General features: G+C 43.4%; 1 protein-coding gene, 1 non-coding gene and 3 pseudogenes across 2 annotated transcripts; 3 read left to right on the top strand and 2 right to left on the bottom strand.

Annotated features, from left to right (window-relative positions):
* The first annotated feature begins 10,204 nt into the window (after positions 1-10,204).
* Positions 10,205-11,143, top strand: LOC128043358 (olfactory receptor 1030-like; annotated as a pseudogene).
* A 16,203-nt stretch (positions 11,144-27,346) lies between these two features.
* Positions 27,347-28,293, top strand: LOC128060242 (olfactory receptor 1030-like; annotated as a pseudogene).
* A 57,986-nt stretch (positions 28,294-86,279) lies between these two features.
* Positions 86,280-86,863, bottom strand: LOC128043978 (olfactory receptor 5AL1-like; annotated as a pseudogene).
* Positions 86,864-182,085: 95,222 nt separating this feature from the next.
* Positions 182,086-284,305, top strand: LOC128060232 (liprin-alpha-1-like). The gene is made up of 11 exons (XM_052652582.1): positions 182,086-182,207; positions 183,150-183,291; positions 183,492-183,596; positions 183,842-183,922; positions 186,390-186,469; positions 189,335-189,470; positions 273,573-273,796; positions 275,562-275,784; positions 281,366-281,517; positions 282,358-282,533; positions 284,034-284,305. The coding sequence occupies exons 1-11, from the start codon at positions 182,086-182,088 to the stop codon at positions 284,303-284,305; spliced, it is 1,713 nt and encodes a 570-aa protein (XP_052508542.1).
* On the bottom strand, positions 226,929-227,001 carry TRNAC-GCA (transfer RNA cysteine (anticodon GCA)). The gene has a single exon. It is a non-coding gene; the product is annotated as a tRNA-Cys (tRNA).
* Positions 284,306-288,358: the final 4,053 nt, after the last annotated feature.

Genomic DNA, 288,358 nt, shown 5'->3' with positions numbered 1-288,358 from the left:
TTCAGATTCATTGGAGATAATTTAAATGAAATTAGACTTATTAGCACAGATGTGTTTAATTTATGATTCCTGATAACATATAATATTTAACATTTAAGATCATATCTACATTAATATTTGAAAGCAGAGTCAACTCCTAGTATTTCTGACCCAGTTTCCTTATAATACCCTTATGAAAAAGAAAAATAATATATTAGTTTTATATCTTGCATATGACTAAGCCAATCTTCCTCTCCAATCTCTATCTTCCATTCATGTTTCACATTAAAAAGCAGGGACTATGATGGAGAAAAATAAAGACCCCTGAATCATACCTTTGGGGAAAGAAATACTAATAATTGATAGAAAAAGCAAAAGATGATTCAAGGCCTTAGCAGATCTCTCTGAGACTGGTTGTCCCAATTTCCTTGCTAGAAGCTTCAGTACTGAGTCAATTTGTTTGTCAGCCAAAGCAAACTGAAGTTTGTGCACAGCTTACTTAGAGGGTTTACACTTGGATTTGACTTAATACTCCCACCATTACTTCAGTCTCTATTGGACATGAACAGTAGCCAGATTTCCAAATTTTTAGTGTATTCCAAACAGAGAAATATGAAGATAGCTACCATTTGAAGTCTGGGATATGTAGCCAGTGAAGTTGATTCCTACACAGCAAACTTTCCAGGAGAGGTCCCAGTAAATATAAAGAAGAGGTTTAAGTCTGTAATTCCCCTAAGAGTCTAGATGCAGCTGGGTCAGCAGGTAAGATTAGCAGGCTGTGTCCAATCAGGAGAGAGTAATGCCCACAAGATGCCCACATCCTGGTGGACAACAGCAGAGCAAACATTAACCATGCAGATTAGAGGCCAAGAAAGATCAGAAAGAAGCACAAAGATAACAGATGCAGATTACAGACTCCTTTTCCAGGGCTGCAAGTTCTCATAAGTCATATAAGGGGGAAAAGGACTAAAATATGAAGGGCTAGGCATTTGCCTAAAGAGAAAGATCAACCAAAAGAGTTTATTTAAATAATATATTCTTCTAAGTCCAAAACTACTCTTTCAAAGAAAGGCATACTTCATAAGTCATTTTATATCATTATACTTTGATGTAAGAACCCAGGTAATACAATAATTAAACATGTTGGGTCATTAAGATACTTATCTCAAAAGATAAGAGAGAAACATGCAAAATATTTATATATCAGTTATCATAAACATGCAAAGAATAATTAATGCACTGTCTTTGTGAAGTGGACAAAGACCCTGCTTTGTAGAAAAACAAAATCCATATAAACTATTGTGTCATTCTGAAAATGCTCTTCAGTCCAGTTGGTATGTGGATATGGGTAAAAGCTCACCTATAAAATTATATTGATAATTACCTCATATTTTATATCACTTAGCTTATATACATGTTATTATATTAAATATTTTAGTTGGGAGACATTATATTTTAATGTGGAATTTAAAAATTGTTTCTTCATTAAGGTGATCCATAGGCTTCATTGTAGAAATTTGAATTTGCTGACTAATCTTATGATGCTTGATTAGTTGCAATGAGCTTGTAAATGTCTTTCCAATCGACTTCAACCTTACAAGCTGTGAATACATCCTTTTAATAATTGCAAATATTTTGAGATTTTCCTAACTTCAGGTTGAACAAATAGAATCGTTGGCTTTATATTAAATTCAGTATGAAATATATTTCAAAATCTTATTTTTGCTATATTCCTGTTCAGTTGATTGGGACATATATGGTAGATTGAAGCAGTTATGGATAATTTAAAAAGCTGTATTTTCAGAATTTATTTACATTACCAGGTTGTAGAGCTCATATATTTGCAACTTTTTTAGTAAGATAGCTAGTATCATCTGCTGAGTATTTATTAGATATCAGACATTTGTGTGCTAAGTATTTCAAAATGAATACACATGTCCTTTAGTAAGGAGCAACAGTTTCTTTAACACTTATAATATCCCTGTGATAGAAAATTATGATTTCTTTCTAACAGATGAAGATCCTGAATATTGGAGAAATCTGAATATTGGAGAAATCTGAATACTGGAGAAATGTATATATACATATATATATACATACATACATATACATATATACATACATATACATATATACATACATATATGTCAGTTTAGTTCATTTCAGTCATGTCCAACTCTTTGTGACTCCATGGACTGTAGCACGCCAGGCTTCCCTGTCCGTCACCAACTCCCAGAGCTTGCTCAAACTCATGCCCATTGACTCAGTGATACCATCCAATCATCTCATTCTCTGTCATCCCCTTCTCCTCCTTCCTTCAATCTTTCCCAACATCAGGGTCTTTTCCAATGAGTCAGTTCTTCACATCTGTTGGTCAAAATATTGGAGATTCAGATTCAGCATCAGCCCTTCCAATGAATATTCAGGACTGAATTCCTTTAGGACTGACTGGTCTGAACTTGCATTCCAAGGGACTCTCAGGAATCTTCTCCAAGGATAGATGAGAGAACCTTTCTACATGATCAGTGAAAAGAAATAGAAGAAAACAATAGAATGGGAAATAAACTGAATAAGAATAAGTTTGAGATCTCTTCAAGAAAATTAGAGATAACAAAAGAACATTTCATGCAAAGGGGCACATTAAAGGACAGAAATGGTATGAACCTAACAGAAGCAGAAGATATTAAGAGGAGCTGAGAATAATACACAGAAGAACTATACAAGATCTTAATGACCCAGATAACCATGCTGGTGTGATCACTCACCTAGAACCAGACATCCTGAAGTGTGAAGTCAAGTGGGCCTTAGGAAGCATCACTATGAACAAAGCTAGTGATGATGATGTAATTCCAGTTGAGGTATTTCAAATTCTAAAACATGATGTTGCTAAAGTGCTGCACTCAATATGCCAGCAAATTTGGAAAATGCGGCAGTGGCCACAGGACTGGAAAGATCAGTTTTCATTCCAATCGCAAAGAAAGGCAATTCCAAAGAATGTTCAAACTATCACACAATTGGACTCATTTCACACACTAGCAAAGTAATGCTCAACTTTCTCCAAGCGAGGCTTCAATGGTAAAGACAGAAATCTCTCTTCCACTGCAACATTTAAGCAACTATTGTGCAACTTTCTGGTCTGAGTCCGAGACCTGAGACAAAAAAAAAGCCTACTCAGATGGTTTAACTGAAGAGAATTTAATAAAATTAATTTAATTTAATAAAGAGAACACAGGAAATGTTAAAGACAACAAAGAATATGAAGTTCCTGGAGGCTAATTGCAGAAGGCAATTTCCATTCCAGTACTTAAGTGGCCAACACAAGGACTAGTGTTAAGAGTCCAGTGAAACTAGAACTAAGAAGAGTGTCCTAGGCCACATACTCAACACACTCCTCAGGAAGAATTTTCCTTGGAAGGACTGTAGCCACCCTTACCACTTCATTATGAAATTGAGAGAATATGAAAATGAAATTGGGGTACCTCTCTCTCCTGCCACCTCTATTGTGTTCCTGGTTTCTCCCATTGGAAAACCTCAGATGTAAACCAGACACTAAAGTAGTTCTATTGATGGAATCTAAGAATTCAACACCAGATGGAAAAAGACAATAATCCGGGTGAGACAGGCTGACAAAGGAAGAATTACCAGCAATTTACATTATCTGGATATTTACAATATACTCTTGTTCCATCATTTCATGGCAAATAGAGGGGGAAACAATGGAAACAGTGACAGACTTATTTTCTTGGGCTCTAAAATCACTGTGGAGGGCAACTGCAGCCATGAAATTAAAAGACATTTGCTCCTTGGAATGAAAGCTATGACAAACCTAGAACAGCATATTAAAAAGCAGAGACATTACTTTGTCAATAAAGGTCCATATAGTCAAAGCTATGGTTTTTCCAGTAGCAAATGTATGTATGTAACTGTTGGACCATAAAGAAAGCTGAAGGCCAAAAAATTGATGCTTTCAAACTGTGGTATTGGAGAAGACTCTTGAGAGTCCCTTGGACTACAGTGAGATCAAACAAGTCAATCCTAAGGAAAATCAGTCCTGAATATTCATTGGAAGGACTGATGCTGAAGCTGAAGTTCCAAAGCCTTGGCCACCTGATGAGAAGAGCCCACTCTTTGGAAAAGATCCTGATGCTGTAAAAGATAGAAAACAGGAGGGGAAGGGGACACAGATGATGAGATGGTTGGATGACATCACCAGCTCAGTGGACATGAATTTGGTCAAACTCCAGGAGATGGTGACATGGAAGGAGATGGACAGGGAAGCCTGGCATGCTGTAGTCCATGGGGTCACAAAGAGTCAGACACCACTGAGTGACTGAACAACAGTGAAATTCTCTTAGCTATTGTATTTTTATATGTATTTTTCTTAATGGGAGGACTCAGAATCAGGAAATAACTAGTTCAAACTTAACAAAATTTAAATGATCTTCCAATGGTTTTCTAGACTGTAAAACTCCATGTACCAGGCACTACTCTATCTTGCATGATGAAAACAATGAAACTTAATATTCCCCCACTCCCCAAGTCAAGTCTCGAATTATGTAGACCAATCGGCATACATACTGAAATGAAGAGTGAATCTCATCCTTCATCATTTCAGGAGGTTTGATTCCCTAGTGATATTAGGAAGTGGCAAATTGTCATGTCCTCATGAGCATAAGATTTTAAAAATAAAAGAAACCTTAGTGGTTATTAATAGTCTGAATGAGTTTCTGTGAGAAATAATGGAACCCTAGGGAGTCGGTCCCTCTGTGACAATTCTGATATAAACTCCTCAGGTTCTCACATCTGTGCTGTCACTGGGAAGTCACTCTTCTTTCACAGGTAGGATAAGGTATAGCAAAATTAAGTTTTTTTAAAAAGTGATGGCCTGAAACATATTCTGATGAATTAGCAAATGTCCTGATTTAAATTGTTATTTTGTTAGAGTACAAATATTTACAACTGTAGAGTGGAGTGGTATCATAGTAGAAAAAGAACTAGACTAATGACAGAAACTCAAGTGAGTGTCAAGAGTACAAATTTTGATTGGGTCATTTATTTTTCTGGAATTGAGCTGAGGGAATTGCTTGTATATTTTTGAGATTACTTGTTTGTCAGTTGCTTCATTTGCTATTATTTTCTCCCATTCCGAAGTCTGTCTTTTCACCTTGCTTATAGTTTCCTTTGTTGTGCAGAAGCTTTTAATTTTAATTAGGTCCCATTTGTTTATTTTTTGCTTTTATTTCCAGTATTCTGGGAGGTGGGTCATAGAGGACCCTGCTGTGATTTGTGTCAGCGACTGTTTTGCCTATGTTCTCCTCTAGGAGTTTTATAGTTTCTTGTCTTACGTTTAGACCTTTAATCCATTTTGAGTTTATTTTTGTGTATGGTGTTAGAAAGTGTTCTAGTTTCATTCTTTTAAAGTGGCTGACCAGTTTTCCCAAGCAATCTAGATGTCCATCAACAGATGAATGGATAAGAAGGCTGTGGTACTTATACACAATGGAGTATTACTCAGCCATTAAAAAGAATATATTTGAATCAGTTCTAATGAGGTGCATGAAACTGGAGCCGATTATAAAGAGTGAAGTAAGCCAGAAAGAAAAACACCTATACAGTATACTAACGCATATATATGGAATTTAGAAAGATGGTAATGATAACCCTGTATGCGAGACAGCAAAAGAGACACAGATATATAGAACAGTTTTTGGACTCTGTGGGAGAGGGAGAGGGTGGGATGATTGGGAGAATGGCATTGAAACATGTATAATATCATATAAGAAACAAACCGCCAGTCTAGGTTCGATGCAGGGTGCAGGATGCCTGGGGCTGGTGCACTGGGATGACCCGGAGGGATGGTGTGAGGGTGGGAGGTGGGAGGGGGTTTCGGGATTAGGAACACGTGTACAACCGGGGTGGATTCATGTTGATGTGTGGCAAAACCAATACAATATTGTAAAGTAAATAATAATAATAAATAAATTTTTAAAAGAGTACAAATTTGTTCTTCTCCAAAGACAATTCTGTCCACTTGCAAACACTTCTTCCTGAGCTTTCTTTGCCGTATCACATAAGATGTTGTGTTCTATTTTTGTAAAAGGTCATTACCATCAAATACTCAAATGATCTGGAAGGTTAATTGCTTGAAATACCTCATTCAGTTCAGTTCAGTTCAGTTCAGGTGCTCAGTTGTGTCCGACTCTTTGTGACCCCATGAATTGCAGCACGCCAGCCATCCCTGTCCACACCAACTCCCAGAGTTCACTCAAACTCACATCCATTGAGTCAGTGATGCCATTCAGCCATCTCATCCTCTGTCGTCCCCTTCTCCTCCTTCCCTCAATCTTTCCTAGCATCAGGGTCTTTTCAAATGAGGCAGTTCTCATCAGGTGGCCAAAGCATTGGCGTTTCTGCTTCAACATCAGTCCTTCCAAAGAACACCCAGGACTGATTTCCTTTAGGATGTACTGGTTGGATCTCCTTGCAGTCCAAGGGACTCTCAAGAGTCTTCTCCCACACCTTAGTTCAAAAGCATCAATTCTTCAGTGCTCAGCTTTCTTCACAGTCCAACTCTCACGTCCACACATGACTACTGGAAAAACCATAGCCTTGACTAGACGGATCTTTGTTGGCAAAGTAATGTCTCTGCTTTTCAATATGCTATCTAGGTTGGTCATAACTTTTCTTCCAAGGAGTAAGCGTCTTTTAATTTCATGGCTGTGGTCACCATCTGCAGTGATTTTGGAGCCCCCCAAAATAAAGTCTGACACAGTTTCCACTGTTTCCCCATCTATTTCCCATGAAGTGATGGGACCAGACGCCATGATCTTCGTTTTCTGAATTTTGAGCTTTAAGCCAACTTTTTCACTCTCCTCTTTCTCTTTCATCAAGAGGCTTTTTAGTTCCTCTTCACTTTCTGCCATAAGGGTGGTGTCATCTGCATATCTGAGGTGATTGATATTTCTCCCAGCAATCTTGATTCCAGCTTGTGTTTCTTCCAGCCCAGCGTTTCTCATGATGTACTCTGCATAGAAGTTAAATAAGCAGGGTGACAATATACAGCCTTGACGTACTCCTTTTCCTATTTGGAACCAGTCTGTTGTTCCATGTCCAGTTCGAACTGTTGCTTCCTGACCTGCATACAGGTTTCTCAAGAGGCAGGTCAGGTGGTCTGGTATTCCCATCTCTTTCAGAGTTGTCCACAGTTTATTGTGATCCACACAGTCAAAGGCTTTGGCATCATCAATAAAGCAGAAATAGATGTTTTCCTGGAACTCTCTTGCTTTTTCCATGATCCAGTGGATGTTGGCAATTTGATCTCTGGTTCCTCTGCCTTTTCTAAAATCAGCTTGAACATCTGGAAGTTCATGGTTCATGTATTGCTGAAGCCTGTATTGGAGAATTTTGAGCATTACTTTACTAGCATGTGAGATGAGTGCAATTGTACAGTAGTTTGAGCATTCTTTGGCATTGCCTTTCTTTGGGATTTGAATGAAAACACCTTTTCCAGTCCTGTGGCCACTGCTGAATTTTCCAAATTTGCTGGCATATTGAGTGCAGCACTTTCACAGCATCAGCTTTCAGGACTTGAAATAGCTCAGCTGGAATTCCATCACCTCCACTAGCTTTGTTCATAGTGATGATTCCTAAAGCCCACTTGACTTCACATTCTAGGATGTCTGGCTGTAGGTGAGTGATGACACCATCGTGATTATCTGAGTCATGAAGATCTTTTTGTACAGTTCTTCTGTGTATTCTTGCCACCTCTTCTTAATAGCTTCTGCTTCTATTAGGTCCATACCGTCTCTGTCCTTTATCGAGTCCATCTTTGCATGAAATGTTCCCGTGGTATCTCTAATTTTCTTGAAGAGATCTCTAATCTTTTCCATTCTGTTGTTTTCCTCTATTTCTTTGCATTGATGGGTGAGGAAGGCTTTCTTATCTCTTCTTGTTATTCTTTGGACTCTGCATTCAGATGCTTATATCTTTCCTTTCCTCCTTTGCTTTTCACTTCTGTTCTTTTCCCACCATTTGTAAGGCCTCCTCAGACAATCATTTTGCTTTTTTGCATTTCTTTTCCATGGGGATAGTCTTGATCCCTGTCTCCTGTACAATGTCACAAACCTCCGTCCATAGTTCATCAAGCACTCTATCTATCATTACCCCATAGTAAAAATAAATAGAAAGACAAAAAGTCCTCTACATATGAATGAGCTCAGTTCTGAGATTGCATTTTTAATTACAATTTTTAAGTCCAACTAAGTTAGCCTAAGTACCCAATTAACACAATCGGCAATACATGTTCATAAGAAGTACAATAATATGTTTATAGTACAAACAAATAATACATAAAGAACAAACACAAAAATAAAGACAATACTTTCTAGTCTTACAGTACAGTACCTTTAAAAGTTCGCTAGTACTGTCCAATGGCTGGCAAACAGAAGCTGACTCCTATGTTCGCATCTTTGAAAGTTTGCAACTTGAACGTCTGCATGTAGGGGGTTTACTGTATTAATTATTTTGGCTTTTGATAACTAAGTTAATAAATAGAGACACTAAAATACAATCCCAGAACCAAAAATGCTTTATTATGCCAAACACAGAATGATTATGATTTCATTGATTTAGGCGACTTGTATTTTATTATGCTGGTCAATAAGTCTAAATCTCTCAGGTGCATAATGAAATAATACGCATGGGCAAGATAGCAGGAGTGTTTCATTTACAAAGTACATTACAAGGTGACCTCTGTCCATCACTGAAATGGTAGCTATTAATAAGAGTCGTTATAACAATGACATGCCTTTATGTGCTATGAAAGTAAAGTGTAGATTTTTTCATCATAAACTTCATGGTCACCTTTATCATGCACAAAAGTTGGGAGATGCACTTTATGATTTCTTACGTACTGTCTCAGTTATATGGATCATATGATTATTTTCAGTATGTTTTTTGCATGCTTTAATGAACTTTATATTGAAAATTCCAGTTTTAGAATTTATACTTTTTGCAAGAATTAAAATGTGGTAAACTTATAACAAAGTCATTATGATTCAAGCATATTGTTGACAATCTTTTTTGATTGCTTTTTAAATTTATATTTAATAGGAGAATATTTTACAGAATTGTGTTGGCTTCTGCCATAGGACAATGTGAATCAGCCATACATATACATATGCACCCTCCCTCTTGAACCCCCCTCATACCTTGCACATCATCCCCCTTCTCAGTTGTCCCAGAGCACCAGGTTGAGTTTCCTGTGTTGTACAGCAAATTTCCCTTAGCTCTCTGCTTTACATATGGTTATGTATATGTTTCAATGCTGCTTTCTCAGTTCATCCCACCGTCTCCTTCCTCTGCTGTGTCTGAAGCCAGTTCTCTATGTCTGCATTTCTATTCCTGCCCTGCAAATAAGTTCATCAGTACCACTTATCTAGTTCCACATATGTCACACCAGGGAGATTTTAATACAATATCTCTGTATCCCAATCACTCTATACTCGAATATTTAATATCACTGATATATGAGATATATATATAGATACCCATCCACCAACACAAACATACACATTATTTATGTACTATATGCTTCTCTGTTATTATACAAATATAGGGATTTAATTTTGTATCTCATGCAACAATTTTGACCCCAATAATAGACTATAAAATACAAAGCAAAGATATTTTAGGACCCCCTGAGACTGACAAGAGTAGGGAAAGAGGATATGCATTGCAGAGTGAGGGACCAGTATGAAAGAGATCTTGAGTTTGAAGGGGCAGGTAGACAGAATTTGGTTCTATAAAGACCTACCAATTCCATGAACTTAAGTCCACTAAGTTATGAAAACACATGAGTTTTGATGACTGATGCTTTAGACACCACATTATATGTTATATTGAAAAACAAAGTGTCATAATTTCAATGAAAAGCAATGTTTAAAGAATTGTAAGTAATTCATGAAAACAATTTTCAGAAAAAAAAGATTTTTTCAACTATGAAAAGACATAGAGAAAAGCATTTGAATGTATGATTGTCTTTATGTAAAGGAGCTCTGTATTAATTTAGATATACAAAGTATAAATTTCCTGCTTACTAGGCTATTTATTTCACCTGCGTTTACATTATGAGAGAAGTGGGCATCAGATATGATTTGAGTAATGGGAAATGACAAATGAGTTTTATTTCATTTACTTTAGAACATGATGAAGCTGAGCAAACACAATGTTAAAGGAAAACTATACAGAGGTGACTGAGTTTATCCTCCTGGGACTGACAGATCGAGCTGACTTGCAGCCTGTCCTTTTTGTGGTCTTCCTAGTCATCTACCTGATCACAGTCATCGGCAATGTAAACATGATTTTGTTAATCAGAACTGACTCAAAGCTTCAGACTCCAATGTACTTCTTCCTCAGCCACCTCTCCTTTGTAGATCTCTGTTATGCCACCACTGTCACTCCTCAGATGCTGGTTCACTTCTTATGCAAGAGGAAAACCATTTCCTTCCTTGGCTGCTTTATACAGTTCCACTTTTTCATTGCCTTGGTGATTGCAGATTATTATATGCTCACAGTGATGACTTATGATCGCTATGTGGCCATCTGCAAACCATTGTTATATGGCAGCAAGATGTCCTGAGGGGTCTGCCTTTCTCTTGTTGCTGCTTCTTATTCTTATGGCTTTGCAAATGGTCTTGCCCAGACCATCCTGATGCTCTGTCTCTCCTTCTGTGGACCCAATGAAATCAACCACTTTTACTGTGCAGACCCACCTCTCCTAGTCCTGGCCTGCTCAGATACTTATGTCAAAGAGACTGCCATGTTTGTAGTTGCTGGTTTCAACTTCATGTGTTCTCTCATCATCATCTTCATCTCCTACATTTTCATCTTTAGAGCCATTCTGCATATCCGCTCTGCAGAAGGGAGGCACAAGGCCTTCTCCACCTGTGGGTCCCACCTGACAGCTGTCACTGTCTTTTATGGGACACTTCTCTGCATGTATCTGAGGCCCCCTTCCAAGACTTCTGTAGAACAGGGCAAAATTGTAGCTGTTTTTTACATTTTCATGAGTCCTATGATAAACCCTTTGATCTACAGCCTTTGGAACAAAGATGTTAAAAAAGCAATAAGGAGAGTGATTCAAGAGAAATTTTTTGTCAAATAGAGTAGACGTTTTGGTCACAGGTATGTAACATATAATAGTCTCTGATCAATTAGTGAGCACTTTAACAAATCATTTTGTCTATTGATCATTCTTCTCTTGTGTAATTCAGCAATAAGACTTGCAAGAAAGTTTTTAAATTGTTAGCTGTGACTCAGTGTATTAAAATAATACCACATATAAATTGAAACACAAGACCAAATAACATTGTTATTGCTGTATAAAATTAATAAAGGAGAGATTATTCTATCCATGTTACTCAAAAAGTTACAGACTTTTAACATAAAATTAAAAAATGATGCTAAGGAAATGACAATGTTTTAGATTTCCAGGGCTTAATGGGTTTTCAATTTATTTTCTAGGAACTTGTCAACCTTGTATGTGTATTTGTCTTTCGGTTTGTCTCTTTTGTTTTCTATTATTCAAATTATATAGGAATGAAGATTTTTGGGAATCTCAAGTTATTATTCCAGGACATATTTTAGATGATAATACTGGTTGAATAAATTTCTCATTCATAAGATTTTTGATGTAAATGCCAAATATTGATTTGAATATTTTTTATTATTCATTTTACCTGTTTTAAACTAATTTACATCCTTATCATAAAACTAGTTTTGGAGTTTCACTTTTTGTTTTTATGAATGATTTCCAATACACAGCCAAATTATAAACTAATATAAAGAACACCAGGGTCAGTATAACTACAAATTAATATTTTCAAGCATAGCCACAATTTTTATTTTTAAAATTTTTAGTTTATTTTGGAGCAGAGTTGATTAACAATATTGTGTTAGTTTCAGATATACAGCAAAGTGACTCAGTTATAAATATCCATATATCTATTTTTTTTATTGTTTTCCCATTTCTGTTACTACAGAGTATTGAACAGTGTTCCCTGTGCTATAACAGCAGGTCCTTTTGTTTCATATATTTTAGAAACTCAGATCCCGCACCTCTCCATGTCATGGACACTACTGCTCATCTTTGGCATCTCTTCCTGAGGCATATCTGGGGAAAGACTATGATGTTGAAAAGTGCTTAGAAGAGACGGGAACTGAGCAGAGTAGGGTCCTATTAAGGCCATCTAGTGATTTTTTTTTTTTCCAGATCTTCAGTGTCCTTACAGATGTTTGAATTTTCACATATAAAAATGGAGAAACATGATGTGGATTTGCCTATTTTTTTTTTTTGGTATTTTTTTAAAAAGTATTTAGACTATATTATTATGACATGTCAAGTATTGAGTTAGTATAATCCCTTTTAACATGTATAGTTTCTATCCCTTCTGTGATGTATAAAGACTAAAAGTCAAATTTGTTTGATATTCACATATATTAGGCAGTGTTTTTTTTTTTTTTTTTGGTTATGGCTATTATGTATATTTTGACTCTTTTATTTTCAAGTCCTGAGTCCTTTTAATCACTGTGTGCTCTATTTTATTGTGAATATTGGCACTTTTGAATATTTTATAATAATTAGCTTATGCTGTTCACAAACTTCTTTATGTGTTTTTCCCTTTACTTACTGTGAATTAAATTATATTTTAAGTTTGTTTTCTTTTTACTCCATGTTTGAATATGACACGTTCTATTACCACTTTTAATAAATTCCCTTAAATTGTATATGCATACTTGTCTTAACTTAGTCTTCATTATTCAATGCATCTACTTTCATTTTAAATAATAAAAGGAACTTAGAATATTTTAATTATGAATACATACTGCTTCTTACTTATAAACTATCATTTGAAGGTTGAGAATATATCTTTAATAACAATTTTTCAATAATGAAGTTTAAATATTATCTATATTTTATGACTAAAATTATATCAAATTTTGACTCCATGTCAATGTTCTTTTTTAAAAATTTTTTATTTTATTTTTTTTTAATTTTACTTTACAATACTGTATTGGTTTTTCCATACATTGACATGAATCCGCCACTGGTGTACATGAGTTCCCAATACTGAACCCCTCTCCCACCTCCCTCCCCATAACAATTTAGAAAGATGGTAATGATAACCATGTTCTTTTAACTGTAGTGACATTTATCAATGTTCCTCTCACAGTTTTCTTGCTCTCACTCTTCGTTTATGGTTTAGTTTTCTTTTGTGTGAGGTAAACCCTTAATCACGTCTTTCAGTAGAGTGTCTCTCTTTCCACTTATCTGAGAATATCACTTGTCCATTCTCAAAGAAGAATTCATTTGGATATGAATGTAGAAAGACAGTTACTTGCTTTCAGGACTTAAAATATTTTATTTTCTGTCTTCTTTTATCTTGGTTATACAGACTGATGCTCTACCAGATTATTTGGTATTTTTCTATGGGTAAAGTATTATCTTTTTTAATTATCAATTTTCAGTTTCAGCGTCAGTTGGGATTTAGTTGTATCTATCCTTTAGTATTTTCAGTGCCTCTGTGGCTGATTTCTTAAAGTTATATTCTCTTAGGATATATTCTCACAATATCATATAACTTTAATTCAGATAAATTTTGCAACTGCTGTTTTAATATTATCAGTGTGTTTGACTCATATATTATCATCAATATTCTCAACTTCGTGAGGACCAGGTCAATAAACCACATCTAACTTTGCTCACATATTTAAAGTCAGACTTTATCCCCAAACCCAGAATGTAGATGTTCTGAATATATATCATTTGAGTTAATAAAATATCACTATGCCCTATGCATTACAGTTCTTTGAGCAGTGAAAGATCTACTCCCTTCCAGTTTCCAACATGATTGTCACTCATTCTTAGAAATATAATTCTGATTGTGCAACTTCAATGCCTCTTCACTCCCACCATGAAACAGAAGCATTTGAAGGACAAAAATCATCTTTTGTCTTTTTCTGACACTTTCTTCATTGACCATACAGTGGTAAACATAATTTTCTCTGAGTATTTGTTAACTATACCATTGACCGCTCAGTCGTGTCCAACTCTGCGACCCATGGACTATAGCCTGCCAGGCTCCTATGTCCATGGGATTCTCCAGGCAAGAATACTGGAGTGGGTTGCCATTTCCTTCTCCAGGGGATCTTCCCAACCCAGGGATCAAACCCGTGTCTCCTGCATTGCAGGCAGATGCTTTATCCTCTGAGCCACCAGGGAAGCCCCCTTGTTAACTATATGCATGGATGAATGAATGGATTAATGGTAAGCGAATGCCATTTTACCCAGAGAATGTGTAGCATTGGGCGAATTTGTTGCATTTCTTTCCTAAGCAATATGTTATAAAATACTGTCTGATTAGACTCACAATTTATTAACTGTAGGTTCCAGGGAAAGTTTATTAATCTCTACTTGCTTCAGTTTCCCATCTGTAAAATGAAGGTACTAATACTAAGCACCCACAGTCTTTGTGAGGATTAACTGAGCTAATGGTTGTGTAATACTAAGTCTAATGCTGGCACATAGGATGTACTCAAAGTTACATATAAATAATGTTAATGCTACCTATAAATAATGACTCCCATACTGTTTTCTTCCTACAGTTTTTAAATGAGTTAGTTACACATCCCACATCCTCTCCCTGTAAACTTTCAGTTTTGAGAGGTGAGATAATGTGTTCAATTAAATACAGATTGGCCTGAGGGGAAAAATAAGAATTATTGTACAGTCATTGAATTAAATATACATTGCCTACTCTTGAATTACTTAGCACATATTTGTTCTCAACTGTTATCTCCAAGGATAGCTGTGGAAATCGCATCTCTGCTCAAAAGGGTTTGAAATCTGGTTGTGACCATAGCAATATTAACAAGTAATGAAAACAGAGTGTTTCAGCCAAGGATGGGGCAGAGAGTTAAGACAGCATGGAGGATGGAGGTCAATCTCTGTGGAGGCACAGAAAGTGTCTTTTGAAAATTTTCAACTTGCGCCTTTCAGTTAGTGCCATGACCAACCTAAATCCAATGAGAACCAGGAAAGCACTGACACAGGGAAAGCTAAAGGAACATGTAAAAAAATAGTGAGGGAAGAAAGGACAAACTATGTCTTCAGGTTAAGGTATGGAAACGACCTATGGCTGAAAAAGGAGTCAACTAGGTTTGTGAAGTCAGGAATTCAAATCCTACCCTGACACATACTAGCCACGTGGCACAGATGAGTTAGAAATGGACTGTTCCTTTACAGGAACCTCTATTTCAGTTTAGCTGAAACTTCAAGAGTAAGTCATTTCCTCTTTGGGTTGTTTTGAGGCATAATGTTAATGCTACCTATAAATAATGACTCCCATACTCAGTGAAATTATCTACAGAAAAGGTGTTTGTCAATCAACTAGTCTGTTTCAAAGTTCTATTCATGCCTGACCTGCCCAAGACATACATGTATATCAGGAAGGATAAGATACAAGCTCTTGATTTTGGAGAGGAAGCAGTTTCAGTTTAAAAGAAAAGGAAAATATATCAAATCAAACACTCATCAAAATTTCAAGTTGATATTTTTTGTGTGACTGAATACATCTCTTAGGGCAAATAGTGATTTGAAATTATGGAGAATAAGCCTGAGGAGTATGATGCACTTTCTGACCCAGGTGTTCCAGTAAATGGCTAGTGCTGCTAATTCCTTCTGAGATTCGCTTTAAGAATGGGTCCCCACCTCCCATATCCTGCTAGAAATGTGGTTATGTTTCTCAGCTTAGAAAGGGTTAATGAACTATCTTAATCAGGGGTAAAGAAAGCAAGTGTACATGCAAGCCAGAAGTAAAACTCTGTGCTTCTAATTTCTATTTTCAGTTGAAAGGAAATTTTAGCAAAGTCTCAATCTGATTCCCAAAATTTGCACTTTGCTTAAAATAAGTACATGCAATCCTTTTTGTTTTCCTTGTCAGTGTCAAATTCAACTAAGTTCTTGGAAAATATAGTTAGTGACATTTCTACTGATCTCTCTGAACACTATATGATAGAGCTGTCACTACTGCACAAGAACCAAGAAAGGCAAACATTCTGCTCCCCCCACACAAATGTAAGGACATGTCCTCAGGAGTAGGATGGACCTGATCTTAGTACAAGAGATCTTATCATTAGAGATGGACAACCTAAGAACCACTTGCATATTGATTTTGATTTCTTATTAAGATTGGGTGTGGATGCTTTATTTTAATGAGGATACATTGTTTTAATACCCTTTCATAGTCTTTCATGAGATATAAAACAATATGAAGCAAAAAAAAAAAAAAAAGGCAGAGTAAGCTTGAGAACCATTCTTACAGTGAATTCTTGCTAAAAGTTTATCTTTACTGCTCTTTTCTCGGACTAATTTGTTTTCTCATTCATTTGTAAGTGAATGCCCTACAAAGTTCATCTAGACAGGTAGATTCCCATTTAAGACAATCTCACAAGCACTTACCTGAAGGAGGAAATGGCAATGCACCCCAGTATTCTTGCAACTAAATTCTCATGGACAGAGGAGCCTGATCAGCTACAGTTCACGGGGGACAAAGAGCCAGACCCAAAGAGCACACACACCACGCAAGTACTGACTCTCGCTTTGGGCCTCATCTATCCTTAATCTTTTCCATTTTTTGTGGGGTTTAGGAAGTGCTCATTTTCCTTCCATACCCTACATTGGCAGCTCTCCTGACCTCTGTGTTGTAAGAATGGTAGGATTCAGGCACATACAACTCGTGCAGTTAACAAGATTCTGTTCTCAGAAGCTCCTTAGATTAGTTGTTATGCTCTGCTCTCATTGTCTTGATATGCTTGATAGTTTTTGAACAATGAGTAAATTTTCTTTTGTACTGGATTCTGTCTATAGTGTAGCCCACCAGGCTACTCTGTCCATGGGGATTCTCCAGGCAAGAACACTGGAGTGGGTTGCCATTCCCTTCTCCCAGGGATCTTTCCAACCCAGGAATTGAACACGGGTCTCCTGCATTGCAAGCAGATTCTTTACCATCTGAACCACCAGCGAAGACCATATAATGTCCTAGTTTCAGGTGTAACAGTCGGTACCCTTCTACCATCCTTGAGCTACTCCACCATGAGAAGAGGCTCTTCTTGGCTGTGCACTAGTAAATACATAAGTACTTTGTTCAGAAGATACTCATCTTCACTCTAGTCTGACCAGGCAGCCAAGTCAACTGTGATTTTTCTTTCTCTGTAAACACATTCTCTAACTAGACATTTTTTTTCTCTCCACTTATCAGTACTTCTACTCTACTTCAGTTGGGATATGTCTGGATCTCACACAAGTCACTGAGCTTGTCAGTCAAGGCCATTTTTACTCCCACAGGCAATCATCAAGTGACATATAATAAATGAATTCTGCAAATGAACTTCTCTATTTCAGTTTCCTGCCACATCTTTATGCATTTGAAATTCCCATGTCTTGATCTTTATCTTTCCATTTTTCTCTGTTCCGATAATCATCACTTATTCTTTCTTTTGGGTTTCTTGTGTGTTAAAGATCTTGAAAATTTTTTCTAAACCATCCTGATGATGTTATACACTGTTTTCAGAGTATTTCCTCCCAAACCCCTTTTCATAGCAGCTGTAACTCAGTGCCAACTCCTGTTCTCCAGTGGAGATTGTGATATCTTGGTAGGAAACTCATAGGTAGAAATGAATCACTCTCTCAATGAAGTGAAATATTTGTGTTTGAGGGAGCATTTCATTTATGATTTTTTGCAGTGCTTTGCATGAAATGTGTGCATACACCCATACCTATAAGCTTCAAAGGATGATCACATATAGCATTTTACACACACACACACACATATATAAATATGCATATGTAAAAGGAGAAGGAAATGGCAACCCACTACAGTATTTTTGCCTGGAGAATTCCATGGATATTATGTGAATTGTATTATATTGTTTATTGAGTGAAAGATTCTTGAAATTCTGTAGTGCTTTAAAACTTTCAAGTTTCATACGCATGACTTCTTACATTCCCATAATAACTCCTCCCTCCCCCACAACACAATATTACATTCCCCTGCTTCCCTCTCCCCATCGGTAACCACTAGTTTTGCCTCTGTATCTGTGAGTTGCTTCTTTTTTGTTTAATTCACAAGTCTGTTGTATTTTTTTACAATCCACATATATGTGATAGCACACAATATTTTTTTCTCTCTATCTGTTTTATTTCGGTAGCATAATGCCCTACTGCTGTACTGTACTGTATAGAGTACGGTGGTGCAGTATCTTTATTTGGAGTCAAAGATCAATGGAAGCAAGTGTAAAAGCAGCGGTTATTTTGAAGGACACTTCAGATCTTCTCCATAGACTCCCATGAACTTATCCTGGTAAGGTAAATGGAGATTGATAACATTGTGGAAAATATCATTACAGGTACCTCACCATCAATACAAAATGCCCTCCGTGTGATTGATGTCCATGTCTCTCCTCAATCAGACATGGTGCTTTGTCATGGCTCTGGAAAGAGGAGGAAGGAACAAGAGTTATCTCACTGCTCTGCTATGTCTGGGTGATTCCAGTTCTCAAGAAAGTGGCAGAAAAGCATGGCTAAGCCACATTTGGAATCCAATTTAATCATAATAATGCTAGTAATGTTAATTTCTGACTCCAGTGTGAGTCTGCCAGTGATCCATTATGGTGATTCAGTGGCCTCTGTAGTATCCAGCAATCATAAAGCCAGGAATGCGTCTTCCACTGCAACATTTATTAACTATCTTGTAAAGTCTGTTCTAAGTAAGGGACACGACACAAAACAGAAGTCTACTCAGATGGCTTAACTGAAGAGGATTCAATGGAAAGAATTTAATAAAGAGAACACAGGCAGTGTTGAAGTCAATCCAAGAAGTTGAAGGGCCTGGAGGGTAAATTCAGAAAGCAGTTTCATCCCCGTCCTAAAGCAGCTAACACAGGGCTACAGTCAGGAGTCCAGTGAAACTATATCCAGGAAGAATGTCCCCTGCTACTTTCTCAACACAAGCCTCAGCCAAAATTTTCCTTGGAAAGATGCAGCCACCCTAGTACTTCCCTGTGAAACTGGGAGACAATTAAAGGGAAATTTGATTTTTTTTTCCCCTCCCTCTCACATGTGTTATGCTCTTGGTTTCTCCCATTGGCCAAACTCTGATGGAAACTAGACATCAAAGGAGCTCTATTGATGGAATCTGAAGAATAAACTCCAAATGGACCAAAAAAAAAAAAAAAAGTTGAGAAAAAAGATAAGTCTAAATGAGCTAGGCTGACAAAGGAAGAATTACCAGCACATTTGTATTATCTATATGTCCACAGTGTTCCCTGTGCTATGTATTTATTATTATACTATTTAAAATATAAAGAATAGATTTAGAATCAGGAAATAAGTAGTTCTAATGCAACAAATGTTGTCTGATGATCCAATGGTTTTCCTCTGTCATGCACTCTTCTATCTTGTATGTTGTAAACAGAAGAGTTTAATATTTCCCACAAGTTATGTTTCAAAATATCAAGACATTGAGACATAATGTACTAGAACAAAATGAATCTTATTGCTTCACCATTTCAGGAGATTTGATTCCCTGATGATATTGTGGAGAGACAAGAAGTTATGTTCTCAGTGGATTTAAGATTATAAAAAGAGTAAAACACTTGTGGTTGTCTATAGAACAGTCTTTTGGACTCTGTGGGAGAGGGAGAGGGTGGGATGATTTGGGAGAATGGCACTGAAACATGTTTAATATCATATATGAAACGAATCGCCAGCCCAGGTTTGATGCATGATACTGTATGCTTGGGGCAGGTGCACTGAGATGACCCAGAGGGAGGGTATGGGGAGGGAGGAGGGAGGGGGGTTCAGGATGGGGAACACGTGTATACCTGTGGCAGATTCATGTTGATGTATGGCAAAACCAATATGATATTGTAAAGTAATTAACCTCCAATTAAAATAAATAAATTTATATTTTTTAAAAAAAGAGTAAAACACTTGTGGTTGTTTATAATCTAAATTATTTCCTCTGAGAAAGAGTTCAGTCCTAGGAATTTGGTCCCTCGGTGGCAATTCTGGTATAAACTCCTCAGGTTCTTCACTCCCATGCTGTCACTGAGAAATCACTCTTCTTTCACAGGTAAGGCTAGGTATTGTTAAAATATATTGTTAAATCTAGAAATAAATATTTTAATCAATTAGAATAAAATTATGGCCTGAAATGTATTCTCATCCATTAGCAATTTTTTTTTAACAATTCTTAAATAAATTTAAATAAAATTTCTGAGTTTATATTGAAAAGTGAAGTGAAAGTCACTCAGTCATGTCTAACTCTTTGCGACCCCATGGACTATAAAATCCACAGAATTCTCCAGGTCAGAATACTGGAATGGGTAGCCATTACATTCTCCAGGGGATCTTCCTGACCCAGGGATTAAACCCAGGCCTCCTGCATTGCAGGCAGATTCTTTACCAGCTGAGCCACCAGGGAAGCCCAAGAATACTGGCATGGGTAGCCTATCATTTCTCCAGCAGATATTCCTGACCCAGAAATTGAACTGTGGTCTCCCACATTGCAGGTGGATTCTTTACCAACTGAGCTACTAGGGAAGCCCCTCCCTCCAAAAAAAAAACTGGGCTTTTCTGGGATTATATTGAAAAGAAAGAAAGAAAGAAAGTGAAGTCGCTCAGTCGTGTCTGACTCTTTGCGACCCTGTGGACTGTAGCCCACCAGGCTCCTCTGTCCATGGGATTCTCCAGGCAAGAATACTGGAGTGGGTTGCCATTTCCTTCTCCAGGGGATCTTCCCGACCCGGGGATTGAACCCAGGTCTCCCGCATTGCAGGCAGACACTTTAACCTCTGATTATTGAAAAAAGCAGTACATATTTAGAATAAATACAATGGGAGAAACATTCTTCACTGAAAATGAAGAATGATTGAAGATTTCCACTGTGTGGAAATCATTATTATTTTATGTCAGGCAAATTTCTTTTTAAATAGTTATTTTTCTTCTTTTTTCTCTATAACATGGATAAAAGAAGTAATGCTATATAGATTATCACCTAAGTAATTACTGCTTATTGAGTCCCTTCTGGCATAAAAGCAAAAAAAAATGGGAAAGTCACTCAGTCATATACAATTACTTGGTACCAAATGGACAATAACTCACCAGGCTTCTCTGTCCATGGGATCCTCCAGGCAAGAATATTGGAGTGGGTAGATACTCTCGAGAGGATCTTTCCAATCTGGGGTTTCAACCTGTGTCTCCTACATTGCAGTCAGATTCTTTACCAACTGAGCCACAGGGAAGCCCAATTTCTACTATCAGTTCAGTTCAGTTCAGTCGCTCAGTCCTGTCTGACTCTTTGTGACCCCATGAATCGCAGCACGCCAGGCCTCCCTGTCTATCACCAACTCCCGGAGTTCACTCAGACTCACGTCCATCGAGTCTGTGATGCCATCCAGCCATCTCATCCTCAGTCGTCCCCTTCTCCTCCTGCCCCCAATCCCTCCCAGCATCAGAGTCTTTTCCAATAAGTCAACTCTTCGCATGAGGTGGCCAAAGTACTGGAGTTTCAGCTTTAGCATCATTCCTTCCAAAGAAATCCCAGGGTTGATCTCCTTCAGAATGGACTGGTTGGATCTCCTTGCAGTCCAAGGGACTCTCAAGAGTCTTCTCCAACACCACAGTTCAAAAGCATCAATGCTTTGGCGCTCAGCCTTCTTCACAGTCCAACTCTCACATCCATACATGACCACAGGAAAAACCATAGCCTTGACTAGGTGGACCTTAGTCGGCAAAGTAATGTCTCTGCTTTTCAATATGCTATCTAGGTTGGTCATAACTTTTCTTCCAAGGAGTAAGCGTCTTTTAATTTCATGGCTGCAATCACCATCTGCAGTGATTTTGAGCCCAAAAAAATAAAGTCTGAAATTTTCCACTGTTTCCCCATCTATTTCTCATGAAGTGATGGGACCAGACACCATGATCTTCGTTTTCTGAATGTTGACCTTTAAGCCAACTTTTTCGCTCTCCACTTTCACTTTCATCAACAGGCTTTCTAGTTCCTCTTCACTTTCTGCCATAAGAGTGATGTCATTTGCATATCTGAGGTTACTGATATTTCTCCTGGCAATCTTGATTCCAGCTTGTGTTTCTTCCAACCCAGCGTTTCTCATGATGTACTCTGCATAGAAGTTAAATAAGCAGGGTCACAATATACAACCTTGATGTACTCCTTTTCCTATTTGGAACCAGTCTGTTGTTCCATGTCCACTTCTAACTGTTGCTTCCTGACCTGCATACAGATTTCTCAAGAGGCAGGTCAGGTGGTCTGGTATTCCCATCTCTTTCAGAGTTTTCCACAGTTTATTGTGATCCACACAGTCAAAGGCTTTGGCATAGTCAATAAAGCAGAAATAGATGTTTTTTCAGGAGCTCTCTTGCTTTTTCCATGATCTAGCGGATGTTGGCAATTTGATCTCTGGTTCCTCTGCCTTTTCTAAAACCAGCTTGAACATCTGGAAGTTCATGGTTCACATATTGCTGAAGCCTGGCTTGGAGAATTTTGAGCATTACTTTACTAGCAAGTGAGATGAGTGCAATTGTGCAGTAGTTTGAGCATTCTTTGACATTGCCTTTCTTTGGGATTGGAATGAAAACTGACCTTTTCCAGTCCTGTGGCCACTGCTGAGTTTTCCAAATTTGCTGGCATATTGAGTGTAGCACTTTCACAGCATCATCTTTCAGGATTTGAAATAGCTCAACAGGAATTCCATCACCTCCACTAGCTTTGTTCATAGTGATGCTTTCTAAGACCCACTTGACTTCACATTCCAGGATGTCTGGCTCTAGGTGAGTGATCACACCATCGTGATTATCTTGGTCATGAAGATCTTTTTTGTACAGTTCTTCTGTGTATTCTTGCCACCTCTTCTTAATACCTTCTGCTTCAGTTAGGTCCATACCATTTCTGTCCTTTATCGAGTCCATCTTTGCATGAAATGTTCCCTTGTTATCTCTAATTTTCTTGAAGAGATCTTTAGTCTTTCCCATTCTGTTGTTTTCCTCTATTTCTTTTCATTGATCGCTGAAGAAGGCTTTCTTATCTCTTCTTGTTATTCTTTGGAACTCTGCATTCAGATGCTTATATCTTTCCTTTTCTCCTTTGCTTTTCACTTCTCTTCTTTGCACAGCTATTTGTAAGGCCTCCCCGGACAGCCATTTTGCTTTTTTTGCATTTCTTTTCCATGGGGATGGTTTTAATCCCTGTCTCCTGTACAATGTCACAAACCTCATTCCATAGTTCATCAGGCACTCTATCTATCAGATCTAGGCCCTTAAATCTATTTCTCACTTCCACTGTATAATCATAAGGGATTTTATTTAGGTCATACCTGAATGGTCTGGCGGTTTTCCCTACTTTCTTCAATTTCAGTCTGAATTTGGCAATAAGGGTTCATGACCTGAGCCACAGTCAGCTCCTGGTCTTGTTTTTGTTGACTGTATAGAGCTTCTCCATCTTTGGCTGCAAAAAATATAATCAATCTGATTTCGATGTTGACCATCTGGTGATGTCCATGTGTAGAGTCTTCTCTCGTGTTGTTGGAAGAGGGTGTTTGCTATGATCAGTGCATTTTCTTGGCAAAATTCTATGTCTTTGCCCTGCTTCATTCCGCATTCCAAGGCCAAATTTGCCTGTTACTCCAGGTGTTTCTTGACTTCCTACTTTTGCATTCCAGTCCCCTATAATGAAAAGGATATATTTTGGGGCTGTTAGTTCTAAAAGGTCTTGTAGGTCTTCATGGAACCGTTCAACTTCAGCTTCTTCAGAGTTACTGGTTGGGGCATAGACTTGGATTACCATAATATTAAATGGTTTGCCTTGGAAACGAACAGAGATCATTCTGTCGTTTTTGAGATTGCATCCAAGTACTGCATTTCGGATTCTGATTCCTAGAATGTCGACATTCACCCTTGCCATCTCTTGTTTGACCACTTCCAATTTGCCTTGATTCATGGACCTGACATTCCAGGTTCCTATGCAATATTGCTCTTTACAGCATCGGACCTTGCTTCTTTCACCAGTCACATCCACAGCTGGGTATTGTTTTTGCTTTGGCTCCATCCCTTCATCTTTCTGGAGTTATTTCTCCACTGATCTCCAGTAGCATATTGGGCACCTACTGACCTGGGGAGTTCCTCTTTCAGAATCCTATCATTTTGCCTTCTCATACTGTTCATGGGGTTCTCAAGGCAAGAATACTGAAGTGGTTTTCCATTTCCTTCTCCAGTGGACCACATTCTGTCAGACCTCTCCACCATGACCCTCCCGTCTTGGGTTGCCCCACGGGCATGGCTTAGTTTCATTGATTTAGACAAGGCTGTAGTCCTAGTGTGATTAGATACTGCCTCTCTAATTGCCACTAACTTTCACCTAATGAAGGTGATAGGTTTCCCTCTAAAAGGGGTATCATAAACACACACATCAAATAAAAGACACAATTCACTTTGAGAAATGTTAAAACGTGACTCAGATTCAATAGCCATTTTTAAGTATTAGGTTGGTTGTTTTCGACACTTCCCTCATGGAGAGGTAAGTGCAAGATTTCATTAGGTGAAAATTGCAACCTTCATTAACATACAGATTTTTAAAAACTGAGTAGGCTTAAATTCTTCTATTTTTCTCATAGTACAAAAATTTATTACTGTACCATGAAGGGGTATCATATTGGAAAAAGCTATAGATCATAGGTCACAGACAGAGCCTCAAGGTAAGTATGATTGTCAAGAGCACAAATCTCATTAGTCCCCAAGGCCATTTCTGTCCACTTCTGAGTTTTTCTTGCCCAATCATGTAGGATATTGTGTTCCATTTTTGAAAAGAAAGATCATGACTGTAAAGTACTGAGGTAAATGATCTTAAATGTTCATTGCTTGCACTGCCTCATTTCCATGCAGTAAAAGTTGAATGGAGATGTTAAATATCTTGACTGATGATTGAATAGATACAAACCTTAAGGACACAAACCAGAAACAAAGAATGTTTGCTTATTATGACTATAACTTTAATCTTAGGAATTTAGAAAAACCAAACGATTGTGGTTTCATAGATTTAAATGACTTGCCTTGCATTTTATCACCCTGGGTAATAAGTTCAAATATCTCAAGTAGATAATGAAATAGTTCAAATGGGTAGGAAAGCAGGAGTGGTTCATTTACAAAGGGCATTACATGTGACCCATGTCCATCCCTAACCTTGTAGCTATTAATGAGTCTTATAACAATGACATACCTGGTTATGTGCTATTGAAGGAAAGTGTAGATTTTTTTGAGTATGGCCTTCATGGTCTCCTTTATCATGCACAAAATTTGAGAATTGAACTTTGTGGTTTCTTTGCCTACTGTCTCAGTTTTATAGGTAATATGATTATTTTATTATCAGTGTGATCTTTTACATGATTTAAGAAAGTTGAATTCTTGTCATAAAGTTTACTCTTCTTCTCTGCAAGAGTTAAAATGAGGTAAAGTTACAACAAAATCATTATAGTTTGGGGACGTGTCTGTCAATCATTTTAAGTAATTGTCTTCTCCCATCAAATGAAATTTTTGATACATTATTTTCCCCTAATCACTCTGTCCTTTAATATTTGATACCACTTGAGAGTCCCTTGGACTGCAAGGAGATCCAACCACTCAAATTCTGAAGGAGATCAACCCTGGGATTTCTTTGGAAGGAATGACGCTAAAGCTGAAACTCCAGTACTTTGGCCACCTCATGCGAAGAGTTGACTCACTGGAAAAGACTCTGATGCTGGGAGGGATTGGGGGCAGGAAGAGAAGGGGATGACCGAGGATGAGATGGCTGGATGGCATCACTGACTTGATGGCCATGAGTCTGAGTGAACTCCGGGTGATGGTGATGGACAGGGAGGCCTGGCGTGCTGCGATTCATGGGGTCACAAAGAGTCGGACAGGACTGAGTGACTGAACTAAACTAAACTGATATGTATAAAAATACACACATACTATTTATATACTATATGCTTATCTGTTTTCATAGAAAATCACTTATTTACTTTTATGTCCCATGAACCAATTTTTGCCCTCAATAATTGGCTGTAATATAATAATCTAAGTATATCCAGAGATGTCTTAAAAAATTAAGCAAAATTTGTTGATGTGAGGGCATCTGGAGTTAGGCAGGAGTAGATAAAATGAACATGTAACACAGGGTGAGGGACTAGGTTGAAAATGACCTTGAGGTTAGAGTGGCAGGTAGACAGACACTGGTTCTATAAGGATCTATTTATTCCACACCTTAAATTCATTCCATTGTGCCTAGAAGGGTGGGACGGGGAGAGGAGAGGGGATATATGTATAATTATGACTAATCTGCATTGTTGTACGGCAGAAACCAACACAATATTATAAAACAATTTTCCTAAAATTAAAAAATAAATTGAAGAAAAGAGAATTTAAAAAATCATTCCATTGTGAATAAATGTTTCAATTACTGATGTTTTAGATACCACATAAAAATTATACTGAAAATAAATGATTATAATTTCAAATAAAAGTAATGATTAAAGGAATTGAAAGTGACCAATTAATGATAATGATTTTTAGGAAAGATAAAAGCTTCAACTATGAAAAGAAATGTAAAAAAAAAAAAATTTGAAAATATGATTGTTTTTATGCAAAGGACCTCTGTTTCCCTATTGTTGTTAGTCACTCAGTCATGTCCAAGCAAGCATTTATGACCCGATGGACTGTAGCACACCAGGATCCTCTGTGCATGGAATTCTCCAAGCATGGTTACTGGAGTGAGTTTCCATTTCCTTTTTCATGGGCTTTTATCCAACCAGGGATCAAACCAGTGTCTTCCACATTGCAGGCAGATTCTTTAATGACTTGAGCCACCAGTGAACCTGAAAGGAACTCTACTTTTAAAGTTAAATATTGAAAACATTAATGCTTGATTACTAGGTGGTTTCTGCTTTACAAAAAAAATTTTTGATGTGGACCATTTCTGAAGTCTTTACTGAATTTCTTATAATGTTTGCCAAGAGGCATGTGATATCTTAGATCCCTAACTGGGGATCAAACTCTTATCCCCTGCATTGGAAGGTGAAATTTTAACCACTGGATTACCAAGAATGTCTGTTAGATTATTTCTTTATGCCATAAGTATTTACAAGTTTGAGAGGAGTAGGCATCAGATTAATTGATGTGAACAATGGAAAAATGATGAAAGATAAATTTATTTTTATTTCCTTTACATTAGATCTTATTGGAAGCTGAGCAAACACAATGTTAAAGGAAAACTATACAGAGGTGACTGAGTTTATCCTCCTGGGACTGACAGATCGAGCTGACTTGCAGCCTGTCCTTTTTGTGGTCTTCCTAGTCATCTACCTGATCACAGTCATCAGCAATGTAAGCATGATTTTGTTAATCAGAACTGACTCAAAGCTTCAGACTCCAATGTACTTCTTCCTCAGCCACCTCTCCTTTGTAGATCTCTGTTATGCCACCACTGTCACTCCTCAGATGCTGGTTCATTTCTTATGCAAGAGGAAAACCATTTCCTTCCTTGGCTGCTTTATACAGTTCCACTTTTTCATTGCCTTGGTGATTGCAGATTATTATATGCTCACAGTGATGACTTATGATCGCTATGTGGCCATCTGCAAACCATTGTTATATGGCAGCAAGATGTCCTGAGGGGTCTGCCTTTCTCTTGTTGCTGCTCCTTATTCTTATGGCTTTGCAAATGGTCTTGCCCAGACCATCCTGATGCTCTGTCTCTCCTTCTGTGGACCCAATGAAATCAACCACTTTTACTGTGTGGACCCACCTCTCCTAGTCCTGGCCTGCTCAGATACTAATTTCAATGAGACTGCCACATTTGTGGGGGCTGGTTTCAACCTCATGTGTTCTCTCACCATCATCTTCATCTCCTACATTTTCATCTTTAGACCCATTCTGCATATCCACTCTACAGAAGGGAGACACAAGGCCTTCTCTACCTGTGGGTCTCTCCTGACAGCTGTCACTGCCTTTTATTGGACACTGTTCTGCATGTATCTGAGGCCCCCTTCTGAGACAACAGGGCAAAATTGTAGCTGTTTTTTAATATCTTTGTGAGTCCTATGCTACATCCTTTGATCTACAGCCTTAAGAACAAAGACGTTAAAAACGCAGTAAGGAGAATGATAGAAAGGAAATTTTTTTCCCAAGCACAGTGCACATTTTGATCACAGGTATGTAACATATCCATATTGTCTGATCAATTAGTGAGTTATTTAAAATAAAAAATCATTTTGCCTCTGAATTACTTTTTCTTTTGTAATTCACGTATAAAACTTGGAAGACTGTTAGCCTATTGTTAGTTGTGACTCAGTGTATTAAAAAAAAAAACACATATAAATTAAAACACAAGACCAAGCAGCATTGTTATTGCTGTATAAAACTAATAAAGGACAGTTTATTATATCCACTTTACTCATAATTGTACAGTTTTAATATACAGTCCTACAGCCTTCCAAACAAAGATGTAAAAAAGAGCAATAAGCAAAGTGTTACAAGAGAAATTGTTTGTCAAATCAGATACACATTTCACCAGATGTATGTAATATATCTCTAACTAATCAGAGATAATTTTCAGTTAATAAATCACTCTTCCTATTGGCTTATTTTTCTTTTGTAATTCACTTATAAGACTTGGAGGAATGTGTCAGATCATTAGCTTGTGTTATTTTAGTGTATTTAAAATAAATGTCATATAGGAATTTAATGACAAGACCAGACAGCATTGTTATTGCTCTGTAAAATTACTAAGGACAGATCATTCTATTCACAGTACTCATAATGGTACAATGTTATAAAAGACAAATTCACCAAGTCGTGCTAAGACAATGAAATCTGTTTGATTTGGAGGATTTAAAGTTTCCGAAATATTTTCGAAAACTTATCAGCCGTATCAGGAAGAGAGGTTTTTCTCTTCGTTTGCTTGATTTTTTTTCCTTTGTTCACATTATGTATCAGTGAAGATCACTGTGTATCCTAGTACTCTAAGAAACTTGTTTAGATATTAGTATTGGTCCAATGGAATCCTAATTCTTGAATCATTTGGCAGAAATGCCAAATTGCTTTTAGATTTTGAAAAAAAAAGAATCTTTTGATTTGTTTTACCAATATGTGTCCTGCTTTTAAAACTGATATTTTACTTTCATTCATTATTTTTTTAATTATGATATTTTACCAGCTCACAATCATAAACACAAAATAATATAAAGAGCACTTGTCTAAGCATAACAAATCATCGCTAAGTATTCACACAATAACACTTTTGTTTAGGATTCACACATCTCCATGTCATGGACCCCACTGCTCACCTTTGGCATCTCCTCCTGAGGCATACAAGTGGGGGAACCTTATGGTGCTGGAAAACTCTCAGAAGAGATGGCAGTTAAGCAGTATATGGTTCTATTTGGCCAAGCTAGTTGATTTCTCTGCTTTTTTCAGATCTTCAGTATCCCCACACAAGTTTTATTGTTTCACACATAAGACATGAGAGAAATGTTTGTGTATTTTTCTCTTTTCTTTGCATAGTTCTTTAAACATGGAGTTTATATTATTAAATTATGTCAGGTAATAAGTTAGTATTATTCCTCATAACATTTATAGTTTCTATCTCATTTCTGATACTTAAAACCTAAAAGTTGTTTCTGATAATCATAGCTCTTTAGCGGTACGTTTATTGTTTCCTGTGCAGTCAGTTCAGTTCAGTCACTCAGTCATGTCTGACTCTCTGCAACCCCATGGACTGCAGCATGCCAGGCTTCCCTGTCCATTACCAACTCCCAGAGCTTGCTCAAACTTGTGTCCATCAAATCAGTGATGCCATCCAACCATCTCATCCTCTGTCATCTCCTTCTCCTTCTGCCTTCAATCTTTCCTAGCATCAGGGTCTTTTCTGTTCAGTCAGTTCTTTGCATCAGGTGGTCAAGGTGTTGGGAGCCCCGTTAGGCATTACTGACAAAATGGAGGCATGGCCCCAAACCTCTCTCTTTGTCCTGCAGGCACAGACTCGGGATGAAGGAGGTAGGCCTTGTCATTCTGACTTGTTTTTCCCTCTCCTCGGCTGAGTTGACTGAAAAGGAATATTAAGGTGCTTACTGTTCTTGAGAGAAGCATGAGAAGGCACAAAGCCTTCTGCAGCTGTGCTCAGAGAATAATTCATAAAATTAATCATTGACATTTGTTTAAGGACTTTTACAAAAGAGTGTTCCAGGATGAGCACATAGGCCGCAGCTTGAGGCCATGGGAGGGATTGCTATCTGAAGCCTATTTGTGAGGAAAATGTTTATGGCAAAGGATTTTACTGAATTTAGGGCTTAGAAATAATTAAAATAGTTAGAAGTTAAAGATTTAAGGAATGTTGTAATGTTAGCATATTTTACTATAGCTTACAGAGGTTAGGAATTTTAGAGATACTAATAGCTAGAAGCCTTTTTAAGAGATAGTGAGCTCAGGATGTTTGGGGCAAACAGGATTTAGAAAGATAAGAAATAAACTGAGGAATGTAGCATGAGTTAGAATGCAATCACAAGTTAGCTATAGGACACATAAGAGGAAGTAGATAATAGATGGTAAAGTTGATTCCGAGAGAATCGCTGAAGCAGGAACTCTGTTTGAAGGGCAACAATGATTTATGGAGATAATAAATCTGGGTGAGGAGGAACTGAAAATGTCAAACCTCTGACCTAACGCCTTTGTAAAAGTATAAAAGAAAATCTTAAACTTGAAATGCACAGTCCGAGAAAATTGAGAGGCTGCATCATTACTCACCAACACCATCCCTCCCTTTAGGTTGAAACCCTGGCTCCTGGAGCTGAACTCTGGCAATATTGGAGTTTTAGCTTTAGCATCAGTCCTTCCAATGAATATTCCGGTCTGATTTCTTCTAGGATAGACTGGTTGTATCTCCTTGCAGTCCAAGGGACTCTAGAATCTTCTCCAACACCACAGTTCAAAAGCATCGATTCTTCAGCACTCAGCTTTCTTTATAGTCCAGCTCTCACATCCATACTACTGGAAAAACCATAGCTTTGACTAGAAGAACCTTTGTTGGCAAAGTAATATCTTTGCTGCTCAGAGGTGAAATCGTCTGCCTGCAATGCAGGAGACATGGGTTCAATCTCCAGGTCGGGAAGATCCCCTGGAGAAGGAAATGGCAACGCACTCCAGTACTCTTGCCTGGAGAATCCCATGGATGGAGGAGCCTGGCGGGCTACAGTCCACGGGGTCGCAAAGAGTCGGACACGACTGAGTGACTTCACTTTCACTTTCCTAGATTGGTCAAAGCTTTTTGATTTTAACCACTGTGAATTAAATTATATTTTCCAAGTTTCTTTTCTTTTTACTCCTTGTTTGACTATGACACATTCTATCATCTATTTTCAATAAATTTCCTTAAATTTTATATTCATACTTGTCTTAACTTAGTCATTAATCAGTACATCTACTTTATTGTTAAATAATAAAAGGAGCTTAGAACATTTTAATTATGAATATATCCTGCTTCTAACTAATAAACTTTCATCTGCAGGCATAGAATGCATCATTAATAATAAATTATTTAATAATGAACTTTACACATTACCTATGTAGAATATGAATTCAAGTATATTTGTATTAAATATTGATTCAATATCCATGTTCCTTTGACTTTGGTGACACTTACCCCTGTTTCTATGACAATTATCTTTGCTGTCACTCTTCATTTATGGTTTAGTTTTCTTCTTAGTGTTATAAACCCTTAATTAGTTCTTTTAGTGAGAGTCCCTTCAATCCACTTATCTAAGAATATCATTTGCCCATTCGGAATGGAGCATTCATTTGGTTATGAATATACCAAGACAAATAGTTGTTTTCAGTATTTAAAATATATTTTATTTTCTGGCTTCTTTTAGTTTGATTATAGAGATAGGTGCACTATTAGATTATCTTTCTCTGTGGGTAAAGTGTTATCATTATTCAGTTCAGTTCAGTTCAGTCGCTCAGTCGTGTCCAACTCTTTGCAACCCCATGAATCGCAGTTATCATTAGTTTTCTTGTTTTCAGTTTCAGTGTTGTGCTAGCTGTGGACCTGTCTTCAGGTTGAGGTATGGAAACAACCTATGACTGAAACTGTAGACAACTTGGTTTGTGAAGGCAGGAACTCAAACACTACCCGAACACATACCAGCCGTGTAGCACAAGGTGAGTTAGTGACACAATTTTCCTTTAAAAGAACTTCTATCTGTTTAGCTGAAACTTCAAGAGTGAGTCACTGCCTCTTTGGGTTGTTTTAAGGAATCAGCTGATCTATATAAATGATGTTTGCCAATCACTTTGCCAGTTTCAGACTCCTATTATTGTCTGACCTTTTCAAGACATCCACGTTCATCATGCAGGATATTGATAAGAGCTCAGAACTTTGGAGAGGAAGTCATTTCATTATAAAAGAAAGGGAAAACATAAAACAAGCAGTCATCAAACTTTCATTCTGATATTTTTTTGTGCCCGCATACAGCTTTTAAGGCAAACAGTGATTTGAAATTATGGAGAATAAGATTAAGACATATGATTTTCTCTCTGATCCCAGCTGTTCCAATGAATCTCTAGAGGGCTGATTCCCAATGTCACATTCCTGACTACCGCTCCTAAGTTCTTCTGAGATTTGCTTTAAGAGTGGGTCCCTACCTCCCATATCCTGCTAGAAATGTGGTTACATTTCTCAGCTTAGAGAGGATCAATGAACTATCTTAATCAGAGGTAGAGAAAACAAGTGCACATCCAAACCAGAAGTTAACCTCTGTGTTTCTACTTTCTCTTTTTAGTCAAAAGAAACTTTAGTAAAGTCTCAATCTAATTCCTACAATTTACACTTTGTTTTATCAAGTTATGTACAGGCATTCCTTTTTGTTTTCAGTGTCAGTTTGAAATTCAACTAATTTCCTGGGCAACAAAGTTATTGAAATGTCTATTGATCTTTCTGAACAATATTTTACAGAGCTGTCAGTGGTGTAGAAGAACCAAGAAAGGCTTCCCACACACTAATATAAGGACATGTCTTCAGGCATATGATGGACCTGATCCTAGTATAAGAGATCTTATCATTAGAGGCGGACAACCCAAGAACCACTTGCATATTGATTTTTTGATTTCTTGTTAAGATTGTTGGGGTGCCTTATTTTTATTGAGGATCCATGATTTTAATAGCCTTTTCAAGGTTTTCATGAGATATATACCAAAGCAAACAAATAAAACAGAGGATGTGAAAACCATCTTACAGTGAATTCATGCTAAAACTTTACCTTTACTGCTTTTTTTTCTGAAACAAAATATTTTCTCATTGACTTGTAATTAAATATCCTACAAAATTCATCTATGCAAGTAGATTGCCCTCAGTCTTGCAGGAATGGCATGCTTTGTGTACACACAGCTAGTATGTTAACAGTGTTCTGGTCTCAGAAAGCCTTACATTAGATGTAATGCTCTCCTTTCATTGTCTTGAAATGCTCCATAGTTTTTAACAAGGATACAGTATATTTGCTATTGTACTGGATCTTATCTATAGTGTACAAAGTCTTACTTCCAGGTTTAACAATTTGTAGCTTTCTACTGTCCTTGAGCTAATCCTTTAGTATATACTTTTTCCAACAGATAGAGGCTCTTCTTCGCTATGAACTAGTAAACCCATAAGTACCTTGTTGAGAAGATGCTCATCTTCTCTCCAACCTGACCAGGCAGCCAGGTCAACTGTGATTTTCTTTCTGTAAACCCAAATTCTCTCAACAGACTTTTGTTTGTTTGTTTGTCTTTCCATTTATCAGTACTTCTATTCTGCTTCAGTTGGTGCATGTCTGGATCTCACATAAGTCATTGAGCTTATGAGTCAAGACCACTTTTGGTCCCACAGACAAACATCAAGTGATACATAATAAATGAATCCTTCTTCAAATGAACTTCTCTAGTTCAGTTTCCTGCCACATCTTTATACTTTTGAAATTCCCAAGTCTTGATCACTCTCCTTCCATTTTTCTCTGTTCTGGTAATCACCACTTATTCTATCTCTTGAGTTGCTTGTGTGTTAAAGATCATGAAAAATTTCCTAAGCCGTCTTGATGCTGTCATACAAATGAATATACTGTTTTCAGAGTTTCCTCCTAAACGTTACTTTAGAGCACCTGTAACTCGGTGCTAACTCTTATTCTCCAGCAAAGGTTGTTGCATTTTGACTGGAAACTCATAGACAGAAATGAGTCACAGCCTCAATGAAGTAAACATTTGTGTTTGAGGGAGCAACTCACATATGATTTTCTGCAATGCTCTGTGCTAACTGGGTGCACACACACATGCCTACAGTTTCCAAAGAAAGATTACAGTTTTTTATTTAGTGGAAGATTTTTTAAATTCTGCAGTGCTTTAAAATTTTCAAGAGTTTCATACACATGATTTTACATATTCTCATAATAACTTGATTTTCCCATAACCCGATACTGACTTTCCCCATTTCCCTCTCCCCACTGGCAGCCATAGCTTGGCTTCTGTATCTGTGAGGTTGCTTCTTTTTTGTTTAATTCACAAGTGTGTTCTATTTTTTATATTCCACATGCATGTGATATCAACCAACATTTGTGTGTTTTCTCTTTATACATTATTTCAGTAGCTTAATGCCCTCCAATTGAATCCATGTTGTCACAAACAGCAAAACTGTATTCAGATACAATAAGTCCTTTACATATGAACCTTCAAGCTGTGAATTTTCAAAGATGTGAATGTGTTGTTGGCATGTCGAATCACATAAGTTAGTTCTCATGACTGGTGTACATTATGTGCATACATCCTCTACAAGTGGTTGTGCTTTTGTGTATTCTACTGTACAGTATCTTTATTTCAAAGATATCCAGAGGCAAGTGTAAAAGCAGTACTAATTTTGAAAGACATTTCAGATGCTCTCTATAGATTCCCACTTACCTACACTGGTTTGGTGAATGGAAATACATGACATGATGAAAAAGTTCACTGCAGGTGCCTCATCATCAATAGAAATGTCATTTTCTGCTCTGTGTGGTTGATACCCATGTCTATCTCAATTAGACATGCTGCTTGGTCATGTCAAGGGGGAGGAGAGAGCAACAGTCCTGTCACTATTCTGCTGTGCCTGGGTGACTGTAACTCTCAAGAAAATGGTAGAGAGGCATATCTAAGCTGCATTCTCATTTTCAGTTTTATCTGCAAGACTGCTGGTATGTTAGCTGGCAAAGAATCCACCTGCAATGCAGGGGACCCTGGTTTAATCCCTGTGTCAGGAAGTTCCCCTGCAGAAGGGGTAGGCTATACACTCCAGTGTTCTTGGGCTTCCTGGTGACTCAGACAGTAGAGAATCTACCTGCAATGCAAAGACCTGGGTACAATCCCTGGATTGGGAAGATCCCCTGGAGGAGGCCATGGCAACCCACTCCTGCATTCTTGCCTGGAGAATCCCCATGGACAGAGGTGCCTGGCAGGCTACAGTCCATGATGTCACAAAGAGTCAGATCTGTTGAGTGAATAAGCACAGCACAATGCTAGTAATTTTAATCTCTGACTCCTGCGTGTAGTCTGCAAGTGATTCATGACCAAGAAGGATAGTGATTCAACGGCCCCTTTAGTATCCAGCAACGGTGAAGCCAGAAATATCACTTCAATCACAACATTTATTGAGTAATTATTGTGTAACACTCTAGTCTGAGTCAGGGATGTGAGACAAAACAAAATCCTACTCCCATATTTTAACTGAAGATAATTTAATGGAAAGAATTTAATGAGGAGAATATTGGCAGTGTTAAACAAATCAGTCCAAGAATTTGAAGCACCCGGAGGCTAAGGTCATAAGGCAATTTTCATACAAGTCCTGAAGCAGCCAACACAAGGGCCTCTGTCAGGGCTCTAGGGTCACGGGATCCAGGAAGAACGTGCCAGGCCACCTTTTCAACACACACCTCAGCAGGAATTTTCCTTGAAAAGATGCAGCCACCTTAACACTTCATTGTGAAACTGGGAGAAAATGAAAATGAAATTTGGATACTTTTCTCTCCTTCTCATCTCTGTTATGCTCCTGGTTTCTCCCGCTGGCCTACCTCAGATGGAAATTAGACACTTGAGAAGCTCTATTGATGGAATTTAAGGACTAAGCTCCAGGTTGACCAAAAAGATAAAAAAGACAAACTCTATAGATGCTCTAGACTGACAAAGGAAACATCGTCGGCACATTTATATTATCTGTATATCCATGGTATTCCCTTTGCCAGGTATTTATTATTATAACAATTTAAAATACAAAGAGCAATGTTCAGAATCAGTAAATAAGTAGTTCAAGTGCAGCAAAAGTTATCTGACCTTCTGATGGTTTTCCTATATCATTCAGTCTTCTATCTGCATGAGAACATAATAACTTCCCCAAGTCAAGTCTCAAAATATCAAGACATTTAGGCATTGGTTTAAAAAAAATAAGAGTCCCATTAGTACATCATTTCAGATTTGATTCCCTGAAGATACTGGGGAGAGGCAAGAATCAGGTCCTCAATGGGCTTAAGATTTTAAAAAGAATAAACCACTCATAGTGATTTATAGTCTAGATGATTTTCTGTGAGAAATAATTGAACCCTATGGTGTTGGTCCCTCTGTGACAATTTTGGTATAAATTCCTCAGCTTCTTTATATCTGTGCTGTCACTGGGAAATCACTCTTCTTTCACAGTTAGGACTAGGTATTGAACAGTTTGCTGTGCTCTGTGCTTAGTCACTCAGTCATCTTTGACTCTTTGGGACCCCATGGACTGTAGCTCACAAGATTTCTCTGTCCATGGGGATTCTCCAGGCAGGAACACTGGAGTGGGTTGCCACGACCTCCTCCAGGGGATCTCCCCAATCCAGGGATCAAACCCAGGTCTTCTGCATTGTAGGTGGATTCTTTACTATCTGAGCCAACAGAGAAGCCCAAGAATACTGCAATGGGTAGCCTATCCCTTCTCCAGGGGATCTTCTGGACCCTGCAATCAGAATGGGGTCTCCTGCATTGCACTAAGTGAAGTCGCTCAGTTGTGTCCAGCTCTTTGCAAGCCCCTGGACTGTAGTCTACCAGGCTTCTCTGTCCACGGGATTTTCCAGGCAAGAGTACTGGAGTGGGTTGCCATTTCCTTCTCCAGGGGATCTTCCTGACACAGGGATCAAACCCAGGTCTCCTGCATTGCAGGCAGACGCTTTACCCTCTGAGCCACCAGGGAAGCTCCTGCATTGCAGGCATATTCTTTACCAGCTGACCTAAATTCTATTTTTCTCATAGTACAAATATTTATAAATATACCATGGAGTGGTATCACAATCGAAAAAGAAATAGATCAAAGGCCACAAGACAGAGCTTCCGGTTGAGAGTCTATCAAGAATACCAGAGCCACTCTATCCACTTCTCTCTAAGTTTTCCTTGCCAAGTCATCTCTTGCCATCAGGTGGCCAAAGTATTGGAGTTTCAGCTTCAGCATCAGTCCTTCCAATGAATGTTCATGACTGATTTCTTTTAGAATAAGACTGAGGCATACGATTGACTTTATGAACCCAGATGTTCCAGTGAATCTCGTGTGGGTTTTTTTTTTAATTTTTTTATTTTTTTAATTTTAAAATCTTTAATTCTTACATGCGTTCCCAAACATGGACCCCCCTCCCACCTCCCTCCCCATAACATCTCTCTGGGTCATCCCCATGCACCAGCCCCAAGCATGCTGTATCCTGAGTCAGACATAGACTGGCGCTTCAATTCTTACATGATAGTATACATGTTAGAATGCCATTCTCCCAAATCATCCCACCCTCTCCCTCTCCCTCTGAGTCCAAAAGTCCGTTATACACATCTGTGTCTTTTTTCCCGTCTTGCATACAGGGTCGTCATTGCCATCTTTCTAAATTCCATATATATGTGTTAGTATACTGTATTGGTGTTTTTCTTTCTGGCTTACTTCACTCTGTATAATCGGCTCCAGTTTCATCCATCTCATCAGAACTGATTCAAATGAATTCTTTTTAATGGCTGAGTAATACTCCATTGTGTATATGTACCACAGCTTTCTTATCCATTCATCTGCTGATGGACATCTAGGTTGTTTCCATGTCCTGGCTATTATAAACAGTGCTGCGATGAACATTGGGCAAAGGAGGCAAGAATATACAATGGAGTAAAGACAATCTCTTTAACAAGTGGTGCTGGGAAAACTGGTCAACCACTTGTAAAAGAATGAAACTAGATCACTTTCTAACACCGCACACAAAAATAAACTCAAAATGGATTAAAGATCTAAATGTAAGACCAGAAACTATAAAACTCCTAGAGGAGAACATAGGCAAAACACTCTCCGACATAAATCACAGCAGGATCCTCTATGATCCACCTCCCAGAATTCTGGAAATAAAAGCAAAAATAAACAAATGGGATCTAATTAAAATTAAAAGCTTCTGCACAACAAAGGAAAATATAAGCAAGGTGAAAACACAGCCTTCTGAATGGGAGAAAATAATAGCAAATGAAGCAACTGACAAACAACTAATCTCAAAAATATACAAGCAACTTATGCAGCTCAATTCCAGAAAAATAAACGACCCAATCAAAAAATGGGCCAAAGAACTAAATAGACATTTCTCCAAAGAAGACATAAGGATGGCTAACAAACACATGAAAAGATGCTCAACATCACTCATTATTAGAGAAATGCAAATCAAAACCACAATGAGGTACCACTTCACACCAGTCAGAATGGCTACGATCCAAAAATCTGCAAGCAATAAATGCTGGAGAGGGTGTGGAGAAAAGGGAACCCTCCTACACGTCGTGTGGGTTTTTTCCCAATATCACATTCATGGCTACCACTCCTAAGTCCCTCTGAGATTTGCTTTAAGAGCAGGCCTCTACTTCCCATATTCTGCTAGAAATGTGGTAGCTTTCTCAGTTTAGAGTGGATCAGTGAACTTTCTTAATCATAGGTAGAGAAAATAGATGCATACCCAAACTAATATTAAGCCTCTGTGTTTCTACTTTGTATTTTTAGTTGAAAGGACATTTTATTAAAGTCTTAATCTTATGCCCACAATTTTCACTTTGTTTTCTCAAAATATGTACATGCAATCCTTTCTGTTTTCAATGTCAGTTTCAAATTCAACTAACTTCCTGGACAATAGAGTTATTGAAATATCTATTGATCTTTATGAACAATATTTTACAGAACTGTCTCTGTTGCAGAAGAATCAAAATAGGCAAACGTTCCACTCCCCACAAACATGTCCTCAGATGTAGAATGGGACTGATTCTAGTACAAGAGATCTTATCATTAGAGGCAGACAATCAAAGAACCACTTGGATGTGGATTTGTTTATTTCTTGGGAAGATTTTGTGTCAGTCATTCAGTCATCTGAGTTCTTTCCAGCTCTTTGCTACCCTATGGACTATAGCACACCAGGCTTCCCTGTCCATCACCAACTTCTGGAGCTTACTCAAACACATGTCCATCAACTCGGTGATGCCATCCAATCGTCTTGTCCTCTGTCATCCTCTTCTCCCTCTGTCATCAATCTTTCCCAGCATGAGGTAAATCAGTCTTAAATATTCATTGGAAAGACTGATGCTGAAGCTGAAGCTCCAATACTTTGGCCACTTGATACAAAAAATTGACTCATTGGAAAAGATTTTGTGTGGGTGCATTGTTTTTATTGAGGATACATGATTTTAACATCCTGTCATCATTTTCTCATGAGATTTAAAACAAAACAAAGTACTTGTGAAATTTGAGAAATATTCTTACAGTGAATTCTTGCAAACAGTTTATTTTTTATGTTTTTTTCTGAAAAAAAAACAAGTTTCCCTTTCACTTGTAATAGAATGTCCTATGAAATTCATCTAGACAGGTGAATTCTCTTTTTGAACAGTCTCACAAACACTTAGCTGGAGGAGGAAATGACTCCCATTTCAATATTCTTGCCAATAAAATTCCATGAAAAGAGAAGCCCATTGGCTACATCCATGGGGTCACAAAGAGTGAGAATAGACTTAGTGACTGAGTACACACACTACACAAGCATTTAACACTTGATTTGGGGCACAATTTTCTTTTCTCTTTTCCATTTTTAAAATATTTTTGTAGGTTTTAGGATACTTTCCTTTTTCCCTCCATACTCCTTTGGCAGCTCTGCTTACAAACTGTATTGCAGAAAAGGCAAGCTTCATGCAGATCCAACTTGTGCAGTTAGCATGCTTCTGTTTTCAGAAGCCCATTTCATGCTCTACTCTCATTGTCTTGAAATGCTTGATAGTTTTTGAACAATGAGTGAGAACATTTTCCTTTGTACTGGATCTTGTCTACAGTATACAATATCCTAGTTCTAAGTTTAACAATTTGTAGATTTCTAATTATACAGTGGAAGTGACAAATAGATTCAAGGGGCAAGATCTGATGGGCAGAGTGTCTGAAGAATTATGGACAGAGATTCCATAGTACAGGAGGCAGTTAATTCTTCTTTTTCCCCAAGGAAAAAAAATGCAACAAGGCATAAGTTTTAGGAGGCTTTACAAATAGGTCAGAAGAGAAGTGAAAGACAAAGGAGAAAGGAAAGACTTACCCATGTGACTATAGAATTCCAAAGAATAGCAAGGAGAGATAAGAAAGTATTCCTAAGTGAACAATGAAATAGAAGAAACCAATAGATTGGAAAATACTAGAGATATCTTTCAGAGAAGGCAATGGCACCCCACTCCGGTACTCTTGCCTGGGAAATCCCATGGACGGAGGAGCCTTGTAGGCTGTAGTCCATGGGGTCGCGAAGAGTCAGACGCGACTGAGAGACTTCACTTTCACCTTTCACTTTCATTCATTGGAGAAGGAAGTGGCAACCCACTCCAGTGTTCTTGCCTGAAGAATCCCAGGGACGGGGGAGCCTGGTGGGCTGCCATCTATGGGGTCACACAGAGTCGGACACGACTGAAGTGACTTAGCAGTAGCAGAGATATCTTCACGAAAATTAGAGGTACAAAAGGAACATTTTATGCAAAGATGGGCACAACAAAGGACAGAAATGGTAAGGACCTAACAGAATCAGAAGATATTAAGAAGAGGTGGCAAAAATACACAGAAGAACTGAACAAAAAAGGTCTTAATGACTCAGATAGCCATCATGGTGTGATCACTCACCTGGAGTTAGACATCCTGGAGTGTGAAGTCAAGTGGGCCTTAGGAAGCATTACTATGAACAAAGCTAGTTGAGGTGAAGAAATTCCAGCTGAGCTGTTTCAAATCCTAAAAGATGATGTTGTTAAAATGCTGCACTTAAAAGGCCAGTAAATGTGGAAAACTCAGCAGTGGTCACAGGACTGGTAAAAGTCAGTTTTCATTCCAGTCCCAAAGATAGGCAATGCCAAGAAATGTTCAAACTGCCACACAATTACACCCATTTCACATGCTACCAAATTAATGTTCAAAATCCTTCAAGCTAAGTTTCAGAAGTATGGGGACTGAGAATATCCACATGCACAAGCTGAATTTAGAAAAAAACAGAGGAACCAGAGATCAAATTGCCAACATCCATCAGAACATAGAAAAAGCAAGGCAATTCCAAAAAAAAACATATATTTCTGCTTCATTGACTATGCCAAAACCTTTGACTGTGTAGTCACAACAAGCTGTGGAAAACTTTCAAACAGATAAGAATACCAGAACACCTTAACTGCCTCCTGAGAAATCTGTATGCAGGTCAAGAAGCAACAGTTAGAACTGACATGGAACAGCAAACAGATTCAAAATTTGGAAAGGAGTATGATAAAGCTGTATATTGTCACCCTGTTTATTTAACTTATATGCAGAGTACATCATGTACAATGGTGGACTGGATGAAGCACAAGCTGAAATCAAGATTGCCCAGAGAAATAACAATACCCTCAGATATGCAGGTGACACCACCCTTATGGCAGAAGGCAAAGAAAAACTGAAGACCTTGATGAAGGTCAAAGAGAAGAGTGAAAAAAACTGGCTTAAAACTCATATTCCAAAAGCTAAGATCATGTCATTGGGTCCCATCACTTCATAGTAAATAGAGAGAAAAAGATAGAAAAAGTAGAAATAATGAAAGATTTTATTTTCTTGGGCTCCAAACCACTGTTGATAGTGACTGTAGCCATGAAATTAAAAGATCCTTACTCCTTGGAAAAAAAGGTTTGACAGACTTAGACAACATATTAAAAAGCAGCAACATCACTTTGTCAACAAAGATCCATATTGACAATGTTGTGGTTTTTCCAGTAATCATTTACGGATGTTTGAGCTAGACCATAAAGAAGACTGAGTGCTGAAGAACTGATGCTTTTGAATTGTGGTGCTAGAGAATGCTTTTGAAGAGTCCCTTGGACAGCCAGGACATCAAACCAGTCAATCCTAAAAGAAATCAATCTTGGATATTCATTGGCAGGACTGATGTTGAAGCTGAAGGTCCAAAACTTTGGTCACCTGATACGAAGACCCTGATACTGGGAAAGATTGAAGGCAGGAAGAGAAGGGAGTAACAGAGGAGAAGATGTTTGGATGACATTGTGGACTCAATGAACATGAATTTGAGCAAATTCAGGGAGATAGTGAAGGACAGGGAAGCCTGGCGTGCTGCAGTCCATGGGGCACAGAGTCAGACATGAATAAGCGACTGAACAACAGCAAATATTTATATATGTATAAATTTTATGTTATGTTATTCTATTATTTTTATTGGCTGGACCATTCTTTAAAATCTGTAGTGCTTTGAAATTTTGGCTCAGACAGTAAAGCATCTGTCTACAATGCGGGAAACCTGGGTTCGCTCTCTGGGTCAGGAAGATTCCATGGAGAAGGAAATGACAACCCACTCCAATACTTTTGCCTAGAAAATCCCATGGATGGAGGAGCTTGGTGCAGGCTACTGTCCATGGGGTCGCAAAGAGTAGGCACGACTGAGCGACTTCACTTTCTTTACACGTGATTTTATTTTTTTTATTTTAATTTATTTTTTTTAATTTTTTTTTTAAATTTTAAAATCTTTAATTCTTACATGCATTCCCAAACATGAACCCCCCTCCCACCTCCCTCCCCATAACATCTCTCTGGGTCATCCCCATGCACCAGCCCCAAGCATGCTGTATCCTGCATCGGACATAGACTGGCGATTCGATTCTTACATGATAGTATACATGTTAGAATGCCATTCTCCCAAATCATCCCACCCTCTCCCTCTCCCTCTGAGTCCAAAAGTCCATTATACACATCTGTGTCTTTTTTCCCGTCTTGCATACAGGGTTGTCATTGCCATCTTTCTGAATTCCATATATATGTGTTAGTATATTGTATTGGTGTTTTTCTTTCTGGCTTACTTCACTCTGTATAATCGGCTCCAGTTTCATCCATCTCATCAGAACTGATTCAAATGAATTCTTTTTAACGGCTGAGTAATACTCCATTCTGTATATATACCACAGCTTTCTTATCCATTCATCTGCTGATGGACAACTAGGTTGCTTCCATGTCCTGGCTATTATAAACAGTGCTGCGATGAACATTGGGGTACATGTGTCTCTTTCCATTCTGGTTTCCTCGGTGTGTATGCCCAGCAGTGGGATTGCTGGGTCATAAGGTAGTTCTATTTGCAATTTTTTAAGGAATCTCCACACTGTTCTCCATAGTGGCTGTACTAGTTTGCAATCCCACCAACAGTGTAGGAGGGTTCCCTTTTCTCCACACCCTCTCCAGCATTTATTGCTTGCAGATTTTTGGATCGTAGCCATTCTGACTGGTGTGAAGTGGTATCTCATTGTGGTTTTGATTTGCATTTCTCTAATAATGAGTGATGTTGAGCATCTTTTCATGTGTTTGTTAGCCATCCTTATGTCTTCTTTGGAGAAATGTCTATTTAGTTCTTTGGCCCATTTTTTGATTGGGTCGTTTATTTTTCTGGAATTGAGCTGCATAAGTTGCTTGTATATTTTTGAGATTAGTTGTTTGTCAGTTGCTTCATTTGCTATTATTTTCTCCCATTCAGAAGGCTGTGTTTTCACCTTGCTTATATTTTCCTTTGTTGTGCAGAAGCTTTTAATTTTAATTAGATCCCATTTGTTTATTTTTGCTTTTATTTCCAGAATTCTGGGAGGTGGATCATAGAGGATCCTGCTGTGATTTATGTCGGAGAGTGTTTTGCCTATGTTCTCCTCTAGGAGTTTTATAGTTTCTGGTCTTACATTTAGATCTTTAATCCATTTTGAGTTTATTTTTGTGTGCGGTGTTAGAAAGTGATCTAGTTTCATTCTTTTACAAGTGGTTGACCAGTTTTCCCAGCACCACTTGTTAAAGAGATTGTCTTTACTCCATTGTATATTCTTGCCTCCTTTGTCAAAGATAAGGTGTCCATATGTGTGTGGATTTATCCCCGGGCTTTCTATTTTGTTCCACTGGTCTATATGTCTGTCTTTGTGCCAGTACCATACTATTTTGATGACTGTGGCTTTGTAGTAGAGCCTGAAGTCAGGCAAGTTGATTCTTCCAGTTCCATTCTTATTTCTCAAGATTGCTTTGGCAATTCGAGGCTTTTTGTATTTCCATACAAATCTTGAAATTATTTGTTCTAGTTCTGTGAAAAATATGGCTGGGAGCTTGATAGGGATTGCATTGAATTTGTAAATTGCTTTGGGTAGTATACTCATTTTCACTATATTTCTTCTTCCGATCCACGAACATGGTATATTTCTCCATCTATTAGTGTCCTCTTTGATTTCTTTCATCAGTGTTTTATAGTTTTCTATGTATAGGTCTTTAGTTTCTTTAGGTAGATATATTCCTAAGTATTTTATTCTTTTCTTTGCAATGGTGAATGGAATAGTTTCCTTAATTTCTTTTTCTATTTTCTCATTATTAGTGTATAGGAATGCAAGGGATTTCTGTGTGTTGATTTTATATCCTGCGACTTTACTATATTCATTGATTAACTCTAGTAATTTTCTGGTGGAGTCTTTAGGGTTTTCTATGTAGAGGATCATGTCATCTGCAAACAGTGAAAGTTTTACTTCTTCTTTTCCAATTTGGATTCCTTTTATTTCTTTTTCTGCTCTGATTGCTGTGGCCAAAACTTCCAGAACTATGTTGAATAGTAGCGGTGAAAGTGGGCACCCTTGTCTTGTTCCTGACTTTAGGGGAAATGCTTTCAATTTTTCACCATTGAGGATAACGTTTGCTGTGGGTTTGTCATATATAGCTTTTATTGTGTTGAGGTACGTTCCTTCTATTCCTGCTTTCTGGAGAGTTTTTATCATAAATCGTTGTTGAATTTTGTCAAAGGCCTTCTCTGCATCTATTGAGATAATCATATGGCTTTTATTTTTCAATTTGTTAATGTGGTGAATTACATTGATTGATTTGCGGATATTGAAGAATCCTTGCATCCCTGGGATAAAGCCCACTTGGTCATGGTGTATGATCTTTTTAATGTGTTGTTGGATTCTGATTGCTAGAATTTTGTTGAGGATTTTTGCATCTATGTTCATCAGTGATATGGGCCTGTAGTTTTCTTTTTTTTGTGACATCTTTGTCAGGTTTTGGTATTAGGGTGATGGTGGCCTCATAGAATGAGTTTGGAAGTTTACCTTCCTCTGCAATTTTCTGGAAGAGTTGGGGTAGGATAGGTGTTAGCTCTTCTCGAAATTTTTGGTAGAATTCAGCTGTGAAGCCGTCTGGACCTGGGCTTTTGCTTGCTGGAAGATTTCTGATTACAGTTTCAATTTCCGTGCTTGTGATGCATCTGTTCAGATTTTCTATTTCTTCCTGGTTCAGTTTTGGAAAGTTGTACTTTTCTAAGAATTTGTCCATTTCTTCCACGTTGTCCATTTTATTGGTATACAACTGCTGATAGCAGTCTCTTATGACCCTTTGTATTCTGTGTTGTCTGTTGTGATCTCTCCATTTTCATTTCTAATTTTATTGATTTGATTTTTCTCTGTTTGTTTCTTGATGAGTCTGGCTAATGGTTTGTCAATTTTATTTATCCTTTCAAAGAACCAGTTTTTGGCTTTGTTGATTTTTGCTATGGTCTCTTTTGTTTCTTTTGCATTTATTTCTGCCCTAATTTTTAAGATTTCTTTCCTTCTACTGACTCTGGGGTTCTTCATTTCTTCCTTTTCTAGTTGCTTTAGGTGTAGAGTTAGGTTATTTATTTGACTTTTTTCTTGTTTCTTGAAGTATGCCTGTATTGCTATGAACTTTCCTCTTAGCACTGCTTTTATAGTGTCCCACAGGTTTTGGGTTGTTGTGTTTTCATTTTCATTCGTTTCTATGCATATTTTGATTTCTTTTTTGATTTCTTCTGTGATTTGTTGGTTATTCAGAAGTGTGTTGTTCAACCTCCATATGTTGGAATTTTTAATAGTTTTTCTCCTGTAATTGAGATCTAATCTTGCTGCATTATGGTCAGAAAAGATGCTTGGAATGATTTCGATTTTTTTTTAATTTATCAAGTTTAGATTTATGGCCCAGGGTGTGATCTATCCTGGAGAAGGTTCCATGAGCACTTGAAAAAAAGGTGAAATTCATTGTTTTGGGGTGAAATGTCCTATAGATATCAATTAGGTCTAACTGGTCTAATGTATCATTTAAAGTTTGTGTTTCTTTGTTAATTTTCTGTTTAGTTGATCTGTCCATAGGTGTGAGTGGGGTATTAAAGTCTCCCACTATTATTGTGTTATTGTTGATTTCCCCTTTCATACTTGTTAGCATTTGTCTTACATATTACGGTGCTCCTATATTGTGTGCATATATATTTATAATTGTTATATCTTCTTCTTGGATTGATCCTTTGATCACTATGTAGTGGCCTTCTTTGTCTCTTTTCACAGCATTTGTTTTAAAGTATATTTTATCGGATATGAGTATTGCCACTCCTGCTTTCTTTTGGTCTCTATTTGCATGGTATATCTTTTTCCAGCCCTTCACTTTCAGTCTGTATGTGTCCCTTGTTTTGAGGTGGGTCTCTTGTAAGCAGCATATAGAGGGGTCTTGTTTTTGTATCCATTCGGCCAGTCTTTGCCTTTTGGTTGGGGCGTTCAACCCATTTACGTTTAAGGTAATTATTGATAAGTATGATCCCGTTGCAATTTACTTTAATGTTTTGGGTTCGGGTTTATACACCCTTTTTGTGTTTCCTGTCTAGAGAATATCCTTTAGAATTTTTTGGAGAGCTGGTTTGGTGGTGCTGAATTCTCTCAGCTTTTGCTTGTCTGTAAAGCTTTTGATTTCTCCTTCGTATTTGAATGAGATCCTTGCTAGGTACAGTAATCTTGGCTGTAGGTTATTTTCTTTCATCACTTTAAGTATGTCTTGCCATTCCCTCCTGGCCTGAAGAGTTTCTATTGAAAGATCAGCTGTTATGCTTATGGGAATCCCCTTGTGTGTTATTTGTTGTTTTTCCCTTGCTGCTTTTAATATTTGTTCTTTGTGTTTGATCTTTGTTAATTTGATTAATATGTGTCTTGGGGTGTTTCGCCTTGGGTTTATCCTGTTTGGAACTCTCTGTGTTTCTTGGACTTGGGTGATTATTTCCTTCCCCATTTTAGGGAAGTTTTCAACTATTATCTCCTCAAGGATTTTCTCATGATCTTTCTTTCTATCTTCTTCTTCTGGGACTCCTATAATTCGAATGTTGGAGCATTCCATATTGTCCTGGAGGTCTCTGAGATTGTCCTCATTTCTTTTAATTCGTTTTTCTTGTTTCCTCTCTGATTCATTTATTTCTACCATTCTATCTTCTATTTCACTAATCCTATCTTCTGCCTCCGTTATTCTACTATTTGTTGCCTCCAGAGTGTTTCTGATCTCATTTATTGCGTTATTCATTATATTTTGACTCTTTTTTATTTCTTCTAGGTCCTTGTTAAACCTTTCTTGCATCTTCTCAATCCTTGTCTCCAGGCTATTTATCTGTGATTCCATTTTGATTGCAAGGTTTTGGATCATTTTCACTATCATTATTTGGAATTCTTTCTCAGGTAGATTCCCTATCTCTTCCTCTTTTGTTTGGTTTAGTGGGCATTTCTCCTGTTCCTTTATCTGCTGGGTATTCCTCTGTCTCTTCATCTTGGTTATATTGCTCTGTTTGGGGTGGCCTTTCTGTATTCTGGGAATTTGTGGAGTTCTCTTTATTATGGAGTTTCCTTGCTGTGGGTGGGGTTCTATCAGTGGCTTGTCAAGGTTTCTTGGTTAGGGAAGCTTGTGTCAGAGTTCTGGTGGGTAGAGCTGGATTTCTTCTCTCTGGAGTGCAATGAAGTGTCCAGTAATGAGTTATGAGACGTCTATGGTTTTGGAGTAACTTGAGCTGCTCAGGGGTGTGTTCCTGTGTTGCTGGAGAATTTGCGTGGTATGTCTTGCTCTGGAACTTGTTGGCCCTTGGGTGTTGCTTGGTTTCAGTGTAGGTATGGAGGCATTTGATGAGTTCCTATCGATTAATGTTCCCTGGATTCAGGAGTTCTCTGATGTTCTCAGGATTTGGACTTAAGCCTCCTGCTTCTGGTTTTCAGTTTTATTTTTACAGTAGCCTCAAGACTTCTCCATCTATACAGCACCATGATAAAATATCTAGGTTAAAGATGAAAAGTTTCTCCACATTGAGGGACACCCAGAGAGTTTCACTGAGTTACATGGAGAAGAGAAGAGGGAGGGGGTAGTTAGAGGTGACTGGAATGAGATGAGGTGGGATCAAAAGAGGAGAGAGCAAGCTAGCCAGTAATCACTTCCTTATGTGTGCTGCACAGTCTGGACCACTCAGAGATGTTCACGGAGTTATACAGGGAAGAGGAGAGGGAGGAAGTAGACAGAGGTGGCCAGGAGGATAAAAGAGGGAAATGAAAAGGAGAGAGACAGATCCAGCCAGTAACCAGTTCCCTAAGTGTTCTCCATCATCTGGAACACACAGAGATTCACAGAGTTGGGTAGAGAAGAGAAGGGGGAGGGAGGAGACAGAGACAACCTGGTGGAGAAAAAGGAGAGTCCAAAGGAGGAGAGAGCAGTCAAGCCAGTAATCTCGCTCTCAGGTAAAATTGGGTACTGAAGATTGGGTTTTTAAATGTACAAAATTGACAACAAATACCAAAAAGCAAAGATTAAAAATCTAGAGTAGAGGTTGGATTTTCAAAAATACAATATTCAAGAAAAGAAGAACAAGAAGAAAAAAAAAAAAAAACAAAGTCACAAGAATTATTAAAAAACAACAACAACCACCACAAAACATATATATATATATATATATATATATATATATATATATATATATATATATATGGCTTTAAAAATAGGGTCTTTTTTTTGAAAAGTAATAGTAGGTTACAAAAATTAAAATTAAAGGAGAAATAGAGGACTTAAAATTTTTTTAAGTTAAAAAAAAAGAAAAGAAGAAAAAACAATCAAACAACAACATCAACAAAAAGAGAGAGAGAGAGGATGGTAGTAAAAATAGTAAAGATATATCTGGCTGTGTCTCTGGTGTTGTGGGCAGTGTGGGGTCACTTCCAAGGCAGTTCCCTCTGTTTAGCTTCTTCCATTTGCTGGTCTCTTCAGTGTCTGATTTCCACCCTGACACAACGGGGCAGTGGTGGACACGTTTTTTTTTTTTTTTTTTAGGCTCACTTGTTCATTCGCGCTGTGGGGAGGGAGGGATGCTGCAAACAAATAACACTGGCATGTGCTCGCAGTGTCTCAGCCACACTGGTCATGCCCCTGCACACAGCGCACACCACTCAGGCTCTACGTTGCTCTGCCGGGAACCCTCTGAGGCCGACCCTAGGCTGCATGCGCCTCCCCGGTCTAAGCCGCTCAGGCTCACTCTCAGGTATCCCTCAGAGGCGCAGATTTGGTTGGGCCTGCGTTTTGTGGCCTTCCCAGGACAGAGTAGTTCAGGTGTTGGCGAGTGGGGTTGCTGTGACTTATCGCCTTTCTCTGCTGCTCAGTTTTCTGGGTGTACCGCTGGCGCCCCTTGTCAGGCAGATGGTGACTTTCCAGAACCCCAAGAAGTCTTAGTTAGCAAAGAAGCCTGCTTGCAGTTTGGTAGGTAAAGTCTCTCCGGGGCTGCGATTGCACTCTTCCAGCCCTTTCGGCTCTGGTTTCCTGTCACCAGTGGGGGAAGGTCTGCAGCCGGCTATTTCTGTTCCATCCTTTGTTCTGTGCACAGTCCGGTCCTGGCGGTGTCTTATGCTAGAGCTTTTCACGTGGTAGCTATCCCACAGTCTGGTTTGCTAGCCCAAGTTAGTTCGCTCTGGTTACATTTGGGGCATTCCAGCCCGATTCTTAAAAAGCACTGCAGCCCACACCTCCCTGCCCAGCCCTCACTTGCTAGTGGTGGATGCAGGCGTCTGCACTGCTTCTCTGCTGGGGAGTTACTGTTGGGCTCGTAATCTGTTGGTTTTAATTATTTATTCATTTTTCTTCCCTGTTATGTTGTCCTCTGCGCTTCCAAGGCTCACCACAGACTCGGCAGTGAGAGTGTTTCCTGGTGTTTGGAAACTTCTCTCTTTTTAAGACTCCCTTCCCAGGATGGGACTCCCTTCCCGGGATGGAGCTCCCTCCCTACCTCCTGTGTCTCTTTTTTCATCTTTTATATTTTTCCTACCTGTTTTTGAAGACAATGATCTGCTTTTCTGGGTGCCTGATGTCCTCTTCCAGCATTCAGAAGTTGCTTTGTAGAATTTACTCAGCATTGAAATGTTCTTTTGATGAATTTGTGGGGGAGAAAGTGGTCTCCCCATCCTCTTCCTCTGCCATCTTAGGACCGCCTCCCCATCTTAATTTCTTAGCAAGTTAAAATGAGTCACTGTGCATAAATTTCTTATTTAGATTGGTCTGTGTTTACACCCATCATTCTACAAACAACATTATTTTCATTCATTGAGTAATTTAAAATATATCAAATAAACATATTACAGTGAGCACTTGACAATCATATAAACCTTTTTAGAATAATATCTGTTGAAAGAATATCCCATCAACCCCCCCAAAAAACTGTATGACATAATTTAAAAGAGAGACAGATTCAACAGGTATTATACTCATTCTAGCAAAAAATAAAACTGATTTAAAAATACGTAGATAAAGTCTGATATTGAACAGGTAAAGACTCTGAAGTCTATGGGAGAAAGTCACCTATAGCAAGATAAAAAGATTATTTTATCAATGAAGACTCAAGAGAGGTTTACTGATATAGCTTTGGGTAGTACGAAACCAGTGTGTGTACTGTAATCAGATAATGCACCTTGCCCTTACATTTGTGAGATATTGGACTGGAAAGACATAGGAGGGAGAAGAGCTGGCGTTTATTATGGCACAGCAGACAAGGGTGGCTCCCCTTGGGAAATTTATATTCACTTGAGATGCATGAGTCCATCATCTACATGACTTATCTGTCTTCTTCACTTACTATCTTAAAATATCATTACTTTCCGAGCTATTCTTAGAGAATTATCTATGTCTTTATGACCACTTGAGATAGTTTCTAGACTGAAACTGAATTTCAATAACTCACTTCCATTTTCTGTTGTCCTTTTCTTGGCTTCAGTATACCCGTTTCTCCTACCATTTCATCTTAAAGGACCACAAAGTTGTAGACGTGTATACTTAAAATTTTTAGTAAATGTGACAACAGTTCAAAATTAGTCTGCTACACTATTTTAAATGGACCTGGAAGAGGGCAAACTTTTATCCTATGAACATTTCAATGAGTAGTATTCCAGGTAACAGGTGAGCTTTGTACTTTCACTGATTGATATTTTTCTTGTTGTGGATTGTTTTCATTGGTGAGGGAGAAAAGGAAATTCTTGGAACTCCAAGATTCTACTGAATATTTACTATGTTTATCAATTTACCATAAATAGCACCTCTGGTTTTTGGATCAATAATTCCTACTAAATTGCAAGTAAAGCTTTTTTCTCATACCTGTGCATAGCAAAGTATAAACATATATGAATATCAATATCCCTGTGAATCAAGTTCATTATGATAAACAAATCTATATTTCCTCTGTTACCTAACTTATTCTGGTTTGTTCCAATACAGAGGAAAGCAGTTTGACATTATTGAGCCAGCAAAACCTAATGTGGAGTTTATTTCAGTTATATTTCTTGAGAATAGAAAAGTAACCTATATTTTCCAAAAAAAAAAAAAGTGGTTACTACCCACCTTTACTACTAATGACCCAGAACTTCAAACTGGACATTAAAAAATAATAATAAAAAGAATATCATGCCCCACAAGAAAACTGTTTTTAGAAGGATGTCTAGTTCCTTGACTTACTGAAGTTTACTAAATGTTGTGTATGATATTTCTCCAACAGAGAGCAAAATATTCATGGTTATTTTAAAACTAGTTCAGCAATGTCGCCAATAATTTTTCCCCCAACTTTAAACTTTTTATTTCATATTGAGGTATAGGTGATACAATAATTTAATATAAATTACTTAGTATTCCATATCAGAAAAGGAGTTAAATGAAAGAGTTGCAGAGGATAAATTTAGTTACCACTTTGGTAAGTATCAAATAAACAATATTTCTAACCATAGGAAATACTGGGTACAGTAAAAATTAAATGAAAAGCTATCAAAAGTCATTCTCATAGCCACTGGACATGAGTCTCTGACATATCTCAAGCTCTATAACCATTTGCTTACGGAAACAGAACTAATCTTCAATTGAATTTCTATTAAAAATTCAGATATTTTCAGTGGGAAAAAAGGCTTTAACTCTAAAGCAATGACTGAATTTATCAAAAATCTTTAATGCCATTTATATTTTTAAGATGCACATTTAAGTTTTCAAAGGATTTTTAACTGAGATGTTGAGGATTATGTTTTCCAGGCCATTAAAGTGTGAGTTAGACAAAAAATGTAATTAAAGCACTCTTGTGGAGAAGGCGATGGCACCCCATTTCAGTACACTTGCCTGGGAAAATCCCATGGATGGAGGAGCCTTGTAGGCTGCAGTCCATGGGGTCGTGAAGAGTCAGACACGACTAAGCGACTTCACTTTCACGTTTCCCTTTCATGCACTGGAGAAAGAAATGGCAACCCACTCCAGTGTTCTTGCCTGGAGAATCCCAGGGATGGAAGAGCCTGGTGGGCTGCCGTCTATGGGGTCGCACAGAGTCGGAGATGACTGAAGCTACATAGCAGAAGCAGCAGCAGCAACAGCAGCAGTAGAGCACTCTGGATAAGTGTCATGGATGGCAAAATAGAGGTGAAAAAAGAGAAGGGGACAAACTCAGGCAGATATGATTTTTAAAAGAGTTTAATAGGTGGTAAAGAGCAATATTGCATAGGAACCTGGAATGTCAGGTCCATGAATCAAGGAAAATTGGAAGTGGTCAAACAAGACATGGCAAAAGTGAACGTCGACATTCTAGGAATCAGTGAACTAAAATGGACTGGAATGGGCGAATTTAACTCAGATGATCATTATATCTACTACTGCGGGCAGGAATCCCTCAGAAGAAACGGAGCAGCCATCATGGTAAACAAAAGAGTCCGAAATGCAGTACTTGGATGCAATCTCAAAAATGACAGGATGATCTCTGTTTGTCTCCAAGGCAAACCATTCAACATCACGGTAATCCAAGTCTATGCTCCAACCAGTAACGCTGAAGAAGCTGAAGTTGAACGGTTCCATGAAGACCTACAAGACCTTTTAGAACTAATACCCAAAAAATATGTCCTTTTCATTATAGGGGACTGGAATGCAAAAGCAGAAAGTCAAGAAACACCTGGAGTAACAGGCAAATTTGGCCTTGGAATGCAGAATGAAGCAAGGCAAAGACTAATAGAGTTTTGCCAAGAAAATGCCCTGGTCATAGCAAACACCTTCTTCCAACAACACGAGAGAAGACTCTACACATGGACATCATGAGATAGTCAACACCAAAATCAGATTGATTATATTCTTTGCAGCCAAAGATGGAGAAGCTCTATGCAGTCAACAAAAATAAGACCAGGAGCTGACTGTGGCTCAGATCATGAACCCCTTATTATAAAATTCAGACTTAAATTGAAGAAAGTAAGGAAAACTGCTGGATCATTCAGGTATGACCTAAATCAAATCCCTTATGACTATACAGTGGAAGTGAGAAACAGATTTAAGGGCCTAGATCTCATAGATACAGTGCCTGATGAACTATGGAATGAGGTTTGTGACACTGTACAGGAGACAGGGATCAAGACCATCCCCATGGAAAAGAAATGCAAAAAAGCAAAATGGCTGTCCGGGGAGGCCTTACAAATAGCTGTGAAAAGAAGAGAAGTGAAAAGCAAAGGAGAAAAGGAAAAATATAAGAATGTGAATGCAGAGTTCCAAAGAATAGCAAGGAGAGATAAGAAAGCCTTTTTCAGGGATCAATGCAAAGAAATAGAGGGAAAGAACAGAATGGGAAAGACTAGAGATCTCATTAAGAACATTAGAGATACCAAGGGAACATTTCATGCAAAGATGGGCTCAATAAAGAACAGAAATCGAATGGACCTAACAGAAGGAGAAAATATTAAGAAGAGGTGGCAACAATACACAAAAGAACCGTTCAAAAAAGATCTTCATGATCCACATAATCACGATGGTGTGATCACTCATCTAGAGCCAGACATCCTGGAATGTGAAGTCAAGTGGGCCTTAGAAAGCATCACTACGAACAAAGCTAGTGGAGGTGATGGAATTCCAGTTGAGTTATTTCAAATCCTGAAAGATGATGCTGTGAAAGTGCTCAATATGCCAGCCAATTTGGAAAACTCAGCAGTGGTCACAGGACTGGAAAATTCAGTCTTCATTCCAATCTCAAAGAAATGCAATGCCAAAGAATGCAAAAACTACTGCACAATTGCACTCATCTCACATGCTAGTAAAGTAATGCTCAAAATTCTCCAAGCCAGACTTCAGCAATACGTGAACCGTGAACTCCCTGATGTTCAAGCTGGTTTTGGAAAAGGCACAGGAACCAGAGATCAAATTGCCAACATCCCCTGGATGATGAAAAAAGCAAGAGAGTTCCAGAAAAACATCTATTTCTGCTTTATTGACTATGCCAAAGCCTTTGACTGTGTGGATCACAATACACTGTGGAAAATTCTTCAAGAGATGGGAATACCAGACTACCTGACATGCCGCTTGAGAAATCTGTATGCAGGTCAGGAAGCAACAGTTCGAACTGGACATGGAACAACAGATTGGTTCCAAATAGGAAAAGGAGTACGTCAAGGCTGTATATTGTCACCCTGCTTATTTAACTTCTATGCAGAGTACATCATGAGAAACGCTGGACTGGAAGAAACACAAGCTGGAATCAAGATTGCCAGGAGAAATAGCAATAACCTCAGATATGCAGATGACACCACCCTTATGGCAGAAAGTGAAGAGGAACTAAAACGCCTCTTGATGAAAGAGAAAGAGGAGAGTGAAAAAGTTGGCTTAAAGCTCACCATTCAGCAAATGAAGATCATGGCATCCGGTCCCATCACTTCATGGGAAATAGATGCGGAAACAGTGGAAACAGTGTCAGACTTTATTTGGGGTGGCTCCAAAATCACTGCAGATGGTGACTGCAGCCATGAAATTAAAAGACGCTTACTCCTTGGAAGAAAAGTTATGACCAACCTAGATAGCATATTCAAAAGCAGAGACATTACTTTGCCGACTAGGGTCCATCTAGTCCAGGCTATGGTTTTTCCTGTGGTCATGTATGGATGTGAGAGTTGGACTGTGAAGAAGGCTGAGCACCGAAGAATTGACGCTTTTGAACTGTGGTGTTGGAGAAGACTCTTGAGAGTCCCTTGGACTGCAAGGAGATCCAACCAGTCCATTCTGAAGGAGATCAGCCCTGGGATTTCTTTGGAAGGAATGATGCTAAAGCTGAAACTCCAGTACTTTGGCCACCTCATGCGAAGAGTTGACTCATTGGAAAAGACTTTGATGCTGGGAGAGATTGGGGGCAGAAGAAGGGGCCAACAAAGGATGAGATGGCTGGATGGCATCACTGACTCGATGGACGTGAGTTTGAGTGAACTGCCGGAGTTGGTGATGGACAAGGAGGCCTGGCATGCTGCAATTCATGGGGTCGCAAAGAGTTGGACACGACTGAGTGACTGAACTGAACTGAATATTACTAATCTCAACACAGACAATTTAAGATATGTGAAAATTATAACTATTTGAAAGTACTTAAAATATTTGCTTTCACAGTAGTTGTATTGCACAGGCTTAGCTGTCCCACAGCATGTGGTATCGCCTACCAGGGATCAAACCCACCTCCGCTGCATTAACAGGCAGATTCTTTACCACTGAGCCACCAGGGAAGCCCTGCTGAATAGTTTTGAAAATAGTAATATAAAAAACTCAGGTTATAGCAAACAATGTTTATCTCTGCCCCATTATCCTCATTATTAATACATCTTCTTTATATCAGTTGCAGGATTTTTCTAAAGGTAAAATAAAATAGAAAAGCGTAATTGCTTTGTAAAATTGAAGCAACCATGTGCATGGGAGGAAGTACTACTATCAAAATACAGTCTTTTTTTTCCCCCTAGTTGTGGAGTGTGCTCATTGAACCTATTTAAAGGAAAGAATAGGAGGTAATTAAATTAAATTCTCTTTTATTTTTGATTATATCTATTTTTGTCTTTTGTTGTTTAGTTGCTGAGTCATGTACAACTCTTTGCAACCCCATGAAGCATAGCATGCCAGTCTTCTCTGTCCATCACTAGCTCCGAATTTGGTCAAACTCATGTCTATTGAGTCAGTGATGCCATTTAGCCATCTCATCCTCTTGCTCCCTTCTCCTCTTGCCTTCAATTTTTCCCAGCATATGGGTCTTTTCCATTGAGTCAGCTCTTTGCATTGGGTGGCCAAAGTACTGGAGCTTCTGATTCAACATCAATCCTTCCAATGGTTATTCAGGATTGATTTCCTTTAGGATGGACTGATTTGATCTCCTTGCTGTCCAAGGGACTCTCAAGAGTTTCCAACACAGTAGTTCAAAAGTGTCAGTTCTTCAGCGCTCAGCCTTCTTTATGGTTGAAGTCTCACATCCATGCGTTATTGCTGGAAAAACCATAGCTTTCTCTACAGGAAATTTTGTCGTATTTTTGTCTTTATTAGTTGTTAGGGGTAATACAGTGACTAAGCAGGTGCTGTTGTTTAGGGCATAAGTGTAGAGACTTAAAGATCAGATAAGTATCTTTACGACATTGAAATGGAAACTTTGTATATTCTAAATGAATATTCTCCAAATGGGCTCGTCATTCTGGTGAGTGAAAGAATTAGTTGCTCAGTTGTGCCTGACTCTTTGTGCCTCAATGATTGCATCGTCCATGGAATTTCCAGGCAAGAATACTAGAGTGGGTTGCCATTTCATACTCCAGGATATCTTCCCCACCCAGGGACTGAACCCAGGTCTACCTACATTGCAAGCGGATTCTGTACCAATAAGTCAGAGAAACCCAAGTCCTCTTGTTATTTACATAAATTCTGATTCTCTAATTATTGTATTTTCCTTCCAAAGACCGAAGGTAGAGATTTAAACCCTGCAAATTATTTATTTGACAAATTAACAGGAAACATTGGATCTAATCCATCTCCATAATTTGGGTGTAACACATACTTTCCAGACACGTTCAGAGATATGCTACCTTGCGGCTTTCAAGGATATCTACACTTCTTAGCTTGTTATGGGGACTCTCAGTTTATTTAACTGTTTTCCCTTTAAAATGTCTCTTTTGTACTGTGAAAAATTCATCCTTGTAGAAAATTAATCCTTGAAAATATACCTATGGTTTTATTTGATTTCTCTTGAAAGCCTTTTGTCTCTGCATGTTCACTCTATCTGAAAGTACTCTTTACCCTTGTCCTTGTAGAAAATTCTTAGTTTTCCTTCAAACTCTTGTTATATGTTATTATTCTTTGATCCACATACTGAGTCTAGAACACAATTACTCCATTCAAATCTTTATTATTGAGCTAATCACTTCTAAGTTCTCTTCATTTATCTCCTTTACCATGAAGACACCAAACAGATCTTTTGAGGCAAGCACTGTTGCCATTTACCTTTATTTTCCTGGCAAAGTGACTCACACACATGTAGGATTGACTGCTGTTTATGTACAAAGATTACCTTATTATAATGACTAGCTCATATGCCATCTTGGAAGTATCACAAAATTAAAGTAGCTAACTTCTGAGGGTATGTCATTCAACCTCTAGGAACAACTTAGATACTGTAAATATAGTCAATATATTGTTATCTACATTTCAATAGATCAAGCACACATATTTCTTTTGTTATGCTCTTGTTAAGAATAGGTTTAAAATTCAGATTATTTGCCAATACTGTATTTTGTAAGGTTTACATTAAAAAAAAACAACAAATTCTGATATCTCTTTAAATTTGGAAGCCCTTAAGGTCTTGGCTCTTAAGACTTCCCTGGTGGCTCAGATGGTAAAGCATCTGCCTACAATGCAGGAGACCTGGGCTCAATCCTTGGGTCAGGAAGATCCTCTAGAGAAGGAAATGACAACCCACTCCAGTACTCTTGCCTGGAAAATCCCATGGATGGAGGCGCATGGTAGGCTACAGTCCATGGGGTCACAAAGAGTCAGACGCAACTGAGTGACTTCACTTTACTTCACTTAAGATCTTAGAGGTCTCAGATGACAAATAATATGTCTGCAATGTGGGAGACTCAGGTTCAATCTCTGAGTCAGAAATATCCCCTGGAAAAGGGAATGGCAACCCACTCCAGTATTCTTCCCTGGAGAATTCCATGGCAGAGGAGAATTGGTGGGCAACAGTCCTTAGGGTTGTAAAGAGTGACACAACTGAGAGATTCACACACACACACACACACACACACACAAGATCTTAGAATACAAAACTTGGAACAACCAGTTAAAATTAGACTATCGTGAATGGCTGCTGGGTTAGTATCAGAAGTGCACCAGCTATGACAGACCACACAGAAGCGTGGCCGAGAGGAGCTACCCCTCACCCAAGGTCAGGGGCGGCAGCTGCGACAAGCAACCTCACATCCAAGGAGCGGTGGCTGCATGGGCACAGGAGGGCCAAGAAGAGCTACTCCACGTTAAAGGTCAGGAGGGGCGGCAGTGAGGAGATACCCCTCGTCCAAAGTAAGGAGAAGCAGCTGTGCTTTGTTGGAGCAGCAGTGAAGAGACACCCCATGTCCAAGGTAAGAGAAACCCAAGTAAGACGATAGGTGTTGCAAGAGGGCATCAGAGGGCAGACACCCTGAAAACAAATCACAGACAACTCGTCAATCTAATCACATGGACCACAGTCTAACTCAATGAAACTAAGCCATGCCATACGGGGCCACCCAAGGCAGGCGGGTCATGGTGGAGAGGCCTGACAGAATGTGGTCCACAGGAGAAGGAAATGGCAAACCACTTCAGTACTCTTGCCTTTGAGAACACCATGAACAGTATGAAAAGGCAAAATGATAGGATAGAGAAAGAGGAACTCCCCAGGTCGATAGGTGCCCCATATGCTACTGAAGATCAGTGGAGAAGTAAGTCCAGAAGAATGAAGGGATGGAGCCAGCAAAAGCAATACCCAGTTGTGGATGTGACTGGTGATAGAAGCAAGGTCTGATGCTGTAAAGAGCGATATTTCATAGGAATCTGAAATGTTAGGTCCATGAATCGAGGCAAATTGAAAGTGGTCAAACAGGAGATGGCAAACGTGAACGTCGACATTCTAGGAATCAGTGAACTAAAATGGACTGGAATGGGCAAATTTAACTCAGATGACCATTATATCTACTACTGTGGGCAGGAATCCCTTAAAAGAAACGGAGTAGCCATCATGGTCAACACAAGAGTCCGAAATGCAGTTCTTGAATGCAATCTCAAAAACGACAGAATGATCTCTGTTCATTTCCAAGGCAAACTATTCAATATTACAGTAATCCAAGTCTATGCCCCAACCACTAATGCTGAAGAAGCTGAAGTTGAACAGTTCTATGAAGACCTGCAAGACCTTTTAGAACTAACACCCAAAAAATATGTCCTTTTCATTATAGGGGACTGGAATGCAAAAGGAGGAAGTCAAGAAACACCTGAAGTAACAGGCAAATTTGGCCTTGGAATATGGAATGAAGCAGGGCAAAGGCTAATAGAGTTTTGCCAAGAGAATGCACTGGTCATAGCAAATACCCTCTTTCAACAACACAAGAGAAGACTCTACTCATGGACATCACCAGATGGTCAACACCGATATCAGATTGATTATATTCTTTGCAGCCAGAGATGGAGAAGCTCTATACAGTCAGCAAAAGAAAAAAGAAAGAAACATGATGGGGAGCTGACTAGCTCAGATCATGAACTCCTTATTGCCAAATTCAGACTTAAATTGAAGAAAGTGGGGAAAACCACTAGACAATTCAAGTATGGCCTAAATCAAATCCCTTATGATTATACAGTGGAACTGATAAATACATTTAAGGGACTAGATCTGATAGACAGAATGCCTGAAGAACTATGGATGGAGGTTCCTGACATTGCACAGGAGACAGGGATCAAGACCATCCCCATGGAAAAGAAATGCAAAAAAGCAAAATGGCTGTCTGAGGAAGCCTTACAAATAGTTGTGAAAAGAAGAGAAGCAAAAAGCAAAGGATGCCAGGGGCCAGCATGAGGAACTCTGCCCATGGCAAAGGTCATGAGAAAGGAGGCTCGGCATATGCAAAGGCGAGATCGAGCCTCAGGAGACCCCCCTGTTCCCAAGCATCTACCCCCAAAACCAGAGTCTGCCTACTTTACTGCTTCATGCTCTCACCTACACCTCTGACTTTACGGGGGGCTGTCCCCCACCACCTCTCTCGGAGAAGGAGTTAACTTAGGGCTCCAGCTAATAAAATTCCTGGGTGTGATAAGAGCGTTTCAGTTCACAAACTCCTCTGAAAGTTCTCTAGCCTGCCTGACAGGCTCGTCTGGCCACATGTGATTGTTCACAGCCTCCCAACCGTGAGAGGCACGAGATGCTTTAAACTTTCTAAATACAGATTCTTTTGAGAAGTTAGAAAATTATAATATAGTGGGTTGATTAGAAATTATATTGGTGAAGGGTTTTCATTTTTGGGGCCAATATTTGCTGCTAAGTCTCCATATTCCCTGCCCTTATACACATTAATGAGTATAACTAGCATATAGGAGAAATAAGTATTAACCTTTAAGATTAATCATGTTAAACCTTAGGCTAAGTAAATTCTTTTCTTGATTATAACCCCCTGCACCCTCACCCTATAGGAATGCAACTTTATCTGGTGCCTTCAGAGGGTGGCGCCTGGTTTAAGAAAATTCACCCCTGGAAGAATAAGTTTTCTGGTTGACTGACCATTATCAGAAAGAAAGAGCCATAAAATGTTAGCAGGCCCCCTGGCCAGAAGATGATATAAAGCCACCTAAGACCTTTTGTATACATTTATATGAAGCACCTGATTTTGATAAAGGTCAGGTCTGCTGACCCCACATGACTTTGTATTCTTATCTCTATGTATAACAAAAAGTATATAAGCAAACCTAGAAAATAAAGAAAACGGATCAGTTCCTGGAAAGACTGGTCTCCTCATGTTGTTCTTTCTCTCATTTTCTGGCTGAATTCCCATCTGGAGCATGGATGCCCACCAAGCCTGCTAATTATGCCGGGGCTTCTAATATCCGACCAGGGAGGCCTTAGTGTCTTCTCTCCTTCAGGAGAATGGGAGGATGCCTGTGGCCTACGTAGGCGGTGCAAACCTCGTCTCGAGGTTTTATTGGTATTTCACATAAACAAAGTTATTCAGCCCCTTTTCTCCACTGAATCTCCTCACTGAGCTATCCTTATTTAACCCCTCTTTATATCTTTAATTAATACTTAATTAAGCTATTGTTTTCCTGATCGCCAACACCATCTCCCCTTCGAATTCCCTGGATCCACCAGGGCTGGACCCCGGCAAAAAGAGAAAAGGAAAGATATAAGCATCTGAAAGCAGAATTCCATAGACTAGCAAGGAGAGATAAGAAAGCCTTCCTCGGTGATCAATGCAAAGAAATAGAGGAAAACAACAGAATGGGAAAGACTAGAGATCTCTTCAAGAAAATCAGAGATATCAAGGGAATATTTTATGCAAAGATGAGCTCAATAAAGGACAGAAATAGTACGGACCTAACAGAAGCAGAAGATACTAAGAAGAGGTGGCAAGAATACACAGAAGAACTATACAAAAAAGATCTTCACGACCAAGATAATCACAATGGTGTGAACACTCACCTAGAGCCAGACATCCTGGAATGTGAAGTCAAGTGGGTCTTAGAAAGCATCACTATGAACAAAGCTAGTGGAGGTGATGGAATTCCAGTGGAGCTATTTCAAATCCTGAAAGATGATGCTTTGAAAATATGGCACTCAATATGCCAGAAAATTTGGAAAACTCAGCAGTGGCCACAGGACTGGAAAAGGTCAGTTTTCATTCCAGTCCCAAACAAAGGCAATGCCAAAGAATGCTCAAACTACCACACAATTGCACTCATCTCACACACTAATAAAGTAATGCTCAAAATTCTCTAAGCCAGGCTTCAGCAATATGTGAACCATGAACTCCCAGATGTTCAAGCTGGTTTTAGAATAGGCAGAGGAACCAGAGATCAAATTGTCAATATCCGCTGGATCATGGAAACAGCAAGAGTTCCAGAAAAAAAAACATCTATTTCTGCTTTATTGACTATGCCAAAGCCTTTGTGTGGATCACAATAAACTGTGGAAAATTCTGAAAGAGATGGGAATACCAGACCACCTGACCTACCTCTTGAGAAACTTCTGAAAGAGATGAGAATACCAGACCACCTGACCTGCCTCTTGAGAAACCTATATGCAGGTCAGGAAGCAACAGTTAGAACTGGACATGGAACAACAGACTGGTTCCAAATAGGAAAAGGAGTATGTCAAGGCTGTTTTATTGTCGCCCTGCTTCTTTAACTTATATCCAGAGTACATCATGAGAAACACTGGACTGGAAGAAACAAGCTGGAATCAAGATTGCCAGGAGAAATATCAATAATGTCAGATATGCAAATGACACCACCCTTATGGCAGAAAGTGAAGAGGAACTAAAGAGCCTCCTGATGAAACCGAAAAAGTTGGCTTAATGTTCAACATTCAGAAAACGAAGATCATGGCATCTGGTCCCATCACTTCATGGGAAATAGATGGGGAAACAGTGGTACAGTGGCAGACTTTATTTTGGGGGGGGGGGGGTGCTGCAAAATCACTGTAGATGGTGATTGCAGCCATGAAATTAAAAGACGCTTACTCCTTGGAAGGAAAGTTATCACCAAACTAGATATCATATTCGAAAGCAGAGACATTACTTTGCCAACAAAGGTCCATCTAGTCAAGGCTATGGTTTTTCCAGTGGTCATGTATGGATGTGAAAGTTGGACTGTGAAGAAAGCTAAGTACCGAAGCATTGATGCTTTTGAACTGTGGTGTTGGAGAAGACCTTTGAGAGTCCCTTGAACTGCAAGGAGATGCAACCAGTCCATCCTAAAGGAGATCAGTCCTGGATGTTCATTGGAAGGACCGATGCTAAAGCTGAAACTCCAGTACTTTGGCCACCTCATGTGAAGAGTTGACTCATTTGAAAAGACCCTGATGTTGGGAGGGATTGGGGGCAGGAGGAGAAGGGTATGACAGAGGGTGAGATGGCTGGATGGCATCACTGACTCGATGGACATAAGTTTGAGTGAACTCCGGGAGTTGGTGATGGACAGGGAGGCCTGGCGTGCTGTGATTCATGGGGTCGCAAAGAGTCGGACATGACTGAGCAACTGAACTAAACTGAACTGAACTTACTAGATAACCATGCCTTCCATACCACTCAAAACAAACACCTGAACTTTCAAAGAGGGGAAACTTTCCTCCTTACCTTGCTTGAGTTCTTTTTACTAGTCTAATATTAAATTTACACTGATATATAAAGATGGGGGGAAACACACACACACACACACACACACACACACACAACTTATATGTGCAGAAGTCTCATAGAAAGAGACACCCAAAGTGACAAAAGCAAGTTGTTTATGTATCAGTTCCAGACAAAGGCAATTACTTGTGAAGATTTTACAGAATAAAGGGACTTGTGCTTGGGGTTGTGATCTAGTGAAAAAGTCACAGTTGGTTTAGTTTTAACTTGAATTCTCTAACTCTGGTGATAAGGATGAATTCTATCTGCCTGGTGTCTGGAGGGTACCCTCACAGGTGAGATTTATTTTCCACCTTTGAAGTAAAGTGGAGGGCTAGAATGTGTTTTTATTATTTTTCAATAGGTGTTTCTCAAGTAAACTTAATAGAAATAATCAACAAGCCATTGCAGTTTATCTTGCTGGGACCTTTTCTGAGCCTCCACGAACTCATTCAGTCAACAGTATGTCTCACTCCTTTACACTTACCCATCAGCTCAGTTCTATATCCTGCTTCCATCAGCATTCTCTTTAGCCTGAAGCACAAGAGACATGGTCCTCAGCAAATCACACTTTTCTCCCAGGATCTAGCTCTGGCTTTTTTTTTTCTTTATCTTGAAACTTTTGTTGGGGCATGGGGGGGTGTGGCAGGAAGACTAATTGATCAAGTTCAGTGCTGTCTAAAGATCTATGTAAAGAAATATACATAGATATACATAGTTTCCTTGGACTTGAAGCATCCAATTCTAATTTCCCCTACAGGAGCCCTGGATAAGAAAATGGAAACCCACTCCAGTATTTTGCCTGGAGAATTCCACAGACAGAGGACCCTGGTGAGATACAGTCTATGGGATCACAAGGAGTCGGACACAACTGAGCAACTAACACAAACACACAAAGAGACAAAAAGTGACTTGATAATCATTCCAGTTCAGTCGCTCAGTCATGTCTGACTCTTTGCAACTCCATGGACCTCAGGCACGCCAGGTTTCCCTGTCAATCACCAACTCCAGGAGCTTGCACAAACAACTCATGTCCATGGAGTCAGTAATGCCATCCAACCATCTCATCCTCTGTCATCCCCTTCCCCTCCTGCCTTCAGTCTTCCCAGAATCAAGGTCTTTTCCAATGAGTCAGTTCTTCTCATTAGATGGCCAAAGTATTGAAGTTTCAGCTTCAACATCAGTCCTTCCAATGAATATTCAGGACTGATTTCCTCTAGGATTGACTGGTTTGATATCCTTGCAGTCCAAGGGACTCTCAAGCATCTTCTCCAAAACCACAGTTCAAAAGCATCAATTCTTCAGTTCTCAGCTTTCTTGATAATACATGTGTCTAAAACTATTGTGTCAACCCATATCGCTTAAAACACAGATATAATAATGTAAAATAATTCCATTATATACTATATATAATAATAGTAATACTTCATATTTGAATAGCAATTTGCAAACCACACAGCCCTTTACCTTATCTCACTTTATTTCACAGAATATTAAGAGTAGAAAATACTTATTTTCAATGGAAACCCCGTGGAACTGAAATTATTCTTCCTGTTTAGAGACAAAGATACTGCAATTCAAATCTCAAAGAGATGAGAGATAGTCCAATCCAGCACCACCTCTTCCAATCATGTAGACTTGGTTTTATACATGCTGAGACCAACAGGTCATCTAAAAGTAACTTGGTCTTTAAGTATAATCATTTGATGGACTATGAAAGGCCAGTGATAAGGTTCACAAAAAGCAAGGAGCTAGAATAGACGTCTCTCATGAAATTAAGATTGTTGTAGGTCTATAATTTCTACAGAGGTATAGAGTCAACAATAACAGCAGCAACAACAAAATCAAAGTAGTTTACTTAGGTTTTGAAGAATGGACAAGTTAAAAATAATTTTTATTGAAAATCCAAAAAATTATGTCAATTTTTTTCTCATTTTGGGTTTAGATTTACAGTGTTTTCATGAGCTGTCAAATTCATTTTAAATGAATTTAAGGTGTTCCTACTTTAAAATAAGCTTTGTGGGACTGGAAAACCATAAATACAAAAATGAACTATCAACCACTCATACATGAAGAACTTCCATAGATAAAGTCTTTGTTCATGCAAATTTCCAGAAAAATGGGGGGGGGGGGGGGAGGAAGGATACTGTTAACTTCAGATATTGAATTTATATTATGCAAATTATACATTTAGTATTTGAAAGAAATAAAGGTTAACATTAAAGCCATGGGACTATAAAGAGTAAAGTAGACAACTAGAACTTGTGAAGAAACTTTCCAATTAGGACGGAGCACAAGGAAAACAAGAGCTTCCCTGGTAACTCAGAAGGTATAGAATCTGCTTATAATACAGGAGACCCAGGTTCAATCCCTGGGTTGGGAAAATCCCCTGGAAAAGAAATGGCAACCCACTCCAGTATTCTTTCCTGGAGAATTCCATGGACAGAAGAGCCTGGCGAGCTATAGTCCATAGGGTCACAAAGAGTCAGACATAACTGAGAGATTAACACTTAACACAAAGAAAATAAAATCGATCAATGAGAAGAAACTTGTGACTAAATATACACAAATACAGATCATATGGAAACACAGTATAAATTTGGGTAGTTCAAAAGACAGAACTAACTTACTGAAAATAAACAAATTATAAAGAGAGAGGAATGGTTTTTATTATGCATTTTTAAAGCAGAAAAAAAAACATTGAATGACTTCAGAATTTATTAAGCTTAGTGTGGGTGTTAGAATAACAAGTGATACTAGTGAAAGACCAAACATAGAGTATAGTTTGCAAAAACATTAGAAGGTAGATTAATAGACAACCCATGTATAGTGTTACTTATATGCCAAACAATAATCAGCACATATTTTACAGATCTTTTCCCCCAGATATTTACAGATATTATGTCAATGGACATTGGAACAACTGAGACAGGTGATGTTACTGTCTCAGATTTGTACTTGGGAGAACCTGAAACAAAGACCCATTAAATGACTGCCACAGATTACAGGTATTAAGTGGCAGAGCTGGAAATATTAATGTGCTTTAAGTCTAATTCATTAGAGAATGTTAGACTATTACCCAATTAATTCATGGAAATAAATGGGGGGAAAGCGAATCATGAAAATGTTCTCAACAAAGGTATATTAAAAAAACTGAGTAACATGTCACATATCTTCAAATTCAATGGTAATCCGGTTCAGTTCAGTTCAATTCAGTTGCTCAGTCGTGTCTGACTCTGTGACCCCATGAATTGCAGCACGCCAGACCTCGCTGTCCATCACCAGCTCCCGGAGGTCAGTCAAACTCATGTCCATCGAGTCGGTGATGCCATCCAGCCATCTCATGCTCTGTCGTCCCCTTCTCCTCCTGTCCCCAATCCCTCCCAGCATCAGAGTCTTTTCCAATGAGTCAACTCTTCACATGAGGTGGCCAAAGTACTGGAGCTTCAGCTTTAGCATCAGTCCTTCCAATGAACACCCAGGACTGGTTTAGAATGATCCAATATTTTTAAGATTAAATACTGAAAAATAGAAATGTTGAGTAAGCCAATAAGTCTATTTTAACATTTTTGGTGTTGTTGTTCCATCACTAAGTTGTGTCTGACCCTTTTCAACCCCATGGACAACAGAATGCCAGTCTTTCCTGTCCTTCACTATCTCTGAGATTTTGCTCAAACTCATGTACAGTCAGTGATGCCATCCAACCATCTCATCCTCTGTCACCTTCTTCTCCTCCTGCCCTCAAACTTTCTCAGCATCAAGGTCTTTTCCAATGAGTTGGCTCTTCACATCAGGTGGCCAAAGTATTGGAGCTTCAGATTCAGCATCAGTTCTTCCAATGAATATTCAGGGTTAATTTCCTTTAGGATTAACTGGTTTGATCTCCTTGCAGTCCAAGGACTCCCAAGAATCTTCTCCAGCATTACAATTTGAAAGAATAAATTATTTGACCCTCAGTCCTCTTTATAGTCCAACCGTCTATCTGTACATGAGTACTGGGAAAAACAAACAGACATAGCCTTGTACTTACTTTACTGCAAAATTGTCTTTTTTTGCAGCACTGTTCTTTGCAAAGTTTTTTGTGTTTGTATGCTGCCTCCAGTATATGTCCTCCCACTCTTCATGAAATCATTCCAGTCATCCTTTTATTCCCATTATTCAATATAAAGTCCACTTAACAAGATCATGCTATTTAATCTATCACCATATTTGCCACAGTTTTTCCTTCCTTGATGAATTTTCTCACATTTGAATTTTCATGCCCCCTGAATTTCTTCCTGAATGTTCATCCTCAGTTTCATTGCTGGTTTTTCTTCATTGCCTTGACCTCTAAATGTTGGACAGACACAAGTTCAAGTCCTTGTGAATTTCATCTGATTATATCTACACATTTTCCTTTACTTGTTAATTTCATTCAGTCTTATTCCATTTAACAGTGTCCATATGCAAATTGTTCCCAATGTAACTCTTCACCTTAGTACATTCTGAATTCTAAACTCTCATATTCAACATTAGATCGATGTCTTTACTTGGTGGTGCACTAAGCATCTTAGATTTAGTGTCCCAAACTGAGTTTCTAATACCATTCCCTTTCCTTTCTCAAGTCTGTTCCTCTCAAACTCCTCTGAATCCTATGGTTGCTCCAGGCAAATACCTTGAGTCACTCTTGACTTGGAGGAATTCAGATTGGTGTTTTCTTCCAATTTATCTGGCATGCAACTTATTTTGCCAGCTAGAATGCTACTCCATGTTTTTATCCATCATCCTTTCAGCTAGCTTCCCTGTTTCCATCCTTTCTCTCTTCAGTCAATTGTAAAGCAGAGTAATTTGTTTAAAGAGTAAATTAGGTCATCTCACTCCCTGGCACAGAATTCAATAGTTGCCCATTTCACCCAGTATATAAGTCAGATTCTTTTTTATGGGATTTTTCAAATTTATTTTGAATTGGAATATAATTGCTTTACAATGTTGTATCAATTTCTGCTGTACAAAATGTGAATCAGCTTTAAGTAGACATATATCTCCTTCTCTTGAGTTTCCCTCCCAGTTTCCCCCTCCATCCCATCCCTCTAGGTCATCACAGAACACCAAATGAGCTCCTTGTGCTCTACAGCACTTTCCCACTAGCTATCTATTATACACATGGTGGTGTATACATGTCAATGCTACATTCTCAATGTGCCACACTCTCTCAGTTATGCAGATGAACAATTTGCATATGGACACTGTTAAATGGAATAAGACTGAAAGACTGTTCTAATGGCAGAAAGCAAAGAGAAACTAAAAAACCTTCTGATGAAGGTGAAAGAAGAGAGTGAAAAAGCTGGGCTTAATACTCAACATTCAAAAAACTAAGGTCATGGCATCCAAGCCCATCACTTCATGGCAAATAGACAGGGAAAAAGTGGAAACAGTGCTAGATTTTATTTTCTTGAGCTCCAAAATTTCTGCAGACTGTGACTGTAGCCACAAAATTAAAAGATATTTGCTCCTTGGAAGAAAAGATAATAAATCTAGACAACTTCTTAAAAAGCAAAAATGTTACTCTGCTGACAAAGGTTTGTATAATCAAAGCTATGATTTTTTTTCAGTAGTCATGTAAGGATGTGACAGTTGAACCATAAAGAAGGCTGAGTGCTAAAGAATTGATGCCTTCAAATTTGGGAGCTGCAGAAGACTCTTGAGAGTTCCTTTGACTGCAAGAACATCAAACCGGTTAATCCTAAAGGAAATCAACACTGAGTATTCATTGGAAGAACTAAGGAAGAAGTTCCAATGATTTGGCCCCCTAATATGAAGAACTGACTCATTGGAAAAGACTCTGATGCTGGGAAAGATTGAGGGCAGGAAGAGAAAGCAGTGACAGGATGAGATGGCTGGTGGCATTACTGACTGAATGGACATGAGTTTGAGTAAATGCCAAGAGATGGTGAATGACAGGGAAGCCTGGCATGCTGCAGTCCATGGGTTTGAAAAGAGCCAGACATGCCTAGGGGCTGATCAACAACTCCTTCTCCTCCTGTGTCCACAAATCCCTTCTCTATATCTGTGTCTCTATTCCTTTCCTGCTGATAGGTTAATCAGCATCATTTTTCTAGGTTCTATATATATATGCAGTAATATATGATATTTATTTTTATTTTTCTGTCTTACTTCATTCTGTATAATTCTAGGTTAATCAATAGGGGTCCACAGAACTAGGAATGATTAAGCTGTTTATGGCTTTCTGACTACATTTATCTTAATTCTCCCCCCTCCCCCATTCCCTTCTTTCTATCCATATATCTATTTTTAAATATTTCTGGGCATGCCAGCTTGCATGTGTATGTTCTAGGCTCCTCTGTCCATTGGATAATCCAGGCAAGAATACTGGAGTGGGTTGTCATGCCCTCCCTCAGGGGGGATCTTCCCAACCCAGGGATCAAACCCATGTCTCTTTTATCTCCTGCATTGCCAAACTTGTTCTTTACCACTAGGGCCACCTGAGAGACCCCATGTTTACATTTATTCCCTCCGCCTAGGATACCTTTCTTTGACATCTCACTCTTTCACCCCCTGGACACTTTCACAGTATGAAATGTGAGAACACTAGAGTTAGATTATCTAGGCACAAATTCTGGCTTTGTTGGTATGAGCCATGACAATACTTATTCATCTTAACACCCTGTGTTTTGTTTTCAACACCTTTGAAACAAAAATGGACATAGTAACTGCTTCTGGTGTGGCTCTGAGGATTAAACGTGTGTGTAAACTATGCCAATATAAAGGATGTAAACTGTGTAAAAGGTCTAGAATCACGTCTGTACTATCATAAATGCCACATCAGCATTAATTACTAGTACACAACTTTTCTTCCTTAACTTTTTTTTCCCCAATATCATTCATCATTATGCCAAACTTGTAGTTGGTTTGTTCCTTTGTCTTCTCTGTTACTTATCGTATGGGAAGAAGTTTTGGTCTTTTATCAGCCTCTTTATATGTATTTGTTGACACAAACTGGAGACTCAATAAAGATTCTCAACAGAATTGCAAGAGTTTACATTTTTTCTGCACTAAATTAATAATTATATATATAGTTTTCACTTGCCAAGCTCATTCTTTAAAAATGACATTTTCTCTTTTATGCCTATTAAATTCATTGTTGTTGTTTAGTTGCTATGTTATTTCCAACTCTTTTGCAACCTCAAGAACTGTAACCCACTAGGCTCCTGTGTTCATGGGATTTTCCAGATAAGAATATGGAGTAGGTTGCCATTTCCTTCTGCAGAAGGTCTTCCTGACCCAGGGATTGAACTCGTGTCTCCTTCATTGGCAGGCAGATTCTTTATCACTGAGCCACCAGGGAAGCATTAAATCTTTAGTAAATTGTATGTCAATCATTAGCAAAATTATGGATGCGAGAGTTGGACTGTGAAGAAAGCTGAGCACCAAAGAATTGACGCTTTTGAACTGTGGTGTTGGGGAAGATTCTTGAGAGTCCCTTGGACTGCAAGGAGATCCAACTAGTCCATCCTAAAGAAAATCAGTCCTGGGTTTTCATTAGAAGTACTGATGCTGAGCCTGAAACTCCAATACTTGGGCCACCTCATGTGAAAAGTTGACTCATTTGAAAAGCCCCTGATGCTGGGAGGGATTGGGAGCAGGAGGAGAAAGGGATGACAGAAGATGAGATGGCTGGATGGCATCACTGACTCGATGGACACTAATTTGGGTGGACTCCAGGAGTTGTTGACGGACAGGGAGGCCTGGTGTGCTGCAATTCATGGGGTCGCAAAGAGTCACACACAACTGAGGGACTGAACTGAACTGAACTGACGAATAATTAATTAAATTAACATAAAAGAGGAAACATCCTTTGAAAATAATGAGATTGGTATTGTTGGGAGTCAAACTGCCAAAACTTTTTGAGAAATTCATTTATTGCGCAACAATAATTTATTAAGTCCCCAGTTGTGTCAGGAACTACAGATAAAGTGGCTAAAAAATGACTCTATTTAATTATGTTTTCTGTTTTGTTGTTGTTTTTTTAATTCCTAAATCAAGCTACATAAGGCTTTTTATTTTCTTTTCCCAGTTTTTGGTACTTAATTCCTAATATACCTAGTTTCGATCTTTCTTATTTAACTACGAAGGAGGATATGGCTATTAATGATTAATTATATATACCTTCGTTTGTATTCTTTTAACTTTTATTTGGGCTTCCCTGGCAGCTCAGATGGTAAAGCATCTACGTGCAGTGTAGGAGACCCTGGTATTAAACACACACACATACACAATTATTTCTCTGATACTTTTAAGCTGAAAATTTGACTTATTCCTTGAAGCAAGTTTTTTATTTGTTTTCACAGAGTAAGTTGATTTGAGGGCTTCCCAGGTAATGATAGGAGAAGGCAATGGCACCCCACTCCAGTACTCTTGCCTGGAAAATCCCATGGATGGAGGAGCCTGGTGGGCTGCAGTCCATGGGGTCGCTAAGAGTCAGATACGACTGAGAGACTTCACTTTCCACTTTTCACTTTCATGCATTGGAGAAGGAAATGGCAACCGACTCCAGTGTCCTTACCTGGAGAATCCCAGGGATGGTGGAGCCTGGTGGGCTGCCATCTATGGGGTCGCACAGAGTTGGACACGACTGAAGTGACTTAGCAGCAGCAGCAGCAGCAGGTAATGATAAAGAATCTGCCTGCCAGTGCAGGAGATGCAAACGACACAGGTTCAATCCCCGAGCTGGGAAGATTCCCTGGATTAGGAAATGGTAACCTACTCCAGTATTCTTGCTTGGAAAAGTCTGTGGACAAAGGAGCTTGGCAGGTTACAATTCATGCAGTAACAAAGATCTGGACACAACTAGACACTGAGCGCTGGCGCTGACTGGACTTCATTTGATGCCTTCTTTTCATCGTGATGAGATTTTTGTGCCCGGTATAATTTCTATAAAATGATCAAACCATAAATATGAGCCTTTTAATCATATTTTGGTTCATAATTTCTATTCTAGAGTTATGAAGAAACCAAAACTTTGTCTAATTATTGCAGCTCACACACTATCACCTAATCCAAACTATGCACACATGGTATATGGCATCTCACATTGGTAGTACATACATTTTACATTAGCTATTTCAATCCTATCTTCATCTGAGTTAGCTTTTACCTAGCTGACTCCTTAGGATTTTTTTTTTAATTAGGGGGAAGTATTAAACCCATTGGTATCCTTTAATGCATTCTAGCAATACCTTCCCTCATATATTAAAAATCTGAATTATGAAAAAAAAGTAGTAGCAGCATTGAATTTGAAAAATTTAATCACTGATTCTATTACCAAATTATTTGGTGTAAGTGAATATGAAGTATCTCTCCAGAAAATTTAAAAGTTCCCAAGTTGCCTATTGCTTGCTAATAATATATAATATGAAATAAATTAGGTTAATATTTCCATTTCTAGTCAGGTTGCAAAAATTCAGAATATCTGGGAAAACTAAGAAAAATATATATTTTTGTAGCTACAATTCTTTGTCTATTTTAGTTGAATAATTGCTGATCATTAAGTAAAGAGAAACTGAAGTCAGAGTATGCTTAAGTGTCAGTGATGAAACTGTCTCTCTGGGTCTTATTAAAAAACTCTTCCCTACAAACAGAATTCCCTACTGTAATTGCTAAAGTTAGATTTACCTTTTAATCAGTTTCAAGGAGACTTATTAAAATGATGTTTCTCAGCTTTTTCTTGGGGATGTATTAATAAAAAACAATTTCAACAAACAGTTTAAACTCAGGATTAATGAATATGGGGTACAGTTTGAGTGTGCTGAAGTAATCATCTGATTCCTCAGGGTGACTCTGTCCTCAGTCTTGAAGCATCTTCCTTTGGGAGATCAAACTGCAGACTGCAGTGGGAAGGTTTTGGAGCAGGATGTAGGTTTGACTCAAGCTCATCAATTACCTCCCCACACAAAGTTGGTAAAGTCATAAACTCTAAGTCCCAAATAAGAAAGAAAAATACTACTTATAACACCAGGCACTTTTGATGACTAAACCTTTAATGAACAATAAATGAATTTGCAAACTGAAAATTGAAGCTGCTATAATAATTGCAAGTAGAATGATGCTAATGATGATAACTGTGACCAAGATGTATTGGGTCCTAAGAAAACAAAGATAATGGCATCTGGTCCTATCACTTCACGGGAAATTGATGGGGAAACAGTGGAAACGGTGGCAGACTTTATTTTTGAGGCGGCTCCAAAATCACTGCAGATGGTGATTGCAGCCATGAAATTAAAAGACACTCCTTGGAAGGAAAGTTGTGACCAAGCTAGATAGCATATTCAAAAGCAGAGACATTACTTTGCAAACAAACGTCCGTCTAGTCAAGGCTATGGTTTTCCCAGTGGTCATGTATGGATGTGAGAGTTGGACTGTGAATAAAGATGAGCACCGAAGAAGTGATGCTTTTGAACTGTGGTGTTGGAGAAGACTCTTGAGAGTCCCTTGGACTGCAAGGAGATCCAACCAGTCCATCCTAAAGGAGATCAGTCCTGGGTGTTCACTGGAAGTACTGATGCTGAGGCTTAAACCCAATACTTTGGCCACCTCATGTGAAGAGGTGGAAAGACCCTGATGTTGGGAAGGATTGGAGGCAGGAGGAGAAGGGGACTTCATTGGAAAAGACCCTGATGCTGGGAGGAATTGGGGGCAGGAGCAGAAGGTGACGACCGATGATGAGATGGCTGGATGCATCACCGACTTGATGCACACGGGTTTGGGTGAACTCTGGGAGTTGGTGATGGACAGGGAGGCCTGGCGTGCTGCGATTCATGGGGTCGCAAAGAGTCGGACACAATTGAGCGACTGAACTGAACTGAACTGAATTATGTGCCAAGCAAGGTACTAAAAAGATCTACATACTTTATATTGTTATTCCTTACAAAACACAATAGTGCAGGGAAAATATTCCCATATTTTAGATAAGAGAAACTCAGATAATTTAAGTAATTTGTCTCAAGTCACAGCTAATTAAATCATTAGCTGGTATCAAGAATCAAGGTCTAACTGCAGAAGGGCTATATATTTCGAAATTAATACAATCTAAAATTCTCAAGACTGTACTATTATTGTGTCCCTTTCAGAATGTCTAACAAAATTCTTGGATACTTTTATCATTTGTAGTAGTAGTATAATAGATAGATGAAATAGATAGATGAATAGATAGACAAATACATCATACATATATACATATGTATATCATTAAATTGTTTTAAATATCTCAACCAAAGAAATTATTTTTCTTTCTTCAAATAAGAATCCCACTATAGAACCCCTTATCATACCAACATAAACCAAAGAGCAGTAAACTATGAAAGTACATCTCTAAATTCTCTTGTTTTCAAAGTACACACACGTCATCAATAATATATATTTTTTACATTTTGAATTCCATTTTTTCTATCACATTCAGAGGTAGCAACTGTAAAGGACAGTTTGAAGGTATATAGTATTTTTTTTTTCTCGTCTAAAGATTTGTTGACCTGAATGATAATAGTTTAAAGAAAGAATATTAGTATTTCAAATGACAAGCTGAAACAACTACATACAGATTTTCAACAATTTTTATCTTTTTACTAAAAAAACTAATTATCATGTAATTAGGATTTTTACTATGGAAATTTTCAAACCTATACAAAACTACAAGATTTGATAAATAATTTCTTCCATAAAACCTTCCAGCTTTAACCTGTCTGTTCACCTCAGATACGTTTCATCCATACCTCTTGTTATTCACTGGCTCAGTTCATCTCTAGGTCTATTCATGTTGTTGCAAATGACACATTTCATTTTTTCTTTATGGCTCAGTAGTAGTATTCTATTGTATATATTTTAATTGTAAGGAAAAGAAATGCAAAAAAGCAAAATGGCTGTCTGGGGAGGCCTTACAAATACCTGTGAAAAGAAGAGAAGCCAAAAGCAAAGGAGAAAAGGAAAGATATAAGCATCTGAATGCAGAGTTCCAAAGAATAGCAAGGAGAGATAAGAAAGCCTTCCTCATGATCAATGAAAAGAAACAGAGGAAAACAACAGAATTGGAAAGACTAGAGATCTCTTCAAGAACATTAGAGATACAAAGGGAAAATTTCATGCAAAGATGGGCTCGATAAATGACAGAAATGGTATAGGCCTAACAGAAGCAGAAGATATTAAGAAGAGGTGGCGAGAATATACAGAAGAACTGTACAAAAAAGATCTTCATGACCAAGATAATCACGACGGTGTGATCACTCATCTAGAGCCAGACATCCTGGAATGTGAAGTCAAGTGGGCCTTAGAAAGCATCACTACGAACAAAGTTAGTGGATGTGATGGAATTTCAGTTGAGCTACTTCAAATCCTGAAAGATGATGCTTTGAAAGTGCTGCACTCAATATGCCAGCAAATTTGGAAAACTCAGCAGTGGCCACAGGACTGGAAAAGGTCAGTTTTCATTCCAATCTGAAAGAAAGGCAATGCCAAAGAATGCTCAAACTACAGCACAATTGCACTCATCTCACACACTATTAAAGTAATGCTCAAAATTCTGCAAGCCAGGCTTCAGCAATACATGAACTGTGAACTTCCAGATGTTCAAGCTGGTTTTAGAAAAGGCAGAGGAACCAGAGATCAAATTGCCAACATCCACTGGATCATCGAAAAAGCAAAAGAGTTCCAGAAAAAGATCTATTTCTGCTTAATTGAGTATGCCAAAGCCTTTGACTGTGTGGATCACAATAAACTGTGGAAAATTCTAAAAGAGATGGGAATACCAGACCACCTGACATGCCGCTTGAGAAACCTATATGAAGATCAGGAAGCAACAGTTAGAAGTGGACATGGAACAACAGACTGGTTCCAAATAGGAAAAGGAGTACGTCAAGGCTGTATATTGTCACCCTGCTTATTTAACTTCTATGCAGAGTACATCGTGAGAATCGCTGGGCTGGAAGAAACACAAGCTGGAATCAAGATTGCCAGGAGAAATAGCAATAACCTCAGATATGCAGATGACACCACCCTTATGGCAGAAAGTGAAGAGGAACTAAAAAGCCTCTTGATGAAAACGAAAGAAGAGAGTGAAAATGTTGGTTTAAAGGTCCACATTCAGAAAATTAAGATCATGGCATCTGGTCCCATCACTTCATGGGAAATAGATGGGGAAACAGTGGAAACAGTGTCAGACTTTATTTTTGGGGGCTCCAAAATCACTGCAGATGGTGATAGCAGCCATGAAATTAAAAGACGTTTACTCCTTGGAAGGAAAGTTATGACCAACCTAGAGCGCGTATTCAAAAGCAGAAACATTACTTTGCAAACAACGGTCCATCTAGTCAAGACTATGGCTTTTCCAGTGGTCATGTATGGATGTGAGAGTTGGACTGCGAAGAAAGCTGAACACCGAAGAATCGATGCTTTTGAACTGTGGTGTTGGAGAAGACTCTTGAGAGTCCCTTGGACTGCAAGGAGATCCAACCAGTCCATCCTAAAGGAGATCAGCCCTGGGATTTCTTTGGAAGGAATGATACTAAAGCTGAACTTCCAGTACTTTGGCCACCGCATGCGAAGAGTTGACTCTTTGGAAAAGACTCCGATGCTGGGAGGGTTGGGGGAAGGAGGAGAAGGGGAAGACAGAGGATGAGATGGCTGGATGGCATCACTGACTCTATGGACATGAGTCTGTGTGAACTCCAGGAGTTGGTGATGGACAGGGAGGCCTGGCATGCTGCAATACATGGGGTCGCAAAGAGTCGGACATGACTGAGCAACTGAACTGAATTGAACTGATAGGATGGATAAATTACAAGGTCCAACTGTATAGCAAGTTCAGTTCAGTTCAGTTGCTCAGTCGTGTCCAACTCTTTCTGACCCCATGAATTGCAGCACGCCAGGCCTCCCTGTCCATCACCAACTCCCAGAGTTCACTCAGACTCACAGCCATCAAGTCAGTGATGCCATCCCGCCATCTCATCCTTGGTCATCCCCTTCTCCTCCTGCCCTCAATCCCTCCCAGCATCGGAGTCTTTTCCAATGAGTCAACTCTTCGCATGAGGTGGCCAAAGTACTGGAGTTTCAGCTTTAGCATCATTTCTTCCAAAGAAATCCCAGGGCTGATCTCCTTCAGAATGGACTGGTTGGATCTCCTTGCAGTCCAAGGGACTCTCAAGAGTCTTCTCCAACACCACAGTTCAAAAGCATCAATGCTTTGGCGCTCAGCCTTCTTCACAGTCCAACTCTCACATCCATACATGACCACAGGAAAAACCATAGCCTGGACTAGACAGAACTTAGTCGGCAAAGTAATGTCTCTGCTTTTGAATATGCTATCTAGGTTGGTCATAACTTTCCTTCCAAGGAGTAAGCGTCTTTTAATTTCATGTTGCCATCACCATCTGCAGTGATTTTGGAGCCCCAAAAAATAAAGTCTGACACTGTTTCCACTGTTTCCCCATCTATTTCCCATGAAGTGATGGGACCAGATGCCATGATCTTCGTTTTCTGAATGTTGAGCTTTAAGCCAACTTTTTCGCTCTCCTCTTTCACTTTCATCAAGAGGCTTTTTAGCTCCTCTTCACTTTCTGCCATAAGGGTAGTGTCATCTGCATATCTGAAGTGATATTTCTCCCAGCAATCTTGATTCCAGCTTGTGTTTCTTCCAGTCCAGTGTTTCTCATGATGTACTCTGCATATAAGTTAAAGAAGCAGGGTGACAATATACAGCCATGACGTACTCCTTTTCCTATTTGGAACCAGTCTGTTGTTCCATGTCCAGTTCTAACTGTTGCTTCCTGACCTGCATACAGATTTCTCAAGAGACAGGTCAGGTGGTCTGGTATTCCCATCTCTCTCAGAATTTTCCACAGTTTATTGTGACCCACACAGTCAAAGGCTTTGGCATAGTCAATAAAGCAGAAATAGATGGTTTTCTGGAACTCTCTTGCTTTTTCCATGATCCAGCAGATGTTGGCAATTTGATCGCTGGTTCCTCTGCCTTTTCAAAAACCATATTGAACATCAGGAAGTTCATGGTTCACATATTGCTGAAGCCTGGCTTGCAGAATTTTGAGCTTTACTTTACTAGCATGTGAGATGAGTGCAATTGTGCGGTAGTTTGAGCATTCTTTGGCATTGCCTTTCTTTGGAATTGGAATGAAAACTGACTTTTTCCATTCCTGTGGCCCCTGCTGAGTTTTCCAAATTTGTTGGCATATTGAGTACAGCACTTTCACAGCATCATCTTTCAGGATTTGAAACAGCTCAACTGGAATTCCATCACCTCCAGGAGGGCCTAGAGTAGCTATCCCATGTGGAAGGTCAGGAAGGGCGGCAGTAAGGAGATACCCCTCGTCCAAGGTAAGGAGCAGCTGCTGTGCTTTGCTGGAGCAGCCGTGAAGAGATACCCCATGCCCAAGGTAAGAGAAACCTAAGTAAGATGGTAGGTGTTGCAAGAGGGCATCAGAGGGCAGACCCACTGAAACCATACTCACAGAAAACTAGTCAATCTAATCACACTAGAACCACAGCCTTGTCTAACTGTATAGCAAAGGGAACTATATTTAATATTCTATGATAAATCATAATAGAAATGAACATGAAGAATATATATGTATATATATATAATTCATACTCAGTCACTCATCATGTCCAACTTTTGCACCCCATGGACTGAGCCTTACAGACATTATATATATTAATAATAATATAAAAAATAATAATACAAAATATAATATATGTAAAACATAAAATATACATTAATTTTATATAACATATAATATATTATAAATAATTATAATCTAGTAATATATTATAAAACTTTGTATATTTTATATTATATAATTTTATATAATATATAATTAATTATAATCTAATATATACTGATATATTATAACATATTTTATATTATATATTATAATTATAATTAATTAATCTATAATATATATATTATACATATATATTTTATATATTTTACATAATATATTATGTATTATCTTATATATTAATATTATATCATTTTTATAATAATAATCATTATACTAATATTATTGTATTTTTAGTATTCTTTTTATCATTTACTAGTATAATTTATTATCATTGTATTAAAATTATCATAATTACTAAATATTAGGCTATTATTATATTATATTAATATAATATAGATTATATTATAATATATTATAATATAATCTATATTATATTATATATAAATTATATAATCATGTTATATACGATTATATATTATACATATTATATCAATATGTATAATTTTTATGTTATAATTAATTTCATATAATATAATAATATATAATGATAAATAATATTAATAATATAAATATAACAGTAAGATATATATTGTATATAATAATATATATATTTATACACAGAGATGAATCATTTTGCTCTGTAGAAATGTCAACCATCCTTTAATAAAAAAATAAAAAATGAAAACGTGGCATGTACTTACATAGGAATTAAAAAGAAAGAAATTCTGCCATATGGGACAACATAAATGAGCCTGGAGGATATTATACGTAAAATAAGCCAGTTAGAGTAGCATAAATTGCTCATTATTCCACTGATATAATGTACCTAAAATCATCTTTAAAAGAATTATATTTTCTTGAAAGTATAATTTATTAATTTAACAAGATAAATTGTAGAAGTACTTGATTTCCAAGAATATGCTTAGAATGTAAATATTCTGATGAGTTTTATTTTTTGTTGCTTATGTATAAGTACCTCGTATTCCCTCAATTATATTTCTTATTTGCATATTAGTTCAGAGAAGTCCATATTTTAATATAGCCTGACTGCTTCATAGTAATATTACAGTGTTATCTATGAAGAAAAACCATTAGTCATTATATATTTATAGATGGACTTTTTTCCCTCAGACCTTCTTCTTGTTACTTCTTTTGGTTTTTAGATAATTAATAAGCATAAATGTTGATATTTTATTATATAAGTAATAACCCAGGCTGAGGACCATTAGAGTTCATTTCTCCTGAATATCTTTTCCTGAATAGCTTTTCCCCAAGTGTGGTGACTTTTCCCTTCATTTTCTTTTCCAGAGTATGTGAGCCCCATGAAAGATTCATTCATTGTGCCAGATTCAGGCTCATCTATCTTTCAAATTATTTTTCTAATTAAACAAATAATTTAAATTTAGTTTTTAAATGAATTTTGATCAATGTTCAAAACCAGTTCAGTCACTCAGTCATGTCCAACTCTTTGTGACCCCAGGGACTGCAGCATGCCAGGCTTCCCTGTCCATCACCAACTCCTGGAGCTTACTCAAACTCATGGCCATCAAGTCAGTGATGCCATCCAACCATCTCATCCTCTCTCATCCACTTTTCCTCCTGCCCTCCAATTTTCCCAGCATCAGGGTCTTTTCCAATGAGTTGTCTCTCTGCATCAGGTGGACAAAGTATTGGAGCTTCAGCTTTGGCATCAGTCCTTCCAATGAATATTCAGGACTGATATGTCCTTTCGGATTGACTGGCTTGATTGCCTGCAGTCCAACGGACCCTTGAGAGTCTTCTCTGATGCCATAGTTAAAAATGTTTAAAATAGTCACTAAAAATCTGTTTTAACAAAATTAAACTCATTTTTTTTCTCTAGTTATTAGCTACATGCTTATTAAAGAACTACATAAACTGTTTTGGACTTTTTTAATTTTTTATATACCCATATCAGTAGAGTGTTACAAAAATTAGCTGATACCATCCATTTAAAGAGTTTCATCCAGCACCAGACACACAGAACAGGATTCAACTGATTTTATCCCCAGTTTTACTTTGAAAAGTTTGGAAAAAAATAATATTTTATTAAGGCAATCCTTAATAAATGCAACAAAAATAGCTTAAATTTTGTTTCAAGAAAATATATGCTTATTTTAGTAGCAGGAATGGAAGGACCAAAAAAATTCGGTTTCAAATATAATCACAAACACACACAAAAATAAATTTTACATGGCCAATTAGGTAAGTGGGAGAGTAAGTGATAGTCGCTCAGTCATGTCCAACTCTTTGAGACCCCACGGACTGTAGCCTGCCAGACTCCTCTGTCCATGCAATTCTCCAGGCAAGCATACTTGAGTGGGTTGTCACTGCAACCCAACTGTAGTTTTGATTTGCATTTCACTAAGAATTAGTGATATTGAGCATATTTTCATGAATTTTTTGTTACTATCTGTAAGTCTTCTTTGGGGAAATGTCTATCCATCTTCAAAATATCTACAGACAATGCATGCTAGAGAGGGTATGGAGAAAAAAGAGCCCTCCTATACTGTTGGTGGGGATATAAATTGGTATAACCACTATGGAGAACATTATGAAAGTTCCTTAAAATAAATAAAACTACAGCTGCCATGTGTGTGCTTAGTTGCCCATTCATGTCTGATTCTTTGCAATCCTAGGGTGTGTCAGTCATAGGCTCCTGTGTCCACGGGGATTTCCAGGCAAGCATACTGGGGTGGGTTGCCGTGCCCTCCTTCGAGTGATTTTCCCCAACCAGGGATCAAAACCAGGTCTGCTGGGCAACTTTACCAGCTGAGTTACTGGGGAAGCCCACCTGGACACATATCTGAAGAAAACCATAATTTCTAAGAATAAATGCACCCCAATGTGCATTGCAGCACAATGTGCAATATCCTGGACATGGAAGCAATTTAAATGTCCATCAACAGAGGAAGGGATAAAGAAGATGTGGTACATATGTACAATGGAATATTACTCGGCCATAAAAAAGGATGAAACAATGCTATCAACAGCAACAAGGATGGACTAGAGACTGTCAAAGTGAGTGAAGTAAGTCAGAAAGAGAAAGACAAATATATCATATCCCTTATGTGAAATCTACAAAAATGGTATAGATGAACTTGTTTGCAAAACAGAAATAGAATTACAGATATAGAAAAGAAACTTATGATTGACAAGGAAAGTGAACTGGGAGATTGGGGTTAACATATACACACTGTTATATATAAAATAGATAACTGATGAGAACGTGCTGTATAGCACAGAGATCTCTACTCAGTGCTCTGTGGTGACCTAAATGGGGAGTGAATCTAAAAAAGAGTGGATATATGTATATGAATAACTAATTCACTTTGCACTCATCTCACATGCTAGTAAAGTAATGCTCAAAATTCTGCAAGCCAAGCTTCAGCAATACGTGAACTGTGAACTTCCAGATGTTCAAGCTGGTTTTAGAAAAGGCAGAGGAACCAGAGATCAAATTGCCAACCTCCGCTGGATCATGGAAAAATCAAGAGAGTTCCAGAAAACCATCTATTTCTGCTTTATTGACTATGCCAAAGCCTGTGACTGTATGGATCACAATAAACTGTGGAAAATTCTGAGAGAGATGGGAATACCAGACCACCTGACCTGCCTCTTGAGAAATCTGTATGCAGGTCAGGAAGCAACAGTTAGAACTGAACATGGAACAACAGACTGGTTCCAAATAGGAAAAGGAGTACGTCAAGGCTGTATGTTGTCACCCTGCTTCTTTAACTTATATGCAGAGTACGTCATGAGAAACTCTGGACTGGAAGAAGCACAAGCTGGAATCAAGATTGCCAGGAGAAATAGCAATAACCTCAGATATGCAGATGATACCACCCTTATGGTACAAAGTGAAGAGGAACTAAAAAGCCTGTTGATGAAAGTGTAAGAGGAGAGTGAAAAAGTTGGCTTAAAGCTCCACATTCAGAAAATTAAGATCATGGCATCTGGTCCCATCACTTCATGGGAAATAGATGGGAAACAGTGGAAACCATGTCAGACTTTATTTTGGGGTCTCCAAAATCACTGCAGATGGTGACTGCAGCCATGAAATTAAAAGACGCTTACTCCTTGGAAGGAAAGTTATGACCAACCTAGATAGCATATTGAAAAGCAGAGACATTACTTTGCCAACAAAGGTGCGTCTAGTCAAGGCAATGGTTTTTCCTGTGGTCATGTATGGATGTGAGAGTTGGACTGTGAAGAAAGCTGATCATGGAAGAATTGATGCTTTTGAACTGTGGTGTTGGAGAAGACTTGAGAGTCCCTTGGACTGCAAGGAGATCCAACCAGTCCATTCTAGAGGAGATCAGTCCTGGATGTTCATTGGAAAGACCGATGCTAAAGCTGAAACTCCAATACTTTGGCCACCTCATGCAGGGAGTTGACTTATTGGAAAAGACCCTGATGCTGGGAGGGTTTGGGGGCAGGAGGAGAAGGGGACGACAGAGGATGAGATGGCTGGATGGCATTGCCAACTCGATGGACATGAGTGTGAGTAAATTCCGAGAGTTGGTGATGGACAGGGAGACCTGGCATGCTGTGGTTCATGGGGTTGCAGAGAGTCGGACACAACTGAGCGACTGAACTGAATTGAACTGATGGCAGGAAACTAATGCAATATTGTAAAGCAGCTATACCCCAACAAAATTAATAAAAGCAATTGTGATGAAATTTAGGAGCAGTGGGAATTAGGATGGGCTTCCCAGTTTGTGCTGGTGGTAAACAACTTGCCTGCCAGTACAGGAGAAGCCAGGACCCCTCTTCCATCCCTGGATCAGGAAGATCCCCTAGAGGAGGGCATGGCACTCCACTCCAGTATTCTTGCCTGGAGAATCCTATGGACAGAGGAGTCTGGTGGCCTACAGTCCATGGGGTCACAAAGACATGACTGAAGTGACAGCATGCATGCATGCGTGGGAGGTAGAATGGCCTTAGAATAGCTCAGTGGTGTGGGTAATGCACTTTTAGAGAATAATTATGCCAAATGTTCAACATAAAGCTGTTTGCACTTCTGAAATATAAAATTTCTCTCTTAAAGAATTCATATTGATGATTCCATTTATATGAAACTGTAGGAAATAAGCAGTCAGACACGACTGAAGCAACTTAACATGCAGCATGCACATAAGAATCACAAAGCAATCCATAGTGACAGGAAGCAGATTGGTGGTTGCCCAGGGTCAGTGGAGGAGGAACCTCAGGGAAAGGGACAAACTCATTCAGCATTGTCACTGTGGTGATGTTTCAAAACTTATCAAATTGAGTACTTTAAATATGTACACTTTTAAAAAGTCATTTATATAAATTTGAAACAAAAATGAAAAGGAATGAAATTGCTTTAATGATGACAATACAATAACTTGCTAGCTTTTATGTCTTCACTTTGTTGATTTTAAAATAAAGCATATCATGTTGCCAACTCTTTCTAAGAAGGCTATGCATGCTATAACAAAGCTGAAAATAATTTTACTAATTAGGTGTAATAATCAACGCTCATGAAGCACTTGACATGTACTACGAACTATACACGCCTTTTACAGTCATCATCTTATTTAATCTTCACAATCAGTCCAGGGCAAAGGAACTATTACTATTGTAGATGAAGAAATCAAGGAAAAGAGACATGAAATATAATAATTACCCAAGATAACAACTATTACTTGGGAAGACTAAAATTGTTAGCCAAACTGTGTGAAGGAAGAGTCCATGCTTCTAATCACAACTGATATAGAACAAGCAAGGAATGATAATGGCAGGAAAGAGCTCCAGGGAACTAAACTGATACAGTGTCAGTATCAGGTTGTCAGCAAGGGTTCAATGTCAAGGTTGTTCTGCTGGTGCTATTCTTTGAGCTGAATGCAAGAAGAGGAGTGTTAGGAAGATTATTCAGAGTGTTAAAAAAAAAAATTCTTGCTATTAAACTTTGCCTTATTTTCCAGATTATCTATGCAGCAAACTTGAAATATAAGATACCAAATGTTGATCTATCTTAGTATGACCCATATGACACAGAATTCAGATAAAGTCATTATGCCCGATGTTCCATTTCTTTGATTTTAAAGATGTCTGTTCAAACAGGTTAAGAAAACTCTATCTCTGTTTCTCTCTGTGTCTTTCCTTGTTTGTCTATCTCTTTCTCCTTTTAAAATCGAACACCTTCAAATTTTTTAAAAATGCCTTTCACGTGTAAATCACCAATAATGAAACAGTGGGTAAGACATATTGAGTAAATGTGAACACTGGAAGTGAGGAATTTGACTCGTATCATTTATCAGCATTTTGACTCTAGATAAGCCATAATTCCAGGTCCTCTGATTCCTCCCCATCCTTGATTTTTTCAGTTATTTGATAGCCAAATGGAACTTTTCTATGATTCTCTTCAGTGCATTCTTTACTTCCTGATTCCTCAAGCTATGTGGGTTTATGATGGGAATCACTACCACATAGAATACTGAAGCAAACTTATGTGTGTTCACAGAATGGCTTGAATTGGGCAGGAGGTACATAAAAATGATTGTTGCATAAAATATGGTGATAGAGGTGAGATGGGAAACACAGGTAGAAATGGCTTTTTACCTTCCTTCAGCAGAACAGATCCTCAGAATGGCAAAGAGGATGAAGATATAAAAATGATCACGATCAGTAGAGTGCAAAGGGTATTGAACCCAGCAATGGTTAACAGCATCAGCTCTTTGATGTGAGTGTCAGAGCAAGCCAGCGCAACCAAGGGAATGTCATCACAGTAGAAGTGGTTGACCCTATTGGAGCCACAGGAAGACAAAAGGAATGTTGCGACTGTCTGTGCAAGACCCACAACGAATCTATAAATATATGTGCTAGCAATGATCCAATTGCAGAGTTTTTTAGGCATGACGATGGCATACAGTAGAGGGTTGCAAATGGCAACATACCTGTCATAGGCCATGTAATCCAGGGACTTCACGCAGGAGAGGGAGGTCAGAGCAGGAGCGGGCTGGAGGGGAGGTGCAGGTGCCAAGGAGAAAGCAGAGCAGGTGCAGGTAAGAATGAGAAATTATTCAATTATGTTAGATTTTTTTTTAATGGCATCTTTCTATCTTTCCAAACCCCACAGAATTTCATACTTTGGAAATTCTGCAGAGAACAAATCACTTCATTCTGAAACCAGAATTTCCATGGAGAGTCCCCATTCTAAAGGAGATCAGTCCTGGGTGTTCTTTGGAAGGAATGATGCTAAAGCTGAAACTCCAGTACTTTGGCCACCTCATGCGAAGAGCTGACTCATTGGAAAAGACTCTGATGCTGGGAGGGATTGTGGGCAGGAGGAAAAGGGGACAACAGAGGATGAGATGGCTGGATGGCATCACTGACTTGATGGACATGCGTTTGAGTGAACTCTGGGAGTCGGTGATGGACAGGGAGGCCTGGCGTGCTGCAATTCATGGGGTCACAAAGAGTCGGACACGACTGAGAGACTGAACTGAACTGAACTGATCATGCAAAGCACAGTAAATAAACATGATTGTTTGCAGATTTAAGTCCTGACATCTTCACTGATAAGTGTTCCTTCCTTGAGATGTAATTATCCTTCTCCTAGTTTCAAAGAGGGACAGCCTTACAAATGGAGATTTCCCTAATAAATGTAAATGTACCTCACAAAAGGGCAACCTCAGTCTTCCCTGGTGAGCTAGCTGCTAAAAATCTGCCTGCTAATGCGGTGGACACAGGTTCTATCCCTGAGCCAGGAGTATCCCACCTGCCACAGAACAGCTGAGCTCATGCACCACAACTACTGAGCCAGCACTCTAGAGCCGGGGAGCCACAACTGCTCCGTGCAGGCGCCACAGCTACTGAAGCCTGCACACCTAGAGCCCATGCTCTGCAGCCAGAGTGGAACCAGCTCTCCACAACTGGAGAATGCCCTCTCAAGGTAATGGAGACACAGCGTGGCCATACAGAAATGAATACATCTTTTAAAAAAATAGGGGGCAACATCTACTCAGTTTTTTTTTTTTTTAATTAATCAAACTAAAATAACTCATGTCAAACAGACATAATTTGGGGTGGTGTGTTCTGGTCCCCTTGATATCTGTGTACACTAATTTGCTTGCACATTCATCTACTGAAGGATATCCTGATTTCTTCAAGTTTGTAGCCATTGTGAATAGAACTGCTGTGCAAAATTGCATCCTCGTTTGCATTTGGACATAGAATTTCAGAGCAACTTTCTAAATACTGAAAGCATGATTTCTGGACCCCAAGGTGAGACCTGTTGAGCTTTGGGGAAAACTGCCAGACTGTCTCTCATGAGGGCTGTACATGCATCCCACCAGCAATGAGGAATTGCTGTTGTTCCTCACCCTCCAGCAATTATTATTATCTTATATTTGGAGTTTATCAGTCCTAAGAGGTGTGGTGTGATATATCACAATTTTTATTTGTAATTCCCTGACTGTACATGATGGTGAGCCTATGTGCTATTTATTTATTTTTTATTTTATTATTATTTTTACTTTACAATATTGTATTAGTTTTGCCATACATCAACATGAATCAACCATGGGTGTACACATGTTCCCAATCCTGAACCTCCCTCCCCCCTCCCTCCCCATATCATCCCTCTGGGTCATCATTTTTAACAACTAAGGAAATTCTGACATGTGTTGCAAAGTTAGTAAACTTTGCAGTCATATGCCAAGTGAAAAAAGCTAAACAGAAATGGACAAATAATCTATCATTCCACTGTGAGATGCCCAGATAAGTCCACTGCAAACACAAAGTAGAATAAGGCTGCCAGGGGATACGGGGAGTTGGACCTGCTGGACTTGAACAAGGGCCAGTGACCGTGCATGGTGATGGTGGTGGTCAGTCAGTCAGTCAGTTCAGTCGCTCAGTCGAGTCCGACTCTGTGACCCCATGAATCGCAGCACGCCAGGCCTCCCTGTCCATGACCAACTCCTGGAGTTTACACAAATTCGTGTCCATTGAGTCAGTGATGCCATCTAACCATCTCATCCTCTGTTGTCCCCTTCTCCTCCATCCATCAATCTTTCCGAACATCAGGGTCTTTTCAAATGAGTCAGTTCTTCACAACAGGTTGCCAAAATATTGGAGTTTCAGCTTCAACATCAGTCCTTCCAATGAACATCCAGGACTAATTTTCTTTAGGATGTACTAGTTGGATCTCCTTGCAGTCCAGGGGACTCTCAACAGTCTTCTCCAACACTATAGTTCAAAAGCATCAGTTTTTCTGCACTCAGCATGAGATACAGGGCATTGCCAGCAGCAACACCTTCTCACACAAATTTCCAGTCAGTGCCTGTCAACTTTTTACACCCTTGGTTTCTCTCCTTTGGGTCTCAGAGCTCAAGGCCTCATGAAATTGAGGTGTTCTCCTTCTCAGAAAACGGAACCTAGCACACAGCCCCATGCCTCATTCTGCCAGCCAAGGCTATCAGCTCCTCTTACTGAAGAGCCATGTGTCACACGTGTCCTATAGAAGTCCTCAAATTAACAACAATGCCAATGAGAAGACCTAGGGTGGGGGAGGGCTGAGCTTAATGAAATTATCACCAGATGTGCCAGATTGCCAGCTGCTAAGGTGTGTGGCATCAACCTCCCACTGGCCTGACATCTTGGAGGCCATGTCCTCAAACTGGTGACAAGACACCTGGCAGGGACACTCTGGCAACATGATGAGCAGGTAGTGAGACCTGGAGGGAAGAGTGGAAGTGGACAGAAGGTGGATCCTGCAGCAAGAGCAGATGCTCCGAGTGGCTGTGCTTGGCATGTGCTCTGCTTAGTTGCTCAGTCATGTCTGACTCTTTGTGCCCTCCAGGCTCCTCTATCCATGGGGATTCTCCAGGCAAGAATACTGGAGAAGGGGATCTTCCCAAACCAGGGATCGAACCCACGTCTCTTGCATTGCAGGCAGATTCTTTTACCATCCAAGCCTTCCCAGGAGAGAGACTGTAAACGGAACTGAGTAAAGGTCAGGTTATTTGACCAGAGACCAAGCCCTTGGCCTCTGAAAGCTCTTGAATTTTTATTTGCTTTGCTCTCACTACTGTTTCTTGACTTTCCACCAACTTCAGAAGGGTAGGGGGTAGGGAGAGGAAGGCAGTGAATCATCAAGGAGAATTGTAGTCCAAAAACTAAACTATGATCCTAAGATATTGTCAGTTATAAAAAGACTTCCACCTCCACGAACCCAACTCAGGAGATATTCAGAGTTTGAACGTTGCCGAAGAAATTTTCATTTGCTTCTCTCCTATTGCATAATACATCCTCCTTAACTTTCAGTCTCTAAAACCTAAATTAAAGGCGACATCTGCTTCTAGCAAATGCAGTCAGTGTTGTCTTGGCACCACTAGTATGCAATCATAAAACCAAAGGAAGAAAAAAAGGAGTAAAAAAGGACAACACGGTGCAGCTTCCAGAAACCAGACCCTTTCCCAAATCACCCCCTCTCCACACCCATCTTGCTTCCTCCCACGTGTCTCAATCTGCTGTCATAATTCAACTGCAAATACACGTGTGTGCTCAGTCGCTTCAGTCATGTCTGAATCAGTGTGTCCCCATGGACTGTAGCCCACCAGGATTCTCTGTCCATGGGATGCTCCACGCAACGATACTGGAGTGGGTTGTCTTGCCCTCCTCCAGGCTATCTTCCTGACCTAGGGATCAAAATTTATCCCTAGTCTTCTGTTTGTCCTAAATTGACAGATGGGTTCTATACCACCAGTGTCACCTGGGAAGCACCCTGCTACAAATATACTTAACAGGAAATGCACTCCAGACCTGTTTGGTCTCCCATCAATCAAAAACCACCAAGATTTGGTCAGAACTGAAAAATTCAAACAATAAAATCTATGTAAAGACAAACTACACTCAAGGAATCTGTATGCCCCCGACCAGTTCAGCCACAAATGACTCCAAAGGGGAGAGTCTCAATCTTTCTAGGGAGAGGGGTGCCCCACTCCCAGCCAGATCGTCGTTAGGTCCCCCAACATGGCTTTTGCTCTAGGCCAAAGCTGTCCAGTGACGTGTACTGTGGACTACAAACTCAAGCTCCATATAATACCTTAGATTTTCTAGTAACCACATTGAAAAACATAAAGAAGCAGACGAAATTAATTTTCAAATTATATTTTAATCCAGTAAGGAAAAAATATTATCATTTCAACATGTGATCAATATGTCACAACTCATGGCTGGCGTGCACATAAGTCTGACCTTATTTTCATGACTAAATACATTCCTTTCTAAGACAAAGTGCCACTCCTAGGATGGGAAGCTAAAATGGGAACCCCTTTACCTTGGGAGTAAGCCTGTCAGGTAAAACACAAGACATCTAGTTAAATTTGATTTTCAGTGAATAAGTTTTTAGTATAAGTACATCCCAAGTATTGCAGGAGATGGACTTCTACTAAAAAGAAAAAAAGAAAAAAAAAAGTTTTCATTGTTTCCCTAAAATTCAAATTTAACTGGGATTCCTGTATTTCTGTTTGGTAAATCCAGCCACCTAAAAGGCATGGTTAGAACGGATTCCTTCTTTAGCTGAAAGAGAGTACATCACTGGTGAGTGAACACAGCACTCTCCCATCAGGGCCAGAGTCATGATCACGGGAGGATGATGTGCCATCAGGTGGCCAGTAGAGTTCGGAAGTGCAAAGGTGAGTCTTCCTTGGCCCAGCACAGACCACAAGGTACTGGCAACCCCACAAAAGAGGAGGAGATGAAGGCAGAGGGAGAAAACGTGGTCAGTTCAGGAAGCAGCAGAAGGTGAGGGTGCCCAGGAGGTCACAGGCCAGCCTGCCGGGGAGCCTCACAGTTCATGGTGTGAAGCGAACTTCCCAGGGTCCAGTGGTGATCACACCTGCAGGAAGGTGCCCAGCTAAGCAGTAGGGGGTCACTGAAGCCCAGTGGCTACTCTGCTCCACCCTTGTTTCTTTTCCATGAAGTTTACAAAATATCTGTACATCCTGTACTCCCATGAACCTTGACAAGACCTTGATCTTAATGCGGCATCTGCACCTTTCCAACCTGCTGTAGGATTTTCTTTACCAATCAAACTGTCCTTTAGTTTTACTTTATGTACTAAGAACTCTCACAGTGGGTGATGAGAGAGAAGTATCGTGTCCAACTTATTAGATATTCCTTAGTATCTTCCAAGTGAGTGTGGTGAAACATGCCCTCCAAATTCCTAAAACTCCTCAGAATTGCAACACAGTAGTAGCTGGTTAAAGCTAAGGGGCACGGTGGTCCCAGAACCTTGGGCAAGATGTGTTTCAGGTTGATTTAGTGTTGAGCATGTGTAAGGCTTGGAGGAATGATTCCGAGTGTCTCATACAGTAGATCAGGGTGGACCTTGAGAATCTCGAGTTTTAACCACTTCCCAGGTGATGCTGACACACTGGTCCAGTGATGACACTTTGAGAACCACTGACTTACACAAGAAATTGAAACGGCTCTTTTTGAGAAACTTATTCTATTCTACTCTGAGAGCTTCCTCACACGGAAAACCCAGATGCCAACCTAAAAATTAGCAGACTAGCTCTTCCACAACTAAGGATGTAAAGAAAAAACAATATGGAGATGCATTGGAAGGGAGAGATAGAGTCTAGTCAGGACCCATACTCCTGATGAGTGACTCAGAATTAGGAGGGGACATCACCAACTTGGTATCTTCCCTGGGAGGACATGCTGAGCACCTGAGCCCTGGTGACCTGAATGAGGAAGACGAGCTCCCATATCTTGATTTGAAACCAGCAGAGTTACGTCTGGGAGAGAGCTGGGGGCTGTGATAAGCCAAGACCAGATGCTTAGCAGGTTAGTGCCAAACTTACTGACGCTGAACGTTGTCAGTAATGACGCTCAATGTAGCCACAGGTCACATGGGAAAGAGAAGTATGTACTAATTTTAGGACACAAGCCAAAGGGGCAAGGATTTCTTGAAACTTTCTCCAGGGATGAAATCACTGATAGATGACATTTTAAAAACTCCTCCCTGTAGCCAGCTGTCCCAGTGCTAGCAGGAGCCTTTTCTGACATTCCCCACTTACCTTGCTAGCACTGCTTGCCCTGCTATGTCTCCGTATTCCCTGTGGAACAGACATGTCCAGCTCAGCCATGCCCACAACGCTCCTCCAAAATGGCTTCGTCCCCAAGGGCCTGGATTCCCCCACAATAGCCTCCTTTCCTACCACTCACAGTGGGTGGACTCAGCTGTGACTTGCATCCCCTCAAGGTGATTCCCACTCCAGGTCAGCTCCAGCCAGAAGTACATCTGCAACTGTTGAGGTGGGGCCCACATTCAGCTGCACTGGGGGCCAGCCAGACCCACCAGCATGCCCAAAGCAATGCGGGTATATCCAACAGGACACCACACTCAGCCTGCACAGGAGACACCCTGGATTTCCTGTCTCTGGTGACCTGCGGGAACTGTTCTTTTGGGCCGCATAGGAGACACTCTACAAAAATCCACTTATTCAACATGGAGACATAGTTCATCTACCTAATATTAATGCATAAAACAAAAAGGCAAAATAAAGAGACAAAGCATCTATGCTAAAAGAACAGCTAAGACATAAACTCAGGAAAAGAACTAAACAAGATGGAGATAAGTAATCTACATCAAATGACTGCAAAGTAAGGGTCATAAAGATATTTACTGGGTCTTCCCTGCTGGTTCATTTGTTAAGATTTTCCTGACAATGTAGGCAACAAGGGTTCAACCCGTGGTCTGGGAACTAAGATCCCAGGCTGCGGGGCAAGTAAAGCTGCACGTCACAGCTGTTGAACTCATGCACGCTAGAGCCGGTGCTCCACCACAAGAGAAGCCAGAATGATGGGAAGCCCATGCACCAAAACTGAGGGCAGCCCCCACTCTATGCAACTAGAGAAACCCAATGACACAGCAAGACCCAGTGGACCCAGTTAATAAATGAATAAAAGACATTTACTTCTATCAGGGGAAGCATGACAGAATGGAGTGAGAACTCCACAAAGAGGCAATAAGTATAAAAAAGAACTGATTATAATGGAAGAATACAATAACTGACATGAAAAATACAGCAGATGAGTCAACAGATTGGATGATTCAGAGGACAGATCAATAAGCTGACACACAGAGCAGTGCCTGCTGATGCACCAGCTGACCCAGAGGGAGGGGCGGGGAGGGAGGGGGCGGGGCCTCAGGATGGGGAGCACATGTGCACCCGTGGCGGATTCATGTCAATGTGCGGCAGAACCACTACAGCACTGTAAAGTAATCAGCCTCCAATGAAAATAAATACATTTATATTTAAAAGAAGAAAAAGAAATACAGAGTAGTGGAAATCACCCAATCTGAGCACCAAAAAGAAAAAAATAAGCCAAAAAATTGAGGATAGTTTAAGACATTTGGTGGATAATATCAAGCATACTAGCATTCACATTATAGGAATTCAAGGAGAAGGGAGAGAGAGAGATAAACTCTCACTTGAAGAAACAATGGCTGAACATTTCCCCATACTGTGGAAGGAAACACACCCAGGTCCAAGAAGCACAGAGAGTCCGACACAGGGTAAACCAAAGGAGAAACATGCCAAGACATATACTAATCAAACTAAGAAAAACTCAGCAAAAAGAGAAAATATTAAAAGCAGAAAGGGAAAAGCAACAAATAACAAGGGAATCCCCATGAGTTTAACAGCTGATCTTTCCAAAGAAATGCTGCAGGCCAGAAGGGTGCGGCATGATATATTTAAAGTTATAAAAGGGAAACACTTACCAGCAAGATTACTCCAACCAGCTACAACCTCACTCAGAAGCAAAGAACTCAGTACCTTCACAAAGAAGCAAAAGTTAAAAAATTCAGCACCACCAAAGTAGCTTTACAACAAATATTAAAGGATGCTCTCTAGGCAGGAAATAGAAGGGAGTGAATAGACATGGGAAAAAAACAGAATAATAAAGTAAATAATAATAGTATCATGCATATCAATAATTACCTTACCTATAAATGGATTAAATGGTCCAACTGAAACACAGACTGGCTGAATGGAAAGAAAAACAAGCCCCATATAAACGTTGTCGATAATACATCCGCCTCAGAGCTAGGGACACACACAGACTAAATCTGAGGGCCTGGAAAAAGGGATTCTATGCAAATGGAAATCAAAAGAAAGCTGGAGTAGCAATTCTCATATCAGATAAAATAGACTTTTAAATAAAGACTATTACAAGAGACAAGGAGGGACACTACATAATGATAAAGAGATCAATCCAGGAAGAAGATATTGCAATAATAAGGCACACACATCCAACACAGGAGCACCTAAATACGTAAGACAAATACAAACAACCATAAAACGGGAAATCGACAGTAAGAAAATAATACTAGGGGACTTTAACACCCCACTTATACCAATGGACAGATCATCCACAAAGAAAATGAATATAGAAACATAAGCCTTAAATCACACATTAGAGTAGATGGACCTTTTGATATCTTTAGCATATTCCACCACCAAACAGGAGAATACATTTTTTTTCTCAAGTGCACATGAAACACTCTCTGGAATGGATCACATCTCGGGTCACAAATCAAGCCTTGCCAAATTTAAGAAACTGAAATCACAGCAAGCATCTTTTCTGATCACACTGATACATGATTCAGTTCAGTTCAGTTCAGTCGCTCAGTAGTTTCCGACTCTTTGCCACCCCATGAATCGCAGCACACCAGGCCTCCCTGTCCATCACCAACTCCCGGAGTTCACTCAGACTCACGTCCATTGAGTCCGTGATGCCATCCAGCCATCTCATCCTCGGTCGTCCCCTTCTCCTCCTGCCCCCAATCCCTCCCAGCATCAGAGTCTTTTCCAATGAGTCAATGCTTTGCATGAGGTGGCCGAAGTACTGGAGTTTCAGCTTTAGCATCATTCCTTCCAAAGAAATAGGGATCATTTATAGGAAAAGTTGTAAAAAACACAAACACATGGAGAAAGCAAACAGGTCACTGAAGAAATCAAAGAGGACATTTAAAAATACCTAAAAACAAATGGCAATGAATAAATGACAACCCAAAACCTATGTGATGCAATAAATCAATACTAAGAGGGAAGTTTATAGCAATATAAGAAGCCTACCTCAAGAAATGAAAAGAACATCAAATAAACACCTAATCTAACACCTAAAGAACCTAGAAAAAGAAGAAAATGGCCACAAAACCTCCCAAGTTAGCAGAAGGAAAGAAATCATAAACAGCAGAGCAGAAATAAACGGAAATGAAGGAAACACTACCAAAGATCAATAAAACAATAAGATACGTCTTGGAGAACATAAACAAAATTGACAAATCATTAGCCAGACTCATCAAGAAAAACAGGGAGAAGACTCAAAGCAACTTGAAATGAAAAAGGAGACGTTACAACAGACAACACAGAAAGAGAAAGGGTCATAAGAGACAATTAGAAATAACTGCATGACAATAAAATGGATATCCTGGAACAAATGGACAAATTCTTAGAAAAGTACAATCTTCTAAGACTGAACCAGGAAGAAACAGAAAAATATGAATAAATCAAGCACAATAATGGAAATATTATTTAAATTAAATATTAATGTAATATTTAATAATTACTTTAATTAATATATTTAACACAATAAATTAATTTAAAATATTAATAAAGCTACTTAATATTTAATAATTAAATTGATAATTTAGTAATTTCAGTTATTAAATTAAAAATATTCAATTATTCAAGGACAAAGGATTCGTCCGATTGGGATAATTTGGTATCCATGTGGGAAGGTAAGTTGGATCCCTACCTCACAAAACACCACCAAACCAGTTAGACACATACTAAAAACCAACAATTGAAGGAAAAACTTTACAAAATTTTAAACAATTTTTGATGAGGGAATATCTTTTCTTTAAATTGAGGTACTGTGGATTTACAATAATTTGTTTGTTTAATTTGTTTGATTGAATAATTTCAGTTATTAAATTAAAAAATATTCAATTATTCAATGTTAGGGACCAAATGACGGTCTCTAGGACCTGAGTCATGTTTACCAGAAAGAGACAGGATATGCGCTCATCCTGCCTGGCCAATCATGTAACGCCAGCTACTCCTGTAACTGAGACAAAGAACTGCCTGTATACAAGCCGCCATACTCCTTTGTTCGCGGCTCTTGTCAGATTCCCTTGTGTGGGATGAGACTTGGGCCCTAGCGCGCTAGGAATAAACAAACTCCCTTCTTGCGTTTGCAATACTGTGGTGGACTTGCTCTCTCGGTCAGTTCAGAGATACGGGCTCGGAGCATAACATCTGGGGGCTCGTCCGGGATCTCCGTCCCGCCGGGGAGGACAACTCTCCTGGTAGAAGGGAGTAACCTCGTTAGGAGATAAGAGCTCTGAGCACCGGTGCTAACGTTGCAGAAACCCAGATTAAGTCCAGGGCCTAGTATCTTACTGGGGAGGCATCTGGCTGTAAAGTGCAGAGGCAAGTCAGCGTAAGGCTGGGGCCTGGTTTCGTGCTGGGGAGGCAGCTGGCTCGGGTTACTGGATTAAGTCAGCGTAAAGCCGGGGCCTGGTTTCGTGCTGGGGAGGCAGCTGGCTCTGTGAACATCCTGCAGGTGAGATTGAGTGCATTGTCGGTGGCCACCTTGTGTTTGTTATCTGTGTGTCTATTTGTGGTGTCTGCGTTGCTCTTTGTGTGCTCTGTTGGCTCCCAGTGTACTTTTCTGTGATCATGGGACAAACAACTTCTATTCCTTTATCTCTTATGATTAACCACTTCTCTGATTTCAAGTCTAGAGCTCAGAATCTTTCGTTACCGGTAAAGAAGAGCAAACTGATGACTTTCTGTTCTGTCGAGTGGCCCACCTTTGACATCGGATGGCCACAAGAGGGAACCTTCAATCCCCAAATTATCCAGTCAGTTAAAGAGAGGGTGCTTACTCCTAGTCCTGCCGGGCACCCAGATCAGACTCCCTACATTCTGGTCTGGCAGGATCTAGTGAGGAACCCGCCGGAATGGCTTAAACCCTTTGTTCTCGCTCCTCCTAAACCTCCCCATCCCTCTTCCCCAACTCCAACCTCACCAAGCCCACAGGTGTTAGTAATGAAGGCTTCCGAAGAAAAAAAAGAAAAAAAGGACGAAAATCGACCAAAGCCGGTATTCCAGGAATCTTCTCTGTATCCTAATCTGATAGATCTGGAGACCGAATTGTTCCCACCCCCATATGTGGATCCACATCCGCCCTTGCTTTCACAGGTTTCATCAGGAGAAGCCAGGAGGAGAACCGAGCCTTCAGCTCATCCCAGAGAAGGGGGCCCCACCCAGGGAACTTGGGGAAAAACAAGAGAAATGGCCAATGTAGCGGAAGAAGACCCAGAAGTCCCCTCCTCCACTGTTCACGCGTTTCCGGTCCGGGCGGGACCAGCCAGAGAGGGTGGAGAGCGGACGTATCAGTATTGGCCCTTCTCCACTAGTGATTTGTACAACTGGAAAACCCAGACTCCCTCCTTCTCTGAAAAACCGCAGGGTCTTATTGATCTTTTAGAGTCTATCCTTTTTACTCATAATCCCACTTGGGATGATTGTCAGCAACTGTTACAGGTGCTTTTCACTACAGAAGAGAGCGAGCGGATCCTGTCAGAAGCTCGAAAGAATGTGCCAGGGGTGGATGGGAGGCCCACAATACAGCCTAACCTCATTGAGGAGGGGTTCCCCTTGGTGCGACCCAACTGGGACTTCGAACGCGCTGAAGGTAGGGAGTGTCTCCGGGTATACCGTCAGACTCTTATGGCCGGCCTTAGAGCGGCCGCCAGAAAGCCAACTAATTTGGCCAGAATAAATTCAGTGAGGCAGGAACCAAATGAGAGCCCAGCAGCCTTCCTTGAAAGGATAATGGAAGCTTTTAGACAGTATACCCCTATGGACCCACAGGCAGATGAGTCACGAGCAGCAGTTATGTTAGCATTTGTAAATCAAGCAGCCCCCGATATTAGAAAAAAATTACAAAAGATAGAGAGGTTAAATGAACAATCCTTGCAAGATCTAGTGAGGGCATCCGAGAGAGTTTTTAATCATAGAGAGACCCCAGAAGAGAGAGAGGACCGCATTAGAAGAAAAGAAAGAAAATTTAGAGCTGAAGAAAACCGTAAAAATCAAAAAGAGCTGGCCCAGATATTTTTTGCTGGGGTTGAAAACAAAAACAGGTTCCAGAAAGGGAAAAGATTGGACTCAAAAACTGAAGAAAAAACGACAAGGCGTAAGCTTGAGAAAAACCAATGTGCATTTTGTAAAGAGTTTAGACATTGGAAAGATAAATGCCCCAAGAAAAATCTAAAAGAGGGGCCCAAGAACCCCAAAAACGAGACTCCCTCTCCAGACAGTCATATCCTCTACGCGGGTGAGGATAGCGACTAGGGGGGTCAGGGCTTGAAGCCCCTCCCCGAGTCCTGGGTAACTATAAATGTAGAGGGGAAACTGGTTGGCTTCATGGTGGACACGGGAGCCCAATACTCAGTCTTAAACCAAAGAGATGGACCCATGTCTAAGAAAAGTATCTGGGTGCGGGGAGCAACTGGGACTAAATGATATGGATGGACTACAAAACGGCATGTGAACCTGGGGACCCACCAGGTGACCCCTTCTTTTCTGGTGATAACTGAGTGTCCAGCGCCCTTGTTGGGAAGGGATTTACTGTCTAAAGTAAATGCCCAAATTCATTTCGACCACGGACAAGTGTCGGTTTTAGATGGGACCGGGCATCCTCTTCAGGTCTTGTCTCTGGCATTAAAAGATGAATACAGACTCTACTTGCCAGAGGCCCCAGCGACAACAAGCCCTGAAGTACAACCATGGGTTCAAAGATACCCTCAGGCCTGGGCTAAAACTGCAGGAATGGGACTAGCCAAACAGAGGCCCCCTATCATTGTGGAACTGAAAGCCAGTGCTTCCCCGGTGAGGGTACGACAGTATCCCATGAGTCAAGAGGCTCGACAAGGAATTACTCCTCATATACAACGCCTCATAGATGCTGGGGTCCTGAAAAGGTGCCGGTCCCCATGGAACACTCCCCTGTTGCCTGTGAAAAAGCCTGGGGGAACTGATTTTAGACCGGTTCAAGATCTACGAGAAGTCAACAAACGGGTGAATGATATTCATCCTATGGTTCCTAACCCTTATACATTGCTAAGCAACTTGCCTCCAAACTACATTTGGTACACTGTTTTAGATTTAAAAGATGCCTTTTTCAGTTTGCCTCTTTCCCCCACAAGCCAAGAGATCTTTGCCTTCGAATGGCAGGAAGACGGTGGTCAGACCCCTGTGCAGCTGACATGGACTCGCTTACCACAGGGTTTTAAAAACTTGCCCACGTTATTTAATGAGGCCCTGGACGAAGACCTCCGTGAGTATCGGGTTGAACACCCTACCATTGTTTTATTACAATATGTTGATGACCTTATGCTGGCGGCGGCTACAGAGAAAGAGTGCCAAGAGGCAACAGGTGACCTTCTCCAAACCTTGGGGACTTTAGGTTACCGGGCTAGTGCCAAAAAGGCCCAGATTGCCAAGCAAGAGGTTACATACCTCGGTTATAAGATAAAACAGGGCCAGAGGTGGCTAACACAGGCTATGAAAGAAACCATCCTCCAGATCCCTGAGCCAGCTAACCCTAGACAAGTGAGAGAATTTCTGGGAACAGTGGGATATTGCCAGTTATGGATCTTGGGGTTTGCAGAAAAGGCCAGGCCCCTATATGAGGGGACCAAAAAAAACAAGGACTGGAAATGGACTGAGCCAATGAAAGAGGCCTTCCAAGAGCTCAGGCGAGCCTTGCTAGAAGCTCCTGCCCTTGCCCTCCCTGATCCATCTAAGCCTTTCCAATTATTTGTAGATGAAAAGCGGGGGATAAGAAAAGGGGTATTAACACAGAGATGGGGACCATGGAAGCGACCTGTAGCTTACCTTTCCAAGAGACTGGACCCAGTGGCAGCCGGATGGCCACCTTGCCTCCGTATCATCGCGGCCACCACGCTCTTAGTCCACGATGCTGATAAACTGACTTATGGACAGAGACTCTTGGTCTACACTCCTCATGCCATAGAGAGCGTTTTAAAGCAACCCCCAGGTAAATGGATTTCTAATGCCCGCTTGACGCACTACCAGGCCTTGCTACTTGACACCCCACGGATTCATTTCCAAACGCCCTGCACTCTAAATCCGGCCACTCTTTTGCCCAATCCGGGGGAAAATAGCCCCCTCCATGATTGTGATGAGATACTGGCCGGGGTAACAGCAATGCGAAAGGACTTAACCGATACTCCACTGGATAACAGTGAGCTAAAATGGTTCACAGACGGCAGCAGTTATGTAAAAGATGGACAGAGACGGGCGGGAGCCACAGTAGTAGATGATTCAGGACAGACGATATGGGCAGAGGCCCTTCGCCCGGATACCTCAGCATGAAAGGCAGAGTTAATTGCCCTGATTCAAGCATTAGAGAGAGCCAAAGGAAAAAGAATAACTATTTTCACTGACAGTCACTATGCTTTTGGCACGGTACACATCCAGGGCCCCATATATCGGGAACGGGGATTTTTGACAGCTGAAGGAAAAGAAATTAAAAACTTGCCTGAAATCCGTAGACTTTTAGAGGCTGTACAGATGCCTCGGGCTGTGTCAATAATACACGTACCTGGACATCAAAAGGGTGACAGCCCCACGGCACGAGGGAATCATGCCACAGACCTGGCAGCTCGAAAAGTAGCTGATAAAGATTTCATCACCCCTGTGTTGGCGATCGGACTTCCACCTCCAGGTACGGGAACTCTGCCCCCAACCCCTGAGTATTCATCCACAGACTTTGCTTGGATCCAAAAACACACCAACCTTCAAAAAGATAAAGATGGATGGTACCGAGATTCAGACGGCTATTTGATACTCCCTGCTCAGTTGGGACGGCAACTATGTGAGCATTTGCATTTGTCTACTCATCTGGGAGAAAAGAAGACTCTGATGCTCTTTCAAACTGCGCGCCTGTGATTTCCCCGGCACCAGACAACTGTAAAAAACATAGTGCATGCTTGTAAGGCGTGTCAACAGATGAGGCCAGGAAAAGGACAACATGCAGGACTGAGGTATTGGGGAGAAGGACCAGGGCAACACTGGGAAATAGATTTCACTGAGGTAAGGCCAGGCAAGTATGGTTACCAGTACTTGTTAGTGTTGATGGATACCTTCTCAGGGTGGGTAGAAGCTTTTCCTACAAAGGGAGAAACCGTGATGATAGTGGCAAAAAAGATTTTAGAAGAAATAGTTCCCAGGTTTGGCCTGCCAGTGACCATCGGCTCTGATAATGGACCTGCCTTTGTGAGTCAAATAGTTCAGAGCCTTGCCCTAGCCCTGGAGACTAAATGGAAGTTACATTGTGAATACAGTCCACAGAGCTCAGGGCAAGTAAAAAAAATGAATCGGACTCTAAAAGAAACTTTAACTAAATTGGCTATAGAGACTGGCGGAGACGGGGTGACCCTCCTTCCCTTTGCCCTCTTCCGTGCGCATAATACTCCTTATCAACTTAATCTGACCCCATTTGAGATTCTGTATGGGAGACCTCCCCCTGTATATCCAATATTTGAAGGAAAAAAACTACCGCCTCCCACGTTGGGGCAACTCCAAGAGGCCTTGATGGCCTTAAGCAAGGTGCACTCTCGTGTCTGGAAACTGCTCCGGGAAATACATGTGGGTCAAAATAAGGGAACTATTCCCTCACATGACATTGGCCCAGGAGACTGGGTGTGGGTCAAAAGGCACCAAACCAAGGCACTAGAACCCAAATGGAAGGGTCCTTATGTTGTCCTTCTTACCACCCCAACTGCCCTAAAGGTTGACGGTATCGGGCCTTGGGTGCATTGCAACCACGTACGCCCAGCTGCTTCAGCAGAGCAAGAAGACGCTAAGAAAGAATGGGAAGCATCTCTGCACCCATCCAACCCCTTGAGGCTAAAGCTTCGAAGGCGCCAACAGGACCAGGACAACTCGGCTGGGCCCTCTTGTGGATGACCCAGTTACTCTGTTCCAGAGTTGCCAGCGTGAACCCGCATCAACCCATCAAAATCACCTGGAAGCTGCAAAATGGACTAACACGAGAGGTGCTAAACTCCACTACCGCAATACATCCACCAAACACATGGTGGCCGGACTTGTACTTTGACCTTAAGCCGATGGTAAATGTGCCTTGGGCTAGGGGTTATCTCCGAGAACAAGGGTTCTGGGCATGCCCAGGTGCACCCAGGCATGACTGGAAGACCTGTGGGGGAGCACAAGACTCTTATTGTAAAACTTGAGATTGTGTTACTTCTAATGATGGACCTCGGCGCTGGGAAGTAGGAAATCGAGATTTACTTAATTTTTCATTCGCCAAGCCCCTCCCTAGGGTCCTCAGAGATCCAACTTTTAGCTGTGAAAGTTGCAATTATGCACAAGTCAGAATAAGGTTCAATCCAGAAAAAAACAAAAAAGAGGGGACCTGGATCTCTGGCCTATCTTGGGGGCTACAGACGAGGGAATCAGGAGGGTTTGGGGTTGATGGGAAAGGGATTATAGTAGTGAGCCAGGTCTTAGAGCCAATTCTTGTACACAGTATCGGGCCCAACAAAGTAGAAAAGCTGGCTGTAACCCCCCCACCTAACGACTTCCATGCCAACATCTTTGGCAGTGAGTCCCGAAGCAGAAGCGCTCGCTGAAATAGATCCCCTATGGAAGCTGATTAGGGCAGCTTATGCCACCCTGAATCAGACCCATCCTGAGGCAACTAAATCTTGTTGGTTATGTTACAACTTAATTCCCCCTTATTACAAAGCAGTAGGCCTCAGTGCCTCTTATGACTTGGCCAACAGCACCGATCCTCCTCAATGTCATTGGGGGGACCAAAAGGTGGGTCTGACGATAAAAGAGGTATGGGGAAAGGGCTTATACATGGGCACGGTGTTACCAGCAAAGTCTCCACTTTGTGTGCATGTCATCGAGCCTGATGATTTGCCTGTAGCTAAATGGTTAATACCTCAAATGGGGGGATGGTGGGTCTGTTCACACACGGGGCTAACTCCATGCCTGCATAGCTCAATCTTTGACCCCAAAGAAGAATTCTGTGTTATGGTGGCTGTCATGCCAAAGATTCTGTACCGACCAAAAAAAGCAATATATGATTATTGGGCCCAGAAATTAACTCTAAATCCTCCAAAAAGAACTTATAAAGTTAAGAGGGAACCTCTTACCGCCATAGCCATAGCAACAATGTTCGGTCTTGAAATAGCCGGGGCTGGAACCGGAATAACAGCTCTGTCCCTGCAAGGCCAAGGATTTAACTCCCTGAGAGCAGCCATAGATGAAGACATTACCCGTATAGAGCAATCTATTAGTCATTTAGAATCGTCTCTAACTTCTCTATCTGAAGTAGTTCTGCAAAACGGGAGGGGATTAGATCTGCTCTTTCTGCAACAAAGGGGCCTCTGTGCTGCCCTAGGAGAAGAGTGCTGTTTCTATGCGGATCATACAGGAATAGTTAGAGAATCTATGGCCAAAGTGAGAGAAGGACTAGCCCAACGTAAACGAGAATGTGAGGCTCAACAGGGATGGTTTGAATCTTGGTTTCAACAATCCCCTTGGCTGACTACCTTAATCTCCACCTTGATAGGACCCCTGCTAGTACTTTTACTAATGCTTACCTTTGGCCCATGCATTATCAATAGACTTGTAGCCTTTGTAAAGGAACGCATAAATACAGTACAGCTGTTTGTGCTTTGACAACAATATCAAACTGTGTCTCAGGACCGAGAGGAAGATTCCTCTATATGATCTAAGGACAGGGGGGAATGTTAGGGACCAAACGACGGTCTCTAGGACCTGAGTCATGTTTACCAGAAAGAGACAGGATATGCGCTCATCCTGCCTGGCCAATCATGTAACGCCAGCTACTCCTGTAACTGAGACAAAGAACTGCCTGTATACAAGCCGCCATACTCCTTTGTTCGCGGCTCTTGTCAGATTCCCTTGTGTGGGATGAGACTTGGGCCCTAGCGCGCTAGGAATAAACAAACTCCCTTCTTGCGTTTGCAATACTGTGGTGGACTTGCTCTCTCAGTCAGTTCAGAGATACGGGCTCGGAGCATAACATTCAAGGCCAAAGGAATTGTCCCATTGGGATAATTTGGTATCCATGTGGGAAGGTAAGTTGGATCCCTACCTCACAAAAAACACCACCAAACCAGTTAGACACATACCAAAAACCAACAATTGAAGGAAAAACTTTACAAAATTTTGAACAATTTTTGATGAGGGAATATCTTTTCTTTAAATTGAGGTATTGTTGATTTACAATAATTTGTTTGTTTAAGGTGTACAGCAAAGTGATTCAGAGATTCGGCCTCTCAGGTGCTTCCTTGGACAAAATTCATTCCCTTTGGGAGGCCCCTGGGCCATGCCTTCAGAACAGCTGGGGCTTCAGTCGTATCCGACTCTGTGCGACCCCATAGACCCACCAGGCCCACCAGGCTCCCCTGTCCCTGGGATTCTCCAGGCAAGAACACTGGAGTGGGTTGCCATTTCCTTCTCCAATGCATGAAAGAGAAAAGTGAAAAGGAAGTCACACAGTCCTGTCCGACTCTCTGCGACCCCATGGACTGCAGCCTACCAGGCTCCTCTGCCCATGGGACTTTCCAGGCAAGAGTACTGGAGTGGGTTGCCATTGCCTTCTCCATCAGAACAGCTGAGAATCCTGAATAGGCAAAGCAGCATATGGTGGTGTTCGTGGGGGTTTTTAGACTGAATACATTATTCTAATATAATACAAGAAACGGGAGAAGGCAATGGCACCCCACTCCAGTGTTCTTGCCTGGAGAATCCCAGGGACAGGGGAGCCTGGTGGGCTGCCGTCTATGGGGTCGCACAGAGTCAGACACGACTGAAGTGACTTAGCAGTAGTAGCAGTAGCAATACAAGAAACAAGCCCAGAGGTTAAGAGAGGATCTCCAAACCTACCTTCAAACAGGAGGTCTTGCTCCCTTGAATGGGGTGTGTGAAACAGCACTTGGGAAGGGAAGAGGTGGGTCATGAATATTTCGTCTGCAGAGGACAAAGCAGTGTGTAGAGAGGATGTGCAGGCACGTCCCAGGACACTGAGCACACGGACACGTGGACTGGACTCCCAGCCCTGCTCTGGGGGCATCACACTACCTCTACCCCTGACACAGGGTGAGCAGCTCGCACATACCCTGGAGAGTATGGTCACATGACCTGGACCTGGCCAATCGGTGTGTTCCATCCTCCCTGGCCACCGTGAGTGGCTCAGGACTGGGCCGTTGACCAATCGGGGCCCAGGGCCGGGCCTCATGCTAGAATCAAGGGAAGAGGAGGGCTGGGTCTGCCGGAAAGGGTGGGGTCGTGTGAGGTCAGGTTGCCGCCCTGGGAGGGGGCGTGAGGTCAGCCTGGGGCAGTTAGTGACCCTCCCGCACCCCTTAGGGCAGAGCCACCGGCCTGAGAAGGAGGGCGCTGCTGAGCCCAGGGGGTGAGAGTGCCGGTTCCTGCTGTGGTCCCCGGGCTCCCCCTGAGACCGGAGGGAAGCCGTCTGCCCGTGAGTCCTCTCCTGCTTGTCTATCAGCTTGTGTGAACCACGCTGGATTTTCTGTCCAGCTGGCTACGTGGAGACCCTGGAAATGCTCCTGTGTGGGTTTTGGCTGGCTTCAGGGAAGAAATGCCAGATGACACTGGGCAACTCCAGTTTAATCTGGATTCAGCTCATATCTCTTGAAAGTGAAGTGAAAGTCCCTCAGTCGTGTCTAACTCTTGGCAACCCCATGGGCTATACAGTCCATGGAATTCTGCAGGCCAGAATACTGGAGTGGGTAGCCTTTCCCTTCTCCAGGGGATCTTCCCAGTCCAGGGACTGAACCCAGGTTTCCCGCATTGCAGGCAGATTCTTTACCAGCTGAGCCACAAGAGAAGTCCAAGAATACTGAAGTGGGTAGCCTGTCCCTTCTGTAGCGGGTCAGCATTCCCCACCCAGGAATCAAACTGGGGTCTCCTCATGGCAGGAGGATTCATTACCGGCGGAGCTATCAAGGAAGCCCAGTATCTCTTAAGGCCAGCTATTCATTGTAGGATTACCCTAATTAGTCTTCATGGGATTAAGCTGGCAACCTGCTAAGGTAGCAATCGATGTCCTTTATCTAGAGGACAAAACGAGGGCTCAAAGAAGGGTGTAACACAGCTGTAGCAAGGAAGTGTGGGTTAGACAAAACCCCCAGATCCTTCTGTTAGAACTCAGGGAAGCCCTATGGTGCGGCTTGTCCATGTGACAGGGGCTAAGGCTCCCAGCCCACACTGGATACTGTGGGGACCTGACTTGGTAACTGCCTTCGGGCAGCTCTGACACTCACAAAAGCAATTTGCACTGAAGAGAGGAGGGACACCTCTCTTCATCCTTCCCACCACACCCTCCGGGTACTCCCACACCCTGCCCCCTTTCTCTTTCTTTGTGAAGGAATAAGCGTAATGCTCATGTGACCACATTAGCTGTCCACAGTTCACGAGCTACCACCTGGAGCTGCTACTGGAGAGGCCAAGAGCCTTTGCTCCGGAGTACCTCTCTTTCCTTTGCACTGTGGGGGCCCTCCTCCACACCTGCACACCAGAAGCCATTTCTGAGACATGCAGGGACCCTCCTTCAGTTTGCAACAGGTCGCATCCATCGCTGTCCTTTCAATGCTTCCCTTGACACTCAGCTCCTGAGGTCCTTTGTCTGAATTGCGGCCCACCTGGCTGCCACGGGAGGGACAGAGCTGACCATGAATCCAAAGCTCGGATCTGAGAGGCAGGAATCTGTGCATAAAGGACCTGACTAATCACGCCTGTAGAGGCTGTAGTGGGCTCCAGGGATCCGTAACCAGGGCTTGGGCCAAAGTGACTCCACAGCTGTTTTAATGCCTGGGGAGGGTTCTGGCTATCATGGGGGTGGGGTGAGTCTCCTGAGGTTCTGAAGGCCCACTGTGTGCAGGTTCATGGTGCACAGAGAAGAGAAGGCGGAGTCCTTCCCTGGAGCTGGTGGGCTGTGGGCACAGCCATGGATGACCAGGAGTCTGCATCTCACTAGTGGCTGAGGCAGGTGCTGAGGGAATCCTCAGTGAGGTTTCTTTCCTTAAAAGCCATCCTAAGTAACTTTGGCTCCATTGCTTTTTGCCAAAAACCTACAATGATCCCAAGAGCTTTGTACACTCCAAGGGTGGTGACTGGATGTGGAGCCCAGCGCAGACCTGAGTCAGTCCTGCCCTGAGTCCCACGGGCCGGCCACACCACCCCTTCCCATGACCTGGCTTTCTTCTGCCAGGACCCCCAGAATGAGGGAAAGGCAAGTGTGGCCTCAAGCTGAGGGGCGCAGCGTGGGCTCCAAGCCTCGGGGTTCCCCTTGAGACGTCTGGTGGAGCTCGTTCCCGCTGCCGTCGGGCAGCGCTCTCTCGGGGAATGTGGTGTTTCTTTGCTTTCTGTTGTGATGGGGCACCCCAGTTATCTCAGGGCGATTGGGAAGTCTGCTGGTGTTACACGCTCCTGCCTTAGATGGGGAAACATCATTGCTGCATTGACACTGCTCACTCGATACTGGGAATCTGTTAGACACAAATGGCAAGGGGAACAGAGCAAAACAGAAAAGGAAAATGGAGAGTTGCTGGGTTGCTTCCAGTCTCACCTGTGATGAAGTGTGTGTACAGCCAGCACGTGAACCCGGGTTCCCTCACCTGCCAGCTACCAGGTGCCAGGCGCTGATTTTAGACCCCCACCTTCACTAAGGGTTCACTGACAGATACCGTTTGTGTGTATTTGAAGTCTACACTGTGATGACTTGATGCCCGTAGACGTCGTCGAATAATTGCCCAACATATACATCGCCTCACACGGTTAACTCTGTGTGCATGTGTGTGTGTGTGTGTCTTTTATGTTGTGCTTATAATCCATGAAAGCAATATAGATAGCTCTCCATTTTTTAAGATCTTCTTTAATTTATCTTAGAAGTTTATAGTTTACTGTATGTCTTGCACATGTTTAATTAGATATCTTGATATTTTCAGTGCCATTATAAATTCCTAATAGAGATAGAATTGACTTTTCTATATTCCTTTGGTAAATCCATTTACTTCAAATCATTCTAATTGTATTTTCTTATGTATACACAATTATGTCTGCAAATAAGTGCTTTTTTTTCCCTTTGCAACTGTGATAACGCTTTCCTTTTTCTTGCCTTATTGTACGGACCAGGATCTCCAGTACAGTGGTGAACAGAAGTAATGAGAATAAGTATCCTTGTCTCTGTCCCATTATCAGAGGAAAAGCCTTCAGTATTTCACCATCACACAGGATATTAGCTTTTTTGTAGATATTTTAATCAAAATATGTAAATTCTTCTCTGTTAGTTTACTGAGAGTTTTTTCTTAGTCATGAACTAAAATTATTACATTAAATTTTCTTAAGTTTATTTTCTGCAGATTTTGAAACAGGTGATTTTTCTTTTATGTCATGGTTTAACTTTTAAAAATTTTGTGATTCTAAAACAACCCCAACCAGATCTCGATGCATTCTCCTTCTGTTGGACATATTTGTTAGCGTTTTATTTAGGATTATTTCATCATACTCAGAGTCTGTAATTTTCCTTTCTTGTACTTCTTCCTGGTTGGTTTTAGTATCAAGGTTATGCTAGTCTTATAAAACAAGGTTGGAGAGTGTTCCTTGTTTACCCCGAGAATTCCTGTGAGATTACTTTCTTCCCTAGATTTTTGGAAGAATTGATTGGCAAAACCAGTTGGTTTCATTGTGGGGAGGCTTTTAATTTCAGATGTAATTTTTTTCCTGCAAATAAAATTTTCTGATTTTGTATGTCTTCTTGGGTCCATTTCAGTAAAGCATTTCCCCCCTGCTAGGAATTTATTGAGGCGAGCAGACTCTCCAGTTAGTAAGTGAACTATGGTTCATAATATCTTTCTTATCTGCAAGATGTGTTGTCTCCCCTTTTAAAACTCCTCGATGCTGGTGATTTGTGCTTTGTCTCTTTTTCTTAATAAGTCTCTCTAGGGGTTTATCAGTTTTATCAGTCCTTCCAAAGAGCCAACTTTTGGCTTTGTTTTTTAAAAAATTCATATTTGCTTTCTGTTTCCTTATTTTCTGCTCCTTTTTTTCCCATCTGCCTTGTGTTTCATTTGCTTTGCCTTTTTTCTGGTTTCTAGGGATAGAGGTTTAATTGAGTTTTAGCCTTCCTTCTTTTCCAGTATATGTGCTTAAGGCTTTAAGTTACCCTCTAAACACAGTTTGCTGCATCCCACAAGTTTGAAGAAGCCAGCTTTTCATTATTTTTATGGAAAAGTATTTTCTCATTTTCATTGTTTTCTTAAATTATTACTCATGAAATTCTTCCAAGCAGTATGTGATTTAACTTCCCAATGTTTGGGGAGGTTTTTCTAGTGACCCTTTTTTGATTTCAAGCTTAGTTCCATGAAGAGCCCCGTCTTCGTCTTTTGGGGCTATTTTGTAAATACTATAGACTAGCTGATAAACAACAGAAAGTTGTTTCTTGTAGGCCTGGAGGCTGGGGAGTCCCAAGATCACCAGCAGGTGCCACATCTGGTGAGGCCTGTTTCCTGGTTCCTAGACTGCCTGCTGCTTCTCCCGGTCCTCATAGCATGGGAGCCCATTCCCTCCTGGCCTGACCCCTCTCCTCCCAGAGTGCCTGCCTCCTATGACCACGTGTGGGGTGAAGTTTGAGGGCCCATAAACCGTCAGCCCATTGCAATCCCTAGGTATACCCTGCATTGTTTCAGTCCTTTGAAATAATTCGAGCTTTCCTAATGGCCCAATGCATATGCTTTTTGTTATATGTTCCTTGGGCTCTTTAAAAGAATATGTATCCGTGGAAATGCAATGTTCCGTGTGTATCAGTTACATCAGGTTTGTCACTCATGTAATTCAGACTCCGGTAGCCACGTTGAGTAAAAGCAGAAGTAGGTGAAATTACCTGTAATATATTTTATTTTAACACACCCCAAATATTATCATTTCAGTGTGTAATCAATATGATAAAATCTAATGAAATAGTTCACGTTCTTTTTTTCACACTAAGTCTTTAATATCCAGTGTGTGTTTCAGGCTTGCAGCACATCTCATTGTAGAGCCAGACACATTTCAGGTACTTCATGGCTGCAGGTGACTACGTACCAGGGGGCCCGGTTCCACGAGAGATGTGTCTTTAACGTCTCCCACTGGGATTATGAACTCGGCTGTTACTCCTTTTCTGTCAGTTTTATGTATTGATATTTTGAGGTCGTGTTATTAGGTACACTTGATCACGTGTGAGGAACTCCACCCACGGCAAGGTACACTCAAATTTAGAATCCTCATCTTCTTGCTAGACTGCACTTGTATCAGTATGAGATGCTCCTTTTTATCGCTAGAGATGCTTCTTTCTTTAGACACTATTTGACAGTGATGTTGCCACGTCAGTTTTCTGTCCTGGTTGGCCTGGGTATCTTTTACTTTCACCTGTCTAAAAGACCTTCCATCTTAACATGGACCTCTGTGTATAGCCTATAGTTTTCACTGGAATCAGTTTGACGCTTTATCTTTTAATGAGAGTATTTGCTGTGTTTATAATGCTGATATTTCAGTGTGTAGACACCCAGTTGCTGTGTGTTTTCTGTTTGTCCCCCCTAGTCTGTGTTCTTTGCTCTTGCCTTCTTTGAGAAGTATGAGGTGTTTCTCTAGTTCTGGGCTCCTCTGCCATGTTGTTGGGTTCACATTCGCAGACACGGCGTGTATTTTACATTCAAGTCTAACTTAGTACTCTTACTGCCTCCCTGACACGGCTGTTTCCTCTTTGTCACTGCTCTCCTTTAAACTGTTAGATATATTTTTGGCGTTAACATCACTGTTTCGTAGAGTTAATATTTACCCTCACTGTTGGTCTTTACTGGTTTTTTGTATTTCCGTCAGAGACTACTTTTCTTTTTCCCAAAGCACTGCCTTAATATTTTCTTTAGTTCATGTGTGTGGGTGATGAGTTGTGTCATTTCCATTTGCCCTAAAATTCTTTATTTTGCTTTTACTTTCAAAGAGTGTTTTTGTTGGGTATAGAATTGCACGTTGGAGGTTATTTGTTTTTCAGCATTTTACAGATGCCAGTCCATGATCTTCTGAATTCCTTGTCCTTGGAAAGTCAGGTCTCAGTGTTGTTGTGCCATTAAAAGCCACACCTTTTTTCCTCTGAGTGCTTGAACATTTTCTTCTTGCAGAGCTGCTGAAACCAATGTGTGGTTTTCATTTTTGAGTCAATGGTCTGATTCTTGAACCAACTCTTGCCACTGTCCCTGTCAGTCAGTTCATTCGCTCAGTGTCTGACCCCTTGCATCCCCACGGACTGCAGCACGCCAGGCTTCCCTGTCCATCACCAACTCCCGGAGCTTGCTCAAGCTCATGTCCATCGAGTCGGTGATGCCATCCAACCAGCTCATCCTCTGTCGTCCCCTTCTCCTCCTGCCTTCAGTCTTCCCCATCATCAGGTTCTTTTCCAATGAGTCAGTCCTTCGCATCAGGTGGCCAAAGTATTGGAGCTTCAGCATCAGTCTTTCCAATGAATATTCAGGACTGATTTGTGTTAGGATTGACTGATTGGATCTCCTAGCAGTCCATGGGGCTCTCAAGAGTCTTCTCCAACTCCCCAGTTCAGAAGCATTGATTCTTTGACATTCAGCCTTCTTCATGGGCCAACTCTCACATCCATACATGACTACTGGAAAAATCATAGCTCTGACTAAATGAATCTTTGTTGGCAAAGTTATGTCTCTGCTTTTTAATATGCTGTCTAGGTTTGTCATAGCTTTCCTTCCAAGGAGCAAGCATCTTTTAATTTCACCATCTGCAGTAGTTTTGGAGCCCAAGAAAATAAAGTTTGTCACTGTTTCCATTGTTTCCCCATTTATTTGCCACGAAGTGATGGGGCTGGATGCCATGATCTTCATTTTTTGAATGTTGAGTTTTATGCCAGCTTTTTCACTCTCCCCTTTCACTTTCATTAAGAGGCTCTTTAGTTTCAACCCCTGGAGGCATTTCTTAGTCCCCTTTCTGTCTTTTCTCCACCATGAGGGTCCCCATTGACAGTTTTTAACAACGTAGTGTAACAACAGGCTCCTTCAATATATTCTATACTTTTCCCCTCATATGTATATATATATATATATATATATATATATATATGTTTTAACCGATCCATCCTTCAGTTCACTGATCCTCTCTTCAGCTACATCCAATCTGATGTTAAGCCCAGAGACTGAGTTCTTAAATTCAGTCACTGTTACTGTAAAGTTCTAGAGTCGGTTTTGATTCTCAGAAATGTTTCCTTTTGTCCAGTATATTTTTGAACCGGTGAGGTTTCCATCTGATACCTCTAGCATTCTCTGATATGCTGATATACATCTGATGCCTCTGGATCTGGTTCAGTTCTTTTTCTCTTGGTCCTGTTTGTTGTTACACCCTCTTTTGCTTTTTTGGTTGCATGTTGGACATTATGTTTGGAAAACCCTAGAGGTTCTGAATGATGCTGCCTTCTCCAGAGTTTCCTCTGATGCAGACCTCCAGTGGGGACAGAGCTGTCAGTTCACTCAGGGCCTGAGGGACCTGAGGCTGGGGGGTCCTTGTAAGCTCAGTCTCAGCAGCCTTCACCCAAATTCTCCCCAGACCCCAGGGAGGAGCTTTCCAGCGTCTCAGCAGGTCCTGAAGCCCACCGTCTGTCTCCTGAGCACCATGAGGTGACTGATACTCAGCACTCAGCCGGTTTGGTCAGAGTGTTGGGTACATTTTCTGACATCCGAACTGACTCGTCAGGCAAGTACTCGAATTTCTGTCACCCCAGCCCAAGGAACCGTGCAGAGCTGTGTTAGCCAGCCCCCTCTGCTTGACTTTTTCCCTGCCTTTTCTTCGCAGAGTGGGCTTTGCTCAGATGCCCCGAGGGAAGGATTGGGCCTCTCAGTCTCCAGCTCCCACACTGGGCTTCCCTTTTCTTTGAAATCTTGGATTGTGGCTGCCTAAGGACCTCTTTTAAATGGTATTTCGCTTTTCTACCTCTTGGTAGGCTGACCTACCAGCTGCTTGCGTCTGTCACTGAAAGTGGGGACACCCTGGGGGTCTTCTGTCATCTGAAGCCACATGTAACAGGCCCAGTAATTGTATTGATCAAGGTTATTTGATACCGGGGAAAACAAGAACCAGGGGTCCTTGCTTGGTACCCACGGTTGTGTTTCTGATCAGAACCCCCAGCTTGCCGAGGCTGTTTCAGTGCCACATGAACTTGGGAAGGAGGTGGAGCAAGCAGCCCACGCGGCCTGGAGACAGAGGAGCCGGTCTGCCCTCTTCCCTTGCCCCTGCCAGCCCAGTGCAGGCCTTGCGATGCCGGGCTGCTGGTGGTGGAGAAGAAGGCTGAGGAGGGAGGGGTGACGTGACCTGTGTTCTGGGACATGGTCACATGTGGGTTTTCTTTGTCAGTTTGAAAAAATGACTGCTTTTAGTCTTCCCTCCAGTTTCACTTTAAGGTTGAAACTGAAGATTTTATTCTTAAAGTTGAGCACAGTGACTTTATGGTCTTTTTGAAAGCAACAGTTGAAGTTTTAAAAACATATCTCAGAGAACTCCACTAGATAAAGCAAAAAACAGAGAACGTGTTCAGGGTGAACTGCGGGCGGGACCCCAAACTGCACTCTGTCTCTCCCAGAGTGTGTAATCGCTGAGATGGGTGGATATAGGACCCCAAGCACCCTGGGGACTTGAGGCCCTGAAGTGACAGCAGAGGGCCGGGCTGAGCCAAGAGCAGTGGGGCTTGTGCCTCGGCGAGTGGAGAACCGCGAGGGTGGGAGTGGGGCGAGGAGAGGGGTGGGAGACTCGGGGGCAGAGGGTGGGGCAGCACCTGGCGGGGTCTGGGAGGTGCTGGCTGTCTCGGCTCGAGGCAGGGACACCCCTGAACCTCCACCATGCAGCCCCCATGGGGCAGAGTCGTCTGGCAGCCCAGGATCGAAGTTTAGAGTGTGAGTTCACAGCAGGTTAAATGAACCCCTGTACCCACTGTGGGTTCATTTTAAGGGCCTGGAGCGAGGTTGGTCAAGCCCTTGCTGAGCTCGAGTGAGGGAGTCTGACAGGGAGCTCAGGGTGAGAGTGAGGGGCAGCGAGTGTGGTGAGTCCTCCTTAGCCGGGTAAGGGTCTGGGGACGCCCTTGAGTTCAAAAACCTGGGACAAATTTCATCTTTTACCTGAAACCCTCAACATCTGGCGGTGCTGCCATCAATATACCAGCTTTGTTTTTAGATACTATGAAGTTAATGAGCTCTATTTAAATTCAAATTCACGTGAACTGAAAAATATTAAATATATATAATTATTTAAATATAAATATAATTTAACTATAAAGTGTTTGCTAATCTAATTAAGACATTCTTAAGTCATCAACATTATATAATACTTTTATTATGCCTAGGTTTAAGGTAAACTAAATTTGTCAACAAAAAGGTAACTCTCTCTATATATATATAAATATATATAAATATATAAATGAGATTAAAACTTTTAGACAAACTATTAAGAATAATTATATTTTTAATAGAATAATCTATTATAATCTGTTATTATAATCTAAAATCTCTTAGGATTGGAATAACTTGAATTTCTAGAGTTGTACTAAACTAAATAATAAAAGGTTATTAAATAGCTAGGTCATTTCCAAATAAAATAAGATTTTAAAGCATTAATTACTAAACATTAACTTCCTCTTACAGAAAGTTAAAGGGATTTTAAACTATTAATAAATATATTTTATAATGTATATTAATTTATATAAATACAAATATATATTTATATGTAATAAATATATTATAATATGATATAATAAATATATTCACCAATCTATAAAATGCTAATATACAGGACACTTTATAGTTGCTAAGGAAAAGTAAGATATATGCTTTTAATAAAAAGATATAAAATATGACATACTCAGATATACATTCCACATTTTTCCTGGGGGCCACTGCTCATTTAACAAACAACAATTATTAAAATAACTTGGAAGAATGACAAGCCTATTTAGACAGAGCAGTGGCCCCTCACGAAAGAGAAATTACAGACAGCTAAGGAACTTATAGATACACAACTAGAATTAAAACATATTGAAGAATCTTGTTCTCCTTGGAACTCTCCTATTTTTGTCATACAAAAAAAAAAAATCTAACAAATGGCGTCTCCTAACAGACCTTAGAAAAGTTAATGCATCTATGAAACCTATGGGTGCATTACAACCAGGACAAGATTGCTTTTTTAATATACCTTTGCACCCTTTAGACGGAGATAAATTTTCTCTTTCTCTCTCTCTTATCCTAATCATATTAGACCTCATAAACGGTACCAATGGACTGTACTGCCACAAGACATGATGAATTCTCCCACTATGTGTCAGTACTACATAGCCAAAGCCCTTGAGCCTGTGAGAAAGCAATTTCCTAACTTTCTTGTTATTCACTATATGGATGATATATTGTTTTCAGCTCCATCTGTCTTAAAAACTGAACACATGTTTGATATAGCTCAACTATCCTTTAAAAACTCTAGATTAATCATTGCCCCTGAAAACATTCAAACCTCTACACCTTACCATTACTTGGGGTTCATTGTTAATAGACAACGCATTACTCCCCAACTAACTCAGATCCGTGCTGATAAATTGTCAACCTTAAATGATTTTCAAAAGCTCTTAGGTGATATTAATTGGATTAGACCTTCTTTAGGCATTGCTAATTATCAACTGAATAACCTATTTAATACTTTAAAAGGAGATCCTGATTTAAATAGCCCTCGTTCACTTTCTCAAGAGGCATGAGAAGAACTCTGTTTGGTGCAAGATAAATTACAAAAACAATTTCTTACTCGCATCAAAATAGATTGACCTCTAGAATTGTTTATACTCCCCTCTCATTCTCCCACAGGACTTATTGCCCAACAAGAACACCCAGTAGAATGGATGTATACCCGTTTTAGGGAAATAAAGTCACTTACACCCTACCTTGATTTAATTGCTCTAATCATTATCAATGGAAGAATTAGGACTAAAACTCTAATTGGCTCTGATCCTCATAAAGTTGTAATACTATCAATAAATACATATTACAGGTATTCCTTATAATCCACAGACACAAGACATAGTCAAAACAAAAACATCACACACTAAAGTTACAAATAAAAAAATTTAAAAAGGGGGAATACACAGGTACACTACTGTGTTCCTTATCTAAAGCAGACTTTACTAGATTCTAACATATTTTCTAAACCTATAACTATTGTTAATACAGCTTTATTTGTTTTCAAGTTTTTTAACCTCTTCTTTAGATTCGAGCCAAGGGGGCCCCCGGCATTCAAAATGGAGATGAAACAAGAACCCCAGGAAGAAGAAAATCCAATATGGGCTATGTCTGCTCTAAAGAACTCCAGAAAGCACCACCCTCGGCGGCATCACCCCAATGATCTCCTCACTTGGAGACAAATAAAAACCCTACAAATCAAGCTGAAAATTTGGTCTCTCAACAGGGATTGCCTCCGAGTCCTGAATACTTTCTCCTGGCAATGCTCAGTCTTTTGGCCTGTACCTCCCCCCCAGCTCTAGCTCGGACTAATACCCAACCCCCTATGTTACAGGTGGTCGAATGGACGGAGAGAGGACCAATCATTTCAACTAATGACTCCATACATATGCTTTCAATCCCTTTCAGCAATTGTTCAATTGTATGAATATATTTTTTCTTCCCATCCTTTTCCTCATCCTTTTTTTTTTAGAATGTTACTGAGATTTTCAGTGATTTGGATAAACTAGATGGATTTAAAGCAGACATGGTGAATATGGGATCTGGGTGGCCTTTTCTATATGGATTTTTTTCATTCAAGATGGTGTTAATGTTTATTCCTGTTATAACATGTATGAATCTTGCATTCTTTTTTTCACCCATAGTAATTAAAAATAAATAACATACCGTATACCATTTAGATATTTGTAAGCATACAGTGTTGTAGTATGAATTACGTTTACTTTTTTTGCAAACCAGTTTAATAATGTGCACCTTGTGTGTGCTTTGGAGAAACTCAGGAAACTGAGTCAGTGACTGAAATGGCCCAAGATATCACCTTAGATACCATCTTCATCAAAAACAAAATGGCCCAAGATATCAGCTTAGATACCATCTTCATCTAAAAAACAAAACATCTTCAGCTTCCTGGTGGTCCAGTGGCTGAGACTGGACACTCCCAAAGAAGGAGGCCCAGGTTCAATCCCTGATCCAAGAACTAGATCCCCATGCCACAACAAAGAGTTGGCTTGCTGTAGCTAAATATCTGGCTTGCTTCTACGAAGGTTGACCTGGCGCAGCCAAATAAAACAAACAAGTAAATAAATATTAAAAAAATAAAACCAAAGGAAAGGAAGGGTATAGTTGTTGTACAGATTTACATCTTAGCTTTCCCTATTGAGAGAGGAAAAAAAAAGAGTTTCACAAGACCGCCATCCTTCTATCTGGTATATGCCGAGGATTCCTTTGAAATGAGATTTCTCTTTTAAATGTGACTCACAGAAGAGCCGTCTTGAACTTGGGTTCAGAGATGATCATGTGTCCTCTTAAAAAAAAATAAGTTAATTAGGTCCAACTAATTCTCGTGCTGCAGAGGTATATTTTGGGGTAGTATGTGCTCCCCTTCACTTTGGATGTATCCCAATTTGCTTACACAGTCATCTACCGAAGACATCCTGATATTTGAAAGTTTTTAGCTGTTTCAAGTAGATCTGCTGTGTATAATTGTGTGATACTTTTTGTCTGGACACTTTTTCAAAGCTGTTTAGTAAGTGCTAGACGTGTAGTGATCAAGTCATAGGTGAGCCTTGTTTAGCTGTGGAAAAATCCAGCTAAGTTTTTCTGGCGTGTGGGATCTTCCTGGGTAAGGGATGGAACTTGCATTGTCAGGCAGATTCTTTACCAGGGAGCCACCAGAGAAGCCCCGCCCCTGCCCTTTGTTGAGTTTACTGGATCCAATAGGTGTGCAGGGCTACTTCACTGTTGTTTTAGTTTGTAATTTCCTAATGATATATGATTTCGAGTATTTTTGATATGCTGACTTACTATCTGTATCTTTTCTTTGGCCAGGCGTTCAGATTTATACATTTTTTCATGAGGTTGTTTGCTCCAGCGTTTTTGATATAGTTTGAGTACAATCCTTTATCAAATGTGTATTTTGTAAATATATTTTTCTGTGGCTTGTGTTTAAGTTTTGTGAATAAGGTTTTTCACAGTTTAAATTTATAATTTTTTAAAGTTCATGGTATAAATTTTATGTCCTCTTTTGGACAGACTTTAGTGTTTGGTTTGGTTTGGTTTGGTTTGGTTAAATTTCATAAGCAAACCTAAGGTATACTGTAGATACCATTGTAAGCAAAGCTGACGTACCAAAGATACAGTTTTGCCTTTTGTCTGTTGAGAAGTTTGAGTGAGGTTGGTGTAGATTGTAAAATTATGTCTGCATTCATTTGACTGGATATGGCTTCCAATTATTTGTATAATCGGTTTTGCAGATGTCACGGGAAGTCAGTTTCCCCAAGGGAAACTGGGTGGGTTCCATGAAACATGAACCATCTTCGATCCCTGGGAATCACTTTCTGCTTCTTCTGGCTTTGGATTTGACTTGTTTGGATATCTCATACTAGTGGAATCACAGAACGTTTGTCCTTTTTTGGTCTGGTTTATTTCACTTAATATAATGACCATAACGTTCATCCACACGGTAGCATTGTCAGAATTATGGACTTTGAAGGGCCGAGTCAGATTCCATTGTGTGTATACCACAGTTTGTTTATGGACTTGGCTGTCTGTGGACACTTAGATTGCTTCTGTGTGTTGGCCAGTGTGAGTCATGCTGTTGTGACTGTGACTGCAGAAATATGCATTTTTTCAGCCCCCTTTTCCAAACCTTTTGGGTACATAGCAAGAATTAGAATTGAAATGTCGATTTATTCCATGTGTTAGTTTTGGAGCAATTTCTGTAAAGTCTTGTGCAGTGGCAGAAACGTTTCAGTTTATCTTTTTGTATGGTAGAATACTGTTCAAGCTTTTAAATATACGCTGTGTTGCATATTCATTCCCCCACCGATGGGCACTTGAATGGGTTCTACCTTTGGGCTATTGTGAATATGGTCCCTACAAATATTTATGTACCAGTTTTTCTTTGAATTATTAACAAATACATAATACTATATATGAAAGAAACCACAAGGACCTACTATATAGTTGAGGAAGGTGTATTGAATATCTTATGATAAAGTATAATGGAACAGAATCTCAAAAGGAATACATGAAAAAGACATAAATGAAAGTGAAGTTGCTGAGTTGTGTCCCAACACTTTGCGACCCATGGACTGCAGCCCACCAAGCTCCTCTGTCCATGGGATTCTCCAGGCAAGAATACTGGAGTGGGTTGCCATTTCCTTCTGAAAAAGACATAATACCATGATAATTATTGTGCCAACACTATGAGTTATCATAGCACCAGTCAACATGTATTAATACAGGCCACTAACATATTCACATCCATAAGTATGTTTCGCTGCTTGGTTATATAAAAGTAGTAGAGAAGTCAAACAGAGAAGACATAAACTTCCTGTGATTGCTCATCATCATTTATGCACTGTTACTACCTGTAATACTCATTGTATAAGTGCTGGACTGGGAAGTGACATTCGTACAAACCAAGAGATGATGAAGGTGTAAGGAAGTAGAACTTACTGAATTCCTTAATGAAGGATGATAGAACTCTATCTACATGAAGTGAATGAAAATCAAACGCTTTAATTGAGCCATGTTCTCGCTAGAGTGATGAGCGCCCACCCCACCCAAAATTAGCTCACAGTTAAATCCTGCAGTCATCTGGCTCCAGCGTCTGCTTCCTGCCATCCAGAAAGAAAAGGTGAGGAAGTCCTGACAAAATCCTTGCTATTTTTCTTTGTTTGATTTGTATTTTATCGCAGGGCTTGGCAGAAAGAGGGCCTAACCTGTTTTTAGAGTTGCATGCCAAGGCTTGCCCTGGCATGTTACATATGCTGACAAACTGCTGATCATTTCCAACAAAGGACAGTGATCTGCACTTCAATATCTGTTGCCTGAACTGGAATAGTAGGCATCCCTTTAAGTGCAGTTCTTCAGGCTGAAGTGCGCATACCTAAAGCAGTAGCATAAGATGAACACATTTTATCATATAAACATCACATCCCATGAATTTGTAAGAATTTTCCAGTTATACTGATCATCATTGGAGGAACTGACTTGCCCCAGTAATAACTGGAGGACCCAGCATAACAGTTCCTTGACTAAATAATACGCTCACGGGTACTTCTTCCAGTGTTCTTTCTCCTACTTCGGTCATGAACAGGAGAAGCTGATGGTAGTGGTTCTTGAAATGTATGTTGATTCCTAGGTGGTACTGTCGGTAAATAATCTGCCTACCAGGGCAGGAGATGAAAGTGATGTGGGTTTGACCCCTGGGTCGGGAAGATACCAATTCATACACTCGTTTTATGTGAACAAGTTTTATACTCATGAATGTTTTTCTTCTGTATACAGAATATATAGGTGGACTATAAAGAAAGCTGAGTGCAGAAGAATGGATGCTTTTGAACTGTGGTGTTGGAGAAGACTCTTGAGAGTCCCTTGGACTGCCAGGAAATCCAACCAGTCAGTCCATACTAAAGGAAATCAGTTCTGGGTGTTCATCGGAAGGACTGATGTTGAAGCTGAAACTCCCATATTTTGGCCACCTGATGCGAAGGGCTGACTCATGTGAAAAGACCCTGATGTTGGGAAAGATTGAAGGCATGAGAAGGGGACGACAGAGGATGAGATGGTTAGATGGCATCACCGACTCAATGAACACGAGTTTGGGTCGACTCTGGGAGTTGGTGATGGACAGGGAGGCCTGGCGTGCTGCGGTTCACTGGGGTCGCAGAGTCGGACACAACCAAGCGACTGAACTGAACAGAAAAACAAATGCTGTTCAAGAACACTGAAAGAATCCTAATGTTGAAAATCAGATCTGTACTGTGAGCAATGCCTAGAAATCCATGAGTTGAAGCGTAGTATGATGCCTATCATCCTTGTCATTCCCTCAGTGAAATACTCATGGTATAGATTCATGAAGAAGCTAAGTAGAATTAATCCTTTACGTCAACAACTGTGAATTTAAGTCTCCTGTGAATCCTATGTGACAACCACACATACCAACATGATTTATTAGTATTAGATCAATATTTTTAGTCCTCAGTTCAGTTCAGTTCAGTCACTCAGTCGTGTCCACCTCTTTGCCACCCCATGAATTGGAGCACGCCAGGCCTCCCTGTCCATCACCGACACCCGGAGTTCACCCAAACTCACATCCATCGAGTCGGTGATGCCATCCAGCCATCTCATCCTCTGTCGTCCCTTTCTCCTCCTGCCCTCAATCCCTCCCAGCATCAGAGTCTTTTCCAATGAGTCAACTCTGCTCATGAGGTGGCCAAAGTATTGGAGTTTCAACTTTAGCATCATTCCTTCCAAAGAAAGCCCAGGGCTGGTCTCCTTCAGAATGGACCGGTTGGATCTCCTTGCAGTCCAAGGGACTCTCAAGAGTTTTCTCCAACACCACAGTTCAAAAGCATCAATTCTTCAGCGCTCAGCCTTCTTCACAGTTCAACTCTCATATCCATACATGACCACAGGAAAAACCATAGTCTTGACTAGACGCACCTTTGTTGGCAAAGTAATGTCTCTGCTTTTCAGTATGCTATCTAGGTTGGTCATAACTTTCCTTCCAAGGAGTAAGCGTCTTTTAATTTCATGGTTGCAGTCACCATCTGTAGTGATTTTGGAGCCCCCTGAAAATAAAGTCTGACACTGTTTCCACTGTTTCCCCACCTATTTCCCATGAAGTGATGTGACCGGATGCCATGATCTTCGTTTTCTGAATGTTGAGCTTTAAGCCTACTTTTTCACTCTCCTCTTTGACTTTCATCAAGAGGCTTTTTAGTTCCTCTTCACTTTCTGCCATAAGGGTGGTGTCATCTGCATATCTGAGGTTATTGGTATTTCTCCCGGCAATCTTGATTGCTTCATATGTCATGCTGCTGTATCTTGTGTTGTGTTCCAAGTTGGTGCCTTCTTTTGGACTCAAGGATAGAGTGTTTTTTAGGTGTTTTTCTCCTAAAGCCCTGGCTTACTGCTGAGTTCTAATAAATGCCTCTGTGCAATGTTTCTGTCATTTGGCTTTATAATCCAAGCCTTGTGAAGAAAATGGTTTGTATTAATCAGCTTCAGTATAAGCTTATACATGTATTTGGCAGACTTAATATCAGTGACAGTTTCTTGGAAACTATTTGATGCATGTAACTACTGAATATCTTGTTGATGGGAGTCTGAAGGCTTAGAAACTGATGCTGCCAAGAAAACTGAAGATGCAGGAAGTTCATGAGAACAGTACTTCCGATCACGTGAGAGTGTCTGCAGCAGGTCCCGGGTTTTTCTGTACTGTGCGTGTGATGCTTTCTCAAGTCTGGAAAATTGTCAAAATGCAGATTTCTTGGGCTCTAACACAGGCATAATAAAACAGGATTTGAAGTGGTGAAGAATGTCTCATCCTCTCCTCCCCTCTCCCCATGTCCATAAGTTTCTTCTCTATGTCTGTCTCTCCACGGTTGCCCTATAAATAAATTCTTCAGTACTATTTTTCTAGATTCCATATATATGCATTAGAATACAATATTTCTCTTTCTCTTTCTGACTCACTTCACTCTGTATCATAGGTTCTAGGTTCATCCACCTCATCAGAACTGACTCAGATGCCTTCCTCTTGATGGCTGAGTAATATTCTATTGCATGTATGTAGCACAGTTTCATTATCCATTCACCTGTCAGTGGACATCTAGGTTGCTTCCATATTCTGGCTATTGTAAATAGTGCTGCAATGAACAGTGGGCTACATGGGTCTTTTTCAACTTTGGTTTCCTCAGGGTATATGCTTAGGAGTGGGATTGCTGGGTCCTATGGTGGTGTTATTCCTCGTTTTTTAAGGAATCTCCATACCATCTTCCATAGTGGCTGTATCAATTTACATTCCCAGCAATAGTGCAAGAGCGTTCCCTTTCCTCCACACCCTCTCCAGCATTTCTTGTTTGTAGATTTTATGATGATGGCCATTGACCGCTGTGAGGTGATATCTCATTGTAGCTTTGATTTGCATTTCTCTAATAATGAGCAGTGTTGAGCATCTTTTAATGTGTTTGTTAGCCATCTGTATGTCTTCTTTGGAGAAATGTCTCTTTAGGTCTTTTTCCTACTTTTTGGTTGGGTTGTTTGTTTTTCTGGCATTGAGTTGTATGAGCTGCTTGTATATTTTGGAAATGAATCCTTTGTCAGTTGTTTCCTCTGTTATTATTTTCTCCCATTCTGAGGGCTGTCTTTTCACCTTGCTCATTGTTTCCTTTGCTGTGCAAAAGCTTTCAAGTTTAATCAGGTCCCACTTGTTTACTTTTGTTTTCATTTCCATTACTCTAGGAGGTGGGTCATAGAGTATCTTGCTTTGATTTGTGTCATTGAGTGTTCTGCCTGTGTTTTCCTCTAAGAGTTTTATAGTTTCTGGTCTTACATTTCGGGCTTTAATCCATTTTGAGTTTATTTTCATGTAGGTGTTAGGAAGTGTTCTAATTTCATTCTTTTATGTGTAGCTGTCCAGTTTTCCCAGCACCATTTAGTGAAGAGCCTGTCTTTGCCCCATTGTAAATTCTTGCCTCCTTTGTCAAAAATAAGGGACCCATAGGTGCACGGGTTTATTTCTGGCCTTTCTATCTTGTTCCATCGGTCTATTTTCGTGCCAGTACCATACTATCTTGATGACTATAGCTTTGTAGTATAATCTGAAGTCAGGAAGGTTGATTCCTTCAACTCCATTCTTTCTCAAGACTGCTTTGGCTATTCGGGATCTTTTGTGTTTCCATATGAATTGTGAAATTTCTTGTTCTAGTTCTGTGAAAAATGCCATTGGTAATTTGATAAGGATCGCCTTCAATCTGTAGATTGCATTTGGTAGCATAGTCATTTTCACAATATTGATTTTTCCTACCCAGAAACATGGAAGATGGCTCCCTCTGTTAGTGTCATCTTTGATTTCTTTCATCAGTGTCTTATACTTTTCTGTGTAGAGTTCTTTTGTCTCCTTAGGTAAGTTTATTCCTAGATATTTAATTTTTTTGTTGCAATGGTGAATGGGATTGATTCCTTAATTTCTCTTTATGATTTTTCATTGTTAGTATATAGAAATGCAAGTGATTTCTGTGGATTGATTTTGTATCCTGCAACTTTGCTAAATTCACTGATTAGCTCTAGTCATTTTCTGATACTGTCTTTAGGGTTTTCTATGTACAGTATCATGTCATCTGCAAACAGAGCTTTACTTCTTTTCTGATCTGAATTCCTTTTATTTCTTTTTCTTCTCTGATTACTGTAGCTAGGACATCCAGAACTCTGTTGAATAATAGTGGTGAAAGTGGACACCCTTATCTTGTTCCGGATCTTAGGGGGAATGTGCCGGGGATTCAACCTGAAGAGATGGATGGTGTCAGCGAGTAATGAGACAGCCTCTCAGTTTTCTTTCGGACTGCCTGTTTATTTCAAGTTTAAGATTCTCTTTTATACTTTTATAAAAACATTAGGCCAGAGGTTTGACATTTTCAGATCCCCCTCTCCCAGATTATTATCTCCATAAATCATTGTTGCTCTTCAAACAGAGTTCCTGCTTCAGTGATTCTCTGGGAATCAGCCTTATCATCCATTATCTACCTCCTCTAATGTGTCCTGGAGTTAACTTGTGATTACATGCTAATCACAAGTTAACCTATGCTACATTGTACCTCATGCTACATTCCTCAGTTAACTACTTATCTTCCTAAATCCTGTTTGCCCCTAACATCCTGAGCTCACTGTCTCTTAAAAAGGGTCTAGGTGTAGTGTCTCTAAAAATTCCTAACTTCTATAAGCGATAGTAAAATGTGCTAACTTTACAGCATTCCTTAAAATCTTTAACTTCTAACTGTTTTAATTATTTCTAAGCCCTAAATTCATGGACCTGACATTCCAGGTTCCTAGCTCTTAAACGCTGGGCTGGAAGAAACACAAGCTGGAATCAAGATTGCCAGAGAAGTAACAATAACCTCAGGTATGCAGATGACACGACCCTTATGGCAGAAAGTGAAGAGGAACTAAAAAGCCTCTTGATGGAAGTCAAAGAGGAGAGTGAAAAAGTTGGCTTAAAGCTCAACATTCTGAAAACAAAGATCATGGCATCCGGTCCCATCACTTCATTGGAAATAGGTGCGGAGACAGTGGAAACAGTGTCAGACTTTATTTTGGGGGGGGGGGCTCCAAAATCACTGCAGATGGTGACCGCAGCCATGAAATTAAAAGACGCTTTCTCCTTGGAAGGAAAGTTGTGACCAACCTAGATAGCATATTGAAAAGCAGAGACATTACTTTGCCAACAAAGGTGTGCCTAATCAAGGCTATGGTTTTTCCAGTGGTCATGTGTGGATGTGAGAGTTGGACTGTGAAGAAGGCTGAGCATGGAAGAATTGATGCTTTTGAACTGTGGTGTTGGAGAAGACTCTTGAGAGTCCCTTGGACTGCAAGGAGATCCAACCAGTCCATTCTGAAGGAGACCGGCCCTGGGATTTCTTTGGAAGGAATGATGCTAAAGCTGAAACTCCAGTACTTTGGCCACCTCATGCAAAGAGTTGACTCATTGGAAAAGTCTCTGATGCTGGGAGGGATTGAGGGCAGGAGGAGAGAGGGACGACAGAGGATGAGATGGCTGGATGGCATCACTGACTCGATGGACATGAGTCTGAGTGAATTCAGGGAGTCGGTGATGGACAGGGAGCCTGGCGTGCTGCGATTCATGGGATGGCAAAGAGTTGGACACCACTGAGCGACTGAACTGAACTGAACTGAACTGAAGCCCTAAATTCAGTAAACTCCTTTGCCATAAACATTTTCCTCACAATAAAGCTTCAGATAGCAATCCCTCCCATGGCCTCAACCTGCGGCCTATGCGCTCGTCCTGGAACACTCTTTTGTAAAAGTCCTTAAACAAATGTCAATGATTAACTTTATGAATTATTCTCTGAGCACAGCTGCAGAAGGCTTAATGTTCCTTAATATTCCTTTTCAGTCAACTCAGCTGAGGAAAGGAAAAGACAAGTCAGAATGACAAGGCCTACCCCCTTCATTCCGGGTCTGTGCCTGCAGAATGAGGAGAGGGGGCTGGGGGCTGTGCCTCCATTTTGTCAGTAATGCCTAACGCGGCTCCCGACAGGAATGATTTCAGTTTTTCACCATTGAGAAGAATGTTTGCTGTAGACTTACCATATATGCCCTTTACTGTGCTGAGGAAGGTTCCTTCTGTGCCCATTTTTTGAAGAGTTTTAATCATAAATGGGTGCTACATTTTGTCAAAGGCTTTTTCTGCATCCATTGAGATAATGATCTTTTTTCCAATGTGTTAATCTGGTGTATCACATTGATTGATTTGCATATATTGAAGAATCCTTGCATTCCTGGTATAAACCCAACTTGATCATGGTATATGAGCTTTTTGATGTGTTGGTGAACTCTGTTAGCTAAAATTTTGTTGAGGACTTTTGCATCTCTGTTCATCAGTGTTATTGGCCTGGAGTGGTGTTTTGTTTTGTTTTTTTTTTTTATTGTCTTTGTCTGGTTTTAGTATCAGGTTGATGGTGGCCTTGTAGTATGAGTTTGGAAGTGTTCCTTCCTCTGCAATTTTTGAAAGAGTTTGAGAAGGATAGGTATTAGATGTTCTCTAAATGTTTGATAGAATTCTTCTTTGAAGCCATCTGGTCCTGGGCTTTTGTTTTTTGGGAGATTTTTGATCACAGCTTCAATTTCAGTGCTTGCAGTTGGGTTGTTCATAATTTCTATTTCTTCCTGGTTCAGTCTTGGAAGATAGAAGTTTTCTAAGAATCTGTCCATTTCTTCCAGGTTATCCATTTTATGACCATAGTTGTTCATAATAGTCTCATAATCCTTTGTATTTCTGCATTGTCTGAGGTAACCTCTCCTTTTCATTTCTGATTTTGTTGATTTGATTCTTCTCTCTCTGTCTTGATGAATCTGGCTAAAGGTTTGTCAGTTCTGTTTATCTTCTCGAAGAACCAGCTTTCAGTTTTATTCATCTTTATTATTGTTTGTTTCATTTCTTTTTCATTTATTCCTGCTTGGATCTTTGTGATTTCCTTCCTTCTACTAATTTTGGGGCTTTTCTTTTGTCTGCAGTTGTTTTGGGTGTAAAGTTAGGCTGTCTAGTCCGTGTTTCTCTTGTTTCTTGAGGGAGGACTGTTCTGTCATGAACTTCCCTCTTAGAGCTGCTTTTGCGGCATCCCATAGGTTTTGAGTTGTCATGTTTTCATTGTCATTTGTTTCTAGGAATTTTTTTATTTCCCTTTTATCTTCTTCAGTAACCTGTTGGTGATTTAGAAACACATTGTTTAATCTCCGTGTGTTTGTGTTTCTTACAGTTTTTTTCTTGTAATTGATATCTAGTCTCATAGTGTTGTGGTCAGAGGAGATGCTTGATACGATTTCAACTTTCTTAAATTTACTGAGGTGTGATTTGTGACCTAAGATGTGGTCTAGCCTGGAGAATGTTCCATGTGCCCTTGGGAAGAAGGTGTATTCTGCATTTGGATGGAATGTCCTGAAGATATCAATGAGATCCATCTCATGTAATGTATCATTTAAGACCTGTGTTTCCTCATTAGTTTTCTGCTTTGATGATCTATCTATTGGTTTGAGTGGGGCATTAGAGTCTTACTACTATTGTGTTACTGTCAGTTTCTCCTGTGGTGTCTGTCAGTGTTTGTCTTAGGTATCGAGGTGCTCCTATGTTGGGTGCATGGATATTTATAATTGTTATGTCTTCCTTTTGGACTGATCCCTTGATCATTCTGTAGTGTCCTTCCTTATCTCTTGTACTTGTCTTTATTTTAAGGTCTACTTTGTCTGATATGAGGATTGTTACTCCAGCTTTCTTTTCCTGCCCGTTTGCATGCAATATATTTTTCCATCCTCTCCCTTTCAGTCTATATGTGTCGTTAGGTCTAACGTGGGTTTCTTGTAGACAGCATATATATGAGTCTTGCTTTTGTATCCATTCAGCCAGTCCATGTCTTTTGGTTGGAGCATTTAATCCATTTACATTTAAAGTAATTATTGCTCTATATGTTGCTCTTGCCATTTTCTTAATTGTTTGGGGTTGATTTTTTAGATCTTTTTTCTTCTGTTCTATTTCTTGACTGTATCAGTCCTTTTAACATTTGTTGTAAAGCTGCTTTGGTGGTACTGAATTCTCTTAACTTTTGCTTGTCTGAAAAGCTTTTTATTTCTCCATCAATTTTGAATGAGATCCTTGCCAGGTACAGTAATCTTGGTTGTAGATTTTTCCCTTTCAGTACTTGAAATATATCCTGCCATTCCCTTCTGGCCTGCAGAGTTTTTGCTGAAAGATAGCTGTCAAGTGTATGGGGTTTCCCTTGTATGTTACTTGTAGCTTCTCCCTTGCTGCTTTGAATATTCTTTCTTTGTGTTTAGTCTTTGTTACTTCGATTTTTTCAAAGCATGTTTTATAGGTTAGTAGATGATGGCATTGAGAATGGGAATGTGTAGATTGAGAAGAAAAGACATTTTTCAGAAACGTTCCAGTTTTCCTGGAAACAGGAGTATGTGATTAGCACATAGTCAATTCTTGTAAATACTTCATGACTGAAAATGCCATCTCGTTTTTCATTTTGTGGTATAAATAATTCTACACGAAATTACATTTTAATTATTATATCATCATGATTTATATTATATATAATATAATATTATAAATATTCGTTGCTGGCTTTTAAAAAACCTGTAATTGAGAGACCAGAAAAAATGAATAAATGAAATTTTAGTACATTTCTTGATAGAATTGCTTATTAAAAACTCTGAATATGAGTTTTCAGGCCTGAAGCTAAGTAATCAAATTTTGCCTCTAATGAGAGAGAAAGAGATGATTGAATTACATCATGTGCTTCTCCATGTAAGGTTTCTAGGATTCCAAATATATATTATCTTAGGACTATAAAAGAAATAATGTTTGGCTCTGAAATAATGATCTGAAAAATACCAGACCTCAAGCATGTAAATCAGTAAATTGGAGTAGTTGTGACGCCACGACTTTCCTAAGAATCTTTTAGCAACTTTAGAACCAGTTTGAGCTATATAAAAATCTGTGTGTGTATTCATTTGTTTACAGTCATAGCTTCTATAAATGTTTTTAATTTCCAACTTACAGAAATAATGTTGGATTTCCAACATCCTAGAAAGAATAGAAAATGGTATAATAACTAACGGAGTTATTAAGGTATAAAGTCTGGGTCAGGAATCCTGGCTTCATATCTCACTCTTATTATTTACTAGTTTTATAGTTTTCCATCAGCTTCACCTCTTTCCACTTCAATTCCTCATCTGTAGAATGAGTAATGGAATCTCATAGTAATAAAAGAGTAATCGTGTTAGATAGAAATAGTAGTAGAATCTGTCTCCTAGGACTGTTTTTAGGCCTCTCCATGCAATTAGAAGAGTGCCTTCTGTATAAGAAGTTCTCGACTGTTAGTTCTGTTACTCAGTTTTTCATTTATTGTTGCTGCTGTTACTGGTATTTACACACACATGTGCGTACATAAACTGTTTTTTAAACCATTCACTACCAAACTTTAGCAGATGCCATGTTTAAGTTATTGAGAATACACATGACAGTGTGTGTACCACTAACTTGTTCATTGTAACTGCAGTAGAGAGATTTAATGGACAAATGTACTTTAATGCCTTTACTCATTCTTTTGCTGAGGGACATAGAGTTCCAAGTGTTTCACTATTGTGATACCTATGTTCCTTGTACATCACCAAGAATGTTCATGGGGTGTATACCTAAAAGTGTAGTCGTGGCATTTTAACATACAGGCATCTTCAGCTCAAGTGGTTCTTTTAATTTCCACTGGCAGTATAGAGTTGGAATTCCCCATTGCGCCCCATCTTGGTGTTCTCAGGCTTTTGAGTTTTTGTCAACCTTTGAGACAGTATCTCAAGCCTGTCTTGAGTTTTGTTTTTAGTTCCCTTGTGCCTCAGTGTTTGCATATGTTTATTGGCTGTTTGGGGTTTCTCTTCTGTGATTGGCCTATTTGTTGCCTTTGTCCTCTGCTCTGTCAGGTTATTTGCCTTTTGTTGTTATTCTTGTTTTAATTCTTCTTCAGTTACTTGCATTGCACATATCTTCTCCTGCTCTCTAGCTTGTCTTTTCACTTTGTGTTTTCTTTGCCTTTTGTGTTTAAGAAATCCCTTCCTGCCTCTAAAAATCATCACAATGGTCTGCCGTTTTTTTCCAGCAGTTTTTTTCAATTTGATCTTTTAATTCACGACTCTAATCTCTTAAAATTCATTTTTATCTATGTTACGAGTAACAATTTTAGTTTTTCATATAAATGGTGCAACCATTTATCAAATAGCCCATGTAAATAGTAATGCATTACTGTAATAAACAAGTTCCATTTTTAGGCTCCCTTATTTACTGCTCTGTTTGAACAACCTTGTTTCAATCCCACATTTCCTCTACCTTATGCATCTTCAAAATTATTTTAACTGTTCCTGGCACTCTTCTGTTTGAATTTTAGAATAATTTTTTCATGAGAATCAGGTTGTATTTTGTTGAAATTGTTTTAGGTTTTAACTGAATGCAGGGGAAATTTCTGTCTTTGTGATACTGAGTTTTAGTATCTTTTTGTTTCTTTATGTGTGTATTCATTAATTTGTTCCTAGGTACCTTACAGTGTTTGTTTCAATTGTGAATGAGATCTTTTCTAGTTGGTTATTGCTGGTCTCCAAGAATGCCACTGAGTTTTATATATTGACCTTATCTTGAGCATCCCTGCTGAACTCTTCTGCTAGCTCTAATTGTGTGTAAATTCTCATATGTATTCTTTGTAGAAATCCTGTTGTGCAAGCAAGGCCAAGTTCATATCTCACATTCCAGTTCTTATGTTCCATTTAAGATTTTTGTGCCTATACTCATGAGAGATACAGACTGCGACAGTACTAGTTTTTCTTTTCTTGCCCCGTATTTTTCCTTTCTGGTGTCAAGGATGTAACAGCTTCATAAAGTGAGGTCTTTTCCTCCTGTTCTTTGAAACAGTTTTTACAATGAATAGGGACTGTCTGCTCTTTGAAAGAGTCGGTATTTCATCCTGTAAAAATCCTCTGTCATGGTATCTTTGAAGTAAAGAGAGAGAAATTTCATCTTTCCAAACCGAAATTCTGCGATTCTCCATTCCTCCCTGTCTCCTGGCCTTTGGCAACCATTGTTCTACTTTATTTCTCTGTGAATGTGACTGCTCTGGGTACCTCATGTGAATGAAACTCAAACACTAGAATTATAGTGTTAGTTTTCCTTCAGGATTTTACTTGAGAGGAATGTTAGACAGACTTGTAAACTGAGCCAAGAGCTATTGAATTCCTATTTGAAGTAATATCCATACATAATTGAATACGATTTACTGTTACTGAGCATGCCTCAAAGAATGCTTGTCAAGTTTTGATGATAATTCCTAATGAGAGGCTTTTAAAATGTATTAAGCAATGATGTTATCCTTGAAGTAGCCTCCTCAGGTGTCTTGGAGAACGTAATATTTGAATAAATGTTCACGTGAATATCGGTGGGGTTTCTATCAGTGTCATTTCTCATATTAATGAAACTTTCAAACATTTGAAAATTGTTTGCGGTAGTAGATCACATTGTTTCAAAATACCCAGTTGGGTTTCAAGTAAGTTGCATGTATTTAAGTCCCTGAGTTGAAGAAAAGTGGGCTTGTGTAAAGTATTTTAAAATATTTAAAATGAATGTCCTTGCTGAAAACAGGAATTCACTATTGGATTTTAAAATGCTTTACACCAACTGTTTTCTGCAAGAACACTTTTTTTAAAATGTGTGTTAAATAATTCTTGAGAAGGTACTATTTAATGTCTGAAAAGAGTTGGTCATGAACTATAGCTTGAGATTTCAGAATAATGTATATTTTACAGTTTAAAATCAGTAAAGTTTATTCCTAGAATATGTGTCATCTTATGTATTATTTAAGTAACAGTAATTTTCCACGTACTTAGTTGTTGTTTTTTGTTTTTTGTTTTTTTTCCTTTTAAAGTATTTCCTTCTATTTGTTTAGGGGCTACCTAGAGGCTCAAAGCACTTTATGAAAGAGTTAAACATTTCAAAGTTTGAAGATATTTCTAGAAAGCCATTCATATGTAACATATTTATTAAAAACATGGGATTTAAAGTCCTGTCTGTAACATTTTGAGTCTCCGTTTCCTCATGTAAATATAGGGAATAATATGTTAAATACAGTAATATCTACCTCATAGATGGCTGTGAAGATTAAATGAGAAAATAAAGTTCAGCCTCTTACTAGAATGCCATGCACAAAGAAAAATTTCATTATTCTGTTGTTGCAAGTACATAATTCCTGAGGTTTAAAAAAGAATTGTTTTTATGTTCTGTATTTTGTCTTTTAAACATTGATTTTCAAAAGAACATGTGTCCTTTCCTAAAGTTTCCCCCTTTGTTTTTTTCTCTTTCATCCATCTAATCCAATTATCTATGTCCCGAAGAATTTTGATACTAGAACCTGAGTTTCAATAATAGAAATGTGTTACGGTAATAGAAGCAGCTTAGCCAAGACTGTCAAGTTCACAGTAGAGCCATTTGTAGAATTTTTTAAAAAATTATTTGGGTAGAAAACAAACAAAAAACCCATTATTTCTATTTTCAGCCACAGAAGGCAGCCCATCTGTTGTTTATCTAATCTTGATTCAGAAACATACTAAAATAGAATAATAGCATCCTATCTAACTTATGATTTTAGCTTCATTTTCTGATAACAGTGTTTCCCCTTCACCGGACAATACCAAAAGGAATCAGCATTGTTTATGAAAGGACCATAAGGAAATGGGTATGTTCTGCTCTTCCAACATTAATGGCAGCAAATAATTCTCTATAAATATATAGTATATACGACTAATCTCTTTCTGTTCCTGCTACTAATGTTTAAAGTGGTAAGTATCCTGCCTGTGACTTCCTAGCACCAAACTGATTTTTCCGCAAAATTGTTCAGGGCCTGTAATAGAGGGAAAGAGGGAGAGTTACAGAGAAATTATTCTAAGTCTCTTACAGGAAAATATTTTGAAATATTATATTTTAGAAGTATAGACTATTAAATTTATTTTCAAAGTATTGATACTATTATGTACAGGCTGCAAAATGCTACCAAGGGGCACTTTTGGATAAATACTTTAAAATATACAAGTCATTTTGGCCTCTGCTAAACAGACTAAATAGCTTAAGCCATGAGTTCCGTTTTAGTCTTAACTCAGATAAACTGGTGGTGGTCGTGGTGGTGGTCATTCACGAAGTCGTGTTGGACTCTTTGTGACCCGTGAACTGCAGCATGCCAGGCTTCCCTGTCCTTCACTATCGAAGAGCCCCGTCTTCGTCTCTTTTGGGCTACTGTTACAAAACCCGTAGACTAGCTGATAAACAACAGAAAGTTTTCTTGTAGGCCTGGAGGCTGGGGAGTCCCAAGATCACCAGCAGGTGCCACGTCTGGTGAGGCCTGTTTCCTGGTTCCTAGACTGCCTGCTGCTTCTCCCGGTCCTCACAGCACGGGAGCCCATTCCCTCCTGGCCTGACCCCTCCCTGAGTGCCTGCCTCCTAGGATCATCACCATGTGCGGGGTGACGTTTGAGGGCCCATAAACCATCAGCCAATTGCAATCCTTAGGTATACCCTGCATTGTTTCAGTCCTTTGAAATAATTCGAGCTTTCCTAATGGCCCAATATATATTCTTTTTGTCATATGTTCCTTGGGCTCTTGAAAATAACATATATCCGTGGGAACGCAATGTTCCGTGTGTATCAGTTACATCAGGTTTGTCACTCATGTAATTCAGACTCCGGTAGCCACGTTGAGTAAAAGCAGAAGTAGGTGAAATTACCTGTAATATATTTTATTTTAACACACCCCAAAGATTATCATTTCAGTGTGTAATCAACATGATAAAACCTAATGAAATAGTTCACATTCTTTTTTTCACGCCAAGTCTTTAATATCCAGTGTGTGTTTCAGGCTTGCAGCGCATCTCATTGTAGAGCCAGCCGCATTTCAGGTACTTCATGGCTGCAGGTGACTACATACCACAGGGCCCAGTTCCACAAGAGATGTGTCTTTAATGTCGCCCACTGGGGTTATGAACTAGGCTGTTACTCCTTTTCTATTTCTGTCAGTATTTATGTATTGATATTTTGAGGTCATGTTATTAGGTACACTCAAATTTAGAATCCTCATCTTCTTGCTAGACTGCACTTGTATCAGTATGAGATGCTCCATTTATCACTAGAGATGCTTCTTTCTTTAGACACTATTTGACAGTGATGTTGCCACATCAGTTTTCTGTCCTGGTTGGCCTGGGTATCTTTTACTTTCACCTGTCTAAAAGACCTTCCATCTTAACATGGACCTCTGTGAAGAGTGTATAGTTTTCATTGGAATCAGTTTGCCATTTATCTTTTAATGAAAGTATTTGCTGTGTTTATAATGCTGATATTTCAGTGTGTAGACACCCAGTTGCTGTGTGTTTTCTGTTTGTCCCCCCTAGTCTGTGTTCTTAGCTCTTGCCTTCTTTGAGAAGTATGAGGTGTTTCTCTAGTTCTGGGCTCCTCTGCCAGGTTGTTGGGTTCACATTCGCAGACACAGCGTGTGTTTTACATTCAAGCCTAACTTAGTACACTTACCGCCTCCTTGACACGGCTGCTTCCTCCATGTCACTGTTCTCCTTTAAACTGTTAGATATATTTTTGGCGTTAACATCATTGTTTTGTAGAGTTAACATTTACCCTCACAGTTACCTCACTGTTGGTCTTTACTTGTTTTTTATATTTCCGTCAGAGACTACTTTTCTTTTTCCCAAAGCACTGCCTTAATATTTTCTTTAGTTCATGTGTGTGGGTGATGAGTTGTCTTATTTCCATTTGCCCTAAAAGTCTTTATTTTGCTTTCACGTTCGAAGAGTGTTTTTGTTGGGTATAGAATTACACGTTGGTGGTTATTTGTTTTTCAGCATTTTACAGATGCCAGTCCATGATCTTCTGACTTCCTTGTTCTGGGAAAGTCAGCTCTCAGTGTTGTTGTGCCATTAAAAGCCACACCATTTTTCCTCTGAGCACTTGAACATTTTCTTTTTGCCTTAGGCACCCGCAGAGCTGCTGAAACCAATGTGTGGTTTTCATTTTTGAGTCAATGGTCTGATTCTTGAACCAACTCCCTGTCAGTCAGTTCAGTCGCTCAGTGTCTGACCCCTTGCGACCCCATGGACTGCAGCACGCCAGGCTTCCCTGTCCATCACCAACTCCCGGAGCTTGCTCAAGCTCATGTCCATCGAGTCGGTGATGCCATCCAACCAGCTCATCCTCTGTCGTCCCCTTCTCCTCCTGCCTTCAGTCTTCCCCATCATCAGGTTCTTTTCCAATGAGTCAGTCCTTCGCATCAGGTGGCCAAAGTATTGGAGCTTCAGCATCAGTCTTTCCAATGAATATTCAGGACTGATTTGCATTAGGATTGACTGATTGGATCTCCTAGCAGTCCATGGGGCTCTCAAGAGTCTTCTCCAACTCCCCAGTTCAGAAGCATTGATTCTTTGACATTCAGCCTTCTTCATGGGCCAACTCTCACATCCATACATGACTGGAAAAATCATAGCTCTGACTAAATGAATCTTTGTTGGCAAAGATATGTCTCTGCTTTTTAATATGCTGTCTAGGTTTGTCATAGCTTTCCTTCCAAGGAGCAAGCATCTTTTAATTTCACCATCTGCAGTAATTTTGGAGCCCAAGAAAATAAAGTTTGTCACTGTTTCCATTGTTTCCCCATTTATTTGCCACGAAGTGATGGGGCTAGATGCCATGATCTTCATTTTCTGAATGTTGAGTTTTATGCCAGCTTTTTCACTCTCCCCTTTCACTTTCATTAAGAGGCTCTAGTTTCAACCCCTGGAGGCATTTCTTAGTCCCCTTTCTGTCTTTTCTCCACCATGAGGGTCCCCATTGACAGTTTTTAACAACGTAGTATAATGACAGGCTCCTTCAATATATTCTATACTTTTCCCCTCTTATATATATATATTTTAAATGATTCATCTTTCAGTTCACTGATCCTCTCCTCAGCTACATCCAATCTGATGTTAAGCCCAGAGACTGAGTTCTTAAATTCAGTCACTGTTACTGTAAAGTTCTAGAGTCGGTTTTGATTCTCAGAAATGTTTCCTTTTGTCCAGTATATTTTTGAATCGGTGACGTTTCCATCTGATACCTCTAGCATTCTCTGATATGCTGATACACATCTGATGCCTCTGGATCTGGTTCAGTTCCTTTTCTCTTGGTCCTGTTTGTTGTTACACCCTCTTTTGCTTTTTTGGTTGCATGTTGGACATTATGTTTGGAAAACCCTAGAGGCTCTGAGTGATGCTGCCTTCACCAGAGTTTCCTCTGATGCAGACCTCCAGTGGGGACAGAGCTGTCTGTTCACTCAGGGCCTGAGGGACTTGAGACTGGGGGTCCTTGTAAGCTCAGTCTCAGCAGCCATCACCCACCTTCTCCCCTGACCCCAGGGAGGAGCTTTCCAGTGTCTGGGTCTGGAAGCCTGGGGTGCCTCCCTTCTCGGCAGGTCCTAAAGCCCACCGTCTGTCTCCTGAACACCACGAGGTGACTGATACTCAGCGCTCAGCCGGTTTGGGCAGAGTGCTGGGTACGTTTTCTGACATCCGGACTGACTCATCAGGCCTGCACTGGAATTTTTGTCACCCCAGCCCAAGGATCCGTCCAGAGCTGTGTTAGCCAGCCCCCTCTGCTTGACTTTTTCCCTGCCTTTTCTTCGCAGGGTGGGCTTTGCTCAGATACCCCAAGGGAAGGAGCAGCCCTCTCAGTCTCCAGCTCCCTCACTGGGCTTCCCTTTTGTTTGAAATCTTGGATTGTGGCTGCCTAAGGACCTCTTTTAAACCGTATTTCGCTTTTCTAGCTCTTGGTAGGCTGACCTACAAGCTGCTTGCGTCTGTCACTGGAAGTGGGAACACTGTGGGGGTCTTCTGTCATCTGAAGCCACATGTAACAGTCACAGTAATTGTATTAATTAAGGTTATTTGATACCGAGGAAAACAAGAACCAGGGGTCCTTGCTTGGTACCCACGGTTGTGTTTCTGATCAGAACCCCCAGCTTGCCGAGGCTGTTTCAGTGCCACATGAACTTGGGAAGGAGGTGGAGCAAGCAGCCCACGCGGCCTGGAGACAGAGGAGCCGGTCTGCCCTCTTCCCTTGCCCTTGCCGGCCCAGGGCAGGCCTTGCGATGCCGGGCTGCTGGTGGTGGAGGAGAAGGCTGAGGGGGGAGGGGTGACGTGACCTGTGTTCTGGGACATGGTCACGTGGGTTTTCTTTTTCAGTTTGAAAGAATGACTGCTTTTAGTCTTCCCTCCAGTTTCACTTTAAGGTTGAAACTGAAGATTTTATTCTTAAAGTTGAGCACAGAGACTTTATGGTCTTTTTGAAAGCAACAGTTGAGGTTTTAAAAACACATCTCAGAGAACTCCAGTAGATAAAGCAAAAAACAGAAAACGTGTTGAGGGTGAACTGCGGGCGGGACCCCAAACTGCACTCTGTCTCTCCCAGAGTGTGTAATCGCTGAGATGAGTGGATATAGGACCCCAAGCACCCTGGGGTCCAACGCCCTGAAGTGACCGCAGAGGTCCGGGCTGAGCCAGGAGCACTGGGGCCTGTGCCCTGGTGAGTGGATAGCCTCGAGGGTGAGAGTGGGGCCAGGAGAGGGGTGGGAGACTCGGGGACGGAGGGTGGGGAGCACCTGGCAGAGTCTGGGAGGCGCTGGCTGTTGCAGCTCGAGGCAGGGACACCCCTGAACCTCCACCATGCAGCCCCAACGGGGCAGAGTCGTCTGGTAGACGAGGATCAAAGTTTAGAGGACGAGTTCGCACCAGGTTGAATGAACCCCTGTACCCACTGTGGGTTCATTTTAGGTGCCTGGAGTGAGGTTGGTCAAGCCCTTGCTGAGCTCGAGTGAGGGAGTCTGACAGGGAGCTCAGGGTGAGAGTGAGGGGCAGCTAGTGTGGTGAGTCCTCCTCAGCCAGGTGGGATCTGGGGACACCCTTGACTTCAGGGGTGCCTTTCAGTAGCCTCCCTGGAGGGTTGTTTGGGAGTTAGAGGAGGCAGAAGCCCGCTTAGAAGACCTGTTCATTCCCAGGGGTGGTGGTTTCTGAAGCAGTTTATACTGGTCGGTTCGACTGTGACCCAGTACCTTGCAGGGTCGTGTTTTACAGGGGGCCTGAGCCGTGGGCACGGCCTTCCTTCTCCCGCACCCCACAGTCCCCTGTCGTCTTTCTGGCGGCCCCTTCCCCTCCCTGCACCCTTGATGGTTAGCCTGAGCCCAGCCCCCCTGTTACCACGGAGCCCCTTGTGACTGAGCGGGTTCCAGTTCTGGGCTCCTGGGAGACGTGCTGGAGGCAGAGCCTTGGTGCCATTTCTCCTTGAGACAGCGGTGCGGGTGGTCATAGTGTGAGAGCAGTGGTCCTAGTGTGAGAGTGGTGTGTGTGAGAGTGGTGTGTGAGAGCGGTGTATGTGAGACCAGTGGTCATAGTGTGAATAGTGGTGGTCGTAGTGAGAGATTGGTGGTGCTAGCTCGGGAGCCGAGGTATCCTACTGTGAAACAACGGTTGCCCCCAAGTGGGGGGCTGCCCCCATCTGCGAGGATGGGTCGCAGAAGGGCCCGCCTGTGGGCGTTATTCCAGTGCTGCAACCCTAAGGCACAGGCCAAGACAAGAAAGAACTTGGCCTCCGCCCAAGTCCTGGAAAGAGAGTGGCCTGAGGTGAGAGCAGCCCGCAGCTGGGCCCGTTGGATTGGCCCTCACTGGGTGAAGTTTCGGGGTTGTGTTTCATTTCATTAGCATGGCTGTGGGTCCTGCCAGCCAGGGCGCTTTGGCCTTAGTGCGCAGCATTGACCCGAGCAGTTTACCTTGTAAGAGGCTGTGCAGGTGCTGCATGGAGGGTGGGCGGGGGCCCCACAAGAAGGGAAACACTGGCTGGAGGAGTCTCTGGGCACGTGGACTGAGCTATCAAGTCATTCCTTGAAGTAGAAATGCTAAGCCCCTTAACATCTCCCTTCTTCCAAAGGAAGGATATACTGGCTGGAGGAGTCTCTGGGGCATGAGGATCGAGCTGGAGAGTCAGTCCTTGACGCAGAAACGCTAAGCCCCTTAACATCTCCCATCTTCCAAAGCACAGAGCAGTGTGTCCAGTATTTTAATCACGGGTACCTACTGCTTCCATGTATGACATACACCCTCATAGCTACACATGTCTACTACATGCCTCTTACAAGTGCTGGGCACTGTTCTGGGTGCTGAACACTCAGTATGTAGTAGGGGATACGTAGCCCAGGATTTTTTAATTTCTGCAAAGAAAAATAGAAGAACATGTGGTTCAGTTTGAGCAAGTTCATCACGTGAACAGCTCCGAGTGCACGCAAATTGTGGCAAAATACATATAACATCAATTTTACATTTTAACCAGTTGATTGAATGACTGGGTGGCTTCCGTGGAGTCAGACTAACAGATGGTCTTGGGGTGCCATCTGCCTGGTGGCTTCCCTTTTTTCTTCCTTCTCCCCAGTGGCTCTAGGTCACTGGTCTGTGTGTCATTTAAGAATCTCTTTATCCACTTTGTTGTTAGGTTTATCTTTTGGAAAGCTTCTCAGATGTCCCTGGACCTTGAGAATGCAGGCTTGGATTCCGGGTTCTCCCCTGCTGTGTGCCTGCCAGGTCGAGGGGGAGGCTGAAGGCCGGTCTGAGTTGTAGTGGTCTGTGTGGTCTTGGGGTCAGTGGAGCCCCTCTTCTCTGGAGGGGCTAGGAGAGCCTTTGTGTGGAGCGTGGAGAGACTTGACAGGGCCAGTCTTCACAGTCTTGCTGTCTTTTTAATTTATGTTTGCATTTAGTTTCTCATTTCTTTGTTTTTTAGGAGAAGAAGAATATACAGCTACTTAGGGAGCAACTTCGGAGACGAGAAGAAGAAATATCAGTGCTCAAGGCCGAAATCAACAACACCAGGGTCAGAATGGGGATTCTCACGTGTTGACATTTGCCCCACGTGGGTCACCGCTAGCCTCCAAGTTGCTGTCCTTAACCTCTGTCTGATTTTCAAGTCATTTTTCACATCTTCCCACTGAGCAGACCAGGGTGGATCAGTTCGGGGTTCTCATATCTTGTTTCAAATTTATGATGAGAGCTAATGTAATTTCAGTACATTTGAGGGGGGAGTTCTCTTAGATTTTTGTCCACACTACACTTTGTGTGGGATCTTAGTTCCCCAACCAGGGATTAAAACCCGTGACCCCTGCAGAAATGTGGAGTCTTAACTACTGGGCCCCTGGGGAAGTCCACTCTAAATTTCGACTGAACTGGCGGGATTCTGATGTGCCTTAGCATGTTTCTGGCTATAGCGTGAGGCTGAGAGGAGTTATCGGGCCTGAATTCGAGCATGAGGTTGAAGGTGCTCCTTTGGCCCTGCCCCGCAGCTGCTGCTGGACCACCTGGAGTTCCTGGTTTCCCGGTATGCGCCATCCCTGTGGATGACGGCGGGCAAGTGGCAGGCGCAGTCCCCAGCCAGCATGAGCAGCGAGGTCGAGGTGCTCAGGGCGCTGAAATTGCTCTTTGAGCACCACAAGGCCCTGGATGAGAAGGTACCAGCCCCCTGGCCGTCCTTGATTTGTACACTTACTGCCTTGTTCTTATTTATGTAACTCGTTGACTTTTGAGCTTCTTGAATTCTGGTATATACATTTTTTTTTCTGTAAGAAGTCAGAGTTTTATATGGTTAAAAAGCGTTGCCTGCGTACATGCTCAGTCATGTCTGAATCTTTCCAACCCGGTGGACTGTAGCCCACCACGCTCCTCGGTTCATGGGGCTTCCCAGGCATGAATCCTGGAGTGGGTGGCCATCTTCTACTCCATGGTATCTTCCCGACCCAGGGATCGATCCTGCCCTCTTGCATTGGCAGGCGGATTCTTTACCACTGAGCCATCTGGGAAGCCCCCAGTTAAAAAGTATTAGTTGGCATGAATGTCTCGAGATTTCTTATATTCTGTATATCAACTTGCAGTGAAAAACTGGGTAATAGAATTCATTTAGGATAACATTTTGTTCTCCCAAGCTTAGAATTTAAAGCTGTTAACAAGCAGATTTTCTTGACGTTAAGATCAGTGAGACATTAAAGGTATTCTGTTACAATATCCATGTATTAGGGTCAGTATACACTAAGAATTGTACTAACGTATATACACACATCAACACACGGTGACTCAGCCCCTTTGATTTGAGTTGAGAGCGCGGTTACGGGTAGCGCTCGAAAGGTGTAGTTTGTTAGAAGAATTAGGTGCCACACATAAAGAGGTAAGCTTAATCAGTCATCCTGTAATTTCAGTTAAGGGTTTGTCCTTTGAATCCTTTCATTTAAAAAAGAATGAAGGCTCTAGTGGTGGGCATCAGGTGTTCTTTCTGATTGAGGACCCACCCACCTGGGTTATTTTAATGACTAGTAAACTAGCCTTGTGGCTCAGAGCTGCAGGATGTCTTCAGTACCCCTTTGTCCAGGAGAAGACAAATTCTGACTCTAATCACCTGGTGATATTCGGGATGGATAGCATCACCATGTATTTTCTTTCTATGTTGTGTTTTCAGTTTCGAGTTGAGTTTTTCCAGGTGGAGTTTTGCTGTCTTTACTTATTTGTTTACTCTGATTCCATTTTTTGGTTTATCCACATTTATCCACAGTCAGGGCTTCCATGTAAAATTGGGTTCAGTTCCTGATAGCCTTGAGCTGCCCTGAATGTCGCTGACAAGACGTGGTCCTCTCATGCCCAGGTGCAGACCGTGAAGGAGCAGGACTGGGAGCGCACACAGCAAGCCAGCGTGCTGGCCGACGTGGCTCAGGCGTTCCAGAGTGATGAGGGCGTGTCTGACGGTGAGGGCGACAGGGTCACCGTCTTCAGCTCGGCCACTCATCTGTCGCCCAGCGGGCAGGCCGATGCCAGGACTCTGAGTGTGAGGCTACAGGAGGAGCTGGACGCCATCAACGAAGAGATCAGGTGGGTGATCCCAAACTCAGCTCCCCGGAAACTCGATTTCTCTGAGCTGCCTTCTCCTAGGGAAGTCTGAGTGTTCCATAGTAAGAAACCTGACCTCAGGTCTGCTTCAAGAATTTTCAGTTTTGAGATTGCCCTTGATTATAGAGCTCGGTCAGCCGGGGGGTTCTGTCCGAGGCGTTTTGGGGTGTCCCCCCTCAGCTCTGAGCCCCAAGGTGGGTGAGGTGCTGAGGCGGTGTCCGCTGGGGCCCGTGCACCCTTCTGTGTCCCTCGGAGCCCACCACTTTCTGGTGAAAGGCCACCTGGAACAGAAAAGCTCAGGTTTTGGGGTTTGCAAATTCTCACTCAGATGTGCATTTTCATTTTTAACTTAATTAACAGTGTGAAGATTGGCTTGTTGTAAGACAGTGGTCCAAGGACGTGTGTTTGAGTTTTTCTCATCTCATCAGTATACTTAAGATGTTTTCTTTAGACACCGTCTTGGCAGTTATAACAATGTACAAAACGGGATAGAATCCAAAGGCCGGCCTCGTGGTGAGCAGGGGACCTTGGGTCTGGGTGCAGCCAGGTGGCTGGGGGTCCCGAGGCCTGCCTGGTGCCACACCCACACAGCTATGCCCGTGTCCCGAGTCCATGTTCAGAGTGGCCACAGGCCAATGACCCTGCACAGGACCAGGCAGAGGCTGCTGCTCAGACTGTTCTCATCACATCAGCCCAGGCCGAGGTGCCCATTTCTGTCCGCCGAGCGCGGGGGTCCAGGAAAAAGGCAGGGGGTGAATGGGACAACCAGCAAACGCAGGTGGTGCCGCCTGCCCATTTGACGGCGAGACAGACGGTTTTGTGGGCTGTGTTTGAGCACAGATGAGATCAGAAAGATGGTCTTTCCATGTCCCCGCAGGAAATGTGGAACGGTTATATATTAATATTTTTATTTTTACAGCAAGTTGTCAAGTAAAAGTGATTTTTCCTTATGTGACAAGTTGACTTGATGTAAATGGTACATTCTGTCCTCAACTTGTTCCCAACAGTGAAAACGTTTCAAGATGTATAAGTGGAAGTGAAGCTGGAGAGTTTACTTCCTGTAAGAATCTTGTATTTTAATTTGAAAATCATTTTATTTGCATAATCATGTATTTAAACTGCTATATAAAAACATCCACGACACATTAGGGGAGAAGACCAGAAACTGTGAATTCTAGGTTAATGCAGCACATTGATATGAATCCAGAAACTCACACAAAGCTGGTGCAGAACTTCCTCAAGTGATGCGTTTGTACATATTCAATCTTTCGTAAAAAAAAAAAAAAAAAAAAAAAAAAACAAGAAAGATCAACTCAGCACTTCATCTGGTCTGGAGACTTGTGTTTAGAAACTCCAGCTTGTTCGTGAATTGCTGTTTTGATTGTACCAAGTTCCTGATTCCCAGTGGAAAAGACTTGCGGCACTGACATGCATCTCTGCCCTGAGAGCGGGGGAGGTAAAGGTTGTCAACATCACGCATCTCCTCACAGGAAGAGTGTAGCCACCAGGGTCCCTTCAGAATGTTAGAGGAAAGACGTGAATTCAAGAGTGAATGATCAGGGGCCAGTTTGTAAGACTCAATGCTAAGTTATTCTAAGTTTGAGAATATTCAAAAGAGGAAAAGTCGAACCTTTTCTTGAGATGTTAATTGAGCAACTGTTTCTGGAATTTGCTAATCATGACACAGAATGCCAGCCCAATTTGTTGTTCAGACAGGTTCCTCTGCTGACAAAGGCAGGTGACGGGTTTTATTCTATTTTAGGTTGATGGAGGAAGAGAAGGAGAACATGGAGCAGTGGGCCGAGGACACTGAGAGCAGGGAGGACAGGGGGAGCTTAGGCAGCCTCCGTCGTTATAAATCGGTGAGCTCCCTCAACCTGCTTGCCCGCTCCTCAGATGCCAGCTCCTACCTGCCCCTGCCCAAGCCCAGAAGGAGGGGGCACCACCCGGCGCAGGAGGGAGACCAGCTGGGCATCATGACTGTGGTATGTGTCTGCCTCCTCCCTGCCCATCCTTCCCCCAGGACATGGGTTTTCTTTATTTTGTTTGTTTTTTGGTTTTTCTCTTTTTGCTTAGAAGAAAATCAGGTACATTTGCTGCGCTCAGAGGTCTACACTTTTGTAAACTGCCTAGTCTTTAATCATTCCACAATGGCACAGCAACGAAGTAGTCTTGATATTTGGACCACAGGCTTAGCACATCATCATGAACTCAGCCAGAGCCTGCCTCTGTAACGTTGGGCCTGGCCTGTACTGGGCACAGCAGCTGCAGGGAAGTTTCTGTTCTCAGGGAGCAGAGTGCTTCGTGAAAGTAACCATAGGCAGCCCTCGTGGCATGGGAAAGCCGTGCAGCACATGTTCCACTGGGGCTGCCTGGCTGCAGGGTGCAGGGCATGCGGTGGGAACAAAACCAAGAATCTCCATGGTCTGCTTGCTGATGGACCCGGCCGCGGGCTCAGGCCAGCTCTGCATGTGAAACCAGGTTAAGAGCCTGGTGCCCCAGGGCCCCAGGGAAGAGGTTGGGCTGCCTTACTTTTATGAGTCTAAAAATGGGATGACGACCTAGGGCTGTTGGTGACAGAGTGTGCGGCTCCAAAGCACATGTTCCAGCTTTCTTGCGTGTTTAGCTTGGGTTTTGTGAGTACATTGTTATCCCATGAAATCACATGTACAACACTCTGCTTTGTAACTGGACATGTATTATCACTTTTTTCTTGTACCACCCATTTCATGTCGGCTGCATTGTTAGTCAGGTTACCATTAAATTCACTGTGAATCCTTTTAGCGGCCTGTGAAGTGGGAACTAGTCCATTTTGTGGTCTTTTGACACACCGTTTTTATAATTTGCATCATTGGCTAATTAGTTGATATTTAAAATTCTTTGAGGATTTCTCTGTGGTTTCTTGCTTGATTTCTTTCCGAATATTTGTTAAAGAACAGTTCTGTATGTCTTCCTCGCTGTTGGAGTTCTCTGGCGGTGTTTCTGCTTTCATCATTGGTTTAGATTTCCTGTCTCATCCTGTTGTCTGCTTAGCTGTCATCAATCCTGACCCCTCCCCTGCCCCCGAGGCTGTAGTTTACCCATCCATCTCCCCTCCCCCATCCCCCCACTTTCTCTGGTCATGGCCGTGCTGTGGTCCACAGCGTGTGCACCCTTTTCGGGTCTGTGCTTTGTCTTCATGTCTCATTAAATGGTGTTTTTCCACCATAGCAGTAAGTTGAATTGGTGTATCACTATGCAGTTCCACGAGAAGGCAATGGCAACCCACTGCAGTATTCTTGCTTGAAAATCCGAAGAACAGAGGAGCATGGTAGGCAGCAGTCCTTGGGGTCGCACAGAGTCAGATACGACTGAAGCAACTTAGCAGCAGCAGCAGCAGCAGCATGCAGTTACAAGCATAATGTAGATGGTTCCTAAATGGCATATCATGTATAATTCATAAATGAGATTGTGCTGACATAAAGAAATGATCCTCTTAAGTGTAGAATTAATGGACTTTTAGATATGCAGATGACACCACCCTTCTGGCAGAAGTGAAGAGGAACAAAAAGCCTCTTGATGAAAGTGAAAGAGGAGAGTGAAAAAGTTGGCTTAAAGCTCACCATTCAGAAAACGAGGATCATGGCATCTGGTCCAATCACTTCATGGGAAATAGATGGGGAAACAATGGAAACAGTGTCAGACTTTATTTTGGGGGGCTCCACAATCACTGCAGATGGTGATTGCAGCCATGAAATTAAGACGCTTATTCCTTGGAAGGAAAATTATGACCAACCTAGATAGCATATTGAAAAGCAGAGAGATTCCTTTGCCAACAAAGGTCCATCTAGTCAAGGCTATGGTTTTTCCAGTGGTCATGTATGGATATGAAAGTTGGACTGTGAAGAAAGGTGAGTGCCAAAGAATTGATGCTTTTGAGCTGTGGTGTTGGAGAAGACTCTTGAGAGTCCCTTGGACTGCAAGGAGATGCAACCAGTCCGTCCTAAAGGAGATCAGTCCTGGGTGTTCATTGGAAGGACTGATGCTAAAGCTGAAACTCCAGTACTCTGGCCACCTCATGTGAAGAGTTGACTCATTGGAAAAGACTCTGATGCTGGGAGGGATTGGGGGCAGGAGGAGAAGGGGACAACAGAGGATGAGATGGCTGGATGGCATCACCGACTCAATGGACATGAGTTTGGGTGAACTCCAGGAGTTGGTGATGGACAGGGAGGCCTGGAGTGCTGCAATTCATGGGGTTGCAAAGAGTCGGACATGACTCAGCGACTGATCTGAACTGAGCTGACACAATCTCCTTTCTGTGTTGGTGCTTATATTTAAGAGTGTAAATCTCATCAGCTTTTGCACAGTTAATGTCTCTATTAGACTCTTTAGAAAAGTAGCTTTTACAGTTAATAAAATGTAAAGACTGCACCTGCTATTATGGTAGCTTTCATTCTTACATATTTTCACAGGAACCTGTTTTAATGAATTTATTTTGAGAAGTTTTAAATCAAATTCTATGTCAGGATTTTACATTAATGTCCAAGAGGTGGTTAGATTTGTTCAATGTTAAAATAGGTATTATGGTAACTTCCTCATAAGTTCATTTACTAATTTAAAGTATAAGATGTTTTTTATTAAGGGAAACTAATTATAGAGAAGTTTGCCTGAGAATAGACAATTGTTAAGGGCCTTTGTTGTACGGAATCCTGTGCTTTAATAAATCATGATGATGTAATAGAATTGTATCTTCCTGAGTAATAATTTCTAGTGTTTCTCTAGTAAATCTTGAATAGCTTATTTAACTTCTGTGGTCAAAAAACTGTTCTGTTTCCAGTCACGTGTTCTCTAAATCTTCATGTCACTTACATGTTTGCCCTCATTTTTGCTTTCCTGTATTTGCCTATTCGGATGCTTGAAATTTAGGCTTCAAAGTCGCAGTGAATCTGGTTTCTCTTCATTTCTTTGCATGCATCTGTCAGCCTAGTGATTTAAGGAAGTGGCGTCGAAAGGTAAACTATTTAGTAATTTAGCAGGCCTTTCTTTCTCTGTGAAGTATTAAAGAGTCCTTATGGTTTAACGTGAATGAACACCGTGTGGTTATGTCCTGGTGAATAACTGACGTTTTAATGGAAGTAATGAAACTCACCCACCACTTAAACTGTGCTGATACAAACAGTTGTAACAGTTTGCCTTTCTCCCACTTGTTTGCCTTCTGATCATCTCATGGTTGTTTACAATAGACACAGTATTATTTATTATTTTAAAATTTTCTTTACTTGTGTTTTTGGCCATGCTGCACAGCTTATGGGATCTTAGTTCCCCAGCCAGGGATCGGACCAGTGTCCCAGCAGTGAACGTGCCAAGTCTTAACCTCTGGACCACCATGGAATTTCCGCTTAGTGTTTTCTTACAAGAAATGACTGAATGAGAGCCAGAGATGTTAGATTTGCGGGAAGCCAATTTAATGATGGTGGGTCGCAGTGTGCAGGAGACTCTGTGCGCTGGGCACATGCTTTCCACGTCTGTCATCTCATCCCCAGGTGAGGTCCAGGCTGCTGCTATCCCCGTTCAGGAGACATGGACACTGAGGCTTAGCATGGCCAGGCACCTTGCCCAGGTTCTCATACCCAGCCGCACGGTGTGGACTGGTCTGATCAGAGCCTGGACACTGAACCGTGGTGCCATCCAGCGCGCTTTCCTCCAGAGGCTCTCATGTCCATCACGGCATCCCTGATGGAGGGAGCCTCAGGAGGGAGCTCGCTGCCTCTCCCCTCGGGTCACTTGGATGAGCCCCTGTTGTTGGAGTCCACTGCCCCACGGGCTGTCCTTCCTTGTCCCTGTCCTTCTCCCAGCCTGCTGACCGAGCACTCCTGGGCCTTCCCGCAGGACTGGGGCAGCTGCGCTCCAGTTCAGGCAGCTCAGTGCCCGGGAGCCCTACTGCTGGGCAGAGCAGAGCAGTGCCGTCCCCCTGGGGTTGGTGACCTGGGTGTGCCACTTGCCCGCTCTGTGGCCTGCTTTGCCCTCCTGTTAAGTGGACACAGTGCTGCCCATCCTGGCCACGTGGGCACCAGTGGGGCGGCTCCCATCCTGGGGGAGGGCAGCCAGGCTGCAGACCCAGAGGTCTTCCTCAGGAGGAGGCCCGGGGTAAGGGGCTGGTGTGGTCCCTGACCTTGAGGCAGGTGTTGGCTCACATTCTGGGGGAGGGCAGCCAGGCTGCAGACCCAGAGGCCTTCCTCAGGAGGAGGCCCGGGGTAAGGGGCTGGTGTAGTCCCTGACCTTGAGGCAGGTGTTTGTCTCCACTGAGTCCATAGTCAACCCAGGTGCATCACTTCCCTGCTCTGTTCCTTGTTTTCTGATTTTTAGAAATGCTTATTTTAACTTGAATTTGAGATTGATCCCTGTTCAGTTCCATGTGGATAATTTCTAGCCTTTGTAGCCTTCTGTTGTCGGAGGGTTCTTGATAGAGTGCAGGGGAGGCTGCCCAGTTTATCCAGCTGCTGTTAAACAAGTTCAGCTGTATTTTGCACTAAGTCACTTTGTTGTCACCAAGCTCCTGTGGGGCTTCACGGGACCAGTATTCTTTACAGAATCCCACTGAAAAGGCACAGGTTAGTTGGTTAAAACAACGCACTGATTGTTTATAAAAATACATGCCATGCATGTCTCCTAAAACTTCCCCTGGCTTAACCAAACACCCAGATGTATCAGTGAGACCTGTCTGGACCCTGAGGGGTTAATCTGTTCCCTACACTGTCCTTCGTGTCCTCACACCCAGGACCAGCAGAAAAGCTGGAAGTCCAGGAGAGATCACCTTCTTTTTGTGTTCTTATTAGTTTATTTGTTAATTGAAAGATAATTGCTTTACAGAATTTTCTTTTCTGTCAAACCCCAACATGAATCAGCCATAGGTACCCATATATCTCCTCCCTTTTGAACCTCTGATCCTCTAGGGTGATACAGGATCATCTCGTAGTGAAGACCTGGGGGTGCTTTATGGAAACCGCTCTGAGCACATGACCCTCGAACTGCGTGTAAGTACTTCAGTGGGTGGCCCCCAGTCTGTCTGTTACCGAGAAATGTGATCCAGGCACATGGTGTTCACGTGGAGGGTTTAGGTACCTTTTCTGTGTTTCCCTTGTTGTCATGGGTTCCAGTAACCTGTATCATCTCTCCAAATGATCTTGGGTGGTGGCACAAGCTGTATCATTTCCTCCTTCAAACAGAAAGGTCTGGACGGCTTTGCTGAGAGGTTTCGTACTCTCGCTGTGGTGCTTCTGAGCAGCATCTGGCGATGAGCACAGTCCTTTCATCAGGGCAGTTCATACCATGCAGGGTTCACGGGGCCGGCATCGCTCTGCTGTCCTGCCGGGCAGGGCCATCTGGTCGCTGGATCCAGGGAGGGTGGAGCCTGCCTGCAGGGAGGCTCCCGTCCAGGGTCTCTGCACTCAGACAAATGCTCTCGCTGCCCCATAGCCCCACTTCTCTTGACCAAGACAGTCCTTAAGGTGGCATTAAGCTAGAACAAGGGGTTTTTTTGTAATTGTGGGAATGCATAGCTAATAGATTTTCAGATAAGATTCTGGTTATAATGTAAAGCCTGTGTGATTGCCATTTTCAAAACACTCTATTGTTAGCCAATGTTACACTTACCTCACTCCCTCAGCTGCCAGCTTTACGGGAAGAGGTAGAAGATGACGAGACTGCTATCAAATCTAAAACCTCGACCCTGGCCACACCGTGGTCCCTTCAGCTGGACCGCCTGCACACGGGGTCGCTGCACACAGCCAACCAAGAGGACATCAGGGACGCCCACAAGTAAGCGGCCTGTGTGTGCATCGTCAGTTTCAGGAGCCCTGCACCTCCTGTCTTGAAAGAGTTGCAAGGATGATTTTAAAGGAATACCATTGGGTTCAGTGCCTGTGTTTAGTGGTGAACTTCAGGTGCTGGGGAAGAAGAGCTCAGTGACCTCAGTGATTTTAGAAAATGTCCTTCTCTAGAGATTGACTCCTGTGGGAGCTTTCTTCCTGCTCTTGAGAGAGGTCTGCCCAGCCTGGGGCATGTTCCTGACAGTGACGGCCCCTTACCTCTCGGGTTCACTCTTGAGGGTCCCTCCCGTTTCCTCAGGGGTCTCCTCTCAGGAGACTCTGTCTCCTCCTGTGACTGACACTGTCATTCAGACCACCACCTGAGCTCCCATCCTGAGCCAGGCAGCACGCGATGGAGGGCACGTGTGGTCACCTGACCAGCAGCCCTGCATGGTGACCATCGCTCTCCTGCCATGGCCGGGGCCGGTCACCCTGCAGGAGGCGGGTGCAACCGCCCGGAGCAGGGGAGCTCGCCTTCTCCTGAAGTGTTGTCACCTGCCAAGCAGCGACCATGAGGAAAGGTCGGGGCGCCCTCTGCACCAGCTGGCCTGGAGTGAAGCCCTCCTCGGGGGAGAGCTCGAGGCAGAGGATCTCAGGTTCCCGGGGTGGTTGTCTGTGTCCAGGAGCATGCATTGCTCGTGTGGAGCGTGTTTGGTGAAGGAGACTCCACTGTCTGCTGCGAGGTTGAGGCGCGGGTGTTGCTGAATGTCCGTTTCTCTCAATAGCTCTTGTGGAGGGGTGTGTGTTTGCATGAGGTTGCCAGTTAAAGGTCATTTTCTCTCCCCAAAGCTCAACAGGCTCTGAGGACAACCCCAGGAACAACCCCAGCAGCAGTAGCAGCAGGCAGGACTCGCTGCACAAAGCCCCGAAGAAGAAGGGCATCAAGTCCTCCATCCGCCGCTGGATTCATAGGAAGGAAAAGGGCCGGCCTGAACACCCCGGCAAGGAAGTGTTAGCACCAGGTGGGTGCTTTCCTGTTCAGAGGGAGGAGGCCTGCAGGCATGTCCCTTCTGTGTCTCCCCCGTTGTCCCCACGAGGCTCCTGTCACTCACGCTGGGGGTCCTCCTGGGAGCAGGAGCGGAGGAGGCGTCTGTCTTCTCAGTGGGTCTGAGATGATCGGATGAGTTAATGAGTGGATGGGTGGATGGATGGAGGGATGGATTAGTGAGTGGGTGGATGGATGAAGAGATGGCTGGCTGGATGGGTGGATGAACAGAGCATGGAATGAATACAGCAGATGATGGTACTCCAATGCTAGAAACATATTCTACAAATTTGATTGAGTAGGAGCTGGTCAATGATTGTTTCCTCCTAACAGTGACACGTGTTTCGAAACGGCCTAAGTTCTCATCAGTGAGGGGTGAACTGCAATCTGTGGACACCCCACAATGAACAGCCCGCCCTCCTTCCTGCCACCTTCCCCAGGAGCTCATCATGGGTTCTTCCCATGCCCCCCACCCCACTCCACAGCCACACAGGTCCTCCTGGGGTCCCCTCATCACACAAGGTTATCATTAGGCCCTCATCTCACTTGGCTTCATCTCCTTGAGGACAGGGTACGTTCCTGCCTCTTCAGCCACAAATGTGTTGAGTCTTGTTTGTGCTGGGTGTGGGATGTACAGGGGTAAGTGGAGCAGATGTGGTCTGGAGCACAGTTAAGTGGCAAGAGGGAAAAAGAGCAGGTTATTAAATGCTATCCCTATTATTAATACAGTGCTGAGATGGATGGTGCATTGATTCTATACCAGATGCTGTGTGTGCCCCTTACCAAGCAGGTGCTGCCCCCTCCCGATTTACAGAGGAGGACACAGTGACGGTCACGCGGTCAGGGAGTGGTGAGGGCAGGTTCACACCCACGCCGCAGGCCCAGGCACTTTTCCGAGCCCCAGCCACCTCTCTGGTGGATGCAGCAGGAAGGAGACGGTTCTGTGGCATGATGATTCAATGGACATGAGTTGGAGCAAACTCCAGGAGCTAGTGAAGGACAGGAAAGCCTGGAGTGCTGCAGTCCACGGAGTGGCAAAGAGTCGGACACAACTGAGCAACTGAACTAAAACCTGAGTGTGTGCTCCCCTGCTTCAGTCGTGTCTGACTCTTTGCGACCCCAGGGACTGTAGCCCACTAGCTCCTGTGTCCATGGGATTCTCCAGGCAAGAATACTGGAGTGGGTTGCCATGCCCTCCTCCAGGGCATCTTATCGACCCAGGGATCGAACCCACATCTCTTGTTATCTGTTGCATTGGCAGGCAGGATTTTTACCCCTGGCACCACCTGGAAAGCCCCAGTGGATGCTGACAACTAGAAATGCAGAAAATCCGGGCTGCTCCCAAGGTAAACTGGGAGAGCAGCAAGCACAGGTTGTAAAGACAAAGACACAGGATGAGCGCCAACAGCGCCCACAGAGACAGGCAGGAATGCGGTCACCCACATAAAGGAAACACGTGCGCCATTCGGAATAGGGGCCCGTCAGCCCTTGGAGGGACAGTTGGAACCGGAATGAAAACCGAGGCCATGGTCAGCAGTGCCCACCCACACAGCCCGGGTGGCGTGGTGTCACTCACCAGGCTTCCCGCGTCCCCAGAGCTGCTGGCGGTAACATCTCTGAGTGCCAGGCCGGGCAGCGTCCCCGTGTGAGCTAAGGCATCACTGCTCTCCTTCCAGTGCTGCTGCGGGCCCTCTGTGGGCGGCCACCCTCATCCCCTGCCCTGCCCCCCGCTGGGGCCTGGCTCTCCCCCTGGGATCCTTTCAGCCCTTGAGCTTGGGTGTTCCCAGCCCTCTGCCATGCTGGACTGGGACGCGACTCAGGACTTAGGCTTGAGATGTCAAGGAGACCTTGAATCTGGAAGGACAGCGCCATGGGAGCAGGAGAGCAAAGCCCGCACGGGGAGGAAGCAGAGCTGGGGAACATGCCCACAGCCTCCAGAGCCTCCTGCACAAGTGCCTCTCTTTGCCTCTCCTTGGCCTGGACAAACCCCAGCTGCTGCTGCTCCGCAGGTGATTCCTAAAGATGCACGTCCTACAAGAGCTATTGTCCTGCTGCTCTGGGGCTGCCTGAGTGTGTTCAGGAGCATCAGACAAGTGGGGCTGCCACACCTCATACTGGAGGTGAGGGGCCTGATACTGGGGAAGGGTCGGAGGGTGGGGGAGGGCCTGATGCTGGACTAGGATGTGATGGTGGACTAGAGCCTGATGCTGGACTAGGGTCTGATGCTGGGGGAGGGTCTGATGCTGGGGGAATGTCTGATGCTGGACTACAGTCTGATGCTGGAGGAGGTGTCTGACGCTGGAGGAGGGCCTGATGCTTGGGAAAGGCCTGATGCTGGGGGAAGGTCTGATTCTGGACTCGGGCCTGATGCTGGGGGGCACATCTGATGCTGGACTAGGGGCTGATGCTGGGGGAGGGCCTGATGCTGGGGGAAGGTCTGATGATGGTGGGCAGCCTGCTCCCAGATGTACATGGAGTTGAGGATAAATCTCTATGAGAAATCTTTTTTTCATACTTTCCTGACCACCTTGCTATGTTCTTTTTAACTTAAAGATAATTTTGTGCAGTATCGCTTGATTTCTGCCGTACATCAACCTGAAATACCCGTAGGTGTACGTATGTCCCGTCCCTCTTGAATCTCCCTCCCACCTCCCCTTGCTACATTCTTGTTTCTATGGATATATGAATAATAGACTGTTGACTAACATAACATGAACAGCTCCCACACACAAGTGTGCACACGCACACTCCCTAGTGCATCATTCGGGTCCACGTCAGGGTGGCCCTCGGCTCCCCGGCCCTGGAACTGACGGTGAGCCTCGACACCTGCACTTTGTTCCCACCCTCGGCCCGCTGCCCGCACCTCAGCAGCAGAGGGACCCTGTCCCCACAGATGCTGAAGTGATGGAGCCTCTTGTCTCCGGAGCCAAGGGCATGAACACACAATCGGTCGTCCTCTGGGGACACCTACGCTTCCGCCTTCTGGGCTTTCCATTGTATCCGTCCATTTCTCTTAACACAATGTCCGTGTGATGACTCGGGGTCCCATTACCAGCTTTGGTCTGTTCTCAGTGAGAGTACAGCTTACCCTCCGCACTCTTTATTGGCCCTGGGAAATTTTGCTTCAGTACTTTATTGAAAGAAAGCAATAAATAATCCTGTGATAAAAATAGTTCAAAAGTAGACTATACGTACTTTGTCACATATTCGGGAAGTTCACAAAAGATTAATAGGAAAATAGAATGATAACAATGAATTGGACAAGTAAATTAAAGGTAGAACCCACATGTAAAGAGACATGCTGTCTTTGTCTACCAAGATACCAGCTGCATAATAAATATCGCACCATGACCTGAACACATCTCTTGCTGGCTTTTTTAATGTGCCGCTGAAAAAGTAAAAGTTACATTTGATGCTTATACAATCCAGAACGGCTGTGTCATCACAATCTAAAAATGTACGCCTGGGCCCATTCTTTAAACATGTTTACAAACAGAGGTAAGAAGATGCTTTACATACAAATAAGGCCTGTGTCAGAGCTGCGCTCCGCTGTCTGTCTGGGAAGGGGCACCTTCACTGTCCAGCTCCATGGCTCCATGGCGGGTGCAGGGCATCGCGATTGCTCCCAGAAGCTTCTCACCGGAGAGTAGGGATCCGGGTCCACAGAGACTAGGTTACGGCAGAGAGTTTCATAGTCGTCTTCTAGTCATCCTTTCAGCCCAAATTTCATTAGAAGCTCACATTTAACACTCAGTACTTTTAAATCACTTCATGCTGCAGACAAAAAGCATTTCTTCCTAGAAAAAGTACAGTTTAGGCCAGTGGTTAAAATCCAACAACAATTGGTTGAAATTAAGTTTGCTTATCTCAGAGGGATGGTTGGAGAGCCTGGTTACATTCTGGAAGGATAATGCACACCGTGTCATGATGATTTTACAACCGCAGGAAAACCCCTTCTCTCATGGTTTAACATTTAACAATTAAACAAGAATAATTATAGTAAATGCATCATTTTCCAAAGCCCTATATTTGTTCATAGGATTTATACAGACAAGCACTACAGTACATTCATTTGAAAGACTAAAATCAGGTATCAGAACATGAATTGATCTGAAAGGATATTTACAGTCAGAATATACAAGAAAATGTAAGTAATAATGGAAATGAAGTCATAAGTTTACATAAATATAAGAAACATTAAATTCTAAAGTATTTTCTCTGTGGAATTCATGAATTTTTCACTAATTAAAAACCTGTAATAAAATATCTTTGGGTCCATGTAACAAGTATCAGCAGAGTAAAGATTGCATGGAGTTCAAAATGTAGTCTTTGTCGTATACTGGACGCTGTATAATCATCTGGAGAATTAGTGCAGGTAAACTGGAAACACAGACAAGTCAGTCCTGGGACGGCAGCTGGTGTCCGAGCCCCTGCCCCTCCAGACACCCCCTCCACCCCATTAGGGACTTCAGCTGCTTTAAGAATTCAGAGAAACATGGAGGACCAAGCAGATCAAGGAGAGAACTCTGTGGCTGACCTTATTCTGACATAGAGCTAAAAGCTGCTGGTAAAAAAAAAAAAACTCAAAAGCCCAATCCAGCTTTCTAGCTGAGACATGACCGGGACAGAGCAGACAGCCTCCTGCCCTCAGAGCAGCTCCAGTAGGGCTGGGCCCCGGGCAGGACCCACCAGAGGCCCACCCAGAGCGGCACCTGTAAGGGAGGGTGGCCCCTCAGCGGCGGCCGAGCCCCAGATGCCAGTGCACCTCCGTGTGAAACGCTGGCCTCCGCACGGAGAGGCCCAGGGCAGGGAAGCCTCGTGAACCCTGGCTCTCTGGGCCCTGCTCCCTCCAAGAACGTGCACGCAGGGCATGGCCAGCAGCACCGCCGCTGTGGGAGGGACACCCATGTGCGCGGACACGAGGGAGCCTCGGCCGTGCTCTCACCACTCTGGCGGCAGCGGGGCGCCAGAGTCATGTTCTCTGCTGCTGAGGGCTCCCTGGGCCTACCTCTGTAGACCCGCTGACCCTCCACTCCCGGGGCGTGGGCTCCGTGCCCCTGCGGGACCAGGCTGGCCTGTACTCACCCCAAAGCTCAGCAGGAGCAAGTCCTGACTGTAGCGGAATCCAGCCTCTGCATTCCCACCACGCTGCCCTGTCCCATGAGTGCAGGAGGAAGCGAGCAAACACAGAGTGTGGTTCGTCATGTGACGTCACAAGGGGCACGAAGACACACACACACGTGCAGCAGCGCCCACTCCTACTGAGGGTCTGGGGAAACTCTTGAGGGTGGACAAGCTGGAGAGAGCAGCCTGGGGGCTGCCACGTGGGGGTCCCTGCCACCCGGGGCTGGGGTGGGGGGGTGTAGGGCGGTCACACTAGAGCAGCAAACGGCACATTCGATGACACAAACGCCATCATGGGGACAGCCACTCCCAGTGAGCAGCTGCCAGTCTCTCATTAGACCTCCGGATTCACAGGGCTGCTGGACCTCTCTTCCAGCCCTCACAGGATCTGTGAGATGGGACATGGGGAGGGACTGGCTACTTGCGGGTCAGAGGCCGGGCACCTGTGGCCTAGAGCCCCGCAATCTGCTGTCCTGGGGGCTGGGCCGCTCTCCCCAGGCCGCTTCAGGGAAGGCAGAGCATGGGGCTCATCTAAGAAAGTGGAAACTCAGTCTCAGCCTCCCTCGGAAATGTCACCACTGACGTTTTCTCATCAAAACACAGGCTGTAGGGCCCAATGGGTCAGCCCTGACCCCCAAGCCGCGCTCTAAGTTGACTAAGAAATCTACAGAAGCCGCTAGCAGAAACCCACTGCTCCCAATTGAACGTTTTCCATCTCCCCCTGGGCCCACCAGGAACACATCTGATGAGTGTCTGGCCAGGGTTCCAGAGAGGGCTAAAGACAGTGGGGGCTGCTGATGGAGCAGGCCACCTGTCCAAGCCCTTCTGATTCTAAGAGCCCCGGACACCTGCTGCACTGTGACTTCAAAAGCCATGAAGACAACCCAGTTACACGGTTTATGCCCTGCCTATCTCATGCGGTTTGTAAAAGGTCACCTCCAATATATTCCCAACACCTCGCTCTAGGATTGTTTCTAATTTATCTAAACTCTAATGTCTATGTCACCTGTCCATCTGACAGGGAAATGTTGGATTTATAATGAAGAGAATGGAAAATAAAAAAGCAAGCAGTTAGACTCTTCAATCGACTGAAAGCTAAGCTACAGTTAAGAATTGTAAAAATGAGCTGCATGCTCCTTGGAAGAAAAATGCTGTTTGAAAAAGGAGAGAGGCACTGGGTCCCCCCAACCCCTGGTTAAGCGTATTATTGAGTTCTGGTGAAGAGACGATGCAGCTTCCCCATAAGCGCCCTCACCAAAAGTGCCCAGCTTAGCACAGGCTTTCCCTAAATATACTTTGCTCTGTCAGAGCAAGTGAGAGCAAAGCTTATTAATCTACTCACGGGAAGGGCTAATAACAGGAAAAAATGCACCAAAGAGACCCTCCAGGCCCCGTTCCCATGAGGTGAGCGCACACTCTCTCTGGGGCGGGCACAGCCAACCGTAGAGAAAGCATCCAGTGAGACACCCCTGTCACAGATGGGACACTGGAGCGGGGTGGTTGGTGCAGAAGGCAACTTCTGACCCCGGCCCAGGCTGTCTGGCCGTCTATCTTGCCATCAAGTGGGGACACAGCGGCCCTGAGCACCCAGCCTGAACTAGCAGTGTTCTCTGGCAGAGAGGCTGTCAGAGGGAAAACCAGAGCTGAGATTGAAAGGGCAACTGCCAGGCCGTGTATTTACGTCCCGGCCAAACTCAGGGGAGGACCTCTCCTGGCCTCACCTTCTTCGTTCACCCCATTGACTGACAGTGTGCAAGGGACCGACGACAGTGAGGACGGGGGGAGGACAGGCAGGTGGACACTGCTGTCACTGAATTTGGACTCGGCCATCCTCCCAGTGGGGAGAGTCCTTGAGGGGCAACTGGTGTGGCCTGAGAGTGACCCTACTGTTTTACAAAAGAACTCTTGAGCGCTGCTGGCCACACACACATCTCTACAAGCATGGGTGTCAATCTAACGCTCTGAGAACAGACATGTGTCTTGGTTTTATTAGTTGCAAGAATATGCTAGCATTCAACCAGACAAGAACTTGAAGAAAAACCAGCACAACTGTTTAACGTTTATAAACAGGTGTTAGGGTTCCCTGTAGAGCACTGCCCCTTGGGCGTGCGATGGCACTAAAGAGCCCTGTAACCTGGGAAGCAGGCCATTCCAGCTCATCCACATTCTAGCCCAGGGCTGCACACGCCGTCCGACCTGTCACCTACCATCCGGCTGCATCTTCTTTGGCTGCACCGAGGGTGAGGGCAGAGAGGACGGGACCCGGAAGTTTGTGGGCAGAGTCTCTGTGCACCCAGCAGCTAAGCCATGGATATCCTTTGGTCTGAATTTTTTCCTCCAAGAAGGTGCCTTCCTAAAGCTTTTATCTACGTTTGGAAATTACAGGACAGACAAAAAGACAATTTAAAACAAAGAACAAAACAAAAAGCCACTAGCCCTTTAAAATGGCTGAGTTTGCTACTGCACTTTTGTCCACGAGTATCTGACCCGTTTGTGATGACCATGTGACTGATCTGCCCAAACTGGGAACAGAGGAGCATGGCACAAGGTGGGGTCACATGCGTACCAGGACCCTGACTGGACCCTAACTGGACCGCCCTGGCTACCCGAGTGGACAGTTAGCAGATTTCACTTCATGGAAACATTTTCAAGCTGTAACTAGTTCTGTCTCACGCTGGGACAGAGCCAATGGATGCTTCTTCAGGTGTCCCATTCTCCTTGTCAAATCAAGTGTCCTTAAGGTCCGATGAAGACAAGAACTATAGTGTGGCCCGGAGCAGCCAACGGAATGGACAAGGCCTGAAGAGGCCCAGGGTGGGAGGGCACCAAGACCTCCGTGCCCCTCACCCCACCGCCCGTGTCCCACATGCACCCAAGCCCGGCCAGCCTCTGGGGGTCATGGAAGCCCTCTGGGCCCCCAGGCCCGGCCAGGCGACTCCTGGCCTCAGGTTGGCGGGGTTCGGGTGCGTGGCATCATCGGCAGGCCAGAGTCCGGGTCGCCAGTCTTGCCGCTCAACTACAGCGCGTGCCCCCTGTCGAGAGGTGCAGCCAGCTTGGCCAACTGGCAGGTCAGGCAGGTCAGAGCTAAAGGGAGGCGCAATGCAAGGCTCTTAGGGCGCCCGGCGGCAGCTGTGTCCGTCTAGGGCCATAGCAGCCTGAACACACCCGATTTCTTCCGATCTCGTAAGCTAAGGAGAGTCGGGCCTGCCTTAGTCCTTGGGTGGGAGACCACCTGGGAATACCTGGTGTTGTAGGCTTTTTGCCTCCCCTCTCCTTTAGCCCCCGGCCTGCGTCCCAACTCTTGGGCCCCCGCAGCCCGAGCCCTTCCCATGAAGGCGGGAGTGGGTGGCCGGGGCCTCAACTCCCGCTGCAGACCCGGGTTGCCTCCGCGCGGCTCCGAGCCCCTACGCATTTGGCTTCCAGGAAACCAGACGACCGGCCCTGGAGTCTCCGTCTGGGGCTCCCTTGGCATGCCTCAGGAAATCCCGGCAGCTGGGGCTCCAGCCCCCAGCCCCAGCACCAGCCTCACAGGCGATCTCGCGCAGACGGTGCATGGATCTTGCTGAGTTTTACTTTTGGTGGATATATGCCTGAGAGTGGGACTGCTGAAGAATATGGTACTTCGAGTTTTAGTTCCTTGAGGGGCCTCCATACTCTTTTCCATAGTGGCTGCACCAACTTCCATCCCTACTAACAGTGGAGGCGAGTTCCCTTTTCTCCACAACCTCTCCAGCATTTGTTATGGACAGACTTTGCAATGAGGACCATTCGGACTACTGTGAAGTGGTCCCTCCATGGAGTTGGGAGTTGAGCCTCTCCAGTAATTAGTCATGTGGAGCAAGATGTCCTTTTTCAAATGCAGGTCCAATTCTATCCCCTACCTCCCTGCTCAAACTGCGCTTGTCTTTCCCCATCAATATTTAATATATGACCAAATCCCTTCATTGCTTGCTCCCCACTTTCTTCTCTGATCTCTTGTCACTGGGATGCCCTCTGCACTCTTTGGGTTACATCCCATAGGGCATTTTTCATTTCTTGAATGCACTAAGGTTCCCTTGTCACATAGCCTTCCAAGATGCTATTTTTCCTGCCTGAAATTCTTCCTGCGTCTGAACCCCGGTGTACGTTCGTTCAAAGAAGGGATCTCAGCTCAATCATGACTCTGAAAAGCCTCCTCTGACACCCAGTTTTTGGTGAGGGAAGAGGCCTCTGTAGAAGTTCTCAAAGGATCTGCCTGGTATTTATCATTAGATTCATCTCAGTGAGAGCAGGAGCTCTGTATCTTCTTCTCTCAGCATTCTATTTCCAGAAACGGATTCCATGCCTCCTAGCTCATACTAGGTGCTCAGTTTTTATTCAGTGCTCCCTTTTATTCAGGGCTCCCTTGGCGTGCCTCAGGCAATCCCAGGGGCTGCACCTGCACCAGCCCCAGCCCCAGCCCCAGCCTCGCAGGCCATCGCGCGTGCTCGTGTGCACCCGCGCGCACACAGAGACACAAGTGCACAGACGGTGCCTGTATCTTGTGGAGTTCTACGTTTGGTGGATCTATGCCTGGGAGTGGGACTGCTGAATCATCAGGTACTGCTCGTTTTCCGTTCTTCAGGAACCTCCATACTCTTTTCCATAGTGGCTCTACCAACTCACATTCCTACTAACAGTGGAGGCGAGGTCCCTTTTCTCCACATCCTCTCCAGCATTTGTTATGGACAGACTTTTCCATGAGGACCATTCTGACTAATGTGAAGTGGTACCTCCTCGTAGTTTTGAGTTGAGTCTCTCCAGTCATTGGTGATGTGGAGCAAGATGACCTATTTCAAATGCAGATCCAATTCTATCCCCTACCTCCCTGCTCAAACTGCTCTTGTATTTTCCCATCATGTTTAATATACGACCAAATCCCATCGTTGCTTGCTCCCCACTTTCTTCTCTGATCTCTTTTCACTGGGATGCCCTCTGCCCTCTTTGGGTTACATCCCATAGGGCATTTTTCATTTCTTGTAGGTCCTAAGGTTTCCTTGTCACATAGCCTTCCAAGATGCTATTTTTCCTGCCTGAAATTCTTCCTGCATCTCAAGCCTGGTGTATGTTGGTTCAACCTATGGATCTCAACTCAGTGATGACTCTGAAAAGGCTTCCCTGACACCCAGTTTTTGGTGAGTGAAGAGGCCCCTGTAGAAGTGCTCAAAGTATCCGCCTGGTATTTATCACTGGATTGGTGTCCGTGAAAGCAGGAACTATGTGTCTCCTTCTCTCAGCATTCTATTTCCAGAAACGGATTCCATGCCTCCTAGCTCATAGTAGGTGCTCAGTATTTATTCAGTGTGTGAAAGACAGAAACGTTCTTTGAAGCCTCAACTTTGCACTTGGCTCAGCACTTTTGATCTCTTTGTATCTTTGTCGATTCAATTCTTTTCTTTCTTCTGGTGATGTGCACGCGATATTCAAGGCACAATCAAAGGCATGAAGACACAGCAATAAGCATAGGTTCTTGCTCTCAAGGAACTCGTACAGCAGATTTCCATCATTTAGGGTTTTTAGAATGCTCTAGAACCAGGTCAACTCTTAGCATTATCCGTTTCCATTTCAAAGAAAGGTCATGTTACTTACATAGCAAAGGGGGAGACCTGCCAACTTTGAGTCCAACACTTATACCTTTCCCATTTCAGGCAACTCTTGTGGTTCCTTCTGTAGGTGTGTGGCTCTTCCAGAAACGTGAAGATCTAGCACAGGCCTCAGACTTTTGTGTGATTTGGAATCAACAAGAAAGCTTCCCGTGATAGGTTCCAGAGCACCACCTCAAACGGTCAGTGGCGAATGGAGTGGATTCCAGGGATATGCATTGTTACCCAGCATCACTGGTGCTTCTGTGGCTACAGACTCAATGCAGTGGGCAGGGCCTGGACTGTCCACTGGGTCTGATGTAGAAGGGAAAGAAGGGCTTCCCCACCACTGTTTATAGCCTTGTGACTAGAAACGGTCCCCAAACAATAATCAGACAAACAAGAGTATCCCAGGTCGTAGCCCATGAGATGAAGGAATGAAGCAGCTGGGTGAGATGGAGCCAAGGGGAAAGGTTGCTCTTTTTCTCTCCACCTCTCCTCCTTTCTTCCTAGAGGCCTTAGGGATTCATCATGGAGATTTGAAATAAAGCTCACAAGAGTCATATTTGTGGAATACAGAGTTTGCATTGAACCAACTATATAAAATGACGAGAGTTTAACCTGCCACATGTTTCTTTCCCAAAAAAGGCAATTGCTTTTCCATTGTGGGGTTTCTCTGTTGCCTTGTTCAAGTAGCCTTCATAGTAAAAACAAAGGAAAACTAAAGAAAGATTCAAAGGTAGCAACAAAGGACACCTTCCGTTTCTGAAATCATCTTTCCACTTTGTAGCACACGAGGTCTTTCCTGTGCATTTTGACTAGGGAATTAGCAGGATCCTGGCTGGGATGGGAAGGCATGCACCTGCAGGAGACTCGGGTTGGATCCCTGGGTCAGGAAGGTGCCCTGGAGAAGGAAATGGCAACCCCCTCCAGTATGCTTGCCTGGGAAATGCCACGGACAGAGGAGCCTGATGGGCCGCAGTCCATGGGGCGATCAGAGTTGGGTACAGCTGAGCAACTAAGAACAGAAGCGTTTCCAAGGCCCACACTCAAGTGTGTATGTGCTTGGCGTGTCGTGTCCTGTCTGTCTGTCTGTCTGTATCTCCCTCTCGCCATCTTGGAGTCTGTCTAGGAAGCTTCGTCTCTTTCTGCCTCTGTCTCTCCCGACAGCCGGCCGCCGATCCGTTTGTCTGGCCCTGGCCTCTAAAGGGAGCTATGGCTCTGGCTGAGGAGCTGGCGCCGGGAGGCTGTCTCCCTGGGCGTCGGTGTGTGCGAGTGTCTGTGCGTCTGTCGGTGTGCCTGCCTGTCGCTCTTCTGCTCTCTCAGGAAGGTGGTGTGCTTGGCGGGCGGCCTGGGGGCAAGGGGGTGTGGCCTCGAGAGGGCAAGGGGCGGGGCTGAGGCGCTCCGGTCGACCGCGCCTCCGTGGCTCCACGTGGGTCCGGGCACCGGGCAGGTGCTGCGCAGGATGGGCGCTCAGGGCCCTGGCTGGGCTGCGCCTAGGCCCGCAGGACGCTCTGAGGCCCGCAGGCCGTGGCGAGGGGATGGGAGGCGGTTTGGGGGGGCCGTCTGGAGGCGGGAGACGGTGTTGCCAGAAGCCAGACACCTCCGGGGCCGCGTGGCCCTGAGCAGCGATCGGGATGGGGGCAGACTCCTCAAGTCATTTTTCTCATCTTCCCACTGAGCAGACCAGAGTGGATCAGATAGGGGTTCTCATTACTTGCTTCAAATTTATGACGAGAGCTAATGTAATTTTAGTACATTTGAGGGGGGAGTTGTCGTAACTTAGATTTTTGTCCACGCTACACTTTGTGTGGGATCTTATTTCCCTGACCAGGAATTAAAACCCGTGACCCCTGCCGAAGTTTGGAGTCTTAACTACTGGGTCTCTGGGGAAGTCCACTCTAAGTTTCGACTGAACTGGTGGAATTCCGACGTGCCTTAGTATGTTTCCGGCTATACTGTGAGGCTGAGAGGAGTTATCGGGCCTGAATTCGAGCATGAGGTTAAAGGTGCTCCTTTGCGCCGCCCCCCGACCCTCGCACCTGCTGCTGGAGCACCTGGAGTGCCTGGTTCCCCGGTATGCGCTGTCCCTCTGGATGACGGCGGGCAGGCGGCAGGCACAGTCCCCAGCCAGCATGACCAGCGAGGTGGAGGTGCTCAGGGCGCTGAAATTGCTGTTTGAGCACCACAAGGTCCTGGACGAGAAGCTACCAGCCCCCCGGCCATCCTGGAGTTGTACACTTGCTGCCTTGTTAGGTGGATGATGCACGTATTTATGTAACTAGTTGACTTTTGAGCTTCTTGAATTCTGGTATATACATTTGTTTCTGCAAGAAGTCTTAAGTTTTATATGGTTAAACAGCGTTGCCTGCATACATGCTCAGTCATGTCTGAATCTTTCCAACCCTGTGAACTATAGACCACCACGCTCCTCTGTTCATGGGGCTTCCCAGGCATGAATACTGGAGTGGGTGGCCATCTTCTACTCCAGGGAATCTTCCCGACCCAGGGATCGATCCTGCCCTCTTACATTGGCTGGCGGATTCTTTACCACTGAGCCACCTGGGAAGCCCCCAGTTAAAAAGTATTAGTTGGCATGAATGTCTCGAGATTTCTTATATTCTGTATATCAACTTGCAGTTAAAAACTGGGTAATAGAATTAATTTAGGATAACATTTTGTTCTCTCAAGCTTAGAATTTAAAGCTGTTAAGAAGCAGATTTTCTTGACGTTAAGATCAGAGAGAGAAAGGTATTCTGTTACAGTATCCATGTATTAGGGTGAGTATACACTAAGAAGTGTAGTAAGGTATAAACTCACATCAACACACAGTGACTCGGCCCCTTTTATTTGAGTTGAGAGCGCGGTTATGAGGAGCGCTCGAAAGGTGTAGTTTGTTAGAAGAATTAGGTGCCACACATAAAGAGGTAAGTTTGATCAGTCATCGTGTAATTTCAGTTAAGGGTTTGTCATTTGAATCCTTTCATTTTAAGAAAAAATGAAGGCTGTAGTGGTGGGCATCAGATGTTCTTTATCTTTCTGATTGAGGACCCACCCACCTGGGTTATTTTAGTGACTAGTAAACTTGCCTCTCAGAGAAGGCAATGGCACCCCATCCAGTACTCTTGCCTGGAAAATCCCATGGATGGGGGAGCCTGGTAGGCTGCGGTCCATGGGGTTGCGAAGAGCTGGACACCACTGAGCGACTTCCCTTTCACTTTTCACTTTCATGCACTGGAGAAGGAAATGGCAACCCACTCCAGTGTTCTTGCCTGGAGAATCCCAGGGACGGGGGAGCCTGGTGGGCTGCCGTCTATGGGGTCACACAGAGTCGGAGACGACTGATATGACTTAGCAAACTAGCCTTGTGGCTCAGAGCTGCAGGATGTCTTCAGTACCCCTTTGTCCAGGAGAAGACAAATTCTGACTCTAATCACCTGGTGGTATTCGGGATGGATTGCATCACCATGTATTTTCTATGTTGTGTTTTCAGGTTTGAGTTGAGTTTTGCCAGGTGGAGCTTTGCTGTCTTTACTATTTGTTTACTCTGATTCAATTTTTTGGTTTATCCACATTTATCCACAGTCAGGGCTTCCATGTAAAATTGGGTTCAGTTCCTGATAGACTTGAGCTGCCCTGAATGTCGCTGACGAGACGTGGTCCTCTTGTGTCCAGGTGCAGACTCTGAAGGAGCAGGACTGGGAGCATGCGCAGCAAGCCAGCGTGCTGGCTGACGTGGCCCAGGTGTTCAAGAGTTACGAGGGCATGTCTGACAGCGAGGGTGACAGGGTCACCCTCTTCAGCTCGGCCACTCAGCTGTTGCCCAGCGGGCAGGCTGATGCCAAGACTCTGACTGTGATGCTGCAAGAGTAGCTGGACGCCATCAACAAAGAGATCTGGTAGGTGATCCTGAACTCAGCTCCCCAGAGACATGGTTTATCTGAAGACATGCCTTCTCCTAGGGAAGTCTGAGTGTTCCATAGTAAGAAACCTGACCTCAGGTCTGCTTCAAGAATTTTCAGTTTTGAGATTGCACTTGATTATAGAGCTCGGTCAGCCGGGGTGTTCTGTCCACGGTGTGGTGTCAGCACTCTGTGGGGGGGTGTTGTGGGGTGTCCCCCCTCAATTCTGAGCCACAAGGTGGGTAAGGTGCCGAGGTGGTGTCCCCTGCAGCCCGTGCACCCTCCTGTGTCCCTTGGAGCCGACCCTGTTCTGCTGAAAGGCCACCTAGAACAGAAAAGCTCGGGTTTTGGGGTTGGCAAATTCCCACTCAGATGTGCATTTTCCTTTTTAACTTAATACAGTGTGAGGATTGGCTCATTGTAAGACAGTGGTCCAAGGACATGTGTTTGAGTTTTTCTCATCTCATCAGTATATTTAAGATGTTTTCTTTAGACACCGTCTTGGCAGTTATAACAATTTACAAAACGGGATAGAATCCAAAGGCCGGCCTCATGGTGAGCAGGGGGCCTTGGGTCTGAGTTCAGCCAAGTGGCTGGGGTCCCCGGGGCCTGCCTGGTGCCACACCCGCACAGCTATGCCCGTGTCCCGAGTCCATGTTCAGAGTGGCCGCAGGCCGATGACCCTGCACAGGACCAGGCAGAGGCTGCTGCTCAGACTGTTCTCATCACGTCATCCCAGGCCGAGGTGCCCATTCCTTTCAGCCGAGCGTGGGGGGCCGGGAGAAAGGCAGGGGTCGAACGGGACAACCAGCAAACGCAGGTGGTGCCGCCTGCCCATTTGACGGCAAGACAGACAGCTTTGTGGGCCGTGTTTGAGCACAGACGAGCTCAGAAAGATTGTCTTTCCACGTCCCCACAGGAAATATGGAATGGTTATATATTAATATTTTTATTTTTACAGCAAGTTGTCAAGTAAAAGTGATTTTTCCTTATGTGACAAGTTGACTTGATTTAATGGTAAATTCTGTCCATCAACTTGTTATCAACAGTGAAAACCTTTCAAGATGTAGAAGTAGAAGTGAAGCTGGAGAATTTACTTCCTGTAAGAATTTTGTATTTTAATTTGAAAATCATTTTATTTGCATCATCATGTTTTTAAACTGCTATATAAAATCATCCACGACACATTAGGGGAGAAGAGCAGAAACTGTGAATTCTAGGTTAATGCAGCACATTGATGAGAATCCAGAAACTCACACAAAGCTGGTGCAGAACTTCCTCAAGTGATGCATTTGTACATATTCAACCTTAAAAAAAAAAAAAAATCAACTCAGCACTTCATCTGGTCTGCAGACTTGTGTTTAGAAACTCCAGCTTGTTTGTGAATTGCTGTTTTGATTGTACCGAGTTCCCGATTCCCAGTGGAAAAGATTTGAGGCACTGACGTGCATCTCTGCCCTGAGAGCGGGGGAGATAAAGGTTGTCAACATCAGGCATCTCCTCACAGGAAGAGCGTCGCCACCAGAGTCCCTTCAGAATGTTAGAGCAAAGACATGAAATCAAGTTTGAATGATCAGGGGCCAGTTTGTGAGAATATCAAAAGTGGAAAAGTCGAACCTTTTGTCTGAGATGTTAGTTGAGCAACTGTTTCTGGAATTTGCTAATCGTGACATGGAATGCCAGCCCAATTTGTTGTCCAGACAGGTTCCTCTGCTGACAAAGGCAGGCAATGGGTTTTATTCTTTTAGGTTGATGGAAGAAGAGAAGGAGAACACGGAGCAGCAGGCGGAGGAGGCTGAGAGTAGGGAGGGCAGGGGGAGCTTAGGCAGCCTCCATCGTTATAAATCGGTGAGCTCCCTCAACCTGCATGCCGGCTCCTGCCCACCCCTGCCCAAGCTCAGAAGGAGACAGCACAGCCCGGCACGGGAGGGAGACCGGCTGGGCATCATGACTCTGGTATGTATCTGCCTCCTCCCTGCCGCATCCTTCCCCCAGGACATGGGTTTTCTTTATTTTGTTTGGTTTTTGGTCTTTCTCTTTTTACTTAGAAGAAAATCACGTACATTTGCTGCGCTCAGAGGTCTACAATTTTTTAAACTGCCTAGTCTTTAATCATTCCACAATGGCACAGTGACAAATTAGTCTTGATATTTGGACCACAGGCTTAACCCGTCATCGTGAACTCAGTCAGAGCCTGCCTCTGTAACATTGGGCCTGGCCTGTGCTGGGCACAGCAGCTGCAGGGAAGTTTCTGTTCTCAGGGAGCAGACGGCTTCGTGAAAGTAACCATAGGCAGCTCTCATGGCGTGCGAAAACCGTGCAGCACATGTTCCATTGGGGCTGCCTGGCTGCAGGGTGCAGGGCATGCGGTGGGAACAAAACCAAGAATCTCCGTGGTCTGCTTGCTGATGGACCCGGCCGCGGGCTCAGGCCAGCTCTGCATGTGAAACCAGGTTAAGAGCCCGGTGCCCCAGGGCCCCAGGGAAGAGGCTGGGCTGCCTCACTTTTATGAGTCTACAAATGGGATGACGACCTAGGGCTGTTGGTGACAGAGTGTGCGGCTCCAAAGCACATGTTCCAGCTTTCTTGCGTGTTTAGCTTGGGTTTTGTGAGTGCATTGCTATTTACCCCGTGAAATCACGTGTACAACACTCTGCTTTGTAACTGGACTTGTATTATCACTGTTTTCTGTGACCATCCATTTCATGTTAGCTGCATTGTTAGTCAGCTTATAATTAAATTAACCATGAATCCTTTTAGCGGCCTGTGAAGTAACTAGTCCATTTTGTGGTCTTTTGACACAGTTTTTATAATTTGCATCATTGGCTAATTAATTGCTATTTAAAATTCTTTGAGGATTTCTCTGTGGTTTCATGCTTGATTTCTTTCCGAATATTTGTTAAAGAACAGTTCTGTAAGTTTTCCTTGCTGTTGGAGTGCGCTGGCGGTGTGTCTGCTTTCATCATTGGTTTAGATTTCCTGTCTCATCCTCTTGTCTGCTTGGTCATCATCAATCCAGACCCCACCCCCGCCCCCGAGGCTGTAGTTTCCCATCCATCTCCCCTCCCCTGTCCCCCCACTTGCTCTGGTCATAGCTGTACTGTGGTCCACAACGTGTGTGCCCTTGTCAGGTCTGTGCTTTGTCTTCCTGTCTCATTAAATGGTGTTTTTCCCCCATAGCAGTAAGCTGAATTGGTGTATCACTATGCAGTTACAGGAGAAGGCTATGGCAACCCACTCCAATATTCTAGCCTGGAAAATCCCATGGACGGAGGAGCCTGGTAGGCTGCAGTCCACAGGGTCCCACAGAGTCGGATTCGACTGAAGCAACTTAGCAGCAGCATGCAGTTACAAGCATAATGTAGATGGATCCTAAACGGCATATCATGTATAATTCATAAATAAGATTGTGCTTACATAAAGAAATGATCCTCTTAAGTGTAGAATTAATGGACTTTTAGATATGCAGATGGCAGCTCCCTTATGGCAGAAGTGAAGAGGAACTAAAAAGCCTCGTGATGAAAGTGAAAGTGGAGAGTGAAAAAGTTGGCTTAAAGCTCACCATTCAGCAAACGAAGATCATGGCATCCAGTCCCATCAATTCATGGGAAAATGATGGGGAAACTGTGGAAACAGTGTCAGACTTTATTTTGGGGGCTCCACAATCACTGCAGATGGTGATTGCAGCCATGAAATTAAGCCGCTTACTCTTTGGAAGGAAAGTTATGATCAAACTAGATAGCATGTTGAAAAGCAGAGACATTACTTTGCCAACAAAGGTCCATCTAGTCAAGGCTATGGTTTTTCCAGTGGTTATGTATGGATGTGAGAGTTGGACTGTGAAGAAAGCTGAGCACCGAAGAATTGATGCTTTTGAGCTGTGGTGTTGGAGAAGACTCTTGAGAGTCCCTTGGACTGCAAGGAGATCCAACCAGTCCGTCCTAAAGGAGATCAGTCCCGGGTGTTCATTGGAAGGACTGATGCTAAAGCTGAAACTCCAGTACTCTGGCCACCTCATGTGAAGAGTTGACTCGTTGGAAAAGACTCTGATGCTGGGAGGGATTGGGGGCAGGAGGAGAAGGGGACAACAGAGGATGAGATGGCTGGATGGCATCACCGACTCAATGGACATGAGTTTGGGTGAACTCCAGGAGTTGGTGATGGACAGGGAGGCCTGGAGTGCTGCAATTCATGGGGTTGCAAAGAGTCGGACACGACTCAGCGACTGATCTGAACTGAGCTGACACAATCTCCTTTCTGTGTTGGTGCTTATATTTAAGACTGTAAATCTCATCAGCTTTTGCACAGTTAATATCTCTATTAGACTCTTTAGAAAAGTATCTTTTACAGTTAATAAAATGTAAAGACTGCACCTGCTATTATGGTAGCTTTCATTCTTACATATTTTCACAGGGAACCTGTTTTAATGAATTTATTTTGAGATGTTTTAAATTCTATGTCAGGATTTTACATTAATGTCCAAGAGGTGGTTAGATTTGTTCAATGTTAAAATAGGTATTATGGTTACTTCCTCACTTTTTTAAATTACTAATTTAAAGTATAACATGTTTTTTATTAAGGGAAACTAACTTATAGAGAAATTTGCCTGAGAATAGACCACTGTTAAGGCCCTTTGTTGTACAGAATCCTGTACTTTAAGAAATCATGATGTTGTAATAGAATTGTATCTTCCTGAGTAATAATTTCTAGTGTTTCTCTAGTAAAACTTGAATAGCTTATTTAACTTCTGTGGTCAAAAAACTGTTCTGTTTCCAGTCACGTGTTCTCTAAATCTTCATGTCACTTACAAGTTTGCCATCATTTTTGCTTTCCTGTATTTGCCTATTCGGATGCTTGACATTTTAGCTTCAAAGTCGCAGTGAATCTGGTTTCTCTTCATTTCTTTGCATGCATCTGTCAGCCTAGTGATTTAAGGAAGTGGCGTCGAAGGTAAACTGTTAAGTAATTTAGCAGGCCTTTCTTTCTCTGTGAAGTATTAAAGAGTCCTTATGGTTTAACGTGAATGAACACCGTGTGGTTATGTCCTGGTGAATAACTGACGTTTTAATGGAAGTAATGAAACTCACCCACCACTTAAACTGTGCTGATGGTTCTGTTGGAAATGGGTCATTCGTTGGGACAGTTGTAACAGTTTGCCTTTCTCCCACTTGTTTGCCTTCTGATCATCTCATGGTTGTTTATAATAGACAGAGTATTCTTATTTTTTTAATTTTCTGTACTTATTTTTTTGGCCATGCTGCACAGCTTATGGGATCTTAGTTCCCCAGCCAGGGATCGGACCAGTGTCCCAGCAGTGAACGTGCCAAATCTTAACCTCTGGACCTTCTCCCAGCCCGCTGAGCGAGCACTCCTGGGCCTTCCCATGGGACTGGGGTGGCCGCGCTCCAGTTCAGCCCACTCAGTGCCCGGGAGCCCTTCTGCTGGGCACAGCAGAGCAGCGCCGTCCCCCTGGGGTTGGTGACCTGGGTGTGCCACTCACCCACTCTGTGGCCTGCTTTGCCCTCCTGTTAAGTGGACACGGTGCTGCCCATCCTGGCCACGTGGGCACCAGTGGGGCGGCTCCCATCCTGGGGGAGGGCGGCCAGGCTGTGGACCCAGAGGCCTTCCTCGGGAGGAGGCCCGGGGTAAGAGGCTGGCGTGGCCCCTGACCTTGAGGCAAGTGTTTGTCTCCACTGAGTCCATAGTCAACCCAGGTGCGTCACTTCCCTGCTCTGTTCGTTGTTTTCTGATTTTTAGAAATGCTTATTTTAACTTGAATTTGAGATTGATCCCTGTTCAGTACCTTGTGGATAATTTCTAGCTTTTGTAGCCTTCTGTTGTCTGAGGGTTCTTGTTAGAGCGTAGGGGAGGCTGCCCAGCTTATCCAGCTGCTGTTAAATGAGTTCAGCTGTATTTTGCACTAAGTCACTTTGTTGTCACCAAGCTCCTGTGGGGCTGCACGGGACCAGTATTCTTTACAGAATCCCACTGAAAAGGCACAGGTTAGTTGGTTAAAACAACGCACTGATTGTTTATAAAAATACATGCCACGCATGTCTCCTAAAACTTCCCCTGGCTTAACCAAACACCCAGATGTATCAGTGAGACCTGTCTGGACCCTGAGGGGTTAATCTGTTCCCTACACTGTCCTTCGTGTCCTCACACCCAGGACCAGCAGAAAAGCTGGAAGTCCAGGAGAGATCACCTTCTTTATTTTTTTTTTCAATTAGTTTATTTGTTAATTGAAAGATAATTGCTTTACAGAATTTTCTTTTCTGTCAAACCCCAACATGAATCAGCCATAGGTACCCATATATCTCTGCCCTTTTGAACCTCGGATCCTCTAGGGTGATACAGGATCATCTCGTAGTGAAGACCTGGGGGTGCTTATGGAAACCACTCTGAGCGAATGACCCTCGAACTGCGTGTAAGTACTTCAGTGGGTAGCCCCCAGTCTGTATGTTACCGAGAAATGTGATCCAGGTGCGTGGTGTTCACGTGGAGGGTTTAGGTACCATTTCTGTGTTTCTCTTGTTGTCACGAGTTCCAGTAACCTGCATCATCTCTCCAAATGATCTTGGGTGGTGGCACAAGCTGTATCTTTTTCTCCTTCAAACAGAAAGGTCTGGACGACTTTGCTGAGAGGTTTTGTACTCTGGCTGTGGTGCTTCTGAGCAGCATCTGGCGATGAGGACAGTCCTTTCATCAGGGCAGTTCATGCCATGCAGGGTTCACGGGGCCGGCGTCGCTCTGCTGTCCTGCCGGGCAGGGCGATCTGGTCGCTGGATTCCAAGTTGGGCGGAGCCTGCCTGCAGGGAGGCTCCCGTCCAGGGTCTCTGCACTCAGTCAAATGCTCTCGCTGCCCCATAGCCCCACTTCTCTTGAACAGGACAGTCCTTAAGGTGGCATTAAGCTAGAACAAGGGGTGTTTCTGTAATTGTGGGAAAGCATAGCTAATAGATTTTCAGATAAGATTCTGGTTATAATGTAAAGCCTGTGTGATTGCCATTTTCAAAACACTCTATTGTTAGCCAATGTTACACTTACCTCACTCCCTCAGCTGCCAGCTTTACGGGAAGAGGTAGAAGATGACAAGACTGCTATCAAATCTAAAACCTCGACCCTGGCCACGCCGCGGTCCCTACGGCTGGACCGCCTGCACACGGGGTCGCTGCGCACAGCCAACCAAGAGGACATCAGCGACGCCCACAAGTAAGCGGCCTGTGTGTGCATCGTCAGTTTCAGGAGCCCTGCACCTCCTGTCTTGAAAGAGTTGCGAGGATGATTTTAAAGGAATACCATTGGGTTCAGTGCTTGTGTTTAGTGGTGAACTTCAGGTGCTGGGGAAGAAGAGCTCAGTGACCTCAGTGATTTTAGAAAATGTCCTTCTCTAGAGATTGACTCCTGTGGGAGCTTTCTTCCTGCTCTTGAGAGAGGTCTGCCCAGCCTGGGGCACGTTCCTGACGGTGATGGCCCCATGCCTCTCGGGTTCGCTCTTGAGGGTCCCTCCCGTTTCCTCAGGGGTCTCCTCTCAGGAGACTCTGTCCCCTCCTGTGACTGACACTGTCCTCATTTAGACCACCACCTGAGCTCCCGTCCTGAGCCAGGCAGCACGCAATGGAGGGCACGTGTGGTCACTTGACCAGCAGCCCTGCATGGTGACCATCGCTCACCTGCCACGGCCAGGGAAGGTCACCCTGCATGAGGTGGGGGGAGCCGCCCAGAGAGGGGAGCTCGCTTTCTCCTGGAGCGTTGTCACCTGCCGAGCAGCGACCCTGAGGGAGAGTCGGGGCTCCCTCTGCACCAGCTGGCCTGGAGTGAAGCCCTCCTCAGGGGAGAGCTCGAGGCAGAGAATCTCAGGTTCCCGGGGCAGTTGTCTGTGTCCAGGAGCCTGCATTGCTCCTGTGGAGCGTGTTTGGTGAAGGAGACTCCACTGTCTGCTGCGAGGTTGAGGCGCGCGTGTTGCTGGATGCCCGTTTCTCTCAGTAGCTCTTGTGAAGGAGTGTGTGCTTGCACGAGGGTGCCCGTTAAAGGTCATTTTCTCTCCCCAAAGCTTGACAGGCTCTGAGGACAGCCCCGAGCACAAGCCCAGCAGCAGCACCAGCAGGCAGGACTCACTGCACAAAGCCCCGAAGAAGAAGGGCATCAAGTCCTCCATCCGCCGCTGGTTTCATAGGAAGGAAAAGGGCTGGCCTGAGCACCCCGGCAAGGAGGCGTTAGCACCAGGTGGGTGCTTCACTGTTCAGAGGGAGGAGGCCTGCAGGCATGTCCCTTCTGTGTCTCCCCCGTTGTCCCCACGAGGCTCCTGTCACTCACGCTGGGGGTCCTCCTGGGAGCAGGAGCGGAGGAGGCGTCTGTCTTCTCAGTGGGTCTGAGATGGTCGGATGAGTTAATGAGTGGATGGGTGGATGGATGGATGGATGGATTAGTGAGTGGGTGGATGGATGAAGAGATGGCTGGCTGGATGGGTGGATGAACAGAGCATGGAATGAATACAGCAGATGATGATTGTTCTCCAGTGCTAGAAACATACTCCCAGGTCCCCTTCAACCACAACCTGGGACAAATTCCATCTTTAACCTGAAACCCTCAACATCTGGCAGTGCTGCCATTGATATACCAGCTTTGTTTTTAGATACTATGAAGTTAATGAGCTCTATTTAAATTCAAATTCATGTGAACTGAAAAATATTAAGTATATATAATTACTTAAATATAATTTGAATATAATTGTTTGCTAGTCTAACTAAGACATGTCTTAAGTCATCAACATTATATAATACTTTTATTATGCCTGGGTTTAACATAAACTAAATTTGTCAACAAAAAGGTAACTCTCTCTATATATATATAAATATATAAATGAGATAAAAACTTTTAGATAAACATATTTTTAATAGAATAATCTAATATTATATTCTGTTATTATAATCTAAAATCTCTTAGGATTGGAATAACTTAAATTTCTAGAGTTGTACTAAACTAAATAATAAATGTTTATTAAAAAACTAGGTCATTTCCAAATAAAATAAGATTTTAAAACATTAATTACTAAACATTAACTTCCTCTTACAGAAGGTTTTTCTTACATAAAAACTAAAGAGATTTTAAACTATTAATAAATATATTTTATAATGTATAATATATTGATATATATAAATATGTATTTATATGTAATAAATATATATTATAATATGATATAATATCTTCACCAATCTATAATATACAAGACACTTCATAGTTGCTAAGGAAAAGTAAGATATATGCTTTCAATAAAAAGATGTAAGATATGACATATTCAGATATACATTCCACATTTTTCCTGGGGGCCACTGCTCATTTAACAAACAACAATTATTAAAATAACTTGGAAGAATGACGAGCCTGTTTGGACAGAGCAGTGGCCCCTCATGAAAAAGAAATTACAGGCGGCCAAGGAACTTATAGCTACACAACTAGAATTAAAACATCTTGAAGAATCTTGTTCTCCTTGAAACTCTCCTGTTTTTGTCATAAAAAAAAAAAAAATCTAACAAATGGTGTCCCTTAACAGACCTTAGGAAAGTTAATGCATCTATGAAACCTATGGGTGCATTACAACCAGGACAAGATTGCTTTTTTAATATACCTTTATACCCTTTAGACCGAGAGAGATTTGCTTTCTCTCTCTCTTATTTTAATCATATTAGACCTCATAAATGATACCAATGGACTGTACTGCCACAAGTGATGATGAATTCTCCCATCATGCATTAGTACTATGTAGCCAAAGCCCGTGAGCCTATGAGAAAGCAATTTCCTAACTTTCTTGTTATTCACTATATGGAGGATATATTGTTTTCGGCTCCATCTGTCTTACAAACTGAACACATGTTTGATATAGCTCAACTATGCTTTAAAAACTCTAGATTAGTCATTGCCCCCGAAAATATGCAAACCGCTACCCCTTACCATTACTTGGGGTTTGTTAATAGGCAAGGCATTACTCCCCAACTAATTCAGATCCATGCTGATAAATTATCAACCTTAAATGATAAGCTTTTTCAAAAGCTCTTAGGTGATATTAATTGGATTAGACCTTCTTTAGGCATTGCTAATTATCAACTGAATAACCTACTTAATACTTCAAAAGGAGATCCTGATTTAAATAGCCCTCGTTCACTTTCTCAAGAGGCATGAGAAGAACTCTATTTGGTGCAACATAAATGACAAAAACAATTTCTTACTCGCATCAAAATAGATTGACCTCTAGAATTGTTTATACTCCCCTCTCATTCTCCCACAGGACTTATTGCCCAACAAGAACACCCAGTAGAATGGATGTATACCCGTTTTAGGGAAATAAAGTCACTTACACCCTACCTTGATTTATTTGCCCTAATCATTATCAGTGGAAGAATGAGGACTAAAACTCTAATTGGCTCCGATCCTCATAAAATTATAATACCTATCAATAAATACATATTACAGGTATTCCTTATAATCCACAGACACAAGACATAGTCAAAACAAACACATCACACACTAAAGGTACAAATAAAAAAAATTTAAAAGGGGGAATACACAGGTACACTACTGTGTTCCTTATCTAAAGCAGACTTTACTAGATTCTAACATATTTTCTAAACCTATAACTATTGTTAATACAGCTTTATTTGTTTTCAAGTTTTTTAACCTCTTCTTTAGATTCAACCCAAGGGGGCCCCTGGCGTTCAAAATGGAGATGAAACAAGAACCCCAGGAAGAAGAAATTCCAGTATGGGCTATGTCTGCTCTAAAGAACTCCAGAAAGCGCCGCCCTTGGCAGCATCACCCCGATGATCTCCTCACTTGGAGACAAATAAAAACCCTACTAATCAAGCTGAAAATTTGGTCTCTCAACAGGGATTGCCTCCGAGTCCTGAACACATTCTCCTGGCAATACTTAGTCTTTTGACCTGTACCTCCCCCCGCTCGATCAGACTAATACCCAACCCCCCTCTATTACAGGTGGTCGAATGGACGGAGAGAGGACCAATCATTTCAACTAATGACTCTATACATATGCTTTCTCCCTAGTACATGAAAGGGCCCTCACACCCTGGGCAGGAAAGAAAACTAATGAACATTTCTTTAGGCTGTGAAGTCCTTCCCTTGTGCATGGGCCCAGCAAAATTGTGCATAAACGTCAGCCGACAACTTTGGGCGGACAAATTTGGGCTTTCATCCTGCCTCCAAAAGAAGACTTTCAGACATTGCTTGGATTATTTACTGCCCTTTCTTGGTCTGTAAACCATGTTTATACTACTGAAACTTTAGGGAAAGAGTTGGGGAAAGAACAAAGAACTTTATGCAAAGGGTTTACTTATAAAAACTTTACTTATACTCCCATCCTTGGGACAAATGTCAAACCAAATCAAGAAAATCAATGTTTGTGGCTAATCATACAGTTGTTGGTTGGGGACCCCATGGTATGTGGTTATCTGACTGCTCAGATGATATTAACAACACTGTGTGTGATATGGAAGGTCACTGACACTCGATGGAACATTACTATGACAAAGGACTTCTTGAGTGGCGTGACCGTGGATTAGCCCCACCTCGTCCTAGGATCGTCCTCGATAAACATAGTGGGCCTGAACAATGGGCCATTTGGAAACTTGCTGCGAGCACCAGAGCATGGAAGTACTTGGAACTTGGACCGGACATTTCATACGGACCAGTCGTGGTCATAGTAACTATTTCTTTCACTATAATCAGTCATGTTTTATACAGGCCTGTGTCCCACTTCCTTTTGTTATAGCCATAGAAAATTTACAATTTAATAAAACTTTTACGTTCTGTAACTTGTATGAATTGCAAACTATATACTTGTATTAACTCCTCTATTTCTTTAAGCTACTCAATTTTGTGTTATTCCTGTTCAATTCAATCACAATGCCTACAACTGGGAACAAATCAAATTTCATTTACAAAATATACATGATCATGCCTCTGTAAAAGAAAATCTTTAAAACTTTTTCTAAAAACTTGCCCTCTTCCCCTAATTTGGAAATTTTAGCTGAACAAATAAACCTGGGCTAGACCCACGAGGATGGTTTCAAAGTATTACCCACAGTATCAGGTTTGGAACTGTAGCTTTGGTGATTGTCTTGATTATTATATTTGTTGTTTATCATCGCCTTTCTATAAGGTTGGTTAATACTAACCAAACTCATTTGGTCAAGACCTTTTGTTTTTTTAACAAATATAATAAAATAGGGGGAATTGTCAGGAAGCATTTAACAGGAGGCTTCCTGTGTGCTGTTTTGGATCTGTCAGAAATTCTCTGCTCCTTATTAATTCCTGAATACTCAGGAATTAAGAGGAGAGGCAAGCCTCTCCCAGGGGCTGAAGAATCCAGGCATTTCCTTCCTTAGTTTTTCTATACAGTGATAAGTACCCTCTTCCTTCTTGTGAACCATAGGGTAAAAGTGATTGTTTACAACTCTCTCTCTTTAATATGGATCGCCTATGTTTTGTAAGTCTGGAATTTTAATCTTTCTTTGCTGAGAATAACTACCTGTAAGACAGTATATATGCCCACACCATGTTGATTAAAACACCTTTGCTCCATCAGAGCTCTGGTCCCCGTGTCTTTCTTTCTCTCTCTCTCTCTTTTAGGCTGATCCCTTGGATCTCTGAGTTCACTTTCCTGCCTGGGCTTCCAAGACCCTCTCAAGAAGGTGCTCTGCATCTTTACTCCATCGAGCGGGCACCTGAGGCCTCCGTGAACAGAGCAAGTCCCATGTCAGTGGCTCTATTGTCTTTCTGCGTAAACCAAGGAATATCAGCCTCTTTCTCTCCTATACCTTCTTACTGTCGACTCTGGAGCACCAGGTTCCGGTCCATTAAAGGACCTCAACAAGGTGAGTGCAGACGGGGGCTACGCCCGTTGGATTGGCCCTCATCCGGTGAAGCGTTGGGGTTGTGTTACATTTTGTTAGCATGGCTGTGGGTCCTGCCGGCCAGGGCATTTTGGCCTTAGTGGGCAGGATCAACCCCAGCAGTTTACCTTGTAAGAGGTTGTGCAGGTGTTGTGTGGAGGATGGGTGGGGGCCCCACAAGAAGGGAAACACTGGCTGGAGGAGTCACTGGGCACATGGACTCAGCTATCGAGTCAGTCCTTGAAGCAGAAACGCTAAGCCCCTTAACATCTCCCTTCTTCCAAAGAAAGGATACACTGGCTGGAGGAGTCTCTGGGGCATGAGGATCGAGCTAGACAGTCAGTCCTTGAAGTAGCAAGGCTAGGCCCGTGAATGTCTCCCATCTTCCAAAGCACAGAGCAGTGTGTCCAGTATTTTAATGATGGGTACCTACTGCTTCCGTGTATGACATACACCCTCATAGCTACACATGTCTACTACATGCCTCTTACAAGTGCTGGGCACTGTTCTGGGTGCTGAACACTCAGTATGTAGGAGGAGATATGTAGCCCAGGATCTTTTTATTTCTGCAAAGAAAAATAGAAGAATGAAAGACTCAGTGTGGTTCAGTTTGAGCAACTTGACCACGTGGACAGCCCCACGTGCACGTAAATTTTGGTAAAATACATATAACATAAATTTAACATTTGACCAGTTGCTTGAATGCCTGGGTGGCTTCAGTGAAGTCAGGCTAACAGATGGCCTTGGGGTGCCATCCGTCTTTTTCCCAGAGGAACACTCCAAAGCTTGGTGGCCTTGTAGACCTTCCCTTTTTTCTTCACTCTCCCCAGTGGCTCTAGGTCACTGGTCTGTGTGTCGTTTAAGAATCTCTTTATCCACTTTGTTGTTAGGGTTATGTTTTGGAAAGCTTCTCAGACGGCCCTGGGTCTTGAGAAGGCAGGCTTGGATTCCGGGTTCTCCCCTGCCGCATGCCTGCCAGGTCGAGGTGGAGGCTGAAGGCCGGTCTGAGTTGTGGTGGTCTGTGTGGTCTTGGGGTCAGTGGACCCCCTCTTCTCTGGAGGGGCCAGGACATCCTTTGTGTGGAGCCTGGAGAGACTTGACAGGGTCAGTCTTCACAGTCTTGCTCTCTTTTTAATTTATGTTTGCATTTAGTTTCTCATTAAACTGTTTTCTAAGAGTTTCCAAGTCATACAGAGGAAATACAGATGGTTAGCGAGCAACTTCTCAAAAGAGAAGAAGAAATTGCAGAGCTAAAGGCGGAAAGAAACAAGACCAAGGTCAGTAGGGGGATTCTCACGTGTTGACATTTGCCCCATGGGGGTCACTAAATGTTTGCCTTTAGTTTCTCATTTAACTGTTTTCTAGGAGTTTCCAACTCCTAGTGAAGAACTAAGACTATGTAGGGAGCAGCTTCTTAAAAGACAATAAGAAATTGCTAATGCTGAAAGCAGAAAGAAGCAACACCAGGGTCAGTAGGGGGATTCTCACGTGTTGACATTTGCCCTGCGGGGGTCACCGCCGGCTTCCTTGTTGCTGTCTTTAAACTCTGATTTTCAAGTCATTTTTCACATCTTCCCACTGAGCAGACCAGGGTGGATCAGTTTGGGGTTCTCATACCTTGCTTCAAATTTATGATGAGAACTAATGTAATTTTAGTACATTTGAGGGGAAGTTCTCTTAACTTAGATTTTTGTCCACACTAACTTTGTGTGGGATCTTAGTTCCCTGACCGGGGATTAAAACCTGTGACCCCTGCAGAAGTGTGGAGTCTTAACTACTGGGACCTTAGGGAAGTCCACTCTAACTTTCGACTGAACTGGCGGGATTCCAACGTGCCTTAGCATGTTTCCGGCTATAGCGTGAGGCTGAGGGGAGTTATTGGGCCTGAATTCAAGCATGAGGTTGAAGGTGCTCCTTTGGCCCCGCCCTGCAGCCGCTGCTGGAGCACCTGGAGTGCCTGGTTTCCTGGGTTCGTGCCGTCCCTCTGGATGACGGCGGGCAAGTGGCAGGCACAGTCCCCAGCCAGCATGACCAGTGAGGTGGAGGTGCTCAGGGCACTGAAATTGCTGTTTGAGCACCACAAGGCCCTGGACGAGAAGGTACCAGCCCCCTGGCCGTCCTGGATTTGTACACTTAGTGCCTTGTTTTGAGCTCACTGATTGCCCGGAAGTGCTGTGTTCCCTCCCTCTCAAAACAAGGCTGTCTAAGGCTTCCTTTCCCCCTTAGAGACCCTCCGATGGCTCTCTAAGCCACGAGGAAGACCTGGCTAAGGTGATCGCGCTCCGGAAGTCCTAGAGAAGCAGTCGCAGGAGCAGAGCCAGATGAAGGAGTGCCTGGCAGCTCGCTCTGCCCACGTGACAGAGCTGGAGGAGGACCTGGACACGGCCAGGAAGGACCTCCTCAAGTCCGAGGACGTGAACGTGAAACTGCAGCGGGACATCAAGTGAGTGATGGCCGCTGTGTCTGTTGTCCTGAGGTGGACTGTAGGTCCCTACTTCTCCCAGGGACTCAGCCTTGGGATGGCTGCGTGAGTAAGAGCAGAGCACTGGAGACACCGCAGCTGGCTGCCTCCCCGCCTCTGCATCGAAGTCTCTTGGGTAGAAGAGGCCTGGTCCAGGCAGTCTGTTGGCAGTGGACCAACATGAGGGTAGCCCTGGCACTGTGCTGCACCCTGGGTGTGGACTCCCATTTCCACAAGTTCTAGGGGGCCCACTGTGCTCCTTTTGCAAAAATTCATTCATCCATCCATTCATTTATTGGCATATAGTTGCTTTACACTGCTGTGGCAGTTTCCGCTGTACAGCAAAGTGAATCGGTCCTCTGTCTGTCTATCCCCCTCTCCTTTAGATGTCCTGCCTGTTTACTTCACCACAGAGCACTGAGTGGACGCCCCTGTGCTGGACACTAGGTCCTTACTCGTTGACTTTATGTGAAGTATCCGTGCTGTGTGTGTGTCAGCCCCGCCTCCCAGTTCAGCCCCGCATCCACCTGCCTGTCCAATGTGTTCCTGATGAAACTGACATGTCCTTCTGATTCACTCAGGCGAGTCTGGCGACATCTCTGGAGCCCGCTCTCTCGGAGAGATGGGAACATGCTGTGTGGGCTCTGCTGAGGCAGCTTGCCTGGCCATCTTCTCTAGTTTTCTGAGGTTCCGCTCCTTGAAGGGATGTGTGACAGTGATACCGGCGGTCAGACAAGTCGAGTGGCGTTTGCTCACCCTCAGATCCTCAGGCCCGAGCTGTGTGACCGTGTGGAATCGCGATGTTTCTGGCGGTCGTGTCTGCGGGGGTCATGATTTATGAGAAACATCCCAGGGATGTGGTGTTGCTGGGGGCATCGTCCCCACTACCAGCCAGCCAGCCACCCCGTTCTTCTGGCGGGAAAGGTGTTGCCCCGCACTGCCTGTGGGCACTGGCTGGGCGTGGAGCGTCAGGCCGGGCCTGTGCTGGCGCGGCAGCCGGGAGCATTGCCCGGAGCTCAGTGAGCCGCTGAGACACCATCGGTTGGCGGGCGGCCGGCGGTGTCGGGTGCTCGCAGACCCTCCCAGAGCAGGGTCACGAACCGCCGCCAGGGGGCGCCCTTCTGCCTGTGATCTTCCTCTCCAGGCTTGGTTTCTCCCCTCCCCCAGCATCTCTGCTGTCCGTCCCCGTCGGCCCTGTAGTCCGACCGTTTGTCTTCCGGAAGCTCTGCCACTAAGGAGGCTAAACGGTTCCAACTTCCCTCCCAGCTTAGGAAGGTAGAACGTGTGCCTCGCGCGTCCCGCACTTGCCGCTGCCTGCTGCCCGCGCTAGCTCGCCACAGGCAGTCCAAGGAGGGGGCGCAATGGCCACGGGTGCGGGCCCGGGGCAGGGGGAACACGTCTCCTCTCACGAGCCGGTCACCAGCACCCGCCGTGAGCCACGTGTCACACACGAAGCCACGCAGGTTGCATGAGCAGGCATGCAGGCGTGCTCCCCGCGAACCTGGGGCCCGTGGTCCGCACAGAGCATGGCCCGCTTGCCGCCCCTACGATCACAGCCCGCGTGCCATCGGGACAGGGTCGTTGCGAGCGGAGCTGACTCTGTTCTTGGCCAACAGGCGGAAGACAGACAGGGCAGCATCGAGGAGAGGCTGCGCCAGATGGAGGCCCAGCTGGAGGAGAACAAGGAGCTGCAGCAGGTGCGTGTGCTGACCGGGAGGCGGCGTCTGGGCGGGAGACGTGGCTTGGGCGGGGGCCAGCGCTGCCTTTCTCCGCCACCCCGTCTCTGCCGCCCAGTGTGTGCGTGTGTGTCCCCATCTGCTGATCCGGGCACCCACTTCCTCCGGAGCAGGGCCAGAGGTGGTTGCCCACAGGCGGTGGGCAGGGGCCAGGGCATCCCCACGTTCAAAGAGGCTGCCTGTTGCTCTGACCAGCCAGTCCAGGGAGCTTCTTGGGATACGGGTGGACCTCACGACTGCCCCTCAGACAAACCTGAGGGTGCCAGCCCGGGGCCCATGAAGCTGAAGGCATGGCGCCCGGGTGTGGAGCCTGCTTGCCTCGGATGTGGCACTGGAGCCCCACATGCCAAACTGCTGGTCCAGACACAGCGTGTGGGTAGCATGACTGCTCCTAGGCAGGAGGAGAACAGTAGTTGCGCTGCGACAGAAGGCGCGTCAGGAAGGGGTGATGGAGGAGGCTCGCATCACCGAGTCCTGAGAGCGGTTTCCCGGAAAGGGTGGCCACACGGCGATACAGACCATCCAGGAAATGGAGTGGGGATCCCGGGTCCAGCCTCACGTGTCAGTACTGTCCCCACCATGCCTGCGTTCTCAGGCCTGGACTGCAGAGCCTCACAGGCGGGCCCCCAGGGGGCAGTGGTTCTGACTCCGATCCTGAGACCGGCGGTGAGGCGCCCTCCCCGCTTAGGCAGAGAGCTCAGTGTCTCCCGATCAGGGGTGCACATCCTTACTTTCAGAACTGCTGCTCAGAGGCTGTTGAGATCGGGATGCTGTTTATGACTAAGCCAATTCAAAGTCAACTTTTGTTTTGCTTTAAAAAATCTTTGAATGCCGATGCCTTATTGTGGAAGCTGTGACAGGTTTTGTTTCCTTGGGCTCAGAAATCACTGCAGATGGTGACTGCAGCCATGAGATTAAAAAATGCTTGCTCCTTGGAAAGCTATGACAAACATAGACAGCATATTGAAAAGTAGAGACATCACTTTGCCTACCAAGGTCCATATAGCCAAAGCTATGGTTTTTCCGGTAGTCACGGATGGGTGTGAGAATTGGACCATAAAGAAGGCTGAGCACTGAAGAATTGATGCTTTCGAATTGTGTTGCTGGAGAAGACTCTGTTTTAACAGAAAATAAACTGTTTTTAAATGTATTATGATGGAAAATTTCAAACATGCACAAAAGTGGATGGAGTAGTATAATAAATACCCATGACCCGTCAATTAGTCTCAGCAATTTCTAACACAGAGCCAATCTCAAATAGATCATTCTTTTGTCTTCTTTCCATTTTTTTAATACAGTAGGTTCTAAAACAGCTTTTTAAACCTTGAAATTGATGCTCATTTTATAAAACACAGACTTGCCAACTTTGTTATTACATTTAAAAATTGCTTGAGGTAATTATTTCCAGTTTTTTAATATGAATTTTCATATTGGAAAAGACCCTGGTGCTGGAAAAGATTGAAGGCAGGAAGAGAGTGGATGACAGAGGATGAGATGGTTGGATGGCATCACCAACTCAATGGACATGAGTTTGAGCAGATGCTTAGCAGAAGTCGAGTTACATTTTCCTTATGGCTAATCCACTGCTGTAACACGTATAGCATTTCTGGTTTTGAACACTGAATGTGTTTGCATTATAGATGGATTTAGAGTCTGTGGCGGTTGTGTGTGGTTCAGAATTCTGAGTAGTCCTTTCTGGGTTCACCCGAAAGCTGAGACAAAGCGTGAGCCTTTCATGTGGACTCTGCTGTGCATCAGAAAGATAATATGAGCCACATACACAATCTAAAATTTCCTAAAAACCAACGGGCTACTTGACATCTTTCTTTCACCGTGAGTCTTGTAATCTTCTGTGTGATTTCCACACCGAGCTTTGCACCAGCCTGTCTCACGTGCTCAGGGGCTGCACGAGGCGAGTGACTGCCGTGGCCGACAGCACAGAGCTGCCAGGTTGAGTCGAGTGACTCGGAAACTTGGCCCGTTTGACTTGTTTTACTCCATGAGGAAGTGAAGTGGGCTGTAGAGGAATGAATGTGAGGAATGCCCAGGAATGCAGGCAAGCTCCATGGAGGTAGTTTAAAGCAATGAGAGGAGCAAGGGCAATAGAATGAGTCGTGTCCCCCTGACCCGAACCCCCACCCCAAGTCCAGCTTCTCTCCACAGACTTCGTCGTTGTGAATGGCTTGCCATGTTTCCTCCAGAGAAACCTTTTCTACACCTGAGATGGAACTTCCTCTTCATTATGGTTTATGGGTTAATATTGTTCTGAGTGTTTATATCTGCTACGGGACTCTTAGAGAACATTTTCTCAGAATTAAAATGGTCGGAGTTGGTACCTACTACGGTAACCTGTTCTGCACATTCTGGTGCAAGTCATTTTACATCCGGAAAGCAAGTGGTGCAGGCTGTGTCATTTGCTATTCCGTAGGGCCAGCTGATTCTAACCCTGGAAACCCTGAGAGCCGAACTGGACCAGACGAGACTGCGAGGGGCTCCCTTCCACCACGGGCAGGCCGCTCCCCTGGGCAGCTCCCCTCAGCGCTGTCGAGTGGGACAAGGGCCTGTCTGGTGTGTGCACAGTATGACTGGGTGTGGCTCATGGTCGCACCTCAAGGAGCCTGTAGCTTCGTGGTCAGTGAGAGGGAAGAGACAAGCATTGTTCCTTAGGTCAAACTTGGTACCACGGAGTAGTGGTCACAGGATTGACAACACTCAAAACCACAGGTGGAGGTTTGGAAATGGGGGGCCGACCAGTTGATATTTGGGTGTATTCATTTGAGGGGCCTGACAGACTGTGACACTGATGTCTCTGAAGAGTCGCAGAAGGTTGATGACCTGTAGTCTTTTTTTATGTGAATGGAGACTGCGACATGATTTGCTGTTGACTGCAGTGGGAGGAATCACCTGGCTTGTGAATGAGGCGAGCAGATTACTGCTGTTGCTGCTGCTAAGTCACTTCAGTCATGTCCGACTCTGTGTGACCCCATAGACGGCAGCCCACCAGGCTCCCCCGTCCCTGGGATTCTCCAGGCAAGAACACTGGAGTGGGTTGCCATTTCCTTCTCCAATGCATGAAAGTGAAAAGTGAAAGGGAAGTCGCTCAGTCATGTCTGACTCTTCGTGACCCCATGGACTACAGCCTACCAGGCTCCTCTGTCCATGGGATTCTCCAGGCAAGAGTACTGGAGTGGGTTGCCATCGCCTTCTCTGGCAGATGACTGAGCATCCTGATATTTTCTTACTCGTTGTCATAGGGGCGGTAATTCCTATTAAGTATTGAAATGTTTCTTTGGCTTCTTCACGGAAAATGGTCACAAGTGAGAGACCAACTTTAGCAAAGGTTATTAAGGGCTTAACTGGTGACATTCATTCATCTGTAGGAAAGCGACTACTGCTTAAATCCTGAGTTAGGAGACAGTTTGGAGCCCATACGCATATTTCTGTGTTCGTGTGCTTAGGGGATCCTCGCGGTCCAGGGCCCCCACCCAGCCTTCTTCTAGAGTAAGGGGATATCATTTGAGACAAATGCAGACCCAGAAACTGGCGGGTGGAGTTCAAGGATAGCATGTGCCCTGCAGAATGGATAGGGGACATGGCCGGATTTGCTGGCAGAGCTCCTCCAGGGTGAGGGGCTGGTGCTGTCAGAGGTGGGGAACCCCTGCTCCCAGGGTGGATGAGGTGAGTGTGAGGAGGACTGTGTAGACAGTGGAGGAAGAGGAGGTGGACACGGCCTCCTGCTCTTGGGGGTTTTGGGTAATGAGGAGGGCCCTGGTGCCAGGACCTGAGGCCTGGCACAGTTGAGGGGTTCAGATGGAGAAGCCTGGGGCCTGGTCACCAGGACCCTGTGTCAGTGAGTGTGAGAGATGAGAAGAGGAAGCAGCCACGGGGCAGGAGGGGCCGCTGTGCTCTGGACAGTGGGCCGCAGCGGCTGGTGCGAGGGAAGGGTGTTTCCAGGAGACAGCTCTCGAGGGGTCACGGCAGTGACTTAGCTGCACAGGTGCGGCCTCGGAGTGGGGCTCGTGGGCAGTGTGGGCTGGGTGGGGGGCACTGTGCTGGCTCAGGAGGGAGGGAGTGGGGACTGAAAACCTGCCTCACAGGCAGGGCAGGCATGGCGTATTTAGCAGGACCTCCCAGAGGAATTGGTCACCTTGTCTCTGAGACCTTCTCCCAGAAGAAAGAGCTTTGGGCGAGGAGAGGGAGAGAGATGGAACCTGCACCCCACGAGGGGACTGGGAGGTGATGGTTGGGGGGCAACCCAACCCAGAGGCCTCTGTGGCCCTCAGAGGACCCGCGAGGGTCCACGGTCCATGGTGGGACTGGGTCATACCCCCGACCTAGTTCCCAAGTGTGATCTGGCCCCAGGCCTTGGGTGAAGTGGAGCAGAGAAGGGAGCAGTTCCGTCAGGAGGGAGGGGGTATGGGAGGGAAGACAGGCATGGTTTGGGGAGATTCCAGCCCTCCACCTCCTGTGCAGCACAGCTTTCCTCACAAAACCGTTGAGCAGGGCGGCGTGTGACCCCGAGCAGGCTGAGCTGGTGGTTGGCCCTGGCCGCTCTGCAGATGGATGGGGTGTCCTGTCCTCGGAGGAGAGCCCTGTCTCCCGGGTTTAGGGATTCCTGCACATAAAGGCGCCACCCTCTTCCCAGAGACAAGACTGAGCAGAGCCCGGGTGGTCCTGCAGTGCAGGCGGCTCACAGTCAGGGTGGGGCCGCCCTGCCTCTCAGCAAGCCCCTGATGAGTGAGCTCCTGGCACCTGCAGGCCCAGGCCTTAGTGCTCAGGGCCTGAGCATCTATGCTAGGCCTTGTTCAGCCCAGAGTCTGGTGACATGCTCACCTCTGCTTTAATAGGAGACACCAATGGTGCTCAGCTCCGAGCTGTGGGTCCGAGGCCTTTCTTCTGCAGGTTGTCTGAGGTGCCTTTAAAAGCACTGAGAGCAATGTAGACAGTATTCCAGGCGGACAGGTGATTGTGACCCATGGACTTCACACGGGAGAGGGAGGTCAGAGCAGGCGCCGGCCGGAGGGGAGGTGGGTGCCAAGGAGAAAGCAGAGCAGGTGCAGGCCCTGCCCTGGGACCTGAGGGTGGGCTCTGGGGGGACCCTGGACCCCCCAACCCCAGACAGCCGATCCTGTCCTAGTCAGCTCCACGCCCTCGCAGCAGTGCTGCCTTCCCCACATACAGGAGTTTTCCAGCTGCTGGGGATGAGGCCTGAGTGTCTGAGGAGCAGCGGGCAGCCTGTTGCTGTTGTTGGAGCCAGGAGGGCAGTACCCTCCCGGGGGCTCTTTTGCTGTGAAATTGCCGATCTTCCAAATGGACAAGCTGTGGCTTGCCTGACAGAGTGAGCTCTCTTTTCTTTTTTCCCGTGTGTTTCAGGCAACCCCACTTGGGCAGCACCCTGGACCTCAGGTTCCCTGTGGTGGACCAGCCGGCAGACTCCTCAGGCAATGGGGCGGTGCTGCAGCACCCCCAGAAAGGCTGGCTGGCAGCGCTGTGCGACGAGCCATCCAAGGCAAGGACCCCACCACCCCCTTCCCGTCCCTGGTGGCCACCCTGTGAGGCACCTGCCCCCTCACACCGTGCTCCTGAGGTGGGTTTGGAGCACAGCGCTAATAGATCGCTTTACGTCTTCCCATTTTCCTTTTTCTGGCTAAGAGTTTACTTCTAAGGCATGCTTTTTTTTCTTAAAATGACCAGTTTTGATAACTTGTGGCCTACTGTGAGGCCCAGCATGGTACTAATTAGCACAGTTTTGAAATCGTCCTACAAGTAAATGGATACACATATCCATCAGCTTATTGTGAGAAGAATTCTCATTGGAAGTTTAAGTGCCTTTATATTTTCACCTCATTCATGGCGTGTATTTTTTCATACATGTCTGTGTTTTCAGCTTCCATATTCAGTGAGCAGTTAGTTTGTGCCAGACATGGTCAGAAGTAGGACTCCAGCAGTGAATTAAAAACCGTGTGCGTTCTTTACCCACTGCTACGTAATGAATCACTGCCAAGCTTAGTGACTTCCCAGTGAGCAGCTCACAGTCCACAGTTCCTGTGCATTGTAGCAGGCGGGCCTGGTTCAGGGCCTCCTGAGGGCACAGCCACGGGAAGGCCCCCCAGGGCTGGATGGCAGGCTTTCAGACTCACCCGGCTGCTGGGGACAGGCCCAGGTCCCTGCCGTGTGGACCTCTTCATAGCCTGGCTTTCCTCGGAGCACCCTCTGAGAGCAAGAGCGTGGGGTGTAGTCCGGGGCCTTCGTGCCCTGGTCTCGAGGCCACACACCTTGACTTCTGTTTGCGAGAGTGAGCTGCAAAGTCCTGCCTCGCTCAGGGGCTGAGCAGGAGTCGCCCCTTCTGCCTCTAGAAGGGAGGAGGATGGAAGAATTTGTGGCCCCTTTTTTAAACCCGTGCAGCCTGTTGAACAGTAATGAGCAGGGAAAGGACACCAGAGTGCCCGAGTTGTCCGAGGAGGAGGGCATGATCGTGTGTGAACAGGGTGGCCAGCGAGGTGACACCAGGAGGGTGACCTTGAACCAGAGACCGGGAGGCAGGAAGAGAAGTAGCCACTCGGAGATAGAAAAAGGGTCGTGTCAACCAGCGGGGACAAGGGAGAGAGCGGGCCGCATCAGGGAGGAGCCCGGGCTCAGGCCTGAGCAGCTCGAGGCTGGAGCCTGTTTCCTGAGGTGAGGAGGGCTGCTGGGGCGGGGAGCTAAGAGCCAGGCCTCAGCCCTGTTGATGTGGACGAGCCCATGGGGTGTCCCAGGGATGGTCAGGAGAGCAGCTGAGTGTTCCGGCCTGCATCCGGGAGAGGACTCACTCAGCTCAGGGTGGACTTGGGGTCGTGGGCATACAGATGGCATTGAAAGGCATGAGCACAGTAAAGTGGGTGCCCGGGCAGGTGGCGGTGGAGCGAGATGGGGTTCAAGGTAGAGCCGTGGGGCGCCCTGCATTACACGGTTGAGAACGGACGCAAGGGACTGAGGAGTAACCACAGGGAGGGTGGGGCCTGGAGCCCAGGGAGAGACATGCTGGGGGGGCGTGTGGGTTGCCCGGCCGAGGGCAACAGGGAGGGCAAGGAGGGGAGGGGGCTTGGTAACATGGGTTCCTGGAGCCCCCAGGGAGCTGCCCTGTGGGGCAGGGCACACCGCCTGCTGGCAGAGACTTGGAGACCAGGCTGGGAGGGGGACTGTAGAGGCCGCTCCCAGGGAGCTTTCAGAGACCCGCAGTGGGCGCTGCAGGGAGCCCTGGAGGAGGAATCTGCTGGTTCCCCCTTGTGCGACTGGAAGGCGAGAAAAGGGAGAGGACGTGCTGACCCGGCTGATGGGGGTGAACCCATAGGCAGCTGGTTCGCTGGAGTGGAGCAGAAATGATGGCGGGTGGTCCTGGAGCCAGTGAAGTGGGTGGCCCAGCCCTGGGGCGAGGTCGTGATGAAGACAGGAGGCGAGGGCACTGGCCACGGGGGACAGGGAGCCGGCAAGCCAGCACCTGGAGGCTGCCCCTTGGTTGCTTTGAGGTCATGTCTGGGAAAGAAGGCAGGACCTGGGTTGAGAGTGTGGCAGGGGGGAGGTTTGCAGAGAGAAGGATGTGAGGTGTGAGAGTGGGAGGGCGGCACAGGGCCCTGCGGGCACTCTCCTGTGTGTCTCTGATGACAGAGCTGCCCTTGCGGTGCGAGGGGCCATCCCCCAGAACAGCTCGAGGGCCTGTGCCCTGAGAGGAGAGTCACGGGGTTTGGGGGGGCAGCTGGCCCTCCTGTCCCCTGGCTGAGCCTGTTCGTTCCTGTCTGTGGGTGTTCAGACCAGCCTGGGAAACGGAGGGCTGGGAGCCTGTGAGGATGGCACTCTCTGGTGAACTGGTACCAGTGATGACCGCTGATAGGGAGCCAGCGGCTGCCGAGCTGAAGGGTTCTTTTTTCTTATTTTCCTCCAGCCTGGCTGATGGAGGCATGGATGTATTTTTGTAATTTTCAGTTTCTGTCTCTGACTCCATCAGCCCACCCTTGTGAATAACCTCATAGGTTTGACTGCCGTCCATGCTGAGACCTGAGTGTCATCAGGCCATCTAGGAACTGGATTCTCCCCCTGCCCATTTTTTCAGTCCTGCTCACTGAAGAGATGGCAGTGTCTTGTAGGCATCGCCCATTTATCCACAGTCAGGGCTTCCATGTAAAACTGGGTTCAGTTCCTGATAAACTTGAGCTGCCCTGAATGTCGCTGACGAGATGCGGTCCTCTCGTGCCCAGGTGCAGACCCTGAAGGAGCAGGACTGGGAGCGCGCGCAGCAAGCCAGCGTGCTGGCCGATGTGGCCCCAGCATTCGAGAGTGATGAGGGCATGTCTGATGGCGAGGGCAACAGGGTCACCCTCTTCAGCTCAGCCACTCAGCTGTCGCCAAGCGGGCAGGCCGATGCCAAGGCTCTGACTGTGATGCTGCAGGAGCAGCTGGACGCCATGAACGAAGAGATCCGGTGGGTGATCCCGAACTGCGTTTTCCTAGGGAAGTCTGAGTGTTCCATAGTAAGAAACCTGACCTCAGGTCTGCTTCAAGAATTTTCAGGTTTGAGATTGCCTTGATTATAGAGCTCGGTCAGCCGGGGCGTTCTGTCCACAGTGTGGTGTCAGCACTCTGTTGGGGGGGGGGTTGGGGGGTGTCCCCCCTCAGCTCTGAGCCCCAAGGTGGGTGAGGTGCCGAGGTGGTGTCCCCTGCAGCCCGTGCACCCTCCTGTGTCCCTTGGAGCCCACCCTGTTCTGCTGAAAGGCCACCTAGAACAGAAAAGCTCGGGTTTTGGGGTTGGCAAATTCCCACTCAGATCTGCATTTTCCTTTTTAACTTAATACAGTGTGAAGATTGGCTTGTTGTAAGACAGTGGTCCAAGGACATGTGTTTGAGTTTTTCTCATCTCATCAGTATATTTAAGATGTTTTCTTTAGATACCGTCTTGGCAGTTATAACAATGTACAAAATGGGATAGAATCCAAAGGCCTGCCTTGTGGTGAGCAGGGGCCCTTGGGTCTGGGTGCAGCCAGATGGCTGGGGGCCCCGAGGCCTGCCTGGTGCCACACCCACACAGCTATGCCCGTGTCCCGAGTCCATGTTCAGAGTGGCCGCAGGCCGATGACCCTGCACAGGACCAGGCAGAGCTGCTGCTCAGACTGTTCTCATCACGTCAGCCCAGGCCAAGGTGCCTGTTCCTGTCGGCCAAGCACGGGGGGCCGGGGGAAAGGCAGGGGGTGAACGGGACACCAGCAAATGCAGGTGGTGCCGCCTGCCCACTTGACGCCGAGACAGACAGGTTTGTGGGCCGTGTTTCAGCATAGACGAGCTCAGAAAGATGGTCTTTCCGCATCCCCGCAGGAGGTATGGAACGATTATATATTGATATTTTAATTTTTACAGCAAGTTGTCAGGTAAAGGTGATTTTTCCTTATATAACAAGTTGACTTGATGTAAATGGTAAATTCTGTCCATCAACTTGTTATCAACAGTGAAAACACTTTCAAGCTATATAAATAGTGTAAAGCTGGGGAGTTTACTTCCTGTAAGAATCTTGTACTTTAATTTGAAAATCATTGTATTTGGATAATCATGTATTTAAACTGCTATATAAAATCATCCACGACACATTAGGGGAGAAGAGCAGAAACCGTGAATTCTAGGTTAATGCAGCACATTGACGAGAATCCAGAAACTCACACAAAGCTGGTGCAGAACTTCCTCAAGTGATGCGTTTGTACATATTCAACCTTAAAAAAAAAAAAAAATCAGCTCAGCACTTCATCTGGTCTAGAGACTTGTGTTTAGAAACTCCAGCTTGTTCGTGAATTGCTGTTTTGATTGTACCGAGTTCCCAATTCCCAGTGGAAAAGACTTGCAGCACTGACGTGCATCTCTGCCCTGAGAGAGGGGGAGGTAAAAATTGTCAACATCAGCTATCTCCTCACAGGAAGAGCGTCGCCACCAGGGTCCCTTCAGAATGTTAGAGGAGAGACGTGAAATCAAGCATGAATGATCAGGGGCCAGTTTGTAAGACTCAATGCTAAGTTATTCTAAGTTTGAGAATATTCAAAAGAGGAAAAGTTGAACCTTTTGGCTGAGATGTTAATTGAGCAACTGTTGGTGGAATTTGCTAATCGTGACACAGAATGCCAGCCCAAATTTGTTGTCAGACACGTTCCTCTGCTGACAAAGGCAGGTGACGGGTTTTATTCTATTTTAGGTTGATCGAAGAAGAACACGGAGCAGCCAGCCGAGGAGACTGAGAGCAGGGAGGGCAGGGGGAGCTTAGGCAGCCTCCGTTGTTTTAAATCAGTGAGCTCCCTCAACCTGCATCCACCTCGTTGCATGCCGGCTCCTGCCTGCCCCGAAGTGGGCACTCCAAGCCTCGAAGGAGGCAGCACAGCCCAGCCCGGGAGGGAGACCAGCTGGGCACCATGACTCTGGTATGTGTCTGCCTCCTCCCTGCTGCATCCTTCCCCCAGGACACTGGTTTTCTTGTCTTTGTTTTTGGTTTTTCTCTTTTTACCCAGAAGAAAATCAGGTACATTTGCTATGCTTAGAAGTCTAACATTTTTTAAACTGCCTAGTCGTTAATCATTCCACAATGGCACAGTGACATAGTCTTGATATTTGGACCACTACTTAGCCCGTCATCATGAACTCAGCCAGAGCTTGCCTGTGTCATTGGGCCTAGCCTGTGCTGGGCACAGCAGCTGCAGGGAAGTTTCTGTTCTCAGGGAGCAGACAGCTTCGTGAAAGTAACCATAGGCAGCCCTCATGGCGTGGGAAAGCCATGCAGCACATGTTCCATTGGGGCTGCCTGGCTGCAGGGTGCAGGGCATGCGGTGGGAACAAAACCAAGAATCTCCGTGGTCTGCTTGCTGATGGACCCGGCCGCGGGCTCAGGCCAGCTCTGCGTGTGAAACCAGGTTAAGAGCCTGGTGCCCCAGGGCCCCAGGAAAGAGGTTGGGCTGCCTCACTTTTCTGAGTCTAAAGCTGGGATGACGACCTAGGGCTTTTGGTGACAGAGTGTGCGGCTCTAAAGCACATGTTCCAGCTTTCTTGCGTGTTTAGCTTGGGTTTTGTGAGTGCATTGTTATCCCATGAAATCACGTGTACAACACTCTGCTTTGTAACTGGACATGTATTATCACTTTTTTCTGTTACCACCCATTTCATGTCGGCTGCATTGTTAGTCAGCTTATCATTAAATTAATCGTGAATCCTTTTAGTGGCCTGTGAAGTGGGAACTAGTCCATTTTGTGGTCTTTTGATACACTGTTTTTATAATTTGCATTATTGGCTAATTAGTTGCTATGTAAAATTCTTTGAGGATTTCTCTGTGGTTTCTTGCTTGATTTCTTTCCGAATATTTGTAAAAGAACAGTTCTGTATGTTTTCCTTGCTGTTGGACTTCTCTGGCAGTGTGTCTGCTTTCATCATTAGTTTAGATTTCCTGTCTCATCCTGTTGTCTGCTTGGTCGTCATCAATCCAGACCCCCCCACCATCGCCCCCACGGCTGTAGTTTCCCATCCATCTCTCCTGCCCCGTCCCCCCACTTGCTCTGGTCATAATGAATTTGCCTAGTCTAAGAACTTCATAAAAGTGGAGTCAAACAATATTGGTCCTTTTGTGTCTGGTTTATTTCACGTAGCACAATGTCTTTAAAGTTCATTCATGTGAGTAGCTTGAAACAGAACTGCCTTTCATTTTAAGGCTGAATACAATTCCATTGTTTGCCTAGACCCCATTTTGTTCATCCATTTCTCACCAAATGGACATTTGGGTGTTTACATTTTTGACGATTATGAATAATGCCACTGTGAACATTAGTGTACACATTTTTGTATGACCATGTTTCCAGTTCTCTTGGGTGGAAGAGACTCTCAATGAGACTGTAGAGGAATTTGATGAGTAATACACATCAGCCAGAGATGGATACAGTAAGTCCCCTCATACAAACATTTGAGTTTTGAACTTTCTAAGATGCGAATGTGTGTTCGCATGTCCAATCACATTAGTTCATGTGTCTGGCGTGCACAGTCACGTGTGTCCATCCTCTGCAGGTGGCTGTGCTTTTGTGTACTTTACAGTACAGTAGAGCAGTTTTGTAATTTCAAGCCCAAGATGTCTGGAAGCAAGCTTACAAACAGTGGGGTGTAGCCAGTTGTGTTAGTTGGGTACCGAGGCTGACTTGTGTTGTATTTACGATCAAACTGGACCTATGAACTCACTTTTGGAACAGAACTCATTCATACAGAGTGGACTTACTGCACTCTGATCATGGACAGTGGTCACTGAGACTGTGTTTCCTCTGAGGAAGTGTGGAAGTAACTTAGATATGCCATGGATGGAGGAGCCTGGTAGGCTGCAGTCCATGGGGTCGCTAAGAGTAGGACACGACTGCGCGACTTCTTTCACTTTTCACTTTCATGCATTGGAGAAGGAAATGGCAACCCACTCCAGTGTTCTTGCCTGGAGAATCCCAGGGACGGGGGAGCCTGGTCGGCTGCCGTCTATGGGGTCGCATAGAGTCGGACACGACTGAAGCAACTTAGCAGCAGCAGCAAATTTATATACATTCCTTTGTTAATGTTCTTTTTCATTATGGTTTCTTCCAGGATACTAGATATAGTTCCCTGTGCTATACAGTAGGAGCTTGTTGCTTAGCCATTCTAAATGTAATAGCTTGCATCTACCAACCCCAAACTCCCGGTCCGTCCTGCTCCCTGCTCTCCTCCTGCTTGGCAACCACAAGTCTGATCTCTACGTCTGTGAGTCTGTTTCTGTTTTGAGGGTAGGTTCATAGGTGCCACAGTTTAGATTCCACATACAAGTGATATTCATATGCTGTTTGTCTCTTTCTGACTAGAATCAAGTATACTTTAAATAGTTACCCATTTTCCAAGCAGAGCTCTTCTTTCTTCAAATGCCTACAATTAAAAAAAAAAAAAGATGGAATGATTTCATATTTTGTGGTTCAAAATACTCATTAAAAAGACATCATTAGGACTTTCCTGATGGTCCAGTGGCTAAGTATCTGCCTGCCAATGCAGGGGACATGGGCTCAATCCTTGGTTCCAAAAGATTCCACACACCTAGGTGCAACTAAGCACAAGTGCTACACGTACTTTAGCCTGCCTGCCCTGGAGCCCCTGCTCCCCAACCAGAGAAGCCACCATAATGAGAAGCCTGCTCACTGCAGCCAGAGAGGGGCCCCTGCTTGCCAAAACCAAAGCAAGCCCGTGCACAGCAATGAAAACCCAGCACAGTCAAAAATAAAATAAATAAATTTTTAAAAGACATCATTAAAGGACCAATCACTAAATATTGCCAGTCTTTTCCATTTTATCAACTGAGTATAAAGAGACAGATTTTGTACCTGAAAGGGTAGCTTTATTTATAACTTGGGCAAACTTTCCTTTTGCTCAGTTTCTCCATGTGAGACAATTCATCTTAGAGGATAAATAATTTTTTAAAGGCAAGAAATAAGAAAAGAATGGAACCATAAAGTGAAATCACTTTTGGAATATGAAAGGTGATGACAAAACTGACAGAGGAAAGATAAGAAAACGGACAACCTCCCTCCAAATATTTCAGCATTACTAGTATTAGAACTTGTGAAATTTATGAGTGAGTGGCTGTTTTTTAATTTCATGAGTTCACATACCAGTGGGTGTACATTCCATATGTGTTTGCATATGTGCGCCTCTGGGCTTATTGCTCAGTGTTTATCTGTATAGGTTTGTTGTTATATACCATTGAGGACAGAAATCATGTCTTATTCACCTTGATTTCTCCACTGCAGAGTGCTGTATGTGGCATATTAGAGGTGCTCAAGCTTGCTGGAAGGAATGAATATGCTTGTGACAAATGAATATCCTTTGGATGTATTGCTACCATGTGAGTGTATTTACATATTAGTGGAGAGGTGTTTTCCTGAGCTTCAGTCATTTGTGTATCTATCTGAATGGGTGAGGAAGGGACAACTCGAGTGAGAAGGTTTGGCAGAGGAGGGCAAGCTGGAGCCAGGAAGCAAGAGACAGCAGGTAACAGGTGTGACTGTCCCTCTGGCGCCCACCCTGTGCTCTGTGGGCTTTCAAAACAAGGCTCCATGTTTTCCCTTCCTCCTGGCACTTTTAAAATTCTCTCGCACTGTCAGGACACTACTATTTAGAAACCAACTCAGGGCTATTTCTTCCCTTTTGTGGAGGAGGATGAGGAACTGGTTTCATGCTTCCAACAGATCTATTTTCCTTCCTTGGTTTAGACTCTCAAATTCTGCTTTCAAAGGGCAGGCAAAATGGAGACTGAAATATTGATTCAACAACAACCTCGAGGCCTGTAAAATGCCATCTTTGCTACTAACCAGGGAATATCATATATCACAGGTAGACACTTTTTATACTTTAGAGAAGAAGAAAAAGAATACCATTTTCTCCTCCCTCCTAATTAACTGCCCCCTGGGCTACTAGGACCCTCAAATAACAGTGACAGATAATCTCAGAATTTCTAGATGACAGTAGAAGAGGGGATTTCTCTGGTGGTCCAGCAGTTAAGACTCTGTGTTTCCACTGCAGAAAGCAAGGGTTCAATACCTGGTTGGGCAATTAAGGTCCCACAGGCCAATGGAGTGGTCAAAACAAGCAAACAAAGAAAAAGAAAATAGAAGAGAGCCTATTAAAAAAAAAAAAAACCTATAGAATTTTTCAGAAGATTGAAAAATCAGGATTCAGGGCTTTCATGGTGGTCCAGGGGTTAAGAATCTGCCTGCCAATGCAAGACATACAGGTTCCATTCCTAGTCGGGGAAGATTCCACATGCCTCGGGGCAGCTAAGCCAGTGATCCACAACTATTGATCCCGCACGGCCTGGAGTCCACGTACTGCAGCTAGAGAGTAGCCCCCGCTCGCTGCAACTAGAGAAAGCCCTCGTGCGCCAACGAAGACTCAGTGCAGCCAAGAAAAAATAAAGAATAACAAAAAAAGAGAAAAATCAGGATTCACTCATTTCCTGAAATCTTCTCTTGTGTCTAACAAAGTCCTATCAAGCCTCTAATTCCCCTCCCAAGTCTCGGGCACCAGCAATTCTCTGGCACCCACTGGTCTCACTCTTCCCAGCTCCTCCTCCACTTGCAGCCCATGCTCCACCTGGTCTTTCTGGGAGTCGCTATTGCCCGCCAGGTCATTCTGTTCATTTTCTCTTCCCAGGTAGATTACAGCTACTTTCCCTTATATGATCCACAGGTTCCAGGGGAAGCTCTCAACAAAACACCTGCTGACTGAACAACAACAGGAGATTCACGTGTCATAGAATTTTAGGGCTAAAAGGAATCTTAGGATCTTTTTGTTCACTTTTTCTGTTTTAGAGAGGATAAGCAGAGGCCCAAAGGGTTACCTTTATAGATTTTAAAGAAAAATCATTGTTTCCAGACTGTATGTTCAGCTGAATAATATACTTGGTTCCTCATTAAAGCCATGTGGTGCAAGCATGCTTAGTCATGCCCAAGTCTTGGAGACCCCATAGACGGTAGCCTGCCAGGCTCCTCTGTCCGTGGGATTTCCCAGGCAAGAATACTGGACTGGGTTGCCATTTCCTACTCTAGGGGAATCTCCCTGACCCAGGGATCAAACCCACGTCTCTTGCATGTCCTGCACTGACAGGCAGATTCTTCATCACTAACACCTAGGAAACCCTGCTAGAACCATGCTCTTTCTATTCTGACCCCCAACCTTGATCTTCCCTATTCTGACCTCAAGCCCTACATTCTCAATGAATTGCTGCCCATGGTTTGACCTGACAGTGGGGGAAAAAAAAAAAATAATTAGGTCCCAGGATGACAATCTCCTTTCAAAAGGAGGTTGGGAGGACCGTTGTGGTGTCCAATGACAACAGAAGGCATCAGAAAGAAAGGGGCACTGACTTGAAGGGGTGTGGAGAATCAGCAAGGAAGTGGCAGGGGGACTTCCCTGGTGGTCTAGTGGCTGAGACTCCACACTCCCTATGTAGGGGCCCGAGTTCCATCTCTGGTCAGGGAACTAGATTCCACTTGCTGCAGCTAAAAAGATCCCACACGCCACATCTAGAGACCCTGCATGCCGTAACAAAGACCCAGTGAAGCCAAATAGATAAAGAAAAGAAATATTTAAATAAATAAATAAATAATAAAGTCAGTCATTGATAATAAAATCAAATAAAGAGGGTAAGAGATAGGGTCTTTAGAGGGCCAAGGACCAAGTCTAAGCAGAGTCCAAGCAAATGCAGTTCTTCACCAAAAGGCGGTTAGAGTCCGGTAGGAACTGATAGGCATGAGGGGCAGAAAGAGAAACACTAGACAAACCCAGATCTGGTTCTGACTCTACCCTTGACAAGAAGTTTAATTTGGAACAAATTATTTAACTGTCAGGCCCTCAGGCAGACTCAGAATCTTATAGTCTCTGGTTGGGAGCAAGTCTTCATTCCAAGGATTTGCAATCAGATTTTTGATCTTAAAAAGCTGGAAGAGGGTTGGAAGGATAAATTGGGAGTTTGGGATTAACATATACAAACTGTTATGTATAAAATAAATAACCAACAAGGACCTACTTGTTGGACATACACTGCTCAATATTGTGTAATCACCCATAAGGGAAAGACTCTGAAAAAGAATAGATATGTATAACTGAATCCCTTTGCTGTACACTTGAAACTAACACAACATTGTAAAGCAGCCATATTTCAATTAAAATTTAAAAAGAGCTGGAAACAGTATCACTTCAAGTGGAAAACATTAGAGAGAATCGTCTTTCCTTGCAGAATGTCACAGTTTGTTCACATCACAGTTTACTCAGAGCCTGCTGTTAAGTCAGAATCCCACGGTTGTTATTTTAGTCTGTTGACGCTGTGGTTGCATATTTCACCAAGGGCCATCATTACCATGGAGGAGTAAGACATTTGGGGCTCCTGAATAATGACCGATGGATGGTGGTTAGGTGCTTTTTCTCAGAACACCCTTTTAACTACATGTGGACTGAACTACATGTGTGAACCATATTAAAAAAAAAAAAAAAAGGAAATGTTGATCACTTTCGATTAACATAGTAGATGAAAAAAAACCTACACTAGACAGCAAAGAGATACATACTTATAAAACATTCCTCCTCTCAACGTTTTCACAAGGCCTGAATTATCTTGTAATCTGAGGATGCTATAATTTTGGCATCTACATTTGAATTCAATCTCTCTGCTTAAAGCCTCTTGTGAAGTTAAAATCCTATGAGGTTTATTTAAGACTGAAACAGTTTCATATTTTTCATTGTACTACAGAATAGAAAAAAGGCAAAATTAAAACAAAAACCAGGGACTTCCCTGGTGGTATCGTGTTTAAGACTCCGCGCTTGCAATGCAGGGTGCCTGTGTTCTATCCCTGGCCAGCAAACTAAAATCCCATATTCTATGCAGTGTGGCCAAAACAAAAAAAGAGGACCTCAAAATTACGCTGATCATTGGCAAATGCCCTGTTGTAGAAGTGTAGAAAAGCCCTTGAAGTTATCGTAAGGACACGGTCTGCCCAGCTGTAAACTTAGGTATCTATTTTGAACCCCTTTCACAGTGTCAGAATGTTAGACCTGGAAGGGGCCTTTGAGGTCATCTGATCCAAGCCACTCAATTTCCAAAGGCAGGTAGTAAAGATCAGAGGCATAAGAGACTCGCTGAAGTACAGCAGGAGATTATTTAGTATAGCTGATCTGGAACCTGTTTTTCCATTCTCAGCATTACTGTTCTTTGCTCGCTTTTACTTATATTTGTTTTTTAAATTGTTAAATATCATTGCACTGTATACAGTAAAAAACAAAAACTCTCTCTTCCAATAGACTTCCCTCCCACTCTTCCATGTCGTCCAACTTTTTAGGGGAAACCACTATTGATAGTTGGGCTTCTCTGGTGGCTCAGCCGGTAAAGAACCCACCTGCCAATGCAGGAGACATAAAGAGACGTGGGTTTAATCCCTGGGATGGGAAGATTCCCTGGAGGAGGGCATGGCAACCCACTCTAATATTCTTGCCTGGAAAAGTCCATGGACAGAGGAGCCTGGAGGACTACAGTCCGTGGAGTTGCAAAGAGTCGGACGAGACTGAGCACATGTGCACACACTATTAACAGTTTGCTGTATACATATGCAAATTCCATGTGTGTGTCTGAGCACTGATACATTCATTCACATACATATGGGTATACACATGGGCCAAGATTTTTTAAATTTGTATTATATTTAATTTTTATTGAATTATAATTGATATATATTGTTAGTTTCAGGTGTACAACATAGTGATTTGACAGTTTTTAAATTTTAATTATTTTTTTATTGAAGAGATTTTGCATTACAAAATTTTGTTGTTTTCTGTCAAACCTCAACATGAATCAGCCATCAGTTCAGTTCAGCCACTCAGTCGTGTCCGACTCTTTGCGACCCCATGAATCGCAGCACGCCAGGCCTCCCTGTCCATCACCAACTCCTGGAGTTCACTCAGACTCACGTCCATCAAGCCAGCGATGCCATCCAGCCATCTCATCCTCTGTCGTCCCCTTCTCCTCCTGCCCCCAATCCCTCCCAGCATCAAAGTCTTTTCCAGTGAGTCAACTCTTCGCATGAGATGGCCAAAGTACTGGAGTTTCAGCTTTAGCATCATTCCTTCCAAAGAAATCCCAGGGTTGATCTCCTTCAGAATGGACTGGTTGGATCTCCTTGCAGTCCAAGGGACTCTCAAGAGTCTTCTCCAACACCACAGTTCAAAAGCATCAGTTCTTCAGCGCTCAGCCTTCTTCACAGTCCAACTCTCATATCCATACATGGCTACTGGAAAAACCATAGCCTTGGCTAGACGGACCTTAGTCGGGAAAGTAATGTCTCTGCTTTTGGATATGCTATCTAGGTTGGTCATAACTTTTCTTCCAAGGAGTAAGCGTCTTTTAATTTCATGGCCGCAGTCACCATCTGAAGTGATTTTGGAGCCCCCCAAAAAATACAGTCTGACACTGTTTCCACTGTTTCCCCATCTATTTCCCATGAAGTGATGGAACCAGATGCCATGATCTTTGTTTTCCGAATGTTGAGCTTTAAGCCAACTTTTTCACTCTCCTCTTCATGAAGAGACTTTTTAGTTCCTCTTCACTTTCTGCCATAAGGGTGGTGTTATCTTCATATCTGAGGTTATTGATATTTCTCCCAGCAATCTTGATTCCAGCTTGTGTTTCTTCCAGTCCAGCATTTCTCATGATGTGCTCTGCATATAAGTTAAATAAGCAGGGTGACAATATACTAGGTATGCATATATCCCCTCCCTTTTGAACCTCCCTCCCAACCCCACCCCTCTAGGCTGATACAGTGCTGCTGTGTGAGTTTCCTGAGCCATGCAGCAAAGTCCCATTGCCTGTCTATGTTACATATGGCAGGCTAAGATTTTTGAAAATACTTTTACTCCAAACTAGAACCTATCTAAACCAAAATAAAAATGGCTGGGGGGGGTGATAAAATGGGAGTTCTGAACAACAAAATAAATATCATTTCTAATAGAAATTGTTATTTCTCTTATCATTGCTCACCTAGAAAGTAACATGAAATTTTTAAACATTTTTATTTATTTGACTGCACTGGGTCTTAGTTGTGCCATGTGGGCTCTTTAGCTGCAGCATGCAAACTCTTGCAGCATGTGGGATCTAGTTTCCTGAACACAGATGGAACCCAGGCCCCCTGCATTGGGAGCACAGACTCTGAGCCACTGGGCCACCAGGGAATTCCCTAGAAATTCTCATAAAATTTGACAAAAGCTATTCAGGCTTCCCAGGTGGAACCAGTGTTACAGAACTCACCTGCTGGGACTTCCCTGGTGGTCCAGGGGCTAAGACTCCATGCTCCCAATGCAGGGGGCCTGGGTTTGATTTCTGGTCTGGGAACTAGATCCCACATGCTGCAACTAAGGGTTCACATGCTTCAACAAAAATTGCAACCAAATAAATTAAAAAACAACTCACCTGGTAATGCAGGTGATATAAAGGACACTGGGTTCGATCCGTGGGTCATGCAGATCCCTTGGAGGAGGTCATGGCAACCTACTCCAGTATTCTTGCCTGGAGAATCCCACAGACAGAGGAGCCTGGCCGGCTATAGTCCATGGGGTCTCCAAGAGTCGGACACGACTCAGTGACTAAAACACATGAAGGGTCCTCAGTGCTATGCACGGTGGGTAGGGTGGAATTTGTCCTTTGGAGCACTGTGTTATCGCTTTTGCTTCATAGGATTAGTTTGGTATTTTAGAAAGATCGTTCTGGGACCAGAATAGAGGATGGATTAGAGACAGTGAAACCAGCTGAGGGGTTACTGCAATGTGCCAGGCGAAGGGGGGTGAGTGTGTGAACTGAGAATGTGGAGCTGGATGTGCGCCAGTCAAAGGGGAAGAGGGGTCTGGATGAAGAGGCCTCGGAGGGAGACTCACAGAGCCTGAAGACCAGGTGGATACGGAGGTGAAGGGGAGCTGGCAGACACTCCGTCTTCTCACCTCCTAAATCTTTTTAAAAATATTTATTAATTTATTTGGCTGCACTGGGTCTTAGTTGCAGCACACAAGGTCTTTAGTTGCAGTATGTGGGACTGAATTCCCTGGCCAGTGATAGAACCTGGGCCCCAGCCCTGGGAGCCAAGAGTCTTAGCCACTGGACCACCAGGGAAGTCCCTAAGATCTTCCTTTCTAAGCAGGAACTCTGTATCTCTTGCCAACTCTGGCCATGTAACTGGGGCTCGATTAAAGTTTTCTTTATTTTTGTTCTAAATTTATTTCAGTTTTTTTCAATTAAAATTTTTGAAGAAATCCTTCATTTTTTTTTATCCACTATACAATCCTAAGCAATTCCTGTTCATGTTTTGATTACCAAAATTTTAATGTGTTTTTTTTTTCCCTTTAAAGCATGATTTCAACTAATAAACTAGTTCTTATTACTTACCCGGTCATTCAAAAGCTGATGGTTTAAGGGTGTCCGGGTACTCATCTTGTCTGCATTTTGGGACCATTTGTGTTTTTCGGAGGTGCAAAGGGCATCATGAAATAACTGGATATTCTTCTGTAAGAAAAACTACAGCTGCAGAAGAAATGAATCATACAATTCAGAATACTAAAAACACTCATTCCATACAATCTTCTTTAGTCCACTGGGACAGGGACTAGGGGGAGAGTAACATTTACTGGGAGTCTTTTATATGTCAGGCGCTTAACAGGTTTGCTCAATTAAAACCCATAACAATATGGTAAGGTGGTGGGTTTTAGCTTATGTTACAGATGAAGAAATGAGGCTCACTGAAGTTACATGCTTTGCCCAGAGTTAGACAGACAGTAGGTGGTGAAACAGAGAATCAGACCCAGGTCTGTTTAACTCTGTTTGATTTTCATTGGACCAAGGGGAAAAAAATCAGAATCACTCTTAGCTAAGAACATACCATATTGGTCAGAAAGAAGTATTTATAAAATCACCGTGCAATCTGACCTACCCCATTTCGTCCCTTGTGACCTCCTTCTTCCTCTGTCAACTTTCTGACATCTAGCTAACAAGGGCTCTAGCTTGCTACCATATTTAAGAAGTAGAATAGTACAATGGACAAGGCCAAGAATTTACATATGGACAGATTTGGGTTTATTGGGAAAAATACACTGGGGAAAATATACAGTACACCCATTACTGTTTAGGTCTGCCTTTATTTTTGTGGCCTCACGGCATGTGGGATCTCAGTTCTCCCACTAGAGACGGAACTCACATCCCTTGTATTGGAAATGTTGAGTCCTAACCATGACTGCTGCTGTTCAGTCACTAAGTTGTGCCCAACTCTTTGCAACTCCATGGACTGAAGTACACCAGGCTTCCCTCTCCTTCACTGTCTCCCAGAGGTTGCTCAGACTCATGTCCATTGAGTTGGTGATGCCATCCAACCATCTCATCTTCTCTTGCCTCCTTTCTCCTCCTGCCTTCAATCTTTCCCAGCATCAGGGTCTTATCCAAGGAGTCAGTTCTTCACATCAGGTGGCCAAAGTTTGGGAGCTTCGGCTGCAGCATCAGTCCTTCCAATGAATATTCAGGGTTGATTTCCTTTAGGATTGACTCATTTGATCTCCTTGCTGTCCAAGGGAGTCTCAAAGGTCTTCTCCAGTACCACAATTAAAAAGCATCGATTCTTCAATGCTCAACCTTCTTTATGATCCAATTCTAACCACTGGACAGCCAGGGAAGTCCCTAGGTCTGCCTTCATTGGATTCAAGCACTCTAATTTCCGTGAGGGATTATTTTTCCCTCAGTGTGTAGGGTCTGCTGGATTGGTTAATCAAGGTGGCCTCCCCTTGCCCAGTCATGAGACTAAGCTAGGCCAGGTAACTGATGCTGGCTTATCCTTGCTTTACAGCCACGGTGATCATTCAAAGGACTGTAGATGCTCTGAGGAGATTGTTAAGCTGTTCTCAGACTCTTCTTGGAGAGGCTTCCTAGGTGGTGCTAGTGGTAAAGAATCTGCCTGCCAATGCTGGAGACCTAAGAGATGCAGGTTTGATCCCTGGGTCAGGAAGATCCCCTGGAGGAGGCCATGGCAGCCCCCTCCAGTATTCTTGCCTGGAGAATCCCTTGGACAGAGGACCATGGTGGGCTATGGTACACAGGGTCACAAAGAATCAGGCACGACTGAAGCAACTTAGCATGCAGGCATGTCCTTTCCATCTTGTGAGCCACCTGATAGCCTTCAATAAATTTCACCTCCATTAGCTAGAAGACCCTTCTTGTAGGGGCATCCCTGGGGGCTCAGATGGTAAGGAATCTGCCTGCAATGCGGGAGACCTGGATTCGATCCCTGGGTTGGGAAGATTCCCTGGAAGAGGGCATGGCAACCCACTCCAGTATTCTTGGCTGGAGAATCCCCATGGACAGAGGAGCCTGGCGGGCTACAAGAGTTGGACACAACTGAGCGACTAAGCACACAGCAGGCACACATTAGCTAGAATCTATTTCTGTTGTTTGCAACCAAAACTTTTTACATTACACACTTTGGATCCTGGCTCTAAAACTTACTAGCTTTGAAACTTTTTGCAAGTAGTCACTCAGTCATGTCCGACTAACCCCATGGACTGCAGCACGCCAGGATTCCCTGTCCTTTACCATCTCCCAGAGGTTACTCAAACTCATGTCCATTGAGTCAGTTATGCCATCCAACCATTTCGTCCTCTGGCATCCCCTTCTCCTCCTGCCTTCAATCTTTCCCAGCATCAGGGTCTTTCTAATGCGTGGGCTCTTTGCATCAAGTGGCCAAAGAATTGGAGCTTCAGCTTCAGCATCAGTCCTTCCAATGAACGTTCAGGACTGATTTCCTTTAGGATTGACTTGGACAGGTACACACTGCTATATTTAAAATGGATAACCAACAGGGACCCACGATATAGCACAGGGAACTGTGCTCAATGGCAGCCTGGCTGGGGGAGAATGGATACACGTATATGTATGGGTGAGATCCTTCATTGTTCATGTGAAACCACCACAACACTGTTAATTGGTTATACTCCAATACAAAATAGAAAGTTGAAAAAAGTAAAATAAATAGCATCATCACAGACTTTCTTAGAACTTCCTGTTATTTACAGAGTTCTTCAAAGCCTGTCCTTGAAGGGGGCACAACAAAATATTTTAAGGTAAAAAATATTTAAAGCAGATTGATGGCATTTTCAGTATATAGCCTCAGTGTTTCTGTTTGTTTGTGCTTTCTTCCTCTCTGAAGGTATGTTTCATATCCAAAGCAGTGGTGCTGAGTTGAGGACTGCACAGGATTTGCCTGCCTCACCCAGGGCTCCAAAAATTATAGCAACAAATATAAGAAAATGTAAAAACATATTTATTTTTATGTATTTATCTGCCTGAGCAAGGTCTTTGTTAGGGCATGTGGGATGTAGTTCCCTGACCAGGGATAGAACCCACGTCCCCTGGACCACCAGGGAATTCACCTGGACAATTTTTTGATCCAGATACCACAGCTAAGACCTGGCACAGCCAAATACATAAAAATAAATATTTTTTAAATTAAAAAACCGTTACCTTTTTACTTACAGAGGATTCCCCCAAATGCTAGATGTGAAATTTTGTGACTCTCACTTGACATGTAATATCCCCTCTCAGGTTTAAATTAGAGCTGAAGAGAAAGCCAACGTTTTAAAACCTCAGGGTTTTAAACCATAGATAATATCTTCCTGCAGTTGCCTGCTGATACCACTCTGCTGGAATAAGGGGGAATTAAGGAGGTTCAGATGAGCCCTCACATTCTTAGCTCCGAACAGCTAAGTTGCAAAGGTGTAAGAAATGATTTCATTACAGCATTATTAATTGGCTGCTATAAAAATACAAATGAGCAGGCAAATATATAAAGCACGGTCACTGAGTCTAGATCTGCTCAGTTAAAAATCACATATTTCCTTTTTTATTGCTAGTTATTCATGTTTGATGTTTCTTCTATTTAAACTGATTGAAGGTGTGTGTATGTGTTTTAATTTTTATTTATCTGTTTAGGCCAAGCCACTCGGCTTACAGAATCTTAGTCCCCAACCAGGGATTGACCCTGGCCCTCGGCAATGAAAGTACAGAGTCCTAACCTCTGGACCGCCAGGGAATTCCTTAAACCAGTTGTTTTCAATCTTTTATTTTTTTTTTCAGGGCTATGAAACTCTTTGAGGATATGATGAAAACTATGAATCTTCTCCCTAGAAAAATGCGTATAAACATTACATTTTGTTTATACTAGGTTAAAAACTTCTGTTGTAAGCTCAGAAACTCTCTTTTCCCAGTATGAGTAGAAAACAATCTGACTGATTATAAGCACGATTTCTGATTAGGACAAAGTAGCTTTTCCAGGTCCTCCCTAAGGTTTTGCATTGTTGTTGTTTTATTCCTTCCTGGTTCTTCAGAGCTAGAAATTATTTGAAGTAGGCTTTTTTTTTTAATTTTCAAATCAACTTGAATAAAGTTTGGTTTTCAGGAGATGGGGCCTGGCTGAGAAAAAGAGCCCTCATGGTCATAGTCTTCCCGAAGCAGGAAATGGAGGTGTCCTGCCCTGGGTTTTGTCATTATCCTTTCACAGTTTTCCCTCTGCCCACTCTAGAAGACGGGCAGTGTGCACATCTGCATGCCCACACTGGTTCACAGTATAGACCACTCAGGTGCTTTCATACAACATGCAAAACAATTACAAGACAAAGCAAGTTGCCTTCCCTCCTTCTACATACAAACCTTGCTGTTGTTTTTTCATGACCTCTTTACCCCTTAATGGCTGTCCTTGCATGTTCCCCTTTAATTTTTCTTTGGATAAAGGGGAAGAAAAAGGGCTTATGGCCCTTACCCCCAGTGTGTGCTTCTAGTGTCATGTTTAAAGGCAAGGATAGGTCCTCTGGTAAAGTTCCAGTGGTTACACACCTCCTGTCCCATCTTCAAAGCCATTCTTCACACTGTCACCGTTGCACAACTTCACTAAAGACTTATTAGGTCTGTATTACAGGTATAAAGACAAGTCTTGACTAGAATGGAGATTACAGTCTACTACAGGAGGGTTTTTTTTTAACAAATAAAAATGTATATATTTAAGGTGATGTTTTAGTATATGTACACATTGTGGAATGCTTACACAATCAAACTATGTAACATATCCATCACCTCCCATAGTTACTGTGTGTGTGTGCATGTGTGCGTGTGTGTGTGCATGTGTGCGCTTCTGTGTGTGTGATTACCCTTGAGATCTAGTCTTCTAGCAAATTTCAAGTATATAATATATTATTATAAACTATAGTCACCATGATCCCTGGGCAGGAAGATCCCCCGAAGAAGTTAATGGTAACCCACTCCAGTATTCTTGCCTGGAGAATCCCATGGACAGAGGAACCTGGTGGGCTACAGTCCATGAGGTTGCAAGAGTGGGACACAACTTAGCGACTAAACTACCACCACCATCACCACATAGTCACCATGCTGCACATACGGTCTCTAGAACTTATTCATTTTCTAACTGAAGGTTTGTACCGTTTGATCAGTATCTCCACACTTCCCTACTCCCCAGCGTTGGCTAACCACTACTCTATTCAGGGAAGTATTTTTCAAAAGGTCTGTTAATCACTTTTCAGCTCAAAAACCTTCAGAGACTCGATCATGGCTACAGAATCCTTAGCATGCTCACCTCACACCTCACACCTCACATCTCAAGCTGGGCTCAAACTAGGAGCGCTCGGCCGAGCGTGTGCAGCGCGCCTGCGCCGTCCGTGCGTGCGCACGCGCCCGGCCATCGCGAAAGCTCGCGGGCGCTCCGAGGCGGGCGCTCCGAGGCGGGCGCTCCGAGGCGGGCGCTCCGAGGCGGGCGCTCCGAGGCGGGCGCTCCGAGGCGGGCGCTCCGAGGCGGGCGCTCCGAGGCGGGCGCTCCGAGGCGGGCGCTCCGAGGCGGGCGCTCCGAGGCGGGCGCTGGTGGGCCTCGCTGGCTCCGTTTACCTGAGGGACCTGCGGCCGCCCCCGGCCGGCGCCGCAGCCCCCCGGGAGCCCGGCCCCGAGGTGTGGGGTGAGCCCCGGGTCGTGCCGGCCCCTTCCCGTCCGGCTCAGCGGGAAAAGGACTCGGGAGTGGGGACTGAGGAGGTGCCCGCTCCTCGGTCTAACCCTGCGCCGGAGAGCCACCAGCCGCCGCGGCACCTCCTCCTCAGGGATCCTGATTCTCGTCGCCGCCGGAACAAAAGCCTTGGGCGCCGCGCTGTGGAGGGGTGGGCGGCGGGCTGGCGGGGGAGCCCGAGTTTGGGGCGGGGCGGACCGGGCGCGCGGACTGGATTAACCCTCTCGTCCCGAGCCCGCGCCGAGCAACCTGTTCGAGTGTGGCCCGCGCTCCCTGCGCGCCGCCCTCGGCCCCGCCTGGGGCTCGGTCGGCGCCGCGGGGGCGGGTGGCGCTCCCGGGCCGCTGGGGGCTGTGGGTGGAGCACGCGGCCGCTGGCCGGGAGGACGACGCTCCGAGGGCTGGGTGCGGGGGCGCGGGTGGCGTCGCGGCATCTGGACTGCTGCCTGTTTCTAGTCCTGAAAGTTGTCCCCTCTCCTCCTTCCCGTCAGTTTTGCAAAGTCTACTTATTCCTCCTCGAGGCTTTCCCCGCTTCCCCCATGGACGCTCTGTTTGCCCTGGGGTACCGCGGGGAGGTTCATCCATAGCCTCTGAAATAAGGTGCTGTTAAACATTTCAAGACATTTTAACATCTTCCTAGAGGCCTTTTTCAGAGTTAGGTGCCTTCCTCAATAAGAGAATAAGGGGTGGCTCGTTCGTTCTTTCTTTCTTAGAAGAAGAAAAACATATGCCACTAATTTAGGCAGAGGCGTCAACACGAAGTTCCAAAATATCTGGGAAGGACAAAAAGTCTGGTTTTGGGCCCAGAATAAATGAAATTTTGAATTTTGGTTCCCTTCTGAATGTAGCCAGATAGAGCAGCAGAGCAGACCTGCAGCTATAGGAATAAATGACTGCTCTATAAGGTTGATCAAACAATATTTTATTTTATAGAAGTAGTTTGGAGAGACCTGTAATGTTTATGTACGGAAATTGGGTTACTTGGCAAAGCCAATACCGCAGGAGCACGGAAACAAAGACTTGACAAGGGGGATGTTACCTCCCTCTTGAGCCTTCTTTTAACCTTTAGTGGTGTGCTGACAGTCAAAGGGATAGATAAATCTGTAGTTCTGTTATTAAGAAACATTTACTCCTGAAGATAATGCTTTCCATCCGTCCTTTTTTTTTTCTCCCATCCATACTTTTAAGCAAATCAATACCATCTTTTTCCTCCATAAGAAGAAGGAGAAAAAAAAAAAGTTTGCTTGAAGTACCAAACCACAACATAGAGGTAATAAGATAGGAAAGTGACCTAAAAGCTTAAGTGGGCAGGCTTGCAAGGATAGAGCTGAAAATAAAAGAAAATCGAGATGCAATTCTTCTTACAGTGTTGCCTTTTATTTAGTGAAATAACAGGTTCCTCCTCTACACCGCCCCCCCCCCCCCCCCCGAAACTGTCAGGAAAATAAGGGAATTAGTGTCAGGAAGCATTGAACAGGAGGCTTCCTGTGTGCTGTTTTGGATCTGTCAGGAATTCTCTGTTCCTTATTAATTCCTGACTACTCAGGAATTAAGAGGAGAGGCAAGCCTCTCCCCGGGCTGAGGAATCCAGGCATTTCCTTCACTAGTTTTTCTATACGGAGAGAAGTACCCTCTTCCTTCTTGTGAACCATAGGGTAAAAGTAATTGTTTACAACTCTCTCTTTAATATGAGAGAGATCTCTCTCTCTCTCGCCTATGTTTTCTAAGTCTCGAATTTTAATCTTTATCTTTGCTGAGAATAACTACGTTGTAAGACAGTATATATGCCCACACCATGTTAATTAAAACACCTTTGCTCCATCAGAGCTCTGTTCCTCGTGTGTGTCTTTCTCTCTATCAGGCTATTTGTTTGGAGCACAGAGGCCCTCTGAATTCACTTTCCTGCCCAGGCTTCTAAGACCCTCTCAAGAAGGTGCTGTGTGCCTTCACCACATCGAGAGGGTGCCTGAGGCCTCCGTGAACTGAGCGAGCCCCGTGCCAGGGGCTTTATTGGCTTTCTCCATAAATCAAGGACTATCAGCCTCTTTCTCTCCTTTACTTTCTTATCATCGACTCCAGACCCCCAGGTTCCGGTCCATTAAAGGACCTCAACAATTAGTAAAGCCTATTGTCTTACCTTCTCTTTCCTCCTCCTCCGTGTTTTCTTTTTTCTTTTTCTCTTCCACTAATATTCCCTGCTTCTACATCTCCCCTAAATCTACCAGTGCCCTATTAATAGAGGAAGAACGGACTTTAGGTTCTTTCATCCCTTTTTTCATCTTAGGTACTGCATTGCTCTGAGCTTTATTTTGTGCTTTGAACGTTTAGGTGGGTTTTTCTAGGGAGATCCCCAGCCATGATTGAGATACTTGAAGCAGGGAGGCTTGAGGAGAAGATAACTAGTAAAGTGCATGTTCTTTTTTTGTATAGCACAGTGTTGTGAGCACGTCATCCTTGGGCAAAGAGAGGGGGTTTTAAACTCACTGTAAGTCCTCTGTTGCCCACTTGACAGGCAAAAAAATCTCTCTCCCCGTCTTAAATTTCCGATGTGTTAGTAAAACTATGAGATTTCATACTGAAAACTTATTCCGTGCATGTTAGTTGTTGATGTTAGACTGCTGTTGACTTCCTTTTCTTCAGGAGACATGTGATAGGAAACAGTTCTTACTGCATCTTTACCTTCTTTCACAGGGAAGAGCAGTGTTGGCCTCAAGCGTTTTTTAACCCCTAAATCTCTAGAATTAGAGACGTTTAAAGCTGCAGTTGCCCACAAAAAGAGCAGTAGTGCAAATGAAAAACAAGACTTTGAAATATGTATGAGAGGAATTGTTCAGTATAAATTTGGGAGAAGAAGGGTCACAGCGTCCTGAGGAAAGAAGTGAAGGTTTTTAATAGTGGCATTTCCAGAAGGTTAGGTGTGAATGTTTGAAGAGTAACAACTCCTCTTTGAGTAGAAATTAGTTTTAACTGACTGTTGCATCAGAAACGATGAATCTATCATTGAGTTACAGTTTGTTATGCTGAGAACTAGCAACAGTTTTGGAGGATCCAAGGAATGCGCTGTGAATGAAGTTTAAGAGAAAACAACTAGGCTGCTGCTGCTGCTAAGTCACTTCAGTTGTGTCCGACTCTGTGCGACCCCATGGACTGCAGCCTACCAGGCTCCTCCATCCACGGGATTTTCCAGGCAAGGGTACTGGAGTGGGGTGCCATTGCCTTCTCCGAACAACTAGGCTAGTAGGCCTAAAAAAAATCCTGGTCCCCAAAGTTTATCTCATTAAACTAATTTTATAGTTAAAACTTGCAACCATGCTAAAGGGGAAAAAAAATCAGGAGCTTGATATTAGAGAATTTTCTGAACACATGTTAATGGAAAAGGGAAATGAGGCTGGAATTTCAACCTGATTTTTTTTAAGTCCAGACTCTCGCCATCTTTTAACTTTCCAGTTTTGTTTTTAGTTTTAAAAGATCTTTTGCTTTCTCTAGTATTAAAAGTAATGTATAATTTGTAAGATGGGCTGGATTTTGATGCCTACTATTCGTTTTCGTTTTGAACTTTATTTGTTTTTCCTGTATTTTTTTAAGCCCCATCACTCAGCACACTGGAAGAATAGATTATCTTGTGTAATCAGTAGATGACGAGACGGACTTTAAAAATTCGATAAAGTAGCAAAGTGATACCTTGAGATTAGTAAGAATCTAGGCCCTATGAATTAAATATGCTGCTGCTAAGTCGCTTCAGTGGTGTCCAACTCTGTGCGACCCTATAGACGGCAGCCCACCAGGCTCCCCCTGTCCCTGGGATTCTCCAGGCAAGAACACTGGAGTGGGTTGCCATTTCCTTCCCCGATGCATGAAGCTGAAAAGTGAAAGTGAAGTCGCTCAGTCCTGTCCCACTGCGACCTCATGGACTGCAGCCTACCAGGCTCCTCCACCCATGGGATTTTCCAGGCAAGAGTACTGGAGTGGGTTGCCATTACCTTCTCCGATGAACTAAATATGGAGCTATATACCCTTTAGCAACCAGAAAACAGTATCCTGAGAATGAATTTATTTTTTTAAATAAGATATGGAAAACAAAAGGCCAAAACCCACATGAGTTTTAGGAAAAGGAATCTAGCACTTTGAGCAGTGATATGCTCTCAGTGTGTACTGTGCTCTCTAAGAAGATGATAATTTCCTTGAGAGAAGAAGCTTCAGAGGTAGTGATTGCTAATCCTTATAATGCAGTCTTGGAAAACTCTGAAAGAAGACAAAAGAATATCCTCCTGTTCCCATTGTAGCCAGTGTGTTTGAGGCAACCTTTAATTTCTGAATTGGAAACACAAAATGTTACATACATGTGTAGTGTGTCCAGATAAGTAAATCTAAGCTGAGAAAGAGGAATCACTTTCTGTACAGAAAGTGTGAATTGGAATAGAATTGCTAACCTCTTTTGTTGCAGGGCCTTGCTGACAAGCCCCCAGGGCCCATTTTTGTCATTGTCTCTTCTGGGATTCTGCCTGCTTTCTTTCCTCTTCACAGTTGCCATCTCCTCCCTTTCCCACCTGAGTTCTTTGGGTCTGGCTTTGTAGCCAGCCTCTGAAGACAGTCTTCCAAGATTGCATCCCCTTTATTGCTGCTCTTCAGAACAAATACTCAACTTATTTTAGGGGCTTTTACTTTTTAACATCAAAAGAGAACTGGTAAATTGGGGAATATCAGATTCCTGATGTTACACATCGATAAAAATTAAACAGAACTGGACATGGAACTACAGACTGGTTCCAGATAGGAAAAGGAGCACGTCAAGGCTGTATATTGTCACCCTGCTTATTTAACTTCTATGCAGAGTACATCATGAGAAACGCTGGGCTGGAATAAGCATAAGCTGGAATCAAGTTTGCTGGGAGAAATATCAGTAACCTCAGATATGCAGATGACACCACCCTTATGGCAGAAAGTGAAGAAGAATTAAAGAGCCTCTGGATGAACGTGAAAGAGGAGAGTGAAAAAGTTGGCTTAAAGCTCAACATGCAGAAAACAAAGATCATGGCCTCTGGTCCCTTCACTTCGTGGGAAATAGATGGGGAAACAGTGTCAGACTTTATTTTTGTGGGCTCCAAAATCACTGCAGATGGTGATTTTAGCCATGAAATTAAAAGACGCTTACTCCTTGGAAGAAAAATTATGACCAACCTAGATACCATATTAAAAACCAGAGATATTACTTTGCCAACAAAGGTCCATCTATTCAAGGCTATGGTTTTCCAGTGGTCACGTATGGATGTGAGAGTTCGACTGTGAAGAAAGCTGAGCGCCAAAGAATTGATGCTTTTGAATTATGGTGTTAGTGAAGACTCTTGAGAGTCCCTTGGACTGCAAGGAGATCCAACCAGTCCATCCTAAAGGAGGTCAGTCCTGGATGTTCATTGGAAGGACTGATGCTGAAGCTGAAATGCCATTACTTTGGCTACCTCATGCAAAGAATTGACTCTTTGGAAAAGACCCTGACTCTGGGAGGGATTGGGGTCAGGAGAAGAAGGGGACAACAGAGGATGAGATGGCTGGATGGCATCACTGACTCAATGGATATGAGTTTGGGTAAACTCTGGGAGTTGGTGATGAACGGGGAGGCCTGGCGTGCTGCGATTTACGGGGTCACAAAGAGTCAGACACGACTGAGCGACTGAACGGAACTGAATGGAACTGAACTTTTTATCATCAAAAGAGAACTGGTAAATTGGGGAATATCAGATTCCTGATGTTACACATTGATAAAAATTAAAGTGTAGGGTTAAATGTATCTAGTCCTTTTTGTTTTCTGATGAAATAGTCATCAGTTCACTTAATCGGAAATTAGTTTTCCACATATCTTATATTGCTCTGTAGAAAAGTGAATGTCTTTTCTTAGGGTTAGGGCATTGAAAACTGTTGCCAGTGTTGGGACCTAACAAACGCCATGATAGGCTTCAGGGACTAAGGTAGGACTCATGGGAAAAGCTGAGTCATTGCCCAGTGAGGTCATCCCCACGGATGCCAGGACTTGTCTAATCAGCATACTCCCTGTAACCTGGTTTGAGTTTATCAGGACGTAAAAGACATCCCCCTGCAGCCAATAGCCAATTAGTAAATACCAGGAAACCCCTGCAGCCAATAAAGAGTAGCCAATTAGTAAATACTAGGAAACTCCTGCAGCCAATCAGCCCTTGCCAACTCTCTGTCTTTGTTCTAAACCTATTAATACTGCTGTAAATCTGAGCTCGGGGCTCTTGCTCCACGCCACTGCATTGGATGTGGCGGGAGCCCTAGCTCGAGCTAGAAATAAAACCCCTTCATGCTTTTGCATTGCTGTGGACGTCTTATTCTCTCAGTTTTGGGGACTCGGACTCTGGGCATAACATTTGGGGGCTCGTCTGGGATCCCTTTAACTGGGAAGAATAACACTCTCCCAGTAGAAGGGGTTTCCTCATTAGGAGGAAAGATATCTGAACACCAGTGTTAAGTCTGGTTAAGTCCAGCGTAAGGCTGAGGCCCAGCATATGCAATGGAAGGCAGCTGGCTCTTGTTAGGCCTAATCAGAGGTGAATTAGTCGTCCTATCCAGTGTAAGACCAAGGCCCAGTGAGCGCGCTGGAAGGCAACTGGCAGCCAGCATAAGACCGGGGCCCAGCATTCACTCTGGAAGGCAGCTGGTTCTGTGAGGGATTGGGAAGGAACATCTCTCCCGACTCTGAATCTGGTGGGCAGTGGACGCCTTGTGGTGAGATAACACTGGGAAGCAAGACAACAGTAACCCGGGATAGACCTAGTTCTGTGTTTTCGGCCCATATTTGTTTGTCTTCTGTCCATCGCCTTTCTTTGTGTGCCGGCGCCATTTTTGGTTTTTTGTGTGTTCATTGTGAGCTCCGTCATTATGGGTCAAAGCTCTTCCACCCCTTTGTCTGTAATGACTGACCATGAAGATCGGGAGAGTAATACTTATCTAGACCATCTCTAACTCCTGACACTGAGGGAAAAAAAAGAAAAAAGAAAAAAAGAAGACTTGAAGCTAGCTGTCTAAATATGTAGAACTTGATTTTCTTTCCCTGTGCCTTGAGACCAGGGCTCTCTTGGTATGTCTCTGGGTAATATTTTTGAGGTTAATTTGTATATGAGCTCTATTTATTTGGCTTAAAAAAAGGTAAGTGCTTACAAATGAAGTAATTCTAAATTAAACAATAAATTCCAGGTTCATGTGAACTGGGAAATATTCAATGTTAAATACCTGATATTAACGTTTGTTTGTTGACCTATCTAATATAGACATGTCTTAGAGTAATTAACATTAAGTAGAATATTTTCATTGTACCTAGGTTTGATATAAGTTAAATATTATATCTGTTACAAGTTTGTCAGCAAGGAAATTAACCTCAAGTGAAGAAACTTCTAAAAAATGTAAATGAGATATGAGCTTTTATATCTCTAGCTAACTTTGGGGATGCTTCAGAGGGCCCCTGGAGCATCCCAGAGAGATATTAAACTGTGTTTATTTGGTTGGTTAAATTATATGGAAAAGATTATCAAATGAGTAATAAATCTGCTCGTGTTATAATGTATGGTAAAATAACTAAAATAGATGTCAATTATGGTTATAAAAATCATCAGACCAAAATTAGAGAGAACAGAACTATTTTGCAAACAAACTAGCCTTAATTTGGTTATACTTAATAAAAATAAGGGTAACTTTAAGGAGAAAAAGATATTTCAAAATGTTAAATACCAGTTTGTTAATGGAGGTCTGCATCTAGTAAGACTCATCTTTAGATAGTTCTTTGCTGTTATGTCATGTTAATGTAAAATTTAATTGAATTCTTGAAGAACACCTTAAGTTTGTTTCTGAAGCTTATCTCAGTAATCTATCTTTGGATGAAGATCAGATGCCTCATAACCTGCAACCAGGACTGGAAAAAGACATAATTTAAGGGACTGTCTCCAACATGGATGGAAGGACTTTTTTTATCAGGAGAAACTACGCTACACCAGGATGAGAAGACAACGACATCAGAGGGAGATAGCTTCCCCGAGATGCTGGACCTGATTCATATGATCATTTATTTTTTTTTGACTTCTTAGACCTTTTCATATAAGTCAAATGCTTTTCTATCGTAGGCCTGATCTTATGCTAGTTTTAAAAATCAATCCAATTGTTGGGTTCGTGGCCAATTACCTGTGTCTAGTTCTGGGTTACCTTGGTAAATTTCTCTACTACCAGACTCTAACTGGTTGGCCCTGAGAAAATTTACTTAAAAATTATTATAGTCATATTCAGGTCACTGTGCAGAGGACCTGAGATATACTGGGCTATATCTAATGGAAGTTCTTAACATAAGTCTTACTTGTGACTTTACTAATACTGCTGGCTATGTTATTTGTATTTCACCTGTTTTACAAAATTGCTGTTTCTTACACTGTCAAATATGTGTGTGAGGCCTCTAATAGAATAATATATAGTCCCATATGAGATCAATGATGGTAATAGTGTAACTGTAGACATGAGAAGAAGCAACAAGAGGGAATATTTTCCTGGACCAAGAAGCTAGTAAGACAGGTGGTCCAGAGAATTTTGGATGCTGTTTTATGGCCTAGTCCAGTAACAGCACATTGAGTGGCCTGTCAACAGAATCTTTGCCAAACCTGAGAATGGACATTCTCAGCACCATGGGATAAAATGGTCATGAAATGCCCCCCTCAAAATCATGGTCAAGTTTATGAGCAAAAAGGCGCTCTGCCAACTGAAGACTGACACTCGCCATCTACATCTACAAAGATTAAATCCTGGCCACCGCAACTGCCGACTTTCAATGCCCCTGAAAGGAGTTCAGGGTGAAAATCAGAAATGAGGCACTCTGTGCTCTGGGAAAAACTGGCAGAACAGGCCTTCAGATATTAGATCTTTTCAGGAAAAGATTTTATGAATCCCAATTCTTGCATCTTCTCGTACCTAGAGAAACACTGACGTCATTAACAGTGAAATCTGCTTTGGCTATTAAGGAAAAGTTTACAATTAAAAGTCAAAATAGAGTAGCTATGGTTCAGATATCCTGGGAAATAACTAGGTGATGCTGTAGGTGTGCTTTCAGATTAGAGCTTGTATTGCTCCAAGCTGGGGCAGTCCTATGCCCCATTTTGACAGGAAGTTATCACAGTCATAGTTGCCTAGTTCCCTAAAATTAAAACTGAGCGGGACTCTGTGGGGCTCTGGAGTACAGATCTGTTCTGTGTTCTCCATTTCTTATCTGTAGGATATAGACTTTGTTCAGCCTCCTTGGCCTTCTCTGAATTCCAAAGCATGGATTCAAACAATTGCTAATCAGGAAAGGGAGGGGATACAAAAACAGAAACAATCAAAGGTTGGTACAGCCTCCAGACAGAGTCCTGGTTCCAAGAAATATGCATAACAATGTCTTTGAGCCCCCACCCAGGGGGAAGATGGTAACTTCAGACTAAATACAAGATTCCTGGAGCACAGCTCTGTTGCCTCACCACCTACCAATCAGAGAGGGTCACAAACCCTGCAACCCTCACCCCAAATGTTGCCTTCTGTTTCCGGGGACCAGAGATGACCATCCTGTTAGGTCTCCTATTGGCCCTTGTCTATTTCATCTCTGAGAGGGGCCAACTAAATTGCTGTTACTACAAGAATAGAAGCTGGTTTCAGATGTGGAAAACCCCAACTTAGATTAGGTAGAGAGAGACTTCTGCTCTGCTAGGCAGGCCTACGCCCATGTGCAGCAGGAAGAAGTTACAGAAGAAAGAGACCTCCGACCCAATTCCCAAGAAGTATCTTGAGTATGAAGTCTCTCAGGGGGCCTATGTGCTGCCTTAGGGGATGAATGTTGTTTTTATGTGAATCACTCGGGGGTAGTCAGGGAGTCCCTGGCCAAGATAAGAAAAGGGCTGAGTTAGAGAAAAAGAGAAGGAAAACTGTCTCAAAATTGGTTTGAATCCTGGTTCAACTCATCCCCCTGGTTCACAACTCTCATATCTTCCTTAGTAGGGCCCCTGATTATCTTGTTCCCTCCTTCTCCACTCCGGAACTGCTGGTGCTAACCCACATCAACCTGCTAAGATCACCTGGACACTTTGTAATGGACTAACCCATGAGGTACTCAATTCGACTACTGGAACCCCCCCAATACTTGGTGGCCAGATTTATTCTTCGACCTTGGACCTTTGTAAAAAGAACATATCAGTACAGTTCAAGTGATGATGCTGAGACAACAATATCAGGCAATGTCTCAGAATGAAGAGGAGGATTCCTCTCCATGATCAAAGGACGGGGGGAATGTTGGGACCTAACAAACGCCATGATAGGCTTCAGGGACTAAGGTAGGACTCACGGGAAAAGCTGAGTCATTGCCCAGTGAGGTCATCCCCACGGATGCCAGGACTTGTCTAATCAGCATACTCCCCGTAACCTGGTTTGAGTTTATCAGGATGTAAAAGACATCCCCCTGCAGCCAATAGCCAATTAGTAAATACCAGGAAACCCCTGCAGCCAATAAAGATTAGCCAATTAGTAAATACTAGGAAACTCCTGCAGCCAATCAGCCCTCGCCAACTCTCTGTCTTTGTTCTAAACCTATAAATACTGCTGTAAATCTGGGCTCGGGGCTCTTGCTCCGCTCCACTCCACTGCATTGGATGTGGCGGGAGCCCTAGCTCGAGCTAGAGATAAAACCCCTTCATGCTTTTACATTGCTGTGGACGTCTTATTCTCTCAGTTTTGGGGACTCGGACTCTGGGCATAACAGCCAGACCCCTCATTTTTTACTGGTTCTTGATGCCTCAGACTGTTCCCTCCAGTTAATCCAGCAATTCCCTTTATTCAGCTGAGATTCTGCAGATTCCTATAGTAAAAGATAGTATATCAAAAAGAATGAAAACATCTTTTAACCTTTATGTGATCAGTTGCTGTATTTTGTCAGTATTTCCTGGTTTCCTCAATCTTCTGTGTCCTCTCTGAAACTTACAGCTTCTTCAAGGATGGTTCTCTTAGGAAAAAGGACTGTTGCTATCCATACTCACGTGATCCTGATTAGAAGCATTTATTTCATTGTGTTATTGAAAAGCAATTTAGAATATATATCAAAGTTGTTTTTTTTTTTAACTGTGCATAATATTTGGTTCACCCAAGAACGTGTCCCGGAACTCTTCGGTCACCAGTGAGGCATGAGCACCCGCCATCTCCCTCCCTGGCTGGCTCTTCCAGGCCTCCTGGCCCCAGCAAGGGGGGACAGGGGCTGCCCAACCCCCACCCCACCCCATGGTCCTTGGCAAAAACTAAACAGCACCCTTATTCCCTCTTGAGGACTCAACCCCCTTATAGCATACCCACCCAGTGAGGTATGAGTGCCCACCCTGCCTCTGCCCCGCCACCTGGCCACTCTGAGCCCCAGGCCCAGCCCCACCCATGTCCCTACAGTGCCCACCTACCCAACCTGCCCATGCCCACTCCTACCACTTGGTTTCAGGGGCCTGGCCCCACCTTATCCCATCTCTCCAGCAAGGGAACCCCACTTGAGCCCCTCCTGGCCACCACTTCCAGAGGGTCCACCTCGGCTGACCCTCTTCTTCCTCCCCATGTCTAGGCTTCCCTAAACCAGCCCCCCTTATCATGACCACTTATAGTGGTGTGTGGAGAAGGAAATGGCAACCCACTCCAGTATTCTTGCCTGGGGATTCCCATGGACAGAGGAGCCCAGCGGGCTACAGTCCATGGGGTTGCAAAGAGTCAGACACGACTGAAGCAATTAAACAAACAAAACAATATTTGGTTCAGCTGAGAGGTGATCTGATTTTTTTCAGTATTCAAAATCAATTTTTGACCCATTCTAAGTTGGTCATCATTTTTTTTTTTTGCTTTTCTTGCTACCTGTAGTAGGGTATTTTTGTGTCCCTTGGCTTGTTATTTAATCAACAGCCAGTAAATCATTGATTGAAGTAGTAGTATTGTCAGCACACATTCATAGATTTAGCAGACTTAATTTTCCCATACACAAATAACATGCGACAGACTTTAAAATAACATTGCAGCATTTATAATAGTTTACTACTTTTTTGTTTTGTTTTTGTTTTTTGACCATGCTGTGCAGCTTGTAGGACCTTAATTCCCTGACCAGCGATCGAATTTGAGCTCCCTGACATAGAAGTGGGGAGTCCTAATCACTGGATTGCCAGGGAAGTCCCTATAATATTATATTTTTAAGCAATTCAGGTAGTTTTATCCTGTTCCATGTATGTATATTTTTGACAAAGGTGAGACTATATGCTGTTTTGTAAACCATTTAAAATTTTATTTTTCACGTATTGTATTGTTACTGTCTTTTCAAGTCAGTGTATACAGATCCTGCTCATCATTTTTACTGAGTGTGTTATGTGTTGCTTGTACCTTAGTTTAACCAATTCCTTATTGGTAGACTTTCAGATTGTCTCTGGGTTTTTGTACTAACATTTCAGTTATATATCATGTGTACTTGTGTTTACTTTCTTAGCATAAATTGTAGAATAGGTCTGCTGAATCAAATTATATACATTTTAGGGGCTTTCAATGTCCATAGCTATTTTTTTGAAATACCAACTAGTTTGCTTTTCCTCCAGTAGTATTTGAAAATGGAGAATTTCCTGGCGGTCTAGTGGTTAGACACTTCACTACTCTGGCCCAGGTTCAGTCCTTGTTTGGGGAACTAAGATTCTGCAAGCCGTGTGGGACAGCCAAAAAAAAAAAGCATTTCTAAGTGTTGGAATGTTGAATATATTCCTTTCTCTGCACCCTCTCCTATACTGTGTTCTGTTATTCTTACTTTGCTCATCTGATTGGCAAAAATGTTAAATATCATGTTTGTATGTTTTTATTAGTAAAGTGGAATATCTTTCATATGTTTATTGGCCATTTGTAAATTTATAACCTTTTTCCATTTTTCTATTAAGGTAGTATTCTTTATCTGCTTTTTAAAAAATTCATTTTATATATTACTTTTGCTAAGCACATAATTATGTGCAAATATCCTGTATTGTTTTAAGTTATTCTATTTTAGGATAGCATTTCTCAAAATGTGACTTATAGATCACTTGTAACAGTACCGAGATAATCGTTAGAAGGCATGTATATCATTCATTTTCCAGAGGTTCAGATTTCTTAGACCCGTGGGGTTTCTATGAATCTGCTGCACATTAAAATTAGGGAACCTCTGATTTGGAAGAAATATGAATTCCTTAATATTTTTACTGTTCCTGTTTTTCTTCTTGTCTCATGGCATTCTACTGTTTTTTCTTATTTATCTTAATAATCATAAACTAGTCTTAATGTATTGAGGTTTTATCCTATCCCAGCCTAACAATAATTTTACTAAAATGTTTTGATATATGGAAATTTGAATGTTAAAGTACATGAAGGAAAGCACTTTTGTATGTCTGTGAGAAGCATTGTTTGTAAATGAGGCAAAAGGAATAACTGAGGGAAAAACAAGTAAAATCGAGTAGACAGAAGTATAACGGGGTTTCTCATCTAGTTTAAAAAACTCAATATTAGTTTATTTCTTCCTCAGGTTTTGTGCGGTAATCTTCTTTGAACCGTAAATTTGGAACCCATACTGCTAGAAAAATACTCTAAATGAAAAATTTGAAATTCTCATTGTTATATACATATTCAGTAGGGAGCAATGTTCCCTTTAATTTTTTTAAAGTTGCAAGCAGATGAACATGCTGCATAAGCAGCAAACTACAAAAATGGAGCTTGTATGGCTGTTTGATACTGTAGCCAAATAAAGCTTTCAGGGCTCATGTGACACATTTAATGATATGCAGAATTGTTACCGTGCTGCGTGATAATTAAGCTTAAATATACATGACTGTGTTTAATGTCACTTTTCCATAGCCAGACATCACATTTCTGGGGCCAGCTTGAAGGAGGAAGAAATATGGCAAGCCAAGAAGTTTTAACACATATTTCTGATTTAGAGATTTCAGTATTAGAGAGATGAGACGTTTGGGGCAGAGGTTGCTTGTAACTTTGGTGTTTCTAATTCCTAAGGTTGTAGACTTTACTTTTCCCTTCTTCTACTCAAGACCGTATGGTTGGGGGAGAAATTCGGAAGATTCAGCCATGGCTTTATTTCTCCAAATAGTTTTTTCTGCCCAGCAATGAAAGCTTGGGACGCAGAGCTCCCTGTCATTGGTACTGCACAAAGCACAGTTTCTTTCTCTGCTTTAGCCGAGCCGGTTCAAGTTCTCTGTCACAGGCCCTAATATCTATTTGAGTTGTCCTATTAACCTGGGTCTCTGAGAATTTCTGAACCTGGCTTTCTCATGTTTTCCCAGCCGAGGTTGTGTACTTCAAACAGAAATATTTGACATCTGTGAAACAAAAATAAAGTAAAAGTGACTTAACATCCTTACAAAACCAAATGGAGGTCTGATAGTTTTAGAACATGCTTTTTTTCCTGCCAATCCCGCCTTCCACTCTACCTACCCTTCCAGCCCCCAAAGAGATGCATATTTTTGTCCCTAGAAAAAAAGTAAATGTGAAAGTTGCACCCAACTCTCTGCGACCCCAAGGACTGTAGCCTGCCAGGCTCCTCTGTCCATGGCATTCTCCAGGCAAGAATCCGGGGGTGGGTTGCCATTTCCTCCTCCAGGGAATCTTCTGCCAGGCTCCTCTGTCCATGGCATTCTCCAGGCAAGAATCCTGGAGTGGGTTGCCATTTCCTCCTCCAGGGAGTCTTCCCAACCCAGAGATCGAACCCATGTCTCTAGCATTGCAGGTGGATTCTTTACCGTCTGAGCCACCAGGGAGTCCCCAGGAAAGGCAGTGTCAAATGTGACTCTGAAACTTGGTAGAAACTCTTAACTGGAAATCATTCATATTCCACGCTGTAACTTTCTAGAGTTGACTCTTCTCTGCAGCCTGACTGTGTGTTAAGCAGGCTTACCATCCTTACAAAACCAAATGAAAGTCTGATAGTTTTAGAATATGCTTTTTTCCTGCCAACCCTGCCTTCCACTCTACCTACCCTTCCAGCTCCCAAAGAGATGCATATTTTTGTCCTTAGAAAAAAAGTGAATGTGAAAGTTGCATCCAACTCTCTGTGGGTCAAACGTTTTCTCTATCTATGTACTAAATTTTTGTACTATCTAAAAGGATGAAGCATTGTTGGGAAAATGTCCTGATACTACTTTTAGAATCTTCCGTTTGCCAGTTTAGTATTGGTTGATAGAAGTAAGTCTTTGTACCTGGTGTCATTCAGTAATAAAACTACCTAAAGTTTGATGTTGCTTTACCTTTTATAGAGTATATTATTTTATAATTCACTCATACATCTTTGATAGGGAGGTGCAATTTTTAGAAAGGAAAATTCTGAGCTCGGAGAAGTTAAGAGATTCACATAATTGGGAAGAGGCTTGAATCCATATCTTTTGATTTCCTTATAGTTTACACCTTTCACAGATACCATCTGCTGAATCATGTAATGATTAAAACATATGGAATAAAATTTAAATAACTTGTTATTAAGTGTGGCAGATATTTAAATAAAATTTAGGACAACAGCATGCAAGTTTTTCAAGACGGATCAATTATGTCTTGTGACAAATGAAAAACTACCATTGTAGATGGGAAATTAAACTCTCTGTTATATAAACAACTGAGGGAGGAAATAGTGCTTTCCTTTAAATGCTACTTATGGATTCTCTGGTATATCTATAGCAAGAATGAGAAGGTAGAAAAACTGTCGTATTTTTTTTTCTGAAATACCCATGTATTTTATCTGCAAGGCAGTATTGTATCTAGTCGAAGTTTGTGATTGTTGTTGTTAGCCACACGCCCGGAACTTGGAATTTTAGTTCTCCACCAGGGAGTGTGCTGGAGCTCCAGCAGTGGATGTGTGCAGTTTTAATCACTGGACCACCAGAAAGTCCCAAAGGCAGTATTTTAAAATTTCTCTTTCTAGAAGCTGATTGTTAGTGTGTAGAAACGCAACTGATTTTTGTATACTGATTTTGTATCCTGCAACTTTACTGAGCTAATCAAAGTTTTAATATCAAGTCTGTAATATTCTAAGAGGAAATTGCTAATTTCTCCCATTTTTTAAAAAAAATTATTTTTCAGATATTTCAGTCAATGGAAGAAATAGCTCTGCATCTCCTAAGATGGAATCTGTTGTCTGGGAATGTGTTTGATCAACTTGACACGTTGGCCACATGGTTGTTGTGTGAAGTTGCTCAGTCGTGTCCGACTCTTTGCAACCCCACGGATTGTATCCTGCCAGGCTCCTCCATCCGTGGGATTTTCCAGGCAAGAATACTGGAGTGGGTTGCCATTTCCTTCTCCAGAGGATCTTCCCAACCCAGGGATCGAACCTGGGTCTCCCGCTTTGCAGGCAGACGCTTTTACCGTCTGAGCCACCAGGGAAGTCACATGGTACCCGATGTAATAAAATGAAAAGAAGAGGCAGATGATGTCATTTTCCCATATCGTGAAACCAAAAACAAATGCCTTTTGTGAGACCAAGCTAACAAACCTCTGACGGTGCAAAGAGTAATTCTGTTTGAAGAACTTAACAGTAAGATAGAAGAAGTCCTTTCAAGCTGAGACCTGCAGGTGTACAAAGATCTAAAATGCATATTGAGTAGGCCTGATCATCTGAATCCCATTCCATCAAGAAAGCATGGCTGTGACTTGGATCGTCTTCTCTCTGTGACCCTTGACTGTGTTTGTGGGCCGTATAGGTGGGCACAGTTTGTTTTCTTTGAGCCTATTACCTTGAGGATGTGCCAGGATTTGCCTTATAACACTGCCTTCACGCCCAAACTTCTGAATCACTATGCCCAACAGATGACAGTTTTAGCAGTGGAGGGAAGGCTTCATCTATTACTTGGCAGGTCGTAGACAATGATTCTTGGGGTGCCCTTAATCAGTCTAATGAATGTGTCTGCTAAACAACAGGAACAACTAACATGTTATTTTTCACTGCATCTTGCACATTAAAAAGTTATGTATTTAGGTTCAGACTCTGATAGACTGAAGATTTCCTGTTTGGGGGATGTTACTCATCTTAGTTTTCAGATATTATTCTTTTATGAAGAACTTTGAAACATCGGAACTGGGGAAGTAATAGCCTTTGAGAAGTTTAAATTGTCCAAGTTATGGTTACATCTTTTCTGTTATTTGATAATAAGACTTTAAAGAGCAGACTATAAGAATAATATTCATAATTCACTTAGTAAATATTAAAGGTAACATGATTTTGAAAATGGGTTCTTTGGTTCAGCCTTTAGGCTGGTGGGTTTACAGTATTGACATTGTCTTAAATACTTAAGATGGTATCCTGGTCTTACTATCTTTACATCAATTTAAGAACAGTAACTCCCAAGCAGTGATAGAGGTTTTGTTGTGTGAATTATCTGTTCTTGACCTCTCAGGACGTCATGAAACTCTGTTGCCTTACTTGAATTTTTCTAATGATAATTCTTTAGGCACTTTTAAATTATTTTACTTTAGAAGCTATGACAAATTAATGGATATAGTTAATAATAGGTTTAAATAAGTCTGTATGTGTTTCAATAACGGTTTTAGAATTGTGGGCAAAGATATGTTTACCAGATAGGAATTAGGGGGCAGCAAACTGTGACAATAAGAGGTAAAAGCTTTGGAATTGTATAAACTGCAGCAGCAGCTACCACTTTCTATCTGTATTACTTTGGTCAAGTTACTTGAGCTTTCTTACCATTGTCACTTTGCTTGTAAAATAGAGTTAACACTTTGGAAGATACAAAAGGAAGCGTTTATACAAAATGAAGCGTTTATAAAGTATCTGGCACAGTACTTTTGGAGTAAGTTCTCTTAAAGTGATAGCTTTTACCATGTTCTCATATTCTAATATTAATGTAGCTATATCATACATAGAATTTAAAGGTTTTTTTTTTAATTTTAGTCTTGAATCCTTTGTTACAGTGCTTTCAGCAAATCGAATACTACTTGTTTTGGAATCTTCATTTTATAGTAAAATTCAAAGATTTAGTACTTCCAAGTAAACTAACATAAATCTGGGAAATTTTGTAGAAAGATGATTATTCATAGATTTTGAAACATAGAGGGCAACTTGTATAGTCCAAATACTTGAAAATATTGTAGAGGTTGAATAAAATATTTCTGCTCTTCCACTGACTACACGCAGTCTAACTGGTAAGGAGAGATTTGGTATAATAGACTGTTAGATTAGATATATGAAAATGGGTATTGGTTTAATATAGGAATTTGGTTCCTGGCATGGTAGTCCCTGTTGAGTATTAAAACTACCCAGTTCTCTCACCAAAAAAATGAAGGAGGACTATCTTTGGTTCTGGTATCATTTAAAATCAGTATAACTCCTTTGGAAAGCAAATAGAGTTGTAAGAAATAAGTCATAAAGATTTATATACTAATTCGGGTTTAACTTTTGCCTCTTTCACGTAGTAGCTTTCAGACTTTGAAATTAAGTCAGCTAACATCTCTGTGATCTGGAGAAGGAAATGACAACCCACTCCAGTACTCTTGCCTGGAAAATCCCATGGACAGAGGAGCCCGGTAGGCTACAGTCCATGGGGTCGCAAAGAGTCGGACACGGCTGAGTCACTTTACTTCACTTCAACATCTTTGTGAAAATCATTTGTGAAAAGGCACTAATAACAAAAATACTTTGATTAAATGAGAGATTTAAGTAGCTAGCACAATGCGTGAAGCAGAATAGATGATCCAGAAGTGTTAATTCTATTCCAAATTTCATTTCCAAGTGACCCTAGAGAGAAAGTACTAGAAAGATGTTGACAATTAAGTAATGCTTAAAATTCTCCAAGCCAGGCTTCAGCAATACGTGAACCGAGAACTTCTGGATGTTCAAGCTGGTTTTAGACAAGGCAGAAGAACCAGAGATCAAATTGCCAACATCCGCTGGATCATGGAGAAAGCAAGAGAGTTCCAGAAAAACATCTATTTCTGCTTTATTGACTATGCCAAAGCCTTTGACTGTATGGATCACAATAAACTGGAAAATTCTGAAAGAGATGGGAATACCAGACCACCTGACCTGCCTCTTGAGAAACCTGTATGCAGATCAGGAAGAACTGGACATGGAACAACAGACTGGTTCCAAATAGGAAAAGGAGTACGTCAAGTCTGTATATTGTCACCCTGCTTATTGAACTTCTCTGCAGAGTACATCATGAGAAACGCTGGGCTGCAGGAAGCACAAGCTGGAATCAAGATTGCCGGGAGAAATATTAATCACCTTAGATATGCAGATGACACCACCCTTATGGCAGAAAGTGAAGAAGAATTAAAGAGCCTCTTGATGAAAGTGAAAGAGGAGCGTGAAAAAGTTGGCTTGAAGCTCAGCATGTAGAAAACTAAGCTCATGGCATCCGGTCCCATCACTTCATGGCAGAGAGATGGGGACATGGTGGAAACAGTGGCTGACTTTGTTTTTTTGGGCTCCAGAATCACTGCAGATGGTGATTGCAGCCATGAAGTTACAAGACGCTTACTCCTTAGAAGGAAAGTTATGACCAACCTAGACAGCATATTAGAAAGCAGAGACATTACTTTGCCAACAAAGGTCTGTGTAGTCCAGGCTATGGTTTTTCCAGTGGTCATGTATAGATGTGAGAGTTGGCCTATAAAGAAAGCTGAGTGCTGAAGAATTGATGCTTTCAAACTGTGGTGTTGGAGAAGACTCTTGAGAGTCCCTTGGACTGCAAGGTGATCCAACCAGTCCATTCTAAAGGAGATCAGTCTTGGGTGTTCTTTGGAAGGACTGATGCTAAAGCTGTAACTCCAATACTTTGGCCACTTCATGTGAAGAGTTGACTCATTGGAAAAGACTCTGATGCTGGGAGGGATTGGGGGCAGGAGGAGAAGGGGACGACAGAGGATGAGATGGTTTGATGACATCATGAACTCGATGGGCATGGATTTGGGTAGACTCCTGGAGTTGGTGATGGACAGTGAGGCCTGGCGTGCTGCGATTCATGGGGTTGCAAAGAGTTGGACTGAGTGACTGAACTGAACTGATAAGCCTCTTAATTTATAGTTTCTCCTTCCGTTTCCCATCGTCCTTTTTTCTTGTAACACACTTGCCCTGCAGATTGTCTCAGGCTTTATTTTGCTGTTTGCATCCCTGTGGTGTTTTTGACCATGTTCCTCTGTCTGTTTTTGTTTTGAAAGAATAGTTCCAAGGCACTGTAATATCTGCTTGTTACTCTGTATAATTTTAGCAGCCTTTGCTCTTTCCCTAGGTCAAGAATCTTATTAGGGGTTTGTCAAATGGTGATATTCTGTCATTCTTCATTTCTCAGCTAGATCACTTTAGAAACAGAAACTTCCTCATTTTGATTATTGGACTGTTGAGTTACCCTTATGTTCAGTTTATATAAAAAACACAGTAAGTATGCAACTGTTCTCCTTTGTTTTTAGGATAATAAATTGATCCATAAGAATCTTTCAAAAGTGACTAATGAGATCTTTCTCCTTTCAAAGATCATCGTTCTCCTTTCAAGTATCATTATGAAGCCATGGATTTTTACCGTATTCTGTGTGTTTCCGTCCATTGCAGTTAGTATTTTGTTGTGGCTCAGTCTGTTCTGTCTTTGGTAGTGAGCACCTCTTCAAGATCGCTCCTAAGTGTTTTCGATACTCCCCTAGTGGTTTCTGATAGCTTCCTTGCTTTCTGGTATGATCCAACCTCATTTCGTAAAATTCTGCCTCAGAACTTGAATGATCACTTTCTTTTGTGAGCGCTGGTTCCTTTTAGTTGGAAAGAATTTTCACGGCTTTTTACACACTGCTATCTGGGTGCTATGCTTATTGATACTAGGTTAGTTATTTATAGGTCTCTTCAAAGATGGAGCTAGGAAATACTTTTTTACAGAAAGAAAGTTCAGCATGAGTTTATACTGATAACTTGTAATTAGATAATATTGGAGAGTTTTTATTTAATATTTTAGAATTTTTGTTTCTTATACTGAAACCTTATGATAGATATGCAGACATTACATAATTTCAGTATAATATCAGTATCGTTACTGAACACACTGTAAGGTTTCTTTGTATTTCTTACGTCGTTAGGATGTATTTCCCCAAAGATGTGCAGTCAGATTGCTGTGTTTTAGAGTTAAGCACTCCTCTGTTTGCTTTAACTCAATACATTGTTTAGGTTTGTTTTTCATTTTGATTTTGAGGAACGACTTAAAATTTTTTTTATTTAAATTTATTTTATAATCATGTTTAAAAACTTGATATCTGCGACAAGGGACATTCAGAGGAGTCTAGTTTCTGGACTGTGTTTGTGCTTAGTCACTCATTTGTGTCTGACTCTTTGAGATCGAATGGCCTGTAGCCTGTTAGGCTCCTGTGTCCATGGGGATCCTCCAGGCAAGAATACTGGAGTGGGTAGTCATGCCCTCCTTCAGGGGATCTTCCCAACCCAGGGATCGAACTCAGGTCTCCCGAATTTCAGGCAAATTCTTTACCATCTGAGCCACCAGGGAAGGCCATGAATACTGGAGTGGATAGCCTATGCTTTCTCCAAGGGATCTTCCCGACCCAGGAATTGAACCAGAGTCTGCAGGTGGATTCTTTCCCAGCTGAATCCTAACCTTATTCTTTCCTTCCCTTGGGGGTAGTTGTTTTTTTCAAAGCTTTTTGTTTATCCTTCCATTAAAAGTTACAGTAATTGTAGAAAATGTCTGTATAATATCTGTGAGTAGCTTATATAATCTTTCACATTCTTTTGATATAGTGTCATACTGTTTGTTTTCTCCACATTCTTTTTTTTACTTAACAATATATCCTGGCTATTTCATAGTAGCACTTATAGATAATATTCCTCAGAATGTTTTTTTAAATTGTGGCAAAATATACATGTTGCACTAGTGGTAAAGAAACCGCCTGACAATGCAGGAGATGTGGGTTCAATCTTAGGGTCGGGGAGATCCCCTGGAGGAGGGCATGGCTTCCCAATCCAGTTTTCTTGCCTGGAGAATCCAGTGGACAGAGGAGTGTGACAGGCTACAATCCATAGTGTTGCAAAGAGTTGGACATGACTGAAGTGACTTAGCATGCATGTACGCGAAATACATATAACATAAAATTTACCATTTGAATCTTTTCTTGTTTGTTTTTTGGTATACCATGCAGTTTGTGGGATCTTAATTCCTCAACAAGGGATTCACCCAGTCCCCGGCAGTGAAATTTCAGAGTCTTAACCATGAGACCACCAAGGAATTCCCCCATTCCAGTCATTTTTAAGTGTGCAGTTCAGTGGCATTAAGTACAGTCTCCTTGGTATGTCATTACCACTATCCCTTACTTTTTCAGCTTCTGAAACTGAAACACTATACCTATTGAACAATAATTCCCTGTTCTCCCCTCCCCTCAACCTTTGGCAGCCACCATTCTACTTTTTTTCTTTCTCTCTGAATTTGACGACTCCAGGACCTCATTTAAGTGAAATCATAAAATATTTGTCCTTTTATGATTGGCTTATTTCACTTTGTACAATGTCTTCAAGGTTCACCCATGTCGTAACAAGTGTCAGAATTTCCTTCCTTTTTGAGACTGAATAATATTTCATTGTATATTTATGCCCAACGTTTAGTTTAAGCATTCATTCATGAGACACTTGAGTTCCTTCCACTTTTTGGCTATTATGAATATAGCTGCTATGAATACAGATGTATAAATATTTGTTCCAGTCTTTGCTTTAAATTTTTTTGGGTTAATCTCAGAAGAGAGATTTTAATTCTGTTTAATTTTTTGAGGAACCTCCGAACTGTTTTGTATAGCAGCTGCTCCATTTTACATTTTTGCTAGCGATGCACAAGGGTTCCAGTATCTCTATATCCTCACCAACACTAGTTATTTTCTGGGCTTTTGTTTTGGAATAATAGCCATTGTATTGGGTACGAAGTTGTCCTCATTTTTTAGTTCAGCTCCTACTGCAGGACATTTGCTTTTGAAAGCAGAACTTGCTATTGAGGTCCTTATTCATCTTTGTAGGGCCAGCAGGTAACATAGTACCTAACACATAATAACTGCTAAATAAATGAGTGAGTTAATGAACTTCATAAACTGTGAATTCCAGAAGAGGTGGTGGTAGTCGTGGTTGTGGTTGTAGAGCTGTACCCAAGCACATGATCTCCTGGAATTATAGGCAGCTGTGGGTTTGTTGGGAATGGTAGTCCTGACAGGAGTACCAGAGATACCACATTCCTGTGAACACCAGTGTTTTACTTGGCCCCCCCCCCTTTTTTTTTTTTTGGAGCGGGGAAAGGTCAAAGTGACTTGAAGCTTTGACAGTATGTGTTTACACTTGTAAGTAGGTATAGTAAAGTAAAGGAATAAACAAACCAGCTTTCTTATCTCTAGACCTCTCATTCTCTTTCTGCGTAAATAATCTCATCTCCATCTTTGCCTGTCAGATTCTAATGGTTGTACTTGATGGATCCCTCCAGGCTTCTCTGTCCGTGGGATTTCCCAGGCAAGAATACTGGAGTGGGTTTGCCATTTCCTCCTCCAGGGACTCTCCCTGACCCAGGGATTGAACCAGCATCTCCTGCTTGGCAGGTGGATTCTTTACTACTGAGCCACCAGGGAAGCCAAATCTGATACATTAATTAATAGGAAAAAAAATAGGAAGAGATAGTAAAATAATATATATGGTATCATCCTGTTTTTGTTGAAGAAAAGAAGTGTATTCCTGTTCATGTAGAGTGAGTGATCTGGAAAGATTTTTGTCAAGACCAACAGTGATTGTTCTTGAATTAGCACAATTTATTGTGTTTTCTGTGTTTTTCATTTAATGTTTGTGTTTTCTGATTTTTCGGGAAGAAACACATTGTATTTTAAAAATAGTAAAATTAGTACAGAAACTTTTTTAAAAATCCCAGCTGTCCTTTTTTGTCTAGCTCCCAGTTGCAATGTCTAAGAGTATTTATTCCATATGTTTTTATCTGAATGACTGAAACTTAACGAAGAATTTGGTAAATGCTATAATAGGCATATAGTTCTGAGAAGATTCAACGAGAAGGATCATGTGTGGAAAGGATCAGTTGCAGATGATGTTTGAATTGACCTTGAAAGACAGGGTTTTGTGTTGTTTTGTTTTTAAGAGCATACTATAATACGCCTTTTGTAACAGTGATTAACATTTTGTGGATAGGCATTTAAGGAAATGAAATTTCTTTGATTGTATTTATTCTTTAAACTCATGGCTTCTATTTTTAGGATACATGCATTATCCAGCAGACTGACTTATTCTCTTCTATTTAGCTGAGTATTATTACGGTGGTTTTCCCTAAGCAAAGAGCAGACTGGTGAAGTGGACTGAAGAGCCTATCGTGTGATAGGGAAACCAGCCAGGAATTAGGAAACTTCTAAATCGAAAAATGTAGAAAATACACAAGTAGTGGAGAATTAACTGCATTTAGTTATTTCTGACTTTAAGAAAAAATAAGCTTTTAGAATTTTAATTGATTTTGGTGCATTTTAGATCACTTTAAAAGAATGCCTTAAAATGCTTATTTTAAAGTATTAATTGTGATGAATTTGGTTTGTAAAGTTTTGAGTCAGAGTATAATTCACAACCATTCATGATCCTTGAAATGTTCAAAGAACTTCCTGAAGAAAAGTCAGATTTTATGGGCTGCTCCAGGAGCTCCCCTTTGACTTAAGATAAATATACTCCTGTGATAAAGTCATATTTCTGCAAACTAGCTCACTGAACTAATATTCAGTTCAGTTCGGTCGCTCAGTCGTGTCCGACTCTTTGCGACCCCATGAATCGCAGCACGCCAGGCCTCCCTGTCTATCACCATCTCCCGGAGTTCACCCAGACCCATGTCCATTGAGTCCGTGATGCCATCCAACCATGTCATCCTGGGTCGTCCCCTTCTCCTCCTGCCCCCAATCTCTCCCAGCATCACAGTCTTTTCCAATGAGTCAACTCTGCTCATGAGGTGTCCAAAGTACTGGAGCTTCAGCTTTCGCATCATTCCTTCCAAAGAAATCCCAGGGTTGATCTCCTTCAGAATGGACTGGTTGGATCTCCTTGCAGTCCAAGGGACTCTCAAGAATCTTCTCCAACACCACAGTTCAAAAGCATCAATTCTTCAGCGCTCAGCCTTCTTCACAGTCCAACTCTCACATCCATACATGACCACTGGAAAAACAGCCTTGACTAGACGGACCTTAGTCGGCAAAGTAATGTCTCTGCTTTTGAATATGCTATCTAGGTTGGTCATAACTTTCCTTCCAAGGAGTAAGCGCCTTTTAATTTCATGGCTGCAGTCACCATCTGCAGTGATTTTGGAGCCCCCCAAAATACAGTCTGACACTGTTTCCACTGTTTCCCCATCTATTTCCCATGAAGTGATGGGACCGGATGCCATGATCTTTGTTTTCTGAATGTTGAGCTTTAGGCCAACTTTTTCGCTCTTCTCTTTCACTTTCATCAAGAGGCTTTTTAGCTCCTCTTCACTTTCTGCCAGAAGGGTGGTGTCATCTGCATATCTGAGGTTATTGATACTTCTCCTGGCAATCCTGATTCCAGCTTGTGCTTCTTCCAGTCCAGCGTTTCTCATGATGTACTCTGCATAGAAGTTAAAGAAGCAGGGTGACAATATACAGCCTTGACGTACTCCTTGTCCTATTTGGAACCAGTCTGTTGTTCCATGTCCAGTTCTAACTGTTGCTTCCTGATCTGCATACAGATTTCTTAAGAGGCAGGTCAGGTGGTCTGGTATTCCCATCTCTTTCAGAATTTTCCACAGTTTATTGTGATCCACGCAGTCAAAGGCTTTGGCATAGTCAATGAAGCAGAAATAGATGTTTTTCTGGAACTCTCTTGCTTTTTACATGATCCAGTGATGTTGGCAATTTGATCTCCGGTTCCTCTGCCTTTTCTAAAACCAGCTTGAACATCAGGGAGTTCACGGTTCACGTATTGCTGAAGCCTGGCTTGGAGAATTTTGAGCATTACTTTACTAGCATGTGAGATGAGTGCAATTGTGTGGTAGTTTGATCATTCTTTGGCATTGCCTTTCTTTGGAATTGGAATGAAAACTGACCTTTTCCAGTTCTGTGGCCACTGCTGAGCTTTCCAAATTTGCTGGCATATTGAGTGCAGCACTTTCACAGCATCATCTTTCAGGATTTGAAACAGCTCAATTGGAATTCCATCACCTCCACTAGCTTTGTTCGTAGTGATGCTTTCTAAAACCCACTTGACTTCACATTCCAAGATGTCTGGCTCTAGATTAGTGATCACATCATCATGACTATCTGAGTCGTGAAAATCTTTTTTGTACAGTTCTTCCGTGTATTCTTGCCACCTCTTCTTAATATCTTCTGCTTCTGTTAGGTCATACCATTTCTGTCCTTTATCGAGCCCATCTTTGTATGAAATGTTCCCTTGGTATCTCTAATTTTCTTGAAGAGATCTCTAGTCTTTCCCATTCTGTCGTTTTCCTCTATTTCTTTGCATTGATCGATGAGGGAGGCTTTCTTATCTCCTCTTGCTATTCTTTGGAACTCTGCATTCAGATGCTTATATCTTTCCTTTTCTCCTTTGCTTTTCGCCTCTCTTCTCTTCACAGCTATTTGTAAGGCCTCCCCAGACAGCTAGAGTTTTATATGAATGTACATATAGTATCTCCTTTTTTATGTCTGTTTTCTTTCACCCAGAATTGTGATTTCGAGTTTAATGCATGTTTTGTTTTGCTTTTTAAAAACACCATTACAGTTGACAGTTGACTTTTCACTTGATACTTGAGCACAGGGAATTGAGCAGGGTTCCTGGTGCCCATCAAATAGGCCTTCTGCAGCTTTATTAATTTGTAACTCTTTCCTAATCTTTTTAAGCTGTCATGTACTAGGTGCTGTCTCCTATTTCATATATTCTTATTTGTATATGTTGTTGTTGTTCGGTCGCTAAGCTGTGTCCGACTCTTTGCAACCCCATGGACTGCAGCATGCCAGGCTTCCCTGTCCTTCACCATCTCCCGGAATTTGCTGAAACTCATCTCCATTGAGTCTGTGATGCCATACAGTCATCTCATCCTCTGTCATCTCCTTCTCCTCCTGCCCTCAGTCTTTCCCAGCATCAGGGTCTTTGCTAGTGTGTCAGCTCTTCACATCAGGTGGCCAAAGTATTGGAGCTTCAGCTTCAGCATCAGTCCTTGCAGTGAATATTCAGGGCTAATTCCCTCTAGGATTGACTGGACTGGTTTGATCTCCTTAATACATCTATATATATTAACACCATTTTATAGAGGAAAAGCTGAAATTCAGAGAGGTTACAGAGAACAAACTGGTTAATAAGCTCAAGGGCTCTGGATAAGAATGCCAAGGTTTAACTCTTGGGACTGTCTTTGTAGCTATGTGATCTTCGGTGAGCTACTTAACTTTCTGTGTCTTCTTTTCTTCACATTTATTATAAAATGGTATGACTAATGATAGTACCTGCCTTAGGGGATTGTTGAGAAGATGAAGTTAGGTGTATGAGGCACTTACAGCACTGCCCAGCCGGTAGTGAGTGTCCATCGATGCTAGCTGAGACACAGCACAAGATACTTACAGCTAGTGAGTGGCAGAGCATACACTTAAAGCCTTATACTCAGTGCAAGCAGCACAAAATGGTGCTTCAAGTCAGTTTTATAATTCATGATGGGGCTCACAAATGGAGGCTTTACTAACGTGGTAACATATCAATATCAGATTAGTTGAGGACTAAGCAAGTTTGAGACTTCCTTAAAGCATACATATGCTTGTATGTATGATGTCTATACATACCTCATCAGCATGTGAATATGATGCATTTTTAAGCTTTGAATTTTTTTTTTCTTGGTGGCACTGGGTCTTTGTTGCTGTGCAGAGTCTCTCTCTAGTTGTGGTGTAAGAGCTTCTCGGTTGCAGCGGCTTCTCTTGTTTCAGGGCACAGGCTCGAAAGTGCGTAGGCTTCAGTGGTCGTGGGGCGTGGGCTTAATAGTTGCAACTTGCAGGCTCCAGAGCTCGGGCTCATTAGTTGTGGTCCTCTGGCTCAGTTGCCCTGTGGCATGTGGGATCTTCCCAGACCAGGGATAGAACTGATGTCCCTTGCATTACAAGGTGTATTCTTAACCACTGGACCACCAGGGAATCCCTAAGCTTTAAAATGCCTAAGCTTCTCCTTAAGGGAGAAGGCAATGGCAACCCACTCCAGTACTCTTGCCTGGAACACCCCATGGATAGAGGAGCCTGGTAGGCTGCAGGCCATGGGGTGGCTACGAGTCAGACGTGACTGAGTGGCTTCACTTTCACTTTTCACTTTCATGCACTGGAGAAGGAAATGGCAACCCACTCCAGTGTTCTTGCCTGGAGAATCCCAGGGACGGGGGAGTCTGGTGGGCTGCCATCTATGGGGTCACACAGGGTTGGACACAACTGAAGCAGCTTAGCAGCAGCAGCAGCAGCTCAGGAAAGTAAAGTAGTGTAGAAATTCTATATCTGTAGCTAGTTTCACCGGGGGCGGGAGCGGGGGCACGGTGTCTTGCTATCTTATGTAGCCATTAGCATCAAAACTGGGACCTTGGACTTCCCTAGTGGTCAAGTGGTTAAGAATCCTCCTGCCAGTACAGGGGACACCAGTTTGATCCCTGATCCAGGAAGATCCCACATGGTTCGGGACAGCTCAGCCCATGTACCGCAACTACTGAAGCCTCTATGCCCTAGAGTCTGTGTTCTGCAACAAGAGAAGCCGCTGCAATGAGAAGCCCGCACACCGCAACTAGAGAGTAGCCCCCACTCACTGCAGCTAGAGAAAGGCTGCACTCAGCAGTGAAGACCCAGCACAGCCAGATAAATAAATAAAAATTAAAGGCACAGGTGATCTAAAAATAAAAAGGAAGGTTACCATAGGTATACTCTTGAGCCCTTTATCATATTTCACCCGTTTTTACATGTACCCATTTTTGTGTCTGGATAGGCACATGTACATGTATTTTTATTGTCTTTGCATTTTTATCACATGTATAAGTTCATGTAACCATCACTTTGGTTAAGATACTGTGGAAATTCCCTGGCAGTCCAGTGGTTAGGATTCTGTGCTTCCACTGCAGGGGGCATGAGTTCAGATCCCTGGTTGGGGAACTGAGGTCCCACAAGATCCGCAGCGTGGCGAAAACAAGACAAAACACCAAAACGATACAGAACTGTTTTTATCACCACATCTTTCTTGTGCTTCCTTTCTCCCTACCACCCTTTCCTATTCCCAGGCAACCACTAATTTGTTCTCTGTCCCTATAATTTTGTCGAGAATGTTATATAATAGCTTCATGCAGTGTATAATCTTTTTTTTTTTTTTTACACACTCATACTTTTATTTCTGTTGCATGAAGTTCCCAAACTGGGATCACTGGTAAAAGTTTTGTATATTTTGAATTTAAACACACCTTGCCAAATCATTTTCTGCCACCTGGTAGACATGAACACTTCTGCTAGTTGTGTTTCCTGCATCCAGTTATCAGGTCTGGATGTTATTATTCTTTTTGATTTTTGCCCATCTGATAGATGAAAATGACATGTTGTTTTATTTTTATTTTTTCCCCATCGGTTGTTTCATATGTTCATTGGCAATTTGTATTTCCTCTTTGATGAATTGTCCATATCTTTTGCATAGTTATTATTTGGGTTGTCTTTTTCATATTTTCAGAGAATAACTTTTATCTGGTAAGTGTGGAATAAATAGTGAGTTATTAAATCATAGGATATTATTTGTCTTCTGAACTTAATAGTATCTCTGCCATAGGAAAATTCTTAATTTTTATAAAAGCCGATCTATTTACTTTATCCTTAATGACTTAAGGAAGGCTTCCTGCCTTCCAAAAGAATCATCCTCAATGTTCAGTTATTCTAATTTTATTATGTTTTTATTGTTTTTTAACTATTTATATGTAAAAGTCATCTGGAATTAATTGTAGTAGCTGTGTTGAAGTGAGGTCTTAATTTTGTTTTCTTCCATGTGAGTAGGCAGTTGTGTCAACACTATCCATGCGAAACTATCTTCCTCACTGAATTAGAATGCTGATATGTCATATACTGAGCTCTCATATATATTATTTCTAGATTATATTCTGTTCCACTGATCTGCTTAGCGTAATACCCTTGAGACCCATCCAAGTTACTTCATGTACCAGCAGTGACTGCTTTTAGTTGCTGAGTAGTATGCCGTGATAGAGATGTTCTGCAGTTTCTTTAATCACCCACTGAAGGAGACTGAGTTGTTTCCGGCTTTTGCTATTACAAATAAAGCTGCTCTGAACATTCATGTACAGGTTTTTGTGCAGACATAAATTTTCCTTTCGTGTAAATAAATGCCCAGGAGTGTGATTGCTGGGTTACATGATAAGCATGTATTTGAATTTTTAAGACACTACTCAACTATTTTCCATAGAAATTCTACCGTTTTACATTCTACCAGCAGTGTACGAGAGACGTATGTTCTCAGCATTCTTACCACCATTTGGTATTTTCACTATTTTTTATTCAGCTTTTCTCAGATGATGTGATATCTTACGTGATTTCAATTTGCATTTCCCTTATGACTAATAATATTGAACATCTTTTCATGTGCCATTCATACATCTTCTTTGATGAAATGTCTGTTCATGTCTATTGTTCATTTTCAGTTGAATTGTTTTTTACTTTTGAGCTTTGAGAGTTCTTTATATATTCTAGATACAAATCCTTCGTTGGGAATGTAGTTTATAAATAGTTTATTCTAGTCTATAGCTTGCTTGTTCATCCTTTTAACAAAGTCTAGGAGAATAGAAGTCTTAAATTTTAACAAAGTCCAGTTTGCCAAGTTTTTTTCCTTTTAGGGCCTGCGTTTTTGGTGTCATTTATAAGAATTCTTCAGTGGGACTGCAAATTCTCTGAAGTTTTATAGCTTTATGTCTCACATTTAAATCTATGATCAATTTTGAGTTAATTTGTATAAAGTGAGTTTCATTTCTTTGCCTGTGAATATCCACTAGCTTCAGCGCAATTTGTTGGAAAGGCTATCTATCCTTCCACCATTGAACTGCTTTTGCTTCTTCCTCAAAAATCAGTTATCTGTCCTTGTATAGGTTTATATTTGGGTTCTCTATTCTTTCTTGTTGATCTTTGTGCCTGTTTCACCACCAATCCACAGTGTCTTGATTTTTGGAGCGCCGAAGAATTGATGCCTTTGAACTGTGGTTTTGGAGAAGATTCTTGAGAGTCCCTTGGACTGCAAGGAGATCCAGCCAGTCCATTTTAAAGGAGATCAGTCCTGGGTGTTCTTTGGAAGGACTGATGCTAAAGCTGCAACTCCAATACTTTGGCCACTTCGTGTGAAGATTTGACTCATTGGAAAAGACTCTGATGCTGGGAGGGGTTGGGGGCAGGAGGAGAAGGGGATGCCAGAGGATGAGACGGCTGGATGGCACCACTGACTGGATGGATGTGAGTCTGAGTGAACTCCGGGAGTTGGTGATGGACAGGGAGGCCTGGCGTGCGGCAATTCATGGGGTTGCTAAGAGTCGGACACAACTGAGCAACTGAAGTGAACTGAACTGAACTGATACAGTAAGTCTTAAAATTGGATAGTAAGATTTTCCCCAGTTATTTTTCAAAATTGTTTCATTTATTCTACTTTTTTTCCATATTAAATCTAGACTCAGCTTGTCTTTAACTACTAAAAGTGTTACTGAATTTTGACAGAAATGTTATTAAATCTAGAGGTCAGATGTTGAATCTCCAATCCATAAACAGTGCTGTTATGGATTGACTTGAGTCCCCCTGAAAAGTGAAAGTGTTAGCCGCTTGGTCGTGTCTGACTCTCTGTGAGCCCATGGACTGTAGCCCGTCAGGCTCCTCTGTCCATGGAATTCTCTGCAGGGAAGAATGCTGGCGTGGGTAGCCATTCCCTTGTCCAGGGGATCTTCACGATCAGGGATTGCACCTGGGTCTCCTGCATTGCAGGCAGATCCTTCACTGTCTGCGCCATCAGGGGAGTCCTTGAGCCCCCCTAATAAGCCCTAACCTCCAGTACCTCAGAATGTGACCTTGTTTGAAAATAGGGTCATTCTAAATGTTATTAGTTAAGATAGATTTATACTGAAGTAGTGAGGGACTCGTGTTCCAGGATGACAGATATCTTTGTAAAAGGTAATTTTGGACACAGGTGCACATAGAGGGAAGATACGTGTAGAAGCATGGAGAGAATGCTGTGTGAAGGTTAGGTTTGTGCTGCCACAAGGCAAGGAGCTACTAGAAACTGAGAAAGATACCTGGAACATATCTTGCCCTATCACCTTTAGAGGGCATATCCTCTGGAGCACCTTGATCTCAGACTTTTAGCTTCCAGAAATGTGACACAATCAATTTCTGTTGGTTAAGCCACTCAGTTTGAGGGACTTTGTTATAACAGCCCTAGCAAACTAATAAAACATATATCTGTTCATTTATTTATATCTTCCTTAATGACATCAGCATTTTATAGTTTTCAGCACAGAAGACATATATGTTTTGTTAAGTATATACGCAGGTGTTTCTTTGTTAAAAAATAAATGTATTGTTTTAATTTTGTTTCTACATGTTCATTATATATAAAAACACAATTGTGTACAGAAATTAAATTTTTAGGTATGTTTTTCTCGTATTCTGCAACCTTGTTGAACGTACTCATTCTAGGACTACTAAATTTTATTAGTTTTTTGTTGCTGTTATTAATTTAAAATTTTTTTCTGAGATTCCTTGGGATGTTCTATGTAGACAGTAATGTCACATGCAAACAGGGACAGGTTTCTTTTTCCAGTCTCCACACTTTTTATTTCCTTTTCTTGTTTTGTGCTGATGGGACTTCTAGTACTCTGCTGAATTTGAGTGGTGGGACTAGGCATTCTTCCCTTGTTTCCAACATTGAAGATAGAAATCCAGTGTTTCACCACAAAGTATGATGTTTCCTATAGGGTGTTTTATTATATACTTTATCAGGTTGAAGAAGTTACTTTCTATAGTTTGCTGAAAACTTTTAACATCATGAATGCTGTTTCTGCATCATTTGGTATGATCATGTGATTTTTCTCTTCGTTATGTTAGCCTGTTGATTTGGTGGATTACATTGATGTTAGAATACTAAACCAGCTTTGGATTTCTGGAACAAATCCTACTAAGTTGTGGTGTTGTGTAATACTTTTAATATATTTTTGGACTTGATTTCCTACTATTTTATGAAGGATTTTTGCATTTTTTAAGGGGGTGGTATTAGTCTATAGTTTTCATCTTTTGTATTATCTTTGTTGGGCTTTCTTGGTGACTCAGACAGTAAAGAATCTGGCTGCAATGCAGGAGACACAGGTTCCATCCCTGGGTCAGGAAGATCCCCTGGAGAAGGGAATGGCACCCCACTCCAGTATTCTTGTCTGGAGCTTTCCATGGACAGAGGAGACTGTCGGGCTACAGTCCACGAGATCGCAGAGAGTCAGATATGACTGAGTGACTAACACACTTTTGTTCTGCTTTAATATTACAGAGTTGTTCTGTGTATTCTTGCCGCCTCTTCTTAATATCCTCTGCTTCTGTTCAGTCCATACCATTTCTGCCCTTTATTTATCCCATCTTTGCATGAAATGTTCCCTTGGTATCTCTAATTTTCTTAAAGAGATCTCTAGTCTTTCCCATTCTATTGTTTTCCTCTATTTCTTTGTACTGATCACTGAGGACGGCTTTCCTATCTCTCCTTGATATTCTTTGGAATAGCAAGATTGTTTGGCTCCAGAAGGACAGAAATGGTATGGTCCTAACAGCAGCAGAAGATATTAAGAAGAGGTGGTGAGGATACACAGAAGAATTATACAAAAAAGATCTTCATGACCCAGATAATCACGATGGTATGGTCACTCACATAGAGGCAGACATCCTGGAATGCAAAGTCAAGTGGGCCTTAGGAAGCATCACTACGAACAAAGCTAGTGGAGGTGATGGAATCCCACTTGAGCTATTTCACATCCTAAAAGACGATGCTGTGAAAGTGCTGCACTCAATATGACAGCAAATTTGGAAAACTCAGCAGTGGCCACAGAACTGGAAAAGGTCAGTTTTCATTCCAATCCCAAAGAAAGGCAATGCCAAAGAACGCTCAAACTACTGCACAGTTGCACTCATCTCACAGGCTAGTAAAGTAATGCTCAAAATTCTCCAAGCCAGGCTTCGACAGTATGTGAACCATGAACTTCCAGATGTTCAAGCTGGTTTTAGAAAAGGCAGAGGAACCAGAGATCAAATTGCCAGCATCCGTTGGATCATCAAAAAAGCAAGAGAGTTCCAGAAAAAAACATCTATTTCTGCTTTATTGACTATGCCAAAGCCTTTGACTATGTGAATCACAACTGAAAGAGATGGGAATACCAGATCACCTGACCTCCCTCTTGAGAAATCCGTATGCAGGTCAGGAAGCAACAGTTAGAACTGGACATGGAACAACAGACTGGTTCCAAATGGGAAAAGGAGTACGTCAAGGCTGTATATTGTCACCCTGCTTATTGAACTTCTATGCAGAGTACATCATGAGAAACGCTGGCTGGAGGAAGCACAAGCTGGAATCAAGATTGCCGGGAGAAATATAAATAACCTCCGATATGCAGATGACACCATCCTTATGGCAGAAAGTGAAGAAGAATTAAAGAGCCTCCTGATGAAAGAGACAGGAGAGTGAAAAAGTTGGCTTGAGGCTCAACATTCAGAAAAGAAGATCATTTTCTTATTCAGATCATTTCAACATTCCATGGCATCTGGTCCCATCACTTCATGGAAAATAAATGGGGAAACAGTGACAGACTTTATTTTTGGGGGCTGCCAAATCACTGCAGATGGTGACTGCAGCCATGAAATTAAAAGACACATACTCTTTGGAAGAAAAGTTATGACCAACCTAGAGAGCGTATTAGAAAGCAGAGGCATACTTGCCAAGAAAGGTCGTCTAGTCAAAGCTATGGTTTTTCCAGTAGTCATGTATGGATGTGAGAGTTGAACGGGAAAGAAAACTGAGTGCCGAAGAATTGATGCTTTTGAACTGTGGTGTTGGAGAAGACTCTTGAGAATCCCTTGGACAGCAAGGAGATCCAACCAGTCCATCCTAAAGGAAATCAGTCCTGAATATTCACTGGAAGGACTGATGTTGAAGCTGAAACTCCAATACTTTGGCCAGCTGATGCGAAGAGCTGACTCATTTGAAAAGACTGATACTGGGACAGATTAAAGGCAGGAGGAGAAGGGGACGACAGAGGAGGACATGGTTGGATGGCATCAACAACTCAATGGACATGAGTTTGAGGAAACTCTGGGAGTTGCTGATGGACAGGGATACTGGCTTGCTGCAATCCACGGGGTCTCCAAGAGTTGGACACGACTGAGCGACTGAACTGAACTGAATATTAAGTAATCCGGCCTTCATAGAATTTGTTTGGATTAGTTCTCTGCTGTTTTCTGGAAGAGATTGTGTAGAATTGGTATTCTTTTAAAATTGTTAGATTTTACCAATGAAAACATCAGGCCTGAATATCTTTTTTCAGGAGATTTTAAACTACAAATTCAATTTGTTGAATAGTTATAGGACTGTTCAGATTATCAGTTTCATCTTGGGTGAGTTTTGGCAGTCTGACTTCTGAGGAATTGGTCTACTTCATCTGAATTGTCTGGTGTATATGCCTAGAGTTGTTTGTAATATTACTTAGGTATTTTTAACATTTTTATTGGAAAGTGAAAGTTAGTGTTGGCTGTGCTGGGTTTTCATGGCTGCGTGCAGTCTTTGCCTAGTTGCAGAGCGTGGGGGCTACTGTTTGTTTTAGGCTTTTCATTGTGGTGGCTTCTCTTGTTGCAGAGCCTGGGCTGTAGAGTGTGTGGGCTTCAGTAGTTGTGGCACACGGGCATGTCACTGTGAAGCATGAGGGAATTTCCTGGACCAGGGATCGAACCTGTGTCCCTTGCATTGGCAGGCGGATTCTTAACCACTGGGCCGCTAGGGAAGTCCTTCCTTCTTATATTTTTAATGTTGGTACAGTCTCTAGTGATATCCTCTTTTTCATTCTTGATATTGGTTAATGCCGGGGTCCAGCCCCGGTGGATCCAGGGAATTCGAAGCGAGGACGGCGTTGGCGAGGAAAACTTAGGTATTTAGAGATATAAGATTAGATTAGAAAGAAATAGTCTAGTAGGAAAATTTAGGCGGAGGAAAGGAGGCTGAATAACTTGGCTTACTGGGAAAACTAATAAAACTCCAGACAAGGAACTTGCACCATCCACGCCAGGCCACCGGCGTCTGTTTGAATATCGGAGAGTGCCCCGCCTTGGGCTCTCTCTCTTATGGATCTTAGGAGCCGGGACAAATAAGTAGACGTGGTGAGCCTCCCTGCTCCAGATGGGAATTCAGCCGGTAAGAGAAAAGAACGACATGGGGAAGCCCAGCATCGGTGCAAGACTCCAAAATCTATTTTTCAAAATCAGCTTATATACCCCAAGTTGTTCATAAAGTAATAGAGTTATGCAGGGGCAGCAGTCCTGACCCTCACTGAGACAAGGCTTTCTTTTTGCATACCCTCCCGTATACAAAAGGTCTCAGGTGGTTTACATTATCTTCTGGCCAAGAGGCTTGTTAACATTTTTATGGCTCTCTTCCTGGGTAATTGTCTATCAACCAGAAAACTCCTTTTCCCTAGAAGTGTTTTTTCTTTACTCTGCATCACCCTCAAAGTACTAAATAAAGTTACCTTCCTGTAGAAGAAAGGTGCAGTGGGTTATAACAAAGAAAGTACTTAACTCAAAGATCTAATGTTGCTAATACCAGGTCTGCTGCCTGTTTTTCTATATACCAACTATATCTAAAAATAGAGGATATGAAAATTTGGCAGCAAGTATTGGCTCAACAAATGAAACCTTTAATCAGTCCTATTCTAATGATTTTGACTCCTCAGAAGCCCCTACATTCCTAGGATGCTTTAAGCTTCCTGTGCCTCCCGCAGTCAGGAGGCCTCAAACAATCACATGCGCAGCTGTAGGAGTCCTGTAGGCAGACTAAAAAGCCATCAGAGGGGTTTTTGGATTGAAACACTCGTATTATGCCCAGGAGATTTATTATCTAAAAGCTCTAATTTTTTCCAGAAAAAGGTGGTGGGGGGACAGTCCCCGGTTAATGACAGAAGAGTAGGTGGAAAGCATAACACAGTAAAGCAGGCAGATTCTGGTCTTGGCGAGTGGATGCTCAGGAATTTCCAGGGGGAATCCCTGAAGCCGATCACGTCCTTGGGTTTTGTCAGGCTTCCTTCCGCATGACCTTGTCACGGGTGGGATTCCTCACGCTGGCTCCCGGCAGGTTAAGTTGTGTTTCTCTGTCGTTTTAAATCATTCGTACTAGAACGTTATCAATTGTACTAAAGTTTTCAAAGAACCAGCTCTTGGGTTGCGTGATTTTTTTAAAAAATTGATTTTCTGATTTCAGTGTCATGGACTTCTCTTCTTTATTATTTCCTTTCCCTTGCTTGTTTTGGCTTTATTTTGCTCTTTGTGGTTATTATGAATAACACTATTCTGTTGCGAACATTCCTATGCACATTTTTGCTTCAGTTCAGGTCAGTCGCTCAGCCGTGTCCGACTCTCTGCGACACCATGGACTGTAGCATGCCAGGCCTCCCTGTCCATCACCAACCCCCAGAGCTTGCTCAAACTCCTGTCCATTGAGTCAGTGATGCCATCCAACCATCTCATCGTCTGTCGTCCCCTTCTCCCCCCGCCTTCAATCTTTCCCAGCATCAAGGTCTTTCCCAATGAGTCAGTTCTTCCCATTGTTATGCCCAGAGTCCCAGTCCCCAAAACTGAGAGAATAAGATGTCCACAGCAATGCAAAAGCATAAAGGGGTTTTATTGCCAGCTCGAGCCAGGGCTCCCGTCTCATCCAGCGCAGTGGAGTCTTGACGAGAGCCCCGAGCCCAGATTTACAGCAGTATTTATAAGTTTAGAACAAAGACAGGGAGTTGGCAAGGGTTGATTGGCTGCAGGGGTTTCCTGGTATTTACTGATTGGCCAGTCATCATCCCTCTGATTGGCCAGCGTTATCATCTCTGATTGGCCAGAGTTACCATCTCTCTGATTGGCCAGAGTTACCATCCCCGGAAGCCCCAGAAGCATGACTCAGGGATTATTTTTGGCCTAGTGCACCTCTCTGAGCCTGTCATGGCTCTGGTGAGGTTGTAACATTCCCCCCGTCTTTAGATCATATAGAGGAATCTTCCTCTTTGTTTGGGGGTACAGTTTGATATTGCTGTCTAAGCACAAATAGTTGAACTGTATTAATATGCTCTTTTCTAAACGTAATGAGCCAGGTGTTTGTTTTTGGGCCCAGTAGTCGTACATTATCTTTTTAGGGTGGTACAGGATTTGGGGCATTACAGTCACTATTATACAGAACTCTCTGTTTTGATTAAAAACTGATGCATGTAAACATGGAGTTAGCCCGATGTGTGAACAAACCCACCATCTTCTGTCTCAAACACAATCTAATTTGTCTTATTTAGTCTTGTAATATTGGCCACCTAGGCACATAGTGGGGCTTTTTACTTTTAAAGATAGAGCATATGGGAGGGGGCTTCTCATACATAACTTTGAAAGGGATTAAGTCCAGCTTGTAGGGGGTATTACGCGCATGGAAGAGGGCGAAGGGAAGGAGAGTCACCCAGTCCCCGCCAGTCTCTACTGCCAATTTTGCCAAAGTTTTTTTAGAGTCCGATTTATCCTCTCAACCTGTCCTGAGCTCTGGGGATTGTATTTACAATGTAGCTTCCATTTGGTCCCCAGAGCGGGGGCCAGTCCCTGTACAATCTGACCCACAAAGGCAGGCCCGTTATCAGAGCCAATAGTCACTGGCAGCCCAAATCTAGGTACTATTTCTTTTAGGATCTTTTTAGCTACTGTCACTGCTCTTTTTTTCTTAGTAGGGAATGCTTTCACCCACCCAGAAAAAGTATCCACCAAAACTAACAGATAACGGTATCCATACTTGCCTGGTCTTACCTCTGTAAAATCTACCTCCCAGTGTTGCCCTGGCCTCTTTCCCCGGTACCTCATTCCCGTATGCTGTCCTTTTTCTGGCTTCATCATCTGGCACGCTTTGCAGGCCTGGACTATGTCTCGTACAGTCGCCTGTTGTCGGGGAAACTGCAAACGTGCTGTCTGTAAGAGGATTAGAGTCTTTTTTTCTCTAGATGGGTGGTCAGATGTAGGTGCGTACAGAGGTGTTGACCCAAGTTGGTGGGAAGTATCAAGTTGTCATCTTGGTCCCGATACCATCCGTCTTCGCCCTCCTGAGGGCTGGCATTTTTTGAATCCAATTGAGATCAGAAGAGGAATACTTGGGGGTTGGGGGCAAGGTTCCCATACCTGGGGGTGGCAGCCCCACAGTTAGTATAGGGGCTGTGCAGTCCCTGTTAGCCGCCTCATGAGCCGCCATATCAGCGGCTCGGTTGCCTTGAGCCTTAATGTCTCTTCCCTTTTGATGTCCAGGGACATGTACTATTGACATTGTTTGAGGCTGTTGGACGGCTGTTAAGAGTCTGTGGATTTCAGGCAGGTTTTTAACTTTTTTTTCCTCGGCTGTCAAAAATCCCCGCTCTTTATATATTGGGCCCTGGATGTGTACGGTGCCGAATGCATACCGACTGTTGGTATAAATAGTGACTCTTTTCCTTTTGCCCTCTCCAGAGCCTGTATTAAGGCTATTAGTTCCGCTTTTTGGGCAGAGGTACCTGGGGGAAGGGCTTCAGCCCATATTATCTTTCCAGAGTCATCAACTATTGCAGCTCCAGCCTTTTTCTGTCCATCTTTTATAAAACTGCTTTCATCTGTAAACCATATCAGCTCACTGTTATTTAAAGGCACATCTGTTAGGTCTTTTCGTATTGCCGTCGTCTCAGCCAATATCTCAATACAATCGTGGAGGGGGCTGTCTTCCTCCGGGTTGGGTAAGAGAGTGGCCGGGTTCAGGAAGCAGGGCGTCTGGAAGTGTATCCGTGGGGTGTCCAGCAGCAAAGCCTGATAATGGGTCAAACGGGCATTAGAGATCCATTTACCCGGTGGCTGCTTCAGAATCCCTTCGATGGCATGGGGAGTGTAGACCAGGAGTTGCTGTCCATAAGTCAGCTTGTCAGCATCATGGACCAGGAGGGCAGTAGCGGCAATGATTCGGAGGCAAGGTGGCCACCCCGCAGCCACTGGGTCCAGTCGTTTGGATAGGTAGGCCACTGGTCACCTCCAAGGCCCCCATTGCTGTGTCAAGACTCCTTTTCCCATTTCCCGTTTTTTTATCTACTAACAATTGGAAGGGCTTGGACGGGTCAGGGAGAGCAAGGGCTGGGGCTTCTAGCAGAGCCTGTCTGGGTTCTTGAAAAGCCTGTTTTATTGGCTCATCCAAGTCCAGTTTGTTTTTTTTTTTTTTTTTTTTTCATATAGTGGCCGGGCCTTTTCAGCAAATCCCAAGATCCATAGCTGGCAATACCCAATAGTCCCAAGGAATTTTTTCACTTGTTGAGGAGTTGCCGGCTCAGGGATCTGCAATATGACCTCTTTTATGGCCTGCGTCAGCCATCTCCGTCTTTGTTTTATTTTATACCCTAGGTATATGACTTTTTGCTTAGCAATTTGGGCCTTTTTTGCACTAGCCCAGTACCCCAAGGTCCCCAAAGTTTGAAGGAGGTTGCCTGTTGCTTTTAGGCATGCTTCCTCAGTGGTTGCGGCTAGCATAAGATCATCAACATACTGCAATAGGACAATGTTGGGGTGATCAACCCGGTACTCATGGAGGTCTTTACCCAGAGGCTCATTGGATAGCGTTGGTGAATTTTTGAAGCCTTGTGGAAGTCGAGTCCAAGTTAGCTGTCTTGAGGTCTGGCTGCCTTTTTTTATCCATTTGAATGTGAAGATCTTATGGCTCAAGGAGGCCAAGGGTAAACTGAAAAAGGCATCTTTTAAGTCCAGGACAGTATACCAGACATAGTCTGGCGGGAGGCCACTTAAAAGGGTGTACGGGTTATGGATGGTTGGATGTATATCATTTACCCATTTGTTGACTTCACGAAGATCTTGCACAGGCCTAAAGTCCATTCCCCCTGGCATTTTTTACAGGTAACAAAGGAGTATTCCTTGGAGATCGGCACCGTTTAAGAATTTTTGCCTCCAGAAGCCATTGTATATGTGGTGCGATTCCTCGCTGGGTTTCTAGGCTCAAAGGGTATTGTTTTACCCGGATAGGGGTGGCGTCCGATTTAAGTTTGACAATGATGGGAGGCCTCTGCTTGGCTAGTCTTACCCCCGCAGTTTTTGCCCAGGCTAGAGGGTATTTTTGGACCCAAGATTGTACATTGGGGTCAATGGCCATGAGCGGCTTTGGCTGATACAGTCTGTATTCGTCCCTCAATGCCAGAGACAAAACTTGTATGGGATGTCCGGTCCCATCTAGAACTGATATCTCTCCGTGGTCAAAGTGAATTTGGGCATTGACTTTAAATAGTAAGTCTCTTTCGAACAAGGGTGCTGGGCATTTTGGTATCACAAGAAAAGAGTGGGTCACCTGCTGGGCCCCCAAGTTCACTTGACGTTTAGTAGTCCATCTATATCGTTTAATCCCGGTGGCCCCTTGTACCCAGCTGGTCTTTTTAGACATCGGTCTGTCTTTTCGACTAAGGACCGAGTATTGAGCTCTCGTGTCCACCATGAAGCCAACCGGTTTCCCTTCCACATGTATAGTTATCCAGGACTCGGGGAGGGGTGCCGGGCCCTGAATTTTTTTTTTTCTCTCGCCTAATACGTTCCTCCCTTTCCTCTGGACTCTCTCTATGATTAAAAACCCTCTCTGTTGCCCTCACCAGATTTTGCAGGGATTGCTCTCCCAATCTCTCTATTTTTTGTAGTTTTTTCCTGATATCTGGGGCTGCCTGATTCACGAATGCTAGCATGACGGCTGCGTGCGACTCATCGGCTTGTGGGTCCATGGGGGTGTACTGCCTAAAAACTTTCATTAATCTCTCAAGGAAAGCTGCTGGGCCCTCATTTGACTCTTGTCTAACCAGATTTACTTTAGCCAAATTTGTTGGCCTCCTGGCGGCTGCTCGGAGGCCGGCCATGAGAGTCTGGTGGTACACTCGGAGACGCTGCCTACCTTTAGCACGCTCAAAGTCCCAGCAGGGCCTCGTCAGGGGAAATCCCTCATCAATCAGGTTAGGCTGCGTAGTGGGTCTCCTATCTACCCCCGGCACATTCTTTTGTCCTTTTAACAAGATCCATTCGCGTTCCTCTGTAGTAAAGAGCACTTGTAACAGCTGTTGACAGTCATCCCAGGTGGGGTTATGAGTGAAAAGGATAGATTCTAAAAGGTCAATGAGGCCCTGAGGTTTTTCAGAGAATGAAGGGGTCTGAGTTTTCCAGTTGTAAAGATCACTGGTGGAAAAGGGCCAGTACTGGTATGTCCGTTCTCCGTCTGCTCGGGCAGGCCCCGCCCGAACTGGAAATGCCTGGACTGTGGAGGAGGGGGCTTCTGGTTTGTTTTCTTCCACCATATTGGTGATGCCCCTGGTTTTTCCCCGAGTCCCTTGGACGGGGCCTCCTTCCTGGGCTGGGGCCAAAGGCTCAGTGTCCCTTTGTATCCCTCCAGAAGAGACCTGAGGAACCTGCGGGGGCAGAAGTGGATCTGCATAGGAGGGCGGGGAGAGTTTGGTCTCCAGGTCAAGTAAATTGGGGTATAGTGAGGATTCCTGGAATACCGGTTTTACCCGGTTGCTGCGCTTTTTGTCTTCTTTCTCTTTGGGTGCTTCCACGACTAGTACCTGTGGACGTAATGAAGCTGAGGGCGGGGAAGAGGGAAGGGAAGTGAGGGGCTGAAAAACAAAAGGTTTTAGCCAGGCTGGGGGGTTTTCCACCAGGTCCTGCCAGACCAAAATGTATGGAGTTTGGTCTGGCTGGGTGCCCCAAAGGGTAGGGGGCGAGCACCTTCTCTCTGACCGCTCGAATAGTATGCAGGCTGAAGGTGCCTTCTTGTGGCCAGTTGACATCAAAAGCAGGCCACTCGGCAGAACAAAAAGTTACTAACTTGCTTTTCTTCACCAGCAATGATAGATTCTGTGCTCTAGACTTAAAATCAGAGAAGTGGTTAATCATAAGAGATAAAGGAGTAGAAGTTGTTTGTCCCATGATCACAGCAAAGTACACTGGGAGCCAACAGAGCACACAAAGAGCAACCCAGACACCACAAATAGACAAACAGATAAAAAACACAAGGTGGCCACCGACAATGCACTCAGTCTTACCTGCAGGATGTTCACAGAGCCAGCTGCCTCCCCGGCACGATACCGGGCCTTGGCCTTACGCTGGATTTAATCCAGTAACCAGAGCCAGCCGCCTCCCCAGCATGATACTGGGCCTCGGCCTTACGCTGAATCCAGTAACCAGAGCCAGCCGCCTCCCCAGCATGATACCGGGCCTCGGCCTTACGCTGGACTTAATCCAGTAACCAGAGCCAGCCGCCTCCCCGGCAAGATACCGGGCCTCGGCCTTATGCTGAACTCAATCCAAAACTAACACCGGTGTTCAGATATCTCTCCTCCTAGTGAGGAAAGCCCTTCTACCAGGAGAATGTTATTCTTCCCAGTTAAAGGGATCCCGGACGAGCCCCCAAATGTTATGCCCAGAGTCCGAGTCCCCAAAACTGAGACAATAAGACGTCCGCAGCAATGCAAAAGCATAAAGGGGTTTTATTGCCAGCTCGAGCCAGGGCTCCCATCTCATCCAGCGCAGTGGAGTCTTGACGAGAGCCCCGAGCCCAGATTTACAGGAGTATTTATAAGTTAAGAACAAAGACAGGGAGTTGGCAAGGGTTGATTGGCTGCAGGGGTTTCCTGGTATTTACTGATTGGCCAGTCATCATCCCTCTGATTGGCCAGAGTTACCATCTCTCTGATTGGCCAGAGTTACCATCCCCGGAAGCCCCAGAAGCATGACTCAGGGATTATTTTTGGCCTAGTGCACCTCTCTGAGCCTGTCATGGCTCTGGTGAGGTTGTAACACCATCAGGTGGCAAAAGTATTGGAGTTTCAGTATCAGTCCTTCCAATGAATATTCAGGACTGATTTCCTTTATGATAGAGTGGTTTGATCTTGCTGTCCAAGGGACTCTCAAGAGTCTTCTTCAACACCACAGTTCAAAAGCATCAATTCTTTGGCACTCAGCTTTCTTTATAGTTCAACTCTCACATCCATACATGACTACTGGAAAAACCACAGCTTTGATTAGACAGACCTTTGTTGGCAAAGTAATGTCTCTGCTTTTTAATATGCCACCTAGGATGGTCATAACTTCTCTTCCAAGGAGCAAGTGTCTTTTAGTTTCACGGTTGCAGTCAGCATCTGCATTGATTTTGGAGGCGCCCAAAATAGTCTGTCACTATTTCCATTGTTTTCCTGTCTATTTGGCATGAAGTGATGGGACTGGATGCCGTGATCTTAGTTTTTGAATGTTGAGTTTTAAGCCAACTTTTTCACTCTCCTCTTTCGCTTCCATCCAGAGGCTCTTTGGTTCTTCTTTGCTTTCTGCCATAAGGGTCGTGTCATCTGCACATCTGAGGTTATTGATATTTCTCCTGGCAATCTTGATTCCGGCTTGTGTTTTGTGCAGTCTGCCATTTTGCATGATGTACTCTGCATAGAAGTTAAATAAGCAGGATTATTTTTGCTTAGACATGATTTAAAATTATTTGGGGTATATTCCCAAGAGTGGAATTGCTGGATCATGTGGCAGTTTTACGTTTAACTGCTTGAACAGTCACCGGACTGTTTTCCATAGTGGTTGCCTTATTTAACATTCCTATCAGCAAATTTATTTTTGTACCTAGTCCAGCAATCTTATTCTCTTATGTAGCCGATAGTTCATTTATATATAATGCAATTGGTGATGTACTTGGGTTAATATCTGCCATCTTATTATTCAATTTCAGTTTTTCCAAACTGTTTTTCTTTTTCTCTCTGCTGTCTTGACTTCTTTTGTAGTATTGTACTTCTCTCTCTGATTACCAAGTTCGTTGTGCATTGTTTTATTGCTTACCCCAGAAATTATGATATGTACTCTTGACTTACAGTATTCTAATAAAAATAATAACTTTGATCACTCTCCCATTAGTGTTCCTCTGACCCCTGTCTTTATCATTTTATTATCACACATAATTATTTTGTATTTTATATGTCTTTGAAGGTATTATTTTTTGTTTTTACAGAGAATATTCATTTCTGTTTTCCCACATATTTGCCTCTTTTGTGGCTTTTAATTCCTTTTGAATTTTCATCTTAGATTATTTTTATCTTTTAGTGTAGGTTTGGGCCAGTAATTTTTCTGTTTTTGCCTGTCTGAAAATGTGTTTACTTTGCCTTCACTTATTAAAGGGTATGTCTGCTGACCATAGTATTATGGTGAGCAGTTTTCTCTTAGCTCTTTAAATAAGTCATTCTGCTGTTTTCTAGCATTCCAAAGTCCAGCAGTAGTTGTTCTGTTGAAGGTAAGCTATCTTTTTCCCCGGCCACTGGCTGCTTTTACGATATTTTTCTTTTTCCCCCCCACAGTTTAAATGCATATGCTTAGGTGTATTTTTTGTATGTATTCTTCTGGGGATTTGCATAACTTTTTGAATATGGGTTGTCCTTATTCAGTTTTGAGAAATTCTTGACCATCATCTTGTTATATATTGCCTCTGTTCATTCTTTCTTCCCTCTTTTGAGATTCCAGTTATGTATATCCTAAACCTTTTCATGTGTTTTACACATCTGTTATGCTTTTTTTTGTACTTTTCAGTAGGTTTTGATCTGTGTGCTTCTGGTTTGGATATTTTCTATTGCCTTGTTGTCCATTTTGCCAGTTCTTTCTTCTGGTATATCTAATGAGCTCTTAATGTCATCATTTATGTCTTTCACTTACAGAATTTCCATTTGGCCCTTCTTATGATGGATTCCATTTTCCGGAATCCTTCATCTTTTATTTTCTCAAACATATTTCTCATGTACAGTCTTGGGACTGAGCTGAGTTGAGGCTGGGTTTCAGTTTGATCGGTCTCTGCCTCCCTGCCCTTTGCCCCCACTGCTGAAGGGTGGTCACTCAGGGGAGGGGCTTCCAGCTGCGAGTGAGTTATGCTCATTTCCCCTAGCTGGACTTGAGCCTCTAATTTATGTTTCCTCATACTGATAACACTGCCAAAATCTCCACTCTGCTTTTCAGAGACTTTGTGCTTAGCTTTTTAACCTCCTGCCCTGTGCATCTCCAGAATTTTCAAATATCTTGAAGGGCCCAAACCTAGGAACTTCATTGTTCACCCATCTGTCACTTTTGTTTTGAATTTTGTCTGTAGTCTTTTTTTTTTTTTCTTCTAATTTTCATTTTATATTGGAGCATCATCTATTAACAGTGTTGTATTAGTTTCAGGGGGGGAAGCAAGGTGATTCCGTTACAGATGGTCTTGCTCGACTCCCAGAGCCCTGCTGGTTTCTTGGTTCTCGAGCCTCAGCCTGGGCAGAACTTGCTTCTCAGTCTCTCGCCTTCCACCCAGGCTCAGCAGATGCCTCCTTGGACAAGTGGCCGCACTTAGGCAGGCCACCTCTGCATGCTTCCCTGCTCTCTGATTCCTGGTCTGTCTAGTTCAGTAGTTCTCTAGTAGCCTTCAATAGACACTTTAAAACTTTTCCCATATTTTGAAATTGTTCTTGATGGGCACATTGATTTAATTTAAAGTTATTAATTTAAAATTATTTCTTCATGCTTGGAAGTGCTGGTTGCGTATAGTTATATGTTACTATATATAAATATATGTTATATTTATTACATATAGTGTATATATATAATATTATATGTAGTGTTATTTTATATATTAATATAATTGGTAAAGTGATTGTCACCTATAGTTATGTGTCAGTTATCACATCCCTTACACAGTTAACTTCTTTTCACACCAGTTTCTCTAAGTGACTCTTGGTTTTGTGACTTCGTTGTGTATACAAGTCTTCTGGAAAATGTTTTATATCAATGTAGAAGTAAATTGATTGAGTCTTAGTGGGAAGGCCTTGTGGTGAAAATATGTTATTAGTTAAAAATCAGCAATGACTCTGAAACTGGTTACATAAACATGTGAAAAAAATATTTGGTAGTCAAAAGCCCAGATGTACAATTCTTGGGATAATTGATCTATTCCTGTGGTTATGATGATAACTTTAGTATGGTTTTATGTTTGGGGCCACTATTTTTTCTGTGTCCTTAATATCAGCTTACAGTGTTAGTTCTGGTTACATCATGTGATTTCAGAGTTCAAAGAACTCTAGTGTATGTTTTTAAATTTTTCTTTTAATGTGAAAAGAACAGTTTTCCCAGCACCATTTATTGAAGAGCCTGTCTTTGCCCCATTGTAAATTCTTGCCTCCTTTGTCAACAATAAGGTACCGGTAGGTGCATGGGCTTATTTCTGGGCTTTCTATCTTGTTCCATCGGTCTATATTTCTGTTTTTGTGCCAGTACCATACTGTCTTGATGACTGTAGCGTTGTAGTATAATCTGAAGTCAGGAAGGTTGATTCCTATAACTCCATTCTTTCTCAAGACTGCTTTGGCTATTCGGGATCTTTTCTGTTTCCGTTTTGTTCTGTTCCAATATTTGTTCTAGTTCTGTGAAAAATGCCATTGGTAATTTGATAGGGATCGCGGTGAATCTGTAGATTGGGTTTGGTAGTATAGTCATTTTCACAATATTGATTCTTCCTACCCAGAAACATGGGATATGGCTCCATCTGTTAGTGTCATCTTTGATTTCTTTCATCAGTGTCTTATACTTTTCTGTGTAGAGTTCTTTTGTGTCCTTAGGTAAGTTTATTCCTAGATATTTAATTTTTGTTGTTGCAATGGTGAATGGGATTGATTCCTTAATTTCTCTTTATGATTTTTCATTGTTAGTATATAGAAATGCAAGTGATTTCTGTGGATTGATTTTGTATCCTGCAACTTTGCTAAATTCACTGATTAGCTCTAGTCATTTTCTGATACTGTCTTCAGGGTTTTCTATGTACAGTATCATGTCATCTGCACACAGTGAGAGCTTGACTTCTTCTTTTCTGATCTGAATTCCTTTTGTTTCTTTTTCTTCTCTGATTACTGTAGCTAGGACATCCAGAACTCTGTTGAATAATAGTGGTGAAAGTGGACACCCTTATCTTGTTCCTGATCTTAGGGGGAATGCTTTCAATTTTTCACCATTGAGAAGAATGTTTGCTGTAGACTTATCATATATGCCCTTTGCTGTGTTGAGGAAGGTTCCTTCTGTGTCCATTTTTTGAAGAGTTTTAATCATAAGTGGGTGCTACATTTTGTCAAAGGCTTTTTCTGCATCCATTGAGATGATATGATCTTTTTTCCAATGTGTTAATCTGGTGTATCACATTGATTGATTTGCATATATTGAAGAATCCTCGCATTCCTGGTATAAACCCAGCTTGATCATGGTGTATGAGCTTTTTGATGTGTTGCTGAATTCTGTTAGCTAAAATTTTGTTGAGGATTTTTGCATCTCTGTTCATCAGTGATACTGGCCTGGAGTTTTTTTCTTTATATTGTCTTTGTCTGGTTTTAGTATCAGGTTGATGGTGGCCTTGTAGTATGAGTTTGGAAGTGTTCGTTCCTCTGCATTTTTTGAAAGAGTTTTAGAAGGATAGGTATTAGATATTCTCTAAATGTTTGATAGAATTCTCCTTTGAAGCCATCTGGTCCTGGGCTTTTGTTTTTTGGGAGATTTTTGATCACAGGTTCAATTTCAGTGCTTGCAGTTGGGTTGTTCATAATTTCTATGTCTTCCTGGTTCCGTCTTGGAAGATAGAAGTTTTCTAAGAACCTGTCCATTGCTTCCAGGTTATCCATTTTATGACCATAGTTGTTCATAATAGTCTCATACTCCTTTGTATTTCTGCATTGTCTGAGGTAACCTCTCCATTTCATTTCTGGTTTTGTTGATTTGATTCTTCTCTCTCTCTCTCGATGAATCTGGCTAAAGGTTTGTCAGTTGTGTTTATCTTCTCGAAGAACCAGCTTTCAGTTTTATTCATCTTTATTATTGTTTCTTTCATTTCTTTTTCATTTACTTCTGCTTGGGTCTTTGTGATTTCCTTCCTTCTACTAATTTCGGGGCTTTTCTTTTGTCTGCAGTTGTTTTGGGTGTAAAGTCAGGCTGTCTAGCCCTATTTTTCTTGTTTCCTGAGGTGGGATTGTTTTGTCATGAACTTCCCTCTTAGAGCTGCTTTTACGGCATCCCATAGGTTTTGAGTTGTCATGTTTTCATTGTCATTTGTTTCTAGGAATTTTTTTTATTTCCCTTTTATCTTCTTCAGTAACCTGTTGGTGATTTAGAAACATGTTGCTTATCTCTGTGTGTCTGTGTTTCTTACAGTTTTTTTCTTGTAATTGATATCTAGTCTCATAGCGTTGTGGTCGGAGGAGATGCTTGATACGATTTCAATTTTCTTAAATTTACTGAGGTGTGATTTGTGACCTAAGATGTGGTCTAGCCTGGAGAATGTTCCATGTGCCCTTGGGAAGAAGGTGTATTCTTCTGCATTTGAATGGAATGTCCTGAAGATATCAATGAGATCCATCTCATGTAATGTGTCATTTAAGACTTGTGTTTCCTTATTAATTTTCTGCTTTGATGATCTATCTGTTGGTGTGAGTGTGGCATTAGAGTCTTACTACTCTTGTGTTACTGTCAGTTTCTCCTTTGATGTCTGTCAGTGTTTGTCTTAGGTGTCGAGGTGCTCCTGTGTTGGGTGCATGGATATTTATAATTGTTATGTCTTCCTTTTGGACTCATCCCTTGATCATTCTGTAGTGTCCTTCCTTATCTCTTGTGCTTGTCTTTATTTTAAGGTCTACTTTGTCTGATATGAGGATTGCTACTCCAGCTTTCTTCTCCTTCCCGTTTGCATGCAATATATTTTTCCATCCTCTCCCTTTCAGTCTATATGTGTCCTTAGGTCTAAAGTGGGTTTCTTGTAGACAGCATATATATGAGTCTTGCTTTTGTACCCATTCAGCCAGTCTGTGTCTTTTGGTTGGAGCATTTAATCCATTTACATTTAAAGTAATTATTGCTCTATATGTTGCCCTTGCCATTTTCTTAATTGTTTGGGGTTGATTTTTTAGATCTTTTTTTCTTCTGTTCTATTTCTTGACTGTATCAGTCCTTTTAACATTTGTTGTAAAGCTGGTTTGGTGGTACTGAATTCTCTTAACTTTTGCTTGTCTGAAAAGCTTTTTATTTCTCCATCAATTTTGAATGAGATCCTTGCCAGGTACAGTAATCTTGGTTGTAGATTTTTCCCTTTCAGTACTTGAAATATATCCTGCCATTCCCTTCTGGCCTGCAGAGTTTCTGCTGAAAGATAGCTATCAAGTGTATGGGGTTTCCCTTGTATGTTACTTGTGGCTTCTCCCTTGCTGCTTTGAATATTCTTTGTTTGCGTTTAGTCTTTGTGACTTTGATTAGTGTGTGTCTTAGCGTGTTTCTCCTTGCATTGATCCTGTATGGGACTCTGTGAACCTCTTGGACTTGATTGACTGTTTCCTTTTTCACGTTGGGGAAGTTTTCAACTATAATCTCTCAAAATTTTTCTCATACGCTTTCTTTTTTTTTCTCATTCTTCTGGGGCCCCTATAGTTTGAATGTTGGTGCCTTTGCTGTTGTCCCAGAGGTCTCTGAGACTATCCTCAGTTCTTTTCTTTCTTTTAATTCTTCTAGGTCTTTGTTAATTGATTCTTGCATTTTCTCCATTTTGTTTTCAAGGTTTTTTATTCTCTTTACTATCCTTATTCTGAATTGTTTTTCAGGTAGTTTGTCTATTTCCTCTTCACTTATTTGGAATTCTGTGTTTCTGGTTTGCTCCTTCATTTGTGTAGTATTTCTCTGCCTTTTCATAATTTTTTCTGAACTTGTTGTGTTTGAAGTCTCCTTTTCCCAGGCTTTAAGCGAAGTTGAATTCTTTCCTTGAAGAAGATTGAATTCTTTCTTTTGGTTTCTGCCCTCCGAAGGCTGGTCCAGTGGTTGTGTACGCTTTGTGTAGAGTGAGATTTGTGCTGAGTTTCTGTTTGTTTGTGTTTCCTCTCGTGAGTAAGGCCTGAGTGAGGTGGTAATCCTATCTGCTGATGATTGAGTTTGTACTTGTGTTTTGTGTGTTGTCTAGCTGAGGCGTCCTGCACAGGGTGCTGCTGGTGGTTGGGCGATGCTGGGTCTTGTGTTCAAGTGGTTTCCTGTGTGTGATTCTCACTATTTGATACTCCCTACGGCTATTCTCTGGTAGTCTAGGGTCTCGGAGTCAGTGCTCCTACTCCAGAGGTTCAGGACTTGATCTCTGGTCAGAAACAGAGATTCCACAAGTGGTTTGTTATGCCATTAAGTGAGATTCAAACAAATATCCAACAATGAGAAACCAAAGATGAACCCCAGACAAATGGCAGTTACAAAATCAGGCAAATAATAGTTAAAATCATGGAATATACACATATACATACACACCCATGAGCAAAGTCAAAACAGTCCAGCAAAAATAAAGTGCAGTCGATTGATCCGGCAAACAAAGGAAATAAAAAATTAAATTTACCAGGTGAGAACAAAACTAACTCAAGCACAGACTGGAAACAAAACTAAAGCCATGTGCCAAGTGGGGAATAGAGCAATGGAAACAAAGCTAACAAACATGGTGAGAGGAAAGGAAGGAAAGGAAAGAAAGAATGGATATGCAGATTTAAATAGAGACAGATGAAGATTTATATACATTAAAGATTAACTGCAAGGGGGAAAAAACAGGAGGAAAGGCAAAGAAAGGGATAAATATACAAAAATACAATAGGTTTTAAAAAATTAAAATTATCAAGAGGAGAAAAGAAAAAAATGGAAGAAGAAAGAAAAAAGGAAAACTCCACAGAACTGCAGCAGCCCAAGGTAGAGGCAGAGGTTTATAACAACGTTTAAAAGTGTGACTGAATATACACATATACATACACACCCATAGGCAAAATCCAAAAAGTCCAACAAAAATAAAGTACAATAGATTGACCCAGTGAACAAAAGAAACCAAAAATTATATCTACCAGAACAAAATTAGGCAAAGCGCAAACTGGAAAACAAAACGAGAGCACAGTGCCAACTGGGGAATAAAGCACTGAAACTAAAAGTGACAACTCTGTTGAGAGGAAAGGAGAGAAAGAAACAAAAGAAAGAAAGGGTATGCAAAGGTAGATAAAGGTAGATAAAGAAGATTTATATATGTTAAAGATTAACTGCAAGGGGAAAAGAACCGTAGGGAAAGCAAACTAAGGAATAAATATAGAAAAAATAAAACTAGGTTTAAAAAATTAAAGAGAAAAGAAAAAGGAAAACTCCACAGAACTGCAGAAGCCAAACGTAGAGGCAGAGGTTTATAACAATAAAAAATGTGACTAGAAAAAATAAAGCTCAAAAGCTTAATTGGATTTCATAGTGCCAGTAAAATCGACAGCTACAACAGAGGGGGGGAAAAAAGAGAAAATAGAAAAAAATAAATCTACAAGAATCTACAGAACAAGTCAAAAAATAAGAATAATAAATGTTTTTCTTGAGTCATTGCTGTCAGCGTCCTTTCCCTGGCTGGGAGTCATAGTCCACTTCACCTCCCTCGGATGCCCTCCAGCACTGTGCTGATCTCTGGACCTGCTGCGGGGGCAGCTCAGAGTCTAATCTGGTCCTATTCCTGTGTGTTCTTGCCTCCAGTGTCCACAGCTATCAGAACTAGTAGTGTTCTTTTGTGGGAGCTCTCACTGACCTTTTATCTATTCCATAGAGACAGTCTTCCTAGTTGATCGTGTGGATTTAATCTGCAGCTTGTACAGCTGGTGGTGAGGTTTTAGGTCTTCTTCCTTAGCCACACTGCCCCTGGGTTTCAATTGTGGTTTTATTTCCACCTATCCATGTGGGTCATCCACTGGGGTTTGCTCCTGCGGCTGCCCTGGAGGACTTGGGTTTGCCCCTGTGAGGGCCAAGTGTGGAGGTGGTGCAGCTGCTTGGGTCACAGGGGTTCTGGCAGCACCAGGTACTCAGGGGAGTTGGCTGAGAGGGCAGCAAGAAATACAGTGCTCTAGAAGGGTATGGCAACCAGTATTGGGCGGTACGCTCCAGTGTTGTTGCCTGGAGAACCCCCTCCTCCCTGACAGAGTTGCCTGGCAGGCCACAGATAACAGAGCAGCAAAAAGCTGCACACGACTGAAGTGGGCATAGACGCAAGACTTTTTTGCCTGTGGTAGCTCTGCCCCAGTGAGAGTTGAGCATGAAGTTGGCGCAGCTGCTTGGCTTTTGGGGACGCTGGCAGCGCCAAGTGTGCAAGGACACGGACTGCCTCCGCTGCAGGAGTTACGTCCCTATCAGAGTCTTTTTTCAAGCCTCTTGTAGCTGGTGATCCAAAGGCGTGTCCGTAGCTCCGCCTGTTCAGGCACTTAGAGGGCTGGCTACCTTGCCTGGGGTCCTTCTCTGTTGTTGGGTGTGTCAGGCACATAGAGGGGCCCTCCTGGCTGGGATCCTAGTCTGTAGGTTGGCGCCCCTGGCACTTAAAGTGGCACCTGAGTGGGGTCCTGCTCTGTAGTGCCGTGTGTCAGGCGTTTGATGGGCCAGCCTCAGTCTATTGTTCAGCTGCCAATGCTGGCATGCGGGGAGAGAGGCTATGGTGATGGCTCTGTCCCCTCCCCGTGACTCAGCAGTATCGCCTCGCTTCCGTGGCTGCCTGGCTTTCCTCCCTCATATCCCCTAAGTCCGTCTCTTTTCCCTCACATCCCCTCAGTCCATCTCTCCGCAGTCAACAGCAGCCCTCGCCCTGGAACGGCCCCACAATCCCTAAACTCCAGCTCCCGGCTGCTGCGCCTTCCAGGGGACCAGTGTCCCTGTCCGGGGTGTGTATGGCTGCGGCAAGGACTGTCTGATTCTCATTCCATTTAGGCTGCCACAGATCGGCTGTTTCACTCTCAGCCTTAAATGTTTCTCCTCTGACTCAGACAGTTGGCCCATGCGGGGATTGGACGCCTGCCTCAGTTCCCCCACCCGCTGATGGCAGGTCCAGTCCTTCTGACACTCCTGTTTTTCCCGTAGTTCCTTCGTCATACCGAGCTTTGCATGGTTCTCTATATTCTTTTCCACTGGTCAGGTCCTCTTGCCCCCTGTTAGCTGGTGTTCTGCATGCACTTCTGTCTCTGAAGGTGTATTCCTGATGTGTCCTCGGATAGAGATGTACCCCACGTCCACCGACTCCTCCGCCCTCTTGTCCTAGGGAAGATTTTTACCTCTTATTTTTCAGAAAGTTCTATTTGAGTCTAGGGTAAATTGAGGACTATCTTGTAATTAAACGTTAAAAAAAAAAAACCTTTAGCTACTATTCTACTGGAGCTTTTTATTTATGTATGCTTATTTTATATATACTCATTTATAGTTTGAAATCTTCCTGTAAACTGTGTGTCCTAAATAAATAGCATTAATTACACTATTTATTCATGGCTATGCCTGTTTTAATAAAGAGTGATATTTTTGAAGCCAAAACAAAATTAAGTATACATTTTTCTTTTCTTTTTTTTTTTTTTTTTTGCCAACTGTGGAATATCTCATTGTATGACCCACAAGCAAGATATTTGCATGATTTCTTCAACATATCGTAATGTTCTCCAAGGACATAAGCATAAATAAGCCACAACTGCTAAATGTGGAAATCCAAATCATTAGGTTCCCAATGAGTAAATGATTCTTGTCTTGTGTTTTTAGGTTCCCAGATTGTGGTGAGCCGTCTCCTTGGCTGGTGGACCTGAATTTAGCTGGCGATCCTACTGACGGAGCCTCAGTGCAGTGCAGAGGGACTGTGGCTTTTGGTGTCCCCGAGAGTTGAAAATCGATCCTGATCTTGGCTGTGCCTTTTTGCACGTGCGTGATTGTTCACCTCCTTGTCGAAAGATGTACTTTAGGAGAGGAGAGCTTTCATTTGCTCGGTATTTCATAGGATTGATTTCAGGCATTTGCCTCTCTGCCACGTTGTTTACTTTTTAAACTTTTTTGATTGATGTGATAAGATTCCGTTATCCTGAAAGACCCATTATAATGTATGCCGCCTGCTACATGATGGCGTCATTAATTTTCTTTATTGGGTTTATGCTTGAGGACCGAGTCGCCTGCAGTGCATCCAGCCCTGCACCGTATAAGGCTTCCACAGTGACCCAAGGATCTCAGAACAAAGCTGGTATCATGCTTTCCATGATACTCTATTTTTTTCACTATGGCTGGCAGCGTTTGGTGGGTGATTCTTACCATCACATGGCTCTTGGCAGCTGTGCCAAAGTAGGGTAGTGAAGCTATTGAGAAGAAAGCCTTGCTGTTTCATGCCGATGCGTGGGGCAACCCTGGAACGCTGACCGTCATCCTTTTAGTGATGAATAAAATTGAAGGTGACGGTATCAGTGGCATGTGTTTTGTTGGCCTCTACGATGTTGATGCCTTGAGGTATTTTGTTCTTGTACCCCTCTGCCTGTGTGTGGTAGTTGGGGTTTCACTCCTTTTAGCTGGTATTATATCCCTAAACAGAGTGCGAGTTGAGATTCCATTTGAAAAGGAGAACCAGTATAAACTGGTGGAGTTTATGATCCGGATTGGTGTTTTCGGCACTCTGTATCTCATACCACTCATGGTTGTAATTGGATGCTACTTTTTGAGCAAGCTTACCGCGGCATCTGGGAAACAACGTGGATACAAGAACTCTGCAGAGAATATCACATTCCATGTCCATGTCAGGTAAGGGAAACCTTGTTCTAAATTTCAAAACATTTAACAGTGAAAAGAGCTAATCTTAGCTGTTTTTTTTTTTTAAACTCTTCATGTAAAACCTGAACATTAAATTTTTGAAGTGAAGTTAATGAACAAATTTATTGTAGTAAGAATGTCATGCACACGTTTCTATTAACATCTTCCTTCTAAAAGATCACTTTTGTGAGTCCAAGCCGTGGGCTTTTAAGCAGTTTACTTCTGTTACCACAAAATAGTTGCTTGTTGATTACTTAGAAGTCTGCAGGTTTGAGGGGAAGATGTTGATTAAAAGACAGTGTCTGTGGAAATTTTACTGATACTTAGAAAGGGAGTTTTAACGGTTTTGAAAAAACATTAGAATGCATTTGTATAAACAGTTTCATCTCTTAGTTGGTCTTAGTTTTTCTTTTTTGCATACTGAATATTTTGTGATTTACCTTTTAATTTAAAGAGATCAGATAATCATAGAATTTTAGATCTAGAGAGGACCTTCAGTTCAATTCAGTTCAGTTCAGTCGCTCAGTCGTGTCCGACTGTTTGCGACCCCATGAATCGCAGCACGCCAGGCCTCCCTGTTCATCACCATCTCCTGGAGTTCACTCAGACTCACGTCCATCGAGTCCGTGATGCCATCCAGCCATCTCATCCTCGGTCGTCCCCTTCTCCTCCTGCCCCCAATCCCTCCCAGCATCAGAGTCTTTTCCAATGAGTCAACTCTTCGCATGAGGTGGCCAAAGTACTGGAGTTTCAGCTTTCGCATCATTCCTTCCAAAGAAATCCCAGGGTTGATCTCCTTCAGAATGGACTAGGTGGATCTCCTTGCAGTCCAAGGGACTCTCAAGAGTCTTCTCCAACACCACAGTTCAAACGCATCAATTCTTCGGCGCTCCGCCTTCTTCACAGTCCAACTCTCACATCCATACATGACCACAGGAAAAACCATAGCCTTGACTAGACGGACCTTAGTCGGCAAAGTAATGTCTCTGCTTCTGAATATGCTATCTAGGTTGGTCATAACTTTTCTTCCAAGGAGTAAGCGTGTTTTAATTTCATGGCTGTTAGAAATGGTTTATTCAAGTTCCCTCTGTAATTTAGAGTTGTTAAACATCTATCTTATTTGAGGCTTAGAAATGTTAAGTGACTTGCTCACTTTGTTAAAGTACTTATGCATTATAGATAACTTCTGTTTACTTGTCTCTTTCCCCTGGTAGACAGTGACGTCTTTAAATGCAAGAACATCTTTTTCATATTTTTTCGAAGCATGTTCTATATGTTAGCAGATGATGGCATTGAGGATGGGAATGTGTAGATTGAGAAGAAAAGACATTTTTAAGAAAAGTTCCAGTTTCACTGGAAACAAGGAGTGTGTGATTAGCACATAGTCAATTCTGGTAAATACTTGATGACTGAAAATGCCATTTCCTTTTTTATTTTGTGGTATCAATAATTCTACACAAAATTACATTTTATTTATTATATCATTATTATTTATATTATATATAACATAATATTATAATATTATAAATATTTGATACCGGCTTTTAAAACACCAACCTATATTTGAGAGACCAGAAAAAATGAATAATTGAAATTTTATTACATTTCTTGATAGATGCTTCCTAAGAACTCTTAATATGAATTTTCAGGCCTGAAGCTAAGTAATCAAATTTTGCCTCTAATGAGAGAGAAAGAGATGATTGAATTACATCATGTGCCTCTTCATGTAAGGTTTCCACGATTCCAAATATATATTATCTTAGGACTGATACTCAGTGCTCAGCCAGTTTGGGAAGAGTGTTGGGTACATTTTCTGACATCCGGATTGACTCATCAGGCCTGCGCTGGAATGTTTGTCTCCCCAGCCCAAGGAACCGTCCAGAGCTGTGTTAGCCAGCCCCCTCTGCTTGACTTTTTCCCTGCCTTTTCTTCGCAGGGTGGGCTTTGCTCAGATGGCCCGAGGGAAGGAGCGGCCCTCTCAGTCTCCAGCTCCCTCACTGGGCTTCCCTTTTGTTTGAAATCTTGGATTGTGGCTGCCTAAGGACCTCTTTTAAACCGTATTTCGCTTTTCTAGCTCTTGGTAGGCTGACCTACAAGCTGTTTGCGTCTGTCACTGGAAGTGGGGACACCCTGGGGGTCTTCTGTCATCTGAAGCCACATGTAACAGGCCCAGTAATTGTACTGATCAAGGTTATTTGATACCGGGGAAAACAAGAACCAGGGATCCTTGCTTGGTACCCACGGTTGTGTTTCTGATCAGAACCCCCAGCTTGCCCGGGCTGTTTCAGTGCCACGTGAACTTGGGAAGGAGGTGGAGCAAGCGGCCCACGCGGCCTGGAGACAGAGGAGCCGGTCTGCCCTCTTCCCTTGCCCCTGCTGGCCCAGGGCAGGCCTTGCGATGACGGGCTGCTGGTGGTGGAGGAGAAGCCTGAGGAGGGAGGGGTGACGTGACCTGTGTTCTGGGACATGGTCACATGTGGGTTTTCTTTGTCAGTTTGAAAGAATGACTGCTTTTAGTCTTCCCTCCAGTTTCACTTTAAGGTTGAAACTGAAGATTTTATTCTTAAAGTTGAGCACAGTGACTTTATGGTCTTTTTGAAAGCAACAGTTGAGGTTTAAAAAACACATCTCAGAGAACTCCACTAGATAAAGCCAAAAACAGAACGTGTTCAGGGTGAACTGCGGGCGGGACCCCAAACTGCACTCTGTCCCTCCCAGAATGTATAATTGCTGAGATGGGTGGATATAGGACCCCAAGCACCCTGGGGACTTGAGGTCCTCAAGTGACAGCAGAGGTCCGGGCTGAGCCAGGAGCAGTGGGGCCTGTGCCCTGGTGAGTGGAGAGCCTCGAGGGTGGGAGTGGGGCCAGGAGAGGGGTGGGAGACTCTGGGGCGGAGGGTGGGGCAGCACCTAGTGGTGTCTGGGAGGTGCTGGCTGTCGCGGCTCAAGGCAGGGACACCCTTGAACCTCCACCGCGCTACCCCCATGGGGCAGAGTTGTCTGGCAGCCCAGGATGGAAGTTTAGAGGGTGAGTTCGCACCAGGTTGAATGAACACCTGTACCCACTGTGGGTTCATTTTAAGGGCCTGGAGTGAGGTTGGTCAAGACTTTGCTGAGCTCGAGTGAGGGAGTCCGACAGGGAGGACCGAGCTCAGGGTGAGAGTGAGGGGCAGCTAGTGTGGTGAGTCCTCCTCAGCCAGGTGGGATCTGGGGACACCCTTGACTTCAGGGGTGCCTTTCAGTAGCCTCCCTGGAGGGTTGTTTGGGGGTTAGAGGGGGCAGAAGCCCGCTTAGAAGACGTGCTCATTCCCAGGGGTGGTGGTTTCTGAAGCAGTTTATACTGGTCGGTTCGACTGTAACCCAGTACCTTGCAGGGTCATGTTTTACAGGGGGCCTGAGCCGTGGGCACGGCCTTCCTTCTCCCGCACCCCACACTCCCCTGTCATCTTTCTGGCAGCCCCTTCCCCCTCTCTGCACCCTTGACGGTGGGCCTGAGCCCAGCCCCCCTGTTACCACGGAGCCCCCTTGTGACTGAGCGGGTTCCGGTTCCGGGCTCCTGGGAGACGTGCTGGAGGCAGAGCCTTGGTGCCATTTCTCCTTGAGACAGCAGTGCGGGTGGTCATAGTGTGTGAGAGCAGTGGTCCTAGTGTGAGAGCGGTGTGTGTGAGAGCGGTGTGTGAGAGCGGTATGTGTGAGAGCGGTGGTCGTAGTGTGAATAGTGGTGGTGGTAGTGTGAGATCGGTGGTGCTAGCTCGGGAGCCAAGGTATCCTACCGTGAAACAACGGTTGCCCCCGAGTGGGGGGCTGCCCCCATCCACGAGGATGGGTCGCAGAAGGGCCCGCCTGTGGGCGTTATTTCAGTGCTGCAACCCCAAGGCACAGGCGAAGACAAGAAAGAACTTGGCCTCCGCCCAAGTCCTGGAAGGAGAGTGGCCTGAGGTGAGAGCAGCCCGCAGCTGGGCCCGTCGGATTGGCCCTCACCTGGCAAAGCATCGGGGTTGTGTTTCATTTCATTAGCATGGCTATGGGCCCTGTCAGCCAGGGCGCTTTGGCCCTAGTGCGCAGCATTGACCCCAGCAGTTTACCTTGTAAGACGCTGTGCAGGTGCTGCGTGGAGGGTGGGTGGGGGCCCCACAAGAAGGGAAACACTGGCTGGAGGAGTCACTGGGGCACGTGGACTGAGCTATCGAGTCAGTCCTTGACGCAGAAACGCTAAGCCCCTTAACGATTCCCTTCTTCCAAAGAAAGCATATACTGGCTGGAGGAGTCTCTGGGGCATGAGGATCGAGCTAGAGAGTCAGTCCTTGAAGTAGCAAGGCTCAGCCTGTTAATGTCTCCCATCTTCCAAAGCACAGAGCAGTGTGTCCAGTATTTTAATGGCGGGTACCTACTGCTTCCGTGTATGACATACACCCTCATAGCTACACATGTCTACTACATGCCTCTTACAAGTGCTGGGCACTGTTCTGCGTGCTGAACACTCAGTATGTAGTAGGGGATACGTAGCCCAGGATTTTTTAATTTCTGCCAAGAAAAATAGAAGAACATGTGGTTCAGCTTGAGCAAGTTCACCACGTGGACGGCCCTGCGTGCACGTAAATTGTGGCAAAATACATATAACATCAATTTTACATTTTAACCAATTGATTGAATGACTGGGTGGCTTCCGTGGAGTCAGGCTAACAGATGGCCTTGGGGTGCCATCTGCCTTTTTCCCAGGGGAACACGCCAAAGCCTGGTGGCTTCCCTTTTTTCTTCCTTCTCCCCAGTGGCTCTAGGTCACTGGTCTGTGTGTCGTTTAAGAATCTCTTTATCCACTTTGTTGTTAGGTTTATCTTCTGGAAAGCTTCTCAGACGTCCTGGGCCTTGAGAAGGCAGGCTTGGATTCCGGGTTCTCCCCTACTGTGTGCCTGCCAGGTTGAGGGGGAGGCTGAAGGCCAGTCTGAGTTGTAGTGGTCTGTGTGGTCTTGGGGTCAGTGGAGCCCCTCTTCTCTGGAGGGGCTAGGAGAGTCTTTATGTGGAGCCTGGAGAGACTTGACAGGGCCAGTCTTCACAGTCTCGCTGTCTTTTTAATTTATGTTTGCATTTAGTTTCTCATTTCTTTGTTTTTTAGGAGAAGAAGAATGTACAGCTACTTAGGGAGCAACTTCGGAGACGAGAAGAAGAAATATCAGTGCTCAAGGCCGAAATCAACAACACCAGGGTCAGAATGGGGATTCTCACGTGTTGACATTTGCCCTGTGTGGGTCACCACTAGCCTCCGTGTTGCTGTCCTTAACCTCTGTCTGATTTTCAAGTCATTTTTCACATCTTCCCACTGAGCAGACCTGGGTTTATCAGTTTGGGGTTCTCATACCTTGTTTCAAATTTATGATGAGAGCTAATGTAATTTTAGTACATTTGAGGGGAGAGTGCTCTTAACTTAGATTTTCGTCCACACTACACTTTGTGTGGGATCTTAGTTCCCCGACCAGGTATTAAAACCCGTGACCCCTGCAGAAGTGTGGAGTCTTAACTACTGGGCCCCTGGGGAAGTCCACTCTAAATTTCGACCGAACTGGCGGGATTCCAATGTGCCTTAGCATGTTTCTGGCTATAGCGTGAGGCTGAGAGGAGTTATCGTGCCTGAATTCGAGCAGGAGGTTAAAGGTGCTCCTTTGGCCCCGCCCTGCAGCTGCTGCTGGACCACCTGGAGCTCCTGGTTTCCCGGTACCAGCCATCCTTCCAGTTGACGGCGGGCAAGCGGCAGGCAGAGTCCCCAGCCGGCATGACCAGCGAGGTGGAGGTGCTCAGGGCGCTGAGATTGCTCTTTGAGCACCACAAGGCCCTGGATGAGAAGGTACCAGCCCCCCGGCCGTCCTGGATTTGTACACTTGCTGCCTTGTTCGGTGGGTGATGCACTTATTTATGTAACTCGTTGACTTTTGAGCTTCTTGAATTCTGGTTTATACATTTTTTTTTTTCTGTAAGAAGTCAGAGTTTTATATGGTTAAAAAGCGTTGCCTGCGTACATGCTCAGTCATGTCTGAATCTTTGCAACCCTGTGGACTGTAGCCCACCACGCTCCTCTGTTCATGGGGCTTCCCAGGCATGAATCCTGGAGTGGGTGGCCATTTTCCACTCCATGGAATCTTCCCGCCCCAGGGATCGATCCTGCCCTCTTGCATTGGCAGGCGGATTCTTTACCACTGAGCCATCTGGGGAGCCCCCAGTTAAAAAGTATTAGTTGGCATGAATGTCTCGAGATTTCTTATATTCTGTATATCAACTTGCAGTGAAAAACTGGGTAATAGAATTAATTTAGGATAACATTTTGTTCTCTCAAGCTTAGAATTTAAAGCTGTTAACAAGAAGATTTTCTTGACGTTAAGATCAGTGAGAGACATTAAAGGTATTCTGTCACAGTATCCATGTATTAGGGTGAGTATACACTAAGAGTGTACTAACGTATATACAGACATCAACACACGGTGACTCGGCCCCTTTGATTTGAGTTGAGAGCGCGGTTACGCGTAGCGCTCGAAAGGTGTAGTTTGTTAGAAGAAGAATTAGGTGCCACACATAAAGAGGTAAGTTTGATCAGTCATCCTGTAATTTCAGTTAAGGGTTTGTCCTTTGAATCCTTTCATTTAAAAAAGAATGAAGGCTGTAGTGGTGGGCATCAGGTGTTCTTTCTCTTTCTGATTGAGGCCCCACCCACCTGGGTTATTTTAATGACTAGTAAACTAGCCTTGTGGCTCAGAGCTGCAGGATGTCTTCAGCACTCCTTTGTCCAGGAGATGACAAATTCTGACTCTAATCACCTGGTGGTATTCGGGATGGATAGCATCACCATGTATTTTCTTTTTATGTTGTGTTTTCAGTTTCAAGTTGAGTTTATCCAGGTGGAGTTTTGCTGTCTTTACTTATTTGTTTAGTCTGATTCAATTTTTTGGTTTATCCACATTTCTCCACAGTCAGGGCTTCCAAGTAAAATTGGGTTCAGTTCCTGATAGCCTTGAGCTGCCCTGAATGTCGCTGACGAGACGTGGTCCTCTCATGCCCAGGTGCAGACCGAGAAGGAGCAGGACTGGGAGCGCGCACAGCAAGCCAGCGTGCTGGCCGACGTGGCCCAGGCGTTCCAGAGTGATGAGGGCGTGTCTGACGGCGAGGGCGACAGGGTCACCCTCTTCAGCTCGGCCACTCAGCTGTCGCCCATTGGGCAGGCCGATGCCAAGACTCTGAGTATGAGGCTGCAGGAGCAGCTGGACACCATCAACGAAGAGATCAGGTGGGTGATCCCAAACTCAGCTCCCCGGAAACTCGATTTCTCTGAGGAGCTGCCTTCTCCTAGGGAAGTCTGAGTGTTCCATAGTAAGAAACCTGACCTCAGGTCTGCTTCAAGAATTTTCAGTTTTGAGATTGCCCTTGATTATAGAGCTCGGTCAGCCGGGGGGTTCTGTCCGAGGCGTTTTGGGGTGTCCCCCCTCAGCTCTGAGCCCCGAGGTGGGTGAGGTGCTGAGGCGGTGTCTGCTGGGGCCCGTGCACCCTTCTGTGTCCCTCGGAGCCCACCACTTTCTGCTGAAAGGCCACCTGGAACAGAAAAGCTCAGGTTTTGGGGTTGGCAAATTCTCACTCAGATGTGCATTTTCATTTTTCATTTAATAAACAGTGTGAAGATTGGCTGGTTGTAAGACAGTGGTCCAAGGACGTGTGTTTGAGTTTTTCTCATCTCATCAGTATATTTAAGATGTTTTCTTTAGACACCGTCTTGGCAGTTATAACAATTTACAAAACGGGATAGAATCCAAAGGCCGGCCTCGTGGTGAGCAGGGGACCTTGGGTCTGGGTGCAGCCGGGTGGCTGGGGGCCCCGAGGCCTGCCTGGTGCCACACCCACACAGCTATGCCTGTGTCCCGAGTCCATGTTCAGATTGGCCGCAGGCCAATGACCCTGCACAGGACCAGGCAGAGGCTGCTGCTCAGACTGTTCTCATCACGTCAGCCCAGGCCGAGGTGCCCATTCCTGTCCGCCGAGAGTAGGGGGCCGGGAGAAAGGCAGGGGGTGAACGGGACAACCAGCAAACGCAGGTGGTGCCGCCTGCCCATTTGACGGCGAGACAGACGGTTTTGTGGGCCGTGTTTGAGCACAGACGAGATCAGAAAGATGGTCTTTCCATGTCCCCTCAGGAAATGTGGAACGGTTATATATTAATATTTTTATTTTTACAGCAAGTTGTCATGTAAAGTGATTTTTCCTTATGTGACAAGTTGACTTGATGTAAATGGTAAATTCTGTCCATCAACTTGTTATCAACAGTGAAAAACTTTCAAGTTGTATAAGTGGAACTGAAGCTGGAGAGTTTACTTCCTGTTAGAATGTTTTATTTTAATTTGAAAATCATTTTATTTGCATCCTCGTGTATTTAAACTGCTATATAAAATCATCCACGACACATTAGGGGAGAAGAGCAGAAACCGTGAATTCTAGGTTAATGCAGCACATTGACATGAATCCAGAAACTCACACAAAGCTGGTGCAGAACTTCCTCAAGTGATGTGTTTGTACATATTCAAACTTACATTAAAAATAAAAAGAAAGATCAACTCAGCACTTCATCTGGTCTGGAGACTTGTGTTTAGAAACTCCAGCTTGTTCGTGAATTGCTGTTTTGATTGTACCGAGTTCCCGATTCCCAGTGGAAAAGACTTGCGGCACTGACGTGCATCTCTGCCCTGAGAGCAGGGAGGTAAAGGTTGTCAACATCAGGTATCTCCTCACAGGAAGAGTGTCGCCACCAGGGCCCCTTGAGAATGTTAGAGGAAAGACGTGAAATCAAGCGTGAATGATCAGGGGCCAGTTTGTAAGACTCAATGCCAAGTTATTCTAAGTTTGAGAATATTCAAAAGAGGAAAAGTCAAAGCTTTTGCTTGAGATGTTAATTGAGCAACTGTTTCTGGAATTTGCTAATCGTGACACAGAATGCCAGGCCAATTTGTTGTTCAGACACGTTCCTCTGCTGACAGAGGCAGGTGACGGGTTTTATTCTATTTTAGGTTGATGGAGGAAGAGAAGGAGAACACGGAGCAGTGGGCCGAGGAGACTGAGAGCAGGGAGGGCAGGGGGAGCTTAGGCAGCCTCCGTCGTTATAAATCGGTGAGCTCCCTCAACCTGCTTGCTGGCTCCTCAGGTGCCGGCTCCTACCTGCCCCTGCCCAAGCCCAGAAGGAGGGGGCGCCGCCCGGCGCAGGAGGGAGACCAGCTGGGCATCATGACTGTGGTATGTGTCTGCCTCCTCCCTGCCCATCCTTCCCCCAGGACATGGGTTTTCTTTATTTTGTTTGTTTTTTGGTTTTTCTCTTTGTAGTTAGAAGAAAATCGGGTACATTTGCTGCGCTCAGAGGTCTACACTTTTGTAAACTGCCTAGTCTTTAATCATTCCACAATGGCGCAGCAACGAAGTAGTCTTGATATTTGGACCACAGGCTTAGCACGTCATCATGAACTCAGCCAGAGCCTGCCTCTGTAACGTTGGGCCTGGCCTGTGCTGGGCACAGCAGCTGCAGGGAAGTTTCTGTTCTCAGGGAGCAGACAGCTTCGTGAAAGTTACCATAGGCAGCCCTCGTGGCCTGGGAAAGCCGTGCAGCACATGTTCCATTGGGGCTGCCTGGCTGCAGGGTGCAGAGCATGCGGTGGGAACAAAACCAAGAATCTCCATGGTCTGCTTGCTGATGGACCCGGCCGCGGGCTCAGGCCAGCTCTGCGTGTGAAACCAGGTTAAGAGCCTGGTGCCCCAGGGCCCCAGGGAAGAGGTTGGGCTGCCTCACTTTTCTGAGTCTAAAAATGGGATGACGACCTAGGGCTGTTGGTGACAGAGTGTGCGGCTCCAAAGCACATGTTCCAGCTTTCTTGCGTGTTTAGCTTGGGTTTTGTGAGGGCATTGTTATCCCATGAAATCACGTGTACAACACTCTGCTTTGTAACTGGACATGGATTATCACTTTTTTCTGTGACCACCCATTTCATGTCGGCTGCATTGTTAGTCAGGTTACCATTAAATTCACTGTGAATCCTTCTAGCGGCCTGTGAAGTGGGAACTAGTCCATTTTGTGGTCTTTTGACACAGTTTTTATAATTTGCATCATTGGCTAACTAGTTGATATTTAAAATTCTTTGAGGGTTTCTCTGTGGTTTCATGCTTGATTTCTTTCCGAATATTTGTTACAGAACAGTTCTGTGTGTTTTCCTTGCTGTTGGAGTGCTCTGGCGGTGTGTCTGCTTTCATCATTGGTTTAGATTTCCTGTCTCATCCTGTTGTCTGCTTGGTTGTCATCAATCCTGACCCCTTCCCCACCCCCGAGGCTGTAGTTTACCCATCCATCTCCCCTCCCCCGTCCCCCCACTTGCTCTGGTCATGGCCGTGCTGTGGTCCACAGCGTGTGCGCCCTTTTCGGGTCTGTGCTTTGTCTTCATGTCTCATTAAATGGTGTTTTTCCCCCATAGCGGTAAGTTGAATTGGTGTATCACTATGCAGTTACAGAAGAAGGCAGTGGCAACCCACTCCAGTATTCTTGCTTGAAAATCCCATGGACAGAGGAGCCTGGTAGGCTGCAGTGCATGGGGTGGCACAGAGTCGGATACGACTGAAGCAACTTAGCAGCAGCAGCAGCAGCAGCATGCAGTTACAAGCATAATGTAGATGGATCCTAAACGGCATATCATGTATAATTCATAAATAAGATTGTGCTTACATAAGGAAATGATCCTCTTAAGTGTAGAATTAATGGACTTTTAGATATGCAGATGACACCACCCTTCTGGCAGAAGTGAAGAGGAACAAAAAGCCTCTTGATGAAAGTGAAAGAGGAGAGCGAAAAAGTTGGCTTAAAGCTCACCATTCAGAAAACGAGGATCATGGCATCTGGTCCAATCACTTCATGGGAAATAGATGGGGAAACAGTGGAAACAGTGTCAGACTTTATTTTGGGGGCTCCAAAATCACTGCAGATGGTGATTGCAGCCATGAAATTAAGACGCTTATTCCTTGGAAGGAAAATTATGACCAACCTAGATAGCATATTGAAAAGCAGAGAGATTCCTTTGCCAACAAAGGTCCATCTAGTCAAGGCTATGGTTTTTCCAGTGGTCATGTATAGATATGAAAGTTGGACTGTGAAGAAAGGTGAGGGCCAAAGAATTGATGCTTTTGAGCTGTGGTGTTGGAGGAGACTCTTGAGAGTCCCTTGGACTGCAAGGAGATGCAACCAGTCCGTCCTAAAGGAGATCAGTCCTGGGTGTTCATTGGAAGGACTGATGCTAAAGCTGAAACTCCAGTACTCTGGCCACCTCATGTGAAGAGTTGACTCAATGGAAAAGACTCTGATGCTGGGAGGGATTGGGGGCAGGAGGAGAAGAGGACAACAGAGGATGAGATGGCTGGATGGCATCACCGACTCAATGGACATGAGTTTGGGTGAACTCCAGGAGTTGGTGATGGATGGGGAGGCCTGGAGTGCTGGGACTCATAGGGTTGCAAATAGTCAGACACGACTCAGCGACTGATCTGAACTGAGCTGACAAAATATCCTTTCTGTGTTGGTGCTTGTATTTAAGAGTGTAAATCTCATCAGCTTTTGCACAGTTAATGTCTCTATTAGACTCTTTAGAAAAGTATCTTTTACGGTTAATAAAATGTAAAGACGGCACTTGCTATTATGCTAGCTTTCATTCTTACATATTTTCACAGGGAGCCTGTTTTAATGAATTTATTTTGAGAAGTTTTAAATCAAATTCTATGTCAGGGTTTTACATTAATGTCCAAGAGGTGTTTAGATTTGTTCAATGTTAAAATAGATATTATGGTAACTTCCTTATCAGTTAATTTACTAATTTAAAGCATAAGATGTATTTTATTAAGGGAAACTAACTTATAGAGAAGTTTGTCTGAGAATAGACAACTGTTAAGGGGCTTTGTTGTACGGAATCCTGTGCTTTAAGAAATCATGATGATGTAATAGAACTGTATCTTCCTGAGTAATAATTTCTAGTGTTTCTCTAGTAAATCTTGAATAGCTTATTTAACTTCTGTGGTCAAAAAACTGTTCTGTTTCCAGTCACGTGTTCTCTGAATCTTCATGTCACTTACAAGTTTGCCTTCATTTTTGCTTTCCTGTATTTGCCTATTCGGATGCTTGAAATTTTAGCTTCAAAGTCGCAGTGAATCTGGTTTCTCTTCGTTTCTTTGCATGCATCTATCAGGCTAGTGATTTAAGAAAGCGGCGTCGAAAGGTAAACTATTTAGTAATTTAGCAGGCCTTTCTTTCTCTGTGAAGTATTAAAGAGTCCTTAGGGTTTAACGTGAATGAACACCGTGTGGTTATGTCCTGGTGAATAAGTGACGTTTTAATGGAAGTAATGAAACTCACCCACCACTTAAACTGTGCTGATGGTTCTGTTGGAAATAGGTCATTCGTTGGGACAGTTGTAACTGTTTGCCTTTCTCCCACTTGTTTGCCTTCTGATCGTCTCATGGTTGTTTATAATAGACAAAGTATTATTTATTATTTTTTAAATTTTCTTTACTTATTTTTTTGGCCATGCTGCACAGCTTATGGGATCTTAGTTCCCCAGCCAGGGATCGGTCCAGTGTCCCAGCAGTGAACGTGCCAAGTCTTAACCTCTGGACCACCATGGAATTTCCGCTTAGTGTTTTTTTTACAAGAAATGACTGAATGAGAACCATAGATGTTAGATTTGCGGGAAGCCAATTTAATGATTGTGGGTCGCAGTGTGCAGGAGACTCTGTGCGCCAGGCACGTGCTTTCCGCGTCTGTCATCTCACCCCCAGGTGAGGTCCAGGCTGCTGCTATCCCCATTCAGCAGACATGGACACTGAGGCTTAGCGAGGCCGGGCACCCTGCCCAGGCTCTCACACCCAGCAGCGTGGTGCGGACTGGTCTGATCAGAACCTGGACACTTAACCGTGGTGCCGTCTAGCCCGCTTTCCTCCAGAGGCTCTCATGTCCATCACGGCATCCCTGATGGAGGGAGCCTCAGGAGGGAGCTCGCTGCCTCTCCCCTCGGGTCACTTGGATGCGCCCCTGTTGTTGGAGTCCAGTGCCCCAAGGGCTGGCCTTCCTTGTCCCTGTCCTTCTCCCAGCCCACTGAGCGAGCACTCCTGGGCCTTCCCACGGGACTGGGGTGGCTGCGCTCCAGTTCAGCCCACTCAGTGCCCGGGAGCCCTTCTGCTGGGCACAGCAGAGCAGCGCCGTCCCCCTGGGGTTGGTGACCTGGGTGTGCCGCTCGCCCACTCTGTGGCCTGCTCTGCCCTCCTGTTAAGTGGACACGGTGCTGCCCATCCTGGCCACGTGGGCACCAGAGCGGCGGCTCCCATCCTGGGGGAGGGCGGCCAGGCTGGGGAACCAGAGGCCTTCCTCGGGAGGAGACCCGGGGTAAGGGGCTGGTGTGGTCCCTGACCTTGAGGCAGGTGTTTGTCTCCACTGAGTCCATAGTCAACCCAGGTGCATCACGTCCCTGCTCTGTTCGTTGTTTTCTGATTTTTAGAAATGCTTATTTTAACTTGAATTTGAGATTGATCCCTGTTCAGTTCCATGTGGATAATTTCTAGCCTTTGTAGCCTTCTGTTGTCGGAGGGTTCTTGCTAGAGCGCAGGGGAGGGTGCCCAGTTTGTCCAGCTGCTGTTAAACGAGTTCAGCTGTATTTTGCACTAAGTCACTTTGTTGTCACCAAGCTCCTGTGGGGCTGCACGGAACCAGTATTCTTTACAGAATGCCACTGAAAAGGCACAGGATAGTTGGTTAAAACAACGCACTGATTGTTTATAAAAATACATGCCATGCATGTCTCCTAAAAGCTTAACCACACACTCAGATGTATCAGTGAGACCTGTCTGGACACTGAGGGGTTAATCTGTTCCCCACACTGTCCTTCCTGTCCTCACACCCACGACTAGCAGAAAAGCTGGGAGTCCAGGAGACATCACCTCCTTTTTGTGTTTTTATTAGTTTATTAGTTTATTTGTTAATTGAAAGATAATTGCTTTATAGAATTTTCTTTTCTGTCAAAACCCAACATGAATCAGCCATAGGTACCCATATATCTCCTCCCTTTTTAACCTCCGATCCTCTAGGGTGATACAGGATCATCTCTTAGTGAAGACCTGGGGGTGCTTTATGGAAACCACTCTGAGCGCATGACCCTTGAACTGCCTGTAAGTACTTCAGTGGGTAGCCCCCAGTCTGTCTGTTACCGAGAAATGTGATCCAGGCGCATGGTGTTCACGTCGAGGGTTTAGGTACCTTTTCTGTGTTTCTCTTGTTGTCATGGGTTCCAGTAACCTGTATCATCTCTCCAAATGATCTTGGGTGGTGGCACAGGCTGTATCTTTTCCTCCTTGAAACAGAAAGGTCTGGACGTCTTTGCTGAGAGTTTTTGTACTCTAGCTGTGGTGCTTCTGAGCAGCATCTGGCGATGAGCGCAGTCCTTTCATCAGGGCAGTTCATGCCATGCAGGGTTCACGGGGCCGGCGTCGCTCTGCTGTCCTGCCGGGCAGGGCCATCTGGTCGCTGGATTCCAGGGAGGGTGGAGCCCGGCTGCAGGGAGGCTCCCGTCCAGGGTCTCTGCACTGAGTCAGATGCTCTCGCTGCCCCATAGCCCCACTTCTCGTGAACAAGACAGTCCTTAAGGTGGCATTAAGCTAGAACAGGGTTTTCTTGTAATTGTGGGAAAGCATAGCTAATAGATATTCAGATAAGATTCTGGTTATAATGTAAAGCCTGTGTGATTGCCATTTTCAAAACACTCTATTGTTAACCAATGTTACACTTACCTCACTCCCTCAGCTGCCAGCTTTACGGGAAGAGGTAGGAGATGACGAGACTGCTATCAAATCTAAAACCTCGACCCCCACAACGCCGCGGTCCCTTCGGCTGGACCGCCTGCACACGGGGTCGCTGCGCACAGCCAACCAAGAGGACATCAGGGACGCCCACAAGTAAGCGGCCTGTGTGCGCATCATCAGTTTCAGGAGCCCTGCACCTCTTGTCTCAAAGAGTTGCAAGGATGATTTTAAAGGAATACCATTGGGTTCAGTGCCTGTGTTTAGTGGTGAACTTCAGGTGCTGGGGAAGAAGAGCTCAGTGACCTCAGTGATTTTAGAAAATGTCCTTCTATAGAGATTGACTCCTGTGGGAGCTTTCTTCCTGCTCTTGAGAGAGATCTGCCCGGCCTGGGGCACGTTCCTGACAGTGACAGCCCCGTACCTCTCGGGTTCACTCTTGAGGGTCCCTCCCGTTTCCTCAGGGGTCTCCTCTGAGGAGACTCTGTCCCCTCCTGTGACTGACACTGTCCTCATTTAGACCACCACCTGAGCTCCAGTCCTGAGCCAGGCAGCACGCGATGGAGGGCACGTATGGTGACTTGACCAGCAGCCCTGCATGGTGACCATCGCTCTCCTGCCATGGCCAGGGCCGGTCACCCTGCAGGAGCCAGGGGAACCGCCCAGAGCAGGGGAGCTCGCCTTCTCCTGGAGCGTTGTCACCTGCCGAGCAGCGACCCTGAGGGAGGGTCGGGGCGCCCTCTGCACCAGCTGGCCTGGAGTGAAGCCCTCCTCGGGGGAGAGCTCGAGGCAGAGAATCTCAGCTTCCCGGAGCGGTTGTCTGTGTCCGAGAGCCTGCATTGCTCGTGTGGAGCGTGTTTGGTGAAGGAGACTCCACTGTCTGCTGCGAGGTTGAGGCGCGGGTGTTGCTGGGTGCCCGTTTCTCTCAGTAGCTCTTGTGGAGGGGTGTGTGTTTGCACGAGGGTGCCCGTTAAAGGTCGTTTTCTCTCCCCAAAGCTCGACAGGCTCTGAGGACAGCCCCGAGAACAACCCCAGCAGCAGCAGCAGCAGCAGGCAGGACTCGCTGCACAAAGCCCCGAAGAAGAAGGGCATCAAGTCCTCCATCCGCCGCTGGATTCATAGGAAGGAAAAGGGCCGGCCTGAACACCCCGGCAAGGAGGCGTTATCACCAGGTGGGTGCTTCCCCGTTCAGAGGGAGGAGGGCCTGCAGGCATGTCCCTTCTGTGTCTCCCCCATTGTCCCCACGAGGCTCCTGTCACTCACGCTGGGGGTCCTCCTGGGAGCAGGAGCGGAGGAGGTGTCTGTCTTCTCAGTGGGTCTGAGATGATCGGATGAGTTAATGAGTGGATGGGTGGATGGATGGAGGGATGGATTAGTGAGTGGGTGGATGGATGAAGAGATGGCTGGCTGGATGGGTGGACGAACGGAGCATGGAATGAATACAGCAGATGATGGTACTCCAATGCTAGAAACATATTCTACGAATTTGATTGAGTAGGAGCTGGGCAATGATTGTTTCCTCCTAACGGTGACACGTGTTTTGAAACGGCCTAAGTGCTCATCAGTGAGGGGTGAAATGCAATCTGTGGACACCCCACAATGAACAGCCCGCCCTCCTTCCTGCCACCTTCCCCAGGAGCTCATCATGGGTTCTTCCCATGCCCCCCACCCCACCCCACAGCCACACAGGTCCTCCTGGGGTCCCCTCATCACACAAGGTTATCATTAGGCCCTCCTCTCGCTTGGCTTCATCTCCTTGAGGACAGGGTATGTTCCTGCCTCTTCAGCCACAAATGTGTTGAGTCTTGTTTGTGCTGGGTGTGGGATTTACAGGGGTAAGTGGAGCAGATGTGGTCCGGAGCACAGTTAAGTGGCAAGAGGGAAAAAGAGCAGGTTGTCAAATGCTATCCCTATTATTAATAAATACAACGCTGAGATGGATGGTGCATTGATTCTATACCAGATGCTGTGTGTGCCCCTTACCAAGCAGGTGCTGCCCCCTCCCGATTTACAGAGGAGGACGCAGTGACGGTCACGCGGTCAGGGAGTGGTGAGGGCAGGTTCACACCCGCGCAGGGGGCCCAGGCACTTTCCCGAGCCCCAGCCACCTCTGTGGTGGATGCAGCAGGAATGAGACGGTTCTGTGGCATGATGATTCAATGGACACGAGTTGGAGCAAACTCCAGGAGCTAGTGAAGGACAGGAAAGCCTGGAGTGCTGCAGCCCACGGAGTGGCAAAGAGTCGGACACAACTGAGCGACTGAACTAAAACCTGAGTGTGTGCTCCCCTGCTTCAGTCGTGTCTGACTCTTTGCGACCCCAGGGACTGTAGCCCACTAGCTCCTGTGTCCATGGGATTCTCCAGGCAAGAATACTGGAGTGGGTTGCCATGCCCTCCTCCAGGGCATCTTGTCGACCCAGGGATCGAACCCACATCTCTGTCATCTGTTGCATTTGGCAGGCAGGATCTTTACCCCTGGCACCACCTGGAAAGCCCCAGTGGACGCTGACAACTAGAAATGCAGAAAATCCGGGCTGCTCCCAAGGTAAACTGGGAGAGCAGCAAGCACAGGTTTTAAAGACAGAAACACAGGGTGAGCGACAACAGCGCCCACAGAGACAGGCAGGAATGCGGTCACCCACATAAAGGAAACACCTGCGCCATTCGGAAGAGGGGCCCGTCAGCCCTTGGAGGGACAGTTGGAACCAGAATGAAAACCGAGGCCATGGTCAGCAGTACCCACCCACACGGCCCGGGGGTCGTGGTGTCATTCACCGGGCTTCCTGCGTCCCCAGAGCAGCCCGCCGCTGTGGAAGGGACACCCATGTGCGCGGACACGAGGGAGCCTCGGCCGTACTCTCACCAATCCAGCGGCAGCGGGGCGCCAGGGTCACGTTCTCTGCTGCCGAGGGCTCCCTGGGCCGACCTCCGGAGACCCGCTGACCCTCCACTCCCGGGGCGTGGGCTCTGTGCCCCCGTGGTACCAGGCCGGCCTGTACTCACCCCGAAGCTCAGCAGGAGTAAGTCCTGACTGTAGCGGAATCCAGCCTCTGCGTTCCTGCCATGCTGCCCGGTCCCACGAGTGCAGGAGGAAGCGAGCAAACAGAGTGTGGTTCATCATGCAACGTCACAAGGGGCACGAAGACACACACATGCGCAGCAGCGCCCATTCCTACTGAGGGTCTGGGGAAACTTCTTGAGGGTGGATGAGCCAGAGAGAGCAGCCTGGGGGCTGCCACGTGGGGGTCCCTGCCACCCGGGGGTGGTGGGAGGGTGGTCACACTAGAACAGCAAATGGCACATTCAATGACAGAAACGCCATCATGGGGACAGCCACTCCCTGTGAGCAGCTGCCAGTCTCTCATTTGACCTCCGGATTCACAGGGCTGCTGGACCTCTCTTCCAGCCCTCACAGGATCTGTGAGATGGGACATGGGGAGGGACTGGCTACTTGTGGGTCAGAGGCCGGGCACCTGTGGCCTAGAGCCCCGCGATCTGCTATCCTGGGGGTCAGGCCGCTCTCCCCAGGCCACTTCAGGGAGGGCAGAGCATGGGGCTCATCTAAGAAAGCGGAAACTCAGTCTCAGCCTCCCTTGGAAATGTCACCACTGACGTTTTCTCGTCACAACACAGGCTGTAGGGCCCAATGGGTCAGCCCTGACCCCCAGCCCCCGCTCCAAGTTGACTAAGAAATCTACAGAACCCGCTAGCAGAAACCCGTTGCTCCCAATTGAATGTTTTCCATCTTCCCCTGGGCCCACCAGGAACACATCTGATGAGTGTCTGGCCAGGGTTCCAGAAAAGGCTGAAGACAGTGGGGGCTGCTGATGGAGCAGGCCACCTGTCCAAGCCCTTGTGATTCTAAGAGCCCCGGACACCTGCTGCACTGTGACTTCAAAAGCCATGGAAAACAGCCAGTTACACGGTTTATGCCCTGCCTATCTTACGCGGTTTGTGAAAGGTCACCTCCAATATATTCCCAACACCTCGCTCTAGGATTGTTTCTAATTTATCTAAACTCTAATGTCTATGTCACCATGTCCATCTGACAGGGAAATGTTGGATTTATAATGAGGAGAATGGAAAATAAGAAAGCAAGCAGTTAGACTCTTCAATCGACTGAAAGCTAAGCTACAGTTAAGAACTGTAAAAATGAGCTGCATGCTCCTTGGAAGAAAAATGCTGTTTAAAAAAGGAGAGAGGCACTGGGTCCCCCCAACCCCTGGTTAAGCGTATTATTGAGTCTGGCAAAGAGATGATGCAGCTTCCCCCTAAGCCCCCTCACCAAAAGTGCCCAGCTTAGCACAGGCTTTCCCTAAATATACTTTGCTCTGTGAGAGCAAGTGAGAGCAAAGCTTATTAATCTACTCACGGGAAGGGCTAATAACAGGAAAAAATGCACCAAAGAGACCCTCCAGGCCCCGTTCCCATAGGGTGAGCGCACACTTTCTCTGGGCCGGGCACAGCCAACCGTGGAGAAAGCATCCAGTGAGACACCCCTGTCACAGGTGGGACACTGGGGTGGGAGGGTGCGGGGGCGTTGCAGAAGGCATCTCCTGAGCCACAGAGCCTGACCCCGGCCCAGGCTGTCTGGCTGTCTATCTTGCCATCAAGTGGGGACACAGTGGCCCTGAGCACCCAGCCTGAACTAGCAGCGTTCTCTCGCAGAGTAGCTGTCAGAGGGAAAACCAGAGCTGAGTTTGAAAGGGCAACTGCCAGGCCGTGTATTTACGGCCCGGCTGAACTCGGGGGAGGACCTCTCCCGGCCTCACCTTCTTCGTTCACCCCATTGACTGACAGTGTGCAAGGGACCAACAACGGTTAGGATGGGGGGAGGACAGGAAGGTGGACGATGCTGTCACTGAATTTAGACTCGGCCATCCTCCCAGTGGGGAGAGTCCTTGAGGGGCAACTGGTGTGGCCTGAGAGCGACTCTACTGTTTTATGAAAGAGCTCTTGAGTGCTGCCGGCCACACACACAACTCTACAAGCATGGGTGTCAATCTAATGCTCTGAGAACACTCATGGGTCTTGGTTTTATTAGTTGCAAGAATATGCTAACAGTCAACCAGACAAGAACTTGAAGAAAACCCAGCGCGACTGTTAAACGTTTATAAACAGGTGTTAGGATTCCCTGTAGAGCACTGCCCCTTGGGCGTGCGATGGCACTAAAGAGCCCTGTAACCTGGGAAGCAGGCCATTCCAGCTAATCCACATTCTAGCCCAGGGCTGCACACGCCGTCCGACCTGTCACCTACCATCCGGCTGCATCTTCTTTGGCTGCACTGAGGGTGAGGGCAGAGAGGACGGGACCTGGAAGTTTGCGGGCAGAGTCTCTGCGCACCCAGCAGCTAAGCCACGGACATCCTTTGGTCTGAATTTTTTCCTCCAAGAAGGTGCCTTCCTAAAGCTTTTATCTACATTTGGAAATTACATGACAAAGAAAAAGACAATTTAAAACAAAGAACAAAACAAAAAGCCACTAGCCCTTTGAAATGGCTGAGTTTGCTACTGCACTTTTGTCCACGAGTATCTGACCCGTTTGTGATGACCATGTGACTGATCTGCCCAAACTGGGAACAGAGAAGCATGGCACAAGGTGGGATCACACGCATACCAGGACCCTGACTGGACCCTAACTGGACCGCCCTGGCTACCCAGGTGGACGTTCCTCCTGAGAGCAGGAAACATTTCACTTCATGGAAACATTTTCAAGCTGTAACCAGTTCTGTCTCACGCTGGGACAGAGCCAATGGATGCTTCTGCAGGTGTCCGATTCTCCTTGTCAAATCAAGTGTCCTTAAGGTCCAATGAAGACAAGAACTATAGTGTGGCCCTGAGCAGCCAACAAAATGTGCAAGCCTGGAGAGGCCCAGGGTGGGAGGGCACCGAGACCTCCGCACCCCTCACCCCACCCCCCATGTCCCTGACGCACCCATGCCTGGCTGGCCTCTGGTGGTCATGGAAGCCTTCTCCCTTGCACTGTTCAAGTAGCCTCAATAGTAAAAATAAACTAAAATGAAATAAAGATTCAAAGATACCATCAAAGGACACCTTCTGCTTGTGAAATCATCTTTCCGCTTAGTAGAACACTAGCACTTTTCTTTGTATTTTGACTAGGGATTTAGCAGGATCCTGGCTCAGATGGGAAGGCATCCACCTGCAGGAGACTCGGGTTGGATCCCTGGGTCGGGAAGATCCCCTGGAGGAGGAAATGGCAACCCACTCCAGTATTCTCACCTGGGAAATGCCACGGACAGAGGAGCCTGATGGGCCGCAGTCCATGGGCACATAAACGTTGGGCCCAACCGAGCAACTAGGAACAGAAGTATTTCCAAGGTCCACACTCTGTGTGTGTGTGTGTGTGTGTGTGTGTGTGTGCATGTCGTGTCGTGTCTGTCTGCATCTCCCTCTCGCCGTCTTGCAGTCTGTCTTGGAAGCTTCATCTCTTTCTGCCTCTGTCTCTCCCGACAGCCGCCTGCCGGTCCGTTCGTCTGGCCCCGGCCTCTCACGGGAGCTATGGCTCTGGCTGAGGAGCTGGCGCCGGGATGCTGTCTCCCTGGGCGTGGGTGTGTGCGAGTGTCTGTGTGTCTGTTGGTGTGCCTGCCTGTTGCTCTCTGCTCTCTCAGGAAGGTTGTGTGCTTGGCGGGCGGCCTGGGGGCAAGGGGGTGTGGCCACGGGAGGGCACGGGGCGGGGCTGAGGCGCCCCGGTCGACCGCACCTCCGTGGCTCCTGGCATGTTTGGGCACCGGGTAGGTGCCAGGCAGGATGGTCGCTCAGGGCCCCCGCTGGGCTGCACCTAGGCCCGCAGGAGGCTCTGAGGCCTGCGGGCCACGCGGGAGGGCGGCGGCCCGGCCGGCAGCCAGACACTTCTGGGGCCGCGTGGCCCTAGCAGGAAACAGGATCAGGGGAGGCCCTGTTCGCTGTGCGAGGCCGGGTCTGGTGAGGCCCAAGGTGGGCAGGTATGGAGACCTCCGCACCCCTCACCTCACCCCC

The sequence above is a fragment of the Budorcas taxicolor genome, chromosome 2 (assembly GCF_023091745.1).
Source record: "Budorcas taxicolor isolate Tak-1 chromosome 2, Takin1.1, whole genome shotgun sequence".
NCBI classification, from domain to species: domain Eukaryota; kingdom Metazoa; phylum Chordata; class Mammalia; order Artiodactyla; family Bovidae; genus Budorcas; species Budorcas taxicolor.
This window is presented reverse-complemented; position numbering and strand designations above follow the sequence as displayed.

Excerpts from the sequence above, each read along its gene's own strand:
- LOC128060232 (XM_052652582.1), top strand. The coding sequence starts at position 182,086 with ATGAAGGAGTGCCTGGCAGCTCGCTCTGCCCACGTGACAGAGCTGGAG. Across the intron at positions 183,292-183,491 it reads CGGGCGGCCGGCGGTGTCGG|CTTAGGAAGGTAGAACGTGT; the intron begins GTGCTCGCAGAC and ends CTTCCCTCCCAG. Across the intron at positions 282,534-284,033 it reads CAAGGAGGCGTTATCACCAG|AGGGGCCCGTCAGCCCTTGG; the intron begins GTGGGTGCTTCC and ends GCCATTCGGAAG.